Source organism: Loxodonta africana, chromosome 4, assembly GCF_030014295.1.
Source record: "Loxodonta africana isolate mLoxAfr1 chromosome 4, mLoxAfr1.hap2, whole genome shotgun sequence".
Classification (NCBI taxonomy): domain Eukaryota; kingdom Metazoa; phylum Chordata; class Mammalia; order Proboscidea; family Elephantidae; genus Loxodonta; species Loxodonta africana.
The window spans coordinates 52,186,622-52,474,979 of record NC_087345.1 but is presented as its reverse complement, the minus strand read 5'-3'; the positions used below and the strand labels follow the sequence as shown (position 1 = coordinate 52,474,979).

The window sequence follows — 288,358 nt, the reverse complement described above, 5'->3', positions numbered from 1 at the left end:
AACAGAAATATCACAAGTGGGTGGCTTTAAAGAACAGAAATTTATTTTCTCACAGTTTAGGAGGCTAGAAGTCCAAATTCAAGGCACCAGCTATAGTAGAAGTCTCTCAGCTCTGGGGGAAGATCATTGTGCCTTTTTGCTTCCATAACCCAGGTGTTCCTTAGTTCCTTGGCTATCTTCACACGGCATCTTTCTCCACTCCCACCTCTACACCCCGTTTGTGCTTATTTCTGTGTCTAATCTGCTCTTTTTATAACTCAAATGTGATTAGGTTTAGGACATACCCTACACTGCTATGGCCTCATTAATAAAACAAAGAAAATCCTATTTCCACATGTGATTACATCCTCCAGTATAGGGTTTAGGATTTCAGCACATATTTGGTGGAGGGATGGGGCTGACACAGTTCAATTCATAATAATATGTAAATAGAGAAAAAAATGAGAATGGATCCTCTACTAATATAAATCGAGGACCCAAACTTGAAGTCTATAGGCCAGGCTCAACCTGTTGATAAATATTATTATGCTTGCACAATGGATTTAAGGAAAATAATAAATCCAGCCAAAAGCCAGCCGTCCTTATATAAACCTCATGATATATCATGTAAATATCTAGATTCTGGCTTTTATAGAAAATGCCAGAAGATTTAGTAAGGCTGGACTATAGTTTTTCCATGCAATAATATTTCCCTCACTGCGTGCAACAAAACCTGTTATTTTTCCAACAGTGAACCAAGTTATCCTCAAGCATGAACTGGAGAGCCTCTGGCTGCAGCCTGCTATCCACTGAATTGTGTCCCCTAAAAAATATGTGCTGTAAATCTTAATCGCTATACTTGGGGATGTAATCCCACTTGGAAATAGGGTTTGCTTTGTTAATGCTAATGAGGCCATATCAGTGTAGAGTATGTTTTAAGCCAATCACTTTTGAGATATAAAAAGATCAGATGAGGCACAGACACAAAGAAGCACAAATGGGGAAAGACTGATGCCATGTGGAGACGATCAAGGAACCAAGGAAGAGGCACTGAAAGAGACAAGGATTTTTCCCCAGAGTGAACAGAGAGAACATTCCATCTAGAGCCAGTGCCCTGAATTTGGACTTCTAGCCTCCTAGAGAAAATAAATTTCTGTTTGTTAAAGCTGCTTATTTTTTATATTTCTGTTATAGCGGCACTAGATAACTAAGACAAGGCCTTTATCACTTACAGTGGAAGGACAGACAGAGTGGAAGAACAGGCTGGAGATCTAGTTGCTGAAGTTACAGAGCTCTAGAAATGTTTGAATGCTGAAGTTTGTTATAGAAACTTTGGGGCCCTGATAGAGAAAACCTGGGATTTTGAAATATGATTTGAGGACACCTGGACAGATGCCCCTGACTTATCCAAATTCTCTTGGCTAGCACTTCCACTGTGCTGGAAGATGCTGCAGAAGTCTCTGCTCCATGAGGAATCAGGTGTCCTCCTATCTTCTTTATTGACTGTTGAGCTGATCCAAAACCCAAAAACCAAGCCCATTGCCTTCAAGTTGATTCCAACTCATAGCAACATTATAGGACAAAGAAAAACTGCCCCATAAGGTTTCCAAGCCTGTAAATCTTTACAGAGCTTACTACCACATCTTTCTTCCACAGAGCAGCTGGTGGGTTCGAACTGCCAACCTTCCACAACTTAATCCATAACAACATCATACCAAGGACAACAGCAGATGGAGCAAATTTGTTGCTGGAGTAACTATTAGAAACCTGGGGAAAAATTAATAGCCAATTTTCAGCAAAGTAGAAACGCCTAAATTGCCATCAAAGGCAACAGAGGAAGGAATAAAGAGTCTGAGGGAAGCGAGCATGCTGGAATGAATATATTTTGTAGGGGCAGAAGATCCACCAGAGGATTATGATTCATGAGAAGACCCAGAGAGCATGCTATTCACCAAGACCTTCAGGAACACCTTGGTGAGAGGTATACCAACAACACTAAGAATTTCCTTAGTGGATCTCTTCTATAGTCAGGGAATAATGTAGGAGAGGCAATTAGAGAGTTGATTTCATGAACAGCCATGGGGATGATGGTCTTGAATTAATAGTGGCAGGGGTATGGGCATGCTTAATTTTGAGAAGCCAGGAAGAAGCAATTTCTATAACTACCAGGAAGGTCAGAGGAGAAGCCAAGGGGGACTTGACCTGCACGAAATTGTGAAGATGATTAATAAGCCATGATGCCCCAGGAGCAAAATATACAGAAAGTCAACAAGGATGCAAAAAAAAAGCAAATGGAGCAATAATGGAGAAACAGGAGGCTGACACAGTTACTCCAATAAAAATTATGATTTCTTTTTCAGTTCGCAAACCTGAGTCCCTTTTCAGATCTGGAACACATTGACTGAAGACTCTAGAAGAAGGGCCTTGCAACACCTTGGCAAGTAAATAACATGACAGTTCTCCAAATGGACCTACATATGACCACTAACTCAGGTAATTGTACACTACTTGAAGAGGAATCACCAAATATTTCAAGGACTATTTGACGAAAGTTCTGAGTTGACTCTAATACCTGGAAACCAAAAGTGTCATCTCTGTACCCTTGTTAGAAATGCAATCTATGGAGAACAGGTAATAAATGGAGTCCTATCTAAATTTTGCAACAGCTGCTAACCAAGAGGTCAGCAGTTCAAATCCGCCAGGCACTTCTTGGAAACTCTATGGGGCAGTTCTACTCTGTCCTATAGGGTCGCTATGAGTCGGAATCGACTTAACGGCAGTGGGTTTGGCTTTTGGTATCTAAATTTCAACTCAAAAGACCCAAGAACTCAACCCAGTGGTCATTTCTCCAGTCCCTAAGGGTATATTTGGAATTGGTATACGTGGTAGTAGGAGTCCCTACTCTGTGAAATAAGAATTATCATACCAGAAAAGGCCAAATGGTAACATTTGAAACTGCCTAAACTCCATACCTTTCCTCCCTTGTTCCCAGCAAGATTGTTGTTGTTAGGTACGAGATGGTTCTGACCCCTAGCAATGCTATGTACAACAGAACAAAACAATGCCTGGTTCTGAGCCATCCTCACAATCTTTGGTATGCTTACACCCATAGTTGCAGGCACTGTGTCAATCCATCTTGTTGAGGATCTTCCCTCTTTTTCACTGACAGTCTATTTTACCAAGTGTCATAATTCTCCAGTGCTGTTATAACAGAAATATCACAAGTGAATGGCTTCAATAGAAATTTATTCTCTTACAGTCTAGAAGACTATAAGTCCAAATTCAGAGCATCAGCTCCAGGGAATGCTTTCTCTTTCTGTCAGCTCGGTGGGAAGGTCCTTGTTATCAATCTTCCCCTGGTCCCAGAGTTACTCAGCATAGGAAGCCCAGGTCTAAAAGACGTGCTATGTTCCCAGTACTTCTTTCTTGGTGGTATGAGGTCCTCCTGTCTCTCTGCTGACTTCCCTCTTTTATATATCAAAAGACGTTGACTTAAAATGCAGCCTAATTATATAGGTTGAGATCTGACTCACTAATATTACTACCACTAATCCCAACTCATTAACATCATAGGGATAAGATTTACAACATATAGGAAATTCACATCAAATGACAAAATGATGGACTGTCACACAACACTGGGAATCATGGCCCAGCGAAGTCGACAAACATTTTTGGGAGGCACAATTCAATCCATAACACCAAGCATGGTGTCCTTCTCCAAAGAATGGTCCCTCCTGATAACATGTCCAAAGTACATTGAGACAAAGTCTCGCCATCCTCACTTCTATGGAGCATTCTGGCTGTATTTTTTCTAAGACAGATGTGATCGTTCTTCTGGCAGTACATGGTATATTCCATATTCTTCACCAACACCATAATTCAAAGGCATCAATTCTGCTTCAGTCTTCCCTAGTCATTGTCCAGCTTTCATATGCATATAAGGTGATTGAAAACACCATGGCTTGGGTCAGGTGCACCTTAGTCCTTAAAGTGACATCTTTGCTTTTTAACACTTTAAAAGGTCTTTTGCAGCAGATTTACCCAATGCAACAGGTCATTTGATTTCCTGACTGCTGCTTCCATGAGTGTTGATTGTGGAGCCAAGTAAAATGAAATCCTTAACAACTTCAATATTTTTTCCATTTACCATGATGTTGCTTATTGGTCCAGTTGCGAGGATTTCTGTTTTCTTTATGTTGAGGTATAATCCATACTGAAGGCTGTGTTCTTTGATCTTCATCATTCAGTGCTTTAAGTCCTGTTCACTTTCAGCAAGCAAGATTGTGGCAGGTTGTTTGTGAGACTTCCTCCAATTCTGATGCTGGGTTCTTCTTCAGATCGTGCAGTTTCTTGGATTATTTGCTCAGCATACAGATTGAATAAGTATGGTGAAAGGATACAATTCTGACACATGCCTTTCCTGATTTTAAACCACACAATATCCCCTTGTTCTGTTTTAAACTACTGCCTCTTGGCCTATGTACAGTTTCCTCATGAGCACAATTAAGTGTTCTAGAATTCCCAGTCTTCACAATATTATCCATAATTTGTTGTGATCCACACAGTCAAATGCCTTTGCACAGTCAATACAACACAGATAAACATCTTTCTGGTATCCTCTGCTTTCAACCAAGATCCATTTGACATCAATAATGATAGCCATCATTCCACATCCTCTTCTGAATCCAGGTTGAACTTCTGGCAGTTCTCTGTCAATGTACAGCTGCAACCATTTGTGAATGATCTTAAGCACAATTTTACTTTTGTATGGTATTAATGACATTCTCCGATAATCACCACATTCTTTTGGGTCACTTTTCTTTGGAATGGGCAAAATATGGATATCTTCCAGTCTGTTGACCAGATAGCTGTCATCCAAATTTCTTAGCATAGATAAGTGAGCATATCCAGAGCTACATCCTTCTGTTGAAACATTTCAACTGGTATTCCTTCAATTCCTGGAGCCTTGTTTTTCATCAATGCCTTTGGTGCAGCTTGGACTTCTTCCTTCAGTACCACTGGTTCTTGATCATATACTTCCTTCTGAAATGGTGGAACATCAACCAATTCTTTTTGGTACAGTGACTCTGTGTATTCCCTCAATCTTGTTTTGATGCTTCCTGCGTCATTTAATATTTAAACCATAGAATCCCTCAATATTACAACTCGAGGCTTGAATTTTCAGTTCTTTCAGTTTGAGAAATCCTGAGTGTGTTCTTTTTTGGTTTTCTATCTCCGGGTCTTTGCCCATGTCACCAAAATAATTTACTTGTTCATCTCAAGTTGTCCTTTAAAATCTTCTGTTAAGCTCTTTTACTTCATTTGTTTTAGTTACTCTAAGTTCAAGGGCAAGTTTCAGAGTCTCTTCTGACATCTTTTTTGGCCTTTTCTTTCTTTTCTGTCTTTTTAATGACCTCTTGCTTTCTCCATGTATGATATCCTTGATGTCATTCCATGACTTGTCTGTTCTATGGTAGTTAGTGTTCAATGTACCAAATCTATTCTCGAGACAGTCTCTAAATTTGGGTGGGATATATTCAAGGTCATATTTTGGCTCTTGTGGTCTTGTAGTTTTCTTCAGCTTCAGTTTGAAATTACATGTGAGCAATTGATGGCCTATTCCACACTCAGCCCCTGGCCTTGTTCTGACTGATGATATTGAGCTTGCCATTTTCTCTTTCCACAGATGTAGTGGATTTGATTCCTGTGTTTTCCATCTGGTGAAGTCCATGTGTATAGCCACCACTTACGTTATTGAAAAAACTTATTTGCAATGAAGAAGTCATTGGTCTTACGAAATTCTATCATGTGATCCCCAGAATCATTTCTATCACAAGGCCATACTTTCCAGCTACTGTTCCTTCTTCTTTATTTCCAACTTTTGCATTCCAATCACTGGTAATTATAATGCATCTTGATTGTATGTTTGATCAATTTCAGACTGCAAAAGTTGGTAAAAATCTTCAGTTTTTTCATCTTTGGCCCTAGTGGTTGGTGTGTTAATTTGCATAACAGTGGTATTAACTGGCCTTCTTTGTAGGTGTATGGATATTATTCTCTCACTGACAGCATTGTACTTCAGGACAGATCTTGAGTTTTTTTTTTTTTTTTTTTTAATGATAACGCCACACTATTCCTTTTCAATTTGTCATTCCTGGCACAGTAGGCCATATGATTGTCCAATTCAAAATAGCCAATACTAGTCCATTTAAGCTCACTAATGCCTGGGTTATTGATTTCATTTTTGATGATTTCAATTTTCTTAGATTTATGCTTCGTACATTCCAGGTTCCTATTATTAATGGAGCCTTGCAGCTGTTTCTTCTCGTTTTGAGTCATGTCACATCAGCAGATGAACGTGCTGAAACTTTGACTCCGTCCAAATCATTAAGGTCTACTCTACTTTGAGGAGGCAGCTTTTCTCCCGTCATATTTTGAATGCCTTCCAAGTTGAGGGGCTCATCTTCCAGCACTATATCAGACAATGTTCCTCTGCTATTCATAAAGTTTTCACTGCCTAATTTTTCAGAAGTAGACCGCTAGTTCCTTCTTCTTAGTCTGTCTTAGTCTTGAAGCTCAGCTGAAATCTGTACACTATGGGTGACTCTACTAGTATTTGAAATACTGGCAGCATATATTCCAGCATCAAAGCAATGCTCAAACCACCACAGAAAGATAGTATATAAGAACAACACCATATCCCAGGGGTTATGGTAGAAATTAGTGCTACCATTCAAAGACTAAAGAATGTAAGAATGGTGTTCCATATCATACCTCTATTTAATTCATCAATCTGGCCCCTGAAGAACCTGGATAGGTCCTGTAGAATGGCCGTAACCCATTGCCGTAGAGTTGATTCCAACTCATAGTGACTGTATAGTAGACTGTGGCTATAAATTTGGTGACTATAATTTTTTTCCACTCCAATTACAGGAGAGATTAATAAGTAGTTTCTATTCACATGGAATGGACAAGGTTTTTTATTTATACTTTTGACTCAGGGATTTCTTAACTCTCCCACCTTCTCTCATAACATAGTCTGTACCACCTGACATCATACAGAATATCTCACTCATTCGTTGCATTAACAGGCACCATGTTGATTAAACAGGATGAGCAAGAAGTGTCTATCATGCTGGAATCCTTGGTAAGACACTTGTGCTCCAGGATGTGGGAAAGAAACCCTAGGAAAATTGAGGAACCAGATTCTTCAGTGAAGTTTTTAGGGGTCCAGTGATCACAGTTATGTTGAATATCCCCATAAATTAAAATATAAATTGCTGCATTTTGTCTTCTGTACCACAAAGAATGAAGCAAAGTGCCTGGTAGGTTTCTATGGGTTCCACAGCTAGGAATTTTGAACTGGACCTACACTGGGTGAAACATAAGGTTGCCAGCATTGAGTAGGGCCTGGAGCAGAAAAGTGATCCTGTAGCAGGTCCAGGGCTTGGTGCAGTAAGCCCTGTTGCTTGGATCGTGTTGTCCGGAAGACCAGTGTTGGAGGTGTCAGTGATGGGAAAAAATGCAGCGTGGAGTTAATGGCAAGCTCCGGCAAGAGAATCAAAATGAAGACCACTGAATTCTGTAGCACAGCCATGCATGCACAGGGGAGAATTACTCTACATGCCTTTAGAGGAACAACTGTTGGCATGTTATTAAGATCTAATAGGAATGGGATGTTTGATCAATAGGACTCCAAGTGAATATATGTCCAGAACTGCTCATTATGACCCCCATGTGTCTGTCAGTTTGTCATACTGTGGGGACTTGGGTGTTGCTGTGATGCTGGAAGCTATGCCACCAGTACTCAGATGCCAACAGGGTCACCCATGCAGGACAGGTTTCAGCTGTCCTTCCAGATTAAGATAAACTTGGAAGGAGGACCCAGCAGTGTACTTTTGAAAAGAATTAGCCAGTGAAAACCTTATGAATAGCTGCAAAACATTGTCTGATATAGTGCCGGAAGATAAACCTCCCAGGTTGGAAGGCACTCAAAAGACGACTGGGGAAGAGCTGCCTCCTCAAAGTAGAGTTGACCTTAATGATGTGGATGAAGCCAAGCTTTCAGGACCTTCATTTGCTGATGTGGCATGACTCAAAATGAGAAGAAACAGCTGCAAACATCCATTCATAATCGGAACTTGGAATGTATGATGTATGACTCTAGGAAAATTAGGAACTGTCAAAAATGAAATGGAATGCATAAACATCGATATCCTAGGCATTAGTGAGCTGAAATGGACTGGTACTGGCCATTGTGAATTGGACAATCATATTGTCTATTATGCCAGGAATGACCAGCTGAAGAGGAATGGTGTTGCTTTCATCATCAAAAAGAACATTTCCTGAAGTACAACACTGTCAGTGATAGGATAATATCCATATGCCTACAAGGAAGACCAGTTAACACAACTATTATTTAAATTTACAGATCAACCACTGAGGACAAAGATGAAGAAATTGAAGATTTTTATCAGCTTCTGCAGTCTGAAATTGATCAAACACACAGAGTGCATTGATAATTACTGGTGATTGGAATGTGAAAGTTGGAAACAAAGAAGAATTGGTAGTTGGAATATATGGCCTTAGTGATAGAAAAAATGCCAGAGATCGAATGATAGAATTTTGCAAGACCAACGACTTTTCGTTTCAAATATCTTTTTACCCACATGAACAGCAAACATACCCATGGACCTCATCAGAAGAAAAACACAGGAAACAAATCAACTACATCTGTGGAAAGAGATGATGGAAAAGCTCAATTTCATCAGTCAGAACAAGGCCAGGGGCCAACTCTGGAACAGACCATCATTTGCTCGTGTACAAGTTCTAACTGAAACTGAAGAAAATCAGAGCAAGTGCACAAGAGCCAAAATATTACTTTACGTATATCCCACCTGAATTTAAAGATCATCTCAAGAATAGATTTGACACATTAAACACTAATGACCAAAGACAGACAAGTTGTGGGATGACATCAAGGACATCATACATGAAGAAAGCAAGAGGTTATTGAAAAGACAGAAAAGACCAAGAAAGATGTTAGAAGAGACTCTTAAACTTGCTCTTGAATGTCGAGCAGCTATATCAAAAGGAAGAAATGATGAAGTAAAAGAACTGAACAAAAGATTTGAAAGGGTGGCTAGAGAAGACAAAGTAAAGTAATAATGACATGTGTAAAGAGCTGAAGATAGAAAACCAAAAGGGAAGAACACGCTCAGCTCTTCTCAAGCTAAAAACTGAAGAAAAAATTCAAGCCTTGAGTTGCAATAATAAAGGATTCTATGGGGAAAATACTAAACGATACAAGAAGCATCAAAAGAAGATGGAAGGAATACACAGAGTCATTATACCAAAAAGAATTTGTCGACGTTCAACCATTTCAAGAGGTAGCATATAATCAGGAACCAATGGTACTGAAGGAACAAGTGCAAGCTGCACTGAAGGCATTGGGAAAAATAAGGCTCCAGGAATTGACAGAATATCAATTGAGATGTTTCAACAAACAGATGCAGCACTGGAAGTGCTCATTTGCTTATGCCAAGAAATATGGAAGACAGCTCCCTGGCCAAGCTACTGGAAGAGGTCCATATTTATGCCTATTCTCAAGAAAGGTGATCTAACCAAATGTGGAAATTACAGAACAATATCATTAACATCACACACAAGCAAAACTTTGCTGAAGATCATTCAAAAGTGGCTGCAGCAGTATATACACAGGGAATTGCCAGAAATGCAGGCTGGTTTCAGAAGAGGACATAGAACCGGGGATATCATTGTTGATGTCAGATGGATCCTGGCTGAAATACCAGAAAGATGTTTACCTGTGTTTTATTGACTGTGTGGATCATAGCAAATTATGGATGACATTACAAAGAACGGGAATTCCAGAACCCTTAATAATGCTCATGAGGAACATGTACATAGATCAAGAGGCAGTTGTTCGGAGAGAACAAGGGGATACCGAGTGGTTTAAAGTCAGGAGAGCTGCGCGTCAGGGTTGTATCCTTTCACCATACCTATTCAATCTGTATGCTGAGCAGATAACCAGAGAAGTTGGACTGTGGGAAGAAGAATGGGGCATCAGGTTTGGAGTAAGACTTGTTAACATCCTGTGTTATGCAGATGACACAACCTTGCTTGCTGAAAATGAAGAGAACTTGAAGCACTTATTGGTAAGATCAAAGACTATCCTTTCCGTTTAGATTACACCTCGACATAAAGAAAACAAAAATCCTCACAACTGGACCAATGAGCAACATCATGATAAACGGAGAAAGGATGGAAGTTGTCAAGGATTTCATTTTGCTTGGTTTCACAATCAACACCCATGGAAGCAGCAGTTGAGAAATCAAAAGATGCATTGTATTGGGCAAATCTGCTGCAAAAGACCTTTTTAAAGTGGATCATGAAGGTGACCTGAGTAAGGGTGGTGTTACAATCCCACCCTAATCCTCTTAACACAAAATTACAATCACAACCACACATGGCCTAACCAAGTTATTACACAGATTTTGGCCGGGGGGAAGGGGGGGACATAATTCAATCCATGACAGAGATGTAATCACGGGGGATCAGTCTTTGGAGAAGGACATCATGCTTCTTAAAATACAGGGTCAGCAGAAAAGAGGAAGACCCTCAAAGAGGTTGATAGGCACAGTGGCCACAACAATGGGCTCAAGCATAACAACGATTGTAAGGATGGTGCAGGACTGGGGAGTGGATTTTGTTCTGTTGTGTATAGGTTTGTTATGAGTCAGAACCAACTCAACAGCACCTAACAAAAGCTCATTATGAACTGGATTCTTTCAGACAAGTCACAATAGAAGATGGAAAAAATACATGTAGGATCAAGCCTGAGCTGGACTAGAAAAACCACAGTGGTAGAGACAAAGAGTACATATGAACCCCAATATTATGGACCCCACTTCCCAAGGCAAATTTACCTACTGATGCATCTGATTGTCCACTTGACAACAGAGATCATCAGTGAGCTCCCAATATGGCTGTAGTCCTCAAGGAGAATATTCAGCAAATTGTTGGTAAATTGACTACTATGTCAGCTCCTTTCTATCCTGGAAGTTTCAGTGGTTTGTCCTCACAGGTAAAAAATTATTGTGGGGTTAGTCTACCTTTCCTCCGTACAGAGCCTTAGCCAACACTGCTATCTGGGGGCTTATAGAATGCCTAACCCATAGGGATGAAATCCCACCCAGCATAACATTTAATCAGAAGACCCACTTTATGGTGAAGGAGGTGTGAGAGTGAGCCCATGATCATGGAACTCACTAGTTGAATCTTGCTTCACACCTTCTATAAGCTGCCAGCCTCATATAAGGCTGTTACGGTCTTCTGAAGTTATAACTAAAGGAAGCACTTTGAAAGGATGATGTATCATCTTTAAGGACATAGTGTATTCATTAAATCAAAGACCAGTATACAGTGTTGTGTCCCTAATATGAAGGATGCCCCCATTACCATCACTCCCAAACACTCACTGGAGATCTTTGTGTTTCCTGGACTTACCACTCTGGGCTCTTCAGTGCTGGAGAGACTGGTCCCCAAAGGATGCATACTCTCATCAGTGGATACCATCAGGGGCCTACTGAAATATAAGTTATGGCTGCTGACAGGGCTTTGTGTTTCCTGTGTCCAGGGACCAGCTGGCAATAACAGGAGTCACTATCATAAATAGGGTAATGAGCCTGACCAGTTAGAAGAGGCAAGGCTGCTTGTACGCAATGAGGACAACTCAGGTGATCCACTTGTGTGCCTCCTATTCCTTCCTTATCCTGTTGTTACTGTGAACAGATGCAGCAATCCCTACCCAAAAAGGATATAATTATCAAAGATTCAAAACCTCCACTGACTCGTGGAAAAGCAAAAATACGATAATGGCCTATATCATCATAATGGATCTGATCCTTATTCACTCCACACAGCCCCCATCATTTTCAGATTTTTCTGACCATTGCACCTAGTTGGCAGCTCCTGTATATCCGAAATGCTCTTTCCTACAATATTGACACAAATGTGTTTTCTTACCTCTTTACCTTTGCTCAAATATCACCTACCTTCTTAGTAGGGGCTCCTCTGATTGCCCTATTTAAAATTGCACCATGTCCCAGTTATATATGCCCTATTCCTCCTTTATTCATTTATTTTTTCTTCCTGGCACTTATCGTTACCTAAAATACAACAAAGGAGCCCTGATGGTGCCATGGTTAAGTGCTTAGCTGTTAACCAAAAAGTTGGCTTTTCAAACTCATCCAGTGGCTCCACAGGAGAAAGACAAGGCAAACTGGTCTCATAAAGATTACAGAAAACCCTATGGTGCAGTTCTACTCTGTCACATGGGGTAGCTTGAGTCAAAATCAACTTGATGGCACCTAACAACAACATAATTTAGTTATTGATTTGTGTATTATTTATTTCCAACTTGAATGTTAGCCCTATAAGGACTGGGATATTTGTTTATACATGCTGTTAATACATGGCAAACTGTAGAAGATCTTATTTGATAAATTAATGGATGGGCATAGTTACAGGCAGAAATCATTATAGTATGAAGTAACGTAAATAGAAGCAAGATTGCAAATGTGTTACGTGAATCAACACTGAGAAAATAGCATAATAACTAACTTTACCTAAATGTTTATTATGTGCCAGATCCTTTCCAACACGTTTTACTTGCATTATCTTATTTAATCTTCACAACTCAGAGGCATGGGTGCTAGTATTTTTCTCATTTTCTCTCAGACTAGAAATTTTAAGTATCTTAATCAAAGTAGGGATAATAACTGTGAGCGCTCTTACTCAAACTGGATCTGACACCAAAGCCTGAATTCATAACCTGAACTCTTTCTGGTGAACATAAAAATCACAGAGAACAGTCTTGGAACTTTCTAATGAACCAAAGAATGGAAGAGGGCAAAGAAATATTAAAAAAATTCAGTATCAACACAAACATTTCTTACTAAAAAAAATGTAATTTTTTAAAAATGTGAGACAGTGGCTGCAACAATGATTGTGAGGATGGAGCAGGACAGAGCAACATTTCATTGTTATACATGGGGTCACTATGAGTCAGAACTGATTCAATTGCACCTAACAACAGTGTTTTGAAAGAGATCAGAATACTATACACACATACAAATATATATATATATACACATATATATATATATATACACACACACACACGTGTATACCCATGGACGTCGAGTCAATTCCAACCCTATAGGACATAGTAGAACTGCCCCATGCGGTTTCCAAGGAGTGCCTGGTGGATTCGAACTGCCAACCTTTGGTTAGCAGTCATAGCTCTTAACCACTACGCCACCAGGGCTTCCATATATACGGATAGATATATATATATATCCATATATATGTATATATTAAAAGAGAAAAATCTTTATGCTACACCCTAGATAAACATAATTGTTATTATTCAAAAAAGTAGACAATGCATATGCTTTTGGTCATTGTTTGAAGTGAAATTTAATGAAAGCCTAATTAAGAGCAAATTACAATAGAGCAGGACCATCATAAAACAGGCATAGCAATATTCTGAGTCCAAACCCCCCAAAAACCAAACCTGTTGCTGTGGAGTTGATTCTGACTCATAGCAACACTAAAGAACAGAGGAGAACTGCCCCATAGGGTTTTCAAGGAGCGGCTGGTGGATTCGAACTGCTGACCTTTTGGTTAACAGCTGTAGTTCACCGTAGCTGTTAACCACTGTGCCACCAGAAAAATGGAGTGATTTTATAGAGACACGAGTAATAATATGTTCTAGAAGAACACACTGTGATGTCCGTATTATAAGCTTAAGCTCACACTATTTAAACACACACACACAAACCACACAGCAAATGGAAGTTTATTGTGATTTTTCTATCTTGTCCTTTGAGGTCTGGTTGAGACCCAGGTGCAAGATGTCATAGAAAATTCTGCTATCTCAGAAACAGACAAATAAAGAGTCTCATAAAGAGTTTACTTGATAAACATTCTAATTTCAAGGACAGTTAATCTTTTGCTTGAATGAAAAGCAAGTGAAAACTCTACAGAAAAGCAGCAAAGCATGAGAAAACTCCAGATATAAAAGACACTTAGATCAAGGCTAAGAAACAATGGTGAATATATGAATCGTATACAGACTAACCTCAGTTAATATAAAAATGGAGGAGCTATTTCATTTGAAAATTTTCATGGCATTTATTGTTTTTATCTCTTCACATTTATTACCAGTAATTTTCACTACATAATAAATTATGGGAAATATCTACCACGCTTTGATGTGCACATACTAGAATTTCAATTTTACCAGATACAAGCTTATACATTAATTTGTTTCTACAAACACACACACGTTAATTGAAAACCTCTTGAGTACTAGGTTTTGTTACGTTTTTATGCAGAGATAAACAAGAATTTTCCCTTATACTGAGAGTCAAGTAGCAGAAATATATGCCAACACTGAAAATTGCAATACAGTGCAAAAAGTATTTTTAGATATCGGTAGAACTGGAGATCTAGAGGGAAAACAACTGATTTTAAAAGGAAGAATTCAGGGATATGATATAAATTTGGCAGGGGGTGAGGGATATTAAAGAATGGATGTTGGTGTTGGCTGAAATGTCATAATGAGATATTCAGTGTGACCAGGGCAGGGGGTACTGCAGTGAGCTGAGAGGCAGACAGTGGCACTGGGAAGTGAAGTGTTGGCATCCAGTAACAAAAGGAAGATGAGGGACATTTTCAATAGAAAAACAACATGATCAGCTTGGTTATTTAGATGATCAGTATGGTAGTATGCAGAATGTACTGGAGTTATTGCTGATGGAAGGCAGAGACAATACATGCTACAGGTTTAGACACAATAAAGATCTGGTCTAACCACAGTGTGCAAATGAGTTTAAATCAAGATCTAGTCTAAACTGTGGCATGGCCTGTTAGGCCGGTTGGTTATAAGCAGTAAAGAAACTAGTCAGATGCTATGCATGGTGTTCATAAACACATTTATTGACTAATATCCTCCCTCCTTCACCCAATTATGTTAACAGCACAATTTCCTCAGGTATTTTAGTTTGTGAGCTCTGGACTAAATTTAGGAGTAGCCAAAGAGTTGGAAAGGAAAGGTGAGGTCGGAAGTTTGTCCTTTGCTGACTCAGGTAAAACTGAATTTCCAACAACAGCTTACTTGTGATGCTTTCTGATATCATTAACAAGCACGTTAATGTTTTCCATAGTTTGAATAGTAATTTTTAGGCAATATTAGAATTTTGAGCGAACTATAAATATAAGGTCATTTTTTAATTATAAGAGTTTTAACAGAACTAGCTAGTCACAGTGTTATTTATTTCTTGAAGATTAATAATATTTTATTTTATACCATGCATTTGATTCCTGGGTTCACTATTAAAGTCTCCTGATTGTACATGAACTGCTTAGCATTTAACTTGTAAGTCACATTCTCGTACAAACAATTACTAGAAGAAGCATAGAGAGAGTATCACAATCAATGAGTCAATTTCAGGTGAGGCGGCGAAATCCAAATATGAGAAATCGGCTCACCATTTGAAGAAAACAATGGAAAGCCTGATATAAGTTCATCTTATAATAACTACTTTGTATTTCACAGTAAGAAATAGCTGAGAACTGGGGAGGTCATCATTAAAAGCACAAAAACTCATTCATCTTGCATGCATTTTTAGGAATATTGATTTTGATGGAAAAATTTCAGTGCCTCTTGAGCCCAAAATCTTCCCCAAAGAGCTTATTCTATCAAATCAAGATGTGAAATGAAATGAAACAAATGCTATGATTCTGTGTGCGATCTCTAAACTGACAAAACAGTTAACAATCATTTTCTGCTGTGAGACCTTCTGTAATTGCAAATAGCAAAAAACTTTTTTTTCTTTTCTTTTGCAAGAGAAAATGGCCCAATATTTCCTTTAATATTATTATCTTTAACAAATATTTACCTTGACAGTACTGATAAAGGGATGACATTTTTATTTTAGAAAAGACAAACGTTGTCTTCTTAACTAACTCAGATAAAAATATTACTTCAACCGAAATTGCAAATTGTAACATTATTTCTTTATTTAAACAGCAAAATTCTTAATATGAGGAACACAGGAAAATATCATTTGAAAGAAAAGGATGGGGTAGCTGGGAGCTACAAAACAATTCAACATAAATAATATGACTAGATTTGTGGCATAGTTAAATTCTTTTAAAAGAGGATATAATGAGGTTGACTAGTTATAGTTCACAAACAAGTAATTATTCAGTGGATTATTAATATGCAACCAGCATACATACAAACCTGAAAATTTGGTTATAAACCCTGACAGTGAGTCTTTCCTTTGTTCACTGTTAACTGATTAAATTTTCACTTCCCTTTAAGTAGATACGGCCTAAAATAACAGAAATCTACCATTTTAAAGCTGGAAGTGACTTGTGATTTTACAGTTGAGAAAACTGACATCTAGTATCCTGAAATATTAATCCTTGGTGTTTACTAAAAGCTTTCTTTGTGCCTGGTCCTATCTATGTTCAATCTCATTTAAACCTTACGTGATGGTTAAGATTGTGTGTCAACTTGGCTTGGCCATGATTCTCAGTGTTTATATGTGATCACTTCCATGACTGAATCTGCTGTGAGTAGCCAATCAGTTGAAAGGGAGTTTCTTAGAAGATATGGCCTGCATCTAAATATAAGTAGATGTTCTGGCTTTTTTGTTCATTCTGGATCCTGAAGCTGCCTCCTGTTTGTCTGACCTCCAGCTGTTGGGAATTGAGCTACCTATCTGCAGACCTTGGCATTCGTCGATCTTCACAGCCTGAGAGTGGGAGCTCTGCTCTCTGACCTGCGAATCTTGGGTTTCTCAGCCCCTGCAGCTACGTGAATTGAGAGAAGCCTCTATCCTGATCCAAGGACTTGGGATTTTCCAGCCTCTACAATTTTGTGAGCTGTTTCCTTGATATAAATCTCTCTCTGTATATATTTATACTCTTTACCAGCTTTGCTTCTAGAGAACCTAGCCTAAGACACCTTACATCAACTTCTGATCATTTATTACCCTCATTTTACCAAGTGAGAAAATGAGATTCAGAGAACTTAAATAACCCACCCAAAGCCACAGAATTTAAAGGCACTACAGTTAGGATTTGAATATATGTAGTTTAACTAAAGAACAAAAATCCTTGACCACTATACCTTATTGCCTCCCAACTCACAATGAAAATCATAACAAAAAATTTAGTAGCATAAGAAAATATTAAAAATGTTGATATTTGCAATCTCTGCCATAAAAAAATTTTCAATTCTTTATTAGCATGTACTGCTAAAAAGAGTTGTGAATGACTGAAAATGTTTGTACTTAAAATTAATATTCAACTATTTGTTTGTTTTTTTATTAACTAATTAAGTAACTGAAGGTGTCAGTTTTATTATTCTTGAATCTCCCCCTTATGCCTCATGGCAAGCTCATTTTATAAAAAAAACAAGTTAATTTCTGGTTGATTCTGCACTTAACCAACATTTTTCTTGTTTATTTAGGCCCTCTTATTAAAAAAAAAAAAAAAAAATTAAGATAACCTTTTTTTTAAGTAGTTACATAAACACGAGATACAAACATTTTGTAGATGAAGCAATATATACCAAAGATATTCAATTAATATTGGGCCTGCTGGCTAAAGGCCCAAGTGGTGGGGCAGCAGATACTGTACTGTGTAGCTTCTACCATGCTCTCTTCTGCTAGACCCTTGCCAAAGCTACGGGTTACTCAGTGAATGGGTCAGAACAGCACACTGAAATGTGTCATATGTTACCACCCAAATCCAAAGAGGTTCAACAAGTGCTGTGCCTCTTTCTTCATGGATGAGTTGTGTAAAGTATAGAAATTTGTCTTTTACTTTCAGGAGGTACTCTGACATAAGCAGCCTTCGTAGGGCAACAGTTCAGTGCTCAAAGGGTCTGCAGTTTGAACCCACTCTGTGGGAAAAGGATGTGGCAGTCTGCTTCCATAAAGATTACAGCCTTGGAAATTCTATGAGGCAGTTCTGACCTATAGGGTCACTGTGAGTCAGAATTGACTTGACGGCAACAGGTTTTTTGGGTATTCTGACATAACCCCAGACCTCTCGGCCCTAAGATCATCACAGATGTGATAGAGTTTTAATTTGTATAACAGGGCTTATTTCCCACTCTCTGGTATTCATGCTTTACTAATCATTGGGTACTCCTGCTTCCTGTTTACCAGATCCAATGAATCTGAGAGTAGGGAGCAAATAAAGAAAAACCAACATACTCTGTAGTACTACTCTCACTGAGACAAAATAAAAATATGAGGAAAAATGAAAGGGAGGAAAGTTATGGTGTTGACTTTACAACAACAGGAAGAGATAAGCAATCGACTTGGAATCTTACTTTAATTGATTTTCTAAATAAACTAGGATGAATATTGTTCAGTTGTCAAAAAAAATAACTTTAGTATCAGTGGAAGGCTCCATTGAAATATTTTGCTTTCTTTTCAGACAATAGAAATCAATAAAAACAAATCAATAGACAATGCTAATTCATGCCTTTCAGACAAACGGTAGGTTGAGAAGAACCAATAGTAAGTACCGCTGAGTGAATTCTTATCTGGGGTACATTTATTTTATAATGTCAAGTAATTTTTATATGTATGGCAGAGTTCTCTAATGAGTTTTTCCCATTTACCCCTCCAACAATGTACAGTCATGTATTAGTAAAATTTGGTGGAAACTTTCAGTTCAATATATGAAATAATTTTTCTTGTTTTTTGTGTGTGTGTGTGTGTATTTGAACTTTTCTCAGTTCAGACTCATAACCAATTCAAGGTCATCAGATTAATATTTTATAGTGCTGTTTTGACTCTAAAATATAGTTATGATTTTAATTACATTTCCATTACATATGAAGTATGACAATAAGCTAATTAATTTGTTGCTCAAAAACTTGGCTCTTAAAAACAATTTCAGAAAGTGCTGTAAAGTATTTTAAATATGAGACCATCATTTACATAAACACATAATCACCCAAGGTGATTATTTTGAAGATAAAACTCAACGTAACTGTTCTCTTATTTTAGTTTAAAAAGTCTTATGATTTCATCTCCTCCGCTAGTCTTCTTCTCTAGGAAACAAATCAACATCGCAAAGAAAACCATATGTCATAGTTAAAGAAGTCCAATGATGCTCACAATCAGGCAGGTCATAGGGTTTGCTAGAAGACTGAATACACACACACACACACACACACACTCACACATATAGTTTCTGTTGCTGTTGGGTGCCATCTAGTCTATTGTAACTCATAGTGACTCCAAGCTACAGAGTAGAACAGTCCCTAAGATTTTCCTGGCTGTAATCTTTACAGAAGTAGATCACCAGATCTTTCTCCCACATTGCCGCTGGGTAGGTTCCAATAACAAACCTTTGGTTGGCAACCCAGTGCTTAACAGTTGCACCACCAGGGCTCTTATATATATATTACAGTTTTCTTAATATACATCAACAAAGTATTTTTAAATAAATGAAATGTAGTGAAACACTGTTCAATTTCTCAAGCTATTATTTTATCTCATAAAATTGGCTCTAAAACCAATCTTCAATGGATTCTCTAAAAATATTTTAAATATGATAACACCATTTATATAAATACATAAGGAGTAACTGAAAATTTTATAAATCATAACCTAGTGAAACCTAAGAATGTTAGAGTATTTCCAGGTAAATAAACCTAGCCCCTACTAAGTAGAAAAAGGGTTACCTGTAGCATAGTATCACTTTTGTTAACTACTATTTTGTGCTTAAAGAAGCACACCCAAGATACATAAAATATGATCCATAAATCAAACTAAAATTTGGAATAAACATTGCAATAATCTGCCATTAATATTATGGAGCAGGAATTTCCCATTCTGTCATCTTCTTATCACTTCTTCTTTTAGTATGTGTGTTAACAGGACTTTATTTTGAGCTGGCCAAAGATATTTTGAATTATATATAGAATAAGCAGCCATACGACTGAATTGAGCTATTTCCTCCCTGTAGAATAATATATACTACTTATAGTACTCAAGATTAACTTCTCATTCATACATAACAAAATTCTTGAAAAAGAATACACAGATGAATCTGGAGCATGCTATAGATGTAGAAAAAGAACATGGGAAGACAAATAAAAATCTGAATAAAATATGTCTACAGTGTCTTGACAAACATATTCCTCGGAGGTTTTTTTTTTTTTTTTTTAACCAGGAAAGTTTAGAAAAATAGGTTTATAAATTATTTTATGGAATAGTGAATAGGTTTTCATTATGAAAATGAGGTATAAAACTGTTTTTCTATTTTAAAAAACTATAAAATTTTAAGAAAATTAAAAGCTAGAAATATATATATATATAAAAGCATGCCTAAAGCTGGGACAGATTATATTCTATTATAAAATTAATTAATCCAAAATAGTGAATTTAAAGCTACTTTAAACCTGATAAGAGAAGGAACTATGCCTGTTTTGCTCACTTCTATGTACCTGGTGTCCTATCTAGTACATGGGATCTGTTGTTATTGTTGTGAGTTGCCGTTGAGTAGATTTCAACTTATGGGAACTCCTCATTTGAGTGAATAGATTTATGGATAAATATCAGCCTGATGCTGTAATCACATTTTTTTTAAATCATGTAACATAAAAAATCAAAGATGCTTTCAGATAATCAAACAAACAAGAGAAATTACCACTAACAGCCTTTCACTTAAGTTACTTCCATAGATGAACTTCAACAAGAGGAAAAATAATCTGAGTAAGTAGGATTTGCAAAGTATAGCGGTAAACATAATAAAAAGTTCTGCATAGATAATAATCATAATAACTAATTCATAGGGTTAAAATGGAATTTGGAGTCCCTGAATAGCACAAGGAGCCTGGTGGCACAGTGGTTAAGAGCTTGGCTGGTAACTAAAAGGTTGGTGGTTCAAATCCACCAGCTGCTCCTTGAAAACCCTATGGGGCAGGTCTACTCTATTCTATAGAGTCACTATGAGTCAGAATCAACACAACAGCAAGAGGTTTGGCTTTTTTAGGGGAGAGTGAGGTAGCACAAAAGATTTAAATGCAAATAAAATAAAATAGCATGTAAGTTGGAAATGAAATAACCAGAGTTAAAGCATTCTAAAATTCTTGTGTTCTTTGGAGAGGCTAATGATATTAATTAAACTAAATTTTAAAAAGTTAATTGTTCTTGTTAGTTGTTGGCAAGTCGATTCTATGTTAAAATATTGGGGTGACTTCTAAAATTTTTAAAAATATATTTCTAATACAGTAGAATAAAGAAGAGGAAGAGAATAATCCCAAAGATAGTATTTGAAGCTATGGGACTGGTCTTGATAACCAGTGGAATGTGTGTAGATAGAAAAGAGAATTAAGTTTGAACTCTGCAAAAGTAAGAGTTAAAGAATAGAAGGAAATGTCAAAGAAAATTAGTGGGATAGTAGGAGTATCAAGTGTCATATTGTGGAGCCAAAGTATAAAGAGAAAAGAGGGAAAATTTGTGTCAAAGGCTGTTAACAGATCAAGCAAAATGAGGATTGAGAACAGACTATTGGATTTACCAATGTGATCATTAGTGAATTAGAAAAGAGAAGTCTCAGCGGACTTTTTGAAAGTTTTATTAGTGGTTTTAAGAGAAAATGAAAGAATTGGAGAAAACAAGTAGAAACAAATGTATTGATGAGTGTTGCTGGAAAGGAAAAGAAAGAACAGGTGAGGAGCTAGTGGGTAAGGAAAGATTTTCAGACGGAAGAAAGAAGAATATATTTGCATACTGATCTAGTAGCAATTGAAAAAAAATCATGATTCTGGAGAGAGACAGGAGGATCTCTGGATCAATAACATCAAGTAGGTGACAGGAGGTGGAATCTAGTGCACAAATGGAAAGTTGTCTCTAAATAAAGATATTATGAACTTATATACGGTAACAAGCAGGAAGGATGGAGTATGAATGTGCTAATATTGCTAGATGGTTGGATGTAATAGTGGATTTCTGTGAAAGCTCACTAATGATAGCTACAATTTTCTCAGTGAAGTAGGAAGTAAGGTGAGGATGAACAGATTTTGAGAAATTGAAAAGAAATAGTCACCAAGAGAAGAAAAATGAAATGATTAAGGATACAGAGTATTACTGCCTGCCCAAATCAAAGGTGCAGAGGTGATTCAAAATCACAAATTTAGAATGAGACAGGTCAGCATATTCCTAGTCTTAAATTGAATAGGTGTAATCCTTATACCCACCACTAATCTGTCAGTTTGGTGCCTTGCATATTGCTGTGATGCTGAAAGCTATGCCATCCGTATTTTAAATACTAGCAGGGTCACCCATGGTGGGCAGGTTTCAGTGGAGCTTCCAGACTAAGACAGACTAGCAAGAAGGATCTGAAGGTCAACTTCTGAGAAAACTGGCCTGTGAAAACCTTTTGAATAGCAGAACATTGTCTGATATAGTGCCTGAGCATAAGCCCCTCATGTTGGAAGGCATTCAAAATACTACTGAGAAAGAGTTGCCTCCTAAAGTAGAGTTGACCTTAGTGGCACGGATGGAGTCAGGCTTTCAAGATCTTCATTTGTTGATGTGGCATGACTCAAAATGAGAAGAAACCACTGCAAATATCCATTAATAATTATAATCATAATGTGAAGCGTATGAAGAATGGATCAAGGAAAATTGAAAGTTGTCAGTGATGAAATGCTAAAGATCGATATTCTAGGTATAAAAAAAGTGAGCTGAAATGCAATGGTATTGGCCATGTTGAATCAGAAAATCATATGATCGACTATTTCAGGAATGACAAATTAAAGAGGAATGGCATCACATTCATTGTCAAATAGAATATTTCAAGATCTGTCTGAAGTACAACGTGGTCAGTGATAGGATAGTATTCTTACGCCTACAAGGGAGACCGTTAATACAACTATCATTTAAATTTACTCACCAACCACTAATGCCAAAGATGAAGAAACTGAAGATTTTTACCAACTTCTGTGGTCTGAAATTGATCATTCAATCAAGACATGCTGATAATTACTGGTGATTGGAATGTGAAAGTTGAGAACAAAACAAGAAGGACTGGTGGTTGAAAAATATAGCCTTGGTGATAGAAATGATGCTGGGAATCACATGATAGGATTTTGCAAAACCAACAAATTATTCATTGCAAATAACTTTTTTCAACAACATAAAAGGTGACTGTACACGTGGAACTCACTAGATGGAATACACAGGAATCAAATTGACTACATCTGTGGAAAGAGACAATGGAGAAGCTCAATATCATCAGTCAGAAAAAGGCCAGGGGCCAACTGCAGAACAGAGCATCAACTGCTCATATGAAAGTTCAAGTTGAAGCTGAAAAAAATTAAGATGAGTCCACAAGAGTCAAAGTATAATCTTGAATATATTCTACCTGAATTTAGAGACTATCTCAAGAATAAATGTGATGCATTGATTACTACTGGTCAAAGATCAGAAGAGTTGTGGGATGACATCAAGGATATCATAAGTGAAGAAAGCAAAATATCATTAAAAAAGAAAGAGTAGGCCAAAACAGATGTCATCAAACAGATGTCTGAAACTTATTCTTGAACATAGAGCAGCTAAAGTGAATGTAAGGAATGATGAAGTCAAAGAGCTGAACAGAGGATTTCAAAGGGCAGCTCTAGATGGCAGCTCTAGTATTATAACAAAATGTGCAAAGACCTGAGATAGAACACCAAAAGGGAAGAACACTCTCAGCATTTCTTTACCTGAAATATCTGAAGAAAAAATTCAAGCCTTGAGTTGCAATATTGAAGGATTCTGTAGGCAAAATATTGAATGACATGGGAAGCATCAAAAGAAGAAGGAATACATGGAGTTACTGTATCAAAAGAATTGGTCGACATTAAACCATTTCAGGAGGTAGCATTTGATCAAGAACCGAAGATAATGAAGGAAGAAATCCAAGCTGAAGTCTTCGGTGAAAAACAAGGCTCCAGGAATTGACAGAATATCAACTGAGATGTTTCAACAAATGGATGCACCTCTGGAGGTGCTCACTCATCTATGCCAGAAATTTGAAAGAAAGCTCCCTAGTCAAGAAGAGACTGGAAGAGATCCATATTTGAACCCATTTCAAAGAAAGGTGATTCAACAGAATGCAGAAATTATCAACCAATATCATTAATATCAATGCAAGTAAATTTTGCTGAAAATATCTAAAAAATGGTTGCAGCAGTACATCAACAGGCAATTGCCAGAAATTCAAGCCACATTCAAAAAAGGATGTGAAATGAGTGATACCCTTGCTAATGTAAGCTGGATCTTGGCTGACAGCAGAGAATACAAGAAAAATGTTCATCTATTTCATTGACTATCCAAAGGCTTTCAATTGAGTGAATCATAACAACTTATGGAAAATATTTCAAAGAAAAGGAATTCCGAACACTTAATTGTGCTCATGTGGAACCTGTACATAGACCAAGAGGCAGTCATTTGAACAGAACAAAGAGATACTGCATGGTTTGAAATCACGAAAGGTGTGCATCAGAGTTATATTCTTTTGCCATAGTTATTCAGTCTGTTTGCTGAGCAAATAATGTGAGAAGCTGGGAAATACAAAGAAGAACAGGGCATAAGGATTGGAGGAAGACTCATTAACAACCTTTGTTATGCAGATGACACAACCTTGCTTGCTAAAAGTGAAGAGGAAGAAGCACTTTACTGATGAAGGTCAGAGACTACAGCACTCAGTATGGATTACACCTCAACATAAAGAAATCAAAAATCCTCACAACTGGACCAATAAGCAACATCATGATAAACATAAAAAAACTAAAGTTGTCAAGGATTTCATTTCACTCGGATCCACAATCAACAGCCATGGAAACTGCAGTCAAAAAATCAAAAGATGCATTGCATTGGGTAAATCTGCTGCAAAGGACCTCTTTAAAGTGCTGAAAAACAAAGATGTCACCTTGAAGACTAAGGTGCACCCGACCCAAGCCATGGTATTTTCAATCGCATCATATGCATGTGAAAGCTGGACAATGAATAAGGAAGACCGAAGAAGAATTGACACCTTTGAATTGTGGTATTGGCGAAGAATATTGAATATACCACGGACTGCCAAAAGAACGAACAAATCTGTCTTAGAAGAAGTACAACCAGAATGCTCCTTAGAAGTGAGTATGATAAGATTTTGTCTCACGTAAATTAGACATGTTATCAATAGGGACCAGTCCCTGGAGACGCACATCCTGCTTAGTAAAACAGAGGATCAGCAAAAGAGAGGGAGACCCTCACTCAATGATATGGATTGACACCGTGGCTGCAACAATGGACTCAAACATAGCAGCAATTGTGAGGATGGTGCAGGTATCAGGCAGTGTTTTGTTCTGTTGTACATAGGGTCACTATGAGTCGGAGCCAACTTATCAGCACCTAGTGACGACACTAACAATCCTTTTATGTTAGTCAGGATAGGCAAGGCTGGCTACTTTATGCTTCAGTAACAAACAATCTTCAAATGTCAGTGGATTAAGGCAGTAAAATTTTATTTCTCGGTCACACCGAAGTCCAATGCAGTTCAACAGAGAAGCTGTTCATCAAGGTCACTCAAGGGCGCAGGCTGATAAAGTCTGTATCCCACATAGAGCTAATAATATCTGGAAGTTATACATATCACTTTCATCAATTTATTAACCAAAGCAATGAAGGAAGAGAACCTGAATATTTGAAACATTGTTGTAATAACCACAACAGAATGATAATAAAGCAAACCAGCAAAATAATAATAATTTAAAAATGTGCATATATGTGTCTCTGAGAAGAGGAAGTTCAACTATGCGGTTAACATCTCTCTTTCCTAACAAATTTATAACACTCTAATGAAAAGTCTCATGACCTTGCACCTTCTGGAAAATCTAAAAATTGTCACCAGGTAGATCTGCTGTTGTTGTTAAAAAAAAAATTGGCTTGGACTCATAGCTACATTATGTATGCTACTATTATTGCTATGTGCTGTCGTGTCAATTCCTATTCGCAGCAACCCTATAGGCCAGAGTAGGACTGCCCCATAGGGTTTTCTAAGGTATAATCTTTACTGGAGCAGATCACCAGGTCTTTCTTCCACTGAGCCTTTGGTGGGTTCGAACTGCTGACCTTTTGGCTATCACTTAACTATTGTGCCACCAGAGCTCCTTGACATTATGTATAACAGAACGAGATGCTGCTGGGTGCTGCACCATCTTCATGATCCTTGGCATGTTTGAGTTCACTTTTGTGGCTATTGTGTCAATCCATCTCATTGAGGGTTTCCCTCCTTTTTCCTGGCCCTCTTCTTTACCAAACATGATGTCCTTTTCTAGCAATTGTTCTTTCCAAGGTAAATGAGATGAAGTCTCGCTTTTCTCTCTTCTAAGAAACATTCTGGTTGTATTTCTTCTAGCCCCTTATTTATTGTTTTTAAGGGACAAAAATTGCTCCTTGTATAAAATGCAATATATATGGCCTTCCCAGAAGGGCTAAATTGGGCAGGCCAATATTATTCTTTGAATAATTTTAGGAACGTCCTCCTTTCCTGACTTTCTCAACTTTTTTTTCTCAGTTGACTCCTAAAATTCTTTATTAAAAATAATTTGAGGTTTCATAATTTGAGACATAAAAGTTAAAATATATCTAGCTATAGTTATAGTGATAGTGTATTTAGAAACAGTAGACATGATTTCAGAAAGAAAAAGGTGAGATATTCTCCCCAAAACTTCAAAATATTAGTCATTTTTCCTTCCAGCAACCTTGTTTCGCTTCCGCTCTGCAAGGACAAACGGAAACTGTATATGGAAGTATTTTGGTCCTGCACAGCTGAACTCAGACACGTTTAGCAGAAATGTTGCTGTTGAGGAAGATAATGTGGGTCAACACTTCCTCAGCATTTATAAAGACTTTTTTGGTAAACCATGATCATACTTATTTTTTTTTTTTGGTCTCAAAGAAGTTATTAACATATCACTACAGGTTTTTGTTTGTTTTAGTTTTTTTGCTTGGTTCTTTGTGTGGTTTTGTTCTGTTTTATGGCACTGACAGGGGAGGCAAGAGAGAAGCCAGAAAGAAGAGCCCAATAGCTCTCCAAGTGTCACACAGCTGTGGTGTGCAGTGTCAAAGGAAACAGGAAGTCAACTTCCAGAATATGTCTGTGTGAGGCAGGGAGCTTGATGCCATAACCTCAGATATGTAAGATGAATCCAGCACTTCTCTGTGTGCCTGTCAAGCCAGCCCCATGGAAACTATATTTCTGAGAGCTCTATTGGAAAAACGAAAGAATGACAGCAATATAGATTGAAAATATTCATAGAGAGAATATTATGGTGGGAAAAGAAGACTTCTGTCATTTGTGTTCAGAACACACAGTAGGAAAAACAAAAAGAATAGTATGTCACAACATGAATTTGCTTTCAAATTTGTATGATGTATTTAAGAATAGTATTTTCAGACTAATAACAATAAAAAGTAATTCTTATTAAGTATTGATAGCCAATATATCAGAATACTTAAGAACATGAGCTCCAGACTACTATTCAAACCCAGCCTTTGCTATTTACATGCTGTATAAATTTTCCAATGTTACTTATCTTTCCTGAAATTCAGTTTCTTAATCTATAAAATACAGATAAAATTAGTAGGGTTGTGTTGAACTAATTAAATAAGCTAATACATACAAATCACTTAGAAGAGGAGGTAGCACACAGTGAGCACTCAGTTAACATTAGCCATTATTATTATTATTCATATTAATAATGCTTCATTTGGATAAAGTACATTCAAATAATTATTCAAATGAATAAAGTATATTCAAAATAGGGAATATAGTATATTCCCCATAAGAATCTGGTAAAGTGCTTGTCATGAGTTGAATTGTGTCCCCCAAAGATACGTGTCAACTTGGTTAGGCCATGATTCCTAGTGTTGTGTGGTTGTCTGCCATTTTGTGATTTTCCTATGTGTTATAAATCATAATCTCTGCCTGTGGTTAAAGAGGATTAAGATGGAATGTAACACCCGTGCTCAGGTCACATCCCTGATCCAATGTAAAGGAATTTCCCGGGGTGTGGTCTGCACCACCTTTTATCCTACAAGAGATATAAGGAAAGGGAAGCAAGCAGAGAGTGGGGACCTCATATCACCAAGAAAGCAGCACCAGGAGCAGAGCACATCCTTTGTAGCTCCTAGGCCAAGGGAAGGTTGAGGACAAGGACCTTCCTCCAGAGCCAAAAGGGAAAGCCTTCCCTTGGAGCTGACACCCTGAATTTGGACTTGTAGCCTACTAGACTGTAAGAGAATAAACTTCTTTGTTACAGCCATCCACTTGTGGTACTTCTGTTATAGCAACACTAGATAACTAAGACAGTGCTAAAATAATCTTCACGTAGTTATAAATTATACCAAATATGTTGGCTATGAGGAGAAACTACTTAAGAGTGGTAAAATATTTTAAACATATCTATTGGAAATATGTCCACTGGTACTATTTATATTTAGACCTACATACAGCATATACATTACGAAAATATTTCTCAAGTCGTACTCATGTTTTACTTTAATAATATATTCCTTAGGGGTACTGGGTAGGTTATATACATCAATAAATGCTTGCATACCCAGAGAACATTTCAGGAAAGATACAAAAATCTGTTCAGGCTGATTACATCTGAGGAAGGTCATGCTTTGGGCATGAAATGAAAAGAAAGAATTTTTATTGTATCTTTCTTTGTGTTGTTAGAATTGTTTTTACTATATGATTCTAATAATATTGCAATTATATATAAATAAAGATAAAAATTATATATGTATATACATACACACAACACATTTATATACATATATATATCTTTCCCCATATAGAAGGATTTATTTTGACTTATCACAGGTAATTCATGTTTCAATTCATTTTTTTTTTTCAGTTTTACTATGTGAGGCACCGTCCTCAGCGATCAGAAGACGTGCTAAATTATGCATAAATGTTAAGAGAGCTTTTTAACTCTGGCATTAACAGCACTTTATACTGGGGTAAGGCAGGAAAACACCCTGTTTGTTGATGATCTGACAAAGCAAGATTAACACCAGTGCAGCTTGCCAAAAAGAAAATATTCTAGATTATTTAAAAAATATATAGTTTTCCTAACCTTAAAACAATGTTGATAACCCAGCCACTTTTATCTCTGACATCCACGAGTCCAGGAATGTTTGGTACAATGCTGGTATAGCAAGGTTCTACTGGAAGTTTTGGTTGAAGATAGGAGATCCCAAAATGAAAAGTACAGTTTCCTTCAGAAGAGAAAGGAAGCAGGAAACAGCAGGGTTTTTTCCAGTGCAATTTCTAGGAATGTTGTGAAATAGGCTTCTTTTTATGGTGCCGAAACTGTTGACTATGTATATTAAGAAGAACACAGTTTTTTTCATCTTTTATTTTTAATATCTTTGCCTCAGCCATTATCTAATTTTAACTTTGTCATGCTAAGATTTTCAAGGATAGCTATTTTAAATTGTTAGGGTTAGCACTAATATTTAGAGATATTTTCACTTTCACCTATGTCCTATAAAAAGTAACCTAAGGATATAAATTGCTATCTTGATAAACTCATTAGCTGAGACATTTTCCATAAAATGTGTGCAGAATTAATTGCTTTATTTTTCTTAAAATATTCAAGCCAAGTGTGTTCATGTAAAACTTAAAGAAATTATTTCAGTCATTTTGTAATTACACCAATACTGGAAAAAATATTGTCTTCTTATGGACAGAAAATTTAACGCTGTAATCCAAATTTTTCTGTACTTGTAGGGACATTGAATCTACTTTGAAATAATATTTTACACTCTCTGAAAAGTTAGGTCATGGACAACTCACATCAGAAAATACTGTTTGAAATGCAAATTCCAAAATATTATTTATTTAATTAATATTATTCTCTAGCATAGTAATTATAGAGTAGTTAATAATAATGTAAAATGAAGAAAGTTCTTATATTTTCACCTTCAGTTAGCTTTTGAATAAATTGTCTTTTCAAGAAAGCAAAGTAAGGCCTGCTGCCACACTTGTTTCTTTTATTTTTAATGTAGTTTAATACTGTTGCTGTTAGTTGCAATTGAGTTGACTCCGATTTGTAGTAACCTTATCTATATAACAGAATGAAACATTGCCTATTCCTGCATCATCTTCATGATTTTTCCTATGTTTGAATCTATTGTTGTGATATTGTGTCAATCCATCTCATTGAGGATTTTCCTCATTTTCCTTAGCCATCTACTTTACCAAACACGATGTCCTTTTCTAGAGATCATTCTTTCCTGAAGATACATCCAAAGTAGATGAGTTAAAGTCTTTTCATTCTTACTACTAAAGAACATTCTGGCCATATTTCTTCCAAGACTAATTTTTTTCATTTTTTTCCCAGTCCGCAGTTCAACTGATATATGTACACATTTTAAATTTTTCAAACAAATACAATTGCAATGACACCAGGAACTTCCCTTCTTCATCACTAATTAAGCACACGATTTACCTAGAATACAGACCACAATTACTACCAGGTGGCCAAAGTTAATTGGATGTAGTGGAAAAAGTGAGACATATTATCCTTTAAATCCGTTTATCTTTTGTTGTTTTTTTGTTCTGTTTTGTTTTTGTGGGGTTTTTTCCTGCTGCCTTATATTTTATTTTTATATGCGTTTTAACCACCACACAGCTGTCAATTTGTCGTACTTTAATGGCTTGCGTGTTGCTCTGGTGCTAGATGCTATACCACTGATATTTCAAATACCAACAGGGTCAACATGATGGACAGGCTTCAGTGGAGCTTCCAGAATAAGACAGACTGGGAAGAAGGACATGACAGTCAACTTCTGGAAAAATTGGCCAGTGAAAACATTATGAATAGCAGCAGAACATTGTCTAACATAGTGTGCTGGAAGATGAGCACCTAGATTGGAAGACACTCAAAATATGACTGGGGAAGAGTTGCCTCCTCAAAGTAGAGTTGACCTTAATGACATAGATGGAATCAAGCTTTCAGAACCTTTACTTGCTGATGTAACATGACTCAAAATGAAAAGAAACACCTTCAAACATCCATTAATAATTTGAATGCGGAATGTACAAAGTGTGAATCTAGGAAAATTAGAAGTTGTCAAAAATGAAATGGATTGCATAAAGACTGATATCCTAGGCGTTAAACTCAACCCATTGCTGTCGAGTCAGGGTAGAACTGTCCCATAGAGTTTCCAAGGAGCACCTGGTGGATTCGAACTGCTGATGTTTTGTTTAGCAGCTATAGCACTTAAGCACTATGCCACCAGGTTTTCTAGGCATTAGTGAGCTGAAGTGGACTGGTATTGGCCATTTTGAATCATACAATCATATGGTCTGCTATGCTGGGAATGACAAATTGAAAAGGAAGGGCATCACATTCATTGTCAAATAGAACATTTTAAGATCTCTTCTGAAGTAGAACACTGTCAGTGATAGGGTAATATCCATATGCATACAAGGAAGGCCGATTAATGTGACTACTATTCAAATTTACACACCAACCACTAATGCCGAAGGCGAGGCAACTGAAGTTTTTAGCAACTTCTGCAGTCTGAAACTGATCAAACATTCAAGCAAGACGCTTTGATAATTACTGGTGACTGGAATGCAACAAAGAAACCTTGGTGGCATAGCGGTTAAGTGCTACGGCTGCTAAACAAAGGGTCGGCAGTTCGAATCCGCCAGGTGTTCCTCGGAAACTCTATAGGGCAGTTTTACTCTGTCCTATAGGGTCGCTATGAGTCAGAATAGACTCGACAGCAAGAAGAAGGATCTGTAACTGGAAAATCTGGCCTTGGTGATAGAAATGAGACCAGAGATCATATGATTGAATTTTGCAAGACCAACAACTTATTCACTGCAAATACTTTTTTTTTCACAACATAAAAGTTGACTATACATGTGAACCTCACTAGTTGAGAAATACAGGAATCAAATCGACTACATCTGTGGAAAGAGAAGATGGAAAAGCTCAGTATTATCTGTCAGAAAAAGGCCAGGGGTCAGTTGTGGAACAGATCATCAACTGGTCATAGGCAAGTTTAAGTTAAAGCTGAAGAAAATTAAAACAAGTCCATGAGAACCAAAATATGACTTTGAGTGTATCCCACCTGAATGTGGAGACCATCTGAAGAATAGAATTGAAGGATTGAACACTAATGGCCAAAGACCAGAGAAGTTGTGGAATGACATCGAGGACATCTTATATGAAGAAAGCAAAAGGCCATTAAAAAGACAGGAAAGAACGAAAAGACCAAAGTGGATGATGGAAGAGACTCTGAAACTTGCTCTTGAATATAGAGTACCTGAAGCAAATGGAAGAAATAATGAAATAAAAGAGCTGAACAGAAGATTTCAAAGGGCAGCTTGAGAAGACAAAGTAAAATATTATAATGAAATATGCAAAGACTTGGAGATAGAAAACCAAAAGGAAAGAACATTCTCAGAATTTCTCAAGATGAAATAACTGGTCATCTCGATTGATTGCTCGCAGTCAGTCAGTTACAGGTTGACCTCCTTGTCTACCCACTCTTGGTATTAAGTATCTTAGGCTGGATTCTCTAGAGAGCCAAAACTAGTGAAGCATATAAATATAAACAGAGAGAGATTTACATCAAGGAAACAGCTCACACGATTGCAGAGGCTGGAAGTCCCTAGTCAGGATAGAGTCTTCTGATTCACATAGCCACAGGGGCTGGTGAACCCAACATCAATAGGTTGGAGAGCAGGGATCTTGCTCACAGGCTGTGAAGATTGAGGAATCACAAGTTCAGCGGATAAGCTGCTAGCTCAAGTCCCAAGGACCAGAAGTCAGACAAACAGGAGGAAGTTGCAGGATCCAGAGAGGGCAAAAGCCAGAATATCCACTTATATTTGGTCGCAGCCCACATGCCCAAGAAAATTCCCTTTCAACTGCTTGGTTATTCACAGTAGATCCCATCATGGGGGTGAGCACATATAAACACTGAGAATCATGGCCCAGCCACGGGTACACACAATCTTAACCATCACAGATGTTAGCTTGAGCCCATTGTTGCAGCCACTGTGTCAATCCATCTCACCAAGGGTCTTCCTCTTTTTCGCTGACCCTCTACTTTACCATGCATGATGTCCTTCTCCAGGGGCTGGCTCCTCCTAATACACGTTCAAGGTATGTGAGGCACAGTATCGCCATTCTTGCTTCTAAGGAGCATTCTGTCTGTACTTCTTCCAAGACAGATTTGTTCATTCTTTTGGCAGTCCGTGGTATATTCAATACTCTTCACCAATACCAGAATTCAAAGGTGGCAATTCTTCTTCGATCTTCCTTATCCATTGTCCAACTTTTGCATGTATATGAGGTGATTGAAAACATCATGGAAGAAATGTGTAATTACACATAATTTAAAGATCCTGGGTGAAGTTTCTTCCATGGATAGTTGGGTCATATCACTTTTTCTAACAGACTGCAGTAAACTTTTGATAAAACTCTTACACTACAAAGCAAGTGTTCATGCTTACTACTGAGGAATTCAGAAAATTTAATTTTCACTCTTGATCTAAAGAAGAACCAGAAATACTTGAAATCAAATCTTAAAGGGAAAAAAATATTAAAAAGACAAAATCATTTAAATTGCAAGTGAGAAAAACCATGACATAAGTTGAAAGCTTATTTAAAAAAAAATACAATTTCAAGTGTAGTCTCAGGTTATCAAGACCTGTATCAAGGAAGCACCAATAAGTAAATAAAATCTACTGCCACTGAGTCAGTTCTGACTCATGGTGACCTCATGTGTTACTGAGTAGAACTGCTCCATACGGTTTTCTTCGCTGTAACCTTTATGGAAGCAGTTCACTAGGCCATTCTTCTGCAGAGCCACCGGGTGGGTTCAAAATTCCAACCCTTAGGTTAGCAGCTGATTGAAAATTACTTGTGCCACCTAGGCTCCAAAGAAGCCTCAGAAAGACATTCCTTTTGATTTTTCTTGTCCCATTGTTTTGTCTAAGCTATCAGAAAATGGCTGCTTCACAGGCATCCTCTTCAAGAATATTGAAACCCGAGAAGAGAAGACTGTGCACTGGATCTTTGGGTTTAGTAATAGATGAACTTCAAGCATTTACTCTTTTACCCACTCTTCTGCTAGCTCACCTTACTCATCCCTGAAGAGCAATAGTGACTATACTATTTCCAACCTCTCACCCCAAAACCCCAATCCTTCAATTAGTAATGATACTTTTTATACTTCTAATTTTTTTTCACTAAATTTTATTTGTCTTCATTATAATTCTCTAACATATTATTTCATTCATTGTTTTCTTGCATCATGTTATATCAATATGACTTGCAGTGGCAGAGGATAACGTAATTTGTACCTCATACTATATAATATTATTCAGTTTTGCCCAAAAATACACCTACAAGCGAGTTCATTAAATGTTAAATAATTATTTAATTGGTCTTTGAAATGTTTTATATTGTACAGAGCTTACTAAAATTTTCATATACTTACTTGAAATACATGTTTTAGTAATATTTTGCAAAATTTGCAGGGATATGTGTACGAGTTGGGAAACCATTATAATTTTTTAAATAATAGGCACTAAGGTTTCTGCTATGTTAAAGTTTTACATTAAACATGATTTCAAGAATGGGCTAGATTTTGTTAATGAGAGGCGCCTGGAGAGAGAGAGAGAGACAGTGTGTGCATGTGTGTGTGTGCAGTTGACAGTAAGGGTTGCTATCAAAAAAGTCTGAAAACCATTAACGTGCTATTTTAATCAAGCATATCAGAAAAGGCATTAGCTTGTGAACAATTAGATTTCTTAAAAAAGAGAGAGAGAATTAATCCAAATTGAATTCTACGATCTTATATTTTGGGGGTCTTGGTTTTTTTTAGGTGGTACAGAAGTAGAATATTTGTCTTCCATGCAGGAGACCTGTGTTCAAATCCCTGCCAATGCACCTCACGCACAGCCACCACCCATCAGTCAGTGGGGCTTTTGTGTTGCTATCACACTGTTGTGCTGAACAGATTTCAGTGGCACTTCCAGACTAAGACAGACTAAGAAGAAAGGCCTGGCAACCTACTCCTGAAAATCAGTCAGTGAAAACCCTATGACTTACAACGGTCCCGTAAGTAACAGGTCATGGGGATGGCACGGGATCAGGGAGCATTTCTTTCAGTTATGCATGGTGTTACGACACACCAGGGTGACACAATGGCAGCTATCGACAACAAAAAAAAATTGTATTTTATCCAAAAGTTATATATGCTTTTCCTTATAAGCAGGAAAGAGGAACAGAATATAATAGCATTTACCATATTTTTTAAAAAATTATATTTAATCCTTACAGCTGCTCTACAATCACTTGGCAATGAAATGGAGTTCAAAAAACAGGAGTTCTCTTCAGCCAGGAACTCACATTGATTTAAAAAAAAAAAAATTGCCATGGAGCCAATTCCGACGGATAGTGGCCCTATAGGACAGAGTAAAACCGCCCCACAGGGTTTCCAAGAAGTGGCCAGTGAATTCGAACTGCTGACTTTTTGGTTAGCAGCCGTAGCTTTTAACTACTGCACCAGCAGGTCTCCACACATTTTATAAAGGGTTTCCAAATTTAAATTTTGATAGTGCCTCCATATGAAATTACAAATAGAATTCTATTTCTTGTATGTAGATTTTTGCAGCTTGTTTAGGCTTCAGAGATCTCAGCTCATACAAAGAGAAAGATCCTCAATATGCTTTTCTTAATAATAAATATTTAAAATGCACCACAACTTTTGTAATCATGCTTTTGTCTGAAGTAGTTTTATGCAGCCCAAGGCCTATGAGGTCCCTGAATTGGGTAACTTTTTACACATCTGTGCAGTTGTACAATGCTCATTATTAAATCACAGTACGAGCTTTAGATCAACAGTCATTTTGTTTTTGTGGATTTCTAAACTAAAAATAACAAGGGATTAAAGACTCATTTCCATATTCTCTCTAAATAGTCTCTCTCTTACTGACTAAACTCAGGTAATCTACTCAACTACCATCAGCAGCACAGATCTCTCCCTTCCTATTAGCTAATGTTTCCAATTCTTCTGTCAAGACTTTTAGGTACCTTTTATAGGGGAAGACAGGAAGGGGCAGGAACTGGACGAATGCACACAGTGAACCCATTGTAGAAACGGACAGCATGCTGTCACATTTTGGGTATTGCAACCAATGTCACAAAACAATAAGTGTACAAATTTTTAAATGAGAAATTAATGTGAGCTGTAAACTTTCACCTAAAGCACAACAAAATTTTTTTTAAAAGAATAGTACTAGAAAAATATAATGTATCTTGAATTTTCAAAATAAATAAAAGATTTAAAATTACAGCTGACCTAAAAAAAAAAAAAAAAGGGAAGAAGAAAAACAAATGAAAATCCAAACAGTAGTTTTAAAATCATTATTTCTCATAAGACTACTTTTGGAGGGAAACAGAAAGTAAGTCCCAGTCCTAGTTCAAAAATAGGCTGGTTCCAGAACTGTGTAGAAGTCAAGTTATAAATAAATATTTATTTTTCCATACTTGCAAAGTTACTTGCCTTCCCCCTCTCAAACCACTCACAAAGATGTCCCCTGCAGTTAATGACTGGTAACTGTTATACTTGTAATTTCCCATAAAATCATGGGATTTTGTTAATGAAATGTGCTATGTTGTTTGGTTGAAGAAAGCTGTGCAAAACCAAATGAAAGGCACAGAGGTGTACATTAGTCTCACCTCTTACAGACTTTGCCCTTTAGTATCACAGCAAAAAAAAAAAAAAACTGTTCAAAAACTAGTTACAATCATAGACTACTCTCTGCTCTCCTACCACAGATATATAATGATTGGAATTTGATTTTTCTCACTTTTCCCAGTGGACAGTATTTTCTTTTGCTTTCATAAACTTAAAAAAGAGAAAATTCTATAATGAAAGATATACTATCTCTATAAAAATAATGTAAGTTGAATACCATATTATATAATATATTGAAGTTATTCATATCTAAGACATTGAAATCTGCTCAGCACACAGCAGGGCGCTGCGCTTCATTAGCATTCAGCACGTAGCTAGCATTCAATGAGTGCTTGTGGAATTGAAAATGCTACTCTACAACTCATCACATTTTTTAGCATGATTCTGATTTGGAAAAGGGCAGGATTTAGAGTCCAAATATCCAAGTTTGAGTGCCAGCTCTGATATTTACCAGTCTGCTGTGCTCAGAAAAGTCATTTAACCTCATCGTCTCAATTTTCTCCTATATAGTATAAAATGAGGATAAAAATCACAATCTCACAGAATTGTTAGAAGATAAAGAATCCAAGCAGGTAAAGAATATGAAAGTATTTTGTAAAATAAAACATCCAAATAATTTAACCCACAAATATGATGTAAAAAGTCTAGTTAATTTACTCTACCACTATTGTTTTGCCTTCTCTTATACCCTGGATATGCATTACTTCAAAAAACTATAACTTGGGTTAAATAACTGAGCAATGTTGGCATAAGGGTGCACTGCAATGCAATAACATAGACACACTCATAGATTAATCATTTGTCCTCTTGCTGTAATTAGTTCACTCATTTCTCCTTTCCCTTATTGGTAATTATTCTGAGTAATTCACTTTCATTCTGATGACATTAGTGTATAGCAAGATGAAAGATTTCCTTTTATTAGTGAATATGTCCTGAGTTATAGTGAAATTATGCTTCAATTATGTTCAAATTTAGTTTAATTTTCATCTTGTACATTTAACCTATGTGGATGACATAAGATTCTGAAGAAAGAATAAAACTTTAATGCAACAATTCGGCAAGATTCCAGGTTTGATAGCAATAAGAAAATGAAGAACAAATAAGATAAAGGAAATCCTGGCTATTGTTAATATCTTATGCAACAAAAACACACTATAGCAATGAAATTTTTTTTTAAGAATATTACATCACATTCTACATTGTCAGGTAAATGTTAATATAAGCAGCTAATTAGGTTTGAACTAGCCAAGTCGACTCTATCAAATGGAGGGTTACTGTCCTCCAGAGAAATGTTTCACTAAGTACATACTGAGTGTAAATAACACCAGGAATGAAGCAATTTGTGGCACTTCAAAAATCTCATACAATCTTTGTATGTTCAAGAAGTATGCTAACATTTGAAATGGTGTCTAGAAATTATTTTTAATTATTGTTTATAAAATATTTCCTTTCCACTATAGCTTAGCAGGAAATAACACCTATAATTATAATCATCTTTGCATTTAGTACGCTTTAATATTTTCTTCAAAAATTGTAGCTTCAGATTATATGTGGCTGGTGCTCTGCTTTTAGTCTGCTGTGCTCTTGAACCTCTGCAATCATTCTAACACAAACACTTGTCAACTCTGCCTCCAGTATTTCTCCATCTATTCACTTTTCTCCGTTTCTAATGCCATCGTTTTGGTTCAGGCTACCATTATTGCCAGAGCCTCTTAACTAGGCTCTCTGTTTCTAGTCTTGCCATCTTTCCCCACCCAATACATCCATCAAAGTACAACTAGAGTAAAATAACTTTTCTACTACCCAGAATTGAGTATTTCACTCCACTTTAAAGTCTTCTAGTGATTCCCCACTGACTTTGAGAAAGAGTTCAAACTTTTCTGAAAGCTTTAAAACCATTCTCCTATATACAATTCATCGGAGCCCTGGTGGTGCAGTGGTGGTTAAAAGCTCGGCTGCTAACCAAAATGTCAACAGTTCCAATCCACTAGCCGCTTCTTGGAAACTCTTTGGGGCAGTTCTACTCTGTCCTGTAGGTGGCTAAGAGTCAGAATTGACTTGATGGAAATGGTTCTTTACAATTCAGGCCTTTTCTCTCTCCATTCCCCTTCATATTCTCTGAGTCCCGACCCATACCAAAATGTGTATCTTAAGCTTCAGTAATTCTCCATACTTTCCTAAACTTCTGAGCTTTTTACATATACTTTTTCTATTGTCTAAAATGCTTTTTCCATATTTTGTCTAGTTAAGTCCTCCTCATTCATTGGTTCTCACCTTAGGTATCACATTCTCCAGGCAAACTGGGATGAGTTTCCTGCCTCCATGCACTCATCTCACCACATCTTAGTCTTAATAACTACATATTCCCAATCTAGAAGACAGACCATAAAAAAGGAGCTCAATAAATAGATGTCAAATAAATAAACAAAAAAGAATTAAACATTTTGGTCAAGATTAAGTGTCATAGGGGCCCTAGTGGTACAACAGTTAAATGCTCAGCTGTTAGCCAAAAAATTGGCATCCAATCCACCCTGGAATCAGTTCCAACTCATAACGACCTTATGTACAACAGAGCAAAACGTTGCTGGCCCTGCATCATCCTCACAATAGTAGCTATGTTGGAGCCCATTGTTGCAGCCACTATATCAATCCATCTCATTGAGGGTTTTCCTCTTTGTTGCTGAACCTCTACTTTACCAAGCATGATGTCCTTCTCCAGGGACTGTTCCCTACTGATAACACGTCCAAAGTATGTGAGATGAAGTCTCTCCATCCTTGCTTCTAAGGGCATTCTGGCTGTACCTCTTCCAAGGTAGATTTGTTCATTCTTCTGGCAGCTCCTGGGATATTCATTATTCTTCACCAACATCATAATTCAAAGGCATCAATTCTTCCACCTTCCTTATTCATTGTCCAGCTTCTGCATGCATATGAGGTGATTGAAAATACCATGACTTGGGTCAGGGGTACCTTAATCTTCAAAATGAGATTTTTGCTTTTTAGCATATAGTAGGCCCGATCATCTGTCAGTTTGTCATACTGCGGTGGCTTGCATGTTGCTGTGATGCAGGAAGCTATGCCACTGGTATTTCAAATATAAGCAGAGTCACCCATAGTGGGCAGGTTTCAGTGGAGCTTCCAAACTAAGACAGAGTAGGAAATAGGGCCTGGTGTTCTACTTCTGAAAAAATTGGTTAGTGAAAACCTTATGAATAGTAGCAGAGCATTGTCTGGTGCAGTGCCAGAAGATGAGCACCTCAGTTTGGAAGGCATTCAAAATGTGACTGGGGAAGAGCTGCCTCCTCCAAGCAGAGTCGACCTAAATGACATGTTTGAAGAAAAGCTTTCAGAAACTTCATTTGCTGATGAGGCTTGACTCAAAATGAGAAAAAACAGCTGCCAACGTCCATTAATAATTGGAACATGGAATGTATGAAGTGCGAATCTAGGAAAATTGGAAACCGTCAAAATGAAATGGAACACATAAAGATCGATATCCTAGGCATTAGTGAGCTGAAATGGAGTGGCATTGGCCATTTTGAATCAGATAATGATATGGTCTACAATGCCAAGAATGACACGTTGAAGAGGAATGTCATTGCATTCATCCTCAAAAAGGACATTTTAAGATGTATCTTGAAGCACAATGCTGTCAGTGATAGGATAATATCCATATGCCTACAAGGAAAACCAGCTAATACGACTATTATTCAAATTTATGCACCGACCACTAATTCCAAGGGTGAGGAAATTAAAGATTTTGACCAACTTCTGCAGTCTGAAGTTGATCAAACATACAATCAAGATGCATTGATAACTACTGGTGATTGGAATGTGAAAGTTGGAAGCAAAGGTTTGGTAGTTGGAAAATATAGACTTGGTGACAGAAATGACACCAGAGATTGCATGACAGAAATTTGCAAGACCGACTTTTTCATCGCAAATACCTTTTTTCAACAATATAAACAGTGACTATACATGTGGACCTCACCAGATGGAATACACAGGAATCAAATTGAATACGTCTGTGGAAAGAGACAACGGAGAAGCTCAATATCATCAGTCAGAACAAGGCCAGGGGCCGAATGTGGAACAGGTTATCAATTACTCATATGCAAGTTGAAGTTGAAGAAAATTAGATCAAGACTGCAAAAGCCAAAATATAACCTTGAGAATACCCATCTGAATTTAGAGATTATCTCAAGAATAGATTTGACACACTGAATACTAATGAGCCAAGATCAGAGGAGTTGTAGGATGACATTAAGAACACCACATAAGAAGAAAGCAAAAGGTCATTAAAAAGACAAGAATGAAAGAAAAAAACAAAATGGATGTCAGAAAAGACTCTGAAACTTGCTCTTGAACATAGGGTAGCTAAAGCTGAAGGAAGATGTGATGAAGTAAAAGTGCTGAACAGAAGCTTTCTATCAAAGGGAGGCTCGAGAGGACAATATAAACTGTTATGATGAAATATGCAAAGACCTGGAGTTAGAAAACTAGAAAGAACAAGCTTGGCATTTCTCAAGCTGAAAGAACTGAGAAAAATTCAAGCTTCAAGTCATACTGTTGAAGGATTCTACGGGAAAAATATTGAGCGATGAAGGAAGCTTCAAAAGAAGATGGAAGGAATACACTGAGTCACTGTACCAAAAAGAATTGGTTGACATTCATCCATTTCAGGAAGTAGCATATTATCAAGAACTGATGGTATAGAAGGAAGAAGTCCAACTTCACTGAAGGCATTAGCAAAAAACAAATCTCCAACAATTAACAGAATACCTACTAAGATGTTTCAACAAATGGATCTGGCACTGCTGGAGCTCGCTCATCTACCAAGAAATTTGGAAGACAGCTGCCTGACCACTCAACTGGAAGAGATTCATATTTGTGCCCATTTCAAAGAAAGGTGGTCCAACACAGTGCAGAAAATATCAAACAATACTATTAATATCACACACAAGTAAAATTTTTCACAAAGATCATTCAAAAGTGGTTGCAGCAGTACATCGAGAGGGAACTGCCAGAAATCAAGCCAGATTCAGAAGAGGACATGAAAAGAGAGACATCATTCCTGATGTCAGATGGATCTTGGTTGAATGCAGAAAATGCCAAAAAGATGTTTACCTGTGTAGATCATAACATATTACAGACAACATTGGGAAGAATGGGAATTCCAGAATAATTAATTGTGCTCATGAGGAACCTGCATGTAGACCAAGAGGCAGTCATTTGAACAGAACAAAATGATACTGCATGGATTAAAGTCAGGAAAGGTGTGCATCAAGGTTGTATCCTGTCACCATACTTACTCAATCTGTACGTTGAGCAAATAATCTGACAAACTAGACTATATTAAGAAGAACTATATTAAGAGGAAGACTCATTAACAACCTGTGATATGAAGGTGTCACAACTTTGCTTGCTGAAAGTGAAGAGGACTTGAAGCACTTACTGATGTTTCAGTATGGATTATGCCTCAACACGAAGAAGACAAAAATCTTCACAACTGGACCAATAAGCAACATCATGATAAATGGAGAAAAGTTTGAAGCTGTCGAGGATTTCATTTCTTGGATCCGCAATCAACACCCATGGAAAGCAGCTGTCAAGAAACCAAATGACGTATTGCTTTGAGCAAATCTGCTGCAAAAGGTGTCTTTACAAGCGTTAAAAAGTAAAAATACCATTTTGAGAAATAAGGTACACCCGATCCATGCCATAGTATTTTCAATTTCTGCATACAAAAGCTGGACAATTAATAAGGAAGACAGAAGAAGAATTGATACCTTTGAATTATGGTGTAGAGGAAGAACATTAAATATATTATGGGCTACTAGAACAACTAACAAATCCACCTTGTAAGAAGTACAGTCAAAATGCCCTTAAAAGTGAGGATGATAAGACTTCTCACGTACTTTGGACGTGTTATCTGGAGGGACCATTCCTGGGAAAAGGATCATGCTTGGTAAAGTAGAAGGTCAGTGAAAAAGAGGAAAACCCTTGATGAGATGGATCGACACAATGGCTGCAATAAACACAGCAAAGATTGGCACAAGACTTGTGAGAATGGCACAAGACTGGGCAGTGCTTTGTTGTGACGTACATAGGACTGACATGATTCAGAACCGATTTGATTGTTAACAACAATGGGCCCAGAATATTTTGTTGCTGTTATTGAGTTAAATAGTTGTGTTGCTAATTCTAAATTAAAAAAAAAAAAAAGTCTGATAATTCAGGAAAAGTTAAATAGTTTGAATGTTGCCTGATTGTGGAAGACTTTCAAAGCCAGACGAAACATTCATATGCTGTGAAAATATATACTATTAGATATTAAAATTTGCTATGAAGTAAATGTAATCAAAACCATATGATGTAGCTAAATAGATACATAGCTGCTGTTGAATTGACTCAAACTCATGGTGATCTTATTTACAACTGAACAAAACATTGTCCAATTCTACATCATTGTCTTAGTCATCTAGTGTTGCTATAACAGAAATACCACAAGTGGATGGTTTTAACAAAGAGAAGTTTATTTTCTCACAGTAAAGCAGGCTAAAAGTCCAAATTCAGGATCTTAGCTCCAGGGAAAGGTTTTCTCTCTCTGTTGGCTCTGGAGGAAGGTCTTTCTCGTCAATCTTTCCCTGGACTAGGAGCTTCTCTGTGCAGGAACCCTGGGTCTAAAAGACACACTCTACTCCCAGTGCTTCTTTCTTGGTGGTATGGGGTCCCCAACTCTCTGCTTGCTTCCCTTTCCTTTTATCTCTTGAGAGATAAAAGGTGGCGCAGGCCATGCCCCAGGGAAACTCCCTTTACATTGGATCAGGGAAATGACCTGAGTAAGGGTGGTGTTACAATCCCACCCTAATCCTCTCAATATAAAATTACTGTCACAAAATGTAGGACAACCACACAAAACTGGGAATCATGGCCCAACCAAGTTGGCACATATATTTTGGGGGACAATTCAATCCATGACATTCCACCCTTTGGCCCCTAAAAAATCACATCCTTGCAACTTGCAAAACACATTCACTCCATCGTATCATAGCAAAGTCTTAACTCCAAGTTCAAAATCCAAAAATTCCTCTTCATTTGTGAAATCTAGAATACAAGTTATATGCTTCCAAGGGTAGAACATGCACAAGCTAGACATTTCCATTAAAAATGAGAGAAACTGGGAGGAAAAGAAGGCATAACAGGCACCAAGCAAGTCAGCAGAACATATTATACTAGCCCTTAAAGCTTTGAAAAAAAATCCCCTTTTCTCTGAGACGATTTATGTAATGGCCCTGCCCTCTAGACTGTAGGTGCTAGCCACACTCTCCAAATTCTGAGTGGAGGCCCCTCGGCCCTAGACTTCAACTCTGCCTTCCAGGTCCACTGGGACAGCAACTCTGCTCCCTCAGCTTTAGGCACACCATTCTCTTCAACCATCTGAGTGGAAACTCCACCCTTAAAAACACCAGAGCCCACGGTTCCACCCTTTGAAACACCTGAAGTTATGTTCATACCTTTTGAGACTAAGACAGCTCAGTTTCTTGTGTTCCTTGTCTCTTCAGCTTCTGCTTCATGGTTTCTTGGCTTCTCAGCTCTTCAGCCTTCATGCCCGCATCTGCCCTGCTGAGGCAAGTGTTCCAAAGCTCTGTAGCTCCACTGATAAGCGCCCGAAGGCACCCCACTCCACCAGGAAGCCTCCTGTACACAGACACTCAGCTCTCTGGCTCTGTGGGTCGGCAAGCCCAGCTCTACCCACCGATAAGTGCCCAGAGGCACCCTACTCCACCAGGAAGCCTCCTGCGCACCGGCATTCAGCTTTCTTGCTCCGTGGGTCAGCTCCAACACCATGTGGCTCTGGTCTACTGGTTCTGCTGCTTCAGGTTCTCTGATGTTGCCCCTTCTCTGCCACTGAGCTTCTCTTGAGAAGCAAAACCAGTAATGTGTATAAATATAGAGAGAGAGATTTATATTAAGGAAACAGCTCACGCGATTGTAGGTGTTGGAACATCCCAAGTCCTTGGATCAGGATAGAGTCCTTTCCCAATTCACAGAACTATAAAAACTGGTGAACCCAAGATGAGCAGGTTGGGGAGCAGGGATCCCACTCACAGGTTGTGATAGTCAAAGAATCCCCAAGGTCTGCAGGCAAGACCGCAAAGTGTCTCCTGAGTCACTTAGCTGCAGGGGCTGGTGAACCCAAAAAAGGCGGGTCAAGAAGCAGGACTCTTGCTCACAGGCCGTGAAAATTGGTGAATCCCAATATGGATAGGTAAGCTGCTAGCTCAAGTCCCAAGAACCAGAGGTCAGACAAGAGACAGCTGCTGGTTCCAGAACAAGCCAACCACCTTTGAAAGGTGAGCAGGAAGGAAGTAGGTGGTGGAAGGTGGAGAGATGAAGGCTGAGGGGGCAGTGAGCTGCCACAGGCCTCACCCTTGCTGGTGCCAAATACTGTCTTAGTCATCAAGTGCTGCTATAACAGAAATACCACAAGTGGATGGTTTTAACAAAGAGAAGTTTATTTTCTCACAGTAAAGTAGGCTAAAAGTCCAAATTCAGGGTGTCAGCTCCAGGGGAAAACTTTCTCTCTCTGTTGGCTCTGGAGGAAGGTCTTTCTCGTCAATCTTCCCCTGGACTAGGAGCTTCTCTGAGCAGGAACTCCGGCCCTAAAAGTCACACTCTGCTCCCAGTGCTTCTTTCTTGGTGTTATGAGGTCCTCAACTCTCTCCTTGCAGGCCCCAACCCAGGAAAACCCCCTTTACATTGGATCAGGAAAATAACCTGAGTAAGGGTGGTTTTATAATCCCACCCTAATCCTTTTAACATAAAATTACAATCACAAAATGGAGGACAACCACACAATACTGAGAATCATGGTCTAACCAAGTTGACACATATTTTGGGGGGACACAATTCAATCCATGATAACCATCTTCACTATCACGGCATGTTCAAGTCCATCATTGTGGCTACTGTTCCAGTTCATCTTACTGAGCTTCTCCCTTGTCTTTATTGGCCTCCTGTTTCACCAAACACAGTGTCCTCCTTTAGTGACTGACCCCTCCTGATGACATGTCCAAAGCAAGCAAGTTGGACAATGTTCGGTTGTGATCCATAAGATTTTTGGGAGGCTAATTTTTGGAAGTAGATTGCTCTGAAGGGCAGAAACTAAAGGAAATCATTTCAGCAAGCAGAATTTTAGAATATTTGCTTTATATCTCATTGTCCACTTTGCCCGAAAAGAGAGATGGCCTTAGGTAAGAGGCTATACCAATTATTGGGCTATGTGTAACGAGTACTTGGCTAATGATCACGGGCTCGAAAAGAACAAGATTAAAGTCTGGTGACCAAGAACTTTGGGGAAGAAATACTCAACAAAACAACTCCACTGTGTAAGACAATTATTCACCTGATGAGTATGTTCACCAACTCTGAATACAGGTCAGTCTCCTTCCCAACCACCTAGTGTTTTCTCAGTGAACTCATAAAAAAGGTGTCCATGGTGGCATGGACAGAGAAAATGCATGGGCACAACACTAGGAAATTTTCTGCATTAATGCTGATCTGCCTACCACCACTGCTATCTAATTTTCCAGAAAATTTTCCAATCTTTCAGTGTGCTGTCATACCTCATTGAAATCACTTATTCAAAGGCAGGTTGACTACACTGAACTGCTTCCATCATGAAGAAGGTGGTGAAATGTCCTCATGGGAATAGACACTTATTCTGGCTTTGAATTTGTTTTCCTCACTCGTCATGCTTCTATCAGAACCACCATCTGTGGACTTAATACATGCTGAATGTGCCAGCATTTTATCCCACACAAAACTACTCCTTATCATCAAGCAAATGTCAAAAGATACAAGGTTAGTGCTCATGGGATTCACTGGTTTTATTATCCATAGAATGGGTAAAAAGGCATAGTAAAAATTCAATTATGGCTCCAGCTAGAAGACAAAATGTCAAAACACAGCTTCTCTTATCTACTCTTAGTGACTACTTTATATTTCTAACAAATGTAGAGATTCTGGATAGAGGCTCCTTAGATCAAAGATTTCTTCAGGCCTAAAAAAAAAAAAAAATTTTTTTTTTTTTTTTTTTATCCCAGACACTGATTCTATCTTCCTCAAAGTAGTTCTAGCCCTAAGAATGCTGGAGGTAAATGAAACTAGCATTTTTGGAGCACTTAACAGAGCCCTGGTGGCATAGTGCTTAAGAGTTCGGCTGCTAACCAAAAGGTCAGCAGTTCGAATCCACCAGCTGCTCCTTGGAAACCCTATGGGGCAGTTGTACTTTTCCTATAGGGTCGCCATGAGTCAGAATAGACTAGACTGCACTGGGGTTTAGTGGTGTAAATGGTTTGTGCTCAACTACTAACTGAAAGATTGGTCATTTAAAGTCACCCAGTGGTCCAGTGGAAGAAAGGCCTGTCAATCTTCTCCCATAAAGATTACAGCCAAGAAAACTTTATGAAACAATTCTACCCTGTAACATATGGGGTCTCCATGAGACTGTATCAACTAGATGGCAACGGGTTTAGTTTTTTGGTTTAATATATTGTAGGCATAGTGTCAGAATCGACTCAACTGCAGTTGATTAGGTTTATTGGTTAGTATAGTGATGGGTCTATTTTACAAGTGAGAAAATGGCCTCATGGAAATTAAGTGACAGAGATAATAAATGTTTAAATACCAATTGGAATCCAAGTGTGTTTTATTCAAAAGCCCATGCTTTTCTATTGTGCCATGTTGGGAGAAGACTAATCTTTCTACTAAATAAAATTCTACAAACATTTAAAAAATACCAAGTTTAACAGGATTTGCTTCTACTTCAAAGGATATGTTGTGTCTCTTAGAGTGGGAAAATTTCATTGTAGCAAGACGTTGACAATGAACTTTTCAGGTAAATGCATTTCTTGCTTCTTTTTACTTTTATTCTCTACTTTTCTCCTTCAAATGTAATTGCCATGAGAACAGAAACCTTATCTGTACTGTACTTTGTTATAGCCCCAGATCATTGAACAGAACAGGGCACTTAGCACATACTTCATACATATCCATGATATGAATGTATGGATGAATGAAGCATAGTCTTGATGACGTCCAGTCAAGTATCTCCCATCATTCCATAGCTTCTATTTTTCTAAAAATTGAGATTCAAAGATAGCTGCCTGGGGGGCCTCTTTGGTGCTTAATAGACTTCAGTTGGGTTTTGGATGATAATGGATAAGCTCACGGACTTCTTAATTTGAGTAATGACTATACCTTGATGCTTAAGAAAATGAATTTCTGATCAGTATAAAATATCGAATAGTAGGAGACCACGATCCATGTCTGGGAGTCCCTGAGTGGTGCAAACAGTTAAATGCTCAGCTACTAACTGAAACGTTAGCAATTTGAACGCACCCAGAGGTGCTTCAGAACGCACAGGTGACGATCTGCTTCCAAAAGGCCACAGCCTTGGAAATCCTATGGAGTGCAGTTCTACTCTGCCTACATGGGGTCACGATGAGTCAAAATCAACTTGACTGTAACAGATTTGGTTTGATTTTGGATTCTATTCCTGACTGTTCCTAGTAAGCTATGAGATTTTGAGCAGGTAACTTGATGAGCTGAATTTCGTATATTTGCATCTGCAAAGTGAGTAGATTTAAGAAGATGATCTCTCAGACCAAATCCTATAGTTTAAGATGCACTGACTCTAAAGACTTACAGCGTTGATTTTTTTTTTTTTTTCAGAAGAGTAGATAGCTTCATTTAGCCTATGATTCAACAAGCAAGCAACTGTTGGAATAAGACATATTTACTTACATCTTAATTTTTTATTTTTGGTGTATAACATTACAAAACTTATTTATACAGCATAAATTTAATTCCATTGCCAAAAGATAGTTAGCTTTACTTTTTCCTGATCATATATTTTAGGTGAATATTTTTTAGCTTTTTATGGAAGAAATTACTCCATGACAAAACTTCTTAAGAAATTCAATTTTATCTTAAGAATGAATTAAGCAACATTTACTGCACGGTAGCAGGAATCAAGGTTTCTATACATCTTAAGGAACCTCATACTCACTTTCTACAAACAGCTTGATTACTATTATTAAATTGCTAAATTGATAACATTTAAAGGCTCATGGTATCCAATTTTAAACAAATTAAAAACACATAGGAGATATTTTATTTTCATTGGCTTTACAAAACTCCCTGAGTAACATGCCAGATGCCACAGCTTTTCAAGCCTGATGGAAACTCCCTGGAGTTAATGTCCTTTCAGCAATTGTTGCCAAAGAACTGAAGCAGATTGTGCAAAGCTGCATAATCATATAATTTCCCTCTTGTTGAGGAGCTACTGCTACAAGAAAAATCAACTTCCTTGATAAGTAAGTTGAAAATAATAATAATAAAATATCTGGGCAATAACAAAATTGAAATGGATGTCAGTGGTACTGTATCCCTTGACATTCTAGTTCTGAAGCCTATTTTTGTCAATTTCATCTCTTACATTTTATCATCGTGGAGCAAAAAAGCTCTAAAGCAGCCTGGCTAAAGGGAAAGATGCTTTGGTTGGCGCAAGCTGTATTTGTGGATGTTATAAGGAAAATTGAATTGCTTAAGCCACTTTATTTTTTAATTTAATATTCACATCCCTTTAAGTTACATATTTACTAATTAAGGCTATCATAGACAATCATTGACTTGAGTCAGCCAATGAAACAGCATATTTACATTTCAGTACAGAGAGAAAGAGCAACCTATTACACTGTATCATTGGGTTAAATTGGACAACTGTGGAAGATACTATTATTAATTCCTGCCCCAATATCCACCCCCCCGCCCCACTCTTTGCTAACAGAACTAACCTTATTTATAAAGCAATGTGACACCGTAGTGATGAATCATGGTACGTTTCAATCAACCATGACTTTACTTTTCCCTGAATTCTTAATCTTCTTGAAGTCCAGTGGCTGTTTGACCTGGCTATAGCTGAAGAGACTTAAGGGCAAGTTTGTTAAAGAGGTTTCTGGAACTGCTTTTCGGTTCTTCATAAAAAGGGACATATGTACCTGGAATAACCCTTTTCCTTTCAGCTATTATTCTGCATCATTTTTGTGTCGAAGAGGGAACAAGCATGAGATTTACCAAAGAATTACAATGACACTGGTTCTTACATCAATGAGGCTCTGAACCACCTTCAGACACCATCTTCTTACAGGTCTCTTCCTATGTGAAAAAATAAACCCTAGTCATTTAACTGCAGCAAATTGGGTTTTCTACTACTTTCAGCCAAATGCCTTTCTAATTAACATGCCGACAGTTCAGAACTTCGTTCCACTTTAACTATTATTGTTAAAAAAAAAAAAAAAAAACAGCATCTCTTGCCTGCATCAGCCATCTGATAAGCTTTACTGCCTTCAGTGTAATCCACTTGCCATAAGGTAGCCTTGCTATAATCAAAAACTCATCCGCTCATTTTCTTTTTAAATCCCTTCAATGGCTCCACAGTTCTGTTGGGATAAAATTAAAAAGCCTTATCATAATGTGCATGACTGGTACCCTGGTTGCCTCTTGATTTATTTTTTCATTTCTTAATTTCTGAATTCACTTACCCATCATATATGTATTAAGTATTAGGATCAAGTAAATACAGGGACAGTGCAATCTTAGCTCTGTGTAGTTTCATTTTCATCACAATTTCCCATTCTTCGAATGGTGACAACTGTGAACGTTGCCCTTGACCCCATGTTAGAAGCCTGGACCAGCCAGTTACTGGGGCTCTAGTTCTAACTCATCATGTGGACAAAATAATAAATAAATCTCTGTTCTTCTATATAATGGAACTCAAAATAATTTCAAAAGACTTAGTTTTTTGTTGTAAATATTTTATAACCCATAAGGATATGAGATTTAAGCTGTGGCTCCTCAAAATTACACAAGCAAGCATTGAGGGACAGTCCCTAAACCTCCATTCTCAGACATTTTGCTTGATGCTTCATTTTCCTTTGAGAAACCAATAGTTTGCTCATAGAATCATTCAGTTATTCATTTACTTAATTAACTAAAAAAGTAAGTTATTAAACTTCAGTAAATATGACTGTTTTGAAAGCTGACATTAGCAAACCAGTAGGACGAAAGTGTAAACATGCCACCAACAACACATTCAGTTGAAAGGGATGATTGCAAATCCAGTTTGACATTAATTGAAGTAAACTATTTAGAGAAATGCACATTAGTAATGCCTCAGCTAACACTGAGCAGTTGCAAAGTTATATATACATCTAAAGTACACTGGCATTTAAGATGAAAATAAAAACCAACTCAAACCAAACCCGTTGCTATCAAGGACAGAGTAGAACTGCCCCATAGGGTTTCCAAGGAGCACCTGGTGGATTTGAACTGCCGACCCTTTGGTTAGCAGCCGTAGCTCTTAATCACTACACCACCAAGGTTTCCAGATGAAAATAAAGTAACCAAAATTGACAATAACATGTTTTCAGCAATTTGAAATAACTGATTCATCTGCATTCTTGCACTTCAAATAATGCACAGTGACAGCATACTGTAATTGAAGATGACTTTTTCTCTCACAAAATTTTTGTATATATAAAATTTTTATGATTATATTCTCAATGTATGAAATAAATTTTACAGCTATATGTATAGAACAAAAATTTTAAATCCTCGCTGTCTTGTAGAAACATGCAAAATCTTAAGCAAATGGGTATTAAAATTTATTTTACATATGAAGGAAAAAATCTACTTTTATTTATGAACAAATATGTATTGAGCATCCACTAAAAGACATAGAAAATCATCGAGCCAAACCAAACTCATTGCCCTCCAGTCTATTCCGACTCACAGCGACCATATAGGACAGAGTACAACTGCCCCATAGGGTTTCCAAAGAGCTGCTGGTGGAGACGAAATGCCAAACTTTTGGTAAGCAGCTGAGCTCTTAACCAATTGTATTCATTCTTGTGTTTGCATGGTGCTTCACAGTTGTGAAAACTTTGAACTTGCTATCTCATTTTATCTTCACAGCAAACCTGTCAGTACAGGCAGGTTTTTTATCTCTGTAGAATGGATTCGCAAATGTTTTAACACATTTAACACATGAGAAAAAATATAAATCCATTGTTGTCGAGTCGATTCCAATTTATAGTTGACCCATAAGACAGAGTAGAACTGACTCATAGGGTTTCCAAGGAGTGGCTGGTGGATTCAAACTCTGACCTTTTGATTAGCAACCAAGCTCTTAACCACTGGACCACCAGTTACCAAGAGAAGTTGAAAAATAACATTCCTGTGTTATGGATGTAAGTCTTTGATCTTTATATTTAGCATCTTTGTGTAATGTAAAAATCACAGGAAATGGAGTCAAGCAAATGCATGTTCGAATTTTGGCTGTAAAATGTTTTCACTGCATGTCTCCTAATTTCTCTAAGCAAGGCCCAGAATAAAACAAGCACTCAGTAAACACCCCCAACATTCTTCTTTCATTTCCTCCCTCCTTCCTTCCTCCCATAAAGAAATATTCCTGGTTTTAAGAGAAAGGAAGGCTGAAAAATAAGATGTGTATTTTCTACTTCATGAGAAAATAGCAAGTATATGTGCATTTTCCTGAGTCAACCTAGAAGCAGATTTTGGCTATCACAAACTCATTATGTGGAACCTAGGGCCAAGTTTGTAAAACCAAAGGAAAAAGTTGAATAATCCGTAGGTATAAAAAAAATAAATGAATAAAAAAAATTTTTTTATAGTTGTTATCTATTGCTGTGCAACAAAATCAAAATTTAGCAGCTTAAATCAACATTTACTATTTCACATAGCTTATGAGGGTCAGGAATCTGGGAATGGGTTAGCTGGATGGCTCTGGTTCCAGGTTTCTCGTGACATTGCAGTCAAGCCAGCCAGGACCGCAGTCACTGGAAGGGGCAGAGAACGAACTTTCAAGCTTACTCATGTGATTTCTGGCCAGACGCTTTAATTCTTCACCATGTGGGTCTCTCCATAGAGCTGCTCACAAAATATGGCAGTTGGCTTCCCCAGAGGAAGTGATCCAAGAGGATAAGCAAAAGAGCACTCAAGACAGAAGCTGCAGTCTTTTACAATCTAATCTTTTTTTTTTAGTTAATATTTTATTTTTGGTGAAAACAGACACAGAAAAACCACTCCCATTCAACAGTTTCTAGGCATAATGATCAGGGACATTGGTTACATTCTTCACATGGTATCAACAGCCTTGTTACTTCTGTTCTATTTGTTTTACTCACATTGACTTAAACACCTTGTCCTCCAAACTTCTCACGGATGCTTTAAAGAAGCTGATGTCTGTTTGATCTCATGCAAGTTTTGTTTTTTAAGAGTGCAATCTCAAGGCTGACAATCTTTACTTTTTTGAGTTAAACTGTTACTTAAAGTTTAAAGGTGATTTCAGAGGATAGTTTTGATCCAAGTTTTGAAGAGTAACTCAGGGCAATAGTCTCAGGGACTCTTCCAACCTCAATAGGTTCAGCAAGTCTGAACTTCTTAAAAATTTGAAGATCTGTTCCACATTTTTATTCCTTTGTATCAGGATTGATCTATTTTGTTCCTGACCAGAACATTCCATAATGGTAGCCAGGCACCGTATAGAGGCAATGGTTCATGAACACAATTAGTCCTATAGTCTGGTTCCCTCTTTGAATCTTGGGTTTCCTTCTTTCTCTTTTTTTCCTGATGAATAGAGATAAATAGTTGTATCTCTGGTGGCCACTCATAAGCTTTTAAGACCCCAGACACTAATCATACTGGGAGGTAGAACAAAAACTTTAAGAACTATATTATGCCAATTGACCGGATTGTCCCGTGAGGTCATGACCCTAAACCGTCAAACCAAAAGAATTTCATGAGGTGATTGGTTATATATAATAAGTTTCAGCATTTGTAGCCTCCCTCCCCTGCCCCTTTTATTTTTTGGTTGTTGTTATTGCGGCAAATTATATTTAACCAAACATTTGCCAATTCATCCTTTTTTTCTTATGTACAGGTTTTTGACATCAATTACAGTAGTCAAGTTGTGCAAGCTTCACACACATTCAGTGCCACCTTTTGCATCACAACAAAGAAGTGACTACTACCTAAGGAATACTTCTCCCCTCCACGCCAACCCCTACCCCTAGTAACCACCAATGAACATTAACCCTGTATATTTACCTATTCTTGTCATTTCATAAAAGTGGAACATACAATATCTGTCCTTTTATGATTGACTTATTTTGCTCAACATAATGTCCTCCAGGTTCATCCACGTTGCAAGATGTTTCAGGAACTCACTTTTCTTTATGACTAAATAGTATTCCATTGTATGTATGTACCACCTTTTGCTTATCCATTCATCAGTTGATGGGCAGTTAGATTTTTTCCATCTTTTTGCTATTGTGAATAGTGCTGCAAAGACATAGGTATGTATATGTCTGTTCATGTCACTTCTATTAGTTCCATAGGGTGTATAATTAGAAGTGGAATTGCTGGATCTTATAGTAGTTCTATTTCTATTTTGGGGCGGAACCTCCAGATTTACAACCTAATCTTGGAAGTGACATACTATCACTTCTGCCATTTTCTACTGGTCACACAGACAACCCTGGTACTATGTGGGAAAGGACCACACAAAGCTGTGAATACCAAGAGGTGGATATCATGGGACGCCATCTTGGAAGCTAGATACCAAACAAGCATTGTTATTTTTCACCTTATAGAACTGAGCCCTATTTGTCACAGTGGCCCCAAAAAGTGGGCTGAACAAGGAGAACATTTTACAGTCACAAGTTTTATTCTAAGCTAAGATTATAATACAAATACAGCAAAAGATGTCTGAAAGCTTCACTTTTGCAAAGTTGAAAGAGTAGAATGGCAAAAAAATATCAGTTTAGCACCATACCTTTTATATGTTGAAAATTAAGTAAAAAAAAAAAAGTAAGTAAATATTTAAGTAAACTTCTTATACCATCTCATGCCTGTTTAAATTAGATACACTTCAGGATTCTCCATTTTATTCATACGTATCGTTTCCCTCTTTGCCCTTCAATGTCTGTGAGCTACTGAATTCGTCTCGGTTGTACAGGGAGATTCCCAAAACAATCCATGCAATTTTCATTTCAATGATATAATTTGATGGAGCACTAGTAGATAGTTTTCTTTTTAATAATATTATATTTATATTCGGGATCAGGTAATTGAGAGCCATGAGCTAGCCCATAATAAAACCAAAACAAACCCATTCCTATCAAGTTGATTCTGACTCGTAGCAATCCTATAGGACAGAGCAAAATTGCCCCAAAGCATTTCCAAGGAGTGGCTGGTGGATTTAAACTGTCAGCCTTTTGGTTAGCAGCCTGAGCTCTTAACCATTGTGCCATCAGGGCTCCAGCATGTAACAGACGCTTTAAATATTTATTGATTAAACAAATACACTTTTAAACCACTTTGTTTATAAAATGGTAAAAAAAAAAATACCGTCATATGTTATTTATGTTAATGTTACAAAGGTCAGTGGACCTTGTAAAGAAAATGAAAAATCCAGAAATATGTACATAAACTTTAAAAGAAGCACACGTAAGAGAAGCAACAGTTGCTAACAGAATGGAAACTTATATTTCCAAATAACTATAATTTAAAAAACAAATGGAAGCTTTTTGTATCTTTTTGAGAGGTCAGTTAGTATTCATTAACACCAACAACAAAAACGTTTTGCCTTTATTATACATAGTATATGTATTTAGTTTTAATGAAAATTATATCAAGGCTCAAAAACTGAAATTAGGGTAATTTAAAATCATTTGAAATATGTCAAGAACTGCCTTTTTTAGTCTCAACTCATAGGTACTTCTATACTATAATTTCTAATTCATAATTCCGGGAAGAAAAGGGAAAAGTGACTTTGAGAGTCACTTTTTTAAAAGCAATTTTAAAGTGACAGTTTGTTCAAAGATATGATTGAGAAATTAAAATATTCATAAATTTTCTCTAGGCTTCATTAAGTTATCATAAACTATACTTTAATAATAATTTGAACCGTTCAAACACAATGAATAAAAGATTAGTAAGATGGTTAACAGACTTTTAGAAATATTACTTTGTTATTTTACTGTATTAAAAATAGAGTGGAGGAGGGCTTAAGAGGAAATTTGTAAGTGATGATTAAACAACACTCTTTCAATTGTTGGACATTTATTTAAAAACTTAAAGCATTGTTCTTAGAAAATAACTGCTAGGAACCATTTAAATGACCAAAACAATCACATTTCTTAAATTTTTTGATGATCATAAACTGAAAAGAAAGTATAAATTCTAGAAGTTCATTTGTTTATTCTCCATTTCACCCTGATTTATTCATCTTCATAGCAGTTACCACCACCTAACCTATTGTATATGTATCAGTTACTGTTGCATTGTCCATATCCATCCGCTAGAATGTGAACTCCATGAAATGTGGGCTTTCTCTACTGTATACACTGTTTTATACTCAGATCTTAGGAAAACCCCAGGTTCATGAAACCAAAAAACCCATAGCTGTTGACTCAATTCCAACTCAAAGTGACCCTATAAGACAGAGTAGGACTGCCCTGTAAGGTTTCCAAGGAGCGGATGGTAAATTCAAATGGCAGACATTTTGATTAGCAGTCAAGCTTTTAACCGCTGCACCACTAGGGCTCCAGCGCAGGTTCATACTAGGTGCTTAATAAATATTTACTGAGTGAGTGAATGAATGATTATCAATGTTATGCACCATACTAGATGCTAAAGATGTGGTAATGGACAATGTAGACATGGTCTTGATCAAGACAGAGCTCACAGTTTATGGAAGGTACAGACAACCAGACAAATACTAAGACCCAGGAAGACATGTGATAGAGTTGCACGTCACATTAGTGAGTAAACTTGGGATCTGGAGCCTAGAGAGAGTCAGCTTTCCTTTCCCCACAGGGAAAAATAGAAATCATAGGTTCTTGGTAATGGGAAAGGAAAAACTGAATGGATGGTCAGGTGGCCTGTTGAATATGCTTTGCAAGTATATTGTATCTTAAAAGCAAAGAGGAGCCACTGAATTGAACAAAGAAAGAATCTACTCATATTTTCATGTTATAAAGATCAGCCTTTTTGCAATTTGGAAAATAGAGTAAAAGGAATCAAGATTAGAAGCAAGGAAACTAGTTGCAAGGTGCTGGTAGTGGGGATAACCTGACAAGAAAAGCTTCAAGAGGTGTCTAACAGAATAGACAGACATTGATGAAGATTTGGATTTACACAGCAAGAGAGAGCAAAGTCAAGGATGGTCCCCATGTGTGATGACTGGTTAAGTGGACATGTATCTTGACACCAAAAAACAAAGAAGAACAATTTGTGATGGGAATCAGTTCAGTTTCCAGATGAGTTTAACATGCTCATAATCATAACTCTAAGGATCATGCCATTTCAGGAAATATAAATGTTACATAATTATATAATACTGTATAAGTTTTAAAAAAAAGTAAAGTTAAATATAACATTTATTAATGATTAGGAAAGCACTAAAGAAATATTTCCATTTTGTGCTTAAGTTTTTGCTCCATAATTGCTAAATTCTGATGCTATTTGTCAAAGCCAAAGGTTAGAAGAAAAAATGAAGACCAAGAACATATAAGAAATCAGTTATGCTTTACTATAATAAAAAATATAAATGCATATTAAATGCCACCTGCTGTGAAGGAATGGAAACATAATAGAGTTAGAAATGTTCTGATTGGGTAAGCAAAGGAGCAAATGTTAGTTTGACATAACACCAAGGTCAAACGGTGTGATATGTTTTCATGTAAGAAAGTGGAACAAGATAAAAAGTATCAAGATGAAAAAAATACTATTGCAATGCTTGCATCCCATATGCTTGTAGAAAGGAAAGCATCTTTGCTTAGAAGAATACCTACCTAATACTTAACCTGGAGGAGGCAGGGTAGCTCCTATTGCAATATGGAACTGATTCAGCAGCAGATGTGAGAAAAAATCTTTGCTTCCAAATATGCTAGAGGGAAATTACCTTAGAAGGGAGAAAGCTAAATCTGGGTTACAATAATGAAGTAGACAAAAGGCATAGCTAAACTGTACTGTATACAAAATTGCTAAGAATTTTAGGATGGAAGAGAGCAGAGAAGAAAAGGGAAAAGAGGAAAAATAGAAAGAGAAGGAGAGAGAATGCCAACAAGGTAACTAGAGGAGAGCTTTCTGGTAGCATATTGGCTAAAGGCAATAATTTAGAACAGATAGTATTTAATATTCAATTCTAAGCTGTTTGCTTCATTATAATATAAACCCACTATTTTCTCCCCACATTTTCAGGAAAATATGAAAACTAAAATATCTCAGTGTGGTGATATTGAGGGGACTATGGAAAAGAGCAGTAATGGAAATTGTGTCCTTCCCCCACAATTACCCCTTCTACCAATTCTTGAGTAGGGTATCACCACCTTCTCAAGAAGAAAGACAGGAGTTTCAGTTTCCATTTGTCATGGCTGGTTTGGTTTGGGATTACATTTTATTCTAAACTATCTCAGAGTGAAATTCCAGTTATGTAATATTGTTGTTGTGTGCCATCAAGTCATTTCTAACTCATGCCAATTGTCATGGATTAAATTATGCGTGTATCAACCTGTGTATCAACTTAGTTAGGCCATGATTCCCATTATTGTGTGGCTGTCCTCCATTTTGTGATTGCAATTTTATGTTAAGAGGATTCGGGTGGGATTGTAACACCACCCTTACTCAGGTCACCTCCCTGGTCCAATGTAAAGGGAGTTTCCCTGAGGTGTGGCCCACACCACCTTTTATCTCATACCACCAAGAAAGCAGTGCCAGGAGCAGACTGTGTCTTTTGGACCTGAGGTTCCTGTGTTGAGATGCTCCCAGACCAAGGGAAGATGGATGACGAGGACCTTTCTCCAGAGCCAACGGAGAAAGAAAGCCTTCCTCTGGAGGTGATGCCTTGAATTTGGACTTTTAGCCTACTTTACTGTGAGGAAATAAATTTCTCTTTGTTAAACCCATCCACTTCTGGTATTTCTGTTATAGCAGCACTAGATGACTAAGACAGCAACCCTATGGGACGGAGTAAAACTTCCCCATAGAGTTTTCAAGGCTGTAATCTTTACAGAGGCATATTGTCACATCTTTCTCTCATGGGGCAGCTAGTGGGTTTGAACTGTTGACCTTTCAGTTAGTAGCCAAGTGCTTGATCACCACTCCACCAAGGGTCCTTATTACATAATATTAGATTACATATTATTGATTCATTTATTCAACAAATGCAACCAAGAGTAAAGTGAGTGGCTGCCCTTGGCATAACTGGGAGTGTTTCAATGAAGCAGCTGCAATGCAGAACTGACCTAAGAGTGACTGTGACACAAATAGTAGGTGAACTTAAATACATTAGTGGTAAGTGAATTTAAATGAGAAAACTGAGACTAAAGTCATGCAGCTAGTAAATGGTGGAGCCAACAATGTGATTCCAGAGGGAGTAATCTTAACTCTATACTATGCCACCTTCCAAATTTACAACTGCTATGCCCATAACTTCTTGCACGTGATAACAAAGAGTGTTACTGACAGCTAACTACTGGATGATACATCAAGAGACAGTACAATCTTTGAAGACACATTGCTGAGTAACTGGAGCAAATTGATTTTATCACTCCAATGGAAATGGTCAGTTACTTATTTGTACTTATATGTAGATAGCAAAATTCATTGCAGCAGACGGTGAATCTGAAGGACTCATACTTTAGTCCACGTATGGAATGTACACAGTACACAGTAGGATGACCTGAGGAGAGGAACTAAGTATATTCAGTGAAGCAGGGAAAACTGATTATAGGCAGCAGTCAGAAGCATGGTCAGACACAGTATTCAGATAGTAACAGTTAAGTGGCAATTCAGTCAGGTGATGCTTACATAAGAGGTAGGAACAGATGTCCTCAAAGGCAAGTACACAAGCAGAAGCAAGAAGCTCATTGGCAGAAAAAATGAAATAATATCAAGAGTTGTAATATAGCAAGTACAGTGAAACCTCATCATAACACTATATGTGAGATCCAAAAAATATACCCTACAATATATGAAGTTAACAAAATGACTGGATTAAAGCTGCTACAGAGGATGGGAGCCAATTTCCAATTACTCTTTATCCAAATTTGTATTATTGAAGGGTACCTATCTCAGTGTTTTACTGTGTTGACCATGTACCCAGCATAACTCTAAGTGCTTCATTTGTAGTTACTCATTCAGCCATCACAACTCTGTAGCTAGTATTATTATCCCTATTTCTACAGATGAGAAAACTGAAGTAAAACAAGATTAATAAGTCACCCAAGGTCAAAATCCAATAAAGGACAGAGCTGGAATAAAAATCCATGCAGTCCAGCTCTACAGCCCACTCTCCTAAACATTCCTAACCACTATGCAGCCATGTCTCTGCAAAATCAGGTATGAACTTGTTGATAGCAGAGAATCTGGCAGTAGATAGCAGAGCTCATGTCACAGGGTTATGGTTTTACGATATGAGGTCAGACCTTTAGTCTTTATGTCACAAGAGAAACATCTAGAACAGTGCCTGGCATATAATAAACGCTCAATAGGAGCTACAGCTGCTAAACAAAAGGTCGGCTTTTCGAATCCACCAGCTGCTCCTTGGAAATCCAGTGGGGCACTTGTACTCTGTCCTATAGGGTCACTATGAGTTGGAATCAACTCAACAGCAATGGGTTTGGTTTTTTGTTTGTTTTTATGATAATAATAATAGTAGTTGTTACTGCTACTCCTGATGTTGCAATAGGGGGAAAAAGGGATGGGGACCAAGAGATAAGGACATAATGTGACCAGAAAATATAATGTGAGAACTCAGTGTTAAATTCATTATGAAAGGTACAGTGCAGAAGTTAAGTCAGAGACCCATATAATAGAGATAGGCTCCAGGGAGAGCCCAGTTACTGAATCTGGGGCAAGGATTAGACCATGACTAATAACAAAATTGGGTCGACTCGACAGCATCGACTCGACAGCAACGGGTAGTAACAAAATTAGCTAGATGTTAAGCTACTAATCTAAAGCTCCTTAACCCTCCTCTGCTAAGGAGAGAACCGGAGCTTGGGGACCGGGCAGAGGGAATGCTAAACATGTGCGGATATAACTAAAGAGGCATGAAAGTAGACAGCCACGTAATTCTTATCTCACACACCAATATCAGATGCATAAAACCAATCTCACGTCTCAAATTCTTTTAAATTAAGCCTCCCTAAATCTTAGGCTTAAACTAGGTCACTGCACCTGCATTTTGTTTGGAATCTTGCTTGTTTCAGGGATCAATGGCTGAAAATCATGGCAAAATTCTCCTGGAAATAATATGATTCAGAAATCTTTAAATCATGTAGAGCACTAATACTTGTGTAGGACCTCCTTGTCATCTGCTAATATGGTTTAAATAAACGCTAATTTTTCTCATATGCACTTAAATTTTATTTTTTTAATACCTGTATATCTTGAGCAATGTCTGTGCCTACATATGGGTAATCATTGGATTAAATTGATGAAATTATTCTAGAAGAATGGCAATAACAGTAATAGTTTTCTTTCTCATTTTGACTGCCTACCCTCCTTACTTCATCTAATAGCGATGGGATTCCAAAAGCAAGACCTGTTAGTGAGATCATTCTTTTATTTTCTTCATTAGAAAGCTACATTGCATGCACACCATCAAAATAATTCAAATAAGTAGAAGTGAACTAAAAGTGAATTAGTGAGATTATAATTAGTTACAATTACAAGATATAACAAAAGCATATACTGTTCAGCCATTGACAATTAAGACATTTTGAATGTGGAGGCTTTTAGTTATCAGAACTCAATTGTAATAAGAAAAGCAGGCAGAAAGAGCTAAAGGGCACTTTCCATAAACCTTCCAGCATATTCTGCCTTTACAGATGATTCAATGCATGGTAGATTGATATTTTTCACAGGTATGACGGTGAGACTCAATAGAAACAAACTCCATTTACCAAGAAATGCTCTCTTCCAGACAACAAAACCTAAGAGTGGTGACCATTATGATAATCAAAGGCATTGTTGTTGTTGTTACATGCCCTCAAGTTGGTTCCAACTCATAGTGACTCTATGTGCAACAGAAAAAAACACTGTCCGGTCCTGCGCCATACCCACAATTGTTGTTATGCTTGAGCACATTGTTGCAGCCACTGTGTCAACCCAGCTCAATCAGAGCCTTCCGCTTTCTCTACGACATTATAGTTTACCAAGCATGATGTTCTTCTCCAGGGACTGGTCACTCCTAATAACATGTACAAAGTATTTGAGATGAAGTCTTGGCATCCTCCGTTCTAAGAAGCATTCTGGCTGTACTTCTTCCAGGACAGATTTGTTTGTTCTGTTGGCAGTCCAAGGTATATTCAATATTCTTCACCAACACCATAATTCAAAGGCATCAGCTCTTCCATTTTCCTTATTTATTGTCCAGTTTTTGCATGCATATGAGGCGATTGAAAACACCATGGCTAGGGTCGGGTGCACCTTAGTCTTCAAGGTGACGTCTTTGCTTTTGGACACTTGAAAGAGGTCCTTTACAGCAGATTTTCTCAAAGCAATGCATCATTTGGCTGCTGCTTCTATGGGTGTTGATTGTGGATCCAAGAAAAACGAAATCTTTGGCAACTTCAATCTTTTCTCTGTTTATCATGATGTTGCTTATTGGTCCAGTTGTAAGTATTTTTGTTTTCTTTATGTCGAGATGTAATCCGTACTGAAGGCTCTGGTCTTTGATCTTCATCATTTAAGTGCTTCAAGTCCTCTTCAATTTCAGCAAGCAAAGTTGTTTCATCTGTATAACACAGGTTATCAGTGAGTCTTCCTCCAATCTTGATGCCCCATTCTTCTTATAGGTCCAGCTCCCCGGATTATTTGTTCAGCATACAGTTTGAATAAGTATGGTGAAAGGATACAACCCTGACACACACCTTTCCTGACTTTAAACCATTTAGTATCCTCTTGGTCTATGTATAGGTTCCTCATGAGCACAATTAAGCACAACTCAAAATGAGAATAAACAGCTACAAACATGCACTAATAATTGGAGCTTGGAACGTATGAAGTATGAATCTAGGAAAATTGAAAATCATCAAAAAATGAAATGGAACACATAGACATTGATATCCTAGGCATTAGTGAGATGAAATGGACTGGTATTGGTCATTTTGAATCTGGCAATCATATGGTCTACTATGCTGGGAGTGACAACTTGAAGAGGAATGGCGTTGAAAGGGCATTTTGAGATCTATCCTGAAGTACAAAGCTGTCAGTGATAGGATAATATCAATACACCTACAAGGGAGACCAGTTAATTTGACTATTATTCAAATTTTTGCACCAACCACTAAGACAAAAGATGAAGAAATTGAAGATTTTTACAAAGTTCTGCAGTTTAAAATTGATGAACACACAATCAGGATGCATTGAGAATTACTAGTGATTGGAATATGAAAGTTGGAAACAAAGAAGAAGGGTTGATAGTTGGAAATTATGGCTTTGGGGATAGAAACAATGCTGGAAATCAAACGATTGAATTTTGCAAGACCAAGGGCTTCTTCATTGCAAATACCTTTTTTCACCAACATAAACAGTGACTATACTCCTGGACCTACCTCAGTGGATGGAGCACACAGGAATCTAACTGACTACATTTGTGGAAAGAGATGATGGAAAAGCTCAGTATCATCAGTCCAGAACAAGGCCAGGGGCTGACTATCGAACAGGTCATCAATTGCTGATATGCAAGTTCAAGATGAAGCTGAAGAAAATTAGAACAATCTAAGGCATAGGGCCATTATCACTGTTTCAGGATGTGAGCGAGGAAAGTTTTAAGAGACTTCTTCTTTTTAACTTTATTGCCTGAAATAGGGATTTTATATTGGTAGATCAAGGATGACCTGTCAGTCATCAGCAATCAAGGGAACTATAGCTGTTCCCCACCTATACATCCTTCATGATATAACTCATTTATTTATTTTTCCTTTTACCTTAGAGAAGGCAACAACCAAAACCAGTTGCCAACGAGTCAATTCCAACTCATGGAGACTTCATGTGTTTCACAGTAAAACTGTGCTCCACAGGGTTTTTAAGGCTGTGACTTTTCAAAAGCAGATCACCAGGTCTTTTTTCTGGGGCATCTCCAGGTGAATTCGTACCACTAACCTTGCAGTTAATAGTTAAGCACTTAAATGTTTGTGTCACCAATACCCACCATACAAAATTAGCATCACATTAATCTTCAGGTTGAATCTTCACGGTACACTGAAGAATATCATGACATCCTCTGGAGAGCACATACAACTAGAAAGAGGAAGTATTTCATTTGTTATTAAAATTGACACTATTTTCTCGGATAGCTGGGACTAGAAAGGAGAAAATCAAACTCTGGGATTTGTTCCAGAAGTTATACCGACAACTCTCATCCTAATGCTGTTCATATGAAAGGCGAGGAAAAAATGGCTGAGGTTCTGAGATACCTGTTGTGTGTCTTTACATACTAATGACATTTTAAATACCAAAAATTTAGAAAAAAACTTAAATGGAGTACACACTTTGATCTTTTTACCCTCAAGTTCCTATCAGATTATGGGGACTTTCTTATATTCTCCTCCAGAACACACCAAACCTCTGCAGAGTTATTTCTAGCTTTTAGCTACCAGGGGATTAGACATTCTTTTTTTCCTAAAGCAGTGCTTGTTATTTTAACAAAAAATATGCCAGGGACTGAAGGTTTCATATCTGTATAAAAGAATAATCTTCATGCTCAAATATATTTCTAAGTAAAGCTATGATATGAATAAGAGCCTAACATATTTTTATTAATATGAATTAGAGTCCTCCAGATGAATTAAATATGTAACACTTTTCTGTTTGTTCAACATTGTTCATAACTTAAGAATAAGAGAAAAACTGGCTTGTTAAAATGCTTCAAAATATTTAAGTTATGCTTTGCTGAATCTTTGAGTCTTAGAGTGCTGTTTTTAAACAGACAAAAGAGATGGAAACAACTACAAGGGGATTAACCTCTTTAAACTCACTGCTTAGCCCTTTCAGTGGCAGCCCCTAAAAATACCTAAACCCAGATTTTTGTCAGAATCCTCAAGGTCTCTACTTAGGGCAGATCAGAAAATCCTACAAACTTCTCTCCAGACCCTGAAAAGCTCCCAGGCCAGGACACCACCAATGTAATTAATTAGTTTGACTATTTCAGTTAAAATCAACCAGGTTCAATGAACATTTATTAAGCACCTACTGTGTGCAGGCACTAACTTAGGTACTGGTACCTGGAACACCGAAGTTATATTCTATAAGTAAAAAAAAAAAAAGGACAGGGCACCAAAATCAATACATTCTTCAGCAAGTCAAGCAGGATAAATTAGGGCCAGGATCTACTATTTCTGAGATTAATTAATTCTTTAGATTGTGATAGAGTCAGAGGTCATGGATTAATAGTGAATTAAAGCTCTACAGGCAGAAAACTATAAAAAAAATTTTGTTATTTTTTTCATTCCTGAGTTCACTAGTTAATTTATTGATTCATTTGCTTGAGAAATACGTATTAATGCTTTGAAAAATCTCTTGAGAAAGGGATTATGATCTATACTTTCATTCAAGGAATTGGTATATCAACTAGCTAAAATTTTTTCATAATTAGATAAGCTCTTGCGTATGTGGCAGTCAAGTTCCAATCTATTCATCCTTCAAATATCATTGGGCATTTTGTGCTGGGGAAACAACTGTAGGGAAAACTAGCTCATTCCTGCCCTCTTCGAGCTCATGATAACCGAAGCCAAAAACCAAACCAGATGCGATCAAGGTAGACACTAGTAACTCCTTTAGACTCAGGCAGGCAGGGCTGCTGGCCGAGGCTCTGCTCTTCAAGGGGCCTTAGAGTGGTCCTGGAAGGCCTTTTTCAAAATTGTCTCAGTCTCCCTTCAGTGCTCAGGACCAGCCTGGGCACTGGGAACTGTGCAATCCCTAGTATTTGTATGTCTCTTTCAGGATATTTTCCAACTACAATCCCATGCATGGAGTCCCCATGGAACTTCAGGACCTATACCTATGAGGTTATCCCATGCCCATGAGGTTATCCCATGACCTTATAGCTGGGTCTATTTTCAAGAGGGCAACCCAAGGAGAGAATTCCTCCCTGCAGCCTACCGTGTTATTTCTTTCACAGGACCACATAAAACTGGGCTGCCAGAATGGCCCTGAGAAGCTGATTTTGTGTGATGCTCACTCACATTAGGTAGAAGGAAGTTCAGGGCTCTGGACTACCAATGGTTCACTTTTTTCCCTTCAGCTTGAGCTACATCAAATCATATGTCCAATCTCAAACATCTACCATCAGACCTCTGTGCTGACCCTGGTCCCCAGCATCTGAAGGGGAAACGGTTAGCAACAGGCATACTTTTCTGTGTGTGCTCCCCACCATAGGCTCCACGATGTATGTGAGGGAGTCCACTGGGTGCACCTGCACTTATCACATCCAAAAACGTTTAAGACAGTGCTTTCCAAAACTAAATAGTTTTTCTTATCAATGTACTTTCTTACCTCCCATGGATGTGGTGATTTCAGGCTCTCTCTGATCTGTCTTAAGCCAGGTTGCACAAGGGATGGCCATTCTTTACTTGCATGGGACTGTGCTTCTTATTCTACCCATAGTTCCTCATCTCATTGTCCTGTTGTTGACAATGCGTGGAAGGATGGCATGAGCTCCACATTGAAAGAGATCACATTCCAGGAATGTAGTAATTACTTGACTATGCCAAGAAATTTGGAAACCTCTAAAAGAGTCATTGGAAGCCAGTATTCACAGTAGCACAATGTGTGTTGAAATGCTGTGAATAATATGTAGCCAGTATCAAACAAATGATAGTAAGGAACTGCTGAGGCAAAGAGATCTATATTGTTTCAGCACAAATAGGTTCTGAAGTACCATTGCATTGTGAATAATATCAGTTTTGTCACTTTATTCTCATGGTGAAAATAAAGAGCAGGAAGAGATGGTTCCTACAATGAAATTTCACTTGCACTCAAATTTGGTAGTAATACATAAGCACCTTTTTCTACCAATTATTCTAAATCACTGTTGATAAATCTTTATATCTCAAATGGGCCCAAGCATTTAGTAACATACTTTTTAACCAAATTGTTTATATAAGTGGGTGACTCACAAAGTAAAAAATTTTCCTTGGGTCCTGCACACCCCAGGGAAGGCCTTGGTAAAACGAAATGTTCCCACAAAAATAGAATTGCAAACTTTGGAATGTGGTAAGAAGGGAAAAATCAACAACATTAGAATTTACTGAACTCTTCTGGGACATGGTTTTCTGAGAATACTTGAGCTGAGCCATACAGAATGAAAAGGATTTTATGGAAAAAGGATAAAGAGAATCTCAGTGAAGAAGTAAAAGTTGTAAAAAAAAAGAATTAAATAAAAATTATATAATGAAAAATGCATTCAAAATAAAAAATCTTGTTTGACGACTCAATAGTGAAGTAGAAATGACAAGAGGACAAAATCAGTGAACTTGAAAATAGAAATATAGTGCTTGTTCTGCCTGAGTAAAAAAGACTGAAAAAAAAAAAAACCCTCAGAAATCTATGTGACAACAATATAGATTCTAATATTCATATAATCAGAAGGAGAGGAGAAAAGGTGTGGGATTGCAAAGTTATTCAAAGAAATAATGGCTAAAAACTTCTTCAGTTTGGGGAAAGGCAAAATCCAAGAGATTCAAGAAGTTGAGAAAACACCAAATAGGATAAAAATCAATGAATTTCAGACTAAGACATATCATAATTGAACTTCTTAAAATTAGACAAAGAAAAAAAAATCTTAAAACAACGATTAAGAAACAGTACATTACCTATAGAGGAACACTAACTGGAATGACAATGGATTTCCCATTTAAAACCATGAAAGCTAGAAGGAAGTGGCAAAACATTTTTCAAGTGACGAAAGAAAAAAAAAAGATCAACTTTTAACATGATTTCTCGAAAATCATGTTTGGTATTTTGTTCCGTAAATCCTCTCACTGCCCTAACATATAATTCAGTTACAATGGGTCAAGACAAATCACCTGAGCAGCTAAAACAATTAGTTCTTAGACTTTCTGTACAGATTTTTTTTTTTCTTCCAGTCTGGAGATCATGTACCTTAAGGAAAAAGTGTCTTATCTCTTGGATATTCATTAAAATTCTTCCCTTAGCCCTGGCTTAAAACTCTCTTGATCTTACCGAAAATATAAATGTAATGTTTCTTGTAGTTTTTGTAACACTTCCGGAATCATCAGCTCATTTAGAGCTTTCTGACACTATTCTTAAAATTTAAGTGTCTCCTAAAATTTGTTTAAAGATGTGTTTTAAAAATTTTAAGCTCAAAGGAAGCTTCAATTGCCCTTTTCATGCTTTATTTGGATCCTTTTTATAGTTTAAATCTTATCAAGAAAATCTTCAGTATGGTATGCATGCCTTAATCCCTGGCATCTCTGAATGTTACATTACGTGGCAAAGGGGACTTTGCAGGTACAGTTAAGGTAATGGACCTTAAGACAGGGCAATTGTCCTGGATTATCTATGTGTAGCTAACATAATCACATGCAACCTTAAAAGCAGAGAAATTTCTCCCAACGGAGTCAGAAAGATTCAAAATGTGAAAGGGACTCAATCTACTGTTATGGAGAGGGAAACATGGGAACCATAAGAAGGAATGCAAGCAACTTCTAGGAGCAAAGACTAGGCCCGGTGGACCTTTAGTCCTATAACTTCAAGAAAACGAATTTGGTCAATAACCTTAATAAGTTTGGAAATAGAATCTTCCCCAGGGGCTCTAGATAAGATGTCAGTCCAGCCAACATATTGATTTTGGCCTCATGAAGCCTTGAGCAGAGAACCTAGCTAAGCCGTGTTGTGCTCAGACTTCTGACACACAAAATTATAACATAATAAATGAGTGTTTTTTTAAGCTAATTGTGTAGCACTTAGTTACAGCAGCAACAGAAAACTTAAATACTGACAACTCTCCCCCACGATAGAGCCTTACCTCATGGAAGTAAGCCTCTTACCTTACCTTTTTGGCCTTCACAAAGTCTAGATTATATATCATCAGAGGTTCAACCTTCCCTTTACCACTACTCTGACTTCCAACGTGCTCTTGTTTCTGTTCCTCCAGGTTTTCGATATTTTCTATTCCACCAATTCTTTAGAGAAGAGGGTTGAAATTAGAACAGCAGCTTCTGTCCTTGTTCTTTCTGCCTTTTGGGAGATGAAGTCATCATCAAGGCAAGTCAAGAACTTGTTGAATGCTCTGCTTTTAACCAAATGAGACTTCCAGCAGATGTCCAAAGAGTCCCTCATTTTGCCTCTGTGCCAGTTCTGTAATTTGTGTCAGGAACACATCATCCATTCCTTCCATCTGTTTGTCTGTCACCTTCAAATGTAAGCATTATAAAGAAGCCACATTCATGTATTTGGTTCTGAGATGATAGTGGTTTTACTTCAGTGCCCCTCTCCTTTTACGTTCTCACAAATGCTTCCTAACTTGAAGTCACTTTTACATTAAGATTTTGCTAGATCAGTAACTCAATATGCCTGACTATAGGACCTCAGCTACTCTTTCAGAATTAACTTTGCTTTCTTTCATATTTCTAGGCTACCCCAGGGGTGTCTCTCACACTTCAGGGGATCTGGCCTAACACCATCTGTGGTGATGCCTTGACTTTATTTACACTCCATTCAGGCTGCCCAATTCCCTCCCCACTGTCCTATGCATTTCCTGGCCACTGTCACCACAGTACCACACAAGGTGCTCCCAGGTTGGTCGTGTCTTCTGCAAAGTCTATAGCTGCACTGTCCAGTATAGTAGCAACTGGTCACATGTGGCTATCAAACTTAAATTTCTTTAAATTTAATTAAGTTTACATTAATTAAAATTGATTTAACAATTAACTTCCTCAGTTGCACTATCCACATTTCACTTAATTCACATATGTCCAGTGGCTACCATATTGGACAGCACAGAAGAACACTTTCATCTTATTGCAGAAAGTTCTAACTGGCAGTGCTGGTCTGTAGAGAAATATCTTCCCTCCTCTACATTCTGCTGTCTTAGATATATAATCTGTCTCTTAGAGGGATTCACTGAAAAAGTAGCTACACAGTTTAGGGAGTACAAAGACCAAAACAATTGTTCTTGAGTCGATTCCAATTCATGTCAACTCCTATTTCAGAGTAGAACTGCTCATAGGGTTTTCAGTAGCTGTGATCTTTCAGAAGCTTGCAGACCTTTCTTTCAGGGCACCTTTGGGTGGATTTGAACTGCCAACATTTGATTAATAGCCAAACTCTTACCTATTTGAACCTCGCAGGGATTCTCATTAGGGAGTATGTCGCATTGTTGTTAAGTGGCATTGAATTGGTTCCAACTCACAGCAATCGTATATACAACAGAAGGAAACACTGCCCAGTCCTGCACCATCCTCACAATCGTTGTTATGCTTGAGCCCATTGGCGAGCACAGAGAAGCTGAAATGTTTGCTTATGAATGTATAATCTTTAGTATTGGAAAAAAGGAATCAGATTTCAGCCCATACGGGAGAATGTTTCTATAAAGACAGTTCTTTTACCTCTGATGAAAATATAAAGATCAAGCCATACTAAGGACCACTGCTGACACTATGAATATACACCAGCTAAAAATACATCATGAATCAAAGAGTAACTCTCATTAGGAGCTGGACAAGATTATCCTGATTTACAAACTTTTTTTTAGTAAAACCTAGTTGTTGAACAAAAGCAGTGAGACCTCTCCTCTACCTGGAAATTAGGAAGAAATATTACTCTGACCACCAAGACCATTGCCATCCCTCATTTGTTTGCTGATATATCAGTTTCAGGGAAAGTGACAAATAAAAACTGCTGATAAACAATGGAGAAATACATACACACACACACCATACTTCTCTGACTCTTTCCTGGAATGGAAAAATTGGGGATCCAATCAGCTGAGCTGTAATTAGGAGGATACATTTAGATTGTGTTCTCTGAAACTATATTCGTCCCAAAGGGAAAGCATGCCTGGATATGTGATTGCCTTCCATTCTTGCTTATTGGGTAATTCTGGCCCTGAAAATGAGAAGGTGTGTTATTAGTGCCATCTCTGTTTCCTGTTTGTCCATATTTCTCCAGAATGGATGCTAAAATAAACTCTGTCTCAATTTTTTGATGTTTGATTATTGACAGCTTTTAAGCCTCAACCTTTCTGTCCCTCACCTGGGTAAGCTGTTAAGAAAGCCTACTTGTTCACACCTTTGGGCTCCAGCAGCAAACTCAAACCATTCGCAGTAAACCTCAACCCAGCCTGATGCCCTCACCATAATAAAATCCCAAGCCAATCTCCTTTCTCTGCTCTCTCAATCCATTTTTTGGATCTTTTTGGAAGCTGCTTTGCTCTCCTCAGGAAGCCTTTGTCATGTGAGTAATAAACCTTTTCACACCATCCTGGTGTATGTGTTTGGAGGGGGAGGGCATCATTAGCCTTGACATCTGAACAAAATTTTAGGTGTGAATACATCCAATATCTACTTGATGACCACAACATGTGTTTATGTTTTCTCTATTTAATAGTAATTGTTTAGGTCAAGCCAAGAGGGTCAACTAGGAAAACTGACTTTAAAAGCATTCACATAAGGCCACAGAAGACTTTCTTAACAACAGGGAGTAATCTAGGTACTGCTATGAAGGGATTTTGCAGGTGTAACTGAGATTCCAAATCTTAAAATAGGGAGATAAGGCCTGATCTAATCACTCAAACACTTTAAACGCAGAACATTTTCCCTGAGTGATGGCAGAGAGGAAAGTCAGAGAGACTGCAGGTGAGAGGAACTCAACACAGGAGAGTTTCTCTGTTGCTGGAGGAGGTCCTGGAGGCCAATTTGATGGCCTCTAAAAAAAAAAAAAAATTTTTTTCTAGAAGCTTAGAACAGCCCTTGGGTGACAGTAATACTTCTTCTAACTACAAGGAATTGAATTCTGCCAACGGCAAAAATGAACTTGGAAGCATATTTTTTCTAGAGCCTCCAGACAAGAACTTAAGTTGGTCAACACCTTGATTTCAGCCTGTGAAATCCTGAGGAGAGACCTAGCCATGCTGTGCTGGACTTCTGACTCAAAAAACTGTGAATTAATACATGAGCATTGAATTAATCTACTTAAAAAAAAAAAAAAAATTAGTTTGTGGTAATTGTTAAACAGTAGTTGAAACATAGTACAGAGAGATACTACTTTCATTATTTCTATAGAGCCTCTGTCCCTTCCAGATTGCAGAAGTCAGTTTAGTTCAAGTAACCGCCACTGCCCTCACACGGAGGGCTCGATTCTCATTCAGACTCACATGAAACAAGTCTTGTTCAGTGCCTCCAAGTAGTTTCTGACACATAGCGACCCTGTGTACAACAGAACAAAACAATGCCCGGTCCTGCGCCATCTTCGCAATCATTGTTATGTTTAAGTCCATTGTTGCAGCCACTGTGTCAATCCATCTCACCGAGGGTCCTCCTCTTTTTTGCTGACCCTCTACCTTACCACCCCCACCTGTCTGTCAGTTTGTCATACTGTGGGGGCTTGCATGTTGCTGTGATGCTGGAAGCTATGCCACTGGTATTCAGATACCAGCAGGGTCACCCATGGAAGACAGGTTTCAGCTGAGCATCTAGACTAAGACTGACTAAGAAGAAGGACCCAGCAGTCTACTTCTGAAAAGCATTAGCCAGTGAAGGCTTTATGAATAGCAGCAGAACATGGTCTGATATAGTGCTGGAAGATGAGCCCCCAGGCTGAAAGACACTCAAAAGATGACTGGGGAAGAGCTGCCTCCTCAAAGCAGAGTCGACCTTAATGACATGGATGGATTAAAGCTTTTGGGACCTTCATTTGCTGATGTGGCATGACTCAAAATGAGAAGAAACAGCTGCAAATATCCATTAATAATCAGAACCTGGAATATATGAAGTATAAATCTAGGAAAATTGGAAATCGTCAAAAATGAAATGGAACACATAAACATCGATATCCTAGGCATTAGTGAGCTGAAATGGACTGGTATTGGCTATTTTGAATCGGACAATCATACAGTCTACTATGCTGGGAATGACAACTTGAAGAGGAATGGTGTTGCATTCATCGTCAAAAAGAATGTTTCAAGATCTACCCTGAAGTACAACGCTGTCAGTGATAGGATAATATCCATACGCCTACAAGGAAGACCAGTTAATACGAGTATTATTCAAATTTTTGCACCAACCACTGGGGCCAAAGATGAAGAAATAGAAGATTTTTATAAGCTGCTGCAGTCTGAAATTGATCAAACATGCAATCAAGATGCATTGATAATTACTGGTGATCGGAATGCAAAAGTTGGAAACAAAGAAGGATTGGTAGCTGGAAAATATGGCCTTGGTGATAAAAACAATGCAAGAGATAGAATGATAGAATTTTGCAAGACCAACAACTTCTTCATTTCGAATACCTTCTTTCACCAACATGAACAGTGACTATACACATGGACCTCACCAGGTGGGACACACAGAAATCAAATTGACTACATCTGTGGAAGGAGACAATGGAAAAGCTCAGTATCATCAGTCAGAACAAGGCCAGGGGCCAACTGTGGAACACTCCATCAATTGCTCATATGCAAGTTCAAGCTGAAACTGAAGAAAATCAGAGCAAGTCCATGAGAGCCAAAATATGACCTTGAGTACATCCCACCTGAATTTAGAGACCATCCGAAGAACAGATTTGATGCATTGAACACTAGTGACCAAAGACCAGACAAGTTGTGGAATGACATCAAGGACATCATCCATGAAGAAAGCAAGAGGTCATTGAAAAGACAGGAAGGAAAGACCAAGATGAATGTCAGAGGAGACTCTGAAACTTGCTCTAAAATGTTGACCAGCTAAAGCAAAAGGAAGAATTGATGAAGAAAAAGAACTGAACAAAAGATTTCAAAGGGAGTCTTGAGAAGACAAAGTAAAGTATTATAATGACATGTGCAAAGAGCTGGAGATGGAAAACCAAAAAGGAAGAACACACTTGGCATTTCTCAAGCTGAAAGAACTGGAGAAAAAATTCAAGCCTCGAGTTGCAATAGTGAAGGATTCTATGGGGAAAATATTAAAGGATGCAGGAAGCATCAAAAGAAGATGGAGGGAATACACAGAGTCATTATACCAAAAAGAATTATTCTATGTTTAACCATTTCAAGAGGTAGCATATAATCAGGAACCGATGGTACTGAAGGAAGAAGTCCAAGCTGCTCTGAAGGCACTGGCGAAAAGCAATGCTTCAGGAATTGATGGAATATCAATTGAGATGTGTCAACAAGCAGATGCAGCACTGGAGATGCTCATTCACCTATGCCAAGAAATATGGAAGACAGCTTCCTGGCCAACTGACTGAAAGAGATCCATATTTATGCCTATTCCCAAGAAAAGTGATCCGACCAAATGTGTAAATTATAGAACAATATCATTAATGTCACACGCAAGCAATATATTGCTGAAGATCGTTCAAAAATGGCTGCAGCAGTGTATCAACAGGGAACTTCCAGAAATTCAGGTCAGTTTCAGAAGAGAATGTGGAACCAGGGATATCATAGCTGAATTCAGATGGATCCTGGCAGAGAATACCAGAAGGATGTTTACTTGTGGTTTATTGACTATGCAAAGGCATTCGATTGCATGGATCATAACAAATTATGGATAAGATCGTGAAGAACGGGAATTCCAGAACACTTAACTGTGCTCATGAGCAACATTTACACAGATCAAGAGGCTGTTGTTCAGGGGATACTGATTGGTTTAATGTCAGAAAAAGTGTGCGTCAGGGTTGTATTCTTTCACCATACCTATTCAATCTGTATGCTGAGCACATAACATGAGAAGCTGGACTATATGAAGAAGAACAGGGCATCAGGATTGGAGGAAGACTCACTAAAGACCTGCATTATGCAGATGACACAACCTTGGACTTGCTGAAAGTGAAGAGGACTTGAACCGCTTACTAATGAAGATCAAAGACCACAACCTTCAGTATGGATTGCACCTCAACATAAAGAAAACAAAAATCCTCACAACTGGACCAATGAGCAACATCATGATAAACAGAGAAAAGATTGAAGTTGTCCAGGATTTCATTTTACTTGGATCCACAATCAACAGCCATGGAAGCAGCAGTCAAGAAATGAAGAGATGCATTGCATTGAGTAAATCTGCTGCAAAGGACCTCTTTAAAGTGTTGAAGAGCAAAGATGTCACCTTGAAGACTAAGGTGTGCCTGACCAAGCCATGGTATTTTCAATTGCGTCATAGGCATGTGAGAGCTGGACAATGAATAAGAAAGACCAAAGAAGAACTGATGCCTTTGAATTGTAGTGTTGGTGAAGAATATTGAATATACTGTGGACTGACAAAAGAACACACAAATCTGTCTTAGAAGAAGTGCAACAAGAATGCTCCTTAGAAGCAAGGATGGCGAGACTGCATCTTACATACTTTAGACATGTTGTCCGGAGGGATCAGTCCCTGAAGAAGGACATCATGCTTGGCAGAGTACAGGGTCAGCAGAAAAGAGAAAGACCCTCAATGAGGTTGGTTGACACAGTGGCTGCAACAATGAGCTCCAGCATAACAAAGATCGTAAGGATGCCGCAGGACAGGGCAGTGTTTCGTTCTGTTGTGCGTAGGGTCAGTATGAGTTGGAACCGACTCGACGGCACCTAACAAAAACAACAACTACTTTACCAAGCATGATGTCCTTCTCCAGGGGCTGGTCCCTTCTGATAACATGCCAAAGTACATGAGACGAAGTTTCGCCATCCTCGCTTCTAAGGAGAATTCTGACTGGACGTCTTCCAAGACAAATTTTTTCATTCTTCTGACAGTCCATGGTATATTCAGTATTCTTCACCAACACCATAATTCAAAGGCATCAGTTCTCTTCAGTCTTCCTTATTCATTGTCCAGCTTTCACATGCATATGAGGTGATTAAAAATACTATGGCTTGGGTCAGGTGCACCTTAGTCCTTAAAGTGACATCTTTGCTTTTTAACACTTTAAAGAGGTCTTTTGCAGCAGGTTTGCCCAATGTAATATGTCATTTGGTTTCTTGACTGCTGGGCATTGATTGTGGATCCAAGTCTTACACAGTACTAATTCACAAAGGACAAAAGATAAGAGACACAATCATTGCCAAATCAAAATCCGAGAGATCCTGCTCCAGGAGACTCAGCTTCCTAAAATCTCTTTTCCCTCTGAATTGAGTGTTGGTTAGAGTGGTGAGTACTAATTTTGCCCAGTTCAAATTTTACACAGAAATTACTTAGGTTCTCTCATGTTTTATACCTTACTGATCACGAATGTATAAAGATCACATGACGAACTTCTATTCTCCAGTACAGACATGCCTCATAAATCCAGAAATTGTAGTTTTATTTAATAAACAGTCCTAAAAAAAAAAAAAAAAACAGAAACTCTCTACCGAAAGGATACATGTCATTACAAAACTGCTCCTGGAAGATCTTCATTTAACTTCCAGATGATACATTCCAACAGTATGTTCACAGGTAGGTCTGGTTCAGACCAAGTATCCTACCCTGATGGGGATAGGAGAAAATGAGCTGCAGACCCACTTTACTTTTAGTTTCCCATTATAGTCGAAGCCACTACTCTTCTTTAATACTCAGAATTTTTCTTTCTTTTGAAAGAATTCTCTCCCTGGTGCCAAGCAGCAAACCCCCATTATAATTTGGCCTCTGATGTCTCCCACTGTCTTGATTTATGACTAATGCTTGATTCACTAGACTATACTTACATGGTAAGTACTGAAAAATCAAGGTTTACTTCATTTTGATTGGTTTTGTTTTCTGTTGATGTTGTTTTCTCCAAGAGGTTCCTAACAGTGTGAAGATTAATGGATAATTAAAAATCTCTACCGACATTAAGAGGAAAGTGTGTCCACCTCTACATATCACAGCCTTAGTCCATTCAGGATTCCACAGTATATTAGCGTACATCTTCCTGACATTTGTTATTGTTTTTTCTCCTGTCTTCATTTGTCTATGTTCTTTTACTAGCTCCCATTGCTTATTTCTATTGTGAATCCATTCCAACAATTTTCAGGATATCAGTGAGGTTAAACTTTACCACCTTTTGTAATAATCTCACTTTTAACATTTCCTATACACTGAATACTGGTATCTGATAAACTTCTTAGACCATAAGTTTTATTTTGGAGCCCCTCCTAAATAAATTTCTTATTAATAGCCAGTATTTCTATTCTCCAAGTAATTCCTGAAGTATTTAGTTTTGTTCTTCTCTCTTAGAATTTGATCTCTCCTTCACATTAAGTTTAGAGTATTCTTGGGCAAATCATGTAGTCTTAAGGCAAAAAGCAAATACATCCTTTTTGGCCCCTGTGAGGCTCAGTAGTTTCTAGTCAAGAATTCAGGATTTTGATGCCATAACCCAGACTACAGATGTCCTTTTTCAGTAATACCTGAGATTCCTAAATTTACTTGAAATCTTCACTTGTTGCCCTTGTGGTACTTCAGTTTATTCTGTTCAAGCCCACATTACGCAGTTCTTTAAGATTTTTGGGAGCCATCTAGAAATATCATTTACCTCGTTATAAAACAGCAGCAACAATTAGCATCCAGCAGATCAGATTAACTAGGAGCAGGCTCTAATTTTCATCCTACATACACACTCAAGAATCTCATCTTCCATGAATCACATTGGGTCTATAACTCTTAGGATGGTGCATCAACCATCATGTTCATTCCAGGAGCAACACTGGATTCTTGAAATCATTGGAATTCAGGGGATTCAATGCACTGTTCCATCGTTCTTCTCAGAAATCTAGATTTCCCATAATAGGACATGCTTAGAGATTTTAGAGCTCCAGTAGAGCAGTTTATTCCTTCCCTTCCTGCTCATGCCAATTATCTAAGCTCTCCATCTGTGTGCTTTTGTTTTGGCTTCCAAATATGTTCTCATCCTTATTTCACAGAGCACAGTTCCTGCATGACACCTTTGATGCAACAAGCCTCATATGTATTAGTTAGCAGGCTACAGAATTTTTCTCCTCTTCAGTCCTGAGAGCTGTATGTCTCCATTCTGAACACGTGATACAAAATTTTATATATATGTGTGTGTGTGTGTGTTTTAATTTCTTTAGAATCCTATGTGTTCTTTATCTATTGGTTTCTTCACTGTATAAGAACAGCCAGGTTTGGCAGAATGAACTCATACCCTGGGATCAAAATTACACAGATCTGCTGTTGTGTGTTATTAGGTTCCATTGAGTCAGTTCCGACTCAGCTATGTACAATAGAATGAAGCACTGCTGAGTCCTACACCATCCTCACAATTGTTGTTATGTTTGAGCCCATCGTTGCAGCCCCTGTGCCAATCCATCTTATTGAGGGTTTTCCTCTCTTTTGCTGACCTACTTTACCAAGCATGATGCCCTTTTCAGGGACTGATATCTCCTGATAACGTGTCCAAAGTACATGAGATGAAGTCTCACCATTCTCGTTTCTAAGGAGCATTCTGGCTGTACTTCTTCCAATATACTCCAAAGACAGATTTATTGGTTCTTCTGGAAGTCCACGGTATATTCAATATTCTTTGCCAATGCTATAATTCAAAATCATAAATTCTTCTTCAGTCTTCTTTATTCATTGTCAGCTTTTGCATGATAATTTCTACAAATGTATCCCTGGAGAAGTCACAGCTGATTGGAGCATGTTTCACCTCTAAAGATGAGAACAATGATTTTTATATCTCAGAATTGTTGTGAGGTAAAATAAGAAAATGTATGAGATTTTGTAATTAGTAACCCTTCATTCATTCATTCAAAAATATGCATTAAACTCTATGTAATTTTCTTTTCACTCCAGTCCAAGAAGGTATTTGGGACCTTGATATTTCCTTATCTTGGGGATTTTTGCTCACCAAAACAAACTATCAGAAGACAGTGCTTTTCTCTATTTCAGTTAAAACCTATTTCATTGAAGATATTATGCTTTTTGAAATAGTAACATCAAAATACATTTCTCATAGACTAAAATTAAAAGTGGAGATCAGAGGGTTAATTCCATTCCTACATAGCTTGGAATAGTAGGGTGGGGAGATGGGTAAGACCTCTGAAGAAATGATTGTGCTACACACCTAAAAAATATGGAACCAATGGACTCGTACCCTAATCGAGAAGTACCAGTCTTTACAAGTTGTTTGTAAGCATCAGAAGATACCCTAGAAGCTGGATCAATGAGCTTTGCAGTTTAATTAGCATTTACAGATAGGCAAAACCTTGATGTTACATTAGACTGTTGAAATAGTGTCTAAACCTGGGAGAAAGGGAAGTTCCAATAATGACTGAGAGTTTATCCATAGCTCAGAAAGATGAGGTTGTTAGGCTCAGATTTAGTTATTAAAAAGGTAAAAAATAAAGAAGATTTTTTTCCTTGGGTCTGTTTTTCACTGATTTACATGTATAATACAAAAATCTCATGTATCCTATAATACTAGACTTATTTCTTTGGCTGCCCAGTCCATGTTAGGCTAGGGTTATTAAGTGAAATTACATCTTTTTGACTGATTTTTCAGGATCATTTCTGTTGGATTCCACAATGAATTGCAGAGTTTGATGGCCTCTTTTCCCTTGGTTATTTATTAAACTAAAACCACGTGATAGTATACTCCAAAACCATGTAATAGTACCCTTTATTGCCATAAAAAACAATCCTTTTGAAAACTATTCAAAGATGGAAATTGGTGAAGATAAATTTTTTAATGTAAAAAAAAAAAGTAGACTACAAAGCTGTAGAAATAGAATATGCCAAGTTTGTATTGGTAGAAATGGTGGTAGTGGTGGTGGTGTGGATGTGTGTATCAGGACATGTAAGGATAGATAGATGATAGAGAAATCTGAAACTAAAATTCTAAGAATAATTCCCTCTGAATATAAAGGTTATGTTTCAGCTCTTACTTTCTTTTTTATATTTTATATATTTTCAGCAATATACATGCATCAATTTTTATAATCAAGCAAAAACAATAAAAGGATTTTTTCAATTCCCTTCTGACACCTTCTTATGTTATCTGCCTCCAATTGAAAAGGAATAATTGGTTGCCAACTACAGGAAATTAACAGCAATTATCACCAGCTGGCTAGCTGCTGGGAGTAGTCACTGGACTGTAATCCACCCAGCATGAGATAAAAAACCTTGAAGGAATAAAGTTGGTGATTAATCAATCTTGAAAATTTTACTTCCCAGGATAGCATATATGTACCAAGATGGCTCACTCATTGAGTCCTGGACATCATTCCTAAAAGCTTATGTTCTAATGATTTCAGAAGCAGCAGTGGTTTTAAAAAGGACTACTAACATTCTACAAAGCAGGAATTTCATATATTTGAAATAACTTCTAAAATTGGAGCTAAAATGAAATATCTTATTGGTTGGGAGTTAACAATAATTGTAAATAAACTATTCTGTATTTAATCAGCATTGGGTCCCTGTGGACACTCGGCAGCACTGGATTGCATCTGGCTGTTACAGAGATAGAGAACATATGGTCCTTCTTCCTAAGTTTCCAACGGTCCCAGCAGGTAGACTGACATACATGTTCATTGACAACAGTAGAGCATACAGGTTGATTTCGGAGCTTTGAGAAAATGTGGTAAATAGCATTCCTGTTTTTCACTCAAATTTTGATCAAGTTAAAAGACAATGTAAGGCAGAAAATCGAAATCAAAGAAATCAGTTACCTTAGTGAGCAAGTAGGCTTCCTTACATTGATCCACCTTGTTAGAAGTAACCCTAGTGCATGCCTCCAACAAAGAAACAGACGCTGCCACTTCAAAACTGTTAACCTGGAGCAGCAGAGCTGAATGGATGCTCTCTTTGGGCAGGGTTGTCCTACAGCAACGCTTTTCAAAGTTGGTCCCCAAACCAGCAGCATCAGCACTGCCTGAACACTTGTTAAAAATGTGAATTCATGAACCTACCCCAAACCTACTAAATCAAATCTCTGGGGATGAAGCCCAGAAATCTGTGTTTTAAGAATCCCTTAAGGTACCACACTAAAGTTTGAGAACCTCTGCATGAGAGAGAGAAGGCAGATGGACTTTTTCTCTTTTCTAACTCTCTAATCAAATAACTCTACCTTTGCAGGGAGAAGTAATTAAGAGAGAATCTAAGAGTGTTACACTATTGGCACTCCCTATAAATAGAAATAAATATCAAAAGTGGACGCATTCTCCTACTGTTATTTTTTTTAGCTATTTGTTCTCTTAAACATCGATCCTAGATACTAAGCCCATGGTTAAATAGGGGTCTGCCTGTCCGCTTTGATGTAGATTAGGAGAGAACCATGAGTTTGGTAACCACTTTCATGGGGCGACCCCTCCTGATTACCAACTTTTGCTTGTTTTTGTACCCTTCTGGGACCACTGGTCGATAGCATAGATTCTGTTCCTCAAAGTTTCTGAAATAGTTTAGAAAATCAATTAAATAGGTTGAGGAAATTTTTATGTTTATGACTGATCTCTGCAAAATGAAAAGTTTCGGGCTAATATTGATCCTTATAAAATGTTGTTGTAGGGGAAAAACATCACAAAGTTTAGTAAAGCAAAAAAAGAGTTTTATTTGGCATATATTCGGAAAGACAAAAGTGGGAGGCAGACAAGCATGCTGCCAGAGCTAATATTTGCCCGAATCCTAGGAAATATTACAGAGTAAGCAAGAGTGGGAAAATGGGCAAGCATGCTGCTACAGTCATGTCTGTCCGAGTCCAGAGAATATTACAGAATAGACAAAAGTGGGAAAATGGGCAAGCATGGTGCCACAGCCATGTCTGTCCGAGTCCAAGGAAGGTTACAGAGTCATCAGTATACATTAACATTACAAATGGGCAAAACAATTGAAAGTTTCACCTTTTCACAGATTGGCTAGAAACTGTCATCCTACATTTTGAATTGTCTTTCTTAAAGATCATTGGTACACATTTCAGTAAGGACAGTCAAGAGGGTCTTCACTGGTCCAACAAATTTCTATTTGCTATATGTTAATAGAAAAACATAAGAGTGTGAAGTCTTTTGTGTTCTGGCTTATGTGAAAGGTTGCCTAAAAGATATTTTCCAAGGTTATTCTATCTATTGTCTTTATACCTCAGGGCCCAGCTGATGTGTTCTTGTGAGTCTTGTTGAGCTCTTGTGAATCCAACTCCAGCTGGGTCACATTCTCTATGCTCAAGGACAGGGAATAATGGACACCAATATTATTTCCTAAATCAATGTGCAGGGCAATTTACAGACTGCTTTTGATGATAAGGAAGAAAAATCTTCATTCTTAGCCCAGATTTTTTTTAACTAAGCTCAGGGGATTTATTTAAATGTCCCACACCCAAGCACACAAATTCAAGCTTGAAAAAACTACATGCAGAATTTCACCTAATGACTAGTTAGGCAACTTCTCCTTTTCTTTATTTAATCAGAGAAATGATCTACAGTTTTTTTAAAAAAAATACTGTTAGCAGTCCAAAAACTCATGTAATTAGTGACATTGTAAAACCTGGAATTGTTTATTTAACTGTATAAAACAATACACTGCTCAGACTGAAGCCACAGGACCATCACAAGTTTAACCTGATGGCTTTCTTTTTGTGAATAAATTAATTACCATGAAGGATTAGCCATTTCCTGTTCTACTAGGAGTTAACCCTAAGGCCTTTCTGTACCTCACTTCTAATTCTCATCTCAAATTATATCTACTCAGGTTGTTCAACACAAACTATCTAAGATTTTCTAAAGGAGAATATAATGTCAAATTAGGACAGTCCAGTAATAATATGCCAGTATTAGAGTTCTCAAAATCTGAAATAAGTTTCTTATTTTCAGATTCCAGCTAAGAAATTAAAATACAAATATTAAATCCTATTACAAATTAAGATATTCAAAATCCAAATGAATTTAAGCTTCAAATTAAACCATCTTGTCCTTTAAAAAAAAAAAAGTAAAAATCCTAAAGAAAGCCTGAAAAAAAGCCTAAAGGAATGATAATTTGATGAAAGGGCTTCTCAACAGCAAAGGTGGAATCCAGAAAAGAATAAAAGACTAGCTTCAAAGTGCTAAGAGGCAAGAATAGTCAATCAGAAACTTTATATCCAGTAATACTCCCTCTCAAGAACAAGAGTAAAATTAAAACATTTTCAGATAAATAAAACTGAGAGAACTTATCCTTAACAAATCTTCATTAATGAAACTTCTAAAGATATACTTCAGGAAAAAAGAAAATGATCCTAGAATAAAGATTTGAGATGTAAGGAGGAAAGCTAACTAAAGAAATTATTTTGTTTTGTTTTGTTTTTAATTAAACTTAGAGATTGAAAAAGGTGTCAAATTTAGTCACTGGGCATTAGAATGTACAACAAGAAAGGAAAGATTGGAGTTAAGTGTCTAAGTTTTGTGTATTATTGGTAGAGATGGGATTCTGTGGGCAGTGAGGTGGAGGATAGTGTACTAACTAACTTTAAAATGTGTTACAGATACTCTGTCCTATTGGGTCACTATAAGTCAGAATTGCCTCAACAGCAATGGCTTTTTGTTTGTTTTGTTTTGTTTTTTTGGTTTACGTATGTATAGTCAAGTTTCAAAAAGTAATGACTAAAAGCACTGGGTTCTGGGTTAAAAGAATAGAAATAGAGTATAAAACATTGAGAAAAGTAAGGGAATGAATTAGATAAAGAAAACTAAATTTTTAAGAAAAGACTAATATGAAAAACAGAAGCATAGAAAATGTGGCAAAATGGAAAACAAAAAATAAAATGATGAAAACAAATCCAAAAATATCAATAATCACAATAAAAGTAAATAGGCTAAACTTACCAGAGAGTCTCATACAGTACAGAAAAAATATATATCACCTGTATGCTGTTTGAGGACCCCTGGTGATGCAGTGATTAAAGCACTCAGCTGCTAACTGAAAGGTCGGCAGTGGAGTCCACCAGCTGCTCTGTGGGAAAAAGATGTGGCAGTCTACTTCTGTAAAGATTTACAGCCTTGGAAACCCTATGGGGCAGTTCTCCTTTGTTCTGTAGGGTGCTATGAGTCAGAGTCAACTCGACAACAATGAGTTTGGTGTGATTTTTTATATGTTATTTGTAAGATACATGTCTAAAACACAATGAAATGCAAAGTTTGATGTAAAAGTCTAGAAAAAGGAAAAAGAGAGACTGGAAAAATACTAATAAAAAGAAAGCTGTGATGATTTTATTACTGTCAAACCAAGTTGTCTTTAAGCTAAAAACCTTGGCTGAGGTACAGCCTAACCATCAGTAACAAGTAAGACCCCAAATACAGCTGCTCTATCACAAGACAGTGCATGGACAAGAGATCAGACTGTCCAGGGCAGGTAGTAGCTTTGGACCACAAGGTCGTTAAGAGACTCGGATTGCTTCAATTTTGTGAGCTGTCTTGGATTGTCACTCTTCTTCTTTTCCTTCTTCTTCTTTTTCTTGATAAGAAGTTATTTTACTTTTGCTTCCATCTCATTAGTCAGAACTTAATCGCATGTCTACAACTCGTTGCAGAAGAGGCAAGGAAATGTAGTCCCTATCTGGGAAACCATGTGCCATCTACAACTCAAAAGGCCCTATTATTAAAAGAAAGAAGGGGAGATTAGAAACCAAGAACAAAGAGTAGCCTCTGCCACAATATTACGATAAAAAAAAAGGGTTACTTCATAATAATAAAATTCAAGTGAACAGGAAGATATAACAATTGTAAAATAAAGTGGCTTTAATAAAATAGCTTCAATGTGAATAAGGCAAATATAGAATAAGATGAACTGACAAGTTGACTATTATAATGCAATAGTTCAATATACTTTCTTAATAGTTGATGGATCATGCAGAAAAAAGTTGATAAGGGTATATAGTAAGTTTGAAAAGCACAGTTAACACCCTTTATTTAATGAACATGTATAGAGCTCTGCATCCCCAAATTAAAGCTATATAGATACAACTTCTTCTCAAGAACACAAAACATATTTACACAATTCACCACATAACATGCTATAAAACCACTCTCAATAATTTTTTTTAAAAATTACTAACTTAATTTGATCTACAATGCAATTAAATTAGAAGTGAATACTAAAAAGATAGATTTGGAATACTAAAAACACGCTTTTTAAAAAATATGAGTCGAAGAATTTATAACAGAAATTTAAAGATCTTTAGAATTTTGCCATGACGAAAATACAACATATTAAGACATGTGTAGGAAAATGTATGAGTCTAAATCAGGTATCAAGAAAGAAAGGTCAAAAAATTGTTTAATTACAGTAATGAATTTTTATTCATTTTAGCATTTTAATGAAAAGAGAACCAGTAAAAATCTCAGATAAAGAGATTAAAAAGATATAAGTGTAAATACATGAAATACAAATTATCAGAGATGATCACCAAAGTCAGAATTGGTTCTCTGAAAAGGCAAACATCTGGTGAAAATCATGAGAGAAAAGGGTGAGGAAGGTACAGTAAAACATTAGGAATGAAAAATGGGACAAAACTATGTTAGGAAAAATTAAAAAAGAATAAAAGACTATTATAAACAATTAAATGTCAATAAAATTGAAAACTTAAATGGAAACAGATAAATTTCTAGGAAAATATTACTAGCAAAACTCATTCAAAAAGAAACACAATGGGCAGAGACAACATGGTGCTATAAATAGAAGCACCACATAAAACACCCGAAAAACTAAAACAGAGACCAAACATCAATCCTGGAACCTTAAGCATTATATGAAGGGATAAAGAACTCAACCAAGCACCAAAAGAGATAAGAAACTGACAGAAAACAGAGAGTGAGGAGGCAGCTTCACCATGCTCCCAGCTGGAGACAGAGCACCCAGTGACCAGCAATACATGCCTTCCCACCTCCCACCCTTCTTTCTCCTCCTGGGCCTCCACCTCTTTCTGGCGGGCATGATTGCTTGGCCTGGGAGATGCTGACTCCTTGCCACTTGGATTTACCCCATCTATTTTTATTATGCCAGCCAGTTCCTTCAGTACTGTTTTCCTGTTGCTGTTGCTTTCTTTAGCTTCTTTTGGTTTCTTCTCTCTCTCTCACCTCCATTCCTTTCCTTCTCCTCGAATACCTGGCTCCATGTGCCATCTATTCACCTTCTTGACAGGCTGTGCAGTGCAGCTTAGCTGGGGGGCCACTTTCCCTGTCTTTGTCACCATGCCAGTGGGCTCCCTTGGGGCATTTTTTTTTCTTTTTCTTCGTTTCTCATTTCTTGTCTCTCTCTATTTCCTTCTTTCCTTTCTCCTGAATACCTGTTACTCTGTGCCATCTCTTCTGCTTCTAGATGGGTCGTACAGCTCCTCTTGGCTGGGGAGCCACTTCCGCAGTCTGCACCACCAAGCCAGTGGTCTCCCTTGGGGCTTTTTTCTTTTCTTTTCTTGGTTTCTTGTCTTTCTCTACCACCCTTCCTTTCTTTTCTCCTGAATACATAGCATTGTGTGCCATCTCTTCTCCTTCTAGACAGGTTGTGCAGCATTGCTCAGGTGGGGAGCCCCTTACCCAGTATGCACTGCACAGCCCCCAGCCCCATCCTGTCGGCCCCAGTATGTGCTGCAAATGATCCATCCCAGCCACTCCCCCTCCACTAGACCTGCCCTGCTGCACCAGAGCTGAGCGAATGGCCCTGCCCATTAGACAAGCTGGTGAGAAGTATTGCACCCACAAAAAAGCAAACAACAAAAAACGTTGAGCCTGCCTGCTCAGACATAACCAAATAAACAAAAAGGATGAAATAAACAAACCTACAATCAGTAAATGAAGAAAATAATTACTGAATGTCCCAAAGACAGCAGGAAATATCAAAATACATTTAAAAAAAAAAATGACAGGATGGTTCCAGTAGGCATCCAAAATAAAACACCAGATGACCTTCCAGTAGAAGAAAAGGCATTGGAACTACCTGATAGGAAATTCAAATCTCTGATATTCAGGGCTATCCAACGGATGAAGGATAAAGCAGACAAAAATGAGGAAAAGAGACAAAATCATGGAAAATTCAGATAAAATCATAGAAAAGATAGACATAGCAATGGGAAGAATTCAGGAAAATAATACAGGAACAAAACGTCAAAATTAACTCACAACTAGAAATCATACAAAACAGCAATTAGAAATCCAACAAGATTTCAGAAATGGACAGTGTCATAGAAGGTTTGAGGAGCAAGGCTGAAAACAATGGAAGACAGGATCAGTGAAATTGAAGACAAATCTTTCAGTACCAATTTGCTTAAGGAAAAATCAGAGAAAAGAACGAAGAAAACTGAAGAAGCCCAGAGAACAATGTGGGATACAATTAAAAGCAAAAATTTATGAGCGATAGGACTTCCAGAACAGGACCAAAAAGAAATAGAATGTCTGAACAATTTCAAAAAGTAATAAAATAAATGTAATCAGTAGTCAAATATATTTCCACCAAGACAACGGGCAGGCTATGGGCTTTTAAACTACAAACGGGTAAACTTTACATGGACTACAAGGCTCCACTGAGGTTCCAGCTCTAAGATATTAGTACTGGGCCTAGATAGGGGGCAGTGTATTAGTTGTCCCAAATTAAATTTTGTAGGGTAGGCCATGGCGCATAGCAGGAAATGTAAATGATTAAGCCCAGATTTATAGGTACTTTAATGCCTATAGGCTGAAGTGGCCATGCACACCAAAGATAGGTTAATTAATTATGAGAGTAACACCTTTCCTAGGAGGTAAGTTTATTTTGAGCCTAAGTAAATGCATAGCAAGAGACATTGATAATGCCTCTCACAAGAGTTTTTTTTTAATACTATTACACCAGAACAAGTTCACATTTTATACAGTACTGGGGGACATAAAGTGTGGGACTCAAAGAGGAAATGAAAATTAAGATATTTTGGGTATAATAATGGGAAAGGCCAGGTGATCAGTCTACTTTATAAATTCTAAAATTTTCAAGGAGTAGTAATAACTTAGCATTATTGTTCCCAAATATTCTTTTCACTTCTTTTAAGAGAATTATACATCCCGTCATCATCAAATCTTGCATTGCCTCCAATGGAGGAGTACACCTACCTGTCCCACTGATGGTGGGTTTGGTCATGCTGCTTGCTTTGGCCATTGACATGTGAGCAGATGTGACAGTCATCATGTTCAAAAATCAACTTTAATAGCCATTGTATACTTTTACCACCTCTCTTATTCTTTTGCCTCTACTATAACAGCATATTGCAAATAGCCTGGAAACTGAGATTCAAAAAAAAAAAAATGTGAAACAGATTCATAGGTACCTAAAGTGACCTGCAGCTCACATGTAAAAGAAAAAAATGATTTTTTTTAAGCCACTGAGATTCTAGGTTAGTGTCATGAATTCAATTGTGTTCCCCAAAAATGTGTGTCAACTTGGCTAGGCCATGAATCCCAGTATTGTGTGACTGCCCAACATTTTGCAATCTGATGTGATTTTCCTATGTGTTGTAAATACTACCTCTACGATATCAGTGAGGTAGGATTAGAGACCGTTATGTTAATGGGCAGGACTCAATGTATCTTCTGTCAATCTCTTTTGAGAAATAAAAGAGAGAAGTGAGCAGAGAGACGGAGGACCTCATACCACCAAGAAAGCAGTGCCAGGAGCAGAGTGCACCCTTTGGCCCTGAGGTTCCTGTGGTGAGAAGCTCCTAGACTGGGGAAAAATTGATGACAAGACCTCTCCTAAGAACCGACAGAGAGAGAAGGCCTTCTCCGGAGCCAGCACACTGAATTTGGACTTTTAGCCTCCTAGACTGTGAGAGAATAAATTTCTCTTTGTTAAAGCCATCCACTTGTGGTATTTCTGTTATAGCAGCACTAGATAACTAAGACAGGCAGTTTGTTATGGCAGCAGAGCTGACTAAGCCAGACACTGTGTCTGATATGACTCATCATGCATAAACAGGAAGCATAAACATATTTCCCTCAGATATAATAAAATGGTATGATGCCAAAACTTATCTTCTAAATGGAGGAATTCTCACTGTATTTTGAATCATAGTCTAGATCTGTGGTGTAAACTACCTAGCATCCTATTGAGACTCAAACTTGGGAGAGATTTCCCTATTCTACCCTCCTTCACTTAAATAGCTGTGTCTTTTCTACTGGTTTTGGCAATATAATTTTTCCTGGAATAACTACTGTTGAATGAAGAATGGTTTTGCTTCCTTTACTTCTATTGCTGTTGAGTTGATTCCAACTCAAAGTAACCCTATAGGACAGAGTAAAACTTTTCCATAGGGTTTCCAAGGAGCAGCTAGTGGATTTGAACTACAAATCTTTGGGTTAGCAGCGTAGCTTGCCGTAGCTCCTGAAGAATGGCTGGTTTTTTGATGGCTAGTTTTCTAAATTGAATGGGCTTGGGAGCAGAGCTATACACACCGTGTATGTTCCACAAAGTATTTGGACATTTAAAAAGTAAACCACATTAGTGCTCAATTAATTCAACTTTTGAATTCCCCCAGGGTACAGCTGCTGAAGAAACCCTAAGTTACTTCAGAACAGAAAATCTCACTAGCTGAAAAGCAAAAGAGACAGAAGGATAAGCTTTGAATTTTAATTTCTTTGAAATTTAATAACCAAGGGCAAAAGAGTTTGATTTTAGACTTCAGTTCCTTTGCATTTTTATGTTTGATACTTTAACCTGCAAGAGGATTTAATTTTTCTGAATGTCAATTTCTTCCTACTAATTTGATAATACAAGAGAGGTTATATTGAAATATGGGGCATCTCTAGGTGAACATTTCATTATTTGCATATTTTAATGTTATCACTGGATGTTGTCATGAACTTCTAATAGGCTATGTTAGATGACATGACTAGAAATAATCTGGGAATGGAAATAGACATGGAAATGAAGTTTAAGTGTTTGTACAAGTGTGGCCTAAACATTGATATAATTGTTCAATTTTTGGTCCAATTTCAGAGCCTTCTGGAAACAAAAATTACACTGCTCACCAGTGATTATAGAAAAATACTCAAAGGAGTAGTGGCTTGTACAGGTGAAGTAGCCTCATGAAGGTAAAAGCAGGACTGTCTTGGTAGGCTGTTGATGTCTTCCCACATGTGGAACAACCACAACACTGGTAATCCATGGGCTTACTAGTTAAACCCAATGGGCTAAGAGAACAAAAACGGCTTGAAAGCTAGGAGAGTTGAACTCTCTCTCATACTCTTGACATTTATATGTGGCAGGAGGTCCACTATGGTTGAACCTCTTCGCTCTACCTGGCAGAGGTTCTATGAATTTGTAAAAAGAAATTGGGTGTGCATAAATCAGCTCCTTGCTCTCCTTTCTCCTCTAACGAGTAAGACTATCTACAGACAGACTGTATACTACTCTACTGCCCCATTGTTTAAACTGCCTATAGGAAGAGACTGTGCCTCTACCAAAGGGCTAGGTGGGAATGTGTTTTTGTTACGCTGAGCTAGGTAATTCTGAGGTAACAGATTCCAAAATCTCAGTGGCTTCACATATCAAAGTCTGCTTTGGATGAGCAGCTCTCCAAGGCTACTCACTTCCAAGCAGTGACTCAGGGACCCAGCCCATTTAGATCTTACAATGATACCATCTGGAACATGTGGCTTTTATACAATATTGTTAAGGTGAAGAAAGAACTGATTGTACATTGGCCTTTAAATACTTAGCCTAGAAGTGATGTACAATATACCTCAAGGCCCATGAGCCAGAACTAGTCATATGGTCCAGATTAACTGCAACGTAAAGCCCAGGGAATATTGAACAGCATGTTTATATTTGGTAAGCAGGTAATATTGCTGCCACAGCACATTTATAATTGTCTAGTGAACACTATCGAGAAACTCATTTGCCCATAAAATATGTCACATTCACCAATAGCAAGTTTATCAGTAATAAATGATTTTTTATCTCCTTTCTACCCCATTTATCTTGATTTTAGTTGCTTCAGAGTTTGGGAGGTGGAGAGGTATGATTTTTATTGCCACCCTACAAAGACCCCACAATTACTGCTAAATGATGAGTAGACACAATATAAAATCTAAAAAAAAAAAAAAGGAAGATGGCTGTAAGCCAGATAAAAGTTGGGAGAAGGTAAGACTAAACCTGGGATTTGAAAGGTAAGTTAGATTTAGAGTTTGAAAGTAAAGTTATAAATGTCTTTAAAGTATCTGCATTCCTCTCAGTATAATCATGAAATAACTTTTCTGAAAACTGTATCTTCCTAATGAAATGATGACAAATGAGACATGGAAATGCCAATGAAGTCATCCAGAATTTATGAAAGTCCTGAAATGTAGATCCTCAAATGTAAGCTTCCTTGCTTCCCTATAATACAAGACTGTTGTTTTTCCACAATGGCTTATCAAGGTTGTGTTGAATACGTGGCAAAAAAAAAAAAAAAAAAATGTTGACATCAAGTCAACTCTGACTCATGGCGACCCCATGTGTTTCAGGGTAGAATGCACTCCAGAGGGTTTTCAATGACTGTGATATTTCTGAAGAAGGTAACCAGGTCTTTCTTCAAGACACCCCCGGGAGGATTTGAACTAGCAGTCTTTCTATTAGTAGCAGAGAGCTTAACCATTTGTGCCAGTCATAAATGCAGACATATTTTATTGGACAGTGTGACAGTGGAAAGATTTTAAACAAGGTCTAATATAATATATCTAAAAACATTCACTCTGATCCACTGTTTGGCTTCTTCTGCTAAGTACCTATTCTTGGACTTATACAAAGAAAACGGAAGTTTTTCAGTTACTCTGAGTGTCGAGTTCTGCATTCATTGCCATGGTAGGAGTCACCCTGGGAGATTTTCCATGAAGTATGGTAAATGCCAACATTCCTTCTCTGAAAATGGTTATCAGATATTTGACTTATTCTATTTGACTGCTTTTGAGTCTATAAATATGCCAAGTGCTTTTAATCAAAAGGACAAGGCTAAGATATTCCAAACTTAGTATCCATTAATACCTGTAAACATTAATCTGATGTTTATGGGAAAAAAATTCAATGACTTTTCCCCACAATGATTGATTCTCTACTAAACAAGAAGCTATAAATTACTGAAATTCAATTGATGACATAAACTTCAAAATGTGTCTTATACAAAACGGTGAGTCCATTAACTAAATGTTTATTACAAAATTATTTCCTTCACAATAAGCATAAATAAGTTCAAGAAGAAAGATGAATTTTGTGGCATAAGCAGTTAATTTTTAGAGTAATAAGTTGGAATCAACTAGATGGCAGCGGGTTTGGGGTTTTTTGTTTGTTTGTTTTAAGCAATTTATATTAAGGTTAAATACATACAATAGGTGCTACTGTTCCAAAGGCTGCCTCTATATTATGTAAGAGTAACGGCATCAGACGCCACTGTTGTCTTCACTGCATTAGTCCAAAGTCAAATCTTTTTTTTTTTTTAACCTTTTTTTTTTATTGTGCTTTAGGTGAAAGTTTACAGAGCAAATCAGTTTCTCACTAAACAATGAATATACAAATTGTTTTGTAACATTGGCTGCCAACCCAGCAAAGTGTCAATATTCTCTCCTCCACCCCAGGTTCCCTATTTCCATTCATCCAGTTTTCCTGCTTCTTCTGACTTACCGTCTTTGAATTATGGACCTGTGTGCCCACCTAGTCTCATATACGTGTTTGAACCATTAAGCACGTTCCTAACTTGTGTTACTTTTTTGCCCTATAACCAATTGCCGTTGAGTAGATTCAAACTTATAGCGACCATAGAGGACAGAGAAGAACTACCCCATAGGATTTCCAAGGAACAGCTGGTGGATTCGAAATGCCAACCTTTTGGTTAGCAGCAGTAGCTCTTAACCATTGAGCCACCAGTGCTCCTTTTGCCCTATAACCAAAACCCATTGCCGTCTAGTCGATTCTGACTCATAGCAACCCTGTAGGACAGAGAGTAGAACTACCCCATAGTTTCCCAGGAGCCCCTGCTGGATTCGAACTGCCGACATTTTTTCGGTTAGCAGACGTAGCTCTTAACCACTATGCCACCGGGGTTTCCATTAGACCTCTCTAATCTTTGGCTGAAGGGTGAACCTCAGGAGTGACTTCAGTATTGTGTTAAAAGTGTGTTTGGGGGCCATATTCTTGGGGTTTCTCTAGTCTCTGTCAGACGACCAAGTATGGTCTTTTTTTGTGAATTTGAATTTTATTCTACATTTTTCTCCTGCTGTCTGGGACTCTTTATTGTGATCCCTGTCAGAGCAATCAGTAGTGGTATCCAGGTATTATGTAGTTGTTCTGGGCTCAGTCTGGTGAAGGTCATGGTAGTTGTGGTCCCTTAGTCCTTTGTGATAATCTTTCCCTGTGTCTTTGATTCTCATTTGCTCCAGCCAGTCAGTTACCAGGAGACGGCTGCTGGCAGGCTTTAAGACCCCAGACACTATTCACCACAATCGGATGTAGAACACGTTCTTTACAAACTGTTATGCTGATTAAACCAAATGTCCCCCAAAACCACGGTGCCCAGCCTTCAGCACAATAACTCAGTCCCTCAGGGAGTTTGGATGTGTCTGTGAAGCTTCTATGACTTTGCCTTGGTCAAGTTCTGATGGCTTCCCCAGTATTGTGTACTGTCTTACCCTTCACAAAAGTTATCTCTTATTTACTATCTAGTTAGTGTTTTTCCCTCCCCCATACCCACCAAACATTGTTTCTTCCTGTGTGTAAACCTTTTCATGAGTTTTATAATAGTGGTCTCATACAGTATTTGTCCTTTTGTGATTGGTTTATTTCACTCAGCATAGTGCCCTCCAGATTCATCCATGCTGGGAGTTGCTTCACAGAGTCATCATTGTTCTTTATAAATATATAGTATTCCATTGTGTATATGTACCATATTTTGTTTATTCATTTATCTGTTGATGAGCACTTACATTGTTTCCATTCTTTGCTATTGTGAACAATGCTACAATAAACATAGGTGTGTATATGTCTATTTGTGTGATGGTTCTTATTTCTCTAGAGTACGTATCTAGGAATGGGACTGTTGGATCTCATGGTATTTCTGTTTCTAGGCTTTTGAGGAAGTACCATATCGTTTTCCAAAATGGTTGTAAAATTTTGCATTCCCACCAGCAGTGCATATGAGTGGTGATAAAGGGCACTCTTGTCTTGTTCCTGTTCTCAAGGGGAATGTTCTCAGCCTCTCTCCATTGAGAATGATGTTGGCTGTTAGTTTTGTATTAAAAAAAAAAAAATAGATGCTGTTTATTATGTTGAGGAATTTCCATTGTATACCTATTTCATCGAGAGTTTTTATCAGGAATTGGGGTTGGACTTTACTGAATGCCTTTTTTGCATCAGTTGAGATGATCATGTAGTTCTTTTATTTACAAGGTGGATTACTTGGACTGATTTTCTACTGTTGAACCATCCTTGTATACCTACTATGAATTCCAGTTGGTCAGGGTATATTATTTTTTTGATATGATGCTGAATTCTATTGGCTAGAATTTTGTTGAGAATTTTTGCATCTATATTGATGAAGGAAACCCTGGTGGCGTAGTGGTTAAGTGCTATGGCTGCTAACCAAAGGGTCGGCAGTTCGAATCCACCAGGCGCTCCATGGAAACTCTATAGGGGGGTTCTACTCTGTCCTATTAGGGTTGCTATGAGTCAGAAGTGACTCAATGGCACTGGGTTATATTGATGAGAGATATTGATCTGTAATTTTTTTTCTTTTTTTAGTGGTGTCTTTGCCTGGTTTTGGTATCAGGGTTATGCTGGCTCCACAGAATGAATTCAGAAGTATACCTTCCTTTTCTATGTTCTGAAATAGTTTGAGTAGGGCTGGCTTCAGCCCTTCTCAAACGTCTGGTAGAATTCTCCAGTGAAGCCATATGGACGAGGGATTTTTTGTTGTTGTTGAGATTTTTTTTAATTACCTTTTCAAATTCTTCTCTTGCTATGGGTCTTTTCAGATTTTCAACTTTAGTTTGTTAGTTGGGGTAGGTAGAGTGTTTCTAAAAATTTGTCCATTTCATCTAGGTTTTTCATGGTACTCTGTTATGATCCTTTTTGCTTCAGTTGGATTGGTTGTACTGTCCCCCATTTCATTTCTTATTTGGGTTATTTGCATCCTGTCCTGTTTTTCTTTTGTCAATTTGGCCAACAGTTTGTCAATTTTGTATATCCTTTAAAAGGACCAACTTTTGGTTTTGTTGATTCTTTCTATTGTTTTTCTATTCTCTATTTCATTTATTTCTGCTCTGATCTTTATTATTTCCTTTCTTCTGGTGGCTGTGGGCTTCTTTTGCTGTTTTCTATTTGTTCAAATTGTAGGCCTTTTTTTTTGTTCCTTTCTCCTTTTTTATGTGTGTCTATTGTTATAAATTGACCTCTGAACGTTGCCTTTGCTGTGTCCCAATGGTTTTAGTACGATGTGTTTGCACTCTCATTTGATTCTAGAAATTTTGTTATTCCGTCTTTGATTTCTTCTATTATTCAATGGTTTTTAAGCAAGGTGTTAATTCAGTTTCCACTTATTTGATTTTTTTCTTTGTTCTTCCTGTTATTAATTTCTACTTTTATGGAACTGTGATCAGAGAAGATGCTTCATATTATCTGGGTGTTTTGGATTTTGTTGAGGGTTTCTTTGTGACCTAAGATGTGGTCTGTTCTGAAGAATGTTCCATGTGCATTGAAAAGGATGTATATTTTGCTGCTGTTGGGCGGCATATTCTATATACGTCTGTAAGTATATAAGTTGGTTGATCGAGGCCTTTACATCTTCTGTATCTTTTCTGAATTTCTCTCTAGATATTTTGTCCTTATTGAGAGTGGTGTATTGAAGTTGCCCACTATTATTGTGGAACTATCAACTTCCCTTTTCAGTGCCATTTGAGTTTGTTTTATGTATTTTGGAGCCCTGTTGTTGCATACGTAGATATTTATTATGGTTATGTCATCATGCTTGATTATCCCTTTAATCATTATATAATGTCCTTCTTTGTCTTTTATGGCGGATTTGTCTTAAAGTCTTTCTTATTTGAGATCAGCTTTGCTACTCTTGCTCTTTTTTTGTTGCTGTTTGGTTGATTTTTTTTTTTCCATCCTTTGATTTTTAGTATATTTATGTCTTTGTTTCTAAGATGTGTCTCTTGTAGGCAATACATTGATGGGTCCTATTTTTTAATTCATTCTTTCACTCTGTCTTTACGGGTGCATTTAAGTCATTTACATTCAGTGTGATTATCAATAGGCACGAGTTTATCACAGTCATTTTGTAGTTCTTTTTTTTTGTGGTGCTGATGTTTTCTTTGTTCCTCATACTCTCCTGTGCTGAGTTCTTTTTTGTGTGTGTGTGAAATTTCTTTTCATTTGTTTTGTTATTGAGATTTTGTGTTTTCTGAGACTTTATTTTTCTTCTTATATTGATGAATAAGTTTGTTAACTTTCTTTATAATTAACTTGAAATTTACCCTTATCTTTTATCATGGATTGAATTGTGTCCCCCTAAAATATGTGTGAACTAGGCTAGGCCATGATTCCCAGTATTGTGTGATTGTTCACCATTTTGTCATCTGATGTGATTTTCCTATGTGTTGTAATTCCTGCCTCTATGATGTTAATGAGGTGAGATTAGAGGCAGTTATGTTAATGAAGCAAGACTCAATCTACAAGATTAAGTTGTGACATAGGCTAATCTCTTTTGAGATACAAAAGAGAGAAGCAAACAGAGACACAGGGGGACCTCATATCACCAAGAAAGCAGTGCTGGGAGAAGAGCAGGTCCTTTGGACTCAGAGACTTTGCACTGAGAAGCTCCTGGGCCAGGGGAAGATTGATGACAAGTACCTTCCTCCAGAGCTGACAAAGAGAGACTTCCCCTGGAGCTGGTGCCCTGAATTCAGAATCTTAACCTCCTAGACTATGAGAGAATAAACTCTTTGATAAACCCATCCACTTGTATTATTTCTGTCATAGTGGCGCTAGATGACTAAAATAGAATTTGGTACCAAGAGTAGGGTGCTACTCTAACACCTAAAATCTGGAAGCAGTTGCCTTGAAGAGGCTGCTGGTGGAATTATGTACATCAGACAATTCTAATGAGGACTCAGAAGGAAGTTAGGAGAGGAAACAGCACCAGCAGGAAATGGCAGCAGCAGAACCAAGAGACCGGCATGAAACAGCACTGGAGCTGACCCATGGAGCAAAAGGGCTGAATGCCTTTGTGCAGAAGGCTTCCTGCCAGAGTGGGGTGCCTCTGGGCACTTATCGGTGGAGATAAAGAACTTTGGAATACTTGCCCCAGCAGGACAGTTGTGGGCAGTGAGGCCTGAGGGGATGAGAGGCCAAAGAACTAGGAAGCAAAAACTGAGGAGACAAGGAACACAGGAAGCAGAGCTGCCTCAGTCTCAAAGGGTGGATTTGTCATGCAGATAGACTAGGCGAATGGGGCTGCTCAAATTTGAGGGAGCAGAGTTGATGTTCCAGTGGCCTGGAAGGCAGAGCTGAAGCCCAGGGCTGAGAGGTCTCCACTCAGAATCCAGAGAGTATGGCCAATACCTACAGTCTGGAGGGCAGGGCCATTGTCTAAATGGTGTCAGAGAACAGAGGATTATTTTCAAAGCTTGAGGGCTAATGTAACATGTTCTGCTGACTTGCTTGTTGCCTGCTATGCCTTCTTTCCCTCTAATTTCTCCTATTTATGTTGGAAATCTTTAGCTCATGTCTGTTCCATCATTGCACTTTGAAAGCAGATAACTTGTATTCTAGATTTCACAGATGAAGAGAATTTTTTTTTTTTTTTTTTGGATTTTGGACTTGGAGTTGAATTAAGACTTTTGCTATATGATGGTGTGAATGTGTTTTACACGTGGCAAGGACATGAATTTTGGGTGGCCAAAGGGTGGAATGTTATGGATTGAATTGTCTCCCCCCAAAATATGTGTCAATTTGACTAGGCCATGATTCCCAGTATTGTGTGATTTTCCACCATTTTGTCATCTGACATGATTTCTCTGTGTGTTGTAAATCCTACCTTTATGATGTTAGTGAGGTGGGATTAGATGCAGTTATGTCAGTGAGGCTGGACTCAATCTACAAGATTACCTGTGTCCTAAACCAATCTCTTTTGAGATATAAAAGAGAGAAACAAGCTAAGAAACGGGGAGACCTCATACCTTGTAAGGAGCAGTGCTGGGAAAAGAGCAGGTCCTTTGGATCTGGAGTGTCTGCGTTGAGAAGCTCCTAGTCCAGTGGAAGATTGATGAGAAGTACATTTCTCCAGAGCCGACAGAGAGGAAAAACCTTCCCCTGGAGCTGGCACCCTGAATTCAGACTCTGAGCCTCCCAGACTGGGAGAGAATAGACTTCTCCTTGTTAAAGCCATCCATTTGTGGTATTTCTGTTATAGCAGCAGTAAATGACTAAGACATCTTCCTAAATTTGAACTAGTCTTTTATTACTTGATGTTGTCTTGACTTCTCCATTTGAAAGCTCTATACCTACACTCCCTGCCCCCATGTCTGTCAGTTTGTTGTACTGTGGGGGCTGTGTGTTGTTTTGATGCTGGAAGCTATGTCACCAGTATTCAAATACCAGAGGGGACACCCATGGCTTCATCTGAGCTTCCAGACTAAGACAGACTAGGAAGAAGGACTTGGTGGTCTACTTCAGAAAAAAAAAATAGCCTGTGAAAAACCGTATGAATAGCAGCAGAACATTGTCTGATATAATGCTGGAAGAGCCCCTCTGGTTGGAAGGTACTCAAAATACAACTGGGGAAGAACTGCCTTCTCAAAGTAGAGTTGACCTTAATGATGTGGATGGAATCAAGCTTTAAGGGCCTTCATCTGCTGATGTGGCACAACTCATCAAAAGAGAGAAAGACCCTCAATGAGATGGATTGACACAATGGCTGCAACAATGTGCTCAGGCATAACAATTGTGAGGATGGAGCAGCACTGGGCAGTGTTTTGCTCTGTTGTACATAGGGTTGCTATGAGAATCGACTCAATGGCACCTAACAACAACAACATACCTATACTGTGTATTCCCCCTTCTATTGTTCTGACATTGTTATTTACAGATTGACGTCACTAGTTTCCTGTTTTAAATATTTTAATTTTGTTTTATCCTTCGGAATTCATTACCTAAGTCACTATCTGTCTGATATTGATCTGTATCCTAGATTCAGGTTGGTGTCTCATATTGTTTGTTCTCTAATAGAAGGACTCCCTTTAATGATTCTTGTAAATTTGGTTTGGTTTTTACTTATTCCCTTAATGTTAATCTGGAAATGTCCTAACTTTGCTATCATATTTGAGTGAGAGTTTTGCAGAATATATTATCCTTGGTTAGCAATTTTTTTTTTCCTTTCAAGGTTTTATATATGTCATCCCTTTGCCTTCTTACCTGCATGGTTTCTATCGAGTAATCAGAGCTTAGTCATATTGTTTCTTCTTTGCACGCAACTTTTCTTTTTTCTTGAGCTGCTTTCAGGATTCTTCACTTGTCTTTGGTTTTGGCAAATGTGATTATGATATGTCTTGGTGATTTTCTTTTGGGGTCTTCTTTGAGCTTCTTAGACGGTTAGTTTTTCATCTGTCATGATATTAGGGAAGATCTTGTCAGCAGATCTTCAATGATCATCTCTTTGTTTTCCATTCTCTCTTTGTGTCCTGGAACTCTGATTACATGCAAATTTTTGCTCTTGATTGTATCCTGCATAGCTCTTAGGTTTTCTTCATTCTTTTCTCTGATTTTTCCTCAAACAAAGTGGTATCTGTGGATTTGTCTTCAGTTTTGCTGGTTCTGTCTTCCATTGTTTCAAATTTGCTCCTAAAGCCTATCACATTGCCCATTTCTGAAATTTTATCTTTTGGACTTATAATTGCTGTTTTTGTTCAATTCTGTTTATTTATTTTGACATTTTGTTCTTGTATTATTTTCCTGAATTCTCCTGTTACTTTTTCTGTTTTCCCTGAATTTACGTATACATTGGTTGGTTTTGTCTGTGTTTTCCATGATTTCTGCCTGTTTTCCATGATTTTGTCTGTTTTCCTTTGTTTCTTTCCTAATCTCTTGGAAAGCCCTGAATATTAGACTTTTAAATTCCCTATCAGGTAGTTTCAGTGTCTTTTCTTCTGCTAGAAGGTCATCTGGTGCTTTATTCTGGTCACCTACTGAAGCTATCTTGTCCTGTTTTTTTTAAAATACATTTCGATATTGTCTGCTGTCTCCAAGACATTCAGGCATTATTTTCTTTACTGATTGATTGTAAGTTTGTTTCATTCTGCATTTTTGGTTGGTTTGGTTATGTCTGGGCAGGTGGCCTGGGCCTGCTTTGTTGCTTGCTCAGTAGGTCTCACCACCTTGTCCAGGTGTGCAGGGCTGGTCACTCAGCACTATCTCTTACTGGGAATTCTGTGGAGGTCCCTTTCTCCATGTGGGGTTTTTGGCTTTATTCCAAGTTGGCCACACTGAGTCATGTTGTTTGACTGGGAACCCCCATTCTGTATCCACTCTTTTGCCATTTTCTATCAGTTTCTTCTTCTCAGTGGCTTTCAATTTGACACTTTATCCTCTCACTTAAGGTTCAGGGTTTCAGGATTGACATCTGTATCTGTTTTACTTGTTTTTTTGGTCTTTGTTGAAGCAGGATGGCTTAGTGCATCTGACTAGTCCACCTCCTACAGTCAAATCTTTATGTATATTAAAATTATTATTCTAACTTGTTCATTAAAGAAATCATATATATTGATCAAACAGCAAGCGTCAGAAACCCAACTCATACTAGCATAAATAAGAAAAGGAAAAAAAGGGAATAAGAACGAAGAGAGAAAGGGAGGAATGGAGGGAGGGAGAAAGAAAGGAAGGAAGGAAAATAGAGACAGAAGAAAATTAATGGCCCAGTAAGTGCTTCCATCAGGCTTAGCTGAATTCAGATGTTCATATATTATCAAATCTCTCTCTCTTTTTCTCTCTCATTGCCCCCTCATCCTCATAGCTATTCCTTTCTTTCTGTCTATCTATCTCTTGGCTTTGCTTGCAAAATGGACACTGGTAGCCCAACTCCTACTTTATCTTTATAGCATGAATCCCAATTTAAGAAAATTAAAGTCTGGAAATAAGTCCAGAGGAGACTGTGGTCCATTTTGGGTCATATGTACAAACAAGCTTATTATTGTAACAACTAGGATGAAACACCATACTCTGATTGGCCAGAGTCTGCATCACAGACCTACCTCTGTTACTGGATTTAACACACATATGGGAGTCAGGAAAATATAGCTAAAAAGCTAATAATAATATGTAACAATATTGAGTGTTTACTTAGTGCGAGGCACATTTCTTCGTACAGTTCCAAGGATTCAATAATACAACAAGCTTGACTTGTACTATTATTATTCCTCTGTTATAGATGGGGAAATCAAGAGACAGAAGGGGTGAGAGAGCGTCAGAGCAATGAGGGTCAAAGCCAAGACACAATTCAGTATTCTGACTTTACAATGTTATTGTGTGCCATCAAGTCAACTCCAACTCATAGCAACCCAAAAGGTCAGAGGGTTTTCTAGGCTGTAATCTTTAGGGGAGCAGATCACCATGTCTTTTCTGCCACAGAATGGCTGTTGAGTTTGAAGCTTCTATCCTTTGATTAGGAGTCAAGTGCTTAACCAGTGATCCTTGATTTTATAATACTGCCATCTAATAAACAGTGTTGCTGTTAGTTGCCATGGAGCCCACCCAACTGATGGTGACCCCATACACAGCAGAACAAAATGCTGCCCAGTCCTGTGCTACCCCCGTGATTAGTTGCAGGATCAGATCATTGTGATACATAGGGTTTTCAATCCTTTCTTCTTAGTCCATCTTAGTCTGGAAGTTCCACTGAAATCTGTCCAGAATTATAGGAATGTGCAAGCCTCCACTGACAGATGGTTGGTGGCTGTGCAAGAGGTGCATTGGTTGGAAATCGAACCTAGGTCTCCTGCAGAAGGGATGAGAATTCTACTACTGTACCACCAGTACCCCTAATAAACATGGTAGAGAGAGAACAATATATATTTTATAGTCTCCTACAAACTATTTTTTCCAAAAATAATGATTCCTGAAAAATTTAAAACTCTAGACCTTACAAATCGTACTATTGTCACTTACATTTCCTCTCTGTAAGGTATGGCATATATTAACTTTGGGAAATTTTCCAATATGTCCATGAGAGAAAATACTTCATATTACTCTCCTGATTTTAGCCACAAAATTCACACGGGGAAAAAAAAAAGCCTAGAATCCCAGAAAATAAGAAATATTATGAAAATAGTTTTTAAAAAGGAAACTTAATTTAGTATACATTCTTTGTTAAATTGGCAGCATCCATACCCAAAGATGTTTTAACCATATTGAGCAGCTCAGCCAGACAACACAGGCGCCCCTTTGGATTCTGGATTCCTATCAGATGTGAAACAGAAGGTGCTAGTGACATTTCTGAAAGCCACTTGAAAGAAACTGATTCTATTCCAAACCCAAATCCCAGGTGACTATTTGCTTTTCATCTGTCTTCACAACCCCCTTTTTATCTTCATCTTCCTCAACTCTTATCAGGCAGAGAATGATCATCTATCTTTATGATTTCATTTGAAGTTGGCAGTGTATGGTTATGTGTTTCTTTATGAAAAAATTAACAGCAAATAGAATAGCAATTCTTCACCAATGTGTTGTCACATACGGCAATCTGATGTGTTGATGAAATGGTAAAAAAGAAAGAAAGAAGAGGAGGAAACTTCTAAATTGTGTTTGTCTATGAGCCCTCTGGAATCCCTGGTGGCATAGTGGTTAAGTGCTACAGCTGCTAACCAAAAGGTTAGCAGCTCAAATCCACCAGGCACTACTTGGAAACTCTATGGGGCAGTTCTACTCTGTCCTATAGGGTCGCTGTGAGTTGGAATCAACTCAACGGCAATGGGCATGAGTCATCTAGCCTTATATAAACATAGTAGCCATTCCAATAGTATCTTTTGTGTCCATATTTAACACGAACACTGTCATTGGAGATGAACAGACACAACATGAAAATGGTTTTAATTATAGAAGTATTTGTATTTCTCTAAGAAATTTTTTTTAAGAAATATTTTGTATATATTATATAGAAATTGTTGTATGCCATCAAGTTAATTCTGACTCATTACGACCCTATAAGACAGGATAGAACGCCCCATAGGGTTTTCTAGACCATAATCTTTACAGGAGCAGGTTGCTAGGTCTTTTTTCCCTTGGAACTGCTGATGAGTTCAAACCTCCAACCTTTCAGTTAGCAACCAAATGCTTAACCATTGTGCCACCAGTGCTCTTATGATATAAAAATAGAAACAAAATACTTACATATAAACATACATTACATATAAATATTTGTGTATGTTATGTACCTATAAATTCCTTCCATAAAATGAATACAATTGACAGATGTTACAAATATTTTTGTATTATACTAGTAAATATAATTAAAATTTACTGAGTGCTTACCAAATGCCCCATGCAATGTTTTAAGTTATTTAGTTGTACAATTTCATCTACTTTTTACAATTTTATGAATTAGTTAATATAAATTTTGTTTATATTAATAATTGCCCATATTCACTTAGTTGATATTTAGTGGAGCCAGAAGTTGAACTCTCACAGGATACATAACAGATGAGCTCAAGATTAAATAATAATGGCCAAAAAGGCAAAATATAAATTAACTATCTACCCTGAAAATACATTTTAAAAACTCTGAAAGAAATGCATATCTGAAATTGAGACAGAGGTAAAAGATATCTTGTGTACATTTTTAAAACTTAGCCATCAATATCACTTTAAAAATGAATTGAAAACTATGAAATCCTTGTTAGATAAATTTTAAAGGATACAATTTTAAGTGTTTCATTTTGAATCTATTTTACTGACTTATTATGAACTTACTTTAGTGCTTCGTGCTGTTATGAGTGTCTCCCATTTCAGCATAAATGTAAGCGTTGGATATTAAATAATGGGAAATATTCTTCTGCTAAATATCGTGGCTTCTATTTTTAGCACTTAGATTTCTTCTGCATAGTGTTGAAATGAACACAACTTTCTTATCATTTGGCATTCTTATTTAAACTACATACTTTTAGACTGGATTTTTTCCCTAATAATTATTCTTCTTGTTAGGTGCCATTGAGTGGGTTCCGACTCATAGCGACCCTATATACAACAGAACAAAACACTACCCAGTCCTGTGCCATCCTCACAATCGTTGCTAAGTTTATGCCCATTGTTGCAGCCACTGTGTCAGTCCATCACATTGAGGGTCTTCCTCATTTTTGTTGACCTCCACTTTACCAAGCATGGTGCCCTTCCCCAAGGATTTGGTCCCTCTTGATAACATGTAAAGTACATGAGATGAAGTCTCACCATCCTCACTCCTCAGGAGCATTCTGGCTGTACTTCTTCCAAGACAGATATGTTTGTTCTTCTGGCAGTGCATGTATATTCTTTGCCAACACCATAATTCAAAGGCATTAGCTCTTCTTTCGTCTTCCTTTTTCACTGTTCAGCTTTCACACACATGAGGCAACTAAAAATACCAGGACTTGGGTCAGGTACGTCTCAGTCCTCAAGGTGACATCTTTGCTTTTTTAATACTTTAAAGAGGTCTTTTAAAGCAGATTTGCCCAATGCGATGTGTCATTTGATTTCTTGACTGCTGTTTCATGGGAGTTGATGTGGATTCAAGTAAAAGGAAATCCTTGACAACTTCAATATTTTCTCCATTTATCATGAGTCAGAATCGACCCAATGGCAATAGTTTTTGTGTGTGTGTGTTTGTTTATTTTTTATTTATTATGATACTGTTTATTGGTCCAGTTGCAAGGATTTTTGTTTTTTTCTTTATTTTAAAATCCATACTGAAGGTTGTAATTGTAGTCATTATTTGAAAATCTCCTTTTTAATCAATTTCTCCACTTCAAATACACTCACACATACACACCCACATTCACATATTACATAAAAACATACCATTATGAGAGAATTCATAAGGTTGAAAAGCTATTTAACATTTGTACTACAGGAAAGGACTAATAATAAGTATATTGAACATAACATTGTTTTCCAGAACATTGGCTATATAGTCAGTTCTCAAATATTTACAGTAATAGTGGAATACATTATTTAGTTAATTAGGTGTGATGGTTAATGTTATGTATTAATGCAGTGTAATATAATGTTATAGCTAAACTATAATTCTCTGTAGTTTAGCAGACACTATGTATCACCTCTCATTTTATGACCTAATATGAGCAGACAATTAGTTGAAAGAGGAATTTCCTTGGAAGTATGTCTTGCATTCATGATATAAAACAATGTTCTGGAAAAGCTCACTCTCTCTCAGTTCTGCATTTGTCTTGTCATTCTCTGACCTCTGGTTCTTGGGACACGAAAAGCCTTCAGCCTGCTGCCTGAATGGCAGATTTTGGATTCTCCAGCCCCTGCAGCCACATGCATCAAGGAAGCCCCCAGCATGCCACCTGACCCACAAATTTGGGACTTGCCAGCTTCCACAGTTCCACGAGCCATTTCCTTGAAATAAATTTTTCTTTATATATTTATATATACACTCATTGGTTTTGTTCCTTTAGTGAACCCCGTCTAAGACATTAAGGTGTGGACAAATTTTATGAGGTTGAAAAAAATGTGTTTATTTTTCTGCCACTATGAAACATGCTTGAAATTTGATGAATTCAACTCTACCAATTATCAGCTGAGATCTAAAGAAGGTAAGAAAATCATACATTTAAAGAATAGATTTGTTTTAAAGAGTGACAGTTTTTTTTTTTTTTGGTTTAATTTTTGTTATGAAAAAACATACCAGGATTAATTTTGACTGTCTGAATTTGTCAAAACTGATTGAACTGTATACCTAAGATCTCTGAAATTCGCTGCATGTAAGCTGCATCTCAATAAAAAATACTTAAGAAAAGGTAGGGTTTTTTTTTCCCTCTCTCTCTCTTAAACAAGGAAGTCCGGAGGAAATAAAACATAGCGGTTTGCTTTCTCCAGAAAGCAGACTTTGAGACAGTTTGGTAAGGAGTGCCTATGCGGCTGCCCAAAGGGAAAAGAAGAAAGCAGGATGGGGCAGAGGGAGAATTTAAATGGTAGCACAGGCCCAACAGCTTCAGCTGACCCCATAGGGAGTGCTCTAGCTTAAATGTCCTGTCAAAGTTGATTCTTGTTGCATGACAGTAGCCAGACTTTAATATCTCTGTTGCAACATTATGAGAGACCCACACCAGGAATCAAACACTCCATAAGTACTCTGATAGTGGTTTTGGTTGGGGCTTTTGCAGTTAGAAAAGTCCTGTCATATTCAGAATATATCTCAATTCCCGCCAGAACAAATAGCTGGCCATTCCAGGAGGAGGAAGCTTAATGTAGTCAACTTACTGGCTATATCCTCAAAGAATAGTGTCATATTGGATACTCCAGGTTGGTCTCTGTTGCTAGAAGTTTAGATATTCAGCAACTGTAGTAGCTAAATCAACATTGGTATGTGGGACTCCATGTTGTTATGTTTAAAAATAGCCTCCAATATGGCCAAAGCGGCTTTTTCCTTGATAGGCCCATGGTTCTAGTGCTGGAGTTAACCAGTGACAAAGACTGGCTCATACTAACTTCCAAATCATTTATTTACTTGGCTATTTCAGTGCTTCAGCCATGGGAGATGCTTTCTTAATGCTCACTAAATAACATGTATACAAAGATCTTGACACATCGTGCTTACTCCCATATATCCATGGATATGCTTCTACCTCAGTCCTTTTTGACCTCAGTCTTCCAATAATTCAAAGCTAAGCTGCATTTCCTGCAAGGACCTCTCTGCATCTGCTTTATGCTTACCTGTAGTGCAGCCCTAAATAGTTATAATGTGTATCTATGTGGGTCCAGGACTCTAATTTCTGCCCATATCTCTGTAAGGCTGTTAAAAGCTGCACTAAGTGTCTTTAGTGCCTGACACGTAGAAAATACCTAATAAATACTTGTTGAACAAGTGAATGTATGTATGAATGAATGACTGAATGATTGACACTTAAGTGCCAATAGTGATTATTGATAGGTAGCATTGACCAAAAATATAATAACTGGTTCAAAGTGTTTGTGTGTGTGTGTGCGTGAATTGCAATAACTACAACAATTTTCTTTAGGGGTTTTCTTTTTTTTAATAACCTCTGGAAACCCTGGTTGCATAGTGGTTAAGTGCTATGGCTCTTAACCAAGAGGTCGGCAGTTCGAGTCCACCAGGTGCTCCTTGGAAACTCTACGGGGCAGTTCTACTCTGTCCTATAGGGTCGCTATGAGTCAGAATCGACTCAACGGCAGAGGGTTTTGATTTTAGCCCTTACTGTATTCAAAGACACAAGCCTCTCACATCCCACAACATACACACATTTCACCAAAAGATCATAGTAGCAAAAGAGTAAAAATAATATGCACTGGGGTATTTATATAATTATCAGTATTGATTTTAACCAAATAAATTCTGCTTTCCTATAAAATGACACCCTTTTGCCTTATGAACTTTGCACTTATGTGAAATTAAAAATATTACAGTGCTGTGTGATAAAATATAAATCTTTAATAACCTTCCTACTAACTCAGATTGATCAAGCATTGAGGCTAATGCTTTGAAATACTGATTATAATTGTTATAAAATAATATAAATTTAACTTCTTTTCACTTAAATTCTATATGGTTGACAGTTATACACAGAGTTACTTGTAGAAGCCTCATTACCGTGTATTTGACAAAACATTAGGCTGCCCCTAGTATGCATAAGATCTATAGTGAAATTAATCGAGTCACTTCATCTCTTGGGGTCCAGTTTTCTCACTTTTACATATAGGGATTTAAACTGAGTGGTTCACAGAGGCCTGTGTACAGCCCTATTACTGACTAACTTTAAAAGAATAAACTGGAAAGTTTGATCAAAACTTCAGACTCAAAGGCTTACCCCAGACATGCTGAATCAAATCTCAAGGGCTGGAGTTTAGGAAGTCCTCCAGTTGCTTCTGATGTGCAGCCAAGTTTAAAAATCACTGAACTGAACGAGCTTTTAGGCCTCTCTTCCACCTCTAACATGCAATGATTCTGTGTTTTTCTCTTAGAGAATATTATGTCAAAATCAATTTTTATGTTTTCTGTAAGATAAGAGGTTTGGTCTATCCCCACACATACAATATGGTGTGACCAAGTTCAATTATGTTAGAAAAAGATTGAATTTACACAAGTGATGAATTTAGGACTTCAAGGCTTGAAACCTGATTTTTTTTTTTTACTGCTTGTCTCTCTCTCTCTCTCTCTCTCCCTTTCATCTTATTGCCTTGGCATCAGCACAGTAATTTAGTAACAATCGTATTACTTAATAAATATTTGTTGACTAGATATAATCAATCTCCAGGTAAATCCTACGTGGAGTACAAACATAGCTTTACATCTACATAACACATACTGTCATTAAAAAATGAAGCTTAATGGTAGAATAAGACATTCTAATTCCCTTGTGGCTTCTTCTAGACAGTGTTTTAACCGGCTTTGGACCATTTATCTTCAGGGAAGTCAAATGACATGGATAGAGTTAAAAAAAAAAAACTTACTTGCTTCCAATCCCAGGTCTGCAACTTCCTAGTCATGTGGCCTTAAGTGAGGCAGTTCTACCTCTGAGACTCACTTTCTTCATCTCTAAAATAAGGAAAAGAGTAGTATTCCTTTAGAACGTTGTTATGAGCATGAAATGAGATAATATATAGAAAGTATTGAGAATAAAGCCTGGCACAGATAAAGTACTCAATACTAGTTATCTTACTTTCTTCACTGACTTTAATGAGAATAAAATAAGGTTGTACGTTAAAGTCCTTTTAAACTACAAAGCATTATTATGAATTTGAGATGAAAACTACTTTGTCTCCGGTTTTCCATTGGGAAACTATCAAGAATAACATTTATCATTTCCAATTATCATTGCCACTTGCTCTATTAAAACACAAGATCCTGTAGTGAGCATTAGTTATTTTAGGCTTTAATATATTAAAACACTCTCATCATTATGGATAATCGTAAACAAAGAGAAAGGCAGGGTAAATTCTTCTGGTCAAAATGTTCAGTGGTGGTAATTGTAGATGTTTCTGTTGTTGGGATCACGGTTGTGCCTTCTCTCCAACAGCTCTCACTGTAAATGGCAGGTTTACCTGGTGATAAGGGTGCAGACTCTGGATCCAGAAAGCTTCAGTTGGAATCCAGGCTTTGCACTTACCGAATTGTCTGCATCCAACATTAGAATATCAATAGTCATGCCAAGGGTAATATTCCTGATAGTTTGGATTCTCTCTGCTCTTGAGGGGTCAGGGTGGTTCTGTTTCATGAAGAGATGGGGGAAATGAAACTCTCCTTGACTCACTGATATGAGTTTTCACATGGGCCACATTGTTTGTATCCAGAGCGCCACAAATTATTTCAGAAATTCAATTCAGAAACTTCATTTCCTAAGTTTCCCCTCCATAGAATCTCAGAACAGTCCTTTCAGCAACAAAAACAAACGAAGTGCGGATACATACTACACCATTGATGAAACTCAAAAACACCATACTCAGTGAATGAAGTCAGATACAAAAGATATACCATGATTCCACTTATATGAAATGTTAATGAAAGGCAAAGTAGTGGTTGTCTAGGCCTGGTGGTGGAATAAGGAATGATAACAAGGTGTCTTTTTGGGATGATTGGTATGTTCTAGAATTAGGTTGTGGTGGTAGGTGCATAACTCTAAATATACAAAACACTGAATTGTATACTTAACACAAGTGAAGGTTTATGGTATATAAATAATACTACAATAAAGCTATTAAGAAAAAAAAGGGAAAAATAGTTCAACAAGAACAGGAAATTTCAGTGACCCTTTTTCTAGCTATGTGAAATTCTTTGGTTTTCAGCCTCTCTTCTCTGAAATATACATGTAAGGCTATAAAATTCCCTCTAACCAATGCAAAACTGCATTCTACAAGTACTGATATGTTGTATCTCATTATCATTTTGTTCAATATATTTTCCCTTGCCATGTTCTTTGCTAACATTCCATTGACTACGGTAAGTCACATGGACATGCCTAAAGTCAATGAAGTGGAAAAGTATACTCTTCTCATAGAGGTAAAGGGATATGAGTGAGTATTTCCCGAACACTAATCTACTGCATTTCTGAATAACATATATTGATGAATTTTTGATGGAAAAAAAGATACACACCAAACCATGGTGTTTTGGAAAATTTTAATCAGTGCAGAATGGTTGAAGGTGAGTGGAAGAATGGTGGTAGAGGTAAGCAAGACCATTTTGCTCTTTCAAACACTTTGAGTACCTTGGTAACTATAGCTTTTCATCTATTTTCTCAGAGAAACGGAAGTAAGATTACACTGTTGAAATGTCCATGCTAGTAGAATTATCTTTGCAAAATCTGAATAAGCTGACATGTTCTCCAAGGATTTTTAAGAGAACTCACCGTATCAGATAAAGCATAAGAAGTCAAATAATGTTTTAAGTTCCTTTTTCATTTGTATTATTAATTTTTCAAAGTTAAGTACCCAGTGTTTTTATAATGATTCCTCACTGACATGAATTGAATTGCATATGAGCACCCCAGGGCTCTTATGCTCTCTACAGATAGCATTCCAAGCTTGCTACAAATATCTAAGATGATAAGGATATTTAATAGGTGCAATCTCACATTGAATTTCGCTATAACATGGTATTTCATAAAGAAGCACTCTAAAGGAATTTTAAGCTTTTCATTGCTAATATGACAAAAAGGAAATCTGTAAGTGCACAAAGCACATGAAACAAGAAAAAACTTTCTAGTAAGATTTTTCTCCAAATTTCAAAAATTTTTAAATTCCGGGGAGAACTTTGTTTAGTTTTTGAGGACTCAAAACAGCCTTAATAAAATGAAGGAATTACTTGTCTTGATAGACCTTTTTTCTCTTGTTGTTGTCGTTAGCTGCTGTTGAGTTGCCCCCAACTCACAGCAGCCCCACGCACAATTGAGTGAAACACTGCCCAGTCTTGTGCCCACACCTGCACCAACTTCAAGATAAGTTGTGGAAAGTACTGTTATAATTCATAGAATTTTCATTGGCTGATTTTAGGAGGTATATCACCAGGTCTTTCTTTCAGTCTGTCTTAGTTTGGAAGTTCCACTGAAACCTATTCAGCATCATAGCAACACACAGCCTCCACTGACAGACCGATCATGGCTGAGCATGAGGTGCATTGGCCAGGAATCAAACCCAGGTCTCCCACATGGAAGGCGAGAATTCTACCACTGAACCACCCCCCCCACCCTTTTCCCTAGTATGAGTTAACTCAAGTGTCTCCAAATCTTGAGGAGCATTTTTACTCCATTCTGAGTATTGGAGTTTATGTCTTTTTTACTCATTTATTAAATAAATTTTGAACTACCTTTCTGAGCAAAAATTTCTGGAGGAATTCAAAGAAGTATATACTAGATCACCTTCATTTAACATCAGCACATATTCCTTTCTCCATATTAAAATACACTTCAAAGCTGGAACATTGCTAATTTATTTGCGACTTTTGTGCAAAATAGAAAAAGTACTTCTTTCTCAGCACCAACTCCTCTGCTCATTTGAATGCAGTACACAACTTGAGTGGTACCAATGGTTAACACCGTTGACTGCTAACCAAAAGATTGGAAATTTGAGTCCACCCAGAGGTGCCTCAGAAGAAAGGTCCACCAATCTACCTCCAAATAATCAGTCATTGAACACCTCATGGAGCACAGTTCTACTGTAACATACATGGGGTCACCATGAGTAGAAGTCTACCTAATAAGAACTGTTTTTTTAAACAACCTGGACGACTTGATGATACGGCCCCTTATGAAGGATTAATTTTTTAATTCAGTAGACTATTTGAGAAGAGCTATTGCTTAATAGTGGAGTCCCCAGATGACAAAACTGCTTAAGCCCTCAGCTATTAACCAAAAGAATGGTATTTCAAATCCACTCAGAGGCACTTAGGAAGAAAGGCCTATCGAGCTACCCCAATGGCTTATAGACATTGAAACCCTTATGGAGTGTAGTTCTACTTCAAAACACACGGGGTTTCCACGTACTGGAATCGACTGGACGGCAACTGGCTTGGTTTGGGGTTTGGTTGTTTAATAACAAGCAAACTGATTTTGGAGCACTGTTAACTATTACCTGAAGCTGTTTTCTACATTGGTAATCAGTTAAGATTTAAATGACTTCTCTTTCCAAATAAAAACTCATTAAAACAATATAAATGTTTTATGGAATTTAGAACACAAAAGAATGTACATGTATATCGAGCAAGAAACTCTTACGATATGCTACGTAGGAGGATTTTACACAAACTAAGTTTAAATTTGATGAGTTAATGAAAATCCCAATGGGCTGTGAACATAGGTGTGGGCGATTTCCGCTTTGCTGCTAGAGGTTATAGAACCTAAGTCTGGCCACTTTACTTTCTAGATTTAAGTTTCCTTACCTATAAAGTAGGAGCCCAGGTGGCACGAATGGTTTAAGGTCAACTGTTAATTCAAAAATTGGCAGTTCCAACCACCACTGGCTCTGGGGAAGGAATGCCTGTTGAACTGCTTCCATAAAGATTACAGCCAAGAAAACCCCACGGAGCAGGTCTACTCTCTAACACATGGGGTCTCCACCATTCAGGGGCCGACTCTTCAGAAACTGACAATGACAACATCTCCAAAATGAGAGTGCTACAGAAAGGGCCACTTGAACCAGAGACCTACAATATCCTGAGACCAGAAGAACAAGTTGGTGCCCGGCCACAATCGATGTCTGCCCTGTCAGGGAGCACAAGAGACAACTCCTGAGGGAGCAGGAGACCAATGGGATACAGACCCCAAATTCTCATTAAAAGACCACACCTAATGGTATGATTGCGACTAGAGGAATCCCAGAGACAATGCTCCCCAGAACTTCTGATGGCACAGGACAGGAACCAACCCCGAAGACAAATCATCAGGCATGAAAAGGACTGGTCAGTGGGGGGGAGAGAGATACTGATGAAGAGCGAGCTAATTAAATCAGGTGGACACGGGAGAGTGTGTTGGCAACTCTTGACTGGAGGGGGGATGGGAAGATAGAGAGAGATGGAAGAAGGTAAAATTGGCACGAAACGAGAGACTGTAAGGGCTGACTCAATAGGGGGAGAGCAAGTGGGAGAAGGGAGTAAGATGTATGTAAACCTACATGTGACAGACTGATTGGAATGGTAAATGCTCACTTGAAGCTTAATAAAAATTTAAAAAAAAAAAAAAAATGAGAGTGCTTTGTGAGATGATTTCTTATTTCTATGGTGGTTTTCAGATTCTTGGATTTTATCAAGAGAACATGAAAATATCTGTTTTCAAATTATATATTAGGACCTTGATAAATTTGCACTGCAACTGTAGAAAATCAACCAACTATGAGTAGCAACCAGCAAACTTATTTTTAAAGATACGTGGGTGTTTCATTATCTGGTGTGGAAAAAGCGTACTTATTTTGCAACTCAAGGACAAATTGACACTTGCATAGATCAGGAAGTCAAAAGGATGATTTTATTTTCTAAGATGTCAAGTATCACTAAGGGAAGACGTACGTAAAGCTTACAGAAGAAAAAAAAAACTTGAATGTTTTCCTCGTATTTGGTTATTTCAGGTAAAAAGCTCCTATTTTAAAGGCTTAATGTGTGATTAGTATGTGGGCAATGGCATTTGTTAAAGATATATAAAAGAAACTGCATTTTAACACATAATTTCTCTGATGTAATTCTCCCCACAGATTAATTTACACTGAACCTTCAAAAATAAAAAAAAGATTGAGGTATTCTAATATGTTCTTAGAATGAATAAAAACTCATGTAACTCTCTAATGGAAGATTAACATTAATGTTTTGGACACATTTAAATGACATAATTGTATTCACAGAAAATGCTCTTATGCCACTTCACTCATTCAGTTTATGACTACAATTCAGCTCTTTTATTCTGGCTACAAGGAATTCTATCCAACAGATAATCGAACCCAAGTCCAAATTTGTGTACTGAGGGGGAGCCCCTAACACTTTAATTCTGCATGGATTACATTATATGCAAGAGGAAGAAGGCAAAATAAAAGAGTTTACGTTCTTTATGTCTGCTGTCAATAAGTAATTGCCCACGAATTTTGTCTATATTTCATCTAACTTAAATATCTCAACTACCTACATATCCAAAACATCATACAAAGAAATGCTAATCCTAAGAGGAAAAAGGTGATATGCTTAAATCTGTCCTCCTTTTCCTACTAAATTCAAAAGCACTGCTTATTCATACACATAGTGAACATTTTACTGAAAACTTCTTCCTGTATGCTATGCTACATCTCCCAGACTCTCATGCATTTAGATGTTGCCATATGACTGAGTTCTGGTGAATGGAATGTGGGCAGGTGGATTCAAATGGCTGACCTTTTGGTTAGTAACCTGAACTCTTAACCACTGTACTATATCCCCAGTCATAGAAAATTAAAACCTTCATATATTATCCTTTTTTTCTTTCTCAATCCAAGGTCTAAGGAGAGAGGAATCTGCAGATGTAGAGGAAGCAGGAGCCTCAAATTTTAAGGCATGGAAGGTCGCTGATTTAGAAAGGTGAACAATGGCCTGGGACTTGAATGAAAAATAAACTTTTAGGGTGTTAGGACCTTGAAATGTCAGGGTTTGTTTGGTATAACAGCTAAATATTACTTTTACTAACTCAAAACTCTTGAGTTCTAGGGAAAGAAAAATATGAGACTTTTTTTCATTTATTAATTTAAAAATAACATTTTCTATTTTGAGAAACCCTAAAGTACTGAAAATATTTCACCATGACTCTGTCATGACTTTAACCCTCAACTGTTCCTCCCTTCCTTCTTGCTAAACTTGTTGCCCAATCAAAGGCTGCAAAACCACAAAAATAATTTCTCATTCTTCCAAGAACCATTTTTGACCCCTATTCCTTAAATTTGAAACTCTGGTAGAACAGTGGTTAAGAGCTACGGCTGCTAACCAAAAGGTCGGCAGTTCAAATCCACCAGGCGCTCCTTGGAATCTCTATGGGGCAGTTCTACTCTGTCCTGTAGGGTCGCTATGAGTTAGAATTGACTTGATGGCAGTGGGTTTATTCCTTAAATTAGCAGAACTTCAGCTGACCCATTTTGCTAAAACTATGCCTTTCTTTCCCCTCAAAGAACACCCCTTTCTAATCGTTCTCATGTTGCAGCTTCCTGAAAAAAAGTGTATGCTTAATATTCTGGATGACTTTCTTCTATACTCTGTTGTAACCACTATGTTATGTTGGAGGTAAAATAATAAGTAAAAGATAGTATCCTCAGAAAGGTTAACATCTACTGGGGGAATACAGATGTATCTGTTCAATGTGGTCACTTGTATAAACAGGTTATGTATAAATTGTTACAGAATCATAAATGAGAAATTCATTTCCTTGGGGTTCTCTCTCATGGTTATATTGAGAAATGAGAACTAGGAAAGGAAAAATATTACATAGAGAAGAAACTGTATACACAATGGCAAACAGCCATCAAAAATGGAAGTGTCTCAGAGGCATCTCAAAATCAACCAGTCAAAAATAGTCTCCTCATCTCCTCGGCCAACCAAAAAAAAATACCCTGCTGCCAGCCAGCCGATTCCAACTCACAGCAACCCTGTAGGACAGAAAGCTCCCCCATAGGGTTTCCAAGGAGCAGCTGGTGAACTGCCGACCTTTTAGTTAGCAGCCAATCTCTTAACCACTTCACCACCAGGGCTCCCCTCCTCCACCCAGTTCTCAGTAAACAGCACCTAACCATATAAGACAGAAATCAGGAAGTCCTTTTCAATCCTTTCTTATGCCAAACTGCCCTCTACAAGTTATGTACTACAAAACATATCTCAAATGTAGCTAATTCCCTGTTACCATCATAGTCCAAGCTACCATTATTTCTCATCTATTGATGTACTACTTAGGATATGGCTCCAACTGCTGTAAAATAGATCCAAAGGTAGCAATGGCTGAAGCAAAATAGCTATTTAAATTCTCTTATCTAAGTGGAGGGTCCAAGGTGAGTATGCTGCTCTGCAATCATTAGATCTTTAGGAACCTATGCTCCTTCCTTTTTCTATCTCTGCCATACTTATATGGTTTCTAACTACCTGTCCAAGATGGTGCTCCAGTCCACACCATCATATCTGCTTTCCACTGACAGAAAGGGGAGAAGAGCATAACAAAGGCACACACTTTCATTTTAGCACACTACATAATAATTGGACAAATTATTTCCTTCAGATCCTATTGACTAGCCCTTGGTTATGTGGTATGTTTAGCAACAAAGAGGCTGAAAAATAAAATCTTTAACTTGGGTGATGAGGCATTTGCCAAGCTCAAAATTGTACTTCTATGCAGTTAGGTAGAAAAAGACTATTGTAAGTCAGTTAGTAGTCTCTTCATGGGTCCACTCCTTTGGTAGCCTAAATATCTATGTACACTCTTCTTTACACATCTTGAACATACTTGTCTCATTCCAAGTGAGGTAACTCCTCAAATCCAATACATTTAGTGCATCCCTTTCAAATCCAGGATCTTTAGTTAATACTCAGTTCTGCATACCAGGTCTGGAGGTAGCTGCCCGTAGTCTAATGAACTTTTTTCTTTTTCTTTATTTTGTTAGCTACCTACCTTTCTCATTCCAGACAATTAATATACAATGGTGGAGTTGGAAGAGATAACAGTAATGAAAAGTCTCATTTTGAAAAGGAAGAATGGAAATCCACCAATAGTCAATGGTCCATTGTTGCTGTTAAGCTGCTGTTGAGTCAGCTCCAACTCATGGTGACTCCATGTACAACAGAACAAAACGTTGCCTTGTCCTGTGCCATCTTCATGATCATTGACTGATATGTTTGAGTCCATCGTTGTAGCTATTGTGTCAATCCAACTCATTGAGAGTTTCCATCATTTTTGCTGACCCTCTAATTTACCAAACACGATGTCCTTTTCTGGTGATTGGTCTTACTTGATGACATGTCCAAAGTAAGTGAGCCAAAGTCTCACCATCCTCACTTAGCAGTTATCAAATCCTGTTCATTTAAAAGAAAAAAAAAATCATAGACTTCACATCTATCTATACAGTAATTTCTTGAATAGCTTATTTGATATTCCTTGGTTCTACTATCTGAGAGAAATTTCCAAGCCCTTGTCCTCCATGGCCCCTGGGTTTGTATCCAAGAAATTCTTCCTTGTTTATTATCTCTCATGGCCTCCTCTAAAATAGGTTTAGGGGAATATGCCCCTCTAAATAATCAAAAGCAAAGTTATGGACTTCAATGCATTAATTATTCAGAATAAAGTCTAGAGATCCCTTAAAAACTTAATAAAAAAAAACTACCTTATGACTCAACAGTTCTACTCCTAGGAAATACCCAAAAGAATTGAAAGCAGAGACTCAAATAGATACTTGATCACCAATGTTCAGAACAGCATTAGTTACAACAGCCAAAAGGTGGAAACAATCCTACTGTCCAGCATCAGATGAATGGATAAATAACATGTGGTATGTAAATATATTCAAATACTATTCAGTCACAAGAAGGAATGTAATTATAATACATGCTACAAGGAATGGATGAACCTTGAAAACTTTATGCTAAATGAAACAAGCCAGATATAAAGGAATATTATATGATTCCATTTACATAAAACATCTAGAATAGGCAAAATTATAGAAATAGAAAGCAAGTTAGAGGCTACTAAAGGCTGGGGGTGGGGGGTGGTGAGGGGAAGGAATGAGGAATTATTTCTTAATGGAGTTTTTGTTTGGGCTGATGAAAAAGTTTTGGAAACAGCTGGTGGCGATGGTTGTACAACATTGTGAATGCAAATTAATGCCACTGAATTGTATATTTAAAAATTGTAAAAATTACAAATTTTATGTTTTATATATTTTACCACAATAAAATAAAAATTGAAAAAAAGAATGAAGTTTAGAGTAGGAAAACTCAAAATTCATTTGGAAAAATTACAAGAAAATTGAAAGTTAATACAGATAATAAGGATAATATAAAAAAAAAAAACAAAACAGTTGCCGTAGAGTAGATTCCGACACATACTGACCCTAAAGGACAAAGTAGAATTGCTCCTTAGGGTTTCTAAGGAGGACCTGGTGAATTTGAACTGCCAGTCTTTTGGTTAGCAGCCCTGGCTCTTAACCACTATGTCACCAGGGTTTCATACCACATATGGGAACAAATTTCAAATTCAAGTGGATCTTTTCCTCATAATACAGATAGATATAGTTGTTGAAATAGATATATAGAGAGACATATCATCACCTAAGATGCAGTAACAATGTCCTATCAAAAATCAACTGTCCCTGTCTTTCCTTTATTTTCCTTCATACCAAACTAACACCAAGCCCATTGTCATCAAGTTGATTCTAACTCATAGCGACCCTATAGGACAGAGCAGAACAGCCCGATAATGTTTCCATGGAGCAGCTGGGGAATTCAAACCACTGACCTTTTAGTTACCAGCGGCAGCTCTTAACCACTGCCTCCAGGGCTCCATTTTCCTTCATAGTACTTGCCATTTCCAGAAATTATACAGAGAGAGAAACTCTGGTAGCATAGTAGTTAAGCCTTTGGCTGCTAACCAGAAGGTTGGCAGTTTGAATCCACCAGGTGTTCACTGGAAATTCTGTGGGGCAGTTGCACTCGATCCTATAGGGACATATGAGTCACAATCGACTGGACGACAATGGTTTGGTTTATATGTGTATATATCTTTATTTTCTTCCCCACCCCACACACACTAATGTAAGCTGCCTGAATGCTGAGACTTCCTCTGTCTTGCTTACCAGTTGTATTAGTGATTAAGCCAGTGCCTAGCACAGAGTAAGCATACAGTGAAGTACTCACTGAATTTAATGAAAGCGCCTTTGTTTTCTCAACCTTTTTTTTTTTTTTAAGAACCTATGTTCTTTCCCACCAAATGGTACATTCTAGAAAATGCCTCATGTGTAATTTTAAAGCTTTGACTTTTCATACAATCTCCAAAATGAGTCATTGAAGAAAATCAGGAATCAATTTCTTTGGTACCTAAAGAGATATTAAAATTGTATTTTACTTTCCCTTTTCTTTTCACATATAATATAAGTGTACTTATCTACACAGCTAAAGCAAGCTGCTACCCATCCCAGAAGAGATAATTGGGCTTATTTAAAGGAAGAAAACCCATTAAATGAGAAAATTAGTATTATCAGGTTCATTTCTTTCCAAATAAAAATAGAACTACTATTAAAGTCTCGTAGAAAGCATATTCCTAATAAGAATTCTACCAACACTGCCTTCCAAAAGAATTCAAGGAAGTTACTAGACATGGGCCTCACTATAAATAACCATTAATGCCTACTATTCAGCATTCAAATGAGTTGTTCATAATATCGTCTTTCCAAGAATTGCAGTACTTAACTTTCTGAAAAGGACATTACTTGAAAACAGTTTTCTTGTTTCTTTGTTTTTATTCCCTATTACAATGTGTAAAATGTCCTTTCTTCCAGAACATTTGAAAATAAGAAAAAGTCAGTAGACAACTTAGTAAGGATTATCCACTATCTGTTTACATAAAGAAACTGAAAACAATTATTGTTATTTCCAAATGAAACATAAAGAAGATGTATGCTTGAGTCCTCACAGACCTCAAACATCAACTAGAATGTCCCAAGCCAAGCAGTTCTATCACCTGTAGGAAGTAAGCAAAGCCTTGGGCACTGCTGGGATCCTGCAGGAGATAGGATGAACAAAAGCCAAGGTACAAGCAGTAGAAAGCTGAACTGAGAGTCAAAACTAGAGGATAAAGGCACCATCTTAATACCCTCTATTCCCCGTCCCCCCCCCCAAAAAAGAATATTTTGGAAATTTAAGTTCAGCTCAAAAAGGAATTTTTTAAACAATGAACTCATAAAACGATGCTTTGAGTACCTAACAGTCAGGAAAATTAAAATTTAGGTAACAATAAGATACCACTCTCTATATATATAATTGGCAAAAAAAAATTTTTTTAAAGAAAGGTAGCAGCTACTGCTGGAAATATTGAAGGTTCTCTCATACCTGACTGGTAAAAATGCGAATTAAAAAAAAAAAAAAACCCAAACCTGTTGCTGTCGAGTTGATTTCAACTCATAGCAACCCTACAGTACAGAGCAGAACTGTCCCATAGGGTTTCCAAGGAGCTCCTGGAGGATTTGAACTGCTCACCTTTTGGTTAGCAGCCGTAGCTCTTAATCACTATGCTACTAGGGTTTCCACTATGCCATCAGGGTTTCCAAATTCAGGATAGCAGTCCAAATATCTTTTCTTGGCAAAGTTTCTGTTCAAGCTTTTCCCCTCTTTAAATTGGATTGTTTTCTTATTGTTGATTTTAGAGAATGTCTTATATATTCTCCAAAGAATCCTTTGTCAAGTATGTAATTTGCAAATATTTTCTCCCTTACAGTGGCTTGTATTTTCATTTTGTTAACAGGTTCTCTTATACAGCAAAAGCCTCTTAATGTTTATCAAGTCCATTTAACCAGTCTACTTTTTTAATTTATTGATTGTGCCTTTAGTGTCATGTCTAAGAGCTCTTTACCTAACTCTTGGTCACAAAGATTTTTTTTTCTATGTTCTCCTCTAGAAGTTTTATAGTTTTACCTTTTACTTTCAGAGTTATGATCCATTTAAAGTTAATTTTTGTACGAACTGTGACATCATGCCTCTTGGTATCCAGTTTTTCTTGCTTCCTTTGTTGAAAAGACTATCCTTCTTCCAATGAATTGCTTTTGTTCTTTCATCAAAAATCAGTTGAGCTGCCACTAAGAAGTGCACAAAAGAAAAGAATGTCTGTGCTAAAGAATATGACATAGATAATTTGGCAACAACACAACCAGTAATCAAAAAAATGAGTACATGGTCACATATGTAGGTGTATAGACATTTATGTACAGGTAGGTACAGGTGAGTACATAGGTATGCACAGGTAGAAGTATCTGTATGTACAGATACATGTATGCACACATGTGTATTCATAGAGGACACAATTACAGAGACTTCTCAGATGTATCCAAACACCTTAAGAAGGGCTTTCTGGGTTTGAAAGCTGAGGTCCTTAGGTTGGTAGGCTAACTCAGTCAGTTGGCACCACAAAGTTCACATTTTATATCCCAGAGCAGTGAGTAGCATCTGGGGTGTTAAAAGCTTGCAAGCAGCCATCTAAGATAAAACTATGTGGTCTACTCATTAGAAATAAAAGAGATGAAAGAAACCAAAATCTCAGAGAAGAAACTAGTCTATAGGGCTAATAGCCTACACAAGTCACAGCCTCATCTAAGCTGATACCAGAACTAGATGGTGCCCAGCTACCACTACCAAACGTTCTGATCAGGTCCATAATAGATAGCCCTGAATATAATGGGAGAAAAATGCAGAACAGAACTCAGATTCTTAAAAAGTCCAGACTTACCGGACCAGTTGAGACTAGAGGATTCCCTGAGACTATCGTCATGAGATACTCTTTAAACCTTGAACTGAAAGTATTCCCTGAGGTCACCTTTTAGCAAAATAACAGATTGGCACACAAAATAAAGAATATTATCTGTGAGTGCAGTTCTTCTTTAAAAAAAAAAATATATATATATACATGAGACCAAAAAGTCAACAAGTACTCTAAAGCAAAGAAGCAAAGATGAGAAGACAAGGCAGGCAGGGAAACTAGAGCACTGGAAATGGAACAAGCAGAACTCAGTGAGAATGCTGACATATTGTAAAATATGTACCTAATGTCACTGAACAACTTATGTAGAAATTGTCAATGGGGTTTTTTTTTTTTTTTTTTTTTTTTACCTAATTTACTATTTAAACTTTCACTGAGTACACAATAAAATATTATTTAAATAAAATGAGTTAGGCACATTCATGTGGGCCTATTTCTGGTTTTTCTATTTCATTTTGTTAGAATATATGCTTATTCCTCCACCAAGACTAATAATGACTGAACCCAACTCATTGTTGAGTCTATCTGACTTATGGCAACCTCATACATTATAGAGTAAAACTGAGCTCCATAGGGTTTTCTGGACTGTAATCTTTATGGAAGCAGATTGCCAGCCATGTCGTCTCTGGTCGTGCTGGATGGGTTCAAACTTTTCAGTTAGTAGCCAAGAGCAAACTATTTGTGCCACTCCAGGGTCTCCATCAATACTATATTTTCTTAATTACTGTAGCTATATTCTAAGTCTTAAAATTGGATGCTGTGCAGCCTCCAACCTTATTCTTATTTTTCAAATTTGTTTTAGTTACCTGTCATGGATTGAATTGTGTCCCCCCAAATATGTGTCAACTTGGCTGGGCCATGATTCCTAGTAGCATGCAGTTACCGTGCATTTTGTGATCTGATGAAATTTTCCTCCATTTTGTGAAACTAGGTAACTATCCTCCATTTTATGTGTTGTAAATCCTAAAACTTCTATGAGACAGGATTAGGGTGGGGTGTTTCCTGAGTCTCACCACCTTACTTGGGTCATGCCCTTACTCAAGGCACCACCTTACTGAAGCCACACCTTTGCTGGAGCCAAACCTTTTATCTTACAACAGATAAAAGGAGAGAGAACCAAGCAGAGGGGGGAAGGACCTCACTATCACCAAAAAAGTAGAATTAGAGTAGAGCACGTCCTTTTGGGCCCAGAGTTCTTGTGCTGAGAACCTCCTAGACCCAGGAGCACATTGATGCCAAGACACATGGAGATCTCCAAGGAATGCTGGGCCCACAGAGGTTGAAAGGAGTCAAGGACTTAACTCCAGAGCCAATAGAGAAAGAAAATCTTCCCCTTGAGCCAGCGCTGAGCTCAGACTTCTAGCCTCCTAAACTGTGATAAAAAATTGTTTGTTGAAGCCATCCACTTGTAGTATTTCTGCAGTAGCACTAGATAACTAAGACACTAGTTGCTGTGCAGTATTTCCAAACAAATTTTAAGATAAGCTTAAAAGATATCTACAAATAGTGATAACTTTTTTCCTTTCTCTTTTTTAATTTTATGGTGATAAAATATATATAACATTTACCATTTTATCTATTTTTAAGTGTATAATTCAGTAGCATAAATTACATCCACAATGTTGTACAACTCTTACTGCCCTATATTTCCAAAATTTTTACTTCATGCCAAACAGAAACCCTATACCCATTAAGAAATAACTTTCCATTCCCCCATCCCTCTATCCCCTGCAATCTCTAATCCACTTTATGTATCTATGAATTTTTGTATTGTAAATATTTCATAGAAGTGGAATATTGTAATATTTGTCCTTTTGTGTCTGGCTTATTTCACTTAGCAATTATGTTTTCAAGGTTCATTCATGCCATCACATGCATCAGATTTTCATTCCTTTTTACAGCTGAATAATAATCCATTGTGTGTATATGCTACATTTTCTTTATTCATTCGTCTATTGATGGATACTTGGGTTGTTTCCAGCTTTTGGCTATTGAGAATAAAGCTGTTATAAACATTGGTGTGCAAGTATCTATTTGAGTCCCCGCTTTCAATTCTTTCGGGTATATACCTGGGAATGGAATTGCCAGGTCATTTTGAGACAGATAGGGTTAACTGTGCTGAATGAGGCAGAACAAAAGAGCTGTTAAAAGATCACCATCTAAGATTTGGGTAAAAAAGAACCACACCCTATCAACATGAAATAAGGTTAAAACAACCCATGAATTACTATCTCCCCCTTAGTGTTTTTCTAGTTCCTTCTCCCTTTGTACAGGCTCCACATGGGCAGAGGAAAAAATTGTGACCATTATTTGACTTTCCTTAGCCGCTGAAGAAGGCAATGTAATGCAGAGGACCCCATCTTGAATATCAGCAGGGTTCCAGGTACCCCTGCAACCTAATTAGTATGCACCACCATTCTGAGAAGTACCCACCCCTTGAAAGAAACTCATTAAATATTCATTACTGTCTCCACAGAACCCACCTAAGCCCTAGCCTTGCCCCTCTCCCCTTTTCTGAGTCAGACTTTTGAAGTGGCCCATGAGCCCTCTCTGACTCCTTTTCCTTGTCGCAAGTAAAATAAACCTGTTAGAGTTAAATCCAAAATTGTCTTCTCTGTGTATTCTCACAAGAGACAGACAAGAACCCATTGAGACTGGAGGGCCTCCGTGTCCTCAGTGGTGACAATTTAAATAATTCTGGGCTTACCTTCTTGAGAAACTTCCAAACTGTTTTCCACAGTGGCTGCACCATTTACATCCCCACCAGCAGTGCACAAGGGTTTTAGTTTGTCACATACTCACCAACACATTTTATAATTCCTTTTTTTGTTCTTTGTGATAATAGTTATCCTAATGGGTGTGAAGTGGTATATCATTGCGGTTTTGATTTGAAGTTTCCTAATGAGTTGGAATCAGCTCAACTGCAACGGGTTTTTTGGTTAATGACTTATAATGCTGAACATCTTTACATGTGCTTATTACAGGTCATTTATACATCATCTTTGGAGCAGTATCTATTCAAGCCCTTTGCCAATTTTTAATTGGGTCATTTGTCTTTTTTGTTTCTGAGTTGTAGGAGTTTTTTATATATTTTAGATATTAAACCCTTATTTGGATATGTGATTGGCAAATATTTTCTTCCATTCTGTAGACTGTCTTTTCTCTTTCTAGATAACGTCCTTTGATGCATTAAAGGTTTTAATTTTGGAGTGCAGTTTATCTATTTTTTCTTTTGTTGCTCATGCTTTGGTGTCATATTGTAGTGATAATGTTTAACGTTCATCCTTAAGAAATGGGAAGGAGGCATTTTTGAGAGTTATCTACAAATAATTTTATACACCTTGACACAGAAATTAGCATTATATAGCTGAACAAAGAATTAACCAGCTAAAGTTTAAGACCTAGTTTTATCACTTATTAGCTACACGACTTTAGACAAACAACTCATTTTCTCTAACTTGCTGTTCCTTAATGTGAAAAGCGAATAGGTGGCTTAACCCATTGCCCTCAAGTCGGTTTTGACTTGTTGTGACTCTATTGGACAAAGTAGAACTGCCCCATAGAGTTTCCGAGGAGGGCCTGGTAGAAGGAAACTGCCGACCTTTTGGTTAGCAGCCGTAGCTCTTAACCACTACACTAGCCGGGTTTCCAATAGGTGGCCTCAAAACAAAACCCAGTGCCATCGAGTCGATTCTGACTCATAGCGACCCTATAGGACAAGTAGAACTGCCCCATAGAGTTTCCAAGAAGCACCAGGCAGATTTGAACTGCCGACCTTTTGGTTAGCAGCCGTAGCACTTAACCACTACACTACCAAGGTTTCCATAGGTGGCCTAAGCTCTAGAAAATGGAGCTTCTTATGTAATCAGTTTGAATAATACCAGTAAACTGACAATAATCAACAGTTCCTCTCACCAATGCTAGGGTTTGCAGCAAAGGACATTAAACTTGTATCGAAATGTCTGTGAAAATACCATGAATGTAAGTTAAATGTACTGAAGAAAGTAGATGGTGATTAGAAAGTACAGAGCAACAAGCCAGGCGTGGTGGAAGGCAGATCACTGACTGTTAGAATGAGAATATCCACATAAGGCTACCTGCTACCGCATTTTACCAAACTGAAAATGCCATTGATTACAACAGCACCTTCACTGTATGTTCCGCTAACAAAGAAAAAGAAAATACTATCAATTATAATTGTAAGATATTATCCAATATTTTGAGATATTAAAATGAGGAAACAATGTACTTCTTATAACCAGTGAAAGAGGAGAATTACTTCATGCTTTCAAGCCTGGTCTTTCAGAGAATCGGATAAGTAGGATTCCTGGCTCTGCCCCTTGTGAGCTGTACAACCTTGGGAAAGTCATTGGATCTCTCTAAGCCTCAGTTTGCTCATCTAAAAAATGAGGCTATTAATGTCAAACTGCTTCAAAGAATTGTTATCTGCATGAAAATATCAGTACATTCAAAGTGTTTAACATCATTTCTGACATAAAAATATAACAAGTAGTATCTAATTCACTGATAGCTTAAGGATTATTGGTATTAGGCACTATCAACATTGACTGTCACAGGGGTAGATTGGCAATTTTTCTTACTTAAAGCAGATTTTGAGGGATGTAAGGGGTCTAAGACTTTAGGCTCATGTTTTTTCGATTCCTTATTCTCTGCCAGGGTTTGGAACTCCATGGATTCCCACTTCCTGAAAAGTTTCACCCTCCAGTATCTCTCAGAAATCTAGCTACGGTCGTTGATACTCTAGATTATTACTTTAGCAACTTGATGTTGTATTTCCTTTTAGTCTTTATTTGAAATTATACTTAATCCTCAGAGAATATTCAGTGTACTCTTTTATATGTTTTCTTCATCTTATTGTTGTTGTTAGGTGCTGTCAACTCAATGTTCAACTCATAGCGACCACATGTGACAGAGTAGAACTGCCCCATAGAATTTTCTAGGCTGTCATCTTTACAGGAGCAGATCGCCCATGTCTTTCTCTTGTGAAGCCGCTGGTGGGTTTGAACTACCAACCTTTTGGTTAGCAGCCAAATAACTGTTGCAACACCAGAACTCCTTTCATCTTATTGTACTTACTTTAAATCTTTATATTAAATAAAAAGGAGCAATATAAGTGATCCCTAGTAGACTGTCTATGCCTAGTATTTCCCAAATATTTCTTTCCTGACTTTCTATAAATACAAATACAGATTCCAGAAGCATGCTGCTTTGGCTCAATGGATAGAACTCCAGAATCTTCATTTTCTGAAAGCTGGCCAAATGAACTCACTGCATAGCCATAGCTGACAACCCCTGGTTTAGGCCCCACGAGCATCTTCCCATGTGAATTCCCCTGACCACCTACATCAGAATCTCCTAGCTCAATGAGATAATTTCCCAGGTCATAGTGTTTCCTTCAGAGCACATCCTATATTGTTATTCTGTATGTTTATAATTTGTTTGCTTACATATTGTCCACATCCCCTCCAGATTGTAAACTCCAGGAGGATAGAGACTATAACTATCTGATTCACTAATACATTCTAACATCTTCTCTCTAAGGAAAGAAAGGGATTGAAGGGGAGTTAGAAATAGTGATATAGAATATCAAGAAAACAGTTGTTCATAGAAATCTTTATTTTTTCTTCTTAGGAAGAAATCTGTAACTTTTCATCGTATTACATTACAAAAGGTTAAATGAGAAAGTCTAAGGGATATTCTTCTTAAGGAAGAGCCAGAATAGTTGACTAATAATCAGCCCTTATGAAATTACGGCTTACCAGTTGAATTGATTGTCTTAAATTTAGACAGATTTGGATTTATTTTGGCACTATCTCTCACCAGTTCTGTGTACTTAAGTAATTTATTTAAACTATATATAAAAAAAAAGTATTTTTTTTATATAAGCCTCAGTTTCATATTATTTAAAAAAGAACTATAAACAGTAACTCAGTTTGTTTCTAGGAATTGAATAAAACTATTCATGCAAAGAACTTAACACAGTGCCTGGCACATGGTAAGCTTTTATAATTATCCATCTTAGAAATCTTTAACCATGCTGAAATTAAGTATTTTAGCCTTTATTTTAATTTCATCATCAATATTACTCATCTTAATTGCCATCACAAACATAATTGAGAGATGAAGTTTGTAGAAAAATAGTTCAAAAATACTAAGGAGCTTTGAGACCTTTCTTTTTACATTTTAACTTTTAAGCTGTGTTTATTTACATACTATTAATAGGAGAAATTTTGAAGCCCCAAATGACTGAGTGTAGGTAGACTAGTGTTTGCTGTACCATACAGTACTTTGGTAGGAGTTTTAACAAATCCGTTGAATACCAGACAACACATAACACAACATGCCTGTATAAACAATATATAGTGATATTTTATTGTAGTTTATTGGTTTGTATCGCTGTCTCCCACCACTAGAAAACACAAAGAAAGCAGAATCTTCCCAGTTTTGCTCACTACAGTATCTTCAACACCTAGAATACTACCAGGCATATATTTAGTAAATATTGTTGTTGAAGGTAAGAAAGATTACCTGCTAAATGATTTATACAAAGAATAAAAAAAAAAAAAAAAAGGGTACAGAAATACAGAAGAAAGGAGAATCCTTTTGCCTCAAAGTGCTGGCTTCAGTGAAATTCTCCCAATTTAGACACGGATTTAAGTGTAAGTAATCATTTCTTTTGGAAGTGATCACAAGAAGCACTGGTAAGGGGGTAGACAAATAAAACAGGGAAGAGAAGGAGGCCATTAAGTGGTTCAATATCCAGCCGTTTACCATAGCAAGTTACCACTGTGAGCAAGTGAGGAACTCTAAGAGAGGATAGACTATAACTCAGAATTATTCCTCCCTAGAGCCGAAAAGGAAACCCTGGTGGCATAGTGGCTAAGTGCTACGGCTGCTAACCAAAGGGTTGGCAGTTCAAATCTGCCAGGCGCTCCTTGGTAATTCTATGGGGCAGTTCTATTCTGTCCTGTTGGGTTGCTATGAGTCAGAATTGACTCGATGGCAATGGGTTTGGTTTTTTGGTTTAGAGGTGAAAAAGACGGAATGTTTATACTCTAACTCTCACCCAACATTGGCTAAGGGTATGTACTGGGAATATTAACTACCACCTTCCCCAGGGCTTCCTTCCTGCTCTATTTGGACTGACAAAGAGCCCTCAGGCAGATTCAAAGGTGCTTGCTCTAGAATACGGTAGGTATATACTAGAATAATGAGTGCCAAAGGGATATGGGTCAGGCATCAATAGTGTCTGCTAAAAATGGTTAATGAAATTGTTTTTCTCACCCCTACTATACCACTGTTATTAGTACTGTGTATATCCTTTCAAATATTCCTTGTTCTTCTATAAGTTAGTTGCCATCAGGTTGATTGTGAACACATTACAACCCCATGTGACAGAGCAGAACTTCCCTATAGAGTTTTCTAACTGTAATTTTTACAGAAGCAGATTGCGAGGTCTTTCTCCTGAGGAGCTGCTGGGTGGATTCAAACCACCAACTTTTCAGTTAGCAGCTGAGCACTTAACAGTTGTGCCACCAGGGCCCTTTTACTCATCTATACATAAATATAAATATGTATTCTTGATAGCATTCTGTTCACACTGCTTTGCATCTTGCTTTTAATGTAGTTGTGTATCTTAAATATTTACATATTAGCACTTAGAGAATTTCTTCAGATTTTTACAACTGAACAATACTCCGTTAATTCTATTATATTCTTTTTGTACAATTCCACAATTATTCATTATTATATTCATTTCACATGTATGTGAATACAGTTATAGTAAAAATTCTTAGAAGTGAGATTAATGAGTAAAAATATACACATTTAAATAGAAATTTGAAAGAACCTGAACTCAGCATAATCTCAATAAAAATAATAATAGGGCTTTCTTTTTTTCCTGTTTTCATTCTTTCTTTTTATTGTAGTGTATGGATAAACAATCTGATCCTGCATTTCATAAAAACAAATAAATAATCTTGTATAGCTAGAAAAACCCTGAGAAAGAAGAGCAATGAGGATGCACTAATCATACCAGATATTAAAACATTACAATGCTTAGGTAATGAAAATAGTCTCATACTGGCACATGGAGAGACAAAAATACCAATGGATAAAATAGAAATTCCAAAAGTAGACCAAATTTTTACAGGAATTTAGTATATGATAAAATTTAGTATTCCAAATCAGTGGGGAAGCATGTACTATTCAATAAAGATTGTTGGGACAACTGAGTAGCCATCTGGTAAGAAAATAATGTTGGATCCTATATCAGACAGTGCTCCAAAATGAAACATATCACACATTCAAATCAGATAATTTGAGAAGTTTAATAAATGAACTATTTACAAAGGCTTGATACAGTGTTAGGAAACCTCACACAGCTAATAAGAGAAAGACTATAACATCTAGGCCTGAAGGGGAGAAAGTGATTAACACCAAGAGACAGAGAAAGCTGAATGGAAAGGGATATCTGATAAGACCTGTGACCTCGATCAAAGAGAAAAGCTAGACCACAGCAAGCACACAGCAAAGGAGTTCTCGTAACTCCTTGATCTGCCACTGACCCCAACTGGCCAAATCCAGCTGGAAACTAGAAAGCAAGTGATGTCGCCCACAGAAGTCAGTTTCCTTGATTTGAGCAGGGCACAGAAGGGTTGAGAGTTGATACGGAGAGGCGACTAGAAGATAGAACAGACCAATGCTTTACTACCTAAACCCATTACCTTTGAGTCGATTCTGACTCACAGTGACCCTAAAAGACAGAGTAGAGCTGCCCTAGTATGGAAGCAGACTGCCACAGAACAGCTCTCCCACTGAGAGGCCAATGAGTTCGAAACACTGACCTTTTGGTTAGCAGAGCATTTAAACCACTGTACCACCAGGGCTCCTTCCTTACAACTTACACCAAAATAAATTCCTAATGGATCAATAATTTGAAATATGAGGCAATTTCTTGATAATCTTGGTTTTAGGAAAGCCTTTTTTTTTTTCTAACTATGACTCAAAATTTAGAAGTCATAAAAAATTGACAAATTTGACTACGTTAAAAATATAATACTTCTGTATGGCAAAATCACTATAACCAGAGTGAAAAGTCAAGGACAAATTGGTGGAGGAGAGATAGCATCTAATATCACAGAGTGCTAAATTAATAAAAAGGACCAAGAAATTGATTTTAAAATATCAATAGAAAAAATGACAAAGAATATTAATAACAATTTCAAAAAAAAAATTACAATTAGTTCTTAAACATATGGAAAGATGTTCAACCATACTCCCAATAGAGTAAAAGCAAATTAAACCTCCTCAGAGATAGCATTTTTCAGATTGGTAAATATTTTAAAAATTGATTAACTCAATCTATAGAGGTTGCTATGGAGATATGGAAGCTGTCATACATTTGTGATAGGAGTGTGCATGTGTAAAAATCCTCTCAAGGAATATGTGGCAATATCTAGGAAAATTGTAAAGGGACATACATTTCTCACCCGAATTTACTCATTTTTCTTTAAAATATTCCATTGAGTCCAAAAATTACCTTCCAACAACATCAGCCAACTAAAAAAATTCTGAGCCTCAAAGGACTGCTATACCAATTTCATTCTCAGTCAACAAACGCAAAAAGCCAGAACTGATTTATTTTATATTCACATTATTGGGACTTTATTAATTCTAAGTATATCACATAATGATTAAGAAGCTGGTTCTTAAATATTTCTCTATATTTGTTTCTTCTTATGTGCTTTTAGCCTATATGTTTCTACTATTGATTCTGGAAATGTGTCTTAAATTTTCAGTCAAAGTATCCTGGAATTCTTGAATAAGATTATAAAACTTTTTTTTTTTTAATTGGGATAACTTTGTCTCTCCTTATTACTATAACTAAAAACATATATTGAATACCTACCCTGTGGCAAGCTCTGTGCTAAATCCTGGGAGCACAAATATGAGTATGAAACGATTCCATAATGAATGACCATTTAGACTAATGAGGGAAGAGCAAGTGTCCTGATTACCTAGTCCCGCATAACAAAATACATTCCAAAACTTACTGGCTCAAAATAACAATATTTATTTTGTTCACGAATCTGCAATTTGGCAGGACTTGGTAAAGTCTAAGTCCACTTGATGTCGACTGGGGCAGCTCAAAACCTGGGAGCTAGGACACCTAAAGGCTTCATGCTCAAATGTCTGGTGGTTAGCATTCTTGGCATCACATTGTACCTTGAAACTGGCCATGATGGGACATTAGAAAGAAGCAAACCGTATAATCGGGGTTTTTTTTTTTTTTTCCCTCTAGATAGCTGGTTATTAAATATTTATGCGTACTACTGAATATTTGGCACCGAATATTAAGAATTTTCAACTAAAAATTTCTAGATGCAAAACTATGAATGGTAAATGGTATATTGGATTTTTCAAATGTTACTTGCAGGTGAGCAGAACCAGTAGTTCTGGCTTCTCAAAATGTTCTAAAAGACAACTCGGGTATGCACTTGTTATCATGCGTGTATATTTCCACACTGTGTGTATGTAAATATAAACATGAACTATTTATGCACAAGCGTTTACAAAAAGTATATACTACTCTTTTTTCCCTTTTTCTTAGATGTGACAAGAAGTGAACAATTAGCTTTTTGTTAAACCAACTAAAAAATAAATAAATAAATAACTACCTCAGAATATTTGGAGATTGTCATTTGGCTATAGTTTTTATTTACAGTATTATTTATTATCATATGTTCTCATTTCTGTCTTTATAATTTTTATTGAGAAGTTGCATTGGGGGCTTCTAGGCAGATGCCATTGCAAATGTCACTTAAGTAACAAGTCCTTTTTAATCTTAAGAAAAATTTTGAGAAAGGCAAGCATGTTGGCTTTTAAGTTTCACATTTGTCATTGGTGGAGCTTAGTTTGTGTGTTTATAGAACTTTTTGGTGTTCATCTATTATATCATAAAAATACATGTTTTTAGGGCAAATAAAGGATTGTCCTGTTAAGCTGTTTTATGTGATAAAGATAAGTGGTTCAGTGACCCTACCACGCTGACTTACTACATTATTGGCGCTGTTAGCAAGCAGCCCAAACTATAGCATTTAGATATGGTAACATTGTGTCTGCCGCAGGTTGCAGGACTTATACATTCATACCCATCCCTTGACTCTACCAGTTAGTTTTCCAGGTAGCAGCAGAGAGCATGTCTTGAATGAGGCTCTCTTCTATGCTTTACATGCATTAGCACATTTAATCCTGGAAACAACCCTATCAGGAAAGTATCATTATTATTCTCCTTTTACACATAAGAAAATTGAGGCAAAGGAATGAAAAGATGTTTGTCAAGGTCACACAACTAGAAAAAGGGGGACTTAAAAGTGAAACACAGTCAGTATCTCTGCAGAGCTAAATTCTCAACCCTTCATCTCCTCTGCCTGAACAAATGGTGTCCAGACCAGAGAATAGTAATTGATGAAACTCATTTGGATATCCAAATAAGGCTGGCATTCATGTATAGTAGGAAAAATGTTGAAATGTGTGGATTCCATGAAGGCTAGTATTTGAGGGGAAGCAAACAACAAAATCTGAATTCCTTCTTTTTCTTCTAAATCATGTTGAGTTCTGACAGATTTATATTATTTAAATATTCCAAGAGTTGGTTTATTTTTCATTTTTTCTCTTTGAACCTTCTAAAATACCGTCATGCATTTGATAAATTCAAGACCGAATTAGTCTGAGAGCTGGAATGACCACTGTAATTTGCTCCAGCTTATGCATGCTGAAATATCCTTATAAATATGCAGAAATATTTTCCCATTCCCTGAGCTCTTCAGTGGTAAGATTGTTGAACCTGGCAGAGTGGCAAAAGAGAAGTAACTTTTAAACATAAAATCCATTTCCTTGATCACTTTTTCTCATCTTTAAAGGTTAGGAAATTGCTTTTGTCGGACTACCTACTTAGTAGCTATAATAACTTAAACATATATTGATTTTCTTTCTAAAATGATATATTATGGAATACCTCCCAGAGTTTGCAACATTTAAATTATAAGTCTAACCTTAAAAAAAAGAAGTCAAAACTAGAGTAATGTCACACTTTTTACAAAATTACATACATTGGCAAATCTTATGCTGCCCTTTACCTATTTACATCTTTTGTTTTTCTTTAAAAGATAACACATCAAGTTACTCAACAACAATTCACTGACACATATTATGTGCAGGGTTCTGTGCTTGGAGCTGAGATGAAAGGGTAAGTAGAACAGAGGTTCAGCTTCCAGAATAATGGTCACCCAAACAGGTCCATACCTAATTCCTAGAACCTGTGAGTCTATTAGGTTGCAATGACAAAGAGGAATTAAAATCGTTAACTACCTGACCTTAAAATAGGGAGATTATTCTGGATTATCCAGGTGGGCCAAATATAATCTTAAAAGTGGGAGAAGGGGAGAAAAAAGGAGTCAGTAAGAGGAAGACCTCACTATGGAAGAAAACACAGAGAGATGTAAAATTGCTGGCTTTGAGGAACAGGGCCTAAGGCAAAGGATGCGGGCGGCTTCTAGAAGATGGAAAGGGCAAGCAAATGAAGTCTACACTAGAGCCTCCAGAAAGGAACGCAGCCCTGCCAACACCTTGATTTTAACCAAGTGAGACAAGTGTCAGACTTCTATCCTACAGACCTGTGAGATAATAAGGTTATGTGGTTTAAGCCACTGTTTGTGATAATTTCTTATAGCATCAATAGAAAGCTAATATACCAGTGGGAAGTGCTGAAACAGAGAAACCTCAGTAATACTAAGGGAGCTCAGAGTGGAAATCTTAGCCTGGGGTGGAAAAGTGAATGCCCTAAGAAAGGAGTATGACAAACATCAGGGTTTTTAATGTATTTATCTTCCAGATAGTCAAAATGTCTACATCATCAAGGCCACAGAGCAAAAAAACAACAACAAAAAAATGAGTTTTATCATTGTTGAATAGTTACACATTTCAGAACAAGTGGGAGAGCCAGAAAGCTTACAAAATCATACTGTCTTCTTTTCAGATCCCCTTTTTGATAAATAAAGGCAAAGTATGTCAGGAAATTAGAGTCTATTGGTAGAAAAGAAAGGATTGCAAGTTTCAATAGTAAAAGAATGGGAAAGACATTTTTCCTTCTATTCAGTTCAATATGGACAACTAAGACCTGGTTTGGTATTTTTAATTTTTATTATTTTGTGTAATTTTTGAGTATACGTTCTTGGGGCCTTAGACAAACACTACAAATGCCAGTTCAAACCAGATAGGTACAGGTACACATGACATAAAACTAATCAGAGTTCTCCTCAAAGAATTAAAAACAGGAGAAGCAGCATTAGGGCAGCCTGACCAATGGTCATGTATATACACAGTGAGTTAAAGATTATGGATGAATATCACCCAACATTTTGTATTTGCTACAATAACATCAATGGGAGATCAACTACAAGTGTGGTATAAAGGTTTTTATAACCAGATGATAGATAATGATAATACAAGTCAGTCTCTCTCTCTCTCTCAGTTAAAACACTGAAATAAAGCACACTATTTAAAGGAACAAGAGAAGTGATTCCCACGGCTTGGTTCTTTCAGCACCTCCAAGGAAACACCCCAGGATGAGCTACGAGAGAGAATTGTGTAATGGCTCCCCAGTATTAGCCTGTAGAATTCAAGCAGGCTGTGATCCAGGTGCCTGCTATAAGAAAGCTATGAGAGGTTCAGTGTGAATATAGAGAACCACTGCCGTCGAGTCGATTCAGCAGCTGCTAATTGATTATTAGAGAACTAATAGTGACAACTATATTGTTGTAAACATCTGTGAAATCGCAATTTATAGGGCACAGTGGTTAAGCATTTAGCTGCTAATCAAAAGGTCAGCAGTTGGAATCCACCAGCTGCTCCTTGGAAACCCTATGGGGCAGTTCTACTCTGTCCTATAGGGTGGCTATGAGTTGGAATCGACTTGACAGCAGTGGGTTTAGTTTGGTTTGGTGATTAAAGAATTCTCCATTAATTGCCTGATAAATTCCTGTATCCTCCATAGATGAATATATCTTTGAGAGCAGTGACCTCATATATTGTTCACCAATGGATCTTCAGCAGCAAGAACACAAAGACCAACCCACTGTGACCCATGTGTGTCAGAGTGCAGCTGTACTGCATACAGTTTTCAGTGGCTGATATTTGGAAGTTGATAACCAGGCCTTTCTTCTGAGAAGACTCCAGATGGCCTCCAACCTCCAACCTTTCATTTAGCAGTTGAGCAAGTTAACCATTTGCACCAACCAGAGACTCCATCACTGGTCCAGGTTCCCATGTATACTTGGTACAGGTTCTCACATTTCTGGTCTAAATAATTCAATTAGTTTTCTAACTGGTCTCCCTTCCTCCTGACTCTCATTCTAATCTACCCATTATTGTATTTTTTGAAGCCTGCCTTAAAACACAAATGCATTACTTGTCATGAGAAAATTATGACTTAGTGAGTCACATAAACCTAGACTGGAGGCTGATTCATGTACTTAATGTATTGGTCATGTGTATTATCTTTGGAGTCATGTGGTCTGGGTTTTTCAAATCCTGTCTCTGCTTATTCCTAGTTCTGTGTCCTTGGGAAAGTTATTTAATCACTCTAAGGCTCTCTTCCCTCTTCTGTAAAATGAGGCTAATAATACCTAACTTATAGCATTAAGTGATATAATGCATGAAAAGCGCTTAGCTCATTGCGTCACACCTCTATGAATTTCTAATGTTTGCTGCAACATATTACCATAAACTCAGTGGCTTAAAACAACAGACATTTGTTCTATAGCTTTTCTGAAGGCCTGAAGCCCAAATCAAATTTTACTGAGCCAAAATCGGGTGTCAGCAGTAACTCACTCCCTCCAGAAACTCTAGGGGAGAATATATTCCTTGGCTCTTCCAATTTCTGGTGGCTGCTAGCATATATGGTTGCTATGAATACACTTGACAGCACACAACTACTATATATATATATATACCCACATATATATATACACACATATATATAGTCAAATCAAACTAATGCTGTTAGAAGTCATGACAGTTATTTTCCTTGGGGTACTGATTGGAAAGTGATATGATGGGGGTCTCTGAGGTGCTGTAATGCTGTTTTTTTATCTGCATGTTGATTTTACAGTTGTATTTAGTTAGCAAAAATTCATCAAGCTATACACTTCTTATATATGCTATAATGTAGTAGTAAGTAGCATCAGAGGTCCTCTGACTTCAGGAGGGAGAAAGAGAATCACCATGAGCATCAGCACAGAGCTAATTCCTATGAGGTGGAGATAAGGCATATTTCCACTCTCCAACTTTTTCACCATTTCTGACATGACCTGTCCTTCCCACAGCACTCTTTGCTTCTCTGCTAGGTTCGATAATTCAATACAATAGGCACATAGAACTCACTGAACATATTCACAATTATGGGATTTATTAGGGTAGTACTAGGTTACAATTCAGGAAAAGGATCAACCTGGAAGTAACAGAAACAACTTAGGAGAAAAGATACAGTTGGTCAATGAGGATCGCTTCCAACCAAGACAGTTCTCTTAGCTCCTTGGCTGAGCCACAGGCAGGCTGCTTTTGGGCCTCTGCCACCAGCCCCCACTGAGGGCAGTGCTCTGCCACTAGCCCCTCCTTGGAGGAGTGTTACCATTCTTTTTGCTCCTCCATCAACTTCCTGGAGACACCCTACTCCATCAGCAACCCTCCTGCCCAAAGGCACTCAGTGTTCTTGCTTTGTGGGTCAACGAGCCCACAGCAGCTGCCTCACTCCATGGGCCAGGGAGCCCACTGAAGCCCTCTCGAGCTGTTATCCTTATTATCTCTGCTCGTACTGTCTTGCGCTACCTCATGCTGCCTCATGCTCTGTCCTGCACTCTCCCCAGTGTTACGATTCTCTCTGTCTCCTGGGTCTAGGAGGTTCTCAGCTCAGGGGCCCCAGGTCCAAAGGGCCAGCTCCACTCCTGGATCTTCTTGATGGTAGTGAGGTAGGATTGGCTCTTTTAAACCTAGCAAGGTAGCAAAACTAACCAATACACTAGGTAGGCCACAATTACCTAGTTTACATAGTAATAAATCAATTCTCAGAAGAGTTTTATGTACCTTAATTTACATAGTAAACAATTCAATCCATTTACAAGATTGTGGCTTAGCAAATCATCTTGGGAGAACTACAAATCTGGGGCCAAACAGGCCGTATATAAAGAGAAACCCACTGGCCTGAATATGCTGTTTATCATATGTTACTGATTGAATTTTGTACCCCAAAAATGTGCATCAACTTGGCTAGGCTATAATTCCCAGTATTATGTGATTGTATACCATTTTGTCATCTGATGTGATTTTCCCATGTGTTGTAAATCCTACCTATCTGGGATACCTATCTGATACTAATGAGGTGAGATTGGAGACAGTTATTGTAATGATTCAGGACTCAGCCTACAAGATTAGGTTGTATCTTGAGTCAGTCTCCTTTGAGATAAAAGAGAGAGAAGCAAGCAGAGATACAGGGGGACCTCCTACCACCAAGAATGCAGCACCAGGAGCAAAGGACTTCCTTTGGACCCGAGGTTCCTGCACTGAGAAGCTCCTAGACTAGGGGAAGATTGATGACAAGGACCTCTCCATAGAGCCAACAGAGGGAGTATGATGGTTAAGGTCGTGTGTCAACTTCTCTTGTCCATGATTCTCAGTGGTTTGATAGTTGTATTGATGGTGTGGTCACTTCCACCACATTGTGTGATCACCTCCATGATGGAATACACTACAAGTAGCCAAGAGAGTTTCCTCGGGTATGTGGTTTGCATTGAATCTAAAGTGATATTCTGGCAAGACTTGTGGGCTTTTGCTTGTTCTGGATCCTCCAGGTAGCTCTTGTTTATCTGGCCTCCAGTTCTTGAGATTTGAGCTGGCATCTTACCTGTGGTCTTGCCTGTAAAGCTTTAGAATTCTTCGATCTTCAGAGCCTGTGAACAATAGCCCTGCTCTCTGGCCTGCTGATCTTGGGTTTGCCAGCCCCTGTGGCTATGGGCATCAGGAGAAGTCTCTATCCTGACTCACAGACTAGGGACACTCTAGCCTCTAAACTGCATAAGCCATTTTCTTGATATAAATCTCCATTTATATATACATATTTATACACATTACTGGTTTTGCTTCTGTAGAGAACCTGGCCAAGAGTGGTTCTAAGGAAACAAAATTGTAAGGATGTGTTTTCTAAATTGGTTCTCAAGTCTGGTTAGTCTACTTCCAGTAGTAAAGAGGGCACTGCTAATCCATGCTGTGAGGTGGCAATTCAAATAGGCAAAATTTCACCACCAATGGATCAAGTATTGGTAAAAGGTGAGACTCTGGGTGATTGCATGTGTGATACCTTTCTACAGCTTTGTCAGAATGAGAAGTATAAGGAAGCTGGTTGGTTGGCCCTACATTCACTAGGAAAATTGGTTAAGGAAAGCGATGCACTCAGGGCTTCAGAGTAAACACTCAAGCACCGCATAAATGACCTCAAACTTTCTACTTGTGCTTTGAAAGAAAGCCTCATTTCTTGTAGTAACAGAGCTGATATTGTCGAAAACCAAATCCAGAGTCTTATTGTAATAATGTCCCAATTACAAAGCCAACTCAACTGCCAGCCTCAAGAGGTGTCCAAATTTAAAGTGAGGACATTGACTGGGGCACAATGGAATCCTGAAACTTGGGATGGGGAAATATAGGCAGATAATTAGGAAGTTGGAGACATTGAGCCAATAAATTCTGTTGAACCACTTCCACCGACATAACCAGCCCTGTCACTCCCATCTGAAGAGATTATTCCATGTTTGTCTGCTAAACCACCCTCCCCAGTAAAACCATTAGCTCCTCCACTTCCATCTAATGAGATTAGCCCCACTGCCTGTAAAGAGCCCTTGTCTGAGTCATTGCCTGGGGCATCGCCTGAGGCAGATGCTTTACAAGACAATGCTGAATGTTCTCAAAACATTTCCCCACTACCAATTTTGACTTCTAGGCCTATAACTCTTAGCAACTCATAGCGACTCATAGCGGTCGATATAGTGCCGCTATGAGGCAGAATCAACTCAACAGCAAAGCATTTGTTTTTTCAGTTTTAGATTTATAACTAGGCTTAAGTTCCAGCAAGCCCCAAAAGGTGAAGTACAAAGTATGACCCAGGAGGAGGTATGCTACACTTCAAAAGAACTGCTTGACTTTTCTAATACTTACAAACAGAAACCTGGGAATTAGTATGGGAATAGCTATTAGGGGCGTGGGATAATGGTGCAAGGAATATAAAGATGGATTAGTCTGAGTTTATCGATACAGGTCCACTAAAATCAGAAACTTCATTCAGTGTTTCAGCTCAAGAAGTTAGGAAAGGATCTAATAGTTTATTTGGTTGGGTTGCTGAAGCATGGATTACAAAGTGGCCTGCACTAAATCAAGTTGAAGTACCAGACCTGCCTCAGTATGCTATAGAAGAAGGTATCCCAAGACTTAGGGAAATTGGTATGCTAGAGTGGAATTATCAGGTTAGACCCACAGACCCACACATAGAGTACCCAGAGGACACATCTTTACCATGACTTAGAGGAACAAATTTGTAAAGGGAGCCCCAATATCCTTGAAGACTGCTGTGATTGCTATTTTATGTAAATCAGATTTGACAGTGGGAATGTCCCTATTTGAATTAAGACACCTAACAATAATGGGGCTGATTAGAACCCATGGTAGAAGAGGTCAAGTGGCTGCACTCAACCGGCAAAGACAAGGTGGATGTGGTTACAGTAATGGACAGCAAAGTCAAAGCTGTAATCAGAATAGCCTGACTTGTATTGAATTATGGCATTGGCTGCTTAGTCATGGTATCCCTAGGAGTGAAATAGGTAGGAAATCTAGTAAATATTTATTTGATCTGTACAAAAGGATGGATTCTAGTTAGGTGAACAGCAGTCTAACTCGAATCACCAGAATAGAGAGTCACGGTCCCTCTATCAATCCCCAGATTTGAGAGAGTTTAAAAACCCACAACCCCTTGAATGAAGGGCAGGCTGGGTCCCATTGACGAAGGACTCCAACACACTGCCAAAAACTTGTACTGTTAAGCTTTCTCCCAACCCTCCCCAAAGGGATCTAAGGCCTTTTATAAGAGTGACCGTTCACTGGGGAAAAGGAAACAATCAGGCTTTTGGGGAATTACTGGATTACTCACTCTGAACTGACACTAATTCCAGAAGACCCAAACATCACTGTGGCCCACCAGTCAGAGTGGGGGCATATGAAGGTCGGGCTATTAATGGAATCTTAGCTTATGTCCGTTCACAGTAGGTTCAGCATGTCACCCATCCTGTAGTGATTTCCCCAGTTCCACAATCCATAACTTGTATAGATATATTCAGCAACCTGCAGATCTGCCACATTGGATCCCAGACAAATGGAGTAAGGGCTATTATGGTAGGAAAAGCCAGGTCGAAGCCATTAGGACTGCCTCACCTAGGAAAATATTAAACCAAAAGCAATACCAGCAGAGATTACTGCCACCGTCAAGGACTCAAAGGATGCAGGAGTGGCAATTTCCACCATATCCCCATTCAATTCACCTATTTGTCTTGTAAAAAAAAAAAAAAAAAGATGAATTTTGGATAATGACAGTAGATTATCCAAAACTTAACCAGGTAGTGACTTCAATCTTCAATTGCAGCTGCTGTTCCAGGTGTAGTTTCATTGCTTAAGCAAAGAAATACATCTCCTGGTAGCTGGTATGCAGCTATTGATCTGACTAATGCCTTTTTCTCTGTATCTGTTTTGAAGGACCATCAGAAGCAGTTTGCCTTCAGCTGGCAAGGCCAACAATATCACTTCAGTTGCCTACTTCAAGGTTACATCAACTCTTCAGCCCTATGTCATAATTTAGTCCACAGGGACCTTGATCGCCTTTCCCTTCCACAATACGTCACACTGCTCCCTTATATTGATGACATTATGCTGATTAGACCTAGTAAAGAAGAAATGTCAATGATTCAGGACTTATTCATAAAACTTCTGCGTGCTAGAGGGTAAGAAATTAATCCCCCAAAAATTCAGGCACCTCAGTGAAATTTCTAAGGGTCCAGTGGTGTGGGGCATGTTGAGATATTCCTTTTAAAGTAAAGAATAAGTTATTGTATCTGGCTCCTCCTTCAAATAAAAAGGAGGTGTAATGGCTAGTGGACATGTTGGGACTTTAGAGGCCATTTATTCCTCATCTAGGTGTGCTACTCCAGCCTATTTATCAAGTGACTTGAAAAGCTGCTAGTTTTGAGTGTGGCCCAGAACAAGAGAAGGCTCTAAAACAGGTTCAGGTTGCTGTACAAGCTGCTATGCCACTTGGGCCATACGATCTGGCTGACCCAATGATGCTTGAAATGTCATGGCAGATAGAGATGCTGTGTGGAGTCTTTGGGGGCCCCTATTGGTGAATCACAGCACAAACCATTAGGATTTTGGAGTAAAGCCCTGCCATCCTCTACAAATAACTACTCTCCTTTTGAGAAACAGTTTGCGCCTGTTACTGGCCCTTAGTGGAAACTGAACGCTTAACCGTGGGACATCAACTCACCATGCGACCTGAGCTACCCATCATGAACTGGGTGTTGTCTGACACATAGAGTCATAAAGTTAGACCTGCACAGCAGCACTCCATCATTAAATGGAAGTGATATATACAAGATCAGGTCCAAGCAGGAGCTGAGGCACAAGTAAATTGCATGAGGAAGTGGCCCAAATGCCCAATACCTTACATCTCCCAGTCTGCACTTATGGGCTCATGAGGAGTTCCTTATGACCAGTTGACTGAAGAAGAGAAAACTCATGCCTAGTTTACAAATGGTTCTGTGCCATGTGCAGGCACCACTTGAAAGTGGACGGCAGCAACACTACAACCCCTTTCTGGGACCTCCCTGAAGGACAGTGGTGAAGGGAAATCCTCCCAATGGACAGAACTTCAAACAGTGCACCTGGTTGTTCATGTTGCTCGGAAGAAGAAATGGCCAGATGTTCAACTGTATACTGATTCATGGGCTGTGGCCAATAGTTTGGCTGGATGGTCAGGGACTTGGAAGGAACATGATTAGAAAATTGGAGACAAGGATTTATTGGGAAGAGGTGTGTGGATAGAAGTCTCAGAATTGGCCAAAGAAGTGAAGAAATTTGTGTCTCATGTGAATGCTTACCAAAGTGTGACCCCAGCAGAGGATGATTCTAACAATCAAGTGGATAAGTCGATGCATTTTGTGGAAACTACTCATCCTCATTCCCCAGTTTCTCCCATCATTGCTCAACGGACTCATGAGCAAAGTGGCCAAGGTGGCAGGGGTGGAGTTTACGCATGGGCCCAGCAACACGGACTTCCACTCACCAAGGCTGACTTGGCTACTGCCACTGCTGAGTGCCTGATCTGCCAGCAGCAGAGACCAACACTGATTCCCTGATATGGCACCAACCCTTGAGGTAATCAGCCAGCAACCTGGTGGCAAGTTGATTACATTGGATCACCTCCACCATAGAAAAGGCAGCATTTTGTTCTTACTGAAATAAACACTTAATCTGGATACGGATTTGCCTTTCCTGTACACGATGCTTCTGCCAAAACTACCATCCATGGACTTGTGGAATGCCTTAACCACCATCATGGTATCCCACACAGTATTGCCTCAGATCAAGGGACTTACTTCATAGCAAATGAATTGCTACAATGGGCGCATTCTCATAGAATTCACTGGTCTTACCATGTTCCCCATCATTGTAAATCAGCTGGCTTGATAGAACGACAGAACAACCTTCTAAAGACACAATTACGGCACCAGCCAGGTGGCAGTACTTTGCAGGGTTGGGGCAATGTTCTCCAGGAGGCTATATATGCACTGAACCAGCATCCAGTATATGGTATTATTTCTCCCATAGCCAAGATTCATGGATCCAGGAATCAAGGGGTGGAAATGGGAGTGGTACCACTCACTATTACCCCGAGTAACCCACTCATAAGACTTTTGCTTCCTGTTCCTAGGACCTGATGCTGTATAGGTCTAGGGGTCTTAGTTACAGAGGGAAAAATGCTCCCACCTGGAAACATATCACTGTTCCATTTAACCGGAAGCTAAGAATGCCACCTGGCCACTTTGGGCTCCTTACGCCTCTGGATCAACAGGCAAAAAGGGAGTTACCATACTGGCTGGTATGATTGATCCTGATGACCAAGAGGAAATTAGACTGATATTACATGATGGAGGCAAAGAAAGTGATGTCTGGAATGCAGGAGATCCCTTAGGGCATCTCTTAGTACCACCATGCTCTGTGATTAAAGTCAACGGAAAACTACAGCAACCCAATTCCAACACGACTACTAATAGCCCAGACCCTTCAGGAATGAATGTTTGGGTCACCCCACCAGGCAAAGAACCATGACCAGCTGAGGTTCTTGCTGAGGGCAAAGGGAATACAGAATGGGTGGTAGAAGAAGGTAGTTCTAAATACCAGTTATGACCACATGACCAGTTGCAGAAATGTAATTGTTATGAGTATTTCTGTTTTGTATGTGTGTTTGTTGTGTCATGTTAGGGGCAAGTATGACTGTATAGTTGCCTTTATTCAGAGATTATGTATGGTTTGAGGAGGTGTGTACAGGTGCCAAGTTGACAAAGGGTGGACTGTGATGGTTAAGGTTGTGTGTCTACTTGGCTGGGCCATGATTCTCAGTGGTTTGATAGTCATATGATGGTGTGATCACTTCTATAATGACGTTTGATAGTATGTGATCACCTCCATGATAGAATCTGCTATGAGTAGCCAATCAGTTGAAAGGGAGTTTCCTTGGGTGTGTGGCCTGCATTGAATATAAAGGGGTACTCTGGCAAGGCTTGGGGGCTTTTTCTTGTTCTGGGTCCTGCAGCTGGCTCTTGTTCATCTGGTTTCTGGTTCTTGGGATTTGAGCTAGCAACTTACCTGCCATCTTACCTGTTGATCTTTGGAATTTGTCCATCTTCACACCCTGTGAACAACAGCTCTGCTCTCTGGCCTGCCGATCTTGGGTTTGCCAGCCCCTGTGGCTACGTGCCTTAGGAGAAGTCTCTACCCTGACCCACAGACTTGGGATGCTCTAGCCTCTACAACCACATGAGCCATTTCCTTGATATAAATCTCTCTCTCTATATATATATATACATATTTATACACTTTACTAGAGAGCCTGGCCTAAGATGGAGAGATAGCCTTTCTCAGGAGCTGGTGCCCTGAATTTGGTCTTCTTGCCCCCTAAACTGTGAAAGAATAAATTTTTCTTTGTTAAAGCCATCCACTTGTGGTATTTCTGTTACAGCAGCACTAGATAACTAAGTCATCATAGTATATTATATGTCAATTAAAAGTTAAAATTGAAAGAAAAAATCTGCGGGTGCTCCTTGTTCCCCAAAAGATTGTCTATTTTAGTTTGGCCCACATGGCCATTTTCAATCTCACCCTGCTCCTTTCTATTCTCCCTGCCTCATATCCTGCCATTTACCCCACTATATCATCACACTGTCCTAGGTACCATTCTCTAAAATAAAGTCATATTCTTTTATACCCCTCTGCATTTGTACTTTCTGTTCCCTCTTCTTAGATATCATTTTCCCATTTCTTGCTAAATATTACTCAGCCTAAGAAGATTACAGCTTAACTTCCTCCTTCTCTACATGAAGACTTGCCTGAACCTATGTATAACATACACGAATCTACCATAAATAGCACTTATGCTATTTAAAGTATTTATGAGTTTACACATCTGTTTAGGAAGCTATCACTAATACTGCAAGGTAAGTTAGGCAACTCTCTTTTGTCTCTCAAAGCCCCCTTGTGTATTCTTCTATTATAATACTAACATACTGTACTATAACCATTTATTATGCATCTGACTTCCCTCTGCTGGTCTATAGCTTCCTTGAGGGCGAGATCTTCTTATCTCAATATCGCCTCACAGTAAGTGTTCAGCACTCTTTGATTAGACTAAACTCAACTCTCTCTTCCACTAGATTGTGAGAACTTGAAAGAAGGAATTGTACTATTTATTATAAAATCTCTGACATCAATGCCTGATACATAGTAGGTTTTCAATATATGTTTGTTGTATAATTAAATTTATGCTATTTCAAATTTTGATTATAAAATTTCTGAATTAAAACTTTGAGTGGCTAGTCCATGATCTTAGAATTGTATTTGGCTTTTCAGAGCCTCATTTGTGGAAACTGAAGCAAGAATGATGAGAAATAACTTTTATAGATTGCATTACTCATGGACTTAAAAAATTACCATGTCTTTTCAGAAGCCCAAAATGTAAAGGTGACTCAAATCAACACAGTTAATTTAACTCAATAAGCATTTACTGAGAGCCTATTTAAGTAAATTTAAGCAACTGGGATCAACCAGATACATAAGACATTGCCTCTGCCTCAAGGGATTCACTATCCAGTAAGACAGACAGGAAAACCAGCCTATGCAAGTCTAGCCTTTAAAGTCTAAAACAAGGTAACCTGTGGTATAAAGGAAGATAAACAACAGCTACCAACTATTTAACCAGTTGCTGTGGCGTCACTTCCAACTTGTGACAACCTGATGTGTGTCAGAACTCTGCTTCATAGGTTTCATTGACTGGTTTTTCAGAAGTAGATCACCAGGCCTTTCTTCCAAGGTGCCCCTGGGTAGATCAGAACCTCCAACCTTTCAGTTAGCAGCCAAGCATATTAACTGTTTGCACTACACAGGGACTCCTCAAAAAATTGCTACAGGTGAGAGCAATTCTTATGTATTAGATCATTTGAATTGGATCTTGAAAAATGCATAGGTCAATAACAGGTACATCAAAGGCTTTCTGGTTCAAAGAGCAGGATATTTTCATTGTATTTTGGGAAGGCAAAGTAACTAGAAAAAGTGTCTAGTCATTTGGGAGAAGGAGACAGGATGGTGAGCAATAATATTAAAAAGTTCAATTGAGACCAGATTGTTAAAAGTGTCAAATGCCATACTGAGGTATTTCTACTCTATTCTGCATTTAATTATAAATATTAAATATTGATAAATTTCAGTGTGATGAGATAGGTGTCTTAGGAATACAATTTGTTGACTATGTATTTTAGAATGAAGATGGGAGAAACTGGAAGCAGGGTAACCACTGAGGAGTTTATTGCAATAATCAAACAAGATCAAAGATTGTGGTGGCAGGAAAAATGCAAAATCTATTGCAAAATTAGAATGGGTAATATTAGACATCAAATTGATAGTGAATGGGGGTTTAGTGGTGAGATTGAAGAAGATGGGTGAAAACTGAAGATGACTCCTAGATTTTTCCAACATTGTTATATTACCCAAATTCTCATATGAGATAGTTATATTTAATTCTGCTAAAGATGAAAACAAAATGATGGCTGAGAGCATGCAACCATTTCTTAGCCAATCACATAGCAGGAACATACAAATTGAGCAATGTTACAGGAATGCAGGATAACAAAGTTCAGCTCCAGCCACTAGGCCAGAAAAGTTCATACTGGACCCCTTAGGTGAAATAGAGCAAATTAAACCTTCCTGCATGCCTAGGTCATGGGGTGATCGTCACATCATAATGAAGCACATGAGGTAGAAGAATTCTACCCCCAGAGGCTACGAGCATTAACAATGCTTCAACCAAATTGTGCAAGAGAGATGTCCGCTATAGGATTTCTTCTTCTAGTGGTTCAGGCTACAAAAACCAGTGTAACCCAGGACATTATTGAAAACCAAAATGAATAATATCCTCCACATTCTGGGTTAATATATACAATAGTCAACGTTCAGATCTCAGTATAGACTTCATAGCAAACTCCACAGGTCTGTAGAAATAATGAATGAGATCCAGGGATCTGAGGTTCTTACCAATAAGGTAGTTCAACAAAACTCTTGAACCAAAGACACAAGGAAGACCTCAAATATGCCCTGAAGGGATCGTGGAGTACTTGACAGTAAGAAAGAAATTCAACTCAATTTCTTCTACTAACTTCTGATAGGGACAAGAGTCCATTTTATTTTATAATCATCATAAACCAAATAATCTCATTCTGAGCGTAAAAAATAGGATCATAGTAATAGTCACAAAGAAGTACAGCGTTTCCAGGCTGCACCCACACCTATGCATTTATTCTTCTGCAATGCTAATAACTCCTACCCACCAGCACTACCACCACTACCACCAGCATTAACATGCCACCCAAACAGATCTTGAAATCCTCTCAGGATAGCTCTTCTATGCTCCATGGACTAACAAGCCTGAGGTTTTTATATTTTTCTCCCTTTCCGCTGTGGCTCACTGTGGTGATGACTTCTGTTACTGTCAAAATCACAGGAATGTCTACTTCTAGTGTCTGCTCATACCTCAACAATGGCTATCAATGCCCCTGTCTACAGCACTCATAAGTCTAACTCCTGGCTCATCCTAAGCTCTGTCTTTCACTAGAGAAAACACTAGAGAAGTCTTCTTAGCTTCATAATCGCCCAGCACCAAGGACTTGGCTTAGAACAACCTTCTCAATAGCCTGATTCCATTGGGACAAAAATAAAGAATATGTTCAGTGACTGATCCTGTGCTGAACTTGAATCACTTCCCCTCTTCATTCCTGTCCTTTAATACATATAATGATAGTCAATAATTATTGGGATTTTACTAGGGCCCTGTGCTAAGAGTTTTTAAATAGATCCTCTTATTTAATCCTCATGAAAATCTTACAAACTAGATATTATTATCCCCATTTTACAGATGAGAAAACTGAGGCTCTGAAAGGTTAAGTAACTCAGCCAGCTTCATACAGGCATTGGCTTCATACCCAAATAGTCTGAAACTGGAGTACACTAAACTGTCCCTCATTCCTTAAGATGAAGTGCTCTGATTTTTTTTCCCCCTTTGGCTATGTGATCAAAGGGCAGATCAGGCTAGGACAGACTCTATTTGACTTTATCGGAATGTATGTAGAAAATTACGCCTCTGATGGTTGTTTGCATGGTCCCTAGAATGGCTTTCCTGGAAGTGCCTAGTTCTCATAAGTGTGACCAAAATGGCAAGCTGCCTTCTCTCCTGAATGATAAAAAATCAGGTTTGTCTTTGCCTAAGATTCAATGAATGCATCTCAGCATGTTCCTGAAGTGAGAGGCAAACTTCTGTGATCTCTCATTTGACCCTTAAGTCTCCCAGTGGACAGATGGTGTCTCTGATTATAGTGCTTCTGTAAGTCCACCATCCCTGTGCCAGAATGGCTAGCCTTTGGTTGTTTCTTGGTTTCCGAGTGCTGTCATAACAAAATACCAAAAATAGGTGGCTTTGAAGAACAGAAATTTATTTGTCTTATAGTTGTGGAGGCTTGAAGTCTGAATTCAGAGTGTTGGCAGGGCCACGGTCTGTCAGATCTAAGGGAAGAGTCTTCCTCATCTCTTCTAGCATCTGGTAGTCCCGGGCATTTCTTGATGTTCCTTGACTTCTAGGTGCATCTTCACATAGCATCTGTTTTCCCCACCTGTGACTCTGTCTCCATGTCTGTTCTGCCCTTTTATAAGCTACCTCTCAGTAAGTATTAAGACCTCCCCTACTCTGGTGCAATCTCATTAATTTAACTGATAATATCTCTAAACAAAAACCATATTTCCAAAGTCACATTCACCAGTACAGGGATTAGGACTTCAACATATCTTTCTGGGGGTCACAATTCAATTCATAATAAGTCATAAAAGTTAGCCTCTGGGAACAGGGTAGAAAGTGAAGTGTCAGTGAGTCTGGCTGATGTGGGGCTTCTGGCTTCTAGAGACAATTATCTGCCAGGCAGTTGAGTTGCTGTATACACACCAATAACCAAACTGGTTGCGTGTAGAGTCATTTCAGAGTCATGAGGACCCCGTGTGTTACAGAGTATAACTGCGCTTCATAGAGTTTTTAAGGCTCTGACCTTTAGAAAGGACATATCCAAGCCTTCCTTCTGAGGAACCTCTGGGTGAGTTTGAACCGATAACCTTTTGGTTAGCAGTCCAGTGCTTCATATTTGTGTGCCACTATATCAAATTGCTCAAACTAGGCCTTACACAAATTAAGTTGTTAGGTGTGTCTCAACTGCAATGGTCTGAAAGAAAAAGTACTAAATAAATGTAGGAAAGAACATGAAATGGAGACAATACGGAATATACGAGATAATATAATAAACAAGGCCTACTATTCTCAGAGAGATCATAGAAGGTAGCACATTCTTGAAAGGAAAAACTGGATGATATGATAAAGAAACAAAGTACAGAAAAGAACTCTTACTAAATAAGTATATTTAAAAAACAAACAAAAATGTGTGGATGAGATTTTAAAAAATCAGAATAATGACTTGAAAATCATTTTAAGAATATTTCCCAAATACCAAATAGAAGACCAAAAATACAAAACAAAGGAAAATAGAAAAGATTAGAAAATAAGATGGTTGACAGAGGTTCAACATGTGAACAAAAGAAGTACCAAAAAGAGAATTAAAAAAAAAAAAAAAAAAGTAGGAAATTACCAGAACACTAATAAATTTCTCTAGAATGGAAGGAACTGAGTCTCTAAATTAAAAGGACACAGAGAATGCCCTGGGGAGAGAGAGAGAATAAAAATCCATTGCCAAAATACATCATAAAATTTCAGAACACTAGGGGTAAAAAGTGATTCTAAAAACTCTTTTAAAAAATTAAAATGAGTGACTCCAGAAGGCATAAAACTCAGTTTTTCACTAGATTTTAAAAACAACAATGAAATATTGTAGCAATGCTCACAAAATTCTGAGGGTTTTTTTTTTTTTTTTTAATCTAGATGCAGCTAACCTATCAATCAAGTTTAAAAGACAAAAACAAACGTACTTCTCATTATTCTTTCTTAGGAATCACTGGAGGATGTGCTTCCAGACAGAAGCAAAAGAGGGTGTAACAAAGGAAAGAGGAAAATAGAATTCCCATGATGAGAGCAAAGGGTTCTCAAGTGGTGACTGAGCATGGAATCTGAAGATGAAGCAGTCCAGACAGGTATGAGAGGACTGAAGTCTCTGGAACGATGGCCACCATGAAAATGCAGAACTGATAATGAGCCAATAAGCTGACTTTTTGGAAAATATTTCAATGTGTTTATAACAAATATAATGAAATATGTGGACAAAGCTTAAAGATAGGTACATATAAAATGAGGTAAATGGGAAAATTATTAAGCCTGAAAAAAAAATTGCACAAGAAAAAGAGATATACTCACTTCTTAAGTCTGCAGTAAAAATTCTTACTCAGTTTTTAAAAGTGAACTGTAATGAACGATGTAACCAAAACTGTGATATAACTCTATTAGGCAGAAGGGGGAGGAGGAGGAAAGTAATTGTGTGGAAAGGGGTGAAACAATAAAAGCCAGTCCTCAACTATCTGTTCAGAGGTTGTTGATAGATATGCAAAATTGATTACGTAGCATTATAAAAATATTCTGACGAATCAAAAAGGAAAATAAAACAGCTAAAAGAGGTGTAAGTGGCTGTCTTTGGGGAGAACTGGAGGGTGGCAGTTGTTGGTGCAGGAGATAGTTTTTCCTTAGAAGTCTCTGAAAACTACCTAATTCAACTACGTGCCTACATTACTTTGAAAAAAACTTTTAGACTGCTATGAGAATTAATTTTACTGTTTATGACAGTCAAGTCCACTTGCTTTTATTCACTTAAAATCCATTTTTAAGTGATTTACTTACAAGATTATTTTTGACCCTCAAGAAATTTAAAATTATCTCTTGAGACAACTCAGTTAATTGCCATCACAAAATTCATGCTCATGTGAGGTGAGTAGCGTCTGGAGTCTTAAAAGCTTGTGAGTAGCCATCCAAGATAAAACTATTGATCTCTACCTGTTAAAAGTAAAAGAGAAAGAAGGAAACCAAAGTCTAAGAGAAGAAACTAGTATACAGAGCTAATAGTTTACGCAGGCCACAGCCTCATCTACCTTGAGCCCAGAAGAAATAGGTGGTAGCCAGCTACCACTACCGACTGTTCTGATCAGGGCTACAATAGATGGACCTTTACAGAACAGGAGAAAAATGTGGGACAGAACTTGAATTCTTAAAAAGTCCAGACTTACTGGACCAGCTGACGCTAAAGGGCTCCCTGAGACCATCACCCCGAGATACTCTTTAAACCTTGAACTGAAACTATCCCCTGAGGTCACCTTTTAACAAAATAACAGATTGGCACACAAGATAAAGGATACACTATCCGTGAGTATCTCAGTTATCGAGTGCGCTATAACAGAAATACCACAAGTGGATGGCTTTAATGAAGAGAAATTTATTCTCTCACAGTCTAGGAGGCTAGAAGTCCAAATTCTGGGTGCCAGCTCCAGGGGAAGGATTTCTCTCTATGTCAGCTCTGGGGGAAAGTCTTGGTCAACAATCTTCTCCAGCAGAGGAGCTTCTCATGTCGGGACCCCTGGTTCAAAGGAAGCGCTCTGCTCCTAGCACTGTTTTCTTGGTGGTATGAGGTCCCCTTGTCTCTACTTGCTTCTCTCTTTTGTATCTCAAAAGAGGTTGGTTTAAGACACAACCTAATCTTGTATAGAGTCCTGCCTTATTAACATAACTGCTTCTAATCCCACCTCATTAAAACCATAGAGGTAGGATTTACAACACATAGAAAAATCACATCAGATGACAAAATGGTGGACAATCACTCAATACTGGGAATCATGGCCTAGACAAGTTGACACTTATTTTGGGGGGACACGATCCAATTCATGTCATTCCACCCTTTGGCCCTCAAAACTTTATGTCCTTGCCATATGTAAAACACATTTGCCCCATCATATCATAGCAAAGGAAACCCTGGTGGCATAGTGGTTAAGTGCTACAGCTACTAACGAAAGGATCGGCAGTTCGAACCCACCAGGTGCTCCTTGAAAACTCTATGGGGCAGTTCTACTCTGTCCTATTGGGTTACTATGAGTCGGAATTGACTCCAACAGCACTGGGTTTGGTTTTTGTTTTATCACAGCAAAAGCTTTAATCTAACTCCACGTCCCAAATCCAAAAACTCCTCTTCATCTGTGAAATCTAGAATATAAGTTATCTGCTTCCAAAGTTCAGTGGTGGAACAGGCACAAGCTAGACATTTCCATTACAAATGGGAGAAACTGGAAAGAAAGAAGGGATAATAGTTACCAAGCAAGTCAGCAGAACACATTACATTAGGCCTCAAGGCTTGACCATAATTCTCTGTTCTCTGAGACCATTTAGACAATGACCCTGCCCTCCAGACTCTAGGAATTGGCCACACTCTCTGGATTCTGCATGGAGGCCCCTCGGCTCTGGGCTTCAGCTCCACCTTCCAGGCCCACTGGAAGGACAACTCTGCTCCCTCGGCTTTGGGTGGCCCCATTCTCCTAGTCCATCTGAGTGGCTACTCCACCCTTTGAGAGTGAGGCAGCTCTGCTTCCTGTGATCCTTGTCTCTTCAGCTTCTGCTTCGTGGGTCCTTGGCCTCTTGGCCCCTTGATCCTTTGGGCAGCCAGGAGTCTGCCCTACTCAGGCAAGTTTTCCAAAGCTCTTTAGCTCAACCAATAAGTGCCTGGAGGCAATCAACTCTACTGGTATGCTTCTGCCAGAAGGCACTCAGCTCTCTTGCTCTGAGGGTTGGTTCCAGCACTGTCTCACACTGGTCTTCTGGTTCTGCTGCTGCCATTTCTCTGCTGCTGCTTCTTACCATCTGCACCATCTCCAATTTAAGAGCTCTCCTCATTTCCTTCTGAGTACTTTACCTATTCAGAGTTTCAAAACCATTTCCACATTTTAGGTATCTGTTAGAGTAGCACTCCACACTTGGTACCAAATTCTGTCTTAGGTATCTAGTGCTGCTGTAACAGAAATACCACAAATGGGTGGCTTAAACAAAGAGAAATTTATTCTGTCACAGTCTAGGAGGCTAGAAGTCTGAATTCAGGGTGCCAGCTTCAAGGGAAAGCTTTCTCTCTCTGTTAGCTCTGGGAGAAGGTCCTTGTCATCAATCTCTCCTGGTCAAGGAGCTTCTCAGCACAGGGACCCCTGGTCCAAAGACACGCTATTCTCCTGGTTCTTGTTCCTTGGTGGTATGAGGTCTCCTTGTCTCTCTGCTCATTTCTCTGTTTCATATCTCAAGAGAAATTGCCTCAAAACTCAACCTAATCTTGTAGATTGAGTCCTGCCTCATTAACATAACCACTGCTAATCCCACTTCATTAACACCATATAGAGAGAATTTATGACACATAGGAAAATCACATCATATGACAAAATGGTGGACAATCACACAATACTGGGAACAATGGCCTAGCCAAGTTGAGAGATATTTGGGGGGGGACACTATTCAATACATAACAATGAATACAGTATTCCTTTAAAAAATCACCTACATGAGGCCAAAAGTTCAACAATTACTCTAAAACAAAGATAAGAAGATAAGGGGGCAGGGAAACTAGAGTACTGGAAATGGAACAACCGAAACACAGTTAAAGAGAATGTTGACACATTGTGAAAAAAGTAACTAATATCATTGAAACACTTGTGTAGAAATTGACAAATGGGAGCCTGATTTGCTCTGTAAACTTTCACCTAAAATACAATATATTTTTTTAATTAAAATTATAAACAAAAAGTACTAAAATATGTATAATTAGAGCTTATCAAAAAAGGAAAAGCATTAACTGGAGAATGACTAACTGGTGGTGGTGGCAGAGACACCAGGAGAACAGAGAATGGGTGTAACAATTACATAATATTACAATGTATGGCATTACCATAATGTATTACACTTACTATCACTATAATTCTTGTTATGTCTTATGATCATTGAGTCCTTACATAAACCACGCATCATGCTAAACATTTTACACACATGACTTCCACAACTTCCCTAAATAGATACTATAACTCCCCACTCACATCACATTACCTCTTTTTATTTTCTGCTTAGCAATTATATATACAGCTTTCTGAATTACTATTAATTATCTTTATATGGAGATGTTTTCTACTTGTTTTGCCTGTCTACAAAGTAAGCTTCATGAAAACAGGGACCTAGTCTGTGTTATTTATTGACTGGAACATAGTAGGTGCTCAGTATATTTTGCATGAATAATGAATAAGGCTGAGAAAATCAATCTGGAGAGAGGTTAAATAATTGCCAAAGATAAGTAATTAAAACAGAGGGATGTTCAAATACTAAAAGATGTTTAAAATAGCCAATAATAATTGTTGTGATATCTTGTATAACAAGGTCAAGTATGTGTGTGTAAATATGTATATTTATATGTATATGAAACTGAAAATTTAGAAGTACATAATATAAAATATTAACATAGAATATCACAGGATGAAGGTCTTATAATTTTTTTTCTCTGCTTCCCTGCTTCTTCGAATTTTTCTAAAATAAACACAGCTAGGCATAATATAATAAAATTTTGCAAAATGTTAACACATGCTACAAAGATACCTGGTGTACTTGAGAACCAAATATGATACTGTGAACTCATTATCACAGCACATCAGTTATGAGCTAAAAGAAATAACCTGTGCTCAACCAAATCAAAGGATTAAACCAGGAGTAGATTATCCAATAGGCAAGGTAAGCAGAGAGTTTACCTTGCTTACTAGATCAGCTATAGTGAACAAATTCACATTTTTTCATCACATCAAAGATTCTGCTTCTAGGTACGGCTGGCATCTGTCTTTCTCCCAACCTCACAGCACCTTCCTATAGAATCAAAGCCTTTTTTTCAAATTTACAATCCGTTTCAGGGGCAGCGGGCAGAGAAGCAAGGTAAGCAAGGGCTTCCTTGTGTTACTTACTAATCTGTAGTGAACAATTTTACATGTGATTGTGGTTGTCAGTAGGTGCCATTGAGTCAATTCCGACTTAGTAAGTACTAATTTCACGACAGATTAGGAAGCAAGCACAAGTAAACCCATGTTTACCTTGCTTGTTGGGTAATCCATCCCTGGATTAAGCTCTTTTTAATACTTAATGAGTCTCCATAAAAGATGCTCCGTTTCCCAGTACAGAATTTGAATCTACTTTATGACCAAAGTTGTTGTTGAAGTTTAGTACCAGTAATCGACTCAACTGGCAACTAACAACAATATGTATTGTTTGGGCTCAGAGGTCACAAACAGCTACTGACAATTGAGAAAAAAAAAAAACCATTTCCGTCGAGTCGATTTTGACTCCTAGTGAATTTACAGGACAGAGTAGAACTGCCCTGTAGGGTTTCCAAGGAGCACATGGTGGATTCGAACTGCTGACTTTTTGGTTAACAGCAGTCTCTTAGTCACTGTGCCACCAAGGTTTCTGCTATTGAAATATTCCTTCTTAAAAAACTTTGAAGTATACAAATGTATTCCCTATTCATATTCCTTGGAGTTAATCCATTTGCTCTAACACTTCTTTTTTGCTTTCATTTTCAGTTCTTTAAATAGTTTGGTTTCTTTCTATTGCTCCTCGTTTTTTTTTTTTTCCCCCCTGCATTCCTTCTCATATATGAGACTGCCGTCTTTTGAGACCTAAATGGACTGGTTAGTGTGGTCATGAAAATCCCCTTACAACCTTCCTTTATGAACCAATTCATTTCTCTCTGAAGCTGGTTTTGATGGCCCACATTCAGTTCACCATGCACTAATAGAGAGATTGTATACTTAATGGACTGCAACATAATAAAAATGTTTCTCCTCACCTCATTTGACCTACAAGTAAGCTTTCATTTTCAGCTTTCATTATTTTTATTGCATTTTTTTTTCTCTTGCCTGTAATAATACAAATCTGGTTATGAGTAGCTGCTATGGCAAATCCTGCTAACAAAATAAAACCATTCCATTTCATAACATATAATTTCAGGTAATTAAACCAGTAGAAAACATTTATCCAATGTAACGTCTTTTTTTTTTTAACGTCTTATTGCTCAATTAATAAAATTGTTTGAACGATTAAAAAAATAGATATATAACTAGGGTCAGGGTAGGGAACAGCAGCGTAAATTGTTTTCAACTCAGAACCAAGTGTCATGTAAATACGTATTTTCATAATTCACTGAAGCACATTTCCTGCTAGATACATATAATAGCTCATAAAAATGTAAAATCCCCGAGAAAATTGAGCTAGATGGCAAAAAATGAGTATAGCAGCCTCTATTGTGGAGCAGCTGTGTGATCAAATCCCCAACTGCCTTTTGGGAACAAAGCCAACTCTGAGACCAGGCACACCAGGTGATAACCTAACAGATGCCGCTGCAGTTCCACCTACTCACTCACTGCGTGCAAACACAAACACGTCGCCTGAAACCGAATGAAACAGCAGTATGTGAGAACAGTATTATGCAAGCAAAACAAATGGTCATCAGGTACGTTTTGAGAAAGCCAGTCTTTTGTTGGCCCAAAGAGGAAGCCAATTTCTTCATTTTGATTTCATTAAGGTAGCTGCCTCCTCTCTTTGCTTGTACTCTTAGTAACTCAATCAAGTAATTTTATTAGGTAACCTATATATTTTTTTTTTATATGATGACGCCTATGTAGGTGAAGTTTGCTTTCCTAGGTTCAATATTATTTGACAGGAAATAAAGTGGTCTGACCAGAGGAGAATACAAAATCATGTGCAGTAAAGTAAAATCTAAGACAGGTCACTTGGAGCCCTAAGTGGAAAAAATAAATCCAAGGGACTATTTCATTCTCAGGAGCCAGAAAGGCACAATTTTTTCTTTTTCTTTTCTTAGACTTTGATTCTCAGAATGGCCTGCAGCATGTAATACTAACCTTTCTACTTTAGTATCCTTACACAGAAAACTAAGATCGTATATTTTATTACCTTGAGTCCATTACTATGGTGGTGAGAGGATTAATTAATTAATTTATTCATGCATATTAAAGACACTTTGTAAAAGTCCTTTTGAAATTCTGCCAGAAGCCAGCATTCCCATCTCCAATAATCGGTTGTCGTTGTTATTTTTCAAATGGTTATAAAATATCTGTATTTTTTCATTGCTAAACAAAACTTCTAAAGGAAAATCTTGAATGCAGATTGATTAAATTAATGCTAATTTCTGCAAACAACATATTTACTTAAATGCCTATTCTTATTTATATTACAATGCCATGCAAATTTTAGCAACTACAAATCAAACATTCCAGAAATTAGATTTGATAGACTCAGGACATTTGATGCATTGTTCGGCATATTCCTTGTGGAAGGCTCATCTTTTTCCTGGTATCTCAAACAGCTAAAGCTAAAATGAACGTGCAATTTTCTCAGGCTTTCCCAATGGGACAATGCATATCACATAGCAGCATCTGCCAACGAAAAAACTACCCAGCCAGCTTCAGTTTGTTTCTCCCCCCTCTTATGACAATGACTTCATCCAGTTGCAGGAAATGTATGCAACGTCAATACCATTTTGAACACACTTCACTTTGCAAGTCTGTGGCTCTTTTACTGGGTTTAATAACCATTATCACACCTTATGCTTTGCATTTCCAAAGAATTTTTTCATCTACTTAAGAAAAAGCTTACCAGGGCAAGTCTGAGCCTCTACACTTTGTATATGGGGAATCTGCTCATTGAAGGAGGTCGGTATCTTGCTCAAGGTCACAAGAACGGCCTTTTAAAGAAGCAGGACTAGATTCATCACTTCTCTTTTCACTGCACCTTGGCATAGCTCATGTACATGCAGACAAAAAATAAAGAATAATGGCAAGTACAAAATTGTACACTAACTGCTGATGATTTTATAACCTGCGGGGTCATATGCATCATGGAGAGAAGCCCTATGTCTACTGACTGCTCTAATTTCTGTGTAATCATACTGCACCTTGGTTTTTGTCTTGTAAATGATGGTGGTTTGGAACTGCTGCGGCTTGCTAATGTTCCTAGATACATTTGGCAGCAGCCTGAGGCAAGCAAATCCACAACTAGCAAATTAAATCATTATAGTAGCTTATCTCTAAGAGCTTACAGTATGCATTACAAAGAGATTGTGGACCTCATACAATTTAAATAAAAGTGTAATGGGCTATAATTTATATAAAAGAGCACAGCAACTGAGAATGTAATACAAAGGAAAATAATCAGGAGACTCAACCTCTTTATATAGTTGAAAAATCATGACCTTTGAAGTAGAAAGGCCTGCATTTGAAAGATTTCAGATGTTATTTGATATGAAGGCAAAAGTTGGATAATCAGGCCAGGAGGGCATTCCAAGCACGATGTGAGAGAAGGATCTGAGAGGGATGTGGGATTAATGGATAAAGGAGTTTAGTTTATTCAAAAACTGCTCCCCTCTGGTTTTAACCAAAAAATCAAGTCTGTTGCCGTTGAGCTGATTCCAACTCATAGGTACCAGGCAAATAGAAGATACAGTGGTTCTCTGACATAGGGCTCTGGAGAACACTTAGCCACTTTGTATTTCACTTTTCCTTTCATTTATCTTATACCACACTGCCTATCCTCTACTCAGTGGCAACTTTATCCACATATTGGATGATTTCTGCCTCAGGCTTCTATAGCAATTATGATGAGCCATGAATAAGGTAGGCAGCTAGGGAAATGGCATGGAAGAAATTATATAAATACATATACCCACACACACACAAACGCACACACCAGTCCACAGATATGTTAACAAAGTCATCAAGGCCCAATGCCTCTACCTTGTCATATTTACTGTTCCCCATCCCATCCTTATGCCTGTATGCACTTTTCCCTTCTTTAACATTGCTCAGGGGAGCCTCCCCTTACCCTCCCAAACTAGATAACAGGGCCCTGCTGTAGGCTTTCATCATTCCCATACTTGTCTTTCACAACAGATAGTCATTGCATAATGGTGTCATTGAAGATAGTCACTGTATACCAGTGTGATTCCTTAATAAATATCAGTCAATCATTTGACAAAATTTCGGTGTTTTTAGACTGTAAATAATTGAATAATTGAGCCTTTCCAAAGACAATTCTCAAGTTGAGAATGGAGTGGAGATACGGAGAGAAGTAAAAACAATTAAAATAGAATGAGTAAGCAAACCAGATTCATTCACACATGTAAAATTATCAAATCAATGGCTAGTATATTGGTTTTATATCTAATAATTTTAGCAATGTTAACCTGAATGTAAGGCTCCCTGAAGGTACAGTGGTTAAGTGCTCAGCTGCTAACCAAAAGGTCAGTGGTTCAAATACAAGAGCCCCTCCTCAGGAGAAAGATGCAGCAGTCTGCTTGCATAAAGATTACAGCCTTGGAAACCCACTGGAGAAGTTTTACTTTGTTCTATAGGGTCGCTATAAGTTGACTAGATAGCATTGAGTTTGGTTAGGTTTTGGAACCTGACTATACTAGGCACAAAAAGGAATCACTTATCTAAGTCCCATGTCAGCAAACCAAAACCTAGCTAGTTTTTATTTCCCATAAATACCTGACCTTCCCAGGAGGTGAAACTAAGTCAATCAATTGATTCTCCCAGAAATGGAAACCTAAACTAACCAATTAAGACTTACCTGTTCAGTTTAACCTAGTTCAAAATTTCCCCTAATCCCAGATAAGGAGAGAAAATGCCGACAGCCAATCAGAAATTTGCACAGTATACCTCCTCTGTTGCTGTGTGTCTGTGCCCGTAAGAACCCTTACACTCTGTACAGCTTTTTGGAGTTCCACCTGACTTCCAGACTAGACAGTCCCCAACCCATAAATTGCAAACAAAGTTTATGAGTTTGTTCATAAATTTAATCTTGTGGAAATTTTATTTTTAATGGTAGTAAGCCCTTTTAAAGTCAGGAAAGGTGTGCGCCAGTGTTGTATTCTTTCACCATACCTATTCAATCTGTATGCTGAGCAAATAATCCAAGAAGCTGGACTATATGAAGAAGAATGGGGAATCAGGATTGGAAGAAGATTCATTGACAACCTGAGTTATGCAGATGACATAACCTTGCTTGCTAAATGTGAAGTGGACTTGGAGCCCTTACTGATAAAGATCAAAAACACAGCCTTCAATATGGATTACGCCTCAACATAAAGAAAACAAAAATCCTCACAACTGGGCCAATAAGCAACATCATGTAAAACAGAGAGAAGATTGAGGTTGTCAAGGATTCATTTGACTTGAACCAACAATCAACACCCATGGAAGTGGCAGTCAAGAAATCAAACTATCCATTGCATTGGACAAATCTGCTGCAAAAGACCTTTTTCAAGTATTGAAAAGCAAAGATGTCACCTTGAAGACTAAGGTGAGCCTGACCCAAGCCATGGTGTTTTCAAAAGCCTCATATGTATGCAAAAGCTGGACAATTAATAAGGAAGACTGAAGAATTAACATCTTTGAATTGTGGTATTGGAGAAGAATATTGAATATATCATGGACTGCCAAAAAGATGAACAGATCTGTCTTGGAATAAGTACAACCAGAATGCTCCTTAGAAGCAAGGATGGCAACACTATGCTTCACATGGTTTGGACATGTTATCAGGAGGAATCAGTCCCTGGAGAAGGACATCATTCTCGGTAAAGGAGATGGTAAGCAAAAAAGAGGAAGACTCTCAATGAGATAAACTGGCAGGGTGGCTGCAACAATGGACCTAAGCATAACAACAATTGTGAGGATGAAACAGGACTGGGGAGTGTTTCATTCTGTTGTGCATAGGGTCACTATGACTTAGAAAAGACTCGATGGCATCTAACAACAACAAAGTAGCCATCCAGTAGTGGGGTATCCCTTAAAATTCAGACAATGTTGTTTGGGAAACGTTCTAAAGAGGGGTGTGACATTCAGTGTGTAATTTATTTATTTTTATTGGATACATGCCCTGATGGTAAAGTGGTTAACAGCTCAGCTGCTAACCAAACGTTCAGCAGTTTGAATCTACCAGGCACTCCTGGAAACCCTATGGAGCAGTTCTACTATGTTCTTTAGGATCTCTATGAGTCAGAATTGACTTGAAGGCAATGGGTTTGGATACACCTAATATATGGATCCAACTGAACTCTGAAACCATCGAACAAAATCGTTAATATCACATGCAAGCAAAATTTCACTGAAGATCATTTAAAAGTGGCTGTAGCAGTATATTGACAGGGAACTTCCAGAAATTCAAGCCGGATTCAGAAGAGAATGTGCAGCCAGGACTATCATTGCTGATGTCAGATGGATCCTGGCTGAAAGCAGAGATTACCAGAAAGACATTTACCTGTGCTTTATTGACTACACTAAGGCATTCAATTGTGTGGATCATAACAAATTATGGATAACGTTGCGGACAATGGGAATTCCGGAACACTTAATGGTGCTTATGAGGAATCTGTACATGGATCAAGTGACAGTCGTTTGAACAGAACAAGGGGTTACTTCATGGTTTAAAGTCAAGAAAGGTGTGTGTCAGGCTTGTATTTTTTTACCATACCGATTCAATCTGTACGCTGAGCAAATAATCCGAGAAGCTGGACTATATGAAGAATGGGACATTAGGATTGGAGGAAGACTCATTAACAACCTGACTTATGCAGATGACACAACCTTGCTTGCTGAAAGTGAAGAGGACTTCAAGCACTTACGATGAAGGTCAAAGACCACAGCCTTCAGTACGGATTACAGCTGAACATAAAGAAAACAAAAATTCTAACTAGACCAATAAGCAACATCATGATAAACAGAGAAGAGATTGCAATTGTCACGGATCTCATTTTACTTGGATCCACAATCAACACCTACAGAAACAGCAGTCAAGAAATCAAAAGACACATAGCATTTGGCAGATCTGCTGCAAAAGACCTCTTTAGAGTGTTGAAAAGCAAAAACTTCACCTTGAGGGCTAAGGTGCTTCTGACACAAGCTATAGTGCTTTTAATCACCTCATATACACGGGAAAGCGGGACAATCAATAAGGAAGACCAAAGAAGAATTGACACGCTTGAATAGCGGTGTTTGCGGAGAATATTGAATATACCATGGACTGCCAAAAGAAGGAAGAAATTTGTCTTGGAAGAAGTACAACCAGAACGCTCCTTAGGAGCAAGGATGGTAAGACTAAGTCTTACATAATTTGGACATGTTGTTGGGAGGGATCAGTCCCTGGAGAAGGATATCATGCTTGGTAAAGTAGAGGGTCAGGGAAAAAGAGGAAGATCCTCAAGGAAATGAATTGACACAGTGGCTGCAACAATGGGCTCAAGCATAGCAACGATTGTGAGGATGGTGCGGAACCAGGCAGTGTTTCGTTCGATTGTGCATAGGGTCGCTATAAGTCAGAACTTGATGGCACCTAACCACAATATATGGATATATAGGTTTGACTAAAATAGACATGGTTATTTTCTTCTTAGATCTTATAATTTAGCATTCTGATAGGCAGAGGGAGACACAAAACAAAGAAACATATAATCAATCACTTCATAAAAATAATGTTAATGCTATGGGAGATAAGTAGAAGGTATTGTGAAAGTGTATTACTAAGAGATTGGACCTGAAATTGGGAGGTGGGGACAGGGACAGTGTCCCATACAGACATCTTCGAAGGCAGTTATATTTGAGGTTAGTGCTGAAGGACGCATGGCGATCAACTGATATTGTTATTTGGCCAGGCAGAACCTAAATCATCTTTCTGTGTTTGGGAAAATTAACACTTAGTGATAAGTGGGTAGCAGAGTCCATGAAAGCAATTAGAATCTAAAAATGCCAGATACTGATTTTCCTAGCATCTCTTGCAGTTGGAATTGTGGCCACATTTACACAGGCTCTGCCTTCAAGCATAACTATGAAAGACAGAGTTGGAACAGAAAAGACTGAGTAGTAATACAAAATGAATGAGGAATAGAAGGGTGTTTTCTGTAGATATCAGTTGGTGTAGCAATAATAGTTCCTTGGGCAACAGGTCAGTTGGGCAACATATAGGGTTTGGTGTTGAGGACAATATTGACGGTAATGAATTGGTTATGGAGTGATTTGGGCTGTGGCTACCGACTGTTAGGTGCCATAGAGTCAGTTCTGACTCATAGCAACCCTATGTACAACAGAACAAAGCACTGCCTGATCCTGCGCCATCCTCACAATTGTTGTTATGCTTGAGCCCATTGTTGCAGCTACTGTGTCAATCTATCTCATTGAGGATCTTCCTCATTTTCACTGACCCTCAGCTTTACCAAGCATGATGTCCTTCTCCAAGGACTCATTTTTCCTGATAATGTGCCCCAAGTATGTGAGAAGTAGTCTTGCCATCCTTGCTTCTAAGGAGTATTCTGGCTGTGCTTCTCCCAAGGCAGATCTGTTCTTTCTTCTGACAGTACATGATACAGTCAACATTCTTTGTCAGCATCACAATTCGAAGGCGCCAATTCTTCTTCAGTCTTTCTTATTCATCGTCCAGCTTCTGCATGCATATGAGATGACTGAAAACACTAGGGTTTGGGTCAGGCACATCTTGGTCTTCAAGGTGACATCTTTGCTTCTCAACACTTTAAAGAGGTCTTTATGCAGCAGATTTGCTCAATGCAATGCGTCTTTTGATTTCTTGACTGCTGCTTCCATAGGGGCTGATTGTGGATCCAAGTCAAGTGAAATCCTTGACAGCTTCAATCTTTTCTCCATTTATCATGATGTTGCTTATTCTTCCTGTGAGGATTTTTGTTTTCTTTATGTTGAAGTGTAATCCATACTGAAGGCTATGGTCTTCAATCTTCATCAGTAAGTGCTTGAACTCCTCTTCACTTTCAGCAAGCAAAGTTGTGTCATCTGCGTAATGCAGGTTGTTAATGAGTCTTCCTCCAAATCTGATGCCTTGTTCTTCAACATATAGTCCAGCTTCTCGGATTATTTTCTCAACATACAGATTGAATAGGTATGGTGAAAGGATACAGCCTTGACACACATCTTTCCTGACTTTAAATGACGCAGTATCCCCTTGTTCTGTTCAAACAACTGCCTCTTGATCTATGTACAGGTTCCTCATGAGCACAATCAAATGTTCTGGAATTCCCATTCTTCACAATGTTATCCATAATTTGTTATGATCCACACAGTCAAATGCCCTTGCATAGTCAATAAAACACAGGTAAACATCTTTATGGTATTCTCTGCTTTCAGTCACAATCCACCTGACATCAGCAATGGTGTCCCTGGTTCCACATCCTCTTCTGAATTCGGCCTGAATTTCTGGCAGTTCCCTGTCCATGTACTGCTGCATCCACTTTTGAATGATCTTTAGCAAAATCTTATTTGCATGTGATATTAATGATATTGTTTGATAATTTCCACATTTGGTTGGATCACCTTTCTAGGAAATAGGCATAAATACAGATCTCTTCCAGTTGTTTTGCCAGGTAACTGTCTTCCAAATTTCTTGGCATAAATGAGTGAGTACTTCCAGCACTGCATCCATTTGTTGAAACATCTCAACTGGTAGTCCATAAGTTCCTGGAGCCTTGTTTTTCACCAATGCCTTCAGTGCAGCTTGGACTTTGTACTTCAGTACCATTGGTTCCTGATCATATACTACCTCTTGAAATGTTTGAAGGTTAACCAATTCTGTGGCCATACAGCTCCTGGCTGTGTGGCCCGACTCTTGTTATCTAGCCTGCCCAATAATTCTGCGAACCTCCCAATATTTTTAATATATTTTTCTTTAAATTAGCCAGAGTTGGGTTTTATTGTTTACAACTACACAAAGGTGAGAGGGAGAGAATTCCTGGCAGAGGTGAGTGTGTGGGCTGAGGCCTGAGCAGCCTGCATTGCTGAGAGGGATGGGTAATAGATGAGGCTATTGAGGTAGACAGGGCCAGAGTATTCAAGGCCTTGAGGCCATGTAAAGGATTCTTTACTTGAGCCTAAGAGCAATGTGAAGTCATCAAAAGGCTTTAAGCAGACAGGAGAAGTGATAAAATTCGCATTTTAAAGGTCATTCAGTGATTCCAGACTTAACGAAAAATGACTGTGGCTAGACAAAGAATATGACCGGAACTCCAAAGGAAAAGCTGGATTTTTGAAATGCTGTGAATCTACAATAAGTTTTGGCAAGATGTCAGATGTTTAAGAGTAGAGCATTTTACTTACGTAACCTGTTAATTGTTCAACAAAAGTGATTGACAGACGGAGTAGTTCCAACATGTATGCCTTCTCAGGCTGGCCTGATTTGCATATGTGCTACTAAGCCAAATATAGTGAGTTAAAGCACATAGCCCAAAAGGCAGATATTTTTCCTTGTTCTCTTAACCCAACATGATTGAATTAATGGTTTTCTACATTTCATATTGCTGTTCTTTGGTGATCGATAACATTCTTTTCTCCTCAATATCATCTTAATCTCTTTTTTTTAGTGCACTCTGGAGAGAAATTAAGGCATAAATTTGTGCTAGAAATGTGTGAAATATATTCAGAGGCTATATAAGTAGAAGGGTTGAGAATTAGTTTGATGCTTGATGTGTCTGTAAGCAATAAAATCCAATTATTGGTAATATAAGAAATAGAAATTACTTATACTATCAAGTAAAAATAAGTAAGATGCTCTAGTAGTTGAAAGGTTTTTCATTGTCCCTATAATGCTTCAGTATTCATTATCTCTTGGTTCATTGGTATTTGTAACTGTCAATGAAATCCAATGCCTCATTATGTTCTGTCATTGGGACCTGTTTTTATCTAACTGTATACCCTCCCCTTTGTTCTCAGAGCATCCAAGCACAGCTCTAACATACACTTGGACATAAGGCATAATAGTGTTTTTTTAACTCAGTCTTCCTTAAGAACAGGAATCATGGATCCTACAATATGAGACACAGCTTCTTTGACATTCATGGGTTCACCTGTCTTCTTCATTGTCCTGAATGTTTCATAGCTGTGCGTTTTTGGTCCACATTTTTAACTCTCTAGGATCTACCCTATTTAAATTTGATGCCCTGAGTTTCATTCTGACTTCTCACCTTCTAAGTAAATCTGACCAATGGCCTGCCTGTGCTGTTAGCAACTTGCTTCATTCTTGCTTGATATCATGCTTCTGACACCTTGCCTTTTTCCCCAGTCTTGATTTGTTGCATAATTATTTGGTATCCACTTGCATCTAACAATGATGACATGGAGTTACCCTGACTGTAAACTATAGACCCTGGAGCTGTAGAGCTACAGCATAACCAATAGTGACCACAATCATTTCTCAAATCTTCTCCCACAAAAACCAACCCTAACTCACTTGGATCTGGAGCTGAATTAGATAGGATTGAACTTTCTGTGTGTGGCCTTGAAGGAGCCAGTATGTAACCTGAAATGTCTTTGGTTGTTGGGATGAGCTCTCATGTCTTTCAGTTGCACGGACCTCTCGTCTGTCCTCAGATGGAACCAGAGCCTCACCATTCTGGACTGGGACCAGAATTCTTTGGGAGACAGTGGGATAAAGATTCTGTGTGGAGCACTGAAATGTCAAAATTGTCCCCTATGGAAACCCAGGTTAAAGATAGATGAATCTGATATTCAAACACAAAAGCTGCTGCAAGAAATCAAAGAAAGCAATCCACAACTGACTATTGAGGAAGAAAGCAATCCACAACTGACTATTGAGAATGACAACCAAGATCCCAGAAAAAAACAGACCTTTTTCTCATAACTGCCTTTTCTGAATCCCCCTGGAGTCATTCCTCCACAAAGGTGATAATAAATTTCCCAGGAGCCTTCTCAGTCATAAGTTAGTTGGTAGCTTGATGCTACCTTAGCTTTGTTTCTATCTCTGGCTTACACGAAATGTGCACAAGCCACTTAACCTTGTTATGTGTGAAATGTCTCTATTACAAGTATGTCAAAAGAAATAGAGGTGAAAGCATTTATTTAAAAAAAAAAAGTCATCATTGCTAGAAGCCTTAGGTATTAAATGTTTTAATTATTATTTTTAATTAGGTTATGCATGCCCCTCTACATGTCTGTCAGTTTGTCGTACTGTGAGACCTTCATTTGCTGGTGTGGCATGACTCAAAATGAGAAGAAACAGCTGCAAACATCCATAAATAATCAGAATGTGGAATGTATGAAGTACGCATCTAGAAGAATTGGGAATCATCAAAAATGAAATGGAATGCATAAATATTAATATCCTAGGCATTAGTGAGCTGAAATGGACTGGTATTGGTCATTCTGAATCAGACAATCATATGGTCTACTATGCCAGGAATGACAACTCGAAAAGGAATGATGTTGCATTCATCGTCAAAAAGGACATTTCAAGATCTATCTTGAAGTACAATACTGTCAGTGATAGGAAAATACCCATATGTCCACAAGGAAGACCAGTTAATATGACTATTATTCAAATTTACGCACCAACCACTAAGGCCAAAGATGAAGAAATGGAAGAATTTTACCAGCTTCTACAGTCTGAAATTGGTCAAACGTGCAATCAGGGTCCATTGATAATTACTGGTGATTACGTGTGAAAGCTGGAAACAAAGAAGAAGGATTTGTAGTTGGAAAATATGGCCTTGGTGATAGAAACGATGCCAGAGATCACACGATAGAATTTTGCAAGACTAGCAAATTCTCATTGCAAACACCTTTTTTCACCAACATAAACAGCGACTATCCACATGGAACTCACCAAATGGGATATTCAGGAATCAAATCAGCTACATCCACGGAAAGAGAAAATGGAAAAGCTCAACATCATCAGTCAAAACAAGGCCAGGGGCCGACTGCAGAACAGACCATTGATTGCTCATATGTAAGTGCAAGCTGAAACTGAAGAAAATTAGAACAAGCCCACAAGAGCCAAAGTTTGACCTTGAGATTATCCCACCCAAATTTAGAGACCATTTCAAGAACAGATTTGACACATTGAACACTAACAACCAAAGACCAGATGAATTGTGGAATGACATCAAGGACATCATACATGAAGAAAGCAAGAGGTCATTAAAAAGACAGGAAAGAAAGAAAAGACCAAAATGGATGTCAGAGGAGGCTCTGAAACTTGCTCTTGAGCATACAGTAGCTAATGCAAATGTAAGAAATGATGAAGTAAAAGAGCTGAACAGAATATTTTCAAAGGGCATTTTGAGAAGACAAGTAAAGTATTATAATGACATGCGCAAAGAGCTGGAGATAGAAACCCAAAAGTGAAGAACATGCTTGGCATTTCTCAAGCTGAAAGAACTGAAGAAAAAATTCAAACTTTGAGTTGAAATAGTGAAGGATTCTATGGGGAAAATATTAAACGATGCAGGAAGCATCAAAGAAAGATGGAAGGAATACACAGAGTCATTACACCAAAAAGAATTGGTTGACATCCAACCATTTCGAGAGGTAGCATTTGATCAGGAACTGATGGCGCTGAAGGAAGATGTCCACGCTGCACTGAAGGCACTAGCAAAAAAACAAGGCTCCAGGAATTGATGGAATATCAATTGAGATGTTTCAACAAATGGATACAGCACTGGAAATGCTCTCTGGTCTATGCCATGAAATGTGGAAGGCAGCTACCTGGCCAATCGGCTGGAAGAGATTCATATTTATGCCTATTTCCTAGAAACGTGATCGAACCGAATGCAGAAATTATTGAACAATATCATTTATCACACATAAGTAAAATTTTGCTGAAGATCATTCAAAGCAGCTGCAGAAGTATACTGACAAGGAACTGCCAGAAATTCAGGCTGAATTCAGAAAAGGATGTGGAACCAGGGATACCATTGCTGATGTCAGGTGGATTCTGACTGAAAGCAGAGAATATCAGAAAGATGTTTACCTGTGTTTTATTGACTATGCAAAGGCATTCACCTGTGTGGATCATAATAAATTGTGGATAACAGTGTGAAAAATGGGAATTCCAGAACATTTGATTGTGCTCATGAGAAATCTGTATGTAGATCAAGAGAAAGTTGTTCAAACAGAACAAGGGGATAGCACATGGTTTAAAGTCTGGAAAGGTGTGCATCAGGGTTGTATTCTTTCACCATACCTATTCAATCTATATGTTGAGCAAATAATACAAGAAGCTGGACTATATGAAGAAGAACAGGGCATCAGGATTGGTGGAAGTCTCATTAACAACCTGTGTATGCAGATGACACAACTTTGCTTGCTGAAACTGAAGAGGAGTTCAAGTACTTACTGAGGAAGATCAAAGACCATAGCCTTCAGTATGGATTACAGCTCAACATAAAGAAAACAAAAAACCTCACAACTGGACCAATAAGCAACATCATGATAAATGGAGAAAAGATTGAAGTTGTCAGGGATTTCATTTTACTTGGACCCACAGTCAACACCCATGGAAGCAGCTGTCAAGAAATCAAAGGACACATTGCATTGGGCAAATATGCTGTAAAAGACCTCTTTAAAGTGTTGAAAAGCAAAGATGTCACCTTGAAAACTAAGGTGCAGCTGACCCTGTCATGGTATTTTCAATTGCATCATGTGCATGTGAAAGTTGGACAATAAATAAGGAAGAAAGGAGAAGAATTGACACCTTTTAATTGTGGTGTTGGCAAAGAGTATTCAATATACCATGAACTGCCAAAAGAACAAACAAATCTCTTTTGGAAGAAGTACAACCAGAATGCTCCTTAGAAGCAAGGATGGGAAGCCTACTTCTCAAATACTTGGGGCATATTATCAGGAGGAATGAGTCCGTGGAGAAGGACATCATGCTTGGTAAAGCAGAGGGTCAGTGAAAAAGAGGAAGATCCTCAACAAGGGCAAAGTAGAACTGACCCATAGGATTTTTAGGCTGCAATCCCTGTGGGTCCTTATGGGAGCAAATCCCTGGGTCTTTTCTCCTGTGGACCATCTGGTGGGTTCAAACTTCCAAACTTTTAGTTAGGAAGTGAGTATTTAATCATTGTGCTACTAGGGCTCCTTTCCAAACACCTAACCCAGAAAACCCCAGTGCCGTTGAGTCAATACCAACTCATAGCGACCCTATAGGACAGTGTAGAACTGCCCCATAGAGCTTCCAAGGAGAGCCTGACAGATTCAAACTGCTGACCCTTTGGTTAGCTGCTGTAGCTCTTAACCTCTGCGCCACCAGGGTTTCCTCCAAATACCTAGATATTCATAAATGTTTGCTGAGTTAAATTGCAAGTGGACAGGTACTCAATGCTATAAAAGTTAGTAAAATTAGCCATTTTACTTCTTCTCTACATTTACCCTACAGCAAGATTCTTTCCTCTAAGTGCATTAAACTGTGACTAATTTTGTTTAGATTTTGCATTGAATATGCCTGTTCCTTTAAAAAATAAAATAAAATAGGAAATGCACTTGGTTCTCAGATACCTATAGCTTTACAGCTCCTGCCTCAGCTAACTCCTCTTCTAGATATTCTGCCTAATATGAAGAGTTCTGTAGCCCAGTATGGAATTGTGATATTTCTAGAAGTAATCTCTTTAGATATTCAGAAGCATCTTCTTCATGTTTTTTTTTTTTTTTTTCCTCTCGTATTGCATGCTGCCATATGGCAACAAGAATCTACCCAGCAGAGCATATGGAAAACTTGCCATGCATGGGAAAACATTAAAGAAGAAATGTAGAAACAAGGGATGCTGGCATTGCTCATACTACTGCATAAGAAAGTTGCTTGCCACTCTTGTCAAACCATAAGTACTTTAACCTATCTCTTATGTGTAATTTCTATTTTATATTTAAGTTTGAATTACTGAGCAATACACTGCCAGTACTAGTCCCTGTTTTTTCATACTGGATTAGTCAAGGCTCGCTAGAGAAAGAGAACTGATACTTATATAGACAGAGAAAGAGAGAGGATGAAGAAGAGGGAAAGAGGGAGATTGACTTTACGGAATTGGCACAGAAGATTGTGGAGGTTAGCAAGACTGAAATTCTTGGGAAAGTTTCATCAGGATGAAAATTAAGGCAGGATTTATATGTTAGAATCTTAAAGCAGAATTCCTTCTTCTAGAAATGATAGTTTTTGCTCTTGAGGGCTTCAACTGATTGGATGAGGCCCATCAGGCCCACCCACATTATGGAGGGTAATCTCCTTCACTTAAAATCAACTGATTGCAAATGTTAACCATGTCTACAAAACACCTTCACATCAACATTTACACTAGCATTTGACCAAAAAACCAGACCCCATAGCCTGGGTTAGTTGACACATAAAATTAACCACTACAGATGCCCGTTGCATAAAAATGTTCTTCTCTGTAATCATTGCTCTAGCATAGTTCAATCCAGAATATTCTCTGTCTACAATCTTGAACAGCCTTTTCTATTTTTTTTAATTGTACTTCGGATGAAGGTTTACAGAGCAAACTAACTTCCCATTAAACAATTAGTACACACATTGTTTTGTGACATTGGTTACCAACCCCACAACATGTCAACATGCTCCCTTCTCGACCTTGGGTTCCCTATTACCAGTTTCCTGTCTCCTCTTGCCTTCCAGTCCTTGCCCCTGGACTGGTGTGCCCCTTTAGTCTTGTTTTGTTTTATGGGCCTGTCTCATCTTTGGCTAAAGGGTGAAGCTCAGGAATGACTTCATTACTGAGCTAAAAGGGTGTCTGGGGTCCATACTGTGAGGGTTTGTTTCTCAATATCTGCAAGGCCAGTAAGTCTGATCTTTTTTTGTGAGTTTGAATTTTGTTCTACATTTTTCTTCAGCTCTGTCCAGGATGTTTTAATGTTGTCCCTGTCAGAGCAGTTAGTGATGGTACCTGGGCCCCATCTAGTTTTCCTGGACTCAGTCTGGTGGAGGCTCTGGTAGTTGTGGTCCATTATGCCTTTGGACTAATCTTTCCCTTGTGTGTTTGGTTTTCTTCACTCTCCCTTGCCACCAGACAGGGTGAGATTAGTGGAATAGCTTAGATGGCCACTCACAAGTTTTTAAGGATCTCAGACATTACTTACCAAAGTAGGATGTAGAACGTTTTCTTTATAAACTATGTTACAACAATTGAGCTAGATGTTACCCCAGACTATGGCTCCCACAGCCCTCAGCCCAGTAATTCCATCCCTCAGGGAGTTTGGATGTGTCTACGGATCTTCCAGGACTTTGCCTTGGGTAAATTGTGCTGGCTTCCCCCTTATTGTGTACTTATCTTACCCTTCACCAAAGTTACCACTTATCTATTGTCTAGTTAGTGATTTCACATCTCTACTCCTACCCTCCTTCATAACCATCAAAGATTATTTCTTTTTGTGTGTAAACCTTTTCATGAGTTTTTAAAATTTTTTTATTGTGCTTTAAGTGAAAGTTGGACTCGCATACAAAAATTTATAAACAACTTGGTATATACTCCTAATTGTTCTCACCGTAATGAACAGCACTCTCCTTCCCTCCACTCCTTCTTTTCCTGCCCATTCAGCCAGTTTCTGACCCCCTCTACCCTCTCATCTCCCCTTCAGACAGGAGATGTCAACTTAGTCTCATGTGTCTACTTGATCCAAGAAGCTCACTCTTCCCCAGTATCATTTTCTATCCCATACTCCAGTCCAACCTCTGTCTAAAGAGTTGGCTTTGGGAATGGTTCCTGTCTTGGGCTAAAAGAAGGTTTGGGTACCATGACCCCCAGGGTCCTTCTAGTCTCAGTCAGGCCATTAAGTCTGGTCTTTTTGCGAGAATTTGGGGTCTGCATCCCACTGCTCTCCTGCTCCCCCAGGAGTTCTCTGTTGTGTTCCCGTCAGGGCAGTCATCAGTTGTAACCGGGTACCATCTAGTTCTTTTGGTCTGAGGCTGATGAAGTCTCTGCTTATGTGGTCCTTTCTGCCTCTTGGGCTCATAATTACCTTGTGTCTTTGGTATTCTTTATTCTCTTTTGCTCCAGGTGAGTTGAGGCCAATTGACGCATTTTAGATGGCTGCTTGCTAGTGTTTAAGACCCCATATGTCACTCTCCAAAATGGGATGCAGAGTGTTTTCTTAATAGATTTTATTATGCAAATTGACTTAGATGTCACCTGAAACCATGGTCACCAAGCAGAGCCCCTGCCTCTGCTACACTGGCCTTTGAAGTGTTCAGTTTCTTCAGGAAACTTCTTTGCTTTTGGTTTAGTCCAGTTGTGCTGACCTCTCCTGTATTGTGTATTGTCATTCCCTTCATCTACAATAGTTCTTATCTACTATCTAATTAGTGAAAACCCTCACCCTCACTCCCTGCCCCCTCTCGTAACCATCAAACCATCTCTGTTTAAACTATTTCTTCAGTTCTTATAATAGTGGTCTTATACAATATTTGGCCTTTTCCAACTGACTAATTTCACTCAGCATAATGCTTTCCAGGTTCCTCTATGTTATGAAATGTTTCACAGATTCATCATTGTTCTTTATTGATGCATAATATTCCATTGTGTGAATATACCACAATTTATTTATCCATTCATCCGTTGATGGGCACCTTGGTTGCTTCCGTTAGGTATTGTAAACAGTGCTGCAATGAACATAGGTCTGCATATATCTGTTCCTGTAAAGGCTCTTATTTCTCTAGGATATATTCCAAGGAGTGGGATTGCTGGATCGTAGGGTAGTTCTATTTCTACCTTTTTAAGGAAGCGCCAAAACGATTTCCAAAGTGGTTGTACCATTTTACATTCCCACCAGCAGTGCATAAGTGTTCCATTCTCTCCACAACCTCTCCAACATGTATTATTTTGTGTTTTTTGGATTAATGCCAGCCTTGTTGGAGTGGGATGGAATCTCATTGTAGTTTCGATCTGCATTTCTCTAATGGCTAATGATGGTAAGCATTTCCTCATGTATTTGTTAGCTACCTGAATGTGCTCTTTAGTGAAGTGCCTATGCATACCCTTTGCCCATTTTTTTAATTGGGTTATTTGTCTTCTTTTGGTTGAGTTTTTGCAGTATCATGTAGATTTTAGAGATCAGGCGCTGATCAGAAATGTCATAGCTAAAAACTTTTTCCCAGTCTGTAGGTAATCTTTTTACTCTTTTCGTGAATTCTTTGGGTGAGCACAGGCATTTGATTTTTAGGATCTCCCAGTTAACTGGTTTCTCTTCTGCATTGTTAGTAATGTTTTATATCATGTTTATGCCATGTATTAGGGTTCCTAATGTTGTCCCTATTTTTTCTTCCATGATGTTTATCATTTTAGATTTTATATTTAGGTCTTTGATCCATTTTGAGTTAGTTTTTGTGCATGGTATGAGGTATGGGTCTTGCTTTATTTTTTTGCAAATGGATATTCAGTTATGCCAGCATCATTTGTTAAAAAGGCTGTCTTTTCCCCATTTAACTGACTTTAGGCCTTTGTCAAATATCAGCTGCTCATATGTGCATGGATTTTTGTCTGGATTCTCAATTCTGTTCCATTGGTCTATGTATCTGTTATTGTACCAATATCAGGCTGTTTTAACTACTGTGGCAGTATAACAGGTTCTAAAATCCGGTAGAGTGAGGCCTCCCACTTTCTTCTTCTTTTTCAGTAATGCTTTACTTATCCAGGGACTCTTTCCCTTCCATATGAAGTTGGTGATTTGTTTCTCCAACTCATTAAAAAATGTCATTGGAATTTGGATCAGAATTGCATTAAATCTATATATGGCTTTTGGTAGAATAGACATTTTTACAATGTTAGGTCTTCCTATCCATGACCAAGGTATGTTTTTCCACTTATGTAGGTCTCTTTTGGTTTCTTACGGTAGTGTCTTATACTTTTCTGTGTATAGGTCTTTTACATCTCTGGTAAGATTTATTCCTAAGAATTTTATCTTCTTGGGGACTACTGTAAATGGTATTGATTTGGTGATTTCCTATTCAATGTTCTTTTTGCTGGTGTAGGGGAATCCAACTGATTTTTTATGTTCATCTTGTGTCCTGATACTCTGTTGAGCTCTTCTATCAGTTTCAGTAGTTTTTTTGAGGATTCTTTAGGGTTTTCTATGAAACCCTGGCAGTGTAGTGGTTAAGCTCTACGGCTGCTAACCAAAGGGTCAGCAGTTCGAATCCGCCAGGTGCTCCTTGGAAACTACAGGGCAGTTCTACTCTGTCCTATAGTGTCGCTATGAGTCGGAATCAATGCATCGGCACGGGGTTTGGTTTGGTTTTATGTATAAGATCAACTCATCTACAAATAGAGATACTTTTACTTCTTCCTTACCAATGTGGATGCCCTTTATTTCTTTATCTAGTCTAATTGCTCTGGCTAGGACCTCCAGCAAAATGTTGAATAAGAGTGGTGATAAAGGGCACACTTCTCTGGCTCCCGATCTCAAGGGGAATGCTTTCAGACTTTCTCCATTTAGGATGATGTTGGCTATTGGCTTCGTATAAATACCACTTTTTATGTTGAGGAATTTTTCTTCTATTCCTATTTTGCTGAGAGTTTTTGTCATAAATGGGTGTTGAACTTTGTCAAATGCCTTTTCTGCATCAATTGATAAAATCAGGTGGTTCTTGTCCTTTTTTATTTGTATGATGGATTACATTAACTGTTATTCTAATGTTGGACCATCCCTGCATGTTATTTTTGTTTTTGTTGTTGTTGTTAGGTGCTGTCAAGTCAGTTCCGACTCATAGCGACCCTATGCACAACAGAACGAAACACTGTCTGGTCCTGCACCATCCTTACAGTCATTGTTATGCTTGAGGTCATTGTTGCAGCCACTGTGTCATCTCATCTCATTGAGGGTCTTCCTCTTTCCCGCTGACCCTTGTACTTTGCCAGGCATGATGTCCTTCTCTAGGGACTGATCCCTCCTGACAACATGTCCAAAGTATGTAAGATGCAGTCTCGCCATCCTTGCTTCTAAGGAGCATGGTGGTTGTACTTCTTCTAAGACAGATTTGTTTGATCTTCTGGCAGTCCATGGTGTATTCAATATTCTTCACCAACACCACAATTGGAAGGTATCAATTCTTCCTTGATCTTCCTTATACATTGTCCAGCTTTCACATGCATATGATGTGATTGAAAATACCATGGCTTGGGTCAGGCGCACCTTAATCTTCAAGGTGACACCTTTGCTCTTCAACACTTGAAAGAGGTGCTTTGCAGCAGATTTACCCAATGCAATGCATCTTTTGATTTCTTGTCTGCTGCTTCCATGGCTATTGATTGTGGATGCAAGTAAAATGAAACCCTTGACAACTTCAATGCTTTCTCCATTTATCGTGACACTACTCATTGGTGCAGTTGTGAGGATTTTTGTTTTCTTTATGTTGAGGTGCAATACATACTGAAAGCTGTGGTCTTTGATCTTCATTAGTAAGTGTTTCAAGTCCTTCTCACTTTCAGCAAGAAAGGTCATATCATCTGCATAACGCAGGTTGTTGAGTCTTCCTCCAGTCCTGATGCTCCATTCTTCTTCATATAGTCCAGCTTCTCGTATTATTTTCTCAGCATGCACATTGAATATGTATGGTGAAAGAATACAACCCAGATGCACACCTTTTCTGACTTTAAACCAATCAGTATCTCCTTGTTCTGCTTGAACAACTACCTCTTCATTTATGTAAAGGTTCCTCATGAGCACAGTTAAGTGTTCTGGAATTCCCACTTGGTCATGGTGAATTATTTTTTTGATATGTTGTTGAATTCTATTGGCTAGAGTTTTGTCGAGGATTTTTGCATCTAAGTTCATGAGGGATATAGGTCTGTAATTTTCTTTTTTTGTGGTGTTGTTACCTGGTTTTGGTATCAGGGATAGGCTGGCTTCATAGAATGAGTTTAGGAGTATTCCATCCTTTTCAATGTTCTGAAATACCTTTAGTAGTAGTGGTGTTAACTCTTCTCTGAAAGTTTCGTAGAACTCTGCAGTGAAGCCGTCTGGGCCAGGGCTTTTTGTTGTTGTTGGTAGTGGTTTTTTGATTACCTTTTCCATCTCTTATTTTGTTATGGGTCTATTTATTGTCCTACCTCTGTTTTTGTTAGTTTAGGTAGGTAGTGTTTTTCTAGGAACTCATCCATTTCTTCTAGGTTTTCAAATTTGTTAAAGTACAATTTTTCATAGTAATCTGATATGATTCTTTTAATTTCAGTTGGATCTGTTGTAATATCGTGCATCTCATTTCTTACTTGGGTTATTTGCTTCCTCTCCTGTTTTTCTTTCGTCAGCTTGGCCAATGATGTATCAGTTTTGTTAACTTTTCAAAGAACCAGCTTTTAGTCTTGTTAACTCTTTCAATTGCTTTTCTGTTTTAAAAAAAAAATTTTTTTTTCTTTATTTCATTTAGTTCTGCTCTAATTTTTATTATTTCCTTTCTTCTGGTGCCTGAGGGTTTCTTTTGTTGTTCTTTTTCTATTTGTTCACATTGTAGGGATAATTCTTTGATTTTGGCCCTTTCTTCATTTTGTGTGTGTACATTTCTTGAAATAAATTGATCTCTGAGCACTGCTTTTGCTGTGTCCCAAAGGTTCTGATAGGAAGTGTTTTCATTCTCATTGGATTCTATGAATTTCCTTATTCTGTCCTTAATGTCTTCATAACCCAGTCTTTTTTAAGCAGGGTTTTGTTCAGTTTCCAAGTATTTGATTTCTTTTTCCTGATTTTACTGTTTTTGGTTTTGACTTTTCTGTCCTTATGGTCAGAGAAGATGCTTTGTAGTATTTTGATGTTTTGGATTCTGCTAAGGCTTGCTTTATGACCTAATATGTGGCCTAGTCTAGAGAATGTTCCATGTGCACTAGAAAAGAAAGTATACTTGGCTGCTGTTGGGTGGTGTGTTTTGTATATGTCTATGAGGTCAAGTTGGTTGATTGTGACATTTAGATCTTCCGTGTCTTTATTGAGCTTCTTTCTGGATGCCCTGTCCTTCACTGAAAGTGGCGTGTTGAAGTTCCTACTATAACTGTGGAGTTGTCTATCTCACTTTTCAATGCTGACAGGGTTTGTTTTATGTATCTTGCAGCCCTGTCATTGGGTCCATAAGTATTTAATATGGTTATATCCTCCTGGTATATGGTCCCTTTAATCATTATATAGTGTCTTTCCTTATCCTTTATGATAGATTTAACTTTAAAGTCTATTTTGTCAGAAATTAATATTGCCACTCCTGCTCTTTTTTGATTGTTGTTTCCTTGATATATTTTTTTCATCCTTTGAGTTTTAGTTTGTTCGTGTCTCTAAGTCTAAGGTGTGTCTCGTAGGCAACATATAGATGGATAGCTTTTTTTTTTTTTTAATCCATTCTGTTACTTTCTTTCTCTTTATTGGTGCATTTAGTCCATTTTCATTCAGCATAATTATGGATATGTATGAGTTTTTTTTAGTTCCGTCATTTTTATTTTGTGTGTGTGTGTTGTTTACAGGTTCTTTTTCCCACTTAATTTTTTGTGCTGAGTAATTTATCTTTTTATATTGTCTTTTCCTCTTTATTCATTGTTTCTACTGAATCTCAATTTTTTTCTTGAATTTTATTTTGATGAGTAGGATTGTTAGTCTCCTTTGTGATTACCTTAATATTTACCCCATATTTCTAAGTTTAAACCTAACTTTTATTTTTTTATATTGCTTTGTCTTCTCCATATGAAAGATCAATGATTGTATTTCTTAGTCCCTCTTTATTATTTTAATGTTGTCTTCTTTCACATAACAACATCACAGTTTCCCTGCTTTGAGCACTTTTTTAATCTTGATTTACTTTTGTGATTTCCCTCTCTGGGTTAACATATGATTGCTCTGTCCAGTGTTCTACTCTTGGGTTGATACCTTATATTATTGATTTTCTAACCAAAGAACTCTCTTTAGTGTTTCTTGGAATTTTGGGTTGGTTTTTATGAATTCCCTACTCTTCTGTTTATCTGAAAATGTCCTAATTTCACCCTCATATTTGAGACAGTTTTGCTGGATATATGATTCTTGGCTGGTAATTTTTTTTCCTTCATTGCTTTATATAACTCATCCCATTGCCTTCTTGCCTGCATGGTTTCTGTTGGGTAGTCTGAGCTGATTCTTATTGACTATCCTTTGTAGGTGACTTGTCATTTATCCCTAGCTGCTCTTATAATTCTCTCTTTATCTTTGGTTTTGGCAATTTTGATTATAATATGTCTTGATGACTTTCTGTAAATCTACCCTATGTGGAGTTCGATAAGCATCTTGGATAGATATCTTCTCATTTTTCACGATATCAGGGAAGATTTCTGCCAACAAATCTTCAACAATTCTCTCTGCATTTTCTGTTATCCCTCCCTGCTCTGGTACTCCAATCACTCTCAGGTTATTTCTCTTGGTAGAATCCCACATGATTGTTAAGTTTTCTTCATTTTTTAAAATTCTTTTATCTGATTTTTCTTCAAATATATTGGTGCCAAGTGCTTTACCTTCAAGATCACTAGTTCTGCATTCCACTTGCTCGATTCTGCTCCTCTGACTTTCTATCGAGTTGTCTAATTCTGTTATTTTATTGTTAATCTTCTGATTTTTGGATTGCTGTCTCTCTATGGGTTCTTGCAGCTAATTTTTTCATTATGTTTTTGAATAACCTTTTTAATTTCTTCAACTGTTTTATCTGTGTGTTCCTTGGCTTATTCTGCACATTGTCTGATCTCCTTTCTGATGTCTTGAAGAGTTCTGTGTATTAATCTTTTGTATTCTGCATCCGGTAATTCCAGGAAGTCACCTTCATTCAGAAGAGCCTTTGATTCTCTGTGTTGAGAGCTTGTTGAAGAGATCATGGTCTGTTTCTTTATGTGGTTTGTTACTGACTGTTGTCTCCGAGTCATCTATAAGTTATTGTATTAGTTTATTTTATGTTTGCTTACTCTAACATAGCTTCTTGCTTTATTTTGTTTTGATATACCCAAATGGGTTGCTTGAGTGAGCTAGCTTGTTTATTTTCACCTTTGATTCTGATACCCTGTACCCAGATGGCTAGAGCTGTTATCAGGTATATCAGTCTAGGAGTCCATTCACTTTTCTTGTATGAATTCGACTCAGGTGTCCAGGTAGCTGATAATCAAGTGTGTGGTACAGGCTCTGTCCTACAGTCTTAGAGGGGCAGGGGTGATCAGTGCAGGAACTGGTATCTGGTTGCAGCAGGAGTCATGCTGTGAACAAGGCAGGGGCTGAGAATTGTCCCTCAAGTGTCTCTGAGCAAATCGTGTCCCTGTTCTCTAGAGCATACAGGTGGGTGGGTTCTGCAGATGGACCATGGTCACCCAATGTTTTTGGTTGTAAGGACTGGGAGATACCAGTTATCTTTGGACCCCTGTCATGGGGGGATGGGTGACCTGAGTGGAGCCATCATCCTTAGGCCCCTGATGTGGGTAGGTGAAGACCGTGTTTAATAGGCAAAGTGTTGTCAAACGTCAAATACCCATCTCTCCACCGCACAGCTGAAACATTTGTAGCCTGCCAACAAGGGCCTATTCTCTTGAAATAGGCCCACACAGGTCCATACAGAGGGGAAAAGTACTCAAAGACCATGGACCGTTTATGCCTGGACAGGAGCCACTTCTGTCCTGAGTTCCCCCAGTTAGCAGAGCTGGCAAATTATCTTTTCCCCCTGATGTGAATTTATTCCTTCTCCAAGGCTGGGAGCATGGCTCAGTGTGCTCAACAGAACCTATCTCTGGCCCAGGGAAATCAACAGCCACTGAAGCTGGCTTGGGGGTGGGGGGCATGGTAAAATACAAACAAGTCCTTAGCTTTTGCCAAAAGCGCCATTCTTCTCTGGTTCCAGAGGTGTGAGTAGGCTGTGTAGCTGGCTGCTTCTCCCTAAGGAAATTGCAGCCAAATGCTACTACCAGCTCACCTCAGCCATTCCTGGGAATGGAGCTTGAGGGATCCCGGCAATTCAGGTCCAGCAACTCCTCTCTTTTTCTGAACCACCTCCCTCTCCCCTGCCACTCAGTCCATTTTCTAACTTTGCCTTTGATGTCCAGGGCTCCTAGCTTGTCATAAATATAATCGTTTCACTTGATTTTTTGGGTCTTTGTTATAAGAGGGATTGCTGGAAGCATCTAGCTATTCCGCCATCTTGGCCCCATCTCTCTTCGTGAGTTTTTATAGTAGTGGCCTCACAAAATATATGTCCTTTTGTGACTGACTAATTTCATTCAGCATAATCCCCTTCAGATCCATCGATCTTGTGAGATATTTCATGGATTCATCGTTGTTCTTTATCATTGTGTAGTACTCCATTGTGTGAATGTACTATAGTTTGTTTATCCATTCACCTGTTGATGTGCATCTAGGTTGTTTCCATTTTTTGCTATTGTGAATAATGTTGCAATGAACAAGGGTGTGCATATGTCTATTCGTGATGGCTTTTATTTCTCTAGGATATATTTCTAGGACTGGAATTGCTGGATCATAAGGTGTTTCTATTTCTAGCTTCCTAAGGAAGCACCATATCATTTTCCGAAATGGCTATACCATTTAGCATTACCATCAGCAGTGCATAACAGTTCCAATCTCCCTGGAGCCTCTCCAACATTTGATATTTTCTGCTTTTTTTTTTTTTTAATTAAAAAATTTTTTTTTTTTTTTTGATTAGTACCAATAAATTCAGGGTGAGATGGTGTCTCATTGTGATTTTGATTTGCATTTCTCTAATGGCTAGTGATTGCGAGCATTTCCTCGTGTTTCTGTTAGCCACTTGAATGTCTTCTTGGAGAAGCATCTGTTTACTTCCTTTGTCCATTTTTTAATTGGATTATTTGTCTTTTCATCGTAGAGGTGTTGGATTTTCCTGTGGATTTTAGACATTAGACCTTTGTCAGATTTCTCACAGCCCAAAATTTTTCCTTTTTACTCTTTTGGTGAAGTCTTTTGATGAGCATAAGCATTTAATTTTTAGAAGATCCCAGGTATCTAGCTTATCTTCTGGAGCTTTTATGTTGTTAGTTATGGTTCCTTTTCTATTCTTAATCTTTATTTGTATCATCATTGAATCAGTTTCAGAGTAGAAACTTCCAAACCATTCTTATTTATTTCCTTTCCCTCACTTCCCATATCTAACCAGCCACAAAATTCTATTGATTTTACTTAAACGTTTTTGAATCTAGCTTCTGTTTCCTATGTTCACTGGCTTTCCATTCAAGTGCTTATTATTGCTTACCTGGAAAATTGCAATTAACATCTGTTTTCTCTCACCTAGACCTAATTCTTACCAACCCTTCTCCAATTGCTGCTGGATTTACCACCGTAGAACACAAATAAGGGCAACTTCTGGCTCTCAAATCTTCTGTTGGTTTGACAGTGAAAAATTAGATGCAAACTTCTTAGTATAAAATCTGATGGTAATGAGTCTCATCCTCATGAATGCCCTACTCCTGCCATACCATTTTTTCTCACCTTTTCCTCAAATATATCAGACTCTTTTGTACCTCCATGTCCTTGAAACTAATCCTCCAGTCCTCAAAAGTCCTTCCCCCACCCTCTTTACTTACAAACTCCAACTCTTATGTCTTCAGTTTTCTCCAGTGTGAAGTGTCTCCTCCAGGGAAGAGTTAGCTGCTCTTTTGATGCCTCCACAGCTCTCGGAGTAAATTATCAGTTACCCATTTCTAAGTTTGATTCTCCCTTTCCGTGAGCAAGTCTGGGACAGAGACAAGTCTTGTAATTCCTGACACTTAAAAGGCACTTAATAAACATTTGTTGAATAAATGACTGAATGGTTCAGCATACCTATTTCAGGAAGACCTGATTTTTAACATTTAAAGAGTTTTTTAATGTAGACTTTAGAAACCGTAAAATGAATTGTTTTGGAAGTTAAAAACAACAACAAATTATGGGGAACAATGTTCATACATATTACATAATAATTTGTCACAAAGAAAGTTTATTAAGGGGTGCCCCAAATGCAGTTCAATATCAAACACTTCTCAAGATCTAGGTCTTCTAGACAGTTTGACTGGAGGCAAAGTCTTTTTCCTGATACTTAAGTATTACCCCATATCTTAATTCTTTTTTAAAAATTTAATATGACAATAGTCCATGCAAGTTGGCTGCTACGGAGGTTGCTAGAATCCCTATGAATTTCATATTCAACTTTAAATAATATTTACTGAATGTTTACTACATATCTTGTACTGTTCTTGCTACTTTTACCTTTAAGGGCCTAATTTTTTCATTACTAATTCCAACTAGTAATTTTTTTTTTTAACCATTCAGCTTTTTCATTGCTACAATTGCTGTTGTTTTTGCTTATGCTATTGTGACCACCTTGTTTTCCTGACTCCATGCTCATGTGTGACACTACCTGCCTTAGTTATCTAGTGCTGCTGTTACAGAAATACCACAAGTGGGATGCTTTAACAAACAGAAGTGTAGTTTCTCACAGTTTAGGAGGCTAGAAATCTAAATTAAGGGTGCCAGTTCTCAGGAAAGTCTTTCTCTGTCAGCTCTGGGGGAAGATCTTTGTCTGTTTTCAGCTTCTGTTCTTTGGTTCCTTGGTGATGATGTGGCATGCATCTTCCCCTTCACTTGTGTTTGGTTGCTTAATCAACATTTTTGTATCTCAAAAGAAACATCCTACACTAATCGACTTAAAATATATCCTACACTGATACTGCCTAATTAACATAACAAAGAAAACCCAATCCCAAATCAGATTATAACCACAGGTATAGGGGTTAGGATTTATAACACATATTTTGGGGGAGACACAATTCAATCCATAACACTACCTTATGCTGGATATAGTTTTCCTCAAGCTCCCATTTGCTTGTTTTGTTCTGCAAGCACCCTCAAGCCTACACCCACCTGCCTCCAATATCAGCCTTAATCCTCTTGATCCTCTAGAAACCCACCATAGGACACTTTCCCACAAGGTTTATAATGTTACTGGTCATGTCATTTTTTCTGGTCTTGCTAACAACTCTGGCTAAACTAGCTCAAATGTCCACTTGTCATTCCCTAATAGTCTAGTTGGAAACCCTGGTGGTGTAGTGGTTAAGTGCTATGGCTGCTAACCAAAGGGTTGGCAGTTCGAACCTGCCAGGCACTCCTAGGAAACTCTATGGGGCAGTTCTACTCTGTCCTATAAGGTCGCTTTGAGTTGGAATCAACTTGATGGCACTGGGTTTGGTTTTTTGTTTGTTTGTTTGTTTTTGTTTTTTTGGGTAATAGCCTAGTTCACAGTACTCACACAGTCAGCTCTCACAGCATCCCCATCTTAAACATCAAAACCCACCCAACCCACTGCTGTCGAGTTGATTCTGACTCATAGCAACCCTATAGAACAGAGTAGAACTGCTGGATAGAGTTTCCAAGGAGCACCTGGCGGATTCAAACTGCCAACCTCTTGGTTAGCAGCTGTAGCACTTAATCACTACACCACTAGGGTTTCCTTAAACATTAAAGGCTTATTGAAATTATAGATAAGCCTCAGAGCCCTTTTAAGTCCTTTAAATTTCACTTTAATTTACACTAATCTCCCTCAAGACATAAACTGCATATGTATCTACCAAATTCCTATACTTTTAGTCCATTTTCAGATAATCAGCCTTGATTATCAGCTTTTAATAACTGATAGAAATAATTGTCCTAAAAGAAGACATGATAAATACCTCCTACATGGACTATTCAGTCTTTATAATTCTGTGTAAGCCTCAGGAAAGAAATATATTGAGTTATACACAGAGGGAAAAAACAACAACGGTGCTACAGCAACCTTGAGGCAGCTAAAACTACTATCACAATAAATAAATGTCATGATGTTCCTAACCTAGTGAACACAAGTACCTGGCAGGGCTGAAAGAAGATGCTTGTAGTTTATAATTAGACATTTCACTATTATTCAAGGTCCATGCTTCATTCTAAACAAAATACCATACAAGTAATTTTATTAAAACATTATATTTTCTTGACAAGTATGTGCAGCCCATCATTTGTGAATGTAAGTATTTTCTAAATGTTTGTTAATAACGTGGTTATATGGAACTTTATTTCTCCAGAGAAGTAATGTTTACATTTGCCTCCAGCTGATAAAAGTCAATTTCACCACAATGTGGCTAAAATAAATACTAATAGCATTTTTTTTTTATATATAATGGAAGCATATATTTCAGGTTAAAATTCACGTGACAGAAATATATTGCCTCTTACTAAAATATTGGTGGCAGTTAAATTTAAAGTCGAGGAAGGAAGCAGGTGGTCCTGGGCTCCATAGCACATGACCTCTTAGCATATGCTAAGCCTATAGACTAAACATTCTCATTAAAAACAAAAACAAAAACAAAACCCCTATAGACTAAACATTCTCATTAAAAACAAAAACAAAAACAAAACCCCACTGCTGTAGAGTCGATTCCAACTCATAGCGATCCTATAGGGCAGAGTGGAATTGCCCCGTAGAGTTTCCAAGGAGCGCCTGGCGGATTCAAACTGCTGACCTTTTGGTTAGCAGCTGTGGCACTTAACCACTATGCCACCAGGGTTTCCAAACATTCTCACAGGTGTTATAAATTAATCAACTTATGCTTAAAGGCAGAAGCCTTTCCTGTCATTACTATGACTTTGCCAAAGACAGATCATACATCCTATGTGTAAGGAAAGACATGACAGACTTGTTTGTCATTTCAAGTCAGTATTTCTTAAAAATTATTCACAAAATCAAATTAAAATTTGAAATCCAGGGAATCTGACTATGGAAACAGATAGATAAATGGATGGATGGATGGATGGATGGATGGATGGATGGATGGATGGATGGATGGATGGATGGATGGATGGATGGATGGATGGATGGATGGATGGACAGGTAGATGGGTAGACTGGTGGACGGGTGGACAGGTGGATGGGTGGATAGATGGGTGGGTGGGTAAATGGATCGATGGATGAATAGAGAGAGAGAGTGAGATGATAGGCCAGTAACCAATTGCCATCAAGTTGATTCTGACTCTATAGACCCTAAAGAGAATAGACTTTAAAAAAAAAGGCGGGGGGGGGGACTGGAGAACCACAGGTTAAGTGATTGTCATTCCTTCTATCTTCATGCTTCCAGGTTCTGTTAGACTTCAAAGCTCAATTCACATGCTACCTCCCATCAATTGTAAGAGAAAGCACTCTGTCAGTCTTCTGTGGTATACCAAAACCCAAACCAAATCCATTGCCATCAAGTCAGTTTTAACTTATGGCAGCCCCGTGTGTTACAGAGTAGAACTGCTCTGTGGGATTTCCTTGGGTATAATCTTTATGAAAGCAGATCACAAGGCTTTTCTTTTGTGGCACCTCTGGGTGGGTTTGAACCAACAACATTCAGATTACCAGTCAATCACAAACCATTTGTGCCACCTAGGGACCTCTGTGCTATATAGTAGGTGCTTCATAAATATTTGACAAATTGTTGTTTTTGTTAGTTGCTGTCGAGGTGATTTTGACTCATGGTGACCCCATGTGTGAAGAGTTTTTCATAAATATTTGACAAATTGTTGTTTTTGTTAGTTGCTGTCGAGGTGATTTTGACTCATGGTGACCCCATGTGTGAAGAGTAGAACGGTTCCACATAGGGTTTTCAAAGCTATGATCTTTCATAAGTAGGTTGCCAGCCCTGTCTTCCAAGGTGACTCTGGTTAGACTTGAACTGCCAACCTTTTGGCTAGCAGGGAAGTGATTAGCCATTTGTGCAATCTCTCTCTAGAAATAATTTTTTATTTCTTTAAATTTCCACAGTATTTTGCCTATACCATATTCTGTTCTTATTGTTTTCTTTGACAGTGGAGGCTTGTATGCTGCTGTGATGCTGAACAGGTTTCAGCAGAGATTCTAGACTAAGACAGACTAGAATGAAAGGTCTGGTGATCTACTTCTAAAAACTCAGCTAATGAAAACCCTTTTCATCACAACAGTCAGATTCCACTGTGCACGGGGTTACCATGAGTCCAGTGGACTGGAAGGCAGCTAACTACAACAATGTGATAATGTGTTAGTTATCTACGTGCATGGCCTATGGCCCTCACTCATGCAAAAGTTCTCTAGAGGCAGAGTTTATGTACAATTCATTTTTACACCAATCAATCAATAGGTATTTGTGAAAAGATGGAGCATCTGAAAAACAATATGGCCAAAACAAAAATGGTTTAAATACTAGTGGATAATAGAAAAATGATAAAATGGAGAATTTAAGCACTCTTTTAAGGGTACAGACAGATCATTGTCGCAAGAGGAAATTTTAAAAATGAGATTCTACTTCCTAAGGACAAATGAGTTCTAAAGTAGCAATTTAATTCTGCAGAGATGTTATGGTGAAAAGGTTATCAAGGTTCCTTTAAGAATTACAGACTTATGTGTTTACTTTTATTTTGCAATTACACAAATGACATCTTAGGGAATTATTATAAATCTTTTATAGTTTCAAAGATAATAGGAATAAAGAATAAAATAAGATAATTTTTCTTGGCCATTATGAGCATGACACCAAACTTATTGCTTTTTTGCTATATCTAGAATTAAATATAGAATCAGAATGATGCTGGGGGAAATAACTCAATGTTAGGTCTCCAACTCACAGAGAACAGATTGTAAGTACTGGAACCATAATAGAACACGATACAGGAAATCAGCAACAAAATTGCAGTGTAAAAAGTCACAATTCTTATTTGTTCTTTGACATTATAAAAACATCAAGAATGTTTCTCCCTGTTAAAAATTTAAGAACAAAGAAATGCTATGCATACTAGGTTATGAAGAGTTGTACAATTATGCTGTCATACTTTGTACTAATCACCATCAACTTCCTACTTCACCTAGACACACACACCCCAAACTAGTGAGTACAAAATGTTTAATACAAATACTAAAGCTCATGAAGGAACAATATATGATTTTAAAAAAGGTCATAAGGTGCAGAGTTCTTTTAGCATAGAAAATTTATTTGACTTACTCTCAATCTAAGCAATTAGAAGTTAATTACCCAATTCAGGAATTGTCCAGAAAACTCCTTCCTCCTAAATTTCTTTCAGTAGCAGAGAAATGGTAGAAGTGACAGTGAGATAAGGAAACGATTCTACTTTGTACCTTTGTAGAACACATGTTAAATATTGTTGACAGGGGAAGTTGAAACTTGTAATTAAATTACTGTTTTGGATTACCAGTAGATTTTATCTCTTCTGACTCTGAGCTCAATTAACATGGATAATTGAGAGTCATTTTTATGGCATTAAGAAAAATACTTTTACTCAGACATAGTAAATTTGGAGGAGGAGTGGGTACTAAAGAAATTGAGATTAGGGCAACCTGTCTCCAGTTTTCTCACTACCACGTCTGGCCCACCCCACCATCTTTGCTCCTAGGAGGCTGTGTGCCAAGCCCACAGCTGCACACAAAGAGAGAAACTGAGCACAGTAAATATTATCTGTGCATTTCGTAACTGTGGGTTACCATAGTAGCAAAGCACTTCAGGTGTACGGATGTAATGCGTTTGGAACTGGAATATTAACATAAAGAACCTAATCCTGTTTCTCTCATATTAAAAAAAAAAAAAAAAGGATTGCCAGTAAATATGTAGCTGTAGGGCATAGCTTAAAGAGAAAGTTTGTACATTGTCTGCCATGAAAATGACAATTGACAGAAAACCCACGTACTTTCAACAACCCTGCAAAGGGATCTATGAGCACTTAGTTGAAGAGAGTCTAAAACCATCAAGAAAGTAAATTTATGAACATTATCTTTATCTTGCTGTGGAATCCCGCAACATTTTCACCAAGGACATTGTGTTTTCTCAGATTTTCCGTGAACCACCCTACTTTGGGAAGTATCTGTGGCTGAGTAAGTCCTTTGCATTTTGTTCAAGGATATCCACATAAAACCCAACCATGATAAATGAAACAGATAATCTCCATAGTAGTATGCTTTGAAAGTAATGCATAACAAATCCCATTTTACCCCCTAGAATTTTTTTCTTGGGAAATTTTACCTAAAGGTAGAAATGACAAAATGACTGGGGCAGGTCCAAGTCAAATGGGATTTGTAGAACAGACAGTCACTTTTTCAAAAGAGGCAGTAGGTTTTGGTTTATCTGACACATTGTTAAAAAAGATTCTCTAGTTGATGACATGGAGCCCTCTGAAAGCTATTTGTAATGATAATGAGACACACTTCACTTCAAGATTTTCAGGTGTTGTCCTAATCATCACAAAAGACTAAGCTGTTTTAAACAGTATTGTATTTCATTCTAAAAAAAAAAATGCTATAAAAATTAAGGAGGCACATTCCAGGGTGGGGCCAAGATGGCTGACTAGGTAGAAGCTACCTCGGATCCCTCTTGCAACAAAGACTTGGAAAAATAAGTGAATCGATCACATACATGACAATCTATGAACCCTGACCATCAAACACAGATCTAAAGAGTTGACCTGAGTGACAGAGACTGAGAACAAACAACCACGGGGAAGCAGAGACTGTTTTCAGAGTCTGGAGCCAGCGTCCCAGTCTGAAAACCTTGGTGCCGGGCTTTGGACTGGGTGCAGGGGAGTTGAGCACGGCATCCTGTGAGAGTGCAAACACGGGAAGCAGCCCTAGCCCCCAGAATTGACCTCGGGGGAAGCCCAGCCAGTGCACGCAGGCAGCGCAGCGATGCGGCTGACAGGAGGAGAAGTCACTGGGAGGCAGCGACTGGTTTTGGAGCCGGGAGTCCAGCGTCCCAGCCGGGGAACCTTGGCGCTGCGCTTTGGACTGGGAGCGGAGGAACTAACTACCGCTTCTGAGACAGCGCAAGGGCGAGATGCGGGTCTGACCCTCTGGGGCAATCTCTACCCAGCCAGCGCACACAGTCAACGTGCCCTTTGGGAATCTCAGATAAAACAGTCATCCCAAGCAAGATAAGTAACTTTGTCTATATTCCGGGGTGCTACTCTCTCCTATTTATCTGAACCCTCCCCTCCCCTTCCCAGGCAGCATCATTAACATTGGAATTTCCTGAGCCAGAGAGTGAACCGCGCTGCGGTTTTTCTTTCATTTTTTTTTTTTTTTTTTGGTCTTTTCCTAACCCATTCTCCTGGCCTGAGAGAAGCAGCTACAAAAAAACCAGGGACCAAAAATCCTTCCCTAATTGAACTAAAAACACAGAACCAGTTCCAGCCAAGCGTATGTGATCCAGAGTCTTGGGCTTTCATCCCTATAGGGAACAACGTGGCTATTATAATGCAAAGGCATTTCTGATAGGGATCTGAATGTAATTGTTTTAGCAGATTACTGGAAAGACAAGTTTCCCAGGTCTGATATCTCTGCGTATTCAACAGAGCCCTCACTGACCCACAATGGGGAACTGAGGGCTGAAGCTCTCCCCAGACCACCTAGCCTCCTGCTTTAGGGGTCTAAGGAGGGTGACACCTACCAGTCTGTAGAGGTACTTGCATTGGGGGACTAAGGTATAGCTCCAGAGCCCACTCACCAAAGTGCTTTAGGAATAGAGACACACCTACCTCACTGGCACTTGGGGGAAGCCTGTCATCATCCTGCATCCCCAGAGTGTGAACCCCTGCTGCTACTAGAATCTGGTGCACACAACTATCACCACTATTTCTCTAGGTGGATAGGTGACAGTCTGCACCACACACTTGGTGACACAAAATCAGATTCTACTCAAGAATAGTGAATGGACTCTTAGGCTTATATATCTGGTAACAGCCCAAACCAGCTGGTAATAGGACATAAGTGAGTCAAGGGCTACAACAATCAAGACAGCGCAATCTAGTAGCCCATCTACGTATATTGAAAGAAAACAAAACAAGATAAGACTCAGTCAGCAAATATAGAATAAATCACTACAATATCTTAGTGATGTCTTGGAGACAGCAGTCGATGTCAAACCACATAAAGAAGCAGACCATGATTGTTTCTACAACTCCCCAAACTAAAGAATCAAAATCTTTCCCAAATGAAGATACATTCCTGGAATTGCCAGATACAGAATTTAAAAAACTAATTTACAGAATGCTTCAAGACATCAGGGATGACCTCAGAAATGAAATAAGGCAATCTACAGAAAAAGCCAAGGAACACACTGATAAAGCAGTTGAAGAACTCAAAAAGATTATTCAAGAACATAGTGGAAAAATTAATAAGTTGCAAGAATTCATAGAGAGACAGCATTCAGAAATCCAAAAGATTGACAATAAAATTACAGAATTAGACAACACAATAGGAAGTCAGAGGAGCAGACTCGAGCAATTGGAATGCAGAGCGGGAGATCTGGGAATTGACACCAATATAGCTGAAAAAAAATCAGATAAAAGAATTAAAAAAAAAAAATGAAGAAACCCTAAGAATCATGTGGGACTCTATCAAGAAGAATAACTTGCGTGTGATTGGAGTCCCAGAACAGGGAGGGATAACAGAAAACACAGAGAGAATAGTTGAAGATCTGTTGGCAGAAAACTTCCCTGACATCATGAAAGACGAAAGGATATCTATCCAAGATGCTCATCGAACCCTATTTAAGATTGATTCAAAAAAGAAAATCACCAAGACATGTTAACATCAAACTTGCCAAAGCCAAAGATAAAGAGAAAATTTTAAAAGCAGCCAGGGATAAAAGAAAGGTCTCCTACAAAGGAGAATCAATAAGAATAAGTTCAGACTACTCAGCAGAAAGTAGTCAAGAAGGCAATGGGATAACATACATAGAGCACTGAAGGAGAAAAACTGTCAGCCAAGGATCATATACCCAGCAAAGCTCTCTCTGAAATATGAAGGTGAAATTAAGACATTTACAGATAAACACAAGCTTAGAGAATTTGCAAAAACCAAACCAAAGCTACAAGAAACAATAAAGGAAATTGTCTGGTCAGAAAACCAATAATATCAGATACCAGCACAACACAAGGTCACAGAACAGAACATCCTGATATCAACTCAAATAGGGAAATCACAAAAACAAATTAAGATTAATTTTAAAAAGACAAAAACGCTCAAAACAGGGAATCATTGAAGTCAATATGTAAAAGATCACAATAATCAAAAAGAGGGACTAAATACAGGTGGCATAGAACTGCCATATGGAAAGGGATACAAGGCGATATAGGACAATACAAGTTAGGTTTTTACTTGGAAAAATAGGAGTAAATATTAAGGTAACCACAAAGAGGTATAACAACTCCATAACTCAAAATAAAAACAAAGAAAAACATAACGACTCAGCAAACATAAAGTCAAATACTATGAAAATGAGGAACACACAATTTACAAAGAAAAACATCTCAGCACAAAAAGTAAGTGGAGAAAAGAAATTGTCAACAACACACATAAAAAGGCATCAAAATGATAGCATTAAACACAGACTTATCTATAATTTTTACACTGAATGTAAATGGACTAAATGCACCAATAAAGAGACAGAGAGTCTCAGACAGGGTAAAGAAACACGATCCGTCTATACGCTGCCTACAAAAGACACACCTTAGACTTAGAGACACAAACAAACTAAAACTCAAAGGACGGAAAAAAATATATCAAGCAAACAATAAGCAAAAAAGAAGAGGAGTAGCAATATTAATTTCTGACAAAATAGACTTTAAACTTAAATCCACCACAAAGGATAAAGAAGGACACTACATAATGATTAAAGGGACAATTGACCAGGAAGATATAACCATATTAAATATTTATGCACCCAATGACAAGGCTGCAAGATACATAAAACAAATTTTAACAGAACTGAAAAGTGAGATAGACACCTCCACAATTATAGTAGAAGACTTCAACACACCACTTTCAGAGAAGGACAGGACATCCAGTAAGAAGCTCAACAGACACACCGAAGACCTAATTGCTACAATCAAACAACTTGACCTCATTGACTTATACAGAACACTCCACCCAACAGCTGCAAAGTATACTTTTTTTTCTAGCGCACATGGAACATTCTCTAGAATAGACCACATATTAGGTCATAAAACAAACCTTTGAAAAATCCAAAACATCGAAATATTACAAAGCATCTTCTCAGACCATAAGGCCATAAAAGTGGAAATCAATAACAGAAAAATTAGGGAAAAGAAATCAAATACTTAGAAACTGAACAATACCCTGCTCAAAAAAGACTGGGTTATAGAAGACATTAAGGAGGGAATAAAGAAATTCATAGAATGCAATGAGAATGACAACACTTCCTATCAAAACCTCTGGGACACAGCAAAAGCAGTGCTCAGAGGTCAATTTATATTGATAAATGCACACATACAAAAAGAAGAAAGAGCCAAAATTAGAGAACTGTCCCTACAACTTGAACAAATAGAAAGTGAGCAACAAAAGAATCCATCAGGCACCAGAAGAAAACAAACAATAAAAATTAGAGCCGAAATAATTGAATTAGAGAACAGAAAAACAATTGAAAGAATTAACAAAGCCAAAAGCTGGTTCTTTAAAATATTAACAAAATTGATAAACCATTGGCCAGACTGACTAAAGAAATACAGGAAAGGAAACAAATAACCCGAATAAGAAACAAGATGGGCCACATCACAACAGAACCAACTGAAATTAAAAGAATCATACCAGATTATTACGAAAAATTGTACTCTAACAAATTTGCAAACCTAGAAGAAATGGATGAATTCCTGGAAAAACACTACCTACCTAAACTAACACAATCAGAAGTAGAACAACTAAATAGACCCATAACAAAAAAAGAGATTGAAACGGTAATCAAAAAACTCCCAAAAAAAAAAGCCCTGGCCCGGACGGCTTTTCTGCAGAGTTCTACCAAACTTTCAGAGAAGAGTTAACACCACTACTACTAAAGGTATTTCAAAGCATAGAAAATGATGGAATACTACCTAACTCATTCCATGAAGCCACCATCTCCCTGATACCAAAACCAGGTAAAGACACCACAAAAAAAGAAAATTACAGACCTATATCCCTCATGAACATAGATGCAAAAATCCTCAACAAACTTGTAGCCAATAGAATTCAACAACATATCAAAAAAATACTCCACGATGATCAAGTGGGATTTATACCAGGTATGCAAGGCTGGTTTAATATGAGAAAAACCATTAATGTAATCCACCATATAAATAAAACAAAAGACAAAAACCACATGATCTTATCAATTGATGCAGAAAAGGCATTTGACAAAGTCCAACACCCATTTATGATAAAAACTCTCACCAAAACAGGAATTGAAGGAAAATTCCTCAACATAATAAAGGACATCCATTTTTTTTTTTTTTTATACAAAGCCAACTGCCAACATACTTTCGTGGTTACGAGGGGGGGAGGGGAGGAAGGTAGGAGAGGGTTATTTACTGATTAGTGAGTAGATAAGAACTACTTTAGGTAAAGGGAAGGATAATACTCAATACACGGAAGGTCAGCTCAGCTGGACTGGACCAAAAGTAAAGAAGTTTCCGGATTAAACTGAATGCTTCAAAGGTCAGCGGAGCAAGGGCAGGGGTTTGGGGACTATGGCTTAAGGGGACTTCTAAGTCAATTGGCAAAATAATTCTATTATGAAACCATTCTGCATCCCACTTTGAAATGTGGCATCTGGGGTCTTAAATGCTAACAAGCGGCCATCTAAGATATATCAATTGGTCTCATCCCACCTGGATCAAAGGAGAATGAAGAACACGAGGGTCGCACGATAACTATGAGTCCAAGAGACAGAAAGGGCCACATGAACCAGAGTCTTACATCATCCTGAGACCAGAAGAACTAGATGGTGCCTGGCCACAACCAATGACTGCCCTGACAGGGAGCACAACAGAGAACCCCTGAGGGAGCAGGAGAATAGTGGGATGCAGACCCCAAATTCTCATAAAAAGACCAGACTTAATGGTCTGACTGAGACTAGAGGAATCCCGGCGGTCATGGTCCCCAAACCTTCTGTTGGCCCAGTACAAGAACCATTCCCGAAGACAACTCATCAGACATGGAAGGGACTGGACAATGGGTTGGAGAAAGATGTTGATGAAAAGTGAGCTACTTGTATCAAGTGAACACTTGGGACTGTGTTAGCATCTCCTGGGGAGGGGAGATAGGAGGGTGGAGAGGGTTGGAAGCTGGCAAAATTGTCATGAAAGGAGAGACTGGAAGGGCTGACTCATTAGGGGGAGAGTGGGTGGGAGTGTGGAGTAAGGTGTATATGAGCTTATATGTGACAGACTGACTTGATTTGTAAACGCTCACTTAAAGCTCAATAAAAATTATTAAAAAAAAAATTAAGGAGGATCATATGCTCTAAAATGTAACCAGAATAATTGACTAGTCAAAGCATCTCATTTCCAACTATCCTAGATAACATGTCTTAGTTATCCAGTGCTAAAAACAGAAATGCCACAAGTGGATGGCTTTAACAAAGAGAAATTTAGTCTCTCACAGTCTAGGAGACTAGAAGTCTAAATACAGGGTGCCAGCTCCAGGGAGAGGCTTTCTCTGTCTGTTGGCTCTGAAGGAGGGTCTTTGTCATCAATCCTCCTTGGTCAAGGAGCTTCTCAGCTCAGGGACCCCACGTCCAAAGGATACTCTATTCTCCTGGCTGTTGTTTCTTGGTGGTCCGGTTACCAGAACAAGGTTCTTGCCTCTCACTGGTCAAAAATAAGCAGGTAAGGCACGCAGAATTTTCCACACGAGCAAAGCTTTATTGAAGAGGCTTGCAAGTGGAGACGAGGAGGGCCTAAAGCAACGCTTACCCCAGTCTCACAGAACAAAAGACCCGCTGGAATTTTTAAAAGTTCTTGGGCAGGAAAGGAGTCATGTTTATTCACAGGCATAGGTGGAGTTTTCTGGCAAGCAGCCCATTTTGGGCAGGGGTAGGTTCCTTTCCCGGAGGCCTCTGGGATTCGTAGCAGGACTTGTTATGGGGTGTCATGCCTGCACAGTCTCTTGCTCCCCAAGTTCCATTCCAGGCTCCTGCTGCTGCCCCTCACTGCCTCTAGTGGAAGGTCACACAGCGGTCACACGTGGATATTCTGCGCATGCCCCTGGGGTTGGTTTTATCCAGCTGCTACAACTTTAAAGATGTTTGGGGCTATTTTCTGATACCCTGCCTGTTGGTCTGGGGAATGGCTTTGTTTCTGCCCCCGGCCCATTTCCTGTACTTTGTTTGCAGATTTGGGGGGCCCTCTGTTCCCTGTCTTAGTCTCCCTGTCTCTCTGCTTGCTTCTCTCTTTCATATCTGAAAAAAGACCAACCCAAGATAAAATGTAATCCTGTAGATTGAGTCTTACCTCATTAACATAACTGTCTCTAATCCTGCCTCATTAACATGATAGAAGTAGAATTTACAACACATAGGAAAATCACATTAGATGACAAAATGGGAGACAACCACACAGTACTGGGAATCATGGCCTACTCAATTTGGCACATATTTTGGGGGGACAGAGTCCAATCCATGACACATAAGTTACAGAAATTGATCTTAATTACCTCTCTAGATTAGTCATTGGTGAGTTGATTAATAGCAAAATTTGTAATCATTACAATCTATTCAAAAACAATTTGTTAAGTGCTTTCTATACATCTGTTTTAACATGGTAGGCAAATAACCTGTACGGACCAGACAATTTACAGGGTCTTCTAACTGATAACATGAAATTTTGTTGGGGATATACTATTTCCTTCCCTTCCTTCTTTCTCTCCATCTCTCTCTCCTTTTTTTTTTTTTTTCCTTCTGGCTTTCCTTTGAAGCTCCCTCCCTGCCTTACCTCCACCTTCTCTTTCTTTTTTCTGGCTTTCACCCACATGTTCAAGTTAAAAATTTGGTTAAAAGTCTATTTGTTAGGCAACAGCAAAGGTTAAGGATATTAAAAAATGAATGGAATTTGTTCTGAAGTTTAAGTGTGTCCATGCCCTAACCCTAGAACCTGTGACTGCTACCTTATATGGCAAAAGGGACTTTGCAGATGTGATTAGGGTACAAACTTTGAGACAGGAATATAATACTGGATTATCTGGGTTGACCTAACCTAATCACATGAATTCTTAAAAGCATAGAACTTTTTGCTGCGGTTAGAGAGAAAGGCAACTACAAAAGATCATAGAGATGGTAGTCTGAGAAGGACCGGATAACCTATTGATGGTTCAGAGACGTAAGGATTTATATGCAAGGTCCAGTCCCAGGAGAAAGACATCATGCTTGGTAAAGTGAAGGATTAGTTAAAGAAAAGAAGATCCTTGGTGGATGGATTGACTCAGTGGCTTCAACAGTGGGCTCAAGCAAAACAGTGATCATGACGATGGCACATGACTGGGCAGTATTTTGTTCTGTTGCACACAGGGCTGCTACGAGTCGGAACCGACTTGGGGACCCCTAACAATAAAAATAACATTCAAGGACACACAGAAGCCTTTAGGAGCTAAGGATGGTCCCCAGATGACCACCAGCAAAGAAACAGAGATCTCAGTTCTACAACTCCATGGAGCTGGATTCTGCCAACATCTGAATGAGCAAGAAAATAGATTTTCCCCAAAACCTCCAGAAAGTGCTGACTCCTTGATTTTAGCTCAGTGAGAGCCGTACTTGTCTTCTGATCTACAGATTCCTGAGATAATAAATTTTAGCCACTAATTTTGTGGTAACTTGTTAAGACACCAAGAGAAAACTAACCAAAAAGTATATTTAGTGGATAACAAGGAATATAAACACATTAAGATGTGATGTGGGAAGAGTTTTAGTAGTGGTATGAACAACAACAACAAAAAACCAACCCATTGCCGTCGAGTCTGACTCATAGCAACCCTAAAGGACCGAGTAGAATTGTCCCATAGTGTTTCCAAGGAGAGCCCAGTGGATTTAAACTGCCAACCTTGTGGATAGCAGCCGTAGCTTTTAACCACTATGCCACCAGGGTTTCCAGTATGAACAAAGCACTGTGGAATTACTGATGATGAATTACTTGGAGAAACTTTTATAAGGGGGGATGAGATATTTGAGCAGGCTGCTATTTCTCAGGCATAAAAGAACATTAAGCATGGATGGACTGGCATATGCAAAGGCACAGATTCTTTAAAACTACTCTTCTCTTTGATACAAGTATTTGATCAAGCAGTACTAGAAGACTATAAATTCCAAAGTCAAATTTCCTCCACCTATTGTCTGCCATCTGACATCAGACCAAAAGGTAATCATTGTTAGCAGATTCTTATTTATTCTTCCATATCATTTTAATTCACATACAGTCTTACTACATGTGTTTATTTATAGAAATGGAGTCATACTATACACATTGCCAGATAAATCATTAGTTAAAAGCAAATTAAAAGACTATAAATTGGAAGGTGTATATTCATAAGCTGTAACAATAATATTTATAACCTAATAACATACCATAACCCTATTATATGTACAATATATAACATGTACTATATATATAGAAAAAGTATCAAAGAAGCCCATTTTAACACAAATATTAGATGTATGACTTGCTTAGACAATGGGAAAATATGTGCCTTAAAAAATAAATGAATATTCTTTGCATATAAAAGCATTCAAAATTTCCAAAGACTTTAGGACCCCACATACTTTGAGGATTTTTCTTCTCTTTAGCTTGCTGAAATAGGAAAAACTCCTAGGCTAGTATTATTTTGTGCATTAAAGCTATTATTGTCAAGGTTTTAAGCTCCCACAGGCTGAAAGTAGACCATTTCTTGTTGCAAAGCAAATCCTCATTATCTAATGGAATCAGAAAAATTCTCTTTATTTTGATAATCTTTTATCTCATTGTCTTAGTTACCTAGTGCTGCTATAACAGAAATACCACAGGTAGGTGGCTTTGACAAAGAAAAGTTTATTCTATCACAGTCCTAAAGTCCTAATTCAGGGTGCCAGCTCCAGGGAAGGCTTTCTTTCTCTGTCAGCTCTGGAGGAAGGTCCTTGTCTTCAGTCTTCCCTTGGTCTGGGAGCATCTCAGCACAGGAACCTCAGGTCCAAAGGACTCGCTCTGTTCCTCGTTCTGCTTTCTTGATGGTATGAGGTTCTCATGTCTCTCTGCTCACTTCTCTCTTTTATATCTCAAAAGAGATTGGCTTAAGACACTATCTAATCTTGCAGACTTCATCAATATAACTGCTGCTAATCTGTCTTATTACATTATACTGATACGATTTATAACACATAGGGAAATCACATCAGATGACAAAATGGTAGATAATCATACAAGGGAATCATGACGTAGCCAAGTTGACAGATATTTTGGGGGGACACAATTCAATCCATGACACTCACTTTTCATTTGTTACAGTTACATGTGAACTGAAAATATATTTTAAAATATTACAATCTATTTATATTCAGGAAACCCTAGTGGCGTAGTGGTTTAGTGCTACAGCTGCTAACCAAAGGGTTGGCAGTTTGAATCTGCCAGGCGCTCCTTAGAAACTCTACAGGGCAGTTCTACTCTGTCCTATAGGGTCGCTATGAGTCGGAATCAACTCGACGGCACTGGGTTTGGTTTTTTGGGGTTTACTTATATTCTATAAGGCCACAAATAAAACTTTTACACAATTAATTATCATGCATATTCAATTTACCCTACTTATAATGCCACATTCAAAGAGTCAGCATTCACATCAAATCTGTTTTCTAGTATACCCTATAAATACGAACAATTATCTAGTAAGGGGATTTATTGTTATCTTGAAATTTTTATTATTTTAACAAAGTAATGCATTAATTTAAGAAGTGTTTGAAGTATGATTATTTTGAACGTATGATAAAATTTTCTTAGCATTGTCATAATTATCACAGTCTCATCCCAGCTGATTGTGATGAGCAGGCAATCAGTGACAACAATGTAGAAATTGTCTGCTGCACCAACAAATATCCAACATAGATAATAATTGCCAGATCTTCTAGAACACCTCTGTGAGAAAGTCAGACAATCCCTATGAGCCCTTCCTGCATGGCCCTCCATATACTGGTACAGATACTCCAGATCAAGGAGGGACTGGATAGATACCTCAGATTAAACCAAAAAAAAAAAAAAAAACCCAAACCCACTGCCATCAAGTCAATTCTGACTCATAACAACCCTATAGGACAGAGTAGAACTGCCCCATAGAGTTTCCAAGGAGCACCTGGTGGATTTGAACTGCTGACCTTTTGGTCAGCAGCCGTAGCACTTAACCACTACACCACCAGAGTTTCCTCAGATTACTGAATAGTAATCCTTCTTTCTCTTAGCCCTTTTTCTCAGAGACTTAACCTGTCTCTACACTTGTCCACTTAGTTTTCAAAATAAATATCTCTAGATGGGGTGCTTTCCGATATTATGCTTCTAAACCCTCCATGGTGTCCTTCAGAAGCTAGATCCCCAAAGTTTCCACTATTTATAAGTTCCTGTAGGATCTTTATGTTTGCCAGAAAATGATCTAAATTTGACACATTTCTATTTAAAATGAATAGCTGGTTATGGACCCCTTAACTGGGATTACTGCTTTTGTCCTATTTTGTCCCATATTCTGTTAATTCCCCATTCTCTTTTTTCTTAGCCATTCTTAGCCTCCATTAATAGTAAAAATCAGTATGAGGTAGTAAAGAGTATCTGGCTGCAAATTCCAACTCAACCATTTACTATCTGTGTAACTATGAGGAAATTGCTTAAACAATCAATAGCTCTATTTCCTCATTGTAAAAGGATAGAGCATCTACTTCATAGCATTGTTTAAAGGAGTAAATGAACTAATACCTGCAAAGCTCATAGGAAACACCTAGGATGTAGAAAGTGCTTAATAATGTTACTTGTTAATAATGTAATATATTGTGACTCTCAAAATGAAAACTACTAGGTGTTAAAATTATAAAAATTATTTGTACAGAAGGACTATGGGACTTGCTGGAGAAGAATAAGGAAGAGAAAAGATATCCGCAATCTAAGTATCAGTGACAAATAAGGTAAAGAGAGGAGAAGCAATAGATTGAATCATATGAAACTGCTGATTTTGTAGGTCAAACATTGGTGATTTCACATGGATCAATCAAGTAGAAAAAATATTAAGCAAAAAGACCAACAGAGAGATTGTTGGATAAGGATAAATACCACATTTATGTTCAGGCTCCCTGAAATTGAACAGAGATAAATAGGCAAATGCCTGAGTGAGAAGGATCATTCTGAGAAAGAATAAGGAAAAAGAATTTCCAAACATCTTAAGTCCAGTGAACCGAACAGGGAAATGAGGAACAAGAGTGAACCGAATTCAGGTCTGAGTACCACATTTTGAGTATGTCTATGGAAGCTGTCTTCCAGACTGCAAAGGGATTATGTGAGATTATAATTGCCTTCCCTGATAGGGTGCTGGCAGTTCAACACTGTGATGATAAACTAAATGTATAATGCACTATAAGTTTTCAGGAAAAGCTTATTCTTACTAAATTCTCATTAATTAAAAATATGTCATTGTTCCAACCAGTTAAACCTTGGAAGAATATCATGATTATTGCCATTCTTTTCATGTTCAAAATAGAAACTTGTTGTGTTACTTGAATATTCAGAGTTTAGTGTAAACTCAATTTTAGCTCAATCTTCTGCACCTCAAATGTGTGAGAGAAAAAAAAAAAAAAAACCTTCTCCTATTCCGTCTCTCCCATACAATACAGACTACTTACCCTTGCTTTCGGTGTCCATCATAACTTAGCCTCTGCCTCCCTCCTTAACTTTATCTTCTATCATTCCCCCATTAATACCACCTTTAGTTAGATAGACCATATCATAAGTTGTCCAAAGGAAAACAATTCTACAAATGGACCTCTAAAATAATTAAGCTTATACAAATATTTGAATTATTCATTTATCTATAGAAAATTTGGAAACCTTGATGGTATAGTGGTTAAGAGCTACAGCTGCTAACCAAAAGGTTGGCAGTTCGAATCCACCAAGCTGCTAACCAAAAGGTTGGCAGTTCGAATCCACCAGGTGCTCCTTGGAAACTCTATGGGGCAGTTCTACTCTGTCCTATAGCGTCACTATAGTGTTGCTATGAGTTGAAATTGACTCGGCGACAACGGTTTTTTTTTTTTCTTTTTTTTCTAAATAGAAAATTTGGATTTATTATACTGGTGGGCTTATAAAATGACTCTTTTTAAAAGCTATTTTTAAAAATAAAACTGTAATTACAAGGTAAAGGTGACACACATAATGGAACAATAAAGGGAAAAAACTATCTTGATTTTTGAATTACTAAAAAGTGACATAAGCAACATAATATTCTTAGTACATATTCACATAATTTAAACCAGTTTCTTAGTTATATCTGTTCCTAAAACCATGCCATTATTATTTTTATTAATTTTTTATTAAATTTTTCATAAAATTTTCTGCAATCTTCAAAACCAAATATAATGTTAAAAAAAAAAAAAACCCTCTTTGCCATTAAGTAGATTCTGACTCATAGCTACCGTATAGGAGTAGAACTGCCCTATAGGGATTCCAAGGAGTGGCTGGTGGATTTGAACTGCTGACTTTTTGGTTAACAGTCAAACACTTAACCACTCTGCCACCAGAGTGGTTTTAATAAACTTGAAATTGTTGCTATCTTCAAAAGAACATTTTCTGAAATCACAATACTTTTTATTAAGAAAATATTCTCTCTACAAGGCTGAGGCAACTGATAAATGCAAAGCAAATTCTGCTAAATAAAAGATATTCTTAGTTCCAACACTTTATATTTAAATGAGTAAACTTTTTATCATAAATATTTTCACATCATTTTTACCTGTAGTCAGAGAACTCATCTTTGGCAAACATTTTTATCTGAAAAACTTACATCTCTATTGATAACTGTTTCACCAAATTTAGATCTTGCAAAATTATAGGTCTTCTCAATATCATTCAATTCTTATGCAAAATTTAAAGGTATGCTTTGAAAAAATTATGAGCCCCATCAAAATCAAATAATTCAAAAAAGCAATTCAAGAATTTCAGCTAAATACCATGCACTGTTAAAACTCCTATCATTTAACTTGTTTGCTGACTCTTTAGCTTTTGTATAAATAAATTTCCAAGTCCTTCTGTTTGTAAATGTTGTTTCCAATAATTGCAATTCTCCAAAAACTTCAAAAGATGGAGACTTTGGCACTTCATTTCTTGCATATTTAATTAAAAAATTAGTTATATTCAACATAAGCTTTATCACAGAAGTTTTGTGATTCATTTACTGTGTATGCGTATAAAATGTCAGCGGGATCCTGGCTGAAAGCAGAGAATACAAAAAAGATGTTTACCTGTGTTTTATTGACAATGCAAACACGTTCGACTCTGTGGATCATAACAAATTATGGATAACATTGTGAAAAATGGGAATTCCAAAACACTTAATTGTGCTCATGAGGAACCTGTACGTAGATCAAGAGGCAGTTGTTTGAAAAGAACAACAGGATAGTGTGCAGTTTAAAGTCAGGAAAGGTGTGTGTCAGGGTTGTATCCTTTCACCACACTTATTCCATCTGTATGCTGAACAAATAATCCAAGAAGTTGGACTGTATGAAGAAGAACGTGGCATTAGGATTGGAAAAAGACTCATTAACAACCTGCGATATGCAGATGACACAACCTTGCTTGCTGGAAGTGAAGAGGACTTGAAACACATACTGATGAAGATCAAAGACCAGAGCCTTCAGTATGGATTAAAGAAAACAAAAATCTTCACAATGGGACCAATAATCAGCAACATGATAAACAGAGAAAAGATTGAAGTTGTCAAGGGTTTCGTTTTACTTGGATCCTCAATCAACACTCACGGAAGCAGCAGTCAAGAAATCAAAAGATGCATTACATTGGGCAAATCTGCTGGAAAAGACCTCTTTAAAAGTGTTAAACAAGCAAAGATGTCACCTTGAAGACTAAGGTGCATCTGACCCAAGCCATAGTGTTTTCAATCATTTCATATGCATGCGAAAGCTAGATGATGAATAAGGAAGACTGAAGAAGAACTGACACCTTTGAATTGTGGTGTTGGTGAAGAATATTGAACATACCGTGGACTGCCAAAAGAATGAACAAATCTATCTTGGAGGAAGTACAACCAGAATGCTCCTTAGATGAAAGGATGGTGAGACTATCTCTCACATACTTTGGACATGTTATCAGGACAGATCAGTTCCTGGAGAAGGACATTATGCTTGGTAGAGGGCCAATGAAAAAGAGGAAGACCCTCAACAAGATGGATTGACACAATGGCTGCAACAATGGTTTCAGGCATAAAAATGATTGTGAGGATAAGGCAGTACTAGGCACTGTTTTATTCTATTGTACACAGGGTTGCTATGAGTCGAAGCTAACTTGACAGCACCTAACAACAACAACATACATAAAATATTCATAAATTTTGACATTTTTATATTCCATAACAAATCTCAAGTACATTTCCACTTTCTGGGTTTCTTAATATAGTTATGTTTTTGTTGTTGTGTGCCGCCAAGTCAATTCAGACTCATAGCGACTCATATATGACAGAGTAGAACTGTCCCATTGGGTTTCCTAGGCTGCTATCTTTATGGGAGCCGGTCACCAGGTCTTTTCTCCCATGGAGCCACCAGTGGGTTCAAACCATAGACTCTTCAGTTAGCAGCTGATCACTTAACCATTACACCAGCAAGGCTCCTTCAATTTAGTTATAACTTTTATTTTATGGCAACACTGTACTCTACCCAAAAAATTTTAGTTGTATTATCACCATCAAAAGAAATCATTTTAAATTTATTATTGAACTTTTAAACTAAATTTATGATAACATTCTAATAATGTCAAATATACCACCTTTGAGAGAATGAGCTTCCAAAACATTAACTTTGATTCCATGAAATGAACAACACAAAAAGCAAATCATTATGGAAATTAACTGATTTCCTATTTTAAGCATCTAATGATGTTTATATAAAACTGGCATCATTTAACTGTTTGCAAAATTCTTTTTCTGCTAATGGATCCAATATATTAGCACCTAATGTTTCACTTTTTATACATGAAATTGAAAACTTGGCGTTAAAATGAGCTAAATTCATTTAAAAGAACTATCATTTAGTTTAAGCGTTTCTTCTGCAGGTTCAAGTATCAAATTGTCATCTTTGGGCACCAACAAATTTTGAAGCACATAATGATTTATACTTTTTAGCAGAGTTAGGTTTTCTGGTTTCCATGTGGTCCATGATATCATTATGGCCCCAATGGTGGATGATAAATGTTGACCATCAGTTTGTTGGTCATTAACTTTTTTGAGAAATAGACAATCAGAGCATAAGTTTTCATTATACATGCTCTTCCTTCCTTCTTTCCTTCCCTCTATCCTTCCTTCCTTCCCTCTCTCCCTCCTTCCTTCCTTCCTTTCTCTTTCGTTCTTTCTTTTTTCTGTCTCTCTTTCTTTCTCTCTCCCTCTTTCTTTCTCTCGAAACTCTCTCCTTCTTTCTTTCTGTCTCTTTTCTTTCTTTTTAGTTCATTGCTACCAATATGGTTTATTCCAAAATAAAAATGCTTTCTTGTTGTTAGGTGCTATCAAGATGGTCCCAACTCATAGTGACTCTGTGTACAACAGAATGAGACAGTGCCTGGTCCTATGCCATCCTCACAATCATTGCTGTGTTAGCCCATTGTTGCAGGCACTGTGTCAATCCATCTCATTGAGGGTTTTCCTCTTTTTCACTGACCCTCTACTTCACCAAGCATGATGTCCTTCTCCAGGGACTGGTCCCTCCTGATAACACATCTGACGTACATGAGACAAACCCTTACCAAAAAAAAAAAAAAAAAAATATATATATATATATATATATATATCACCAAGCAATAAAATAAATTCTTAAAAGAAGTATAACAAAAAACTACACCCATTGCCATGAAGCCAATTCCTACTCATAGCTACCCTGTTGAACAGAGTAGAACTGCCCCATAGAGTTTCCAAAACTGTAATCTTTATGGAAGCAGACCACCTCATCTTTCTCTAACATAGCAACTGGTGGGTTTGAACCACCAACCTTTCGGTTAGCAGCCAAGCACTTAACCACTGCGTCATAAGGGCTCCTTTAAAAGATGGCTATCATACAATAAATGACAAAAGCGTTATTGAGAGAAATCTGGATGCAAAGTACTTGATGATAATCTCTGATGCTTTCAAGGTGACCTTTTGGTGGTACCAGAGGCCCTCATGTGGAAGCTTGCAAAAGTTTTTAATAAAATTACCCACATATTAAAGACAAGTTGATTTTTGTACTCAGTCAACATTTAGGAGGAGGATTTTGCTAAAATTTCTGAATGTGTCTCTATTAGGGATTGAGTTATGTCCCCCAAAAATATCTGTCAACTTGGCTGGGCCACAATTCCCAGTATTGTGTGATTGCCCACCATTTTGTCATCTGATGTGATTTTCCCATGTATTGTAAATCCTGCCTTTTGATGTTAATGAGGCAAGATTAGAGGTAGTTATGTTAACAAAGCAGAACTCAATCTACAAGTTTAGATTGTGTCTTAAATCAATTTCTTTTGAGATATAAAAGAGAAAAGAAAACGGCGGGAGGGGGGGAGAACCTCATACCACCAAGAAACAAAAGCCAGGAAAATAGCATGTCCTTTTTGAAGACACGGTCCCTGTGCTGAGAAGCTCCTTGACCGGGGAAGATTGGTGGCCAGGACCTTCCCCCTGAGCTGACACAGAGAGAAAGCCTTCCCCTGGAGCTGGTGCCCTGAATTCAGATTTCTAACCTTCTAAACTTTGAGAAAACTCTATGAGGCAGTTCTACTCTGTTCTATAGGGTCGCTATGAGTTGGAATCGACTTGAAGGCACTGGGTTTGGGAAGCTTTGAGAAAATAAATTTCTCTTTGTTAAAGGCATCCCCTGTCAGTTTGTTGTACTGTACAGGCTAGTGTGTTGCTATGATGCTGGAATCTATACCACCGGTATTCAGATACCAGCAGGGTCACCCATGGAGGACAGGTTTCAGCTGAGCTTCCGGACTAAGACAGACTAGGAAGAAGGACCCAGAAGTCTACTTCTGAAAAGCATTAGCCAGTGAAAACCTTATGAATAGCAGCTGAACATTGTCTGATATAGTGCTGGAAGATGAGCCCCCAGGTTGGAAGGCACTCAAAAGATGACTGGGGAAGAGCTGCCTCCTCAAAGTAGAGTCAACCTTAACGACGTGAATGGAGTCAAGCTTTCGGGACCTTGATTTGCTGATGTGACACAACTCAAAATGAGAAGAAACAGCTGCAAACATTTCTGTTATAGAAGTACTGAATAACTAAGACAGCCCCCAATGCTTGTCTTATCTGTCATCAGTATAAAAATGATAAACTCTAAGAGGGAGACTTGTTCAAGAACTGAAGCCCTCTGGTTCCTTTGAACACCTCCAAATAGATTTTGTAAAACTTCCTCCACTATTGGTTCTGAATATGCCCAGGTCATTGCTTATTCTCAGGTTGAATTAAAGCCATTCTTTGCCAAAGAACTATGGCTCTGACAGTAACAAAAATTTACTCAATTTTGTGCTCCTAACCTGGAAAATCCAACCTACCTTTCCAATGATAAATATAATCATTTTCCTGGGACTGTTATCACAGAATTTTGCAAAGCCTTGTCATGTAATTAGAAGTAATTTTTTTCTTCACCCTCGTCCTCAGGAAAGTGAAAAGAGAAAATGGCATATTTAAATTCAAATAAGCTAAATTATTTACCACTGTTCGGCTTATTTGGCTAAGAATGTCCTCCTAATCATGAGATTCACACCTTCTGAGACCCATCAACCCCCAACATATAAAGTTATCACATATCACAATATGAGGTTAGGTATTTCTCACCTGATTTTGGATTCTAACTTTTTTCAGTCCCACATAGAGACATAGTTAAGTACTGGAAAGGACTTATGTAATATAATTAGCCTTATCACCAACACATACAAGCTGCCTTTCATTCACATCCTCCCAGATGCTACATGACAAAGTCTGGATACTCTATCCTCTGAAAAACAAACAAGAGGAGAAATCCCTTGGAACTACATTAGAAACAACTACATCAGGCACCATTGGCACAACAGGTAAACTTCAGGGTATAGGTCCTTGGATTCATGTAACCCAGCTAAAGAGACACAAAGTTTTACATGTCAATACCTGGACTGTCATTCCATTGAGAGATTAAAAGTAAAATATTCTCAAGAATTCTTCAGAAGCTGATAGTCATTGGAAGGAGACAGCATCAAACCAAGATAAAAAAGATGACAGCATGGAACATTTTGTGTACAATTTGTTGAATGGGAAACTAATTTGCTCTGTAAACTTTTGCTTAAAACACAAAAAAATGCTTTTAAAAAAACAACAACAATAAAAACTGTTGCCATCAAGTGGATTCCACCTTATGGCAACCCTACATGTTCAGAGTAGAACTATGCTGCCTAAGGTTTTCAATGTCTGTAATCTTACAGAAGTAGATCGTCAAGACTTTCTTTCATACCACCACTGCGTGAATTCCAACTGCTAACCTTTTGCTTAGTGGCCTAGTGCTAACTGTTCTTAAAAATGTCTTATTAAAACAGCAGAACAGATACAGAGAAAAACACAGAGGGACGACATCATATGAGAACTCGTTTACAAGCCAAAGAACACCGAGAAACATCTAGGGCTACAGAAGCTAAATAAGACCAGGAAGGACCTTCTCCTGGAGCTGACATAGGAGAGCATAACCCTGCTAGTGACCTGAATTCAGATTTCTAGCCTCCAAAACTGTGATAAAATGAATTCTGTTCTTTAAGGTTTGAAAAAAAAAAATGACAAATGCATTATGTAGACAGCATCTACCCAAAACCCACAGTATAAGATCTAAGATCCAGCTTAACAGGGATGCAGGTTGTTGTGTTTTAATCTACACGATTTTTTTCATCATTTTCCTGACTAATTTCTTTTAGCCAGTGAAAACCATATGAATAGCAATGGAACATTGTCTGATATAGTGTCAGAATATGAGCCCCTCATGTTGGAAGGCACTTAAAAGATGGCGGGAGAAGAGCTGCCTTCTGAAAGGAGAGTTGACCTTAATGACATAGATGGAGTCAAGCTTTCGGGACTTTCATTTGCTGATGTGGTATGACTCAAAATGATAAGAAACAGGTGCAAATATCCATTAATTATTGGAACCTGGAAGTATGAAGTATGAATCTTGGAAAATTAAAATTGTCAAAAATGAAATGGAACACATAAACATCAATATCCTAGGCATTAGTGAGCTGAAATGGATTGGTACTGTCACTGTGAATCAGACAATCGTATGGTCTACTATGCCAGTAATGATGACTTTAAGAGGAATGGCATTGTGTTCATCATCAAAAAGAATATTTCAAGATTTATTCTGAAGCACAATGCTGACAGTGATAGGATAAAATCCATACACCTACACAGAAGATCAGTTCATATGACTATTGTTCAAATTTATGAACAAACCACTAAGGCCAAAGATGAAGAAATAGAAGATTTTTACCAACTTCTGCAGTATGAAATTGATTGAATGCATGATCAGGATATATTGAAAATTACTGGTGATTGGAATGTGAAAGTTGGAAACAAAGAAGGATCAGTAGTTGGAAAATAAGGCCTTGGTGATAGAAACAATGCTGGAGATTGCATGATAGAATTTTGCAAGACCAGTGACTTCTTCGTTGCAAATACATTTTTTCACCAATATAAGCGGTGACTATACACATGAACTTTGCCAGATGGAATACAAAGGAATCAAATTGACTGCATCTGTGAAAAGAGACGATGGAAAAGCTCAGCATCATCCGTCAGAACAAGGCCAGGGGACCACTGTGGAAGAGATCATTAATTGCTCATATGCAAGTTCAAGTTGAAGCTGAAGAAAATTAGAACAAATACACAAAGCCAAAGTATGACCTTGAATACATCCCCTCTGAGTTTAGAGATCATCTCAAGAATAGATTTAACCCATTGAACACTAATGACTGAAGATCAGAAGAGCTGTGGAATGACATCAAGTACCTCATACATGAAGAAAACAAGAGGTCATTAAAAAGACAGGAAAGAAAGAAAAGATCAAAATGAATGTCAGAAGAGACTCTGAAATCAAAAGAAGATGGAAGGAATACAGAGTCACAGTACAAAAAGAATTGGTCGACATTCAATCACTTTAGGAGGTAGCATATGATCAAGAACCACTGGTACTGAAGGAAGAAGTCCAAGCAGACCTGAAGACACTAGCAAAAAACAAGGCTCCAGGAACTGATGGAATACCAGGTGAGCTGTTTCAACAAACAGATGTAGCACTGGAAGTGCCCACTCATCTATGCCCCAAAATTTGGAAGACTGCTTCCTGGTCGACCAACCAGAAGAGATCATAGTTATTTCTATTTCAAAGAAAGGTGATCCAACAGATGTGGAAATTATCAAACATTATTAATATCCCACAAAAGCAAAATTTTGCTGAAGGCCATTCAAAAGCGGTTGCAGCAATACATCAACAGGCAACTGCCAGAAATTCCGGTTGGATTCAGAAGAGAACATGGAACAAGGGATATCATTGCTGATGTCAGATGGATCCTGGCTGAAAATATGAGAAAGGTGTTTAAATGTGTTTTATTGACCATGTAAAGGCATTCAACTGTGTGAAGATATTCGACTGTGTGGATCATAATAAATTATGGATAACATTGCAAAAAATGAGAATTCCAGAACACTTAATTAATTGTGCTCATGAGGAACCTGTATATAGATCAAGAGGCAGTCATTTGAACAGAACAAGAGGATGTTGAATGATTTAAAGTTAGAAAATTTGATAAAGGTCTAATCTCTATAATCTATAGGAAAATCTGAGGCCTCTATAACAAAAAGACAAATAATCCAATTAAAAATGGGCAAAGGATATTAACAGACACTTCACCAAAGAAGACATTCAGGCAGCTAACAGACACATGAGGAAATGCTTGTCATCACTAGCCATTAAAGAAATGCAAATCAACACTACATTGAGATACCATCTCACCCCAATGTTACTGGCATGAATTAAAAAAGTAGAAAATAACAAAAGTTGGAGAGGCTAAGGGGAAGTCGGAACTCTTATGCACTGCTGGTAGGAATGCAAAATGACACCACCATTTTGGAAAATGATATGGTGCTTCCTTAAAAAGTTAGAAATAGAGATACCATATGATTCAGCAATCCCACTCCTAGAAATGTATCCTAGAGAAATAAGAGCAATCACATGGAAAGACATATGCACACTCACGTTCACTGCAGTATAATTCACAATAGCAAAAAGTTGGCAACAACCTAAGTCCCCATCAACACATGAATGGATAAACAAACTATGGTACATATATACACACAATGGAATGCAACAGTAAAAAACAATGATGAATCTGTGAAACATCTCACAACATGGATGAATCTAGAAGGCATTTTGCTGAGTGAAATAAGTCAATCACAATGGGACAAATACTGTATAAGACCACTGTTATAAAAACTCATGAAAATGTTTACACAAAGAAGGAAGCAATCTTTGATTGGTATGAGAGAAGGGATGGGGAGGGAAAAACACTAACTAGACAATAGATAAGTGGTAACTTTGGTGAAGGGTAAGACAGTACCCACTGGGGATATCAGTAAATCTTGACCAAGGCAAGGTCATGGAAGATCAATAGACACATCCAGACTCCCTGAGGGACCAAATTACTTGGCTAAGGGCTGGGGACCATGGTCTTGGGGGACATCTAGCTCAATTGGCATAACAGTTTATAAAGAAAATGGTAAGTAGTATCTAGGGTCTTAAAAGCTTGTGAGCAGCCATTTAAGATACACCACTGGTCTTACCCTGTCTGGAGCAAGGGAGAATGAAGAAAACCAAGACATGAGGGAAAGTTAGTCCAAACAACTAGTGGACCATAACTACCACAGCCTCCAGCAGACTGAGTCCAGCACAACTAGATGGTACCTGGCTACCACCACTGACTGATTTGACAGGGACCACAATAAAGGGTCCTGGACACAGCTGGAGAAAATATAGAACAAAATTCTAACTCACAAAAAAAAAAAAAGACCAGACTTACAAGTCTGATAGAGAGTGGAGAAATCCCAAGAGTATGGCCCCCAAACACACCTTTAACTCAGTACTGAAGTCACTCCTGAGGTTCACCTTTCAGCCAAAGATTAGAGAGGCCCATAAAATAAAACAAGACTAAATGGGCACACCAGCTCAGGGCTAGGACGAGAAGACAGGATGGGACAGGAAAGCTGGTAATGGGGAACCCAAGGCTGAGAAGGGGAGAGTGTTGATAAGTTATGGGGTTGGCAACCAGTGTCACAAAACAATATGTGTATTCATTTTTTTAATAAGAAACTGATTTGCTCTGTGAAGCTTCATCTATGTCACAATAAAAAAAATTCATAACTGGACCAATAAGCAACATCATGATAAATGGAGAAAAGATGGAAGTTGTCAAGGATTTCATTTTACTTGGATCCACAATCAAAATCCACCGAAGCAGCAGTCAAGAAATCAAGCAATGCATTGCATTGGGCAAATCTACTGAAAAGACCACTTTAGAGTGTTAAAAAGCAAAGATGTCAACCTGAAGACTAAGGTGCACTTGACCCAAGCCATGGTATTTTCAATCTCTTCATATGCATGCAAAAGCTGGACAATGAATAAGGAAGACCAAAGAAGAATTGATGACTTTGAATTATGGTGTTGGCGAAGAATATCCAATATACCGTGGACTGTCAAAAGAATGAACAACTCTGTCTTGAAAGAAGTACAGCCAGGATGCTTCTTAGAAGCAAGGTTGGCAAGACTTCATCTCACATACTTTGGACCTGTTATCAGGAGGGACTAGTCCCTGGAGACGGTCATCATGCTTGGTAAAGTAGAGGGTCAGCGAAAAAGAGGAAGGTTATCAAGGAGACAGACTGACACAGTGGCTCGCCAGTGGCCTCAAGCATAACAACAATTTTGAGGACGGCACAGGACTTGTAGTGTTTCCTTTTGTTGTATATATGGTTGCTATAGTCGGAACCGACTTGACAGCACCTAATAACAATTACAACCACTTTATATTCTCCTGCCTAATTCTTAACTGCTTCTGAGTAAGGCTAAAACCAAACAATGAAGTTGAGATACCCTATAGGGATATTTTAGCCAAGATGACTTAATTGGGTAGATCCCAATGACTGGTATTCAATGTGTGAGGAGAAAGAAGAAGGATCTATTGGCTACTATCAGCAAACTGTACTTATTATCTCAGTAAACCAAAACCTATCTTCAGAATTTCATTGGACACCATATAGGGTCCATTTCTGCCCCCTTTATGTCCCTTCTTTGAAAAATAACTCACTTGATAATTTGGTTCAAGAGAGAGAAAAATGAAGCTTCATTTTGGGGTTCATTGCAACATTATTCACAACAGCCATTCATCGAAAGATGAATGGGTAAACAAGATGTGGTATATATATAAACCAAAACCAAACTCATTGCCATCATGTCAATTCTGACTCATAGCAACCTTATAGGACAGAGTAGAACTGCCCCATACAGATTCCAAGAAGCACCTGGTGGATTCGAACTGCCACTCTGTAGCTCTTAATCAATATGCCACCAAGGTTTCTGATATATCTATATCTATACACACACACACACACACACAATAAGGACAAATATTGTATGATTCTACTTATATTAAATACCTATAATAGGCAAATGCATAGAGATAAAATTTACTAGCAGTTATCAGAGGCCGGGGAGAGTGGGAGGATAGGCAGTCATTGCTTAAGGAGCACTGAGTTTCTGTTTGGGGTGCTGAAAAACTTTTGGAAATGGATAGTGGTGATGGTCGCCCAACATGGTAGATGTAGTTAATGTTCATGTTAACGTTCCTATTCCAAAAGCTCATGAGTTGGGGAAGGCAAGATTATTCTAACCGGAGGAAATGTAGGCATAATATTGGCCCCTTGCAGTGGTACCTAGGCCATTTTAGAAGACAAATGTTGCATTTGCATCACCACAGACTTTTATGAGATCTTCATTTTCTAAGATCTGAGAAACAAATGAAGAAATCATGAACCGATTTAGTTAAATTTGACTGATGTCCTCATACTGGGCTCTAAGGGCTCTTCAAATTGGGGATGGGACCTGTTCCCTTGGTTTAATTTAGGCACTCTTGGAGTTAGGCTTAGATTGGAAATTCTGGTTATCACTACACCCTTAGTATTCATCTGAGTTGTGATCTTGAGTCTTAAATGCTGCTGAACAGCCACTGTCCCATCAGCTCTTCCAAAAAAATGATCATCCTCCAAAAAGAATAAGAAAACTTGGCATATGTAGCAGCTGAAATGATTGTCAGAAGAAACCTGAAATACGATAATGACTTTTTAAATAATGGTATCATTAAAAAAATTAAATTTTGCATTAATTCAAAAGAATAACTCAAGATTTGGTTGCTCTATGATTTAATAAACAATTTGCAAATTGGGGTGATGTTTTCCTTATGCAAGAGGAACCTGCATCCAGAGAATGGAGAATTCACTGAGACCTAAAGAATTTTTGCTTGATGAGTACAAGTTTCCACACTGATGAAGTACCTAATGGTTATTGAGTTAGCATTAAACAGAGGCTCCTGAAAATTTTGGGCCCTTTACCCATTGTTAGCTATGAAACCTCTTGAAATTAAAATTTGGAGAAGCACAGAATCTTTTTCTTTAAATTACAAGGTAATGTTTCATTTTGTTTTTTTAATTGACTGCTCTTCAAACATGAAAGAAAAGCTGATTAGCAACTTTTAATGAAAAAGAAACTGGCCAGGGAAGCTGCGGACAGAATTAATTAGGGGTCAGGAATTTTTAGGCTTGTGGATAGGAAAACCTTCTTGAAATAAAAGTAAAATATCTATTTTTAATTTTTAAAATGTATTCCCATGTAGATCTGGATTGGTCATGTCCCCAGATGATAATGATCTATCCTCCAGCTGGGGCTGAAGAATGACAAATAGGGGCTGAGAACTGAAATCATCTGTATCACCATGACTTAGATGAGACTGTAGATCACCTATGTCAACATGACTTAGTTGTTTATTTCAGAAAATTTTGTCTAGAAAAAAAAAGTTGTAAACCAACAACTTTGCTGTTTGCTTCTAGAAATTCCAGATAAATATATTAGAAACCATAGGGTGCTCACCTGAGGAACCAGCTTGCTTACCAGCCACAGTTTATTTATCCAGACCCATTTCCTGGCCCCTCCTTTTTTATGTCCACTAACGTTGGGAACCCAAAACTGTGGAGCCCTGGTACTGCAGTGATTAAGAGCTTGGCAATTAACTGGATGCTAACCAAAAGGTTGGCAGTTGAATTCCACCAGGCTTGGAAACCCTATGGGGCAGTTGGACTCTGTCCTATAGGGTTACTATGAGTTGGAACCTACTCGACCGCACCTATAAAAAACAATACTAAACTACTATATTGTCAATGTTGTCTAAGCCCAATTAATCCCCCAGTTTAAAGGACCAAACTTAAACAACTTCAGCATAAACAACAAAACTCTATAAATATTCCACATCAGACCAACCGATTCTGAAACACTGTCAGGACTCTATCAAGGGGGTGTACTCCCTTACTGCAGCAGGTTCTAATAACTTTACCTTTTCTATATTAACAGATCATCTGGTAATATTTTGGAGAATTCAACAAATCCTACTTTATTTCCTTTTCCACAAGTCTCCCATTCTTCAATATCATTGTTCTCCTCACTGCTCAAACTTCCATCCCCTCACCTTTCTACTCGTTCTGCAGAGGATGGTCATGCTTGTTTAACTTTGAAAAAAAAGAAAAGATGGAGTGAATGGATTAAATCAATCAGAATAGAGCTTCCACAGTCTCTTACCACTAATTCTATTAGCCTGCCTGAACCTGCACCCAAATGTTCTGCACCTTTTGCCTTCTCTTCATTAAAGAAACAAACAAAATAGTTGCTATCAAGTTGATTTGATTCATATTCTTGATTAAGCCTCATGGCAAACCCATGTGTGTCAGAGTAGAATTATGCTTGTTCCGTAAGGTTTTCAATTGCTGATTTTTTAGAAGCAGATCACCAGGACTTTCTTATGATGCATATCCAGGTGGATTCAAAGCTCCAGTCTTTTGGTTAGCAATCAATCACATTAACTACTTGCACCATCCAGGAACTCCTTCGTCCTATTGTTGTTAGGTGCCCCGGAGTCAGTTCCAGCTCATGGTGACCCTATATACAAGGTCTGGTGCCATTCTCATGATCATTGTTATGCTTGAGCTCACTGTTGCAGCCATTGTGTCAATCCTTCTCCTTGAGGGCCTTCCTCTTTTTTGCTGACCCTCTACTTTACCAAGCATGATGTTCTTCTCCAGGGACTGGTCCCTTCTGATAACATGCCCAAAGTATGTGAGACAAAGTCTCGTCATCCTTGCTTCTAAGGAGCATTCTGGCTGTACTTGTTCCAAAACAGATCCGTTCGTTCTTCTGGCAGTCCATGGTATATTCAATATGCTTCACCATACCATAATTCAAAGGGCTCAATTCTTGTTTGGTATTCCATATTCATTGTCCAGTTTTTGCATGTATATGAGGTTATTGAAAACACCATGGCTTGGGTCAGGCACACCTTAGTTTTCAACGTGACATCTTTGCTTTTCAACACTTTAAAGAGGTCCTTTGCAGCAGATTTGCCCAATGCAATGCGTCTTTTGATTTCTTGACTGCTGCTTCCATGTGCGTTGATTGTGGATTCAAGTAAACTGAAATCCTTGACAACTTCAATATTTTCTCTGTTTATCATGATGTTGCAAATTGGTCCAGTTGTGAGGATTTTTGTTTTATGTTGAGGTGTAATCCATACTGTAGGCCTTGATCCTCATCAGTGCTTCAAGCCTTCTTCATTTTCATCCAGGAAGATTGTGTCATTTGCATGACGCGGGTTGTTAATGAGTCTTCCTCCAATCCTGATGCCCCGTTCTTCATATAGTCCACCTTCTTGAATTATTTGTGCAGCATACAAATTGATAAACTCATCTGTCTGTTTGTCTTACTGTGGGGGCTTGCATGTTGCTGTGATGCTGGAAGCTACGCTACCAGTGTTCAAATACCAGCAGGGTTACTCATGGCAGACAGGTTTCAGCTGAGCTTCCAGACTAACAGGCTAGGAAGAAGGATCTGACGGTCTACTTCTGAAAAAAAGTAGCCAGTGAAAACATTAGGAAAATCTCCTTGTTAGACCAAATAAATTCTTCATGCTTTTCCCAGGTCAATCCCTTCACATGTGCCCTGGTGTTCATCTAATCTCACCTAATCGAGACCTCCACGCCTGCTCTTTTCCCCTTCTGGTTTCTGCTTCAACAATATATCCCTCTTAAATGATATTCTCCCCTCCCCCCCATATAAGATACTTTACTGTATTCCTCTCTGATGTTGTTTTTCCCCCATTGGCTTACAAGATTTCACATTTTGAAAGACCTTTCCTTATAGTCCCTAGGTGTCCCAAATGGTTTGTACTTGACAACTAACCTAAAGGCTGCTGGTTCGAACCCACCCAGCAGTGCCATGAAAGAAAGTACTGACAAGTCTGATTCCATTAAGATTATAGTCAAGAAAACCCTACGGAACAGTCCTACTCTGTAACACATGGAGTCGCCATGAGTCAGAATCAACTCCACAGCAATGAGGTTAGGTCCTTAGGCCCTCATTGCCCACCAGTGCACTCCAAAAAAAAATCCTCTGCACCGCTTTAAAGAAAAATTTCACAAATCAATTGCCTAGACTCAGTGTCTCCACTTTGTTTTTCTCAAAAAAAATTTTTTTTATTTTTCCTTTTGAAATATTTTGAACATACAAAGAATGTGTAAGTATGTATGAGTATACAAAAAATAATAAAACCCCTTATACTCATAACAAATTTTAAGAAATAGAATATTGTCCTTCCCCATCATGCCTTACTTCCTACCCTCAATCAAAGTAGCTGCTATAATGAATCGCATTTTCCTAATTTTCTTGCTTTTACCACAAATGTGTACATCACTAAATGATACATTTTTTATGTTTGCATTTTTTTAATTTTATTAACACGATATCAGACCATATGTATTATGCCTGGCTTGTTTATATATTCACAGTTATGTTTTCAGATTCATTCGTAAAAATGACTGTATCATAGTTCATTAATTTTCAATATTTTTACATGTATCTATTGATGGATTGTTTTCACTTTTTGTTGTTTTCATGTATTTTTAATATTACTAACAATGCTGCAAAGAACATTGTTGTACATGTTTTCTTTGGCACTTGTACAAGATTTTCTCTAAGGTAGAACTGATAAAAAGTTCCTAGAAAATCCATATTTTCAATGCCCAATTATTTTTCAAAAAGCATAGCAATCTCACCAGCAATGGATAGGTGTTTAGGTTGTTCCATATCCTTGTTATCACCTGCTATTATTTCACTTATCAATTTCTGCAAATCTGGTGAGTAAAAATGTTTTAATTTGAATTCTATGATTATTAATGAGGTTGAGGATCTGTTTCCTCCAAATGCCTCTTCATGCCTTTTGGCTATTGCTCTGGTGGATTGGCTATTTTTTCTTAAATTTCAGATAATCTTTATATACTTTGGAATCTAAGTTTTGATGGTTTGAGGTGTTACAAAACTCTCCCAGTTTATAGCTGGTCTTCTCACTATTTTCAGGTGTCTTTGATGTATTTTTTTCAGGCTCATGTACTTAGTAAGTGACCCAGACAGGGTTTTAACTCAGGATGAAACCCAAAGTCCAGAAACTTTCCATGATTTGAGACTCTGCTACTCTCTGACCACGTTCTCTATCTCCTGATCACTGCCCTGCAGCTGTACTGTCCTCCTAGTTGTTCCCTAAACACATCAAAAAAAGCTCCTGACTTAGGGATTTATACTTGTGCTTGTTTCAGCTCAGAACCTTCTTCCCAAGAACGCTGTGGGGCTTGCTCCCTCCCGTTGTTCATTTCCCTACTTAAATATTACCTTATCAGAGAGGACTCCTGTGACTAGCCTATAAAATATGGCAAGTTCCCTGCTGTCAGTCTCTCTATTGAACCTGTTTTATCTTTATTCAAAGCGTTCATTATCACTGGATGTATTATATAACTATCTGTCTACTTTTTTATTATCCTTCTCTGTCTGTAAGAGCAAGGACTTTGTCTGTTTGGTAGAATCTATATCCCCAGTATCTAGAAATGTGCCTGGGCATATAAAAGGCGAACAATAAATATGAATGGATGAATGACTACACTGTGCATTTTAGCTATATTTTCCATGACAGTTTTCATTTCTGTTTTGTATTTTTATGAACAATATTTCCAGAAATTCATTTCAAAGTCTCAGTAGAAATAAATTTGTTTCTGTTACAAACAGTTCCATCACTTATTCCATCAACACCCCATTCTGTGAAAAAAAATTTTATAACACAGAACTTATTTATTAAACTTCGAATAAACAGGAGCAGTTTTTCGTCTGACTCAGAACATTTGTTTACCTCAAATAATTATGTTATAGCCATAATAATCACCATATAATGAATTAGCAGCCATTCACTTACCAGCAGTGAAAGATTTTTTTTCATCTATCTCTAAAAAGGAAAATAGAATTATTTACCTGAGATTTGCCCTACTCACGAGCTAACAATTTACCTGCCACAGCTTCATAGATGTGTATAGAAGACAGGAGACACCTGATCAGAGACAATGGACTTTATTACTCACAGCATTGACAGTACTGAGAGTATCAGCATTTGAGCCAGTTCTCTGAGCCCTGGTTCCCACATGGATATGGGAAGAGGACCAAGCAATGCTTGCACTTAGTGGGTTACTGTACAGAAGAGAAACCTTGAGCTGAAGGACCTTGAATCTTTTATAATGGGCAGTAAGTCTGCCTGACCTTTGCATGGAGGGAGATATTATCATATTCTTGTTGTTGTTCTTAGATGCCATCAATTCGGTTCCAACTCATAGCAACCCTATGCACAACAGAACGAAACACGGCTCGGTCCTGTGCCATCCTCACAATCGTTGCTATGTTTGAGCCCATTGTTGCAGCCACTATGTCAATCCATATCTTTGAGGGTCTTCCTCTTTTTCACTGACTCCTCTACTTCACCAAGCACGATGTCCTTCTCCAGGGACTGGTCCCTCCTGATAACACGCCCAAAGTGTGTGAGATGAAGTCTCTCCATCCTCACTTCTAAGGAGCATCCTGGCTGTATTTTTTCCAAGACAGATTTGTTCCTTCTTTTGGCAGTCCATGGTGTATTCAATATTCTTACACAAGACCATAATCCAAAGGTGTCAAATCTTCTTTGATGGTCCTCTTTATTCATTGTGATATTATTATAGTGAACAACAAACAAAACTGCTCTTTGTGCCTGGAAGCCACTATCTCTGTCTTCACAAGCTGGACACTATACTTACAACCTGGAAAACATAGCCTAAAACAAAGGCAGGCAATGCCTCTGCTCACAAGACATACAAAAATGCAAGAGACCCATGGAGAATTGTCTCTCAGCAGGCACAATTTTGACATTATTTCGAGACACACACAGAAATATAGTTTTTAGTGCACCTTGAGAGCTCTTCGCCAAAGTCCTTCCCTTTCCAACACCCCTCCACAAAAACTATTTCTCTCTCTTCTACTTGAATTATAGAATTCAGCCTATAATTTGCCTCCCTTGGGAAAGCTTCTAGGATCCCTTAAATTAAAATAGGTGCCCCTCAGTTCCACAGAATTCTGAACATCTCCTAACTATGGTATCACATATTACCCTGTATTTTAATTGCCTGTGTAATTGTCTTTTCCCTCTTTAGGCTGTAAGCTTCTTGAGGTCAGAAGCTGTGATTTATTCATCAAAGTGCCCTGGAAATTTAACACAGGTTTGGCCCATTTTTAATGCACACCAAATATTTTCTCTCTGGAGCTTTGGATATTTAAGAGATTTTCATAAATTGTAGTATTATTGAATGCCTTATTAATGTGAGGCATTTTGCAGAACATTTCCTAAGACACATCTTCAGAGGTGACATTTTAGTTAATTCAAAAAAAAAATTAAAACTTCCAGTTAAAGAGTATTAGAGAAACCTGACAGAAACTTGATTCGATCAAAATTAATTCTTCAAATTAGCTCACCCAGATATGTTTAATAGTCTGTAATGGTGTTCTATTAGTTATCCATGAATTCTAGACAGTCAGATCTTGAGAAATCTGTACCTTTCGATACAGGAAAAATTTGATAATTATCATAGAATTCAAGAATGAGCTATTCAGTTACCAAAATTCTAGGACAATGTTAACATTTTTTAGGAAACTTAATGAGAAAAAAAATCTCATACTGCTCTAGTATTTTTAGACAAAACCAGGCAAATATTCTTTTTTTTTTTTTTAACTTTCTTGTCTGCAAACAATAATCTCATCAGAGTATCTACCAGAAATACCATGGAATTAGGTGTTATATTAAAGATAAGCATATTGCTTTCCTAAGCACAGTTGGAGATGAAATTTTCATAGTAAAAGTAAACTCAAAACTTAGAACACATCTTATTTTCCCTATTTTTAAATACTTAAGTTACCATGACAACAAAGTAACCTGATGAATCCAATTGCTCCTTATTTCAATTAGGTTTTTGTTTTTTCTTCTTCAAGATAACAGGAGATCTTGTTATCTTTCAAGAATTTATAATGCACTGGGAAAAATCTGCTATAAAATCAGTTAAAACAAAAATCTCCAATTAAAACGATGCATCTTTTAGAAATAACATCTGCCAGAAATTTCAGAATCCCACTGAGCCTTGAAATTATTAGTTCCTCTACTCAGTCCCCAGGGTTCTTGGATTTCAATACTTTTAAATAATTTTTCTGACAATGCCAAATGGAACTAAGGGTAAAAGGACAACTATTCACCATGAATTGGCATTTCGAATGACAATGCAAAAACCCAGTATTATTTGATATTCAGCCAAAAGATCACAGGATAGAGAAATGACTTCTTTCCTTATTAACTATGTAGTTAATATTGCACAATTTTTTAGGGATATGAATGATTATTTTTATTAAAAGTGTTAATGTAACTGCTGGTTTCCAAAGAATTTTTCCATCAGTATTATTTCAATGGCTAGATCATTCTTTAATTCCACAATGCTAAAAATTACATTAAAATATATGTTGGTGCATTCGTTTGTGTTCTTAGCAACCAAAGAAAATGTGAAGCTCAATTAACCCATTGCCACTGAGTCATTTCAAGACGTAGCAACCCTATAGGACAGAGTATAACCTCCCTATAGGGTTTTCAAACCTGTAATCTTTATGGAAGCAAAGCGCCACAACTTTCTCCCATGGAGCAGCTGGTGGATTCGAACTGCTGACCTTTGGGTTAGCAGCTGAGCACTTAACCACTGTACCACCAGGGATCCTTGAAGGTCAACTAAATCATGACAATTAAATGAGAATATCAAGCAAAATATTATTTTATACATTTTTGAAACTCTCATTTATCTGGTGGAACACACTAACCTCTATATTACTTTAACTGAATAAACTTTATGTCCAGGCTTTACACTTTTTGAGTCTCCACATAATCTCTTTTGAGATATGTATCAAATGTAACTAAAATCATAAACAATAATGAGACTCAACAGGAAAAATTAAATGTAATCCAATTTACTACCTTTCCACACCCAATTAGCAACATTTAGATACACCAAGAGTTTCTTATCAAGTTAATAGATATTAGTCTAATAAATAAGTCTAATAAATAAGCCATTAGGTTATGATTATAAGCAATTAATATAGATAATTCTATTAATTTACTGAACCTCATTTGTTCTTAAACCATAACTATAAGAATATATACACGTGCATTAGGTCCCTCGGTGGCGCAAGCAGTTTGATCTCGGCTGCTAACTTAAAAGTTGGCAGTTCGAACCCACCCAGCAGCACCTCAAGGAAAGGCCTAGTGATTTACTTCCCTAAATATTACAGGTAAAGAAACCCAACAGAGCAGTTCTACTCTGTAATCCATGGGGTCACTGTAAGTCAGCATTGACCCAATAGTAATGGGTTTATAGATATATATCTAGACAGATATCACTGTCCTTTGTATCAGAAACATAATTATAAGCAGACAGTAGTTATTACAAGTAGTGTTTTAAATCCAATGGCTAAACAGAAATATACATAGCTAGCTTTTAGGAGCTCTGAGCAGAACACGTTGTTGTTGTAAATCTCTGTCTCCCTTCAGAGTTTATGTACAGTTTTTTTCTTGAAAATAGCCATTGGGCAACCGCCAATGACATGAAGCATGCCAGGCACTGTCCAAGCACTTTATATACATCATCACATTTAACCCTCATAAAAAATTTCCAAGGATTAATTACCATCCCGATATTACATGGTGACGAAGCTGAATCTCAGAGAGGTGCAGGGACATGCTTAACCGATGCACAACTAATGGGATTCTAAGCAGTGATTCCAATCCAGGCCTGACTGACTCCAGAGTCTGTGCACTTAACCACATGCTACAGTTCACTGGATTAGCCTCTTCTCTGCAATTTTCTTTGCTTGGCATTTTATGTGTACATCATTCTAGTCCTAAAGTGGCCACTATGCTCAAAGCTCAACATTTAGTAGCTTTTGGACGTCTTGGGATACATTAGTCACGTGATCTGAAGCAGCAGTGGAATAATGACAAAGAGGAAGACAGCTTGTTGACGGTCCCTCCCATTTAGGACTGCTAGGTTTAGCAAATAAATTGCAGAATGTCCAAACAAATTTTAATTTCAGATAAAATTTGAATTTCAGATATTACCTGGGACATGCTTATACTAAAAATAGTCTTTGTTGTTTACCTGAAATTAAAATTTAGCTGTGTCCCGTATTTTACCTAGTAACTCTATTTCCATTCAGCTATGAATTGTAACTGTAGCTCAAACTTAAATGATACTTTTGAAAAATACATTAGCATTAATTTTTGAAAACATAAGAGGAGTAGTCACAGTTGAGGAACATGAGGCTTGTGGAAAATATAGCATTAAAGGGACAAAACTGTGACTAAGATTATAAAAGATATATGAACATTTTATATTTACTAAAACAAACAAAAATTACACTAAATTAAGAAAATACTAATGAGATGTTAAATACCTTAACTTTGTAATAGCGATTATTAGGAAGTTGATTTCCATTTATCTTTGATCTTGATATGACTTCATGAGAGAAACCAAACCCGTTGCCGCAGATTCCGACTCATAGCGACCCTATAGGAGAGATTCGAACTGCCCCACAGAGTTCCCAAGGAGTACCTGGTGGATTCAAATCGCCAACCTTTTGGTTAGCAGCCGTAGCACTTAACCACTATGCCACCAGGGTTTCCTCATGAGAGAAGGATGATGCTATTCTAGTTATAGTGATTGGAGAAAAAAAGAGAAAGGGGCATATAAAATAGATTCTAGATGTTATTTTTGTGTTTATGGCTTTAGCAGGCTTTGGACTTTTGACTTTTTAAAAGGTAATATATAATGGTTCAAGCTATTGAGAAAATGTTTCCCTACATTCCACTCTTTCATCCGTACTCTTTTCTTTTTGAGAAAACATAAAATCTGAGCTAAGAACCTGTTCTGAAGGTCTCTTTATCCCTCTTTATAAAGTTGTAGCAAAATATTCAAGTCTCCTCTGAAGGTTTGTCCTGAAAACATGATTACTCACATGTTCAAAATATGAATACAATGTACTATATATATATTTTAACAGTTAATTTCAAAAAAATGTTTGCTTCCCTTCATTACCATTTGTAAAACTGCATTTGTCTTCTTTTTTAAAGCTGCAATCCACTGATTCTTTAATCTGAATCCTCAGCATTTTTTTTTTTTTTGGAAGCTGAATTTCCCGCACTATTACCAGCATTCTGCATACTTCGGCAATGGAAGGATGATTTGAAAAAGAAAAAATTGTTTTACCACAATAAGTCACACAAAAACAGTACATGGCCCTATGATACTTCCTGTCTAATATCATTAACCCCCCCAATGATAGGAGTAGCTCACTTCATTATTAATTATTCATTTAATGTCCAATAGCATATGGACTACATAGTCACTAATTAATCATAAAGACCTTCAATCCCTTCACTCTTCTTCAATTCCATTATCTATCATCTAATTTTCTCTTCCTTTCATTTCTTACTAAACTTCTATTCATGGACTATGATTATAATCTCACCCTTGAAAATACCCTCATCCCTTTTCTCCCACTGGCATAACATAGCTGGCAAAACTCCAACCCTGATCGAGTCAAGGTATCTGCCTTCTCCATCCCACAAAAGCAGCTGAATCTTTATTAAAAATTACATATACCTGGGGTAGTTTCACTTTAAATTCATGATCTAAATCTCAAATGAGAATTCCACCCTGCCCAGCCATCTTATTCTTTTTTACCTAGTAACTTTGCTTCCCCGTTCTGGAAACAATAACTTTGTACTTTATGTTCTTTCCTCAGATCTACTACATCCCTTTATTGCACCGCTCTCAGCTAACAATGGAGTCCCTGATTGGCAGAAATGGTTAAGAGCTCGACTACTGGTCCAAAGGTTGGTGGTTCTAATCCAGCCAGAGGGGACTCAGACAGGCCTGGCCATCTGTTTTCAAAAGGCCACAGCCTTGAAAACTCTATGGAACAGTTTTACTTTGCGTGCACATGGGGTCACGAGGAGTCGGGATCTACTCCACGGCAATTAACAAGTCAGATAACAAGCTCACCTCTTTCTTCTTTTAGAAAATAGCAGCTGGCAGACAAGAACTCCCCCATCTTCCCACCGTATGATCTACAAGCCTACCTGCAGCAGTACATGCATTGACTTTCCTTTCTCTTGTTATAAGGGTCCCTGTTTTAATCAAAGGCCAATTCTTCAACCTAGGCTTTGAAACACATAACCTTTAACTTTCTCAAGATTTTATTTCTTAGGTTATCTTCTCTGCCTTTCCCATATTGCTAATTTATCTTTCTACACTAATCATTTTCTTCAGAATACATAATGTGCTATCTATTGTCTTTAAACAAATATCCTTTGATATATCCGCCTTCAGCTACAACCTCATTTCTTAGACCTATTGCTCTAAAACTATATCTGAAAAGTATGCTTACATTCACTGTTTCCACTTCCTCACTTTCTAGTCACTCTTAAACCCCTTCCAGTCTACGTTTAAACTGCTTATGTCTAGCATTAGACTACAAGGTCACAACCAAACTTCATGTTGTAAATCTAATGGATACCTTTCTATACCTATTTGACACAATTCAGTAATATTCGATTTAATTGACCACTCTCCCTCCTTGAAATTCTTCTCTTTGTTTTTGGATTAGGCTACTTTTGCTAGGTCATGCTGTATAACAAAAAACTGCAAAATATTGATTTAAGAAAACTAATAATTATTTCTGACTCTAGTTACTTTTAAGCTTCTGTGTTTTGCCTGCTATGGCTCTGCTCCAAGCTATTATGCACTGGGTTTCATATATGCTACATGTATCTTCTTATTCTGGGACCCAGGTTGAAGGAGGAGCTTCTATGTGGAACATACACTTCTCTTGACAGACGGTTCAGTAACACAAGACCTCCTAGAAACTTGCAGTGCTTCTCAATCCTTGGGTTTCCACATAGCATACCTTATGTCTGTTCACATTCCATTAGCCAAAGCAAGTCATGTGACTGGGCCCAAGTCAATGGAATGTGGAAGCACACTCCTCTAAGACTTACGTGGCAAACAGCAGGAATGAATAAGCCTCCTAGAAAAGAGGCAGTGGACAGCTATGCACAATAATACAAGCCTCCAGGTTTTCTGAGATACCACACTCCCACTTCACTTTTCCTTGTTTTTAGTCTCCTTTTTTCATTCCTCCTCCACTACCTTCTTAATATTAAAGATTCCTAAGATCATTTCTGGGCCATCTTTTCTTCTATATGTGTACTCTCTTCCCACTTTAGCTCAATCATTCCAATGGCTTTAAATATTAACAGCGCTTACTGGGGAAGTTAGAATAACTTGACTGAGGTAAGGTCATGGAAGCATCATAGACACATCCAAACTCCCTAAGGAACCAAACTACTGAGCTGAGGGCTGGGGACCACGGTCTCGGGGGACTTCCAGCTCAATTGGCATAACATAGTTTGCAAAGAAAATGTTCTACATCCTACTTTTGTAAGTAGTGTCTGGGGCCTTAAAAGCTTGTGAGTGGCCATCTAAGACACTCCATTGGTCCCACCCCATCTGGAGCAAGGAAGAATGAAGAAAATCAAAGACACAAAGGAAACTTTAGTCCAAAAGACTAATGGACCACTACTACCACAGCCTCCAGCAGACTGAGTCCAGCATAACTAGATGGTGTCCAGCTACCACTACCAACTGCTTAGACAGGGATCACAATAGAGGGTCCTAGACATAGCCGGAGAAAAATGTAGAACAAAATTCTAACTCACAAAAAAAAAAAAAAAAAACAGACTTACTAGTCTGACTAGAGACTGGAGAAACTCTGAGAGTATAGCCCTCGGACAGCCTTTTAACTCTGTACTGAAGTCACTCCTGAGACTCATCCTTCAGTCGAAGATTAGACAGGCCCATAAATAAAACTAAGTGGGCACATCAGCCCAGGGGCAAGGCCAAGAAAGGCATGAGGGGACAGGAAAGCTGGTAAGGTAGAATCCAAGACCGAGAAGGAGGGAGTGTTGACTTGTCATGGGGTTGGCAACCAATGTCACAAAACAATATGTGTATTAATTGTTTAATGAGAAACTAATTTTCTCTGTAAATCTTATCTAAAACACAATAAAAAATATGAACTGTACTATAATGACTCCCAAGTGCATATTTCATCCCTGATCAACTGCTCCCTTGAAATCTCCACAACAGAGCTTTTGATTCACAACACACATACGCGCGCGTGCGCACACACACACACACATTCCCCTTATGTTTCTATATCTCTATTGCTCTAGTTGTTCAAGCCAAAAATGTGGGATTTATCTTGGTGATTTATTTCCCTCATCTGTTACATCTAATATCAGCAATTTCAAACAGCTTTGCCTTCACTGTGTATTTGAAATGGTTTATTTATCTTTGCTATGTCCACCCCAATTCACCTACAAGGAACCACAATCATGGTAAGTTCGGAGACTACATGTTGTTGAGAGCCATCAAGTCACTTCTGACTCATAGCAACCCCATGTGACAAGAGTAGAACTTCCCCACAGGGTTTCCTAGGTTTTGATATTTATGGAAGAAGATTGCCAGGTCTTTCTCTCCTGGAGCTGCTGGGTAGTTTTGAACTGCCAGCCTTTTTGTCAGCAGCCAAGTGCTTAACCATTGTACCTCCAGGGCTGCTTTGCACCACCAGGGTTACACAAAGACAAAATTCCTGTCCTCAAGGAGCTCCCAATTTAACAACATGCACCAACACATGTATTTAAAACCCTTTAAGATCACTTGGCGTATGTTATATTTCAGTGTTAAGAAACACATATGAGAAATAAATTTATTTTATTTTGTAGTAAGAGAAATTAACTATGAGAAAAGTATCTGTCAGCTTTTCCTTACATGATTAGTAGAGTTTTACCAGGCATACTTTGAGAATGGGCATATACTTGTTGGTGGGTCAGGTTTGGGGAGGGTGATGTTAAGGTAAAGGATGGGAAGGAGAAGAAAAAGGTGAGGAGCTGGATCATTAGTTAGGATGCTGCTGAGCGATCCTGAGAACCTGATCTCGGCTACTGACCACAGAAATGGAGAAGAAGATAGAAAGTCAACATATAGGAGCTTACTGTTTTTGGCTTACCTCAGTTTTAATAGTGGGAGGAGATAATTGCCTTCACATCAAGATATAACAAAAAAGAGCTCCTTCGCCACATTTACAAACATTAGTGACTTCCTCTATACTGAAATTATGTAATGTATTTCAATGTCATATTAGCTAGAACTACAATACCAAAAAGAAATGGAAAAATGAAGGCCAGAAGAAAATCATCAGAAAAAAATGGACCTATAACTATTCTAAAATTATTTAATGTCCTGTGCTCAATTTTTTAAATGTAGTATTTCAGAAAATGGAAACATATTTAGACATCACAACTCTTTATTGAGACAAGTATTACCTTAGTCTCTAAAACTCTGCTTCAAGTTGAAGATCAGGCAAAGCACGATTGACCCTTCAGCCAAATATGAAAAATTGTACCTTCTCCAGAGCTGTAAATTCAAAACTCAGGTTTTAACTGCATTATCGACAAAGCAAAAGGCTGTCGGAGGAATCCAAAAATAAAATTTAAGGTAGAGAGGCATCCAAGATATGACTTATGCTTGCTTTTATATTTTTAGTGTCAACATTGAAGCTGAATTTTTCACTATTTTATGTTGGGTTTATCTTGGATTATTTTAAGCATCAAGAATGAAGTAACAGATCCTATCAGTACATCAGGACTTTATAAAATATCCTGTGAGGCTGTGTGTAGGCCCATATAAAGACTGTAATGTGTTCTGATAAATATATGTTACATATTATCATCCTCTGTTGTTTTCTGTCTGTTCACTAAAGAGATGCATCCCAGCCCTGAGGGCATGTGTGAGGTGACGTGTTTATGTATACCCAGAAATCTGTTTGTCAATCCATCCTCTACACTTCCTAGCCAGAGGACAAATTGTACAATTGGAAGGAGGAAAACAGTGTGCTGAGATAAAAGTAAATATAAGTAAATCCTCTAACAGTTCTCCTGATTAAATCCAGTTCTCTTTCTTAAACCTTCATTGCATTTCTGAAACTTTGACTGTTACCCATTCTGATAATAGAGGTTATGTGTTTTATTTGGGCTTCTTAATAAACATTTATAGAGCTCGTATGATTTACTAAGCACTGTGCTAAGTGTTTTACATAGATTATATCATTTAATTTAATTCTCACAAACTCTATGTGAGGTTTGCACTATTATTAACTCCATTTACTGATGAAGAAGCTGAGATTTAAAGAGCTGAATGACCTGCCCACGGCAATAAAGGTTGAACATGGGGGCTTTGGTTGGGTTTTTTTTTTTTTTTCCCCAGAATAATTCTTAAATTGGGAGCGTCAGTGGAGCATATACTGCAGCATTCCTTTTCTTGCAAAGCTTAATATTTTTTCTAATGGCGGTTAAAGATTTATTACTTCTTCAAGGAAATAGGGTGATGAATAAGAATGAGAATTATGTCTCCTTAATTTGAGCATAAGTCAGTTGATATATTTACTTTTTAAGGAAACAGGTCACCGTGCTCTGAAATTGATGGCTTATCTTTACATTTTTAAAAGACAGTTGAGTCATAATGTAATAAACAAATATAGTCATTCCATATTTTATTAACTATTTTATTCCTGTATTTAGGACCTACCTCATTCCACAAAGTTATACAATATTAATTATGAATTCAAACTAAGCTCTGCTTCATGTAATCATGGACTATAATGTTGAAAGAAATCTGGAAGGTGATCTATGCCAACCACACATAAATTATTTCAACCCTTCATTGTATCCTATCTTGTTTTAATCATCCGGAGTAAGGAAAAACTGACCATGTACAGAGGCAAACCATTCTATCACCTAGCAATTCTTTTACATAGCTTTTTCCTATATATTGAGTCAAAATCTATCTTCTTTATCTTATATTTTTTTGTTTTAATTTTACATCTTAGGGCCATTTTTTAACAGCTTTATTGAGATCCACACACCATAATTACCAATTTAAAGTGTAAATTCAATCCTTTTAAGTATATTCACAGAGTTGTGGAACCATCACCACAATTTTAGAACATTTCCATCACCCAAAACAGAAACTCTGTACCCATTAGCAATCATTCCCTATATCACCTCCCCAATGTCCCCAGCCCAGGCAACCACAAATCTATCTTCTGTCTCTATAGATTTTCCTATTCTGAACATTTTATATAAACGGAATCTTACAATTTGTGGTGTTTTCTTGACTGACTTCTTTCCTGTAGCATAATATTTCCAAGATTCGTCCAAGTTATGTTGTTGTTGTTAGGTGCCATCCAATTGGTTCCAACTCATACTGACCCTGTGTACAACAGAAAAATGTTCCCCGGTCCTGAGCCATTCTCACAATCTATGTTTGAGCCCATTGTTGCAGCCACTGTGTCAATCCATCTCATTAATGGTATTCCTCTTTTTTGTTGACCCTCTACTTTAACAAGCATAATGTCCTTCTCCAGGGACTGGTCCCTCCTGATAACATGTCCAGAGTATACCATAACCTATCCAAGTTATACCATGTATCAATACTGCCTTCCTTTTCATTGATGAATAATATTCCATTGTATGAATAGACCATATTTAAATTATCCACTCATCAGTTAATGGATATTGAATGGTTTCCACTTTTTGAATATTTTGAGTAATGCTGCTATAAACCTTTGTGCACAAGTTTTTTTGGTGATTGTTTGTTTTCATTTCTCTTGGCCATACACCTAGGAGAGGAATTGCTGGGTCATATGGTAACCATATGCTTAACATTTTGAGGAACTGCCAAATTGTTTTCTGAAGTGGCTGCACCACTTTACATTCTCATCAGAAAAGGGTATAAGGATTCCATTCTCCTCATCCTTACCAAAACTTATTATCTAGCATCTTTGTAATAGTGGTAGTGAGAAACGCTGGTGGTGCAATGGTAAAGAGTTTGGCTGCTGAGCAACAGGTAGGCAGTCTGAATCCACCAGTAGCTCCTTGGAAACCCTATGGGGCAGTTCTACTCTGTCCTATAGGGTCTCTGTGAGTCAGAATTGACTTGACAGCAGCAGATCAGATCCGGTCAATGGCTAATGGTGTTGATCCTCTCTTCATTTGCTTATTGACTGTCCATGTATGTTCTTTGGAGAAATGTCTATTTGCATTCTTTGACCTTTCAATTATTTGGATTGTTTATATTTTTAATTATTCAGCTGTAAGTGTTCCATATATGCATATATTCTATATATAAATCCTTTACCAGACATATGCTTTGCAAATATTTTCTCCATTCTGTGGCTTGTCTTTTCACTTTCTTGGTCGTATCATTTGCAGCAGAAAAGTTTTCTATTGTGATGAAATCCAATTTATCTGTATTTTTCTTTATTTGCTTCTGCTTCTGGTGTCTTTGGTGCCATTCTTGAAAAAACTAGTCATAATTCCCCATTAAGTCCCTTAAATATTTGAAAACAACTCTTATGTCTATCTTAAATCTACATTTTATCTGATCCATATTTCTTCATCCAATATCAAATATGTTCAGTATAATATTACTTTATTCTGAACATAGCCACCTTCAAGAATGTTGTCATTGTTAGGTGCCATCGAGTCAATTCCTTCCATTTCTTTTGATGCTTCCTGCATCGTTTAATATTTTCCCTGTAGAATCCTTCCCTATTGCAACCTTAGGCTTGAATTTTTTTTTCAATTCTTTCAGCTTGAGAAACACCAAGTGTGTTATTCCCTTTTGGTTTTCTATTTCCACATCTTTGCACATGTCATTATAATACTTTATTTTCTCAAGCTGCCCTTTGAAATCTTCCGTTCAGCTCTTTTACTTCATTTTTTCCTTTTGCTTTAGCTACTAGATGTTCAAGAGCAAGTTTCAGAGTCTCTTCTGACATCCATTTTGGTCTTTTCAAGTATGCTGCTAAGAATTTAACTGTATAATTCAATTATTGTGTGGAAAGTCCAGGGATGATTAAGCTTTTAATGTCGTGTGTATCAATTTTTATTTTTCAAATACTAGTTCTTATTAGATCATGTTGATCTTACAGATAAATTTTCTAAGTTTTTTTCAGATTTCTATATTTATGTACAGAGGTCTTTACTCAATATTATTTTTAATGTAATGAATAACCTATTTGTGTGTCTGCATATAAAATTTTACCTAATATTATTATGAATAATGAAACATTATGCATCCTTTAAATGATATAAAATTATTTTCAAAGGAATGAACTATATTTTAAACATGTTATTAATTGAAACGTTTAGGTTAAAAAAAATAACATATCAATTCTACTCATACACACACACTGACACAAGACTGGTAAGACATATTTCAATAAGGTAAGATATATACATACTCTTTTAGATAAAGTTCAAAGTATATTTGTTAAAAAAAAAAAAAAAAACACCTAATTTAACCAGATAAAGAAATAGGACATTGACAACTTCTTGAAGGTTCTGGAGCTGTCTTCCTGTATAGCATTCCTTTCCCTCCCTCTTGGAGATACCCAATATCCTGACTGTTATAGCAATTATTCCATGGGTTTAACAATGTAGTTGTTTTTCTTTTTTTGAACTTTATCTAACTGGAATAATACTGTACATATTATTTAATGACTTACTTCTTTTGCTTATCATTATATTTGTCAGATTCATCCATGTTATTGCATCTACCTGTAGTTCATTCAGTTTCATTGCTGTTTGACATCTCATTGTACGGGTATACCACAATTTATTCATCCATTTTTCTGTTGATGAATATTTGCATTTCTTCCAATTTTAGGTTGTTTTTAAAATTTGATGTCATAAAAAATATCTTATAGGTATCTCTTGGTACACACGTGCAAGTGATTCTCTGGAGAATACATCAGGAGAGAAATAACAGTTTTGCCTATCTTCAACTTTGCTAGGTAATGTCAGACTGTTTTCTCAAATAGTTGTCTCAAAAAAATACCCTATGTTTTCTTATTCTTGCCACACAATTATTTTCTTTTTAATTTCATTTACTTCTCTGGTGAGTGAGCAATGATATCTAGCTATGACTTCAATATGTATTTATCAAATAACTATTGAGACAGAGCTGCTTTCTTATTTGGTCATGGGCCACTTGTGTTTCCCATTTTGTGAAGTATCTGTACAAGTCTTTTGCCCATATTTCTATTGAATCACCTAATTTTCCTTGTTGATTTGTAGGAATCTCTATATATTATGTATATTAGTACTTTATCGGTTACATATGTTGCAACTTCTTGTCTGTGTTGGTCTTCATTCTTTTGAAGAAGAGTAATTCTTAATTTTAATGTTGTCCTATTTATCAGTCTTTTATGGCTAGACAGCTGCTAACCAAAGGGTTGGCAGTTCAAATCTGCCAGGCGCTCCTTGCAAACTCTATGGGGCAGTTCTACTCTGTTCTATAGGGTCACTATGAGTCAGAATCAGCTTGACGGCACTGGGTTTGGTTTGTTTTTTTGGTTTATGGCTAGGGGTTTTCAACTATTAATGAAGAAATCTTTCTGTGTTCCAAGGTCATGAAGATATTCTAAAATCTTAACTTTAACCCATGTGCATTTGACTTTTTGTATGGTATGAGAAAGAGGTTATAATTTCATTTCATTTCTTGGTGAATATTCAGTTATCCCACTACCAATAATTGAAAAGTCCATCCTTTTCTCCTCTTTGTTACATATGCCTGGGCTTATTTCTGGACTCTGCTTTATTCCACTGGTCTATTTGTCTAAACCTGCTCCAATACAACATACTCTTTATTTTATAGTTTTATAAGAAGTCTTAATATCTGGCAGAACAAGCTGCCTAACAATCATGCTCTTTTTCTTCAAGAATTTGGTCCTTTGAATTGCCATGAAAATTTTAAAATCAACTTCCTAAATTCAATGACAACAAGAGCAAACTAGTATTGCATCAAATCTACAGATCAGTTTGCAGAGAACTGACAACTTTACAATACTAAGTTTTCTAATCCATGATCATAGTATATCTGTTTATTTACATACTTACTGATCCTCTGAAAGCCTCATAACTTTATCCACAGAGATCTTGTACTCTTTTGTTAAATTTGTTACTATTTCATGTTTTTATTCCTATGGTACATGTTGTATTCTAAAATTGCATTTTATGTTTGTGGCTGATATAGCATTATATAGTGACTTATTGTTGGATATGAATTTTGTATACAGATGCCTTGCTAAATTCTCATAAATTTGCATAATTTATGTCCACAGTGTTGAATAGAATTAGTATTATCAGGCATTCAATTTCCAGATCACAAGAGAAAAATTTCCATATCTCACCATATCAAAATTACATGAGCCTCAGCAAATGAACTAGAATATATTTCCTCTTCTTCTAGTTGCAGGAGGATTTTGCATACTATAGTTATTACTTCTTGTTTGAGTTTCTGGTAAAAGTCTCTAGTAAAGTCATCTGGCTCTGAAGTTATTGATTACTCAGTTTATTTCATATTTATAGAACTATAACCTAAACCAAAACCAAACCCAGTGCCATCGAGTCGATTCCGACTCAAAGCAACCCTATAGAACTATAGGATTCCCATTTTCTGTTTACCTTATGTCATATTAGGCAAGTTGTATTTTTCTAGAAAAGTGAATATTTTTTCCATATTTTCAAATTTACTGACATAAACTATTCATAACATCATCTATTTAATGGCTGCAGTACTTGTAGTTATGACCCTTTTTGCATTCTTTATATAGATTATTTATGTCTCCTCTCCTTTTCTCATAATCAGACTTGCCAGAGCTTTTCAATTTTATTGTTTGTTTTCTTCCAGAACAGCCTACTTTGGGCTTGGTTGATACTTTCTATTGTGTATTTGTTTTCCAGATCACATTTCTCTGCTCTTTCATGTAGCATGTTCTTCTTTATATTCCTTTTGGGTTTATTTTGTCATTATATTTAAATTTTTGAGGCAGAGTCTCCATTTATTAATTTTTAGCATTTTTTTAAAGTTATGTCTTTAAGGTTACAAATATCTAATTACTCCTTTAGCTATATGTCCCTTGATTTTCTGTATATATTTTCATTATTTTTCAGTTAAAAGTATCTCCTGATTTCCATTATGATTTTTTCTTTGAATCATGGATTAGATAAAACTCATTACCTGATTTTCCATCTTCTCTTGTTAACTTTTTATTATTACTTTCTAGCTTTAAATATACTTTGGTGAGAGACATGCTGTGTATAATTTCAGTCATTTTAAATTTTCTGAGCTTTACTGGAACACAGGCAATTTTGTAAGGTTTTTCATATATGCTTTTAAAAAGGTATATTCTCGATATTTTGGGTGCACTAGGTCAAGAATGCTATTTGTATTATTCATATTATATTGATTTGTTTATTCATTTGTTCTATCAACTAATGAAAAATGTATGCTAAAGTCTTCCCCCATGATTGAAAGTTTATCTATTCTTCTTTGTTGTTCTTGTTGTTGTTGGGTGCCATCAAGTCGATCCCAACTCATAGCAACCCCATGTAACAGAGTAGACCTGCCCCATAGGGTTTTCTTGGCTATAATGTTTACAGAAGCAGACCATCAGGTCTTTCACCTGCTTTGCTGCTGGATGAGGTCAAACTATCAACCTTTCAGTTAGCAACTGAGCACTTAACCATTGTTCTACCAAGGCCCCTGATTTCTTTTGTAGTACCAAAAAATTTACTTTCATATATTTTGAGCATCTGTTATTAGGTCTTCATAAGTGCAAGATTTGTATCTGTAATGGATTGAATTATGTCCCCCAAAAATGTGTGTCAACTGATTCCCAGTATTGTGTGATTGTTCATGATTTTGTCATCTGATGTGCTTTTCCTATGTGTTGTAAATCCCACTTCTATGGTGTTGATGATGTGGGATTAGAGTCAGTTATGTGAATGAGGTAGGACTCAGTCTACAAGATTAGGTTGTATCTTGAGTCAATTTATTTTGAGATATAAAAGAGAGAAGCAAGCAGAGAGGGGGGGACCTCTTTACCACCAATAAAGAAGAGCCAGGAGTACCTGTCCTTTGGACCCAAAGTCCCCGCAATGAGATTGTCCTACACCAGGGGAGATTGATGACAAGGATGTCCCCCAGAGCTAACAAGAGAAAGAAAGCCTTCCCCTGGAGCTGGCACCCTGAATTTGGACTTCCAGCTTCCTAAACTGTGAGAGAATGAATTTGTCTTTGTTAAAGCCATCCACTTGTAGTATTTTTGTTATAGCAGCAGTAGATACCTAAGAATTCAGTACCAAAAGTGGGGTGCTGCTCTAACATACCTAAGATGTGGAAGTAGTTTTGAAACTGTGAATGTATAGAGGCTGGAAGAGTTTTTAAGTGCCTAATAGTAAAAGCTTAGGTCATGCTGAAGAGGCTTTTGGTAGAATTATGGACCTCAAAGACAATTCTGGCGAGGACTCAGAAGGAGGTAAGAAAAGCTGTTACACTGGAGATGGCACAGACAGCAAGAAGCAGCAGCAGAGAAATAGCAGCAGCAGAGCCAGGAGACCAGCATGATACAACACCATAGCCAGTCTACCAAGTGAAAAAGCTGAGTGCCTCTGGCAGGAAGATTTTTGGCAGACTGCGGTGCCTTCAAATACTTGTCAGTGAAGATAAAGAGCTTTGGAACACTTGCCTGAGCAAGGCAGATGCAGGCAGTGAGGTCCAAGGGGTCAAGAGGTCAAGGAACCAGGAAGCAGAAGCTAAAGAGACAAGGAACACATGAAACAGAGCTGCCTCAGTCTCAAAGAGTAGGGTCACAACCTCTGGGATCTCAAAGGGTGGAGTCGCCACTCAGGTGGACTAGGAGAACGGGGTCATCCAAAGCTGAGGGAGCAAAACTGCCATTTCAGTGGACCTGGAAGCCAGAGCTGAAGCTCAGGCCCAATGGGTCTCCACTCAGAATCTGGAGAGTATGGCCAAAACTTAGAGTCTAGAGGGTAGGGTCATTGTGCAAATGGTCTCAGAGAACAGAGGATTATTTTCAAAACTTGAGAACTAATGTAATGTGTTCTGCTCACTTGCTTGGTGCCCCTTATCCCTTCTTTCCCTCCAGTTTCTCCCATTTACAGTGGAAAAATCTAGCTTGTGCTTGATCCACCACTGTACTTTAGAAGCATATAACTTTATTCTAAATTTCTCAGAGGAAGGGGAGTTTTTGGATTTTGGACTTAGAGTTGATTTAAGACTTTTGCTATGATGTAGTGAATATGTTTTACATGTGGCATGGGCATGAATTTTGGGAGGCCAAAGGGTGGAATGTTATGGATTGAATTTTCTCTCCCCAAAATGTGTATCAACTTGGCTAGGTTATGCTTCCCATTATTGTGTGATTCTCCACCATTTTGTCATCTGATGTGATTTTCCTGTGTGTTGTAAATCCTGCCTCTATGATGTTAACGAGGTAGGATTAGAGGCAGTTATGTGAATGAGAGAGGACTCAGTCTACAAGATTAGGTTATATCTTGAGTCAATCTCTTTTGAGGCATAAAAGAGAGAAGCAAGAAGAGAGAGAGGGGGACCTCATTACCACCAAGCAAGAGGAGCCAGGAGCATGCGTCTTTTGGACCCAAGGCTCCTGCCCTGAGACATTCCTAAACCAGGGAAGTTGGATGACAAGGACCTTCCTGCAGAGCCAACAAAAGAGATAAAAGTTTTCCTCTGGAGCTGGCATCCTGAATCCAAACTTTTAGCTTCCTAAACTCTGAAAGAATAAATTTCTCTTTCTTAAAGCCATCCACTTGTGATATTTCTATTATAGCAGCACTAGATAACTAAGACAATATCTTTCTGGAGTATTGACTCTTTTACCTCTCTGAAGTGATTGTCTATCTCTGGTAATGCTTTTATACTTTAAGGTCGGTTTTGTCTGATAGTAATATAGCTGTACTTTTCTTCTGGTTAGTGTTTGCATGGTAAACTACTTGTGGCTTGAGGGTTGCTTTGTGGGTGTTGTTTTACTACAACTTGATAAAACAACCCACATATGGTTCCCTAATAGGTCCCATAATCATGAGTATGATCTGCAAGTTCTCTGTGGCCACTGAAATGAATTAGTGAACCCAGTAGAGAGTGCTGTGGGAGAGGTGGTATCAGAATTAGTACAGATAGCAGAAGGAAGAAGCTTGTCTGGCCTCCGCCTCATAGGAATCAGCCTTGGGCTGTTGACCCTGGTTCTCCTTCCTTCTTGTGAGGTTTGAGGAGGTCAGACACCTCCCCATGCCATTTTTACAGACATTTACATATATTACATAATTTAATCCCACAACAACCATGTCAATTTGATACTGATTCACAGAGAAGACAAGTTACCTGCCCCAGATAAAAGCATCCTGAATCTAAAGCCCATATATTCAGCTGCAATAATTCAATATAGCGTATGATCCCTTGGCTTATATCCAACTCCCATAGGGGATGATATAACTATGGTGATTTTAGTATAAGTTCTCCTTACGATCATACAAGATTTCTATCATATTAAATACGATTAAACTTACCTGTCTGGTATCTCAATCTTAGTAAGATTGGTAAATAAATTCTCATTTAATCTCACTAATATAATTTGCTTCTATTTATGCCATCATTTTGTGGTTGAGATCTCCTCGGAGCTATGACTATTGCTATCCTCACGCCTTCCTAGTTCTAAATCAGTGTGTTGGACCTTATTAAAAAAAAAAGGTAAAATCTTCACATGAAGAAATATTGGCAACCATCAACAAAATATGTCTAAAGATTTAAAATAACTATACTGGTGGCATAGTGGTTAAGAGCTATGTCTGCTAACCAAAAAGGCCGGCAGTTTGAATCTGCCAGGTGCTACTTAGAAACTACAGGGGGCAGTTCTACTCTGTTCTATAGGGTCACTATAGAGTCGCTATGAGAGGGAATCTACTCGACGGCAGTGGGTGTTTTTTTTTTTTTTTGGATACTGAACCAAAACTAATCCAAACTCATTGCCATTGGGTCAATTCTGAATCATGGTGACCCTATAGGACAGAGTAAAACTGCCCCATAGGACTTCCAAGGAGTGGCTGGTAGATTTGAACTGCCGACTTTTAGTTAGCACCTGGGCTCTTAACCGCTGTGCCACCAAGGTAAATAACCATAATTTTATAATAAGCAAAGTGAAAGTTTTCAGCCTTATTCTTGGAAGAGATCTTTTCGATCTGTATACAAAACAGTAGCTACTTAATCTCCTCTCTCTAAGTAAGATCTGGATATTTACTGGCTTTAAGAAAAAAAAAAGTTTAATAGCAACAAAATTCTCTGAGGATAAATTCTTTTAAATTCACATACCTTTGTTTATGAGCCTAGAATAATTTTATAGAAAATACAAATATAGCTCTAGAAAAATTCATTAAAATTATCCTGCCTACCATTTTCTAAAGTTTAAAATGCTTTCCAAATATAATGGATTGCACCAATGTAATTACATTTAGTAGAGCTGTGGTTCTCCTCATAAGTTTGTAGTCAGTGAGTTATGTCACATAGCCAAGCCATGGTTGGTATTCTGTCTGTAGATATTTCTAAGTCTGGAGCATATTACTATTCCTACCTTGATGTCAGTACACAGCTGTACCTTCTTATTTTCTCAGCTAATATAACTGATCTTGGCTTGTCCTAATAAAACACACTGTATCAATATCCAAATACAGCAGCCTTGGGGAAATCCAGACTAAGTCTCAGGTTTCATAAGCAGTAATGGAAATACCTTTAGGAGGAGATAAATAACATACTACAAAGCACTCTCAAGCTCTCTGTCATTCTAACTATCCCCTCTCTTTATCTTCTCCCTCTTTTACTAATTTTTCTGACCCTGATAGGTTAGATAAGACTGTATCTGCTTCTTACTATGTGAGGAGGGGAGCAGGTCGTTGGCCTCTTTGTGAATCTAGGAGGCTGTGTGCCATCTCACTTCAAAAATATCCACACACATACATACACATACACACATATACATACACACACAGACAACCTAAATGAAATAAATCACTTAACTGTCTTAATATCATGCATTCACAATACAAGTATTATTTTCTCACCTGCTGAAGAGGAGTTTGGATTAAATGATCTCTAGTCTGGCAAGCTATGGAAAGAAAAAAGAAACAACTTTTCATTGCATAAGTTGTCACACTTAGAGGTAAGAAGCATTGTAATCATCTCTCTTTTACTAGGGACTTTAAGGAAAATTAATAAAGATAATAAGTATTTTCATCTGAGAGAATAATAATTGATGCCTCAGGTAATTAAATCATAAGGATGTTTTTTTTCTTTCCTTGCTTTCTCCCAGTGAAGACACATTTGCTCTATTATGGGTGTCATTTTTATCTCAAATAGTGGCCATATTTGTAAACTAACAAAAAAAAAAAGTACTGAGTATTATTTATAGAGAAAATATTTTCTCCTTTGACGTACCAATCTTAACGCTGTTCTACCTGCTTTCATTTTAAAGCTGGAAATGACGGTAAACTCCACATGAAGGTCAATGATGTCCAATGACAGCTTCCAGTTCAAAATGTGGCTTGTAAGCTTTATACTGCTTGGGTTTTCTACATTTGGAGTGGGCCCTTCTCCTACATTATTTTCTTGTCCTCTGATGAGCTGAACTAAAACAGGTCATGAAAAAGTACAGCCTTTTCATGTGTTGCTACCAGATTTCTTTCAAACATTACCTCATTTTTCTTGATGGTATCATACCCATCAGGATTTGGTGTACACCTCCAGTCTCTGCTTGTATGTAGAAGGGGAGAAGCTGGTGTAGCTAGAGGCAGACAATGCTGTGGGCATCTCAAAAGTCAGTATCCAAAAACAGGCAGGATGTATTTAAAGTGTGAAAGACAAAATGGCGTCACAGGCAAAATTCTAGAACAATGAATACAATAGAAATATAATCTACTAGCATCAGACCCTGTCTAACTTCAAGAGAATGAAACTTCTCCATCACAAAGCTGATTCCTATGAGGTGGAGGTCAGGCATATCTCCACTCTCCAACTTTTTCACCATTTCTTACACCAGCCACCACCCACCCTATAGCACTCTCTACTTCTCTGCTGGGTTTGATAATTCATTGCAGTTGCCACAAAGAACTCACAGACCATGCTCAAAATTATGTGGTTTATTTGGGAAATAACAGGCTACAACTTGGAATCAGGACCAACTTGGAAATAACAGGATGCAACTCAGGAGACAGGATACAGTTCATCAATCAGGACAGTTTTCAACCAAGATAGCTCTCAGCTCCTTCTCAGCCATGCCTGCAGGCAGGTGGCACTTCTCTGGGCTTCTGCCCTACTCAGCCAAGTGTTACAACTCTTTAGCTCTGCTGACAAGTGCCCAGAGGCATCCCCACTCCACCTTCAAGCCTCTTCCCCAAAAGTGATCAGCTCTCTTGCTCCATGGACATGCAAGACCACTGTAGCCACCTCATGCTTGTCTCTTGGTTACTGCTGCTCCCATTGCTGCCACTGTTTCTCTGACACTCATCTCTGCTGTGATTGCCACTGTTTCTCACCATCTCATGCTCTCTTCAGTGTCGCAGCTCTTTTCCTGGGACTAGGAGTTCCTCAGTGCAGGGACCACAGGTCCAAAAATGCACTCTTCTCCAGGCTCTTCTTGATGGTAGTGAGCTCTCCCTCAACCTGTAAGAAACTGACCCTTATATTCAATTTCAAGGCACGGCCCTCCTAGCCAGAACACAAACTGACCAATCCCCTCAGTAGACCACAATCACTCAATTTGCATAGTAATCAACCAATTCCCATGAGGTCACTTAATCCTATTTGGTGGTTTTACACACCTATTTGCAGAGTAAACTAACCAATCCCTTCACAGTATTGCGATCTATCTAACCATTTTTGGAAGGATTATAAACCCAAGGTCAGAAAGGTTATATATGAGAGAAACCTGTTGCACTGTAGGGGACCAAAAACTAACCAAGTCCTGCCCTCATGGACCTTACAGTCAATTTGGGATGAAACACATTAATTGAATAATCATTCAGCAAAGGAAAGATACGTGATGCTTTGAGAATTTATAACTGGAGACCTGACCTAGTTTGAGAGGCCAGGGAAAGCTTCCCTGAGGAAGTGATACTTGAAATATTAAGTGAGCAAGGGAGCACAGCACTGGTTTTCTTCTGTTTACAGCCAGCAGTAATGCCTTGTGGCTGGAGAAGACACAGTTCATTTGAGCAAATGAAAGAAAGCCAGTATGACTGGAGTAGAGAACAAAGAGAGAGTAATTGAAACAGAGGCTAGAAAAGAAGGTGGGTGAGACCAAGAAGAATCTTATAGGTCATAATAAAGATTTTGGTCTTTAACCTGAAAGCAGTGGGAAGAGATGAAGGATTTTAATCAACTTGAAGGTATGATGAGATTTATATTTCAAAGATCATTTTGACTAAAATTTGAAGCTTTATTCTATTTACTTCTCTTCTGTGTGCTCCCAACTCCCCCTCTTTTGGAGCCCAGAGTTGTTATTGCAAAGGATTAAAGCAAATTGCTCTCCCGTCCCAATGAACGCATCAAAGTACATGGGTGACTTGTTTTCCACATCTATGTAAAATTTGAGGTATTTATTCCCATCTCTGAAGCCCAAAGCTATTTAAATTACCATGGAGATAGTTTGTCTACGTTCATATCATCACAATAACTATCTCAGCTGGCAAGCTTCTATTGCTGGTGCCTGCCTCTGGAATTTATTAAATTAAATCTACTATTCTTTCTTTAAAAAATAATGCAAACCATATGTTTAATCACACCTGCCTAATTTTTTTTATTTAATTAGATACAACATTATTAGTCATTATACATCAATTTAAATACATAATAATTTTAAATTGTATTGCTGTGACATTCACACTCTTATTTTGACATATGAATATTTTAATATATGAAAATAAGAAATAGCTAAATGTTATCCTATTCTCTGTAACACACTTCAAGTTTTTTCCTGAGATACACATGATTGTCTGATTAAGGCAATAATTCAAAGTCACATTTCTCACTTTTAATATGAATATTACCCAGTTTGAACTCCCCTGAGTTGTTTCTTTTCTTGAATCCGCTATCACTTTTTCATAAATCTTGGTAAAGGAAAAGTTGAAATTGTATAATTTATTTAACTAGGAAATTAGTAAATAATCTAAGGAAATATGCCCTCAACCAGAGCACTTTCTTCACTGGTCTTTTTCTTTTAAGCTGAAGATATTTAAAGTAAAATAAAGTATCAACTGTCCTGTCTGGTCAAGTCTTGCCTATTTGCCACATATCTATATCCCCCAATGCCATCTGTCATTTTTCCTCTAAATTTGTGAAAGTTCTAAAAATAACAAAAGATTTTCTAAGAATAGTAGCATGATTATCTTGAAGCTGCAACACTGTTTTCAGATGTTGTTTTCTAGTGCTCTTTTCTGTTAAAACTAGCTCCATACTTCCACCCAGTGGGGTTTCTTCACCAAAAAAAAAAAAATTAAAAAAAAAAAAGAAAGAAAGAAGGGGAAGAATGAGAAGAAGACAAGAAGGAGGGGGAGAGGAAGGAGAAAGAAGGGAAAGAAGAAGGAGAAAGAAGAGGAAGGTAAGGATGGAAGAAGCACTCCTTCCTTTCAAATCCTATGGTTGGAAAACTTGGGTGCCTAATTTTATCACTTACCTCAATGTCATTTTTCCAAAGATATCCATTGCTGAGCTATATATACTGGAAGTGTCTTACCCCTATTTAACAAAATGTGATGTTGCTAAAGGCATGAAGCACAATAATACAAATGTATGACTAACCCGATTAACAATGCTAGTCCAAAATTTCATTTGACAATGTTATATTCTAACTCAACAATTTAGAAATGCATACATTTGAAGTTCTACTTTAATACTGCTTGGAAATATATTCAAAATGAGGCAACATCTACTTAAAAACTAAAACCAAACCAAACCCATTGCTGTCTACTTGATCTTGACTCATAGTAATCCTATAGGGCAGATTAGAATCCCCCATAGGGTTCCCAAGGCTGTAATCTTTATGGAAGCAGACAGTCACACCTTTCTTCTGTAGAGAGGCTGGTAGGTTTGAGCTGCCAACCTTTTCGTTAGCAGCTGAGTACTTAACCACTGCACCACCAGGGCTGCCTTAACATCTGTCGTTGTTGTTAGGTGTAGTCGAGTTGGTTCCTACTCATAGCAACACTATGCACAACAGAACAAAATACCATCCAGTCTTGGGTCATCCTCATGATCGTTGTTATGCTTGAGCCCATTGTTGCAGTGACTGTGTCAATCCATGTCATAGAGGGTCTTCCTCTTCTTCTCTGACTCTCTACCAACCGTGGTGTCTTTCTCCAGGGACTGATCTGTCCTGATAACATGCCCAAAGTCTGTGAGATGAAGTCTCATCATCCTTGCTTCTAAGGAGCGTACTGGCTATACTTCTTACAAGACAGATTTGTTCATTCTTTTGGCAGTCTGTGGTATATTCAGTATTCTTCACCAACACCATGATTCAAAGACATCAATTCTTCTTTGGTCTTTCTTATTCATTGCCCAGTTTTCACATGCATAAGAGGCTATTAAAAACACCATGGCTTGGGTCAGGCACACCTTAGTCCTTAAAGCAACATCTTTGCTTTTAACACTTTAGAAGAGGTCTCTTGCAGCAGATTTGCCCAATGCAATACGTTCTTTGACTTCTTGACTGTTGCTTCCATGAGTGTTGATTGTGGATCCAAGTAAAATGAAATCCTTGACAACTTCAAGGTTTTCTCCATTTATCCTGATGTGGCTTATTGGTCCAGTTATGAAGATTTTTGTTTTCTTTATGCTGAGTTGTAATCCATAGTGAAGGCTGTGGTCTTTGATCTTCATCAGTAAGTGCTTCAAGTCCTTTTCATTTTCAGCATACAAGGTTGTCTCATCTGCATAATGCAGGTTGTTAATGAGGACTCCTTCAGTCTTGATGCCCTATTCTTCTTCATATAGTCCAGATTCTCAGATTATTTGCTCAGCATACAGATTGAATAAGGATGGTGAAAGGATACAGCCCTGACACACATCTTTCCTGATATTAAACCATAGCAGTATCCCCTTGTTCTGTTTGAATGACTCCTTCTTGTTCTATGTGCAGGTTCCTCATGAGCACAATTAAGTTTTTCGGAATTCCCATTCTTCGCAATGTTATCCATAATTTGCTATTATCCACACAGTCGAATGCCTTTGCATAGTCAATAAAACACAGGTAAACATCTTTCTGGTATTCTCTGCTTTCAGCCAGGAACCATCTGACATCAGCAATGATATGCCTGGTTCTACGTCCTCTTTTGAATATGGCTTAAATTTCAGGCAGTTCCCTGTCAATGTACTACTGCAATTGCTTTTGAATGATTGTTGGCAAAATTTTGCTTGCATTTGATATTAATGATATCATTTGATAACGTCCATATTTTGTCAGATCACCTTTCTTGAGAATAGGCATGAATATGGATCTCTTCCACTCAGTTGGCCAGGTAGCTGTACTCCAAATTTCTTGGCATAGACAAGTGACCACTTCCAGTATTGCATCTGTTCTCAACATCTTCTTAGTGCCTTCATATTTTAAAATTCCTTTCATAGGCATTATTTTAAATAGATACAGAAGTATTTATATAGGAAGATATGTAAAAAAAAAAAAAAAAGTATTATTTTCCCCATTAGAAAGCTACTTACATGAATTTCTAGAATTAACAAATCTTTAAAGACCATTGATTCATTCATCCAACAAATGGTATTGAGTTTCTACCACATTGTGAGAACTAGGGATATAAGGATGACTAAAAGAAAGTCCTTAGCTCACAGAGCTTTTTTCTAGTAGGGAGACAATCAGAAAGTATACAAACAAATAAATATAGAATATAATTTAAAATAACGATAGACAGTTAAAGAAAATTATAACCTGCTAAAGGAATATTATAATTAAGGTGCCAGGAAATGTCTATCTGAGAAGGAGACATTTGAGCAAGGAAAATAATGACATAGAGGAGCGAGATCTTGCTTAAGAGAATTTTAGAATGAGGGCATAGAATACAAAGGGCCATGAAGTGGTCCTCTATTCAAATAACATCCCAACTGTAAATGGTGCTTTTGTCAGGCAAGCATCTAAGACCTGAAAATTATCAGATTTTTTGAAGGAGGTCACTGATTCCTTAGAAAATGTTGAACCAGTTTAACCAAAGACTTTAAAAAAAAAAAAAAAGTTTTTTTTTAAAGTCTTTGGTTAAACTGGTTCAACATTTTCCCATCAAAATACCTGTGATAGAAGTAAATAGCAAGGTTAATTTTCTTTTCACTCTTTTGTGGTGCTTATGAATTTTCTGGAAACCCTGGTGGCATAGTGGTTAAATGCTATGGCTGCTAACCAAAGGGTCGGCAGTTTGAGTCCACCAGGGGCTCCTTGGAAACTCTATAGGGCAGTTCTACTCTGTCCTATAGGGTTGCTATGAGTAGGAATTGACTCGACGGCACTGGGTTTGGTTTACGAATTTTCTGGACAATGAATAATGAAGACCGAATAAGAACTGACACCTTTGAATTACAGTGTTGGCGGAGAATATTGAACATGCCATGGACTGCCAGAAGAATGAACGAGTCTGTCTTGGAAGAAATATAGCTGGAGTGTTCCTTGGAAGCGAGGATGGTGAGACTTTGTCTCACATATTTTGGACATATTATCAAGAGGGACCAGTCCCTGGAGAAGGACATCATGCCTTGGTAGAGGGTCTGCAAAAAGACCAAGATCCTCAACAAGGTGGATTGACACAGTAGCTGCAACAATGGGCTCAAACATAACAATTGTGAGGACAGTGCTGGATGGGCCAGTGTTTCTTTCTGTTGTACGTAGGGTCACTACGCAACAATAACACCAACATGAATTTTCAAGCCAATCATGAAGGTATTAACTGATTTTGTAACCACCTTTTAAAATAAAGTAACTCCTGCTTAGAATTCTACGAGATTGAGCACCCTTTTGCCTGGAGACCTTGGTATATATGATATAATATATAATATACTTATTAATTACATTTATTCTTTGTCTCCTTCCCCTCTTCAAATAGCATATAATCTTCGCAAAGACAGAGATTTTTCATTTTCTTCACTGATTTATGCCAAGCACATGGATCGTTGTCTGGAAACAGTAGGTGCTCAATAAATACTCACTGAAGTTAATTCGATTGATTTGGTGAGCACATTTAATCACATCCCACGGAGTCACAGATTTTATTATTAGTGTTCCAACCACGTTAACAAAACATTAATTTTTTTTTAAGGTCGTGAACTCTAAGGAAAACTATAGTTATAATAAGCAATATTAAAATGTTCAAGTACTTTACATATATTAACTCATTTAATTGTCACAAAAAAAACCTGTAAAATAGATACTATTATTATGTGTATTTTACAGATGAAGAAACCTAGATACAAGGAAGTAGGTAAATTGCCTAACTTGCCCAGAATCACACATTTAGTAAGTGGTAAAGCTGAGTTGTACCCTTCTGCATTGCAGACACTCAAGAGTCAAAAAAGTCTCATAAAAATATAGAGTTGAAAGCATTTCCCACATCGTATGACAAAAGTATCAAACTCTGTTGATATTTTAGGTGAAACATAAAAGATGAACATATGCTCCTTGCATATCAAGCTCCAAGCTGACCTGAGAGGATTTGTGAAGTCCTTCTTCTCAGCTCCTGTGGCAATTATCTCAACTTTCTGACACTTTAGTGTTGCCTCATATGATTTATCTTCTTATATGTATTGTATAGAAAGGGTCGCTATGAGTCGAATCGACTTGATGGAAGCAGGTTTGGTTTTTGGTTTTGGTATGTATTATAAGCTCTTTTAGTTCAGAAACCATGGCTTAGAATTTGTTGTAGCATCCAGAGCATCTTATAGACTATATTATGTGTATAACATAACCCATTACTGTCTAGTTGATTACCTTAGAGGTGACCTTAGAGGTCAGAGTAGAACTGCCTCATGGGGTTTGCAAGGCTATAAATCTTTACAGAAGCAAACTGTCACATCTTTCTCCGGTGGAGTGTGCAGTGGCTGGTGGGTTTGAATCATCAACCTTTCACTTAGCAGCCAAGTGCTTAATCCTCAACCAGGGACACACACACACACACATAAACACAAACCCATTGCCACTGAGTCAAATCCGACTCATAGGACTCTATAAGACAGAGTAGAACTGCCCCATAGGGTTACCAAAGAGCGGCTGGTAGATTTAAACTGCCAGACCTCTGGTTAGCAGCCTGCACAGTGGTTAAACACTCAGCTGCTGAGCAAAAGGTCAGCAGTTTTAATCTACCAGCTGCGCCTTGAAAACCCTATAGAGGCAATTCTACTCTGTCCTATAGGGTTGCTATGAGTTGGAATTTACTTTTTGGCAACTGGTTTTATATATATATATGTGTGTATATATGTATGTATAAAACCATATATATATGTGTGTGTATTTTTATATATATATGTATATAAAACCATATATATGTATGTATATGGAAACCCTGGAGGCATAGTGGTTAAGTGCTGCGGCTGCTAACCAAAGGGTCGGCAGTTCGAATCTGCCAGGCATTCCTTGGAAACTCTATGGGGCAGTTCTACTCTGTCCTATAGGGTCGCTATGAGCTGGAATCGACTCAATGGCACTGTTTTTTTTTTAAACGTATGTATATATGTGTTATATATGTATACATATGTATAAATACGTATATATGTATAAAACCATATATGTATGTATGCATATATATAGAGAGAGAGACTACCTACTGTATGGTCAGGCACCAGCTTTAGCCCGTGCCTGACATATAGTAAGTAGTCAATATAAGTTAATGCCCTGAACCTCAGAACAGAGTAGTAAGAAAGAGTTTAGGGTCAGGCAGACATGTTTGGATATTACTTCTGCAATTTTAGATATCAGTAATAGTCCATTAACATCAAAATGATTTTCTCAGACACAGTTTTAATGGATAGGGCTTAAGTTTAGAATGACTGAAAACAGTTTTTGAGGCCACTACTTTTTAGGAAACGGAAGCTACTTAGACTGACAAAAATAAGCAGCTTAGACAGGAAAAAGATCTCCGAAAAATGCTGTAGGAAAAAAATATGAGAGAAAGGCTCTAAAAGGCACAGTATAATGCAATCAGATCAAACATCCAGTACCAGGAAATACTCCTAGTGTGCTGCAATCACGAATGGAGAGTTTTCTCTGTGTGTGTGTATTTTAATTAGGCACATTAGGCAGACAGAGGACATAAAAGGTGGGAGTGTCACCACTACCAGACTCTACAAATAGCATCCTACTTGGATAAGAAGGAAAACAAGTACAGCTTTTTTTTTTTTTCCCCCACACTGGATTTTTCTAAATTGGACCTCCCACAGTAAGGCCACAGATCTTATTCCAAAAGAATAAACTGTCTTTTCAGTGAAAGAGTAAGAGTCCTGAGACACTGAGCTTTTGACCTCTGTACCCTGTGTCTGATCAAAGGTCTCATCTAAACCAAAAGCAAAAGAAGATTATCAACAGTCAAGAAAAATAGAACTTATTCTCTTTCATAAAATTTCTTTATGCTGCAATTCGTGTCTGCTACATCTTTACCCCCAGTACCTGGCATCATGTATAGTAAGATTGTTGATTTAATAACTTTGTCAATTAGGTTAATTATGTTAAAAATAAGCCTCAATATTCACACTTGATTTGAAATTCAGTCAAACATTTTAAGCTCATCTTGTAACAAAAGACAAAAATCTTTGAACTTATCCAGTGAACTGATTTATCAACTTGTCTAAACATTTCTCTTTGACTTCTAATAATTCTATCTTGCTCTGATTGATCACAGATCCCTATTTAAATAAGTCACCTTTCCATCAAAGTGTAAGAAAAAAAAACATTTACTTATGGAACTTCTGCCTCAATGTTCCTGTAAATCTCTTTCCTAACACCCAATAACGTCATCTTGTTATTTTCATCTTGCAGTGGTTGCTATGCAACAATATCAAGAGAAGGATTTCAAGCCAAAAACTATGGGCACATGAATTAAAGTGTTAGAATAAAATTAGTTGAATGTATATGTGTGTATGTGTAGGCAAATCCGTATAAATTACCAGACAGTAAAAAGCTGTAAGCATAAAGCAGCTTTTTTTTTAGGAGAAAAAAAAATGAGCCAAAAGAAGCAGATTTTCCAGCTAGAAGCCTACGAAGTGCTTACAGTTAATTAAGTCTGTCATTTAATTTGATCATTCAAACAACTGCAGCACAAGCATAAGGCGCAAAGAAAAGAACAGTGGGTGGACAGTTAGCAACAAAATTGGGCAGGCAGTGCACACCACTATAACCTTTTTTTTCCTTCTTCTTCCATCATGGGTAGGAAGAATTAAGAATGTAGAACTAGACCTTTTTACTGAACCCTGTGTGGCACTCATTGTAATAAGGTAGAACACTTGATATTCAAAGTCTCAAGCTTTTACCCAGGCAAAGGCTAAGGGTAAGCTGGAAATCTATGTGATTAGAGCTTTATCTAAGCCTATGTGACTTGTAAAGCCAAAAACAAACTGGAGGTGTTCAAAGGAAGACATTTTTTTCTCATACCAAAATAGTTTCAAAATCTGGATGACCTTTATTTCGGAAAAAAACAACAAATCAGTTGCCATCAAGTCCATTCCGACTCATGGCTACCTCATGTGTTTCAGAGTATACTGTGCTCCATAGGGCTTTCAATGGCTGCGAGCTTTTGGAAATACATTGCCAGGACTTTTTCCCAAGGCACCTCTAGGCAGGTTCGAACCACCACCCTTCTAGTGAATAGTCCAGCATTTAACCATTTGCCACACTCCAAAACTCTAAGGAGTGTGGAATAAAATTTTTTTAATTAAAAATAGTTATTCTACTTTTATTTCAAGAGGCTTTTTTTGTCCACAAACCTAAAAATGACTGATCCACAATTGATCTTGCCTGTGGCTTTGCTGGTCTGTTTTTTCACATAAAGTTGCTAATCAAGTTTGCAGCATGGTTAAACTTTTTCTTCCCTCTTGAAGAGAGTAGTCAATAACAAAACCACCATCTTTGGGTTTTTTTTGTGATTTAATAAAAAGGCTCTGGCTCCTCCAGATATTAATTTCAAGAGGTATCATAGCTAACAATGAGTAAAGGGCCAAAATTTTCAGAGGCCTCTTTTTAATGCTAACTCAGTAAACATTAAGTACTTCAATCACCACGGAAAATTGTATGCACTAAGCAAAAATCATTTAAGTTTTTCAAAATGCTCCATTCTCTGGAAGCAGGTTCCTCTTGCATGGGAAGAATGTTGTCCCAATTTGAAAACTGTTTATTAAATCACGTTGTTGTTGTTGTTAGATGCTGTCAAGTTGGTTTCGACTCATAGCAATCATATGCACAACGGAACGAAACAGTGCCCAGTCATGCGCCATCCTTACAATTGTTGCTATGCTTGAATCCATTGTTGCAGTCACTGTGTCAATCCACCTTGTTGAGGGTCTTCCTCTTCTTTGCTGATCCTCTATTTTACCAAGCATGATGTCCTTCTCTAGGGACTGATCCCTCCTGATAATATGTCCAAAGTATGTGAGATGTAGTCTCGCCATCCTTGCTTCTAGGGAGCATTCTGGCTGTACTTCCTCCGGGATAGACTTGTTTGCTCTTTTGGCAGTCCATGGTATATTCAATATTCTTTGCCAACACAACAGTTCAAAGGTGTCAATTCTTCTTCAGTCTTCCTTATTGATTGTCCTGCTTTTGAATGCATATGAGGCGACTGAAAATACCATGGCTTGGGTCAGGTACATCTTAGTCCTCAAGGTGACATCTTCACTTTTCAAAACTTTAAAGAGGTCTTTTGTAGCAGGTTTGTCCAATGCAATGCGTCTTTTGATTTCTTGACTGCTGCTTCCATGGGTGTTGATTGTGGATCCAAGTAAAGCGAAATCCTTGACGACCTCCATCTTTTCTCCGCTTATCATGATGTTGTGTCCAGTTGTGAGGATTTTTGTTTTCTTTATGTTGAGGTGTAATCCATACTGTAGTCTTTGATCTTCATCAGTAAGTGCTTCAAGTCTTCTTCACTTTCAGCAAGCAAGGTTATGTCATCTGCAGTAATGCAGGTTGTTAATGAGTCTTCCTCCAAACCTGATGTCCCATTCTTCTTCACACAGTCCAGCTTCTAGGATTATTTGCTCAGCATACAGATTGAATAGGTATGGTGAAAGGACACAACCCTGACACACACCTTTCCTGACTAAAGGTGTGTTTATTAAATCATAGAGCCATCAAATATTGTCATTCTTTTGAATGAATACAAGACTATTTTTAACAGGACTATAGAAGTATGTTTAAGTCTTTATAACTTGGGAAAATAGTAGCATGGATGAGATGGTTTCCCTAAATCTGGCTGGGCAATTGCATTACTTTTGTCAATGCCCTCCAGCCAATGACCATCAGAGACATTTCTGCAGCTGTAGGGGCATCTCAGTAAGAAGGTGTTAGAAAGAACCTACTTTATGATTTGGGCTTTGATTGAGAAATTTTGGGAGGGGTCTAAAGAAACAGAAAAGGATTGTTCTAGATTAGCTGTTGTCAGAAAGCGGGGCCAGTTCTATGATTTAGTACCTGTCTTAGTTTCTTAGTGCTGCTATAACAGAAATACCCCAAGTGGGTGGTTTTAAAGAACAGAAATTTATTTTCTTTCAGTTTAGGAAGCTAGAAGTTTGAATTCAGGGCACTAGCTCTAGAAGAAGGCTTTCTCTCTCTATTGGCTCTGTGGGAATGTCCTTGTCACTTTTTTCAGCTTCTGTTCCTTGGTTCCTTGGTGATCTTCACATGACATGGCATCTATCTTCTCCCATCTGTGGTTGCTTGCTTCTGTGCCTAATCTGCTCTTTTTTTTAAGCTCGAAAGTGATTGGGTTAAAATACACCTGACACTGATAATTTAGGCCTCATTAACATAACAAAAAAAGCTCTATTCCCCAAAGGGATTATACCCACAAGTATAAGTTTTAGAGTTTATAACATATATTTCTGGAGGACACAATTCAAGCCATAGCAGTATCTTAAATAATCTTAGTTCTATGGACAGAAGACTATGGAGTATGGCTAAAGCTGTTTTAATAAAGAAGTAGCAGTCACTCATTAGCCAGGAGAGGAGGATGTTCATTAATTTGTGGATGGTACAGTTACCTTGTTTTTATCTGTGTTTAGAAAGATTATGAAGTAGCCTGTTTTGTCCCACCCTATCAAAGTCTCTGATGACCTTGTCTGATGTTGGCATTTGAGAAGATTGTTTATGTCCAAAAAGAGAGTAATGTGATCTATCTGTGAGTACCGTACACTGAGGTCTAGAGCTGTGTAAGTCTAGATCTCTGAATTTCAATGACTGCCTTTTTCTTTCTCATGTTTTATGTTTTTGGAATACTGAATATTTCACTTAATTGTGAAACTAGAATACACACACAAAGTAGGCTTTTGATTTTTTCCTGCCATGCTGGAGTCCCTAAAAAATTCATTGCAGTCTAATTGATTCTAACTCATAGCGACTCTATAGGATAGAGTAGAACTGCCCCATAGGGTTTTCAACAAGTAGCTGGTGGATTCGAACTTCTGACCTTTTGCTTAGCTGCTGAGCTCTTAACCACTGCACCACCAGGGCTCCTAGAGGAGCCAAAAGGTTTATTGTTATATGTAGTATGATCTTTCATCCACATCCAAAAATTAACAGTCTTAGCTCTGTGACTACGTTGCCCATAAATATAAGTGACAGACGCTTCTACTGATTAAATTGCCACAACTGTTGACATTGATACAGTCTTTCTTATATTGTAAAAGAGCTTTACATCATTTTGGCAGTTATTCCTTACAAAAAGGAGATTATAGACAACGTAAAGAGATCATAGGCTTTCTGAAAAGTATTGAGTGTGGATCCAAATCATGAAGTCATTGTCTGAACTGAGAGTCCACCTTTTAATTTGTTCAACTAACGTTTAACAGCATAGTACCTGAGAGAGCAGGTCGGAGACCACACCGCCTCATTTTGATCCTTGCTCTGCCCCTAATTCCTTTGTGCCTTCGAGAAAGTTGTTTCACCTCTCTGTGCCTCAGTTTTCACATCTGTAAAATGGAATTAATAATACCATCTAGCTCATAGTTTCCCCTCCCCCCCACACACATACAAGTTAAACAGATCATTATATGAAAAGGGTTTAGAAAAGTGTAGCCTTGAAGTTAATATTTATTAAATGAAGGCTACATTCATAAAAGTTTGCCTCTACTAGTACCTGAACAATCTCAACAAACTCCTTTTACTATTTTTAAAATTTGTATGTAATTATATTGATAAACAGTAAATTCGAAAGATAACATGAAATAACTTTTTCCAATTTTTAAAAGTATTTGACATATCTTAAATTTTTAAAAATTTTTTCCCATTTCCTTCTAATCTCACTGATACCAGTTGAATATATATTCATTACCTCATACATTCCAATTAGTATATCGCAAAATCCATATAGAGAGAATACAAGACAATGATGAGTCAAAGAGGAACAGGAAGATGATACAGCCATAAATAAGTCTATAGTTAAGTTGGAAATGAGAGCCAGACCACAGCCAGCCACTAGGAAAAGATTCCTTCTCTTAGTGTTTTTACTCTGGCAATTTTCAAGACCCAGTAAATAAATCATTGTTAGCTTCAAGAGAGCCTGTGCCTAGAACAGAAGCTCTAAGAACACACAATCACATACACTAAGATAGTACCCAGCAGAGACCAGCACCCTTGCTGCTATTCTGGACGTAGATAGTCCATGTATATCATCAGGAATGCTCCCGATGCTCAGCTCTGGCAACACAATTGTTCTTTCAGTGTTGGGATATTTGAAAACAGTGACTTTCACCAAAACCTTCTCACCCTGAAATCCTAGGTCACCTCAAACAATGCCAACATCCCCTTAGTCTAACCTCCTTCTCCACATGCCCACGAATATCTCTTTATCCCTTAACTTTTCCTTACTGTTCTCTGTCTCTTCTTCTCTCAAGCTCTTAACTCTACTTCTAACTCTTTCTACTCTACAATCTGGCACCCTATTCAATTATTATTTAGAAAACAAAAACGAACTTGGCGTCAGAGAACTAAGTTTGAGAACTGGTACCTCCATTTAGCAGCTGTGTGAAATCACCTAAGCTAATAATCCCTTCTATATCTCAGGTTGCTCCTCCGTAAAATGAGGAAGTGTTGGTCAGGGAACAAATTAAAAGGAAAATATATTTTGTGGGAAAATATAAAAATAATGTATACTGTATAGAAAATAAATATTAATATATTGCACAGAAAAATAAAAAATGATATATAGCATAAAACCAAAAAAAAAAAAAAACCCACTGCTGTTGAGTTGATTCTGACTCATAGCAACCCTATATATATTCAGAGAAAACATATATATTGTATATATATTGCATAGAAAAAATTATCACATCATTAAGTTCATATTTTTAACAGAATCTGTATAAATCATCAGAGATTAAAAAATAAATAAATAAACAAGGAGAGAAAACAGGTTGTTTTTGTTAGGTGTCATCAAGTCATTTCCTATTCATGGCAATCCTATGTACAACAGAATGAAACACTGACCAGTTCTGAGCCGTCTTCATGATCTTGTTATGCTTGAGCCCATTGTTCCAACCACTGTGTCAGTTCATCTTCTTGAGGGTCTTCCTCTTTTTTGCTGACTCTCCACTTTACCAAGCATGATGTGCTTCTCTAGGGACTGATCCTTCTTGATGACATGTCCAAAGTATGCGAGATGAAGTCTCACCATCCTTGCTTCTAAGGAGCATTATGGCTGTACTTCTGCCAAGACAGATTTGTTCATTCTTTTGGCAGTCCATAGTATATATATTCAACATTCTTCACCAACACTGTTACTCAAAGACATCAATTATTTTTCAAATGAGGCGCTTGAAAACACCATGGCTTGGATCAGGAGCACCTTAGTCCTTAAAGTGAAACCTATGATTTTTAGCACTGTAAAGAAGTCTTTTGGAGCAGATTTGCCCAATGTTATGCATCCTTTGATCTCTTGACTGCTGCTTCCATGGGTGTTGAGTGTGGATCCAAGTAAAACGAAATCCTTGACAACCTCAATCTTTTCTCCATTTATAATGATGTTGCTTATTGGTCCAGTTGTGAGGATTTTTGCTTTCTTCATGTTGAGGAGTAATCTGTACTGAAGGCCGTAGTCTTTGATCTTCTTCAGTAAATGCTTCAAGTCCTTTTCACTTTCAGCAAGCAAGCAATGGAATAGCGTGCATTCTTTTAGTCACAAGAGTAAGGGTAGCCAAGAACATACAAAGAAACTGATCAAGTCCTATGAAAGGCCTCTTGCAAAATTACAATGCACATATGCCTCTTTTGGTGGTCCTGGCAATAGTTGTCAACCTTATTTACAGTAATACCATTATAATGAGGAAAAAAAAAAAGGAATTAACTAGACATGGAGTCACATATGGTCTAAATAATGAAAGAACTGAAGAGGAGTTTGAAACGGATTGCGTCATTAAGACTGGTGTCATGGGGAAGAATATGACCCATATATTAATGGATTAACATGAACTCGTGAACTTGAGAAAATGTATGGACCTATTTTTTCTCTCACTGAATCTGGTTAAAACAGTGTGTACTGTATAGGCTAAGCTGCTGTAATAAAGAGAATTAACAACAAATGAGGAATTTAAAGAAGACAGAAATTTATTTGTCTTTCATCTGATAGTCTGAGGTGAGCAGTCCAGGTTTACACGCTACTCTACTTCATGCAGTCATTCAAAAACCCAGATTTCTCCCATCATTTCCCTCCACCATTATTTAACGCCTTGCTGTTTTGATCTGTGTAATGGAAGTCAGTCACTACCACATTCAGGTTGCATTCAGCTAATGGGCAAAAGAGAGTGTGGCAGAGTATACCCAGGATTAGGCCTGGAAGTGGGACACATCACTTCCATTCCCTTTGCTTTAGAGAGCATTTAGTCACATGACCACATTTAACTTGGAAATAGGACTAGCTGTGTGTGTATGAGTCAGAATCGACTCCATGGCAGTAGGTTTGGTTTTGACTGTGCGTGTGTGTTGCGGGGGCAGGGGCAGCGTTTGCCTCAATATCAACACAACATGATCATGATAAAATAATTAAAAAGCAACATAAATGGGAATTAAGGATGTATATTTTACTTGTTGGTGGAAACCCTGGTGGCATAGTGGTTAAATGCTATGGCTGCTAACCAAAAGGTTGGCAGTTCAAGTCCACCACATCCTCCTTGGAAACTCTATGGGGCAGTTCTACTCTGTCCTATAGGGTCTGTATGAGTTGGAATTAACTTGACGGCAACGGGCTTATCTTACTTGGAATTTTTTGTTTTAAATCTGTCAGTGCTTCTTCTCTTACTAAATAAAAGTGGGTATAGTATAAAAATGTCTACCAACAGCCAATTCATTTTTTAAAAATTCCCTAAGAATAATAGAGTATATGTAATTCTTTAGAGGAAAATGTACAAAGTGTAAATCATCACCAAATATTGTTGGGATATTTAATTGAAACAAATGTGATTTTATGTTTTCTAATTATGTAAAAATGTGATTAAAATGAGTTTTACATAATTCTAAATCACTTTAAATTATGTTCTCATTTTACACATTGCAGTAGTATGAATCCAAAGAACAACTTTTCATTTAATAATTCAACTCAAGATTATATAGTTTTGCAGTTACCAAGGTAGTAGTTGTTATAGCTCTGGAATGCATAATCAGTTTAATATTACCTTCATAATTGGTGCTACACTATAGATTCAGATCACTATTTTAAATATAGTCACAAATAAATGTGTCAATCTGCATTGTTTATCCATTAATACCAAATATGTCTACTTGAAACTTCCTCTTGAACAACAAGCAGCTAAAGCAAAAGGAAGAAATGATGAAATAAAAGAACTGAACAGATTTCAAAGGGTGGCTTGAGAAGGCAAAGTAAAATATTATAATAACGCGTGCAAAGAGCTGGAGACAGAAAACCAAAAGGGCAGAACACGCTCAACGTTTCTCAAGCAGAAAGAACTGAAGAAAAAATTCAAGCCTGTAGTGAAGGATTTCTACAGCAAAAATATTAAATGTTGCAGGAAGCACCAAAAAAAAAGATGGAAGGAATATACAGTCATTACACCAAAAAGAATTGGTCAACATTCAGCCATTTCAGGAAGTAGCATATGATCAGGAACTGATGGTACTGAAGGAAGAAGTCCAAGCTGCACTGAAGGCATTGGCAAAAAACAAGGCTCCAGGAACTGATGGAATATCAATTAAGATGTTTCAACCAACAGATGCAGCACTGGAAGTGCTCACTTATCTATGCCAAGAAATTTGGAAGACAGCTACCTGGCCAACCCACGGGAAGAGATCCATACTTATGCCTATTCCCAAGAAAGGTGATCCAACTGAATTCAGAAATTATTGAGCAGTATCATTAATATCACATGCAAGTAAAATTTTGCTGAAGATCGTTCAAAAGCAATGGCAGCTATGCACATTGACAGGGAACTGCCAGAAATTCAAGCCAGATTCAGAAGAGGACGTGGAACCAAGTACATCATTGCTGATGGCAGATGGATCCTGGCTGAAAGCAGAGAATACCAGAAAGATGTTTACCTGTATTTTATTGACTATGCAAAGGCATTCGACTGTGTAGATTATAACAAATTATGGATAACATTGCCAAGAATGGGAGGTACAAAACAGTTAATTGTGCTCATGAGAAATCTGTACATAGACCGAGAGGCAGTCATTCGAACAGAACAAGGGGATACTGGGTGGTTTAAAGTCAGGAAAAGTGTGCATCATGGTTGTACCCTTTCACCATATCTATTCATCTGTACACTGAACAAATAACCCGAGAAGCTTGTCTCTGTGAAGAAAAATGGGTCATCAACATTGGAGGAAGATGCATTAACAATTTCTATTATGCAGATGACACAACTTTGCTTGTTAAAAGTGAAGAGGACTTGAAGCATTTACTGATGAAGATCAAAGACCACAGCCTTCAGTATGAATTACACCTCAACATAAAGAAAACAAAAGTCTCACAACTGGACCAATAAGCAACATCATAATAAATGTAGAAAACACTGAAGTTGTCAAGGATTTCATTTTACTTGGATCCACAATCAACACCCATGGAAGCAGCAGTCAAGAAATCAAAAGACACATTGCATTGGGCAAATCTGCTGCAAAGGCCTCTTTAAAGTGTTGAAAAGCAAAGATGTCACCTTGAAGACTAAGGTGCTCCTGATCCAAGCCATGGTGTTTTCAGTCATCTCATACATACGTGAAAGCTGGACAACGAATAAGGAAGACTGAAGAAGAATCGATGCCTTTGAATTGTGATGTTGGCGAAGAATATTGAATATACCACGGACTGCCAAAAGAACAAACAAACCTGTCTTGTAAGAAATACAACCAGAATTCTCCATAGAAGCAAGGACTACAAGACTTCATCTCACAGACTTTGGACACGTTATAAGGAGTGATTGGTTCCTGGAGAAGGACAACATGCTTGGTAAAGTAGAGGGTCAGTGAAAAAGAGGAAGACCCTCAAGGAGATGGATTGACACAGTGGCTGCAACAATGGGCTCAAGTGTAACAACGATTGTAAGGATGGTACAGGACCAGCCAGTGTTTCATTCTGTTGTACATAGAATAGTCATGAGTCAGAACCGACTTGATGGCACCTAACATTAACAACAACATGTCTATTTGCTCCATTGCTGTCAATATTTTAAGTGCCAATCTAAATTCTATTCTTCCCTACCTAGATAAAATTCTGGATATGTGTGTGTCAAACAAGGGGTTAGCAGTTAGAACCCACCTAGTGGCTCTAAGGGAGAGATACCTGGCAATCTGCTTCCATAAAGATTACAGCCAAGAAAACCCTACGGAGCAGTTCTACTCTGTCACATGGGGTAGTGCTGAACTGAAACGGACAACACACAACAACAATATGCATGTGTATTGGTCTTAAAGATGTAACAAACTATACACTTGAATTTATTTAAAAAAGAAATATCAACTATAATTCTATGCTAAAAATATATATGGAACATAATCCCCCAAATATTTTTAATATATTTATTTCTACTAATTAAGCCAATTATTGCAATTATTTAAGCAACTGCCCTTTAGGAAAATGAAAAAAATAATTACCCTAATTTACTTGTATAATTCTTAGATCTTTAATTATTGGGTTGGAATTCATTCTGAGGTACTTAAAATTTCACTTGCTGTCGCACAGAGCACAAATTGCCTCTTTTAAGCAGTTTGGTAGTTTTAAACAGAGTAGTATTGCATACTAGAGTAAGCAAGGGTTTAATGTCAGACTTGCAAGGGAATTTGAGGTCCATCTGTAACTAACTAGGTGATTTTGAGCAAGTTGCCTAAAGCTTAGCACTTCAGTTTTCTCACCTATAAAAAATTTTATAGGATAATTTTTACTGTTAAATAAGATAATGTATGCAGAAACAATCTATAGCAATAGCATGTGTGAGCCTAAAGGAGTCCCTGGGTGGTGCACATGGTTAAAACACTCGGCTGCTAACTGAAAATTTGGAGGTTCAAGTCCACCCAAAGGCACCTTAGAAGAAAGGCCTTGTGATCTACTTCTGAGAAATCAGATATTAAAAACCTCACTGAGCACAGTTCCACTCTGACACAGATGAAATTGTCATGAGTCAGTGTCAACTCAGTGGCAAAATGTTTACTGGTGAACCCAAAGCAATTACTGTAACTTAACTACCAACACAGTGGCTGCAACAATGGACTCAAACATAGCAAGGATTGTGAGGAATGGCATGGAACTGGGCTGTTTTATTCTATTGTACATAGGTATCAGAAATGACTCAACAGCACCTAACAGCAACGACAACTAACAACTAATTTTTCTTCTACTGGTTTAGTTGTTGATGCAGAAATGCAAACTAAATGGGATGCTGTTTTGAACAAAAATGGCTTAGATAATTTATAGTGATATATTTACCCATAGGCATCCAAGATAGAAACTTCCCCATTAGGAAATTTGTCCAACTCCTGTTGCCGTCAAGTCAATGCTGACTCACAGAGACTCTATAGGACTGAGTAGAACTGCCCCATAAGGCTTCCAAGTAGTGCCTGGTAGATTCAAACTGCTGATCTTTAGGTCAGCAGCTGAGCTCTTAACCACTGTGCCACCAGGGCTCCATAAAGCCATTCTAAACAAAAACCAAACCCAGTGCTGCTGAGTAGATTCCGACTCATAGTGACCCTATAGGACAGACTAGAACTGCCCCATAGAGTTTCCAAGCAGCGCCTGGCAGATTCCAACTGCTGACCCTTTTGTTAGCAGCCATAGGACTTAACCACTACGCCACCAGGGTTTCCATAAAGAGATTAGCAGTACCTATATTCTAAAACCAGTAGTATAGTATAACTTGACTAGCTTAACAAACTTTCTCAACTATGTCACAGATCCCTCATCTGTAAGAGAAAGAAATGTATGCCATTCTTCTTTTACAGATAAAATATAAACACACAGAAGCATGTACACACACACACACACACACACACACACACTTATCTTGCTTCTCTTTTCTCAAGGTTCCATTTCCTTTTCCTTAACATTGCTTTTCAACAATGCTTTCACCCCTATTATTCTAAAAAAACTGCTTCCATCATGGTCACTTCCATTTCCACCTTCATTTCCAAAAGCTAACCCCCAGTCCTCATCTTACATGATCTCTCAGTAGCATTTGATGTAGTTGATTATTCCCTTTATTTTGAAATATTTGGCTTTCCAGAACACCACACTTCCTTGTGTTTCTTCTTACTGTCTAACTGCTCCTTCTCTGTCTCCTTTGCTACCTCCTCCTCTTCATCCCTACCTTTGAATTTTGACATACATGTGCTTCTATTTACCTTCACTCCCCTAAATGATCTTAGCCAATCCCATGGCCTTAAATTTTATGTATACTCTAATGATTCCCAAATCTATTCTCTGCTCTACTTTTCCTCAGAGCTTCAAGATAATGATATCAAACTAGCTGTTTACATGTCATCTAGGAATCTAACAAGTACCTTAAACGTAACATGCCCAAAACAGAATTCTATCTCCCCATTAGTACCACAAGTCTGTTCCAATATTATTATTCCCCTCCTTTCACACAATTCCTCAGACTAAAAGCTTGGGAGTCATATTTGACTTTTTTTGCCTCATCTCCCACATTCAACCTATCAGAAAACCATGATTTGAATATATATCTGAATTCTACATCTTCTCATCACCCTACCACTAACACCGTAGTGCAAGCTCTATTTCTCCAGCATAATTTTTATAAAAATCAAATCAAATCATAGTACCCTTCTGCTCAAAACCTTCCACTGGCTTCCCACGATATTCAGGAAATATCCTAATTATGCTCTTTCCATTCCTACATGAACTAGCCCTAGCCAATCTTCCAAATCTCATCTTCTGTCTCTTTCTTTCCTAATCCTCTCCACTTCAGCATACTAGTTTGTTCCCAAGTTAGGACCTGATCGCTTGATTTCTCTTCTATCTCCGTTATTCTTCCCCCCAGAATGTCAAATGGGCTGAAGCTTACTTTTTTTCTTCTAAGTCTCTGCTCAAGTGTCATCTTACCAATGACTTTCCTCACTATCCTATTCAAAATAGCCTTCCCACATCACTTTATTTTCTTAACCTACTAAATTTTTCTTTACAACAAGGAAATACACCTCTCAGACCTCTCTTGAAGAGAGGAACAATTGCCCAGCAATGAGGAATATGGTTGTCTGACAGCCTCTAGCTGTTAACTCCTTCAATACCTGCCTCTGTTTTTGAGCACAGGTGATACTCTTCTCTGGGTAACCTCAGCCACTGAACAAGGTATGGATAAGAGGTCCTAAAAAAAAACCAAACCAAACCCAGTGCCGTCGAGTTGATTCCAACTCATAGCGACCCTACAAGACAGAGTAGAACTGCCCCATAGACTTTCCAAGGAGCACCTGGCAGATTCAAACTGCTGACCCTTTGGTTAGCAGCCACCAGGGTTTCTGTGAGGTCCTAAATCCTGGCTACTTCTAATTAGTATTATTCATTCTGGAGTGTCTCATTGGGTTGGTAGCGACATTGTTAGGTCCAGCATCATGACTGATCATTTCCTAACCCTTCTTCCTCACTTTTTCTTTCACAGGTATTACTCTCCAGTAAAGTTTGCACAACTACCTCCATATCAGTGTTGGTGTTAACTTTCCAGAGGACCCAACTGAGACAGCAAATTATATCACATATTAGTTTTTTATGTATCTCCTTCTATGGAATGTAAGTTCTATTAAGCCAGTGAGTTGGTCTGTTTATATAACCACCGTATTCCAGTGTCCAAATCATCACCCAGAATAAAATAGATGCTCATAATTATTTATGTTGACTAAATAAAAAATGACTTTGAATAAACGAACTATAGAATGCATAAACAACATTATAGCACCACTGATAAAACCAGACGACAAAAGAGAAAAAAGAACTACAATTTTGCCATCCTAGTAAAGCCAGCTTTTTTTTTTTTCTTTAGTCATATGCCTACAAAATTATACATAGTCTTATTCACAGCATTGCAAATATAATTTTGTTTTATTGGTTAATTTTAACAACACAAGCTTTTTCCTGTTTGCTACAGTGTTCAGATTACACATACTTTGGACATGTTAACAGGAAGGACCAGTCCCTGGAGAAGGACATCATGCTTGGGAAAGTAGAGGGTAAGTGAAAAAGAGGAAGATTCTCAATGAGATAGATTGACACAGTGGCTGCAACAATGGGCTCAAGCATAACAACAACTGTGAGGATGGTGCAGGACCGGGCAGTGTTTCATTCTATCAGTTGGAGTTGGTTGCTGTGAGTTGGAACTGACTTGACGGCACCTAACAACAACAACTGAAACCCCGGTCATGTAGTGTGGTTAAGTGCTACAGCTGCTAACCAAAGGGTCGGCAGTTTGAATCCACCAGGTGCTCCTTGGAAACTCTATGAGGCAGTTCTACTCTGTCCTATAGGGTCGCTATGAGTCAGAATCGACTCGACAGTACTGGGTTTGGGTTTTTTTGGGTTAACAACAACAACAAAAGTTCTTTGTTCCACTAAACAGATACAAACAATTCACTAAATATCACATTGTTGGGAGTTTTAAATCAATTTTTTCAGTATTAAAGATAACAGCAAAACAAATTTTCTTTAAAAGTCTGAAGTTTTTTTTTTTTTTTTTAGAAGTTAACAGCACTATATTAAGTGTCTTTTAAGTAATATTAAATTGGGAATAGTAACAATCTTTTTATTCTATCATCCTGGCTTACTGTACACTGCCAAAAGGAATGAGATAGATGTTAGCAAAGGCTTTTCCACTGCTTGGCAGAAATAATATAAAAGGAGAATAACCTAAGAACTTGCATAACCTCTGGAATTGTCTTTGCTATACATGTTCCTTAGCATGGTATGACACTGAAGTTAATGCAATAGGACTAGATTTTAAATGGACATGCAGATTTAGAATTATGTCCTCCAGCTCTGTGCGTAGACTCTACAGATGCTAATAAGCTGTAAATAGATGGAATAAGGTTTTACACCAATGCAATTTGACATGTCTGGTCATTAAAACACAAGGTACTTAATTTTAATAGCAAGAGACTTTCTCAATTTAATTATCTACTTATCATCTCAGGAAATTGTCGATGTAAAAAATTTATATTTTATCATGTTTTGGTAATACACTCAGTGAAATGTGATTTGAAAAGGTATAATCTAGTGCTCCTACCCAGTCTTTGATACATGCATGGAGGGCAATAAAGTCAGAGCACTGAAAATCCTTGAGTATCCATAATAAATTATAAGCTCAGAGTAATCAGCATTATTAAATATGTTCAACAAAAATCTGTAAATACTCACTTGTTCTAGTGCTCCCATTAATTCCTTGATGTATTTGCAGCAAAGCTTCATAAGGACTTTAGGCTTAACTTCAAGTACAATTCAAATTATTACATTAAATGTAATCTTTATTTTTATATCTTTTTTCTTCAGATTACAAAAGCAATGTATATACCTTATTGCATTAGTTAGGTTAGACTAAGCTGTGGTAACAAATTCCAAAAGTTTAAGGGTTTAACACAATAGAAGTTATTTCTTTCTCATATGTCAGAGTGGCTCTCCTACTTGTAATACTTTAGGACCAAGGTTTCTTCCATCTTGTGGTTTTATCATTCCCTAAGTTCTCATCAGCCTTTGTAAGTAGCCAAAACAAAAGGAAAGAAAGCATTGAGGAGGCCCACCCACTGTTCTTTAAAAGGATGACACATATTATTTCCTTTCACGTATTTTGCTGAATGGCCAAATTTAGCCACAAGGGACCTAGGCAGGTATATCCTAACCATGTTCATGACTACAATCTTTTTAATACAAAATGAGAGGATGAATTCTGGAAGCAAGTTAAGAGTCTATCCCCATCTACACATAATTAAAACATTATACAAATATGCTTTTAAAAGTAAAAATCCTACTTAAGATCACCTCTCAGAGATAACTCCTATAAAGAGTCTCTAGCATTTTATTATATTGTATAACTTTTATTACAATTTATTATATTCATATGCTTAAATATATTTGAAATGAGTCCATTGTGTACCTAACATTTTGAAGCTTTAGAATAAAATCAAAAATTCTTAATATGGCTAACAGGATGCTAAATAGACTACTTCTTGACTTCTTCTCCCCATCATTCACTCTACACCAACAACATATTTTCTTTTTTCTGTTCTCAGAATATCCTCATTTGCATTTGCAGTTTTCTCTACCTGAAATCTCCCAGTTCTTTGCAGGATTGTAGCCTTTTCATCCCTTTGGTCTCATTTCAAAAGTCATCTCAAACAGGTCTTCCCTAAGCATTAATCTAAGCAACTACCTAATCCCCATGTCTCCCACACAGTGACTGTATCTCATCAACATATTCAATTCCTTCCTTGAACTTATCACTATCTGAGTTTTTTTTTTTCTTAACTCCATCAGGATGTATGTTTCAAGAAGAAAGGACATTATCTGTCTTGTTTAGCACTGTTTGTCCAGTGTGTAGAATGGTGCCTGGCATATAACAGGTGTTCAATAAATGAATGAATGAATGAACGCATCTATGGCCGTGTAACAACCCACCTGAGACCTTAGTGGTTTAAAATGACAACTACTTATTATTTTTCGTGATTCTATGGGTCAGGAATTTAGGCAGCGCTCAGTGGAGTGGTTTTTCTGCTCCACATGATGTTGTCTGAGTTAAACATAAGTAGCTATAGTTAGCTAGTAACTCATCCAAGATGGATTCTCATTCTTCAGAGTGTCTCTCTACATGATCTCTAATCATTTGGTACTCTAGCCTGGACTTCTTTACTTCACGGCTGTTGTAGTCCAAGAAGGAGGAATGGAAGCTGCAGTATGGCTTAAGGCCTGACTTTGGAAATCCCACAATGTCACTCTTGCTACGTTTTATTGGTCTGAGCAAATCACAGTCTAGCCCAGATTCAAGAGGAGAGAAAATAGACTCCTTCTTCAAGCCTATGCATGTACAGGAAAGGGAGGAATTACTGACAGTCATATTTGGAGACAATGTATCTCAGTCTCAAAAACTGTGTAACAGAAAACCCTAAGGAATCCTCCAGAAAACTACTGAAACTAATAGAAGAGTTCAACAGAGTATCGGGATACAAGATAAACATACAAAAATCAGGTGGATTCCTCTACACCAACAAAAAGAACATTGAAGAGGAAATCACCACATCAATGCCATTTACAGTAGCCCCCAAGAAGATAAAATACTTAGGAATAAGTCTTACCAGAGATGTAAAAGACTTATCCAAAGAAAACTACAGTACACTTCTGCAAGAAACCAAAAGAGACTTACATAAGTGAAAGAACATACCTTGCTCGTGGATAGGAAGACTTAACATTATAAAAATGTCTATTCTACCAAAAGTGATCTATACATTTAATGCAATTCCGATCCAAATCTCAATGACATTCTTTAATAAGATGGAGAAACAAATCACCAATTTCATATGGAAGGGAAAGAGGCCCCAGATAAATAAGGCATTACTGAAAAAGAAGAACAAAGTAGGAGGCCTTACTTTACCTGATTTTAGAACCTATTATACCGCCACAGTAGTCAAAACAGCCTGGTACTGGTACAACAACAGATACATGGACCAATGGAACAGAATTGAGAATCCAGACATAAATCCATTCACATATGAGCAGCTGATATTTGACGAAGTCCCCAGAACAGTTAAATGGGGAAAAGATGGTCTTTTTAACAAATGGTGCTGGCATAATTGGATATCCAACTACAAAAAAATGAAACAAGACCCATACCTCACTCCATGCACAAAAACCAACTCAAAATGGATCAAAGACCTAAATATAAAATCTGAAACAATAAAGATCATGGAAGAAAAAATAGAGACAACGTTAGGAACCCTAAGACATGGCATAAACAGTATACAAAACATTATAAAGAATATAGAAGAAAAACTAGATAACTGGGAGCTCCTAAAAATCAAACACCTATGCTCATCCAAAGACTTCACCAAAAGAGTATAAAGACTACCTACAGACTGGGAAAAAGTTTTTAGCTATGACATTTTTGATCAGCATCTGATCTCTAAAATCTACATAATACTGCAAAAACTCAACTGCAAAAAGACAAACAACCCAATTAAAAAATGGGCAAAAGATATGAATAGACACTTCACTAAAGAAGACATTCAGGTAGCTGACAGATGTGTGAGGAAATGTTCACTATCATTAGCCATTAGAGAAATGCAGATCAAAACTACAATAAGATTTCATCCCACTCCAACAAGGCTGGCATTAAACCAAAAAACACAAAATAATTAATGTTGAAGAGGCTGTGGAGAGATTGGAACACCTCTGTGCTGCTGGTTGGAATGTCAAATGGTACAACCACTTTGGAAATCAATTTGGTGCTTCCTTAAAAAGCTAGAAATAGAACTACCATAGGATTCAGCAATCCCACTCCTCGGAATATATCCTAGAGAAATAAGGGCCTTTACAAGAACAGATATATGCACATCCATGTTTATTGCAGCACTGTTTACAATAGCAAAAACATGGAAGCAACCAAGGTGCCCATCAACGGATGAATGGATAAATAAATTATGGTATGTTCACATAATGGAATACTATGCATCGATAAAGAACAGTGAGGAATCTGTGAAACATTTCATAACATGGAGAAACCTGGAAGGCATTATGCTGAGTGAAATTAGTCAGTTGCAAAAGGACAAATATTGTATAAGACCACTATTATAAGACCTTGAGAAATAGTTTATAATGAGAAGAAAACATTCTTTTGTGGTTATGAGTGGGGGAGGGAGGGAGGGTGGGAGAGGGGTATTCACTAACTAGATAGTAGATAAGAACTACTTTAGGTGAAGCAAAAGACAGCACACAGTACAGGGAGGTCAGCACAATTAGACTAAACCAAAAGCAAAGACGTTTCCTGAATAAACTGAAAGCTTCGAAGGCCAGCGTAGCAGGGGCAGGGGTCTGGGGACCATGGTTTCAGGGGACATCTAAGTCAATTGGCATAATAAAATCTATTAACAAAACATTCTGCATCCCACTTTGAAGAGTGGCATCTTGGGTCTTAAACACTAGCAAGCAGCCATCTAAGATGCATCAATTGGTCTCAACCCACCTGGATCAAAGGAGAATGAAGAATAGCATGGACACAAGGTGATTACGAGCCCAAAAGACAGAAAGGGCCACATGAATCAGGGACTATTTCATCCTGAGACCAGAAGAACTAGATGGTGCCCAGCTACAACCGATGACTGTCCTGACAGGGAACACAACAGAGAACCCCTGAGGAAGCAGGAGAGCAGTGGGATGCAGACCCCAAATTCTCATAAGACTAGACTTAATGGTCTGACTGAGACTGGAAGGACACCGGTGGTCATGGCTCCCAGACCTTCCGTTGGCCCAGGACAGGAACCATTCTCGAAGCCATCTCTTCAGGCATGGATTGGACTGGGCAATGGGTTGGAGAGGGATGCTGGTGAGAAGTGAGCTTCTTCGATCAGGTGGACATTTGAGACTTGGCTGGAGGGGAGATGAGAGGGTGGAGGGGGTTAGAAGCTGGCGAAAAGGACACGAAAAGAGAGAGTAGAGGGAGAGAGCGGGCTGTCTCATTAGGGGGAGAGTAATTGGGAGTGTGTAACAAGGGGTATATGGGTTTTTGTGTGAGAGACTGACTTGATTTATAAACTTTCACTGAAAGCACAATAAAAATTATTTAAAAAAAACTGTGTCAATTAGGATTCAACTAGGGTATCACTAAGAGTTCTACAATAAGAGGATTTTTATGTGAATAAGACAAACAATTAAGGGAAAACTAGAAAATGAGAATCTGAAAAGGGATGTGGGAGCATCAGAGGAGTAACCAACAGTCAGTCTGAGAAGCTAGGCAGGTCAAGTCACCAACACAGATATGGAGGAGGAACAGGTGAAGACATCTGCAGGGAGCTGTTGCCTCTGTGGGTTTATACCCAAGGAACTGGTGATAGCCTGGGGTCACAGCTGACCATCAGGATTGGTAATCAGGAAGAAGAGCTAGACAGAGACTACAGTAAACACAACTGGAAACCCACCAACACCTCTGTACTGGTCTGGGTCTGAGGCTGGTGTTGGTCAACAAGGAGAGAAGTCACAAAGAAGAGCTAGACATGTAGTTGAGGAGAACGAGGACAAGAAACCTCTGCACTTGCCTATCATTACAGGCATTTATGATGACCATCAGAAAGTGAAGTTACTGCTTTGCTTCTGCCTTCTAAATCTCTTGTAAATTTCTCCTTTGGTCTATTATAACCTGTAACCACACAAGGAAGGGGCTTGGGGGAATTTAATCAAATGGACACAGTATAAACTACAAAAATGTACTTACTTTCTTCATTGACTAACATAACCAGTACCTTTCCAAATCTATGCATGTAGATCTTTCTCATTATTTTTAAAGAGTTTTACAATTTCTTTGCAAGCTCTGTTATTTCAAACAATGCTGCAGTAAACAGTCTTGAACAGAAATCTTTTCACAATTTTAAGAGGTTTTCTGTAGCAAAGTATTTCTAGAAGTGGAAATGCTAGGGTAAAGGATATGAAATTTTAAAAAAGAGATATTGCCTAATTGTCTACAAATACCAAAGCAAACCCATTGCCCTTAAGTTGGTTTGGACTCATAGCAACCCTATATGACAGAGTAGGACTTCCCCATAGATTTTTTAAGGAGTGGCTGGTAGATTTGAACTGCCAGTCTTTTGGTTAGCGGCCAAGCTCTTAACCACTGAGCCACTAGGGCTTCTGTCTACAAATAGGCTATAAAATTTGTCCAGAGTCTGTCATAATTGAGTTGGTCTGCTCTTTCTTGGACTGATAATATTGTGATCTTTGTGATTGCAATAAAAAGGAAATTACATGACAGAGAGATACAAAGCTAAATCAAATGTTTTCATCTGCCTTTGAGTCCCCACTAATCATAAGATACCCAAAACATTTAAATATGACCTACACCAATTTCAGACTTCTTCTTGAAGGTGAGAATCTGCTCCTCTGAAGGTCCTGAGCTCAATATATTTGAAGGTAACTGAGGAAAATGGAGATAGGATGCTGTTAGCCATTATTATTTTTCCTGAACAGAGATTGGTGCCAATGATGAAATAAAGTTAGCATTCCCAGGCTTATTCCCCTTAGAGCTCTAAAGCAAAATTGCTTTGGAGGTGCTGTTAAGAGAGAAATCCTTTTTTCTGCATTAAGGACGAACAGCAAGTTTTCTGAACAACAGAAACTCAACAAGGGGCCTTAGAGATGTTACTCACTCTCCCTAATAGGAGAGGTGAAGATTCTTTTAACAGACTTTCTCAACTTAAAGCATATTAGAATCGACAGGGAGGACTTTAAAAATTAGCAATGATCATGCCCTACTCTCAGAGATTCCACCTAATTGGTTAGAGGTATCTTGTATTAGTATTTTCTAAAAGCAACTCAGATATTTCTCATACTGTCTCATGTGCAGCCTTAGTGAGAACCTCTGTGTCTTAGGCTGGGTTCTCTAGAGAAGCAAAACCAGTAATGCATATAAATATATATAGAAATATTTATATTAAGGAAACAGCTCACATGATTGTAGGGGTTGGAATGACCCAAGTCCTTGGATCAGGATAGTGTCCCTTCCCAATTCACAGAGCTGCAGAAGCTGGTGAACCCGAGATGAGTAGGTTGGAGAGCAGGGATCCAGCTCGCAGGTTGATGATCGAGGAATCCCCAAGGTCAGCAAGCAAGACCACAAGGTTTCTCCTGAGTCACTTAGCTGCAGGGGCTGGAAAACTCAAGATCAGCAGGTTGGGAAGCAGGACTCTTGCTCACAGGCTGTGAAGATTGGCATATCTCAAGATGGACAGGTAAGCTGCTAGCTCAAGTTGCAAGATCAGACAAGAGACAGTTGCTGGATCCAGAACAAGCCAACAACCTCTGCAAGGTGAGCAGGAAGGAAGCAGGTAGTGGAAGGCGGAGAGGTGAAGGCTGAGGGGACTGTGAGCTGCCACTGGTACCACCCCCGCCGGTACCACTCAGCAGATTCCATCATGGGGGTGATCACATATCAAATTGCAACAGGAAGGTGATCACAACATTATATAACTGCCAAAACACTGAGAACAGTGGCCAAGTTGACACAAAATCTTAACCATCACATTCTATGCTAAAGGTTTCAATGACAATTGGAAGACCTCACTTACAAATAATATCGATAGTTTTCTCCAGTCCCATTAGAAGAACAAAAAGTGTGCAGTCTGGTATTGATTGGGGATTTTCCTGAGAATTTCCTTGTTTAGCAAATGTTTATCACTCCTACTACAAACAGTGTTTGTTTGATTGAAAGTGTCTATTTCCCACATTCTGGCCAAAACTGGATATTATTAGTAATTTTCTTTTACTCCCTTTTGTTAAACAGAGAAGTGACAACTACTTCCACGTTGTTTCAATCTACATTTCTTGAATTACTGGTGAGATTGATCATTTTTTCATTTGTTCACTGGATATTTTTATTTATTCTGTAATTTGCCTGTTCATATTTTTGCACACTTTTTATTGGGCTATTCACCTTTTATTTATTTGTAGAAGCCATTTTTACAGATATTATCCATTTGTCTTATATATGCTATATACATTTTCCCAGTTTTTTGTTTCTCTTTTGACTTTCGTATGATGTTATTACTTTTCTCTTCAATTTGTTGTAATCAAATCTGTCAGAGCTTTCTTTTCTTTTTCAAGTCATGCTAGAAAAGCCATTCTAAATCTAATATTGTTTTCTAAAAGACTCTGTTTTCTAACATGCTTACTTTTTAATATTTAATCGCTCTGGAATTATTTTTGTTTAATATGAGATGAGTGGTTTTGGGTAGCTAATTATTTTCCATTAATTGGCCCAACACAATTTATTAAATTATCAGTGCATGCTTCCATTTTTAGATACATTTTCACAAATTATGAATGTTTGTAATCAATTATCTTAAATCATACATACTGATTTTAAGAATCTTACATGGTTAAATACGGATCATTCTAGCTATTTTACTGTGATAGACTGAAAAGAATTTAAATAAGAGGTGATTTATAGATATATTTTTTTCAGTCAGATGCATTCCTTATATCGGGAATTTCTGCCACAAATGCATTCAGGAGATATTTTAAGTCCTCTAGGTTTGGATTTTAGGATTGAAAAGTCAGAAACATCACATTTTGTAGCCATCAATTCTCTGTAGTACTAAAGTGATTATCATTTTCCTGTTATGCTAATAAACTCTAAAAACAGAATTTCAAACCCAAAACCAAATCAAATGCCATCAAGTCAATTGAGACTCATACTGACCCTGTAGGACATAGTAGAACTGCCCCAAAGAGTTTCCAAGGAGAGGGTGGTGGATTCAAACTGCCAATCTTGTATTTGGCAGCTGAGCTCTTAACCATTGTGCCATGAAAACAAATCCAGTATGCACCTCTCTGTTCTGATCTTACCTATGTCTCAGCCCTTTTGCCCCATTTACCTTAGTCTTCTGCCCTCTTATCTCTTACCTTATTCTTTGTTCTGGCCTCTCACTACACTAATGGCTTTTTCTGTCTCCTTTATGATCCTTTTTCACCTACTGAACCTCTAAGTGTTATGTTGATTCAAGACCCTGTTTTAACGCATTTTCTCAACATTCTAACAATGTAATACTTCTAGCTGATCTCCTACAACTCAGCAGATTTAAACACCAGTTGACTCCAAAATCCTTATCTCCAATCCTGCCTTCTTTCTGGAGCTCTAGGCATAGCATCCTACGTTATATCTCCACATAGATATCTAAAAAATGTTTCAGAATTAATATGGAAAAATCAAAACTCTTCATCTAGCTTCCTAACCCCACCCTAACTGTATCTTGCCAAACTATTCTCTTTCTCATAAATACTATAACTTTTAAAAATGTAAATTAGATCTCATTTCAAGCCTTCATAAAAATTTACAATAGGTTCTCATTGCACTTAGAAAATCTAAATTTTCTATCTTGGTTTACAAAGGAATTTCCATGATCTGTCCTTTATCTCCCTCTTTGACTTTATCTTATAGTCCCCTTTCTGGTCCTCTACACTTCAGCATCATCAACCTTCTTTATATCTTCATACGCAATCTACTACTAAATTTCCCCCAACTGTTGCTACTTCTGTAAGGTTCTTCACTGTGATTTTTGTGGACTTGGCTTTTCCTGGTTATTAGTATTTCAGAATGTCTGTCACCAACTCTGAGAGGCAGTTTCTAAAAAGGCCATCCAAGTCTCTGTATCACCAGGTCTTTTTATTCACTGGAATTAAGCATTGTTTGCTTACTTGCTTATTTATTTGTTTTCTTTCTCCTCCCAATAATTCAAGCTCAATAAAAGTAGAGATCTTCTATCCCTGACTCATATCTCCAAGCACAAACCTCATGCTCAGTAAGACTGTTGAATGCATGAACAAACATATTATTCCTCTTTACAATAAAAGAACTAAAACCTGAAGAAGACCTCATAAAAACATTTGTGGGAAAAAAGTGAGTAATCACTTAGCCTAAAACTCTGCATACTTTTTAAATTGCTTCTAAATAAATTTGCCAATCAGTTAGGGTTTATTAAATTGCTAATTAATTGCTGCCTGGAAACAAAACATTAGGCATAATCCCTAATTTCAAGAAGTTTCAATTGAAAAGACAACTATAAACATGAAAAGTAAATACCAGACAGCAAATATTAAATGCTAGAAGAATGACACAAATAAGAATAGGTGCAATATGGTAAAATTCAAATGTATTTATTTCACAGGATAATTACAGAGAACACTTATTTCTGTTTTATCATTGTTGAAATATAATTGCATTTTTCAAAAAGCTCAAATAAAAACAAAAAAATGATGCTAAGTGCAAAAAAATAATTAAATTGAACTCATTTTCAGGGGCATTAAGTGTTTGGGAACAGAGAAGAGAAATTATGCTCTTTTGAGCAGAAATTACATATTTGGTTTTTTGGCCAATGTATACTTCTTGGGAACATCTTAGTTATCTAGTGCTACTATAACAGAAATATCAAAAGTAGATGGCTTTAACAAACAGAAATTTATTTTCTCCCAGTTTAGGAAGCTGGAAGTCTGAATTCAGGGCCTCAGCTCTAGAAGGCTCTCCATCTGTCTGCTGTAGAGAAAGTCCTTGTCTTGTTTTAGCTTCTATTCGTAGGTACTCTGGTGATCTTGTGGATTGTATCTTTCCTCCCCTCCATTTGTGCTTTCTTGCATAATCTGCTCTTTTATACAGGTAGTCTCCAATTTATGCTGTATTCAAGTTGCAATGAATCTCACTTATGACCATCAGTGTATCTGGAACATTGCATCTTCCTGGGAGGAAATTATGGAAAAAAAACTGCTGGTAGGTGGACACGCCCCAAGCATTTAATCAGGATAAGAGAATCGACTCGATGGCACTGGGTTTTTTGTTAATATGATGGAAGAGATTGGTAGAAAAATCATCCTTATGGCAAGAACACTGAATTTAGAAATCGATCTTATGGCTGTGGGACAGCTCATGGATCATGAAGAAGGGGAATTGACAGATTAGGACTTAATGGATTTTGAAGACGAAAGGAATGCTGAAGAAGAAAGAAACAATTAGGAAGAGAAAGGAGAGAATCTGTCAAAAAAATTTACGGTGAAAGAATCAGCTGGGGTTTCAGTTGCTTCAAAACATGAGCCCAAATGCTGATCACTTTGTAAAGTTGACAGGCATATTCAGAAAGTAATGAGATGTTACCATGAAATATATGAAGAAAAAGAGAAGAGGGCCCTATAGACAATTTTCACTAATTTTTGGACTAGAAATGCATCCCCATTCCCAGACATAAAATTCAGGTGGTCCAAAATCTTCCACAAGTGGGTATTACCACAACTGACAAAATGCCAACATCATCCAACTCGCCTTTATTGTCCAAGTGAATTTTTATGACTTGTGTATTTTTTTATGTATCTATGTAAATGTTAAAATATATTTGTAAATTTATATGTAAAGTTTCCAACCCCCAAAGACAGATAAAGATTGGATTTAGAAAGATACTAAATACTAAAGATACTATTATTAAAAGACAATAATAATAAAAACTAAAAAAAAAAAAAAGATATTTGACATGTCAGAATTGACTTATGACAGAATCATGGAAACAGAATCCCCATCATAAGTCGGATTGATATTGCCTTAAATTACCCCCTACACTAATATTCCTCATTAGCATAACAAAGGAACTCGTTCCCAAATGGAATTATAACCACAAATACAGATGCAGGATTTACAACACATATTTTTTGAGGACACAATTCTATCCACAACAGGGAATTATTTGAAAGGGTTATTCTTTATACATTGTTGCAATTTTAAAATAAAGAGTTTATTGCATACTTGTAACTCCAGGGATTTCTACCACAGGTGTCAGGTTACATAAAAATTAAATTGTGTCCTCTGGAGTAACTCCATGATTTCTTAGGTGAGTCTACATAATGCAACTCAAGTAAAGTAATATGATCTTTAAAAAATCATAGTGTGGATGAGTTTAACAGATTTATTTATTCCTTGTTAGAAAGGTCTGAGGTGTTAGAAGGCCATCAAATGCCTCGAGAAAGGGAAGGATGCTGTTAACTGAAGAAAAGGTCACAGAAAAATGTGTAAAGAAGATTAATGTTACCTAATTTATGCATTTGAAAACAGCCAGTCTGGACATCCACCAACAGCAAGATACCTTAGTTATTCTTAGTAGAAATTGAAGAGCAGGTCAAGTTTAACTAGAGTCTATCAGGAAAAGAAAACAGTCCAAATTCTCCTTAAAAAATCTCAGCAAGATGTAGTCATGAAGTCATCCTGTATGGCCATATCACCATGGTAACCTCCAGCTCGAGCTAGATGATATCTGCAGAGTAGCAAGAACGTTCCTTTAAGGAGAGAAGACTGCACGTAGATCACAAAAAAGAGAAGGAAAAAAAAAAAGAAAATGATGCGAAGAAGAAAACATTCCTTTGTTAAGGAAGTACAAAATCATGTGTAGCAGGCACAAATCATTTAGACAATAAAACCATTTGAATCGCTTATTATAAGGAGACATTCAAAATTTTAAGTCCAGCTACTAAAAGTGGGGGGACCTCTGACAATGGCAAGAAGGAAATAACTATAAAAGGAAACTTCTGAGTTATGGGGGTATTTTTCTTGGTCACATAATGCAGAAAATGATTTTCCTCCTAAAACCAGAGAAAACTATAAATCATCCATCCTGTTTCCTCACTACTGGATATACAAAAGACCTTTGGCAGAAGCCATGCACACCTAACCCCAGGCATTATTGTGGAAGGCATTAGTGAAATATATTTGCATGTAAGGAAAGCTATATCTCATTCATTGTTAACACAGGCATCTATGTGAAAAATACACAGATAAAAATTACAAGAAATAATAATAATCAAACCCTTTCTTATGATTTGATAGATGCTTTATATATTTTCACTTTCTTAATGCTCCCAAAAATCCTATAGGATAAAAAAAAAAAAAAAGTAGTATTATTTCCCCCACTTTAAAGATAAAGACACCAAAAAAACAAAGAGGTTCAGTAACTTCTTCAGGGACACGCAGCTAATAAATGGCAGACCTGGAATTCAAAGCAACATAGATTGGTTCCAGGGTCTGTGTTCTTAACTACTAGGTTAAAACTCTATCATCAACGCAGAATTTTCTTTTCTTTAGGTACAAATAATAAAATGTCTCATTTGATGTTGTATAAGCTATCTATTGCCACACAAGAGGTGGTTTAAAACAATAAGCATTTACTATCTCAAAGTTTCTCTTCAGCAAAGAATTTGGAAGTAGCTAGGATAAATTGTTCTGGTTTGGGATCTCTTATGAGTTTGCCTTTATGATGTTGACCAAGGGTGCAATCACCTGAAGGTTTAAATAAAAAAGGCTTAAATGGAACTGAAAAATCTGCTTCTGAGATGGCTCACTCAACGTGGCTGTGGGCAAAAGGCCTCAGTTCTTCACCACGTGGACATCTGCATAGAGCTACTTCTGTGCCCTCACAGTATGGCATCTGGCTTCCACCACAGTGAGTAAACCAAAAGTGAGAGAGGCAATGGCCAAAATGTGACGCACCATCACTTCAGCCACGTTCTATTGGTCACACAGAGCACCATACACATGGCATAAATACCAAGAGGAAAGGATCATAGGGAACAATCTCAGAGGCTGACTATCACAGCTATAATTTGAATTTCTTTGATTAGTGCAAAGCAGGACTGGGAGAAGGGTGAGGCAAGTGAGGCATCCAGGGGGCAAAATTAAGAAGACATTTACTCTAGAGTACTGATCCCTTACTTGTGCAATCCAGAAAAGAAGGGCCTTCTTTTTTTTTTTTTTTTTTTGCCCTAGGTATCATATTTTCTTCACCCTAGCCCCAGCCCTGGTGCAAAGGATGAACATTTTTTCATGTTAAGAGTTAAACTAAAAGTTTACATGGTTAACTTGCAACCTAAACTGTGAAAGCATTTCACAACTCAGAGAGACTTTTATTATATTTCTGGTTCATCACAAGGTCACCTACGTGACCATGGAAGGAAATTTACCATGGACTGGAGCTGACAACAGAAGCATGAGTGAACCAAACATTTCTGAGTTGCCCAAGAGGGTGGACAGTGTAAGGAAATTCCAGACTACTATATATTTTTAATTTAATGCAAAAGCGTATTAGAAGAGATTAAAAATCATCCCTAATTGATTCAAAATAACAAGGCCTGAAGAATAATCAATTAGTGGTGAGTTGTACATCTTTTTAAGTTACTTCAATCATTGTACAGAAGAAATGGAGTTTTTGGAGAAAAAATTACAGGTTTGAAAAATTATAAATCTGGGGAGAAAAAGAAAAAAAATGTATTTTGCTATCGAAGACCTGGGGAGAGGAGCTATTGACTGCTCAGTCCAATTTAGTTTCAGAGAAGAAAGTCAGAATTAGTGAATTCTCAATAAGCCACTCTGGCAGGAAATTAATTTTTGATTAAATAACATGATTATAGAGTGAGAGAGTTTAATTCACAGGGAGATTGTGGATAGCATCCAACTCTATTACTTATTTCTAAGTATTTAAGAGTAACTTAAAGTCATCTAAAATAGCATAAATATAGCAACTTAAAAATTGGCAGCAAGTAATATTTAAACATTAGATTGTTGGCAACGTAAATTATACTAATGTATTTTTAAATTTTTGTTTCAAATATGGCAAAACCTTTTTATTGCTGGTTTTGAAAACACACACGTACAAAACAGATGGCAATGAAGCACATACTCCAGACAGGATTGAGAGAGGTAATGAAAAGAACACTGAGCTAGGTGTGAAAGGATTTAGACACTAGCTTCAACTCCTTCTCTAAGTGTTTATGTCTTCAGGTCTCAGCATTATTTCTGAAAAAGGATGGGGCTAGAGTAAGTAAAGACATGATTAAGCTAAAGTTTAAATATGAACATTCTCTAATATATGCAGTATGAAAAGACAATGATTAAATTATAAATGGGAGCTTTGTCTGTGATCCTATTTTCAGAATGGAATTTACAGAAAATCTCATAGTGAGAACAGTATTACCTATCTCAGCTTAATTGATATTCAAACAGGGAAAAAAGGAAGTTTACAACACTGTATGATAATATTACTGTATGGCATCATTCAAACAGGCTTTTCCCAAAGAATAAAACTAGATAAGTAGCTATGCCTGTGTACAGGTTTGGCATGAACACAATTAAGTGTTTTGGAATTCCCATTCTTTCAAATGTTATCGTGATTTGTTATGATCCACACAGTTGAATGCCTTTGCGTAGTGAATAAAAACCAAAAAACCTGTTCTTGTCAAACTGATTCCGACTCACAGCAACCCTATAGGACAGAGTAGAGCTGCCCCACGGGGTTTCCAAGGAGAGCTTGGTGGATTTGAATTGCCGACCTTTTGGTTAACAGCTGTAGCTCTTAACCACTACACCATCAGGGTTTCCGTAGTCAATAAAGCATAGGTAAATAGACATTTTTCTGGCATTCTTTGCTTTCAGCCAAGATCTATGCTGCATGGTTTAAAATCAAGAAAGGTGAGCATCAGGGTTGTATCATTTCCCCCAAACGTATTCAATCTGTATGCTGTGCAAATAATCCAAGAAGCTAGACTATATGATGAAAAATGTGGCATCAGGATTGGTAGAAGACTCATTAACAACCTGCATTACACAGATGATACAACCTTGTTCGCTGAAAATGAAGAGGAAGGACTTGAAGGACTCACTGATGAAGATCAAAGACCACAGCCTTCAGTATGGATTACATTTCAACATAAAAAAAAACAAAAATCCTAACAACTGGACCAATAAGCAACGTCATGATTGTGATGGTTAAGATTGTGTGTCAAGTTGGCTAGGTCACGATTATCAGTATTTATATGTGATGGCTCCCGTGATGGAATCTGCTGTGAGTGGCCAACCAGCTGGAGGGGAGTTTCCATGGGGGTGTGGTCTGCATCCAAATATAAGCAGACATTCTGGCTTTTTGCTTGCTCTGGATCCTATGGTTGCCTCCTGTTCATCTGACCTCCGGTTCTTGGGACATGAGCTATTAGCTTATTTGCCAATCTTGGGATTCACCCATCTTCACAGCCTGTGAGTAGGAACCCTGACCTCTGACCTGCCAATCTTGGATTCACCAGGCCCTGAAGCTACATGAGTCAGAAGAAGCCTTGCAGTCTTGCCTGCCAATCTTGAAATTCATCTATGTTCACAGCCTGTGATCAAGAGCCTTGCTGCCAATCATGGGTTTGCCAACCCCTATGGCTACATGAATCCAGAGAAGCCTCTATTCTGATCCACAGACTTGGGACATTCCAGCCCCTACAATCACATGAGCTGTTTCCATGATATAAATCTCTCTCTGTATATATTTATATGCTTTACTGGTTTTGCTTCTTTAGAAAACCCAACCTAAGACACTTGGTATCAAGAGTGGTTCTAAAGAAACAAGATTGTAAGGATGAGTTTTCTAAATTGGTTCTTAAGTCTGGTTAGTGTTAAAGATGTTGATGACTCTGCATCCAGCCATAAGGAGGACACTGCTAATTCATGGCATGAGGTGGCGATACAAATACACAAAATATCACCACCAGTAGATCAAGTATTGGTGAAAGGCAAGGCTCTGGGTGAACACATGTGTGATATCTTTCTACAGTTTTGCCAGAATGAGAAGGATAAGGAAACTGGTTGGTTAGTCCTACTTCGTCATACAAACTGTTGAAAGAAAGAGATACACTCAGGGTTTCAGAGTCAAAGCTCAAATGCCACATAAAGGACCTCAAGGCTTCCACTTGTGCTTTGAAAGAAAGCCTTATTTCTTGTAGTAACAGAGCTGAAGTTGCCAAAAAACAAACCAAGAGTCTTATTGTAAGGGTGGCTGAATTACAATGCCAGCTCAATTGCCAACCTCAAGAGGTATCTGAAGTTAAAGTGAAGGCAATGACTGGGAAGAAATGGGATCCTGAAATTTGGGGTGGGGACATATGGGTAGATAATCAGGAAGCTGGGGACACTGAGTCACTAAATTCTATTGAATCACTCCTGTCACCAGAACCACTCCCATGTGAAGAGATTACTTCATGTTTATCTGCTAAATCACCCTGCCCAGAAAAACCATTAGCCCATCCGATCCCATTTAATGAGATTAGTCCTAGCCCAACTGCCTCTAAAGGGCCCTTGCCTGAGTCATTGCCTGGGGCATTGCATGAGGCAGATGCTTCACAAGACAATGATGAATATTCTCAAAACAATTCCACACTACACGTCTGGCTTCTAGACCTATAACTGGATTTAAGTCCCAGCAAGCCCCAAAAGGTGAAGTACAAAGCATGACCCAAGAGGAGTTACACTACACTCCAAAAGAACTGCTTACTTTTCTAGTATGTACAAATAGAAACCGGGGGAAAAGTGTGGGAGTGGCTATTCAGGGTGTGGGATAATGGTGCAAGGAACATAAAGATAGATCAGTCTAAATTTATTGATATGGGTCCACTAAGCACAGATTCTTCATTCAATGTTTCAGCTCAAGAAGTTAGGAAAGGATCTAATAGTTTACTTGGTTGGGTTGCTGAAGCATGGATTACAGGGTGGCCTTTACTAAATCAAATTGAAGTACCAGACCTGCCTTGGTATACTTTAGAAGAAGGTATCCAGTGCTTAGGGAAATTGTCATGCGAGAGTGGAATTATCAGATTAGACCCACAGATGGGAACAAATTTGTGAAGGGAGCTCCAGCATCCTGAAGACTGCTGTGATTGCTACTTTATGTAAATCAGATGTGACAGTGGGAACTGCCCTAACTGAGTTAAGACACCTATCTACAATGGGGTTGATTGGACCTTGTGGTAGTAGGGGCCAAGTGGCTGCACTCAATCAGCAAAGACAAGGTGGGTGTGGTTAGAGTAATGGACAGCAGAGTCAAAGCTGTAATCAGAATAGTCTGACCCCTGTGGATTTATGGCATTGGCTACTTAGTCGTGGTGTCCCTAGGGGTGAAACAGACAGCAAATCTACTAAATATTTATTTGACCTGTACAAATGGATGAATTTGAGGTCAGGAGAACAGCACTCTAACTCGAATCACCAGAATAGAGATTCATGGTTCCTCAATCAAATTCCCAGATTTGAGTGAGTTTAAAAGCCCACAAGCCCTTGAATGATGGGCCCCCTTGAGGAAGGACTCCAGTACACTGCCAAAAATTTTTACCATTAAACTTTCTTCTGGTCTTCCCCAAAGGGATCTACGACCTTTTAAGAGAGTGACTGTTCATTGGGGAAAAGGAAATAATCAGACTTTTTGGGGATTGCTGGATACTGGCTCTGAACTGACACTAATTCCAGGAGACCCAAAACATCACTGTGGCCCACCAGTCAGAGTGGAGGCATATGGAGGTCAGGTTATTAATGGAGTCTTGGTTCATGTCTGTCTCACAGTAGGTCCAACAGGTCCCTGAGCCCATCCTGTAGTGAGCTCCCCAGTTCCAGAGTGTATAATTGGTATAGATATACTTAGCAACTGGCAGAGCCCTGACATAGGATCCCTGACAAATAGAGTAAGAGCTATTATGGTAGGAAAAGCCAAGTGGAAGCCATTAGAGCTGCCCCTACCTAGGAAAATAGTGAACCAAAAGCAATACTGCATTCCTGGAGGGATTACAGAGATTACAGCGACCATCAAGGACTTGAAGGATGCAGGGGTTATGATTCCCACCACATTCCCATTCAACTCGCCTATTTGGCCTGTGCAAAAAAAACAGATAGATCTTGGAGAATGACAATTGATTATAGAAAATTTAACCAGGTGGTGACTCCAATTGCAGCTGCTCTTCCAGATGTAATTTCATTGCTTGAGCAAATTAATACATCTCATGGTACCCGCCATGCAGGTACTGACCTGGCTACTTCCTTTTTCTCCGTACCTGTTTTGAAGGACCATCAGAAGCAGTTTGCCTTCAGCTGGCAAGGCCAGCAATACACCTTCACTTGCCTACCTCCAGTCTACATCCACTCTCCAGCCCACATCCACTCTCCAGCCCTATGTCATAATTTAGTCCCCAGGGACCTTGATTGACTTTCCCTTCCACAAGACGTCACACTTGCGTATTACATTGATGACATTCTGCTGATTGGACCAAGTAAGGAAGTGTCAATAACCCTGGTTTTATTGGTAAAAACATGCATGCTACCCCAACCCCAGTGCCATCGAGTAGATTCCAACTCATGCTAGAGGGTGGGAAATTAATCCCACAAAAATTCAGGTGCCTTCCACCTCAGTGAAATTTCTTGGGGTCCAGTGGTATGGGGCATGTTGAGATATTCCTTCTAAAGTGAAGAATAAGTTATTGCATCTGGTTTCTCCCACAACTAAAAAGGAGGCACAATGCCTAGCGGTACTCTTTGGATTTTGGAACCAACATATCCCTTATTTGGGTGTGCTACTCTGGCCTATTTATCGAGTTACTCAAAAAGCTGCTGGTTTTAACGGGGCCCAAGACAAGAGAAGGCTCTTAAACAGGTTCAAGCTGATGTGCAAGCCACTCTGCCACTTGGGCCATATGGTTCAGCTGATCCAATGGTGCTTGAAGTGTCAGTGACAGATAGAGATGTTGCGTTGAGTCTTTGGCAGGCCCCTACTGGTGAATCACAGCACAGATCCTTAGGATTTTGGAGCAAAGCCCTGCCATCCTCTGCAGATAACCACTCTCCTTTTGGGAAACAGCTTTTGGCTTATTACTGGGCCTTGGTAGAGACTGAATGCTTAACCATGGGACACCAAGTCACCATGCAGCCTGAACTTCCCATCATGAACTGGTTGCTTTCTGACCCACAGAGTCATAAAGTTGGACTTGCACCGCAGTACTCCATCATTACATGGAAGTGGTATATATGAGCTCAGGCCCGAGCACCTGAAGCACAAGTAAGTTGCATGAGAAAGTGGCCCAAATGCCCATGGTCTCCGCTCTCATCACATTACCTTCCATCTCCCAGTATGCACCTCATAGGGAGCTCCTTATGATCAGTAGACTGAAGAAGAGAAAACTCATGCCTGATTTACAGATGGTTCTGTGAGATATGCAGGCACTACTAGAAAGTGGACAGCAGCAGCACTACAGCCCCTTCCTGGGAACTCCCTGAAGGACAATGGTGCAGGTAAATCCCCCCAAGGAACAGAACTTTGAGCAGTGCTCTTGGTTGTTCACTTTGCTTGGAAGGAGAAATAGCCAGATGTGCAACTGTATGATGATTCATGGCCTATAGCCAATGGTTTGATTGGATGGTCAGGGACATGGAAGGAACATGATTGGAAAATTGGAGACAAGGATTTATGGGGAAGAGTTATGTGGAAGACCTCTATAAATGGGCCAAAGCAGTGAAGATATTCGTGTCTCATGTGAATGCCCACCAAAGGGTGACCTCAGCAGAGAATGATTTTAAAGATCAAGTGGATAGGATGACACATCCTGTGGAAACCAGTCATCCTCTTTCTCCAGCTACTCCCATCATCGATCAATGGGCTCATGAACAAAGTAGCCATGGTGGTAGGGTTGAAGGTTATGCATGGGCCCAGCAACATAGACTTCCACTTACCAAGGCTGACTTGGCTACAGCCACTGCTGAGTGCCCAATCTGCCAGCAGCAGAGACCAACACTGAGTCCCTGATGTGGCACCATCTCTTGAGGTGATCAGCCAGCAACCTGGTAGCAAGTTGATTACATTGGACACTTCCATCATGGAAAGGGCACCATTTTGTCCTTACTGGAATAGACAATCTGGATATAGATTTGCCTTCCCTTCACGTGGTGCTTCTACCAAAACTACCATCTGTGGACTTACACAATGCTTTAACCACCATCGTGGTATCCCACATAGCATTGCCTTTGATTGAGGGACTCACTTCACAGCAAATGAAGTGTGGCAATGGGTCCATGCTCATGGAATTCACTGGTCTTACAATATTCCCCATCCTCCTGAAGGAGGCAGCTTTATAGAATGATTGAATGGCCTTCTAAAGACAAAATTACGGTGCCAGCTAGGTGGAAATACCGTGCAGGGCTGGGGCAATATTCTCCAGGAGGCTGTAAACCAGTATCCAATATATGGTGCTATTCCTCCCATAGCCAGGATTTATGGGCCCAGGAATCAAGGGGTGGAAATGGAAGCGGCACCATGCACTATTACCCCTAGTGACCCACTTGCAAGATTTTTGCTCCCTGTCCCCATGACCTTATGCTTTGCAGGCCTAGAGGTCTTAGTTTCAAAGGAAGGAATGTTCCCACCTGGAGAAACATCACTGATTCCATTGTCTTGGAGGCTAAGAATGCCACCTTTCTGCCTCTGGATCAACAGGCAAAGAAGGAAGTTACTATATTGGCTGGTGTGATTAATCCTGATTACCAAGATGAAATTGGATTGATATTACATAATGGAGATAAAGAGGAGTATATCTGGAATGCAGGAGATCCCTTAGGGTATCTCTTAGTACCACCAAGTCCTGTGATTAAAATCAATGGAAAACTACAGCAACCAAATTTTGACATGACTACTAATAACCCAGACCTTTCAGAAATGAAGGTTTGGGTCACCTCACCAGGCAAAGAACCATGACTAGCTGAGGCGCTTGCTGAGGGCAAAAAGAATATGGAATGGGTGGTGGAAGAAGGTAGTTCTAAATACCAGTTATGGCCACGTGAACGTTTGCAGAAATGAGGACTGTAATTGTTATGAATATTTCTGCTTTGTATGTGTACTTCAAATTTTTTGTTCTCTTCATTTATAAAATATAAGACGTAAACGGGGCTAGTGCGTTTTCGGTTTTATGTGTGTTAGTTGTGTCAGGTTAGGCACAAGTATAACTTTGTAACTGTGTTTATTCAGAGATTACGTATGCTTTAAAAAAATGTGTACATGTGCCAAGCTGACAAGGGATGGACTGTGATGGTTAAAATTGTGTGTCAACTTGGCTGAGCCTTGATTCCCAGTGTTTATATGGGATCACTCCTTTGATTGACTCTCTGTGAGTAGCCAGTCAGTTGAAGGGGATTTTCCTTGGTGGTGTGGCCTGCATCCAAAGAAGCAGGTGTTCTGGCTTTTTCCTCACTCCGGATCCTATGGCTACCTCCTGTTTGTCTGACCTCCTATTCTTGGGACTTGAGCTATTAGTTTATCAGCCAATTTGAGATTCGTCTATCTTCACAGCCTGTGAGTGGGAGCCCTGTCCTCTGACCTGCCAATCTTGGATTCACCAGCCTTTGCAGCTATGTGAATCAGGAGAAGCCTTGTGATCTTGCCTGCCAATCTTGGAATTCGTCAATCTTCACAGCCTGTGAGCAAGAGCTCTGCTCTCCGACCTGTGAGCCTTGGGTTCACCAGCCTCTGTGGCTATGTGAATCAAGAAAAGCCTCTATCCTGAGCCATGGACTTGGGACGTTCCAGCCTCTACAATCGCATGAGCCATTTCCTTGATAAGCATCTCTCTCTATATATATTTATACACTTTCCTGATTTGCTTCTCTAGAGAACCTAGCCTAAGACAACGATAAAAGGAGAAAAGATTGAAGTTGTCAAGAATTTCACTTTTCTTGGATCCGCAATCAACGCCCATGGAAGCAGCAG

General features: G+C 37.9%; 1 pseudogene; it reads left to right on the top strand.

Moving 5' to 3' along the window:
• The first annotated feature begins 157,119 nt into the window (after positions 1-157,119).
• On the top strand, positions 157,120-287,461 carry LOC135231294 (uncharacterized; annotated as a pseudogene).
• Positions 287,462-288,358: the final 897 nt, after the last annotated feature.